General features: G+C 46.5%; 1 protein-coding gene and 1 pseudogene across 10 annotated transcripts; one reads left to right on the top strand and one right to left on the bottom strand.

The window, feature by feature from the left end:
- Positions 1–14,676: 14,676 nt before the first annotated feature.
- On the top strand, positions 14,677–15,474 carry LOC311611642 (TIP41-like protein; annotated as a pseudogene). Its single transcript has one exon. The product of its transcript is annotated as a TIP41-like protein (transcript).
- A 25,436-nt stretch (positions 15,475–40,910) lies between these two features.
- SPECC1 (sperm antigen with calponin homology and coiled-coil domains 1) lies at positions 40,911–253,688 on the bottom strand. Of its 9 annotated transcripts, XR_014792949.1 has the most exons (16): positions 253,612–253,688; positions 202,947–203,116; positions 193,727–193,862; positions 132,614–134,193; positions 119,479–119,686; positions 111,417–111,490; positions 110,859–111,037; positions 93,210–93,352; positions 91,835–91,935; positions 86,028–86,109; positions 82,908–83,064; positions 75,300–75,402; positions 49,166–49,282; positions 46,139–46,198; positions 41,718–43,913; positions 40,911–41,685 (listed from the first exon to the last, which is right to left on the bottom strand). XR_014792949.1 is itself a non-coding variant. In XM_084861498.1 (15 exons), the coding sequence occupies exons 2-15, from the start codon at positions 203,091–203,093 to the stop codon at positions 43,824–43,826; spliced, it is 3,177 nt and encodes a 1,058-aa protein (XP_084717624.1). In that variant the 5' UTR covers positions 203,094–203,116; positions 253,612–253,688; the 3' UTR covers positions 40,911–43,823. The 9 variants fall into 9 exon arrangements, 8 of the variants coding, with proteins under 8 accessions (XP_084717624.1, XP_084717625.1, XP_084717626.1 ...); XM_084861498.1 differs by having other exon boundaries at positions 40,911–43,913; XM_084861499.1 differs by lacking the exon at positions 202,947–203,116 and having other exon boundaries at positions 40,911–43,913; positions 253,612–253,645.
- Between the last annotated feature and the right edge of the window lie 30,541 nt (positions 253,689–284,229).

Below are 284,229 nucleotides of genomic sequence, written 5' to 3'. Positions count from 1 at the left end.
GCCATCTATGAAAAACTAACAGCTAAGCCTAACTGGTGTGGCTCAGTGGATAGAGCGTTGGTCTGTGGACTCAAGGGTCCTGGGTTCGATTCTGGTCAAGGGCATGTACCTTGGTTGCGGGCACATCCCCAGTGGAGGCTGTGCAGGAGGCAGCTGATTGATGTTTCTCTCTCATCAATGTTCCTAACTCTATCCCTCTCCCTTCCTCTCTGTAAAAAAAATCAATAAAATATGTTTAAAAAACACACATAAAAACTAACATTTAATAGTATACTTAATGGTGAAAGCCTAAAAGCTTTCCCTCTAAGATCAGAAACAAGACAAGGGGTTAGCTTTGGAATTTTCTAGTTAACACTGTTCTAGCGTTTCTAGTCAGAACAATGAAGCAAAGAGAAAAATAAAAAAAGAGTTAAGGGGCATCCAAATTGGAAAGGAAAAAGTGAAACAGTCTTTATTTGCAAATGCCATTATCTTGTACATAAAAATGTCTAAGGGATACACACACACAAGACAAAACAACAACAAAAAACAACCAAATGAAAACCTATTAGGACTAATTAATGAGTTCATCAAGGTTTCAGGATATAAGATCGATATCTTATGCAAAGTATAATATCAACTGCATTTAAAAAAGAATTTCATTTTAAATTTGTATTTATTGATTTGATAAGAAGAGAAAGGGAGAGAGAGAAATATCAATATGTAGTTTTACTTATTTATACAGTTAGTGGTTGGTGCATGTATGTGCCCTGACTCAGGGATTGAACCCACAGCCTTGGCATACCAAGACAATGCCCTAACCAACTGAGCTACCTGGCAAGGGCTTTAAAATAATTTATTTTTAATGACAGCTGATGTAAATATTATGTTAGCTTCATGTATACATCCCAGGGATTAGACACTTATATAACTCACAACATGATCACCCTAATAAAATCTAGTACCCATCTAACACCATACAGTTATTGGAATACTGGGGTCCCAGTGCATGAACTCGTGCACCTTGAAAGGAACTGTGGGCCATGAGGCTGCAGTGGGTACAGGGGCAGGTCTCAGCTCATCCCCCACAACCCCTTCTGCCCCTCCTGATGTGGCCCCCAGGCCCTTGTCTGCCAGCTCCCCGCTCCCACTGCTGCTGCTCCCATGTGCTAATGGCACCGGCCCCACTCGAATCTGCTGATGGCGGGGAATGATTGGGGCCGGCGCCAGCAGCGGGTGTGAGGGGCTGCTGCTGCCCGATTGCCCCTCAGAGCAGAGGGAGGTGAAGAAGCCCTTGGGGGGGGGGGCGGGGGGGCGGCCAGCAGCCGCTGCTCACATCCACTGAAGGAGCCAAGTGATCGGACTGGCGCTGGGCACCGGCAGTGGGTGCGAGCGGCGGCTCCAGCGCCAGCCGTGAGTGTGAGCGGGGCTGGCAGCAGGTACAAGCACCAGGTAGGACCACGGGAGCAGCAAAGAATTTTCAGTAACCACCAGAGGCTCCCCCCCATGACAGCAACCTATGCCCCGCCTTGGTCTGGTGCCTCACTCACCTGCTCCACCATCCCACCGTGGCCAACGCCTGCCATGTTCTACAATGCCCCCTGGTGGTCAGTGCACATCATAGCGACTGATTGTTTGTTTTTTCGGTCGTTCCCAGTTGTTCCACCATGTGGTCTATTTGCATATTAGCCTCTTATTATATAGGATTATTGATTATATCCCCTATGTATATGTTATTTCCCCGTGATTATTCAGTAAGTGCCCTGTTTCCCTGAAAATAAGACAGTGTCTTATATTAATTTTTGCTCCCAAAGATGCACTAGGTCTTATTTTCAGGGGAAGTCTTATTTTTCCATGTGCTAAGTCTTATTTTTGGAGGATGTCTTATTTTCGGGGAAACACGGGTACCAATTTGTACTTCTTAATCCCTTTACATTTTCCATCCATACCTCAAGTCCCCCTCCCATCTGGCTACTGTCAAAATGTTCTCCATCTGTGAGTCTGTTTCTATTCTGCTTATTCCTTTATTATTTTTAGATTCTACATATAAGGGAAATCATATGGCATATGTCTTTCTCTGTCTGATTTATTTCACTCAGCACAATAACCTCCAGGTACATCCAAGTTACTACAGATGTCAAGATTTCATTCTTTTTTTAAGGCTGACTCATATTCCATTGGATATCTACACTGCTTGTTTATTCATTTATTCATGGAGACTGAGGTTGCTTCCATATCTTGGCTATCTCTATCTAATAAAAGCCTAAGCAACCATTATGACCGGTTGACCAAACAACTGGTTGCTATGATGCACACTGACCACCAGGGGGCATACGCTCAATGCAGGAGCTGCCCCCTGGTTGTCAGTGTGCTCCTACAGCCAACCTCCTATGCTCCCTCCCCCCAGTTGGCCCTGATCAGGACTGGGCGAGAGGGCCCTGATTGGCCCTGAGCTCAGGCCAGGCTAAGGGACCCCACCCCTGCACAAATTTGTGCACTGGGCCTCTAGTTGTAAATAATGCTGCATCGGACATGGATGCATGTCTTTTTCAGTTAATGTTTCGGGCTGCTTTGGATAAATACACAGAAGAGGATTGCTGGCTCCTTCTTTGCCTCATTATAGTTTTTGTGTTTTGTTTGTTTGTTAATCCTCACCTGAGGATATTTTTTCCATTGCTTTTCAGAGAGAGTACCATGTTTCCCCAAAAATAAAACATCCTCTGAAAATAAGACCCACTTACAGGTTTCCTTCTGAGTGAAATATAAGGCATCCCCCCAAAAAATAAGGCCCCCCCCTAGGCTCTGTCTCAGAATGAAAATTAATTTACCGTAAACTGGTCGCTAGGACTGCCCTGACTGGCGTCTAGCAACCAGTGACATTACGCGGAGTCTTGACGTCACTGCTGTGTGGAGGCGGAGCGGAGGAGGTCGGAGTGAGTGGTGAGTGCAGAGCGGGAGAGAGGAGGAGACTTTTGTAGATGCTTGTAGAAGAACAGGAGGATTAGAGCAGATGGGACGGGCGAAGGTGGAGAGTGCTGGTCTGTCTCTGGTGACACTACCTGATGCTTGCGGCCGCCATCATGATGACTGAAGGTTCTCAGTCAGTGGCAGATCATGCTCCAGCCCAGATCCAGGCTCCAGGGGGTAAATGTCTGATAAAGGGGTAGCGGGGGATGTCTGGTGAAGGTGTTCAGTGGCACAGGGTGGGGGGAGGGGGATCACTTAAAATGACACAGGAGGATCAGAGGGGGCAATCAAAATGACACAGGAGGATCAAAAGGGATTACTAAAATGGTAATCCCCCCTCTGATTCTCCTGTGCCATTTTGATTCCTCCCTCTGATCCCCCCTGTGTCATTTTAAGTGATCCCCCACCCCTCACCTTGATACCCCAATTCCTTTTTTTTACCCCTAGAAATGAGCACAAAAAGAAAAAGCTACTCCGTGGAGTACAAGAAAGGAATCGTGGAAGACTCTTGGGGCCAAAATCTTACTGCTTTCTGCAAAGAGAAGATGTTGAGTATCCGACTGGTCCTAAAATGGCGAGCAGAGTATGGAAACCTCATTGAACAAGTGGACAAGGGAAATGCTAAAAAGTGCAAGTGTGGATCAGGTCGGCAACCATTATTTTCCGAGCTGGAAGACCTGATCTGTGAATGGGTTGTTGACAGGAGAGCAAAGGCTTTGGTTGTGAATAGGGCTCAGATTCAAGAATTTGCCCTTGCAATGGCACCACAGTTTGACATAGCCCCCGAAGACTTCAAAGCATCACAACACTGGCTGGATAATTTCCTTCAGCGAAGTGAACTGTCTTTAAGAAGATCTACAACCTTGTTTAGGTTGGAAGATACTCAAGTTATTAAGCGAGCACTTGCATTCAAGTCCTTTATTAATGATGCTGACTTCTCTAAATACAATCTTTTCAACATGATTGCTATGGGTGAAACTGCAGTGTTTATGGGCCAATCATCTCAAACAACAATTGAACAGGGGGTGCCTCCTTAGTGTGCATTCCCTCCACTGCTTACGAAAGTGCACGGGTTTCCTGTATTTTGGCAATTCGTCTGGATGCAACTAAAATCCCACCTTTAATCATTTCTAAGGGCAAGAAGGGAAAGATTGAACATGTTTTGGGCATTTTTATTCTTGAAACTGAAAAAGCCTGGGCCACACAAGCAGTTATAAGGAAGTGGGTCAATTTAATGCTGCCACTTGTTATGCAAGGGAGCCAAAGAGGGCTGCTAGTCTGGGATGCAGCCAGCACTCACTGCGCTAAAGACATGAAGACATTTCTTCATGAAAGAAAAATAGATCAGATAATGATTCCCACAGGAATGACAGCCTATCTCCAGACTTTTGATATTGCAATAAACAAGCCATTCAAAGACAATTTGCGCATGGAAATTAAGGACTACATTGAAAATAGAATGGAGAGAAATCCATTGGAAACTTTGTGAAACCTAAACTGCAAGAAGTTGTGACTTGGGTGAAGAATTCATGGGACAAAATCACTGACAGTTGCATTGCAATGCATTGCGAGCAGGCTACCTTGACAAGAAGTACTCATTTAAAGACAGTGCTATTGCTAAACATGAGAGATTTGGTCCCCTGATTCTGAAAGAAATGGAGTCACAAGAAATTCACCAGGAAATTCAGGAATCGGATTGTTATGATGATGTTCCAGAAGATGATGACATGATTGTCATTGAATAAATGAGTAAATTCTTGATACTGTAGGATTCACAGTTTGTCTGGTTTGTGTTGACAACTACCGTACTACTGTACCGTATGCAGGTAATAAATTTCCTTTATTTTCACTTAACAATAAATGTGTACCGTGTTCTTCTTCATGGAAATATAAGACATCCCCTGAAAATAAGACCTAGCGCATCTTTGGGAGCAAAAATTAATATAAGACACTGTCTTATTTGTTGGGAAACAGGGTAATAGCAAGCTCCAAGGCCACGCTGTGGGGAAGGGAAACCCCACTGGGTTGCAGGTTTCTGCTGTCTGCAGACTGTGCCTGAGGACCTGGGCAGGACATCTGGTGGCTTCCAGCCGCCTGGTCCGGGAGGAGCGGCGGACCAGCAGCGGCCCTAGACTCCAGCACTGGCTTCCCCCATTCCCCACAGAGAACCTCTGAGCCGCAGCGCGGAGTGCCCTGCCGACCTGCTGCCTGCGGTGCCTCCCAGGCTGCTGGGAACAGAATGTGCCAAGTCCCTGGGGCAGGAGCACGCTCGCTGTGCTGGGGTGAGGGCCCAGCTTGGGGTTCTCAGTGCCAAAGGGACATAGTTTTATGATGATGTGATGCACCGTCCTGCCATGTTGATTTTACTCAAAGATTGTTTTTGGGAAGTCACATTTTTATGTTAAATTACCACTGATATGTTATGAGGAGATTATAGAATTCTAAACATTTTTAAGACTTCAAATAAACATTTTGAGCCTTCAAAATAAAAGAACTCAGACTTCTGGTCAAAATGGCTGCATAGGTAAGCACAGTGCTTGCTTCCTCCCACAAGCACATTAAAAAAAAAAAAAATCACTACTGAACTACAGAACTGCTGAAAGGCATTTCTGTAACTAGGGAATTACAGAAGAGGCCGCCTGGAGACTGACAGAAGGAGCAGAGGTGCGGAGCGGGCGGGCCCACACCCACGTGTGGCAGATAACAATTGGGAGAGATACCTTGTCTGTGAGTGCCCCCCCCCCCCCCCCCCCCGGGGAAAGGGAGGCCCAGCCCCACACCAGCCCCAAGCACAGGGTTCCAGTCCCAGGAACGGAAATCCCCACAACTCCTGGCTGTTAAAACCAGTGGAGCCTGTGGCTGAGGAAGACAGATGCTGCAGGAGTCCCAGGCAATTCCTTCTTAAGGGCCAATGCATGGACTTACAGACAGAACCCACTCACTCTGAGCTCCATCCCTGAGGCAGCAGCTTGAAAGGCACCAGAGACATAGAGGGGGAACTGAATTCTCCAACATTGGGGCGAGGAGCAGCTTTCTCCTAGACCCGTGGTCAGCAAACTGTGACTCAGAGCCACATGTGGCTCTTTGGCCCTTTGAGTGTGGCTCTTCCACAAAATACCACGGCCTGGGTGAGTCTATTTTGAAGAAGTGACGTTAGAAGAAGTTTAAGTTTAAAAATTTGGTTCTCAAAAGAAATTTCAATTGTTGTACTGTTGATATTTGGCTCTGTTGACTAATGAGTTTGCCGACCACTGCCCTAGACAGAAGTGCTGGCAAGGGCCATTGTTCCTTTGTTGAGCCCTCCTCCACTGCTCCAGCAGGCAGATGCCATATCTGAGTCTCCATTAACCTGGCTCACAATGCTTGCCTTGCCCTGGTGATTCCCTGTGACCTTGCCCTACCTAACTGTGGGCACACCCAAGCTATTTCCCATAGCTTTTTCATACAAATAGCCTATTTTGGCTCCTGCTTCAGATTTTCCTAAAATCTCTCAAACAAGTAATATCTGGTCTTAACAATCCCTATAACTCTCATAAGTGGTCCCATGACTTGGCTCACATCTTGGCCTCACCTAGGCATCTCCAAGACCAGCACAAGTAACTACCATCTGCAGATCACTTTTAGCTCATGCTGGGTAAACCCAGGGATAACACAGGTGGTGGCTGACCTTGGTTTGCAACTTCATGGATGTCCCAGAGCCAGCACACCCAGGGATAGCTTTAGATCGTGTCAAATTACCACCACCCAACAACCTCCACAAGTGACACACTCAAGGGACAGACTCAGTGGGCACCAGAGCCCCACAGAAATGAGGCCTGCTCTGTTGAGTGGACCCCTGCACAACTGTTCCTCCAGAGATCACTGGTCGGTGGTTATAGTCAGTCCTTGCAGCTGACAGGCCTGGAGGTAAAGCCCTCCCATTGACATGTCAACAGCAATCAAGGCTCACCTACAAGAGGGGAGTATACACAGCCACCTGGAGGCCCACCTGGAGTGCCCACTCAGGTGAGAGGGGAGGCTGTACATGGGACTCTACAGGACACGTATGACACTAGGCCACTCTACTAAGACTAACAGATATCACAGCTCTACCTAACACAGCAACAAACACAGGAGGCTGCCAAATGAGGAGACAAAGAAATATGTCCCAAATGAAAACATGGAACAAAATGCCAGAAAAAAAAATTAAACAAAATAGAGACAACCAGATGCAGAATTCAAAACACTGGTTATAAGGATGCTCAATAAACTTAGAACCTCAAAAGCATAAAAAAAAATAGACCATTTAAAATGAAAAATATACTAACTGAAATAAAGAATAGTTTTCATGGAATCAACAATAGAGTAGATGGAGCTGAAAATCAAATCAGTGATTTGGAATATAAGCAAAAAACACCCAAAGAAAAAAAGAGTCTAGAAAATGAAGATAGTGTGAGAAGCATTTGGGACAACTTAAAGCCAACATTTACATTATGGGAGTGCCAGAAGGAGAAGTCAGAGAGCAAGGGACTAAAAATCTATTTGAAAAAATAATGATAAAAGACTTCCCTAACCTGGTGAAGGAAATAAACATACAAGTCCAAGAAATGCAGAGTCTCAAACAAGAGGACCTTAAAAGAGGCCCACACCAAGACACATCATAATTAAAATGTAAAAAGTTAAAGGCAAAGACAGAATCTTAAAAAAGCAAGGGAAAAGCAGTTACCCACAAAAGTCCATTAGCTAATTTCTCAACAGAAACTTTGCAGGTCAGAAGGGATTGGCACAAAATATTTACAGTGCTGAATCCAGATTACCAGGCAAAGCTCTCATTTAGAATCAAAGGACAGATAAAGATCTCACAAGACAAAAAGCTGAAGGAGTTCATCACCACAAAGCAGTATTACATGAAATGCTAAAGGGTTTTCTGTAAGAAGAAGAAAAATATATATGAACAATAAAATGGTAATAAATATATATCTATCAACATTGAATCTAAAAGATAAAATAAGTAAGCAAGTTCAGGCTAATTAAAAATATCCCTGGCGCTGTACTACGGTCTTATTTAGACAAACCCACCCAATGCCTCACGAAGGAAGGTGTTTACCGAAGGTGGCTGGAGGAAGGGGGTGGTCTTTCCCTTCCGTGTATACAACCACCTGCCAGCCAGTTTCCCCTCTTCCCCACTGAGCAGGCCACTTACTGACTGCATGACTCTCAGCTCTCCCATGTGCCTGCCAGCAAGTCCCCAGGCCCCTATTTCATGCTGAAAAGGTGGTGACAGGACACAGTGGCAGACCAAAGAGAGAGGTCCCTGCCGGGGACAGACTGTAGTCTGGGGGTGGGGAGGGTTGAGGATAGACTGGAGAGTTATCCATCTGACAGTGCCCGGAGGAAAGCGAAGACTGTGCTGGGAGGTTATTTCATGGGGTGAGAGGGATGCAGGGCTGCTTCTCAAAGGTGGTCTTACTAACGGTGACCCTACAGGTGAAGAGTCAGGCAGGTAGAGGTTGGAGGCAGAACAGACTCAACTGATTGGTGACTCTCTCAGGTGTGTGTGTGTGTGTGTGTGTGTGTGTGTGTGTGTGTGTGTGCACCTTCAATGGCAATGGCTGGACAATTCAGGTTAAAACCCAAACTGGCTCTCAAAGTCGCCAGACAGGTCACGGGGCACTTATAAGACACCTCTAGCCGAAACTGGTATCTTCAGTGGATAGAGCATTGGCCTGCGGACTGAAGGGTCCTGGGTTCGATTCTGGTCAAGGGCATGTACCTTGGTTGCAGGCACATCCCTGTTGGAGGGTATGCAGGAGGCAGCTGATCGATGATTCTCTCATCGATGTTTCTAATTCTCTATCCCTCTCCCTTCCTCTCTGTAAAAAATCAATAAAATATATTAAAAAAAAAAAAAAAAGACACTCCAGGCTCTGCTGTGGTTGCATGCTGGGGTGTCTCCCTCCGAGGAGGAGACACTGGGAAGCCAACCTGTGAAAACCACATCAGCTGAGGCTGGAGGGGGCGGGAGGGGTGCAAACGGAGCCAGTGGTGGCCGGCCCGTCTGGTTCGAAACTCAGGTTTCCAAGTCGTTCAGGCGGGGCTCCTCCAGGCAGCACAAGGCCCTGCTGGCCGGGGCCTCAGCCGCCCGGACCTCAGCCAGCCAGGACCACATCCAGCTCACTGCAGCCGCCGGCCTGCCCGCAGGCCCCTAGCGCGCTGCAGAAGCAGGGGTAAAGGCGAGCAGCTAGTACAGGTGAATTCCAGGTAAATAACTGATAGTTTGTTGCAGGTATACTTATGCTAAAAACCATCCATTGCTTACCTGAAATTCCAATTTTCCTGGACGTTTTGGTGTTTTATCTGGTGGTGGCCCCCAGACCAGGCCCCTGCCCTTCGGCAAGGGCCTGGAGGAGAAGCTCTGGAAAGTCTCAGCCTGGTCTCTGGGCGGAGTCAGGAATGAGGCTCCATTCCATGGGCCCGCCTGAGGCAAGTCTTAAGCTGAGACTGCTAGGCACCTGAAGTAGCAGAGAAAGCACAGAGGGGCCTGAGGAGAGTGAGGCAGAGGGCAGGCGGGGCCTCAGGAGGGGAGCTGGAGCAGCGGGGATGCACAGAGGCAGAGCTGGCTGGGGCTGAGGACTGACTGCTGCCTCTGCAGGGGGGTGCCCGAAACAGGGGAAGCAGCGAAGAGGCTGCAGCAGCGATCCTCCATCGCCCACACTGCTCTCCTCACCCACTCCTGGCCTGGGAGTGAGCATCGCCCCGAGCCTGGGAGAGACAGGCTGGCTGGCCGCCACGGCCCACCCACATCCGCAAGGGCTGCTTCTTTCCAATTCTCTGGAAAAGGGCAAGTAATCACCAAATAAGGGCACGTGTTAGCCCTGGCTTCCGGGAAACGGAGATCCTCGATATGCAGCCCGCGTGGGCCAGACTGGGCGGCCACCCCAGGCGGCCTCAGCTGGCTCCAGCTCAGGAATCCCCGTGGAAAGAGCCGTCTCCCACCGGGGATCTCACCTCCACCGGCTGTGGTGTTTGGTGTGGCCTGGCCAGCAGGCCCAGCAGGAGATGCAGAGCGGGAGCACCCAGGGCCGGAGGTGCAGGCCTGGCATCCATGCTCCAGGCTGGCCGGGTGCAGCCTGGAGGAAGCAGGCTGCTCGGTGAGGGACTTGCCTGTGCAGGTCCAGCCGCACCCGGCTGGAGGCTGTCCCGTGGCTGCTGTTCCTGTTGCTTGTACTTACTCCCTTCCAGGGAGTCTGCCCTGTGGAACCCAAAAGGACACCAGGAATGCCCTCTTTTATATTATTTTATTTTTAAAATTTAATTTAATTCAATTTTGTTTTTTTAAATTATTATCTGTGCATATATACCATTACCCCCCGCCCCCATACATGCCCTCCCTCTCCAGAGTTTTGTGTCCATTGGTTGTACTTATATGCATGTATACAAGTCCTTCGGTTGATCTCTTATCTTCCCCAGATCTCCCCACCCTCCCCGCTGTAATTTGACAGTCTGCTTGTTGCTTTACTGTCTATCTATTTTTTGGTTCATCAGGAATGCCCTCTTTTTGAGGAAAATACCTGCAGTGACTGTGGCAGGCACCACGGACCACCTCCACTCTCCAATATTCCAGGCTAACAGAATCCAACTCTGTTCTGGGCCCCGCTCTCATCCCTGGGACCAGTCATGACAGATCCCCCTGTTCCCGTCAGTGACTGGTTGAGTGGGGAGATGTGACACCCTGTTGGCCAGAGGGATGGAATCTGAGGGGCTGGGGGTGGGTTCTAAGCTTTGGCCTGCCTTTGAGCACAGATATTCTGAACATAGATCTTGTGACCTTGGCTAGTTTGCTGTCAGGAAAAGGAACTTAGTATTTTTGTTGATTTCTCACAGAGAGAGGAAGGGAGAGGGAGAGAGAGAGAACCATCGATGTGAGAGCAGAACACTGATCGGTGCCAGCCGCACGCCTTCTACTGGGGATCAAGGCTGCACCTGGGCATGTGCTCTGACCAGGAACCAATCCGTCAACATTCTGGTGCACAGGACGACGCCCAGCTAACTGAGCCACATCAGCCAGGGTTTTGATGCAGGAACTTATTTCTAACCTTCATCAGAAAGGAACATTTATTTTTCAAATAAGAAATCATAGCAAGTGCATCAAATAGTGTTCCCTCCAGCATGCTCTTCCTTCCCCATGGAGGGGCTGGATCAGGGGTCCTCAAACTTTTTAAAGTGGGGGCCAGATCACGGTCCCTCAGGGAGCTGGAGGGCCGGACTATATGAACTACTAATTCCTACTGTAACACCTCGGCTGCGCTCACTGCCCAAAAAACCTGGCGGGCCGGATCAGACTCCTCTGCGGGCCGCATGTGGCCCGCGGGCCGTAGTTTGAAGACCCCTGGGCTGGATGGTTGAGTATTGAGTGGTGGCTGGAAGTGAAGGCTTTGCTGCCAGACTGCTTGGGTTCCAATTCTTGCCTTGCCTTCTCCAAGCTGAGCTATCTTGATCAAATTATTATTATTATTATTATTATTTTAATATATTTTATTGATTTTTTACAGAGAGGAAGGGAGAGAGATAAGAGAGCTTGAAACGTCGATGAGAGAGAAACATCGACCAGCTGCCTCTTGCACACCCCCTACCGGGGATGTGCCCGCAACCAAGGTACATGCCCTTGATCGGAATTGAACCCAGGACCTTTCAGTCCACAGACTGACGCTCTACCACTGAGCCAAACCAGTTTCGGCTTGATCAAATTATTGAACCTCTTGGAGACTTACAGTGGAGATGGTGGCATAGGTAAACACTGTGCTCTCCTCCTTCCACAATCACATCAAAATTACAACTAAACTACAGGACAACTATCATTCAAAACTGCCTTAAGTCTAGCTGAACAGAAGTCCTATGACCAAGGATAGACAGAAGAAGCCACATCAAGACTGATAGATGAGTGGAGACACAGAACCTACGTATGATGATTAAAAATCAGGAGGAATGTCTCACCTTTGGAGGTTTCCTCTGAAGAGTAAAGGGTCCCAAGTCCCACACCAGGCTCCCCAGCCTGGGATTCCAGGAGCCGATGTCCACATAACTTGTGGCTGTGAAAACCAGTGGGGATGGTGGCTAAGTAAGACAGAGGGCTTCTGGAGTCCCAGGTGTTCCTCTTAAAGGGCCCGTGCACGGACTTAGTAAGACATACTCTCTTTGAGCTCCAGCACTGGGGCAGCAGCTCAAAAGGTGCCACAGACATACAAAGAAGAAGTGAATCTCCTGGCTTCAGAGCAAGGGCTGTAGGGGTGACTTTCTCCCAGATAGAAGTGCTGGCAGAACTATTGTTCCTTTGTTGAACGCTCCCGTACCCAGTCTGCACTTGCGGGCAGATGCCATATCTGAGTCTCCATCAGCCTAGCTAATCACGCTTGCCCAGCCTGGTGAGTCCCTGAAATGCCCACCTCACTGCAGTTGGCATTTTCTCTGTTTTCCGAGTCCCGCACAGAAAACGACAGGTTCCTGAGTGGAGGAGCTGGGGATTAAGAAATTAGAGAAAGAAAGAGACAAGAGGCAGAAATAGAGTAATAAAGCTGGGTGCTAAGTGGGCGCCATCTCTCTAATGGAGAGACAGTCACACCCACCACAGACAACACAGCACATTTATAGGTTTCTAAAGGGGAGTTTAAGGTCAAAAGGAGTTTCAGGTGTGCCCAGATCCTATTCATCAAAATCTGGGTAAGTTCCTCATTTTTTGGTACAAGATTTAGCATATCAAGATGTGGGTAAGTCAAGGTCTTACCGTGTTTCCCCGAAAATAAGACATCCTCCAAAAATAAGACCTAGTGCATGGAAAGATAAGACATCCCCTGAAAATAAGACCTAGCACAACTTTGGGAGAAAAAAATTAATATAAGACACTGTCTTATTTTCGGGGAAACAGGGTATTTGTTCCTCATTCCAAGCACATGGATAAAGATAAGAAATCAGTACTGATAACAAGACTCTGCCAGGACTCTGCCAGTGCCCTCGGGTTCAGCTGATAAGAATTAAAATAATATCCATGTGCCTTCCCAGACGGCTCTCTACACCTCACCTAACTTTGGACTCACCCAAGCCACTTCCGGTGGCTTTTCTATATAAACCACCTGTTTTGGCTAGTGCTGTAGGCTTTTCTAAAATCTCTCAAAGGTTCACAAACCCCTAACAAGCATCATCTGCCCTCAACATGCCCTGTACCATTTGCTAAACATCCCCAAGCCCAGTGTTAGTGGCAGTTGGCCTTAGTTTGCAGCTTAGCTTCTCCTAGGCACCTCTAAGCCCAGAACAAATGGCAACCATCTGAAGATCACTTTCTAGTCCATACCTAGAGGACCAGTTAGGACAGAGACAGGGACTGACCTTGGCCTGCTCCAGTGCCCTTCCCAAGGCCCCAAAACAAACATACCCAGTGGCCAGCTATAGACCACGCTAGAGCACCACCTAAGCACCTCCACAAATGACACACCCAAAGGGTAGACTCTACAGACCAGAACCTCATTGAAATGAGTCCTGATCCATAGTCAGCTCCTGCACAACAGCTTCACTGTAGTCACATCCAGTCCTCATAATCAATCAGCTTAGCTTCAATCCCTCACATTGATGTGACAACAGAAATACAGGCTCAACTACAACTGGGATGCACACACAAGGACACATCTGGAGCACTGGGCTCAAGTGACCAGGGAGACAGAACCACTGGGCCCTATAGGATACCTACTACATAAGCCACTATCCTAAGACCGGGAGATATAAAAGCTCTACTCAACACATCGAAACAAAGACAGTGAGGCAGCCAAAATGAGGAGAAACAAAAACACGTTCTCAATAAAAGAACAGAACAAAACTCAAGAAAAATAAGTAAACAAAATGGAGATAAGCCATTTACCTGATACAGAGTTCAAAACACAGGTTATAAGGCTGTTAAATGAATTTAGGGGAAAAATAGATGAACTTAATGAGAACTTCAAGAGATAGGAAACATAAAAATGGAGATAGAAAGCATAAAAAATAGTCAGAAATAAAGAATACAATTACTGAAATGAGAAATATATTAGATGAAATCAACAGTAAATTAGAGTAGCAAAAAACACCCAATCCGTACAGAAAATAAATAAATAAAAAGAATGATAGTTTAAGGGGCCCGTGGGACAACTTCAAATGTACCAACATTTGCATCATAGGGATTATCAGAAGGAGGAGACAGAGAACTAAGAATGGAAAATCTATTTGAAGAAATAATGATGGAAAACTTTTCTAATCTGGTGAAGGAAAAAGACATACAAGTCTAAGAAGGACAGAGAGTCCAAAACAAGATGAACACAAAGAGGCCCACTCCAAAACACATTAAAATTAAAATGCTAAAGGTTAAAGAAAGACAAGGATAGATTCTTAAAAGCAGCAAGAGAAAAGCAGTTAGTTACCCACAAGGGAGCACCCATAAAACTGTCAGCTGATTTCTCAACAGAAACTTTGCAGGCCAGAAGGGATTGGCAAGAAATATTCAAAGGAATGAAAAGCAAAGACTTACCACCAAAATCACTCTAACCAGCATAGCTATCATTCAGAATTGAAAGACAGGTAAAGAGCTCTGCAGGCAAAAAATACCCTCCTCTCTCCCCCACCCCCACCCCCCACACAAAAACTAAAAGAATTCATCACCACCAACCCATATTGCAAGCAGTGTTCAAGAGATTTCTTTAAGAAGACAATACTGTTGGCCCCTCCTCGGTCATGATGGCCCATGGCTTCCAGAGCAGCCAACAAGACCTCTCCTTTGTGCTCCGGAAGCTGACAATGGCCAAGACCCACATCATGTGGTCAGTGGGCGTGGAGAAGTGAGCTGATGTATTTATTGAATAAGCCTTCTCTCCCTGAAATGATGTTTGGAGACAACATGGTTTAAGAATCCAGCATGGTTCTGGCTCCGAGATTGAGTTTAATGCTCCAGATGTATTCAGGGGAGTAACCACCTGCCAAGAGAGGCTTAAAGAAGCCTGTGTGGAGGAGTGGCAGAAAAGCAGGAAAGAGGGGGGCCCTTCAGGGAGGTTAATAAACCACATGATGGGACCTCTACAACCAATTAGAACTGAACATTATTTGGCAAATCACTTATGTTGAACGTTGTACCAACAACAGATCATATAGGTAGAAATTGAAAGCCAGAGAACAGATTAAGTTTTTTAAAGAAGTTCTCCTGTTTGAGGATGAAGTTCATGATCATGGAGCTTCGAGCCTTAGTGTACAAATTAAAGTAATGCCTTCCGCTCCTTCGGCTGCTGCAGGCTTCTTGAGAATCGATGGGGTGATTTACCACACCACGAGGCCAACAAGACATACACATTACAAGAATAGATATTGTAGGAGAGCTAAAACTGATAATTTAATACGTGTTTCACCTTCCTCTTCACAGAACCTCATGAAATATCACAGTATTTACTGATCACGAAGGCAGTTTGTGAGAAGCTAAAGTTTCCAGAAAGAAATGTTCATAACCCCACAGACTCACAAGAAAATGCAGCTGTAGAATAGAGTGTGAATGTACACACACTCACTATGGAATGTGATGGAGACTTTGGCTCTGAGGATGGGGGCATTTTTATTATCATAATTATTGCCTTGTCTATGTGCAGATTTCCTGTAGCCTTAAAGAAAAAAAGTATAAGATTGTCGCAGGCAGGTTACACTCAAAATAAATTAGACGAAAAAGAAAATATCTCTATATATAAAAGCATAAGCGACCAAACAACCAGTCGACCGGTCACTATGATGTGCACTGACCACTAAGGGACAGACGTGTAATGCACAGGATTGGGCTGTCTGAATCGGGCCTGCAGGGATCGGGCCAAAACCGGCTATCAGATATCCCTCGAGGGGTTCCATATCATGAGAGGGCACAGGCCAGGCCAAGGGACCTCAAATATGCATAATAAATTGGCAATAACTAAAAATCTATCAATATTTTAAATGTAAATGGAGTATATGCTCTAAACAAAAGACACAGGGTTACTGAATGGATAAGAAAACGAGACCCTTACATATGCTGCCTACAGGAGACTCACCTCAGATTGAAAGACACACGCAGTCTAAAAATAAAGGGATTAAAAAGGCATTTTTTGAAATGGAAACAAACAAAAACCTGGGATAGCAATACTTACCAGACAAAATAGACTTCCAAACCAAGGCTATAGTCATGGCCAGTTATCTCAGTGGTTAGAACTTCAGCCTGCACATCGAACAGTCTTGTGTTTGATTCCCAGCCAAGGGCAAATACTTGGGTTTCGGTTTGCTCCCCACTCCCGCCAGGCCATATGCAGACAAATCAGTGGATGTGTCTCTCTCTCATGATATTTTTCTCTTCCTCCTCCTTCTTCTTCTCCTCCTCCCTCCCTCCCTCCATCCCTCCCTTCTACCCTGTTTCCCCGAAAATAAGACAGTGTCTTATATTAATTTTTGCTCCCAAAGATGCGCTAGGTCTTATTTTCAGGGGATGTCTTATTTTTCCATAAAGAAGAATACAGTACACATTTATTGTTAAATGAAAATAAAGGAAATTTATTACCTGTATACAGTACGGTAGTACGGTAGTTGTCAACACAAACCAGACAAACTGTGAATCCTACATTATCAAGAATTTACTCCTTTATTCAATGACAATCATGTCATCATCTTCTGGAACATCATCATAACAATCCAATTCCTGAATTTCCTGGTGAATTTCTTGTGACTCCATTTCTTTCAGAATCAGGGGACCAAATCTCTCATGTTTAGCAATAGCACTGTCTTTAAATGAGTACTTCTTGTCAAGGTAGCCTGCTCACAGTGCATTTGCAATGCAACTGTCAGTGATTTTGTCCCATGAATTTTTCACCCAAGTCACAACTTCTTGCAGTTTAGGTTTCACAAAGTTTCCAATGGATTTCTCTCCATTCTATTTTCAATGTAGTCATTAATTTCCATGCTCAATTTGTCTTTGAATGGCTTGTTTATTGCAATATCAAGACTCTGGAGATAGGCCATCATTCCTGCGGGAATCATTATCTGATCTATTTTTCTTTCGTGAAGAAATGTGTTCATGTCTTTAGCTCAGTGAGTGCTGGCTGCATCCCAGACTAGCAGACCTCTTTGGCTCCCTTGCATAACAAGCGGCAGCATTAAATCAACCCACTTCCTTATAACTGCTTGTGTGGCCCAGGCTTTTTCAGTTTCAAGAATAAAAATGCCCAAAACATGTTCAATCTTTCCCTTCTTGCCCTTAGAAATGATTAAAGGTGGGATTTTAGTTGCATCCAGACAAATTGCCAAAATACAGGAAACACGTGCACTTTCGTAAGCAGTGGAGGGAATGCACACTAAGGAGGCACCCCCTGTTCAATTGTTGTTTGAGATGATTGGCCCATAAACACTGCAGTTTCACCCATAGCAATCATGTTGAAAAGATTGTATTTAGAGAAGTCAGCATCATCAATAAAGGACTTGAATGCAAGTGCTCGCTTAATAACTTGAGTATCTTCCAACCTAAACAAGGTTGTAGATCTTCTTAAAGACAGTTCACTTCGCTGAAGGAAATTATCCAGCCAGCGTTGTGATGCTTTGAAGTCTTCGGGGGCTATGTCAAACTGTGGTGCCATTGCAAGGGCAAATTCTTGAATCTGAGCCCTATTCACAACCAAAGCCTTTGCTCTCCTGTCAACAACCCATTCACAGATCAGGTCTTCCAGCTCGGAAAATAATGGTTGCCGACCTGATCCACACTTGCACTTTTTAGCATTTCCCTTGTCCACTTGTTCAATGAGGTTACCATACTCTGCTCGCCATTTTCAGACCAATCGGATATTCAACATCTTCTCTTTACAGAAAGCAGTAAGATTTTGGCCCCAAGAGTCTTCCATGATTCCTTTCTTGTACTCCATGGAGTAGCTTTTTCTTTTTGTGCTCATTTCTAGGGGTAAAAAAAAGGAATTGGGTTATCAAGGTAGGGGGAGGGGGATCACTTAAAATGACACAGGGGGGATCAGAAGGGGGATCAAAATGGCACAGGAGAATCAGAGGGGGGATTCCATTTTAGTAATCCCTTTTGATCCTCCTGTGTCATTTTGATTGCCCCCTCTGATCCTCCTGTGTCATTTTAAGTGATCCCCCTCCCCCCACCCTGTGCCACTGAACACCTTCACCAGACATCCCCCCTAGCCCTTTATCAGACATTTACCCCCTGGGGCCTGGATCTGGGCTGGAGCAGGGTCTGCCACTGACTGAGAACCTTCAGTCATCAGGAGGGCAGCCGCGAGCATCAGGTAGTGTCACCAGAGAAAGACCAGCACTCTCCACCTTGGCCACGTCCCGTCCGTCCGCTCTAATCCTCCTGTTCTTCTACACGCATCTGCGAAAGTCTCCTCCTCTCTCCCGCCCTGTGCTCACCACTCACTCTGACCTCCGCTCCGCCTCCACACAGCAGTGACGTCAGGACTCTGCGTAAAGTCACTGGTTGCTAGATGCCAGTTGGGGCAGCCATAGCGACCAGTTTACGGTAAATTAATTTTCATTCTGAGACAGAGCCTTGGGGGGGGGGGGGGTGTCTTATTTTCGGGGGGATGCCTTATATTTCACTCAGAAGGAAACCTGTAAGTAGGTCTTATTTTCAGAGGATGTTTTATTTTCGGGGAAACACGGTAGACCTTTGCGTTTTTGCTGACCTGAGTGAGAAGTATCTGAATTTAGTTTTACTTCACATTTTCTTATGAACAGGGCTAAATATGCTTTACAATCCGATTTGTGTTCCTTTTCCTGCGGATTGCCACAGCACGGGTCTGCCGCTTCTGGTCCCATTGCAATGTCAGGGGCTTCTGTGCCAGGCGCTGTGCCAGGCGCTGTGCCAGGCGCTGTGCCAGGTGCTGGGGACAGAGTGAGAATGGGGACTCAGCCTGGGCCTAGAGGGGCCCACATTCTGGTGGGGGAGGGGCATCAGAAACAGGAATATACAAAACAACAGGCATTGATAAGGGCCAGGAAGAAGAGCGGAGCAGGGAGAGAAGAAGGTGCCAGTGAGAGCCGTCAGAGAAAGACTCTTGAGCAGGCGACCCAGTCAAACAGCTAACCTGAAAGCTGGGAGAGGGAGCCCAGGAAGCTGTGGGGAGACCTGGTGGGCTGGAAGCAGGATGCGTCCTTGAGGCAGGAGCCGGCTGGTGTGGAGTGCAGGCAGGGCAGGTGTGGAGGGTGTTGGGGGCAGTGGGAGGCAGTGTGAGCAGCAGCTGGCTGCGGGAAGGGTGGGTGAGACCCTCTCGGGGTGAATTGGAGGGTCCTGCGCAGCGTCCCTTTTACATTATCATTCAGCCTGGAAGTCAGCGGTGGAGGGACAAGAGTGCGCCCACAAATAATGAAAATAACAAGGCAGCCCGGGAAAGGCCCTGCGTCGCTCAGAGGCGCGGTGAGAAGTCAGACCGGACAGGAGGGGGCAGGTTTGGAGCCTGCGGGGGCATCCCCGGAGGCCGGTGTCCCCCAGAAGCGGGGGCGCCCAGAGGGCGGAGCTGGGGGAGCGGGAAGCGAGGCGGCGAGGACCCACCGCTCGGAGGAGTTTGGACTGAACGTGGACGCAGAGGGAGGCCCCGGGACGCTGCGGGGGGGTGGGGGGGTCCCCCATCCTCACTCTTCCTACGGGTGGAGGACGCGGCCCAGGCGCTGGAACAGCGGACCTGCGGGTCCCGGGCAGAGGGAGGTGGAGGCTGAGGGGGGCCCTGGGGCCGGTGGGGGCAGCACCGGTGCCCACGTCTCATTTCCCATAAAATGAGGCGGCGCCCAGGGCCCCGTAGGGGCATCCGCTGGGCGGGGGATCGGGGGTCCCAGAGGAACAGGCTGGTGGTAGGGACGGGGTGCTGGCGGGCCACTGGGGCGGAGTTCGGGTTAGGGTGAGGCTGAGGGTTAGGGTTAGGGTTAGGACTAGGGTTAGGGTTAGGGTTGGGTGAGGTGGAGGTGAGGGTGAGCGTTGTGTTAGGGATAACGTTAGGGTGAGGGTGAGGCTGAGGTTAGGGTGAGGGTGGAGTGTGAGGGAACCTGGGACTAAGCTTAGTGCAGAGGCTGAGGTTTCGGTCACTCTCTGGGGATCCCTTGAGCTCCCAGGGAGGTTTGCAGCATCCCACCCTCTCTTACCAGGCGCCCAGCGCCCTGTCTTTGCCAGCAGAGGGCTGGGGTCAGGAGAGGCGGGTCAGATGAAGGAATGCTTTGAGCCCAGTGGGGGCATAAGCCTGGACTCTGAGGTGGAGGCAGCCGTGCCTTGGCCAGGAGCCACCCGGGGCGGCCGGTGTTGGGAGCCCGGGAGCCTGGGCCCGGCCATCGCCATCCCCGTGGCCACCGTGGGTCACTGGCTGGACGCTGCTCCCGCGTGCTCACCTCCTTCCACCCGCCTCAAGCCGCAGGCGGGCCCGCCGCAGCCTGCCGCACAGCCAGGGCGCCGCACAGCCAGGGCGCCGCACAGCCAGGGCGCCGCACAGCCAGGGCGCCGCACAGCCAGGGCGCCGCACAGCCAGGGCGCCGCACAGCCAGGGCGGCCGGCCACGCGGGGGCCATCGGCCTCGGGGAGGAAGGACAGCCTCCCCGGCTCCAACAGGCACCGACGGGGACCGCGCCGGGGAAACAGGAGGCAAACGCTGTCCGGCCCACGCCTGGGACACACCGGGACAGCAGACCGGGTCAGAGGCAGAGGTGGCTGCGTGTGTGTGTGTGTGTGTGTGTGTGTGAGTGTGTGTGTATGCGTGTGTGTATGTGTGTGTATGTGTGTATGCGTGTGTATGTTTGTATGTGTGTATGTGTGTATGTGAGGGTGTGTGTATGCGTGTGTGTATGCGTGTGTGTATGCGTGTGAGTGTGTGTCTCTGTGTATGTGTGTGTGTATGTGTGTGTATGTGTGTATGTGTGTATGTGAGGGTGTGTGTATGTGTGTATGTGTGTATGCGTGTGTGTATGCGTGTATGCGCGTGTGTGTGTGTGTATGCGTGTGTGAGTGTGTGTGTGAGTGTGTGTGTGTGTGTGTATGTGTGTGTATGCGTGTGAGTGTGAGTGTGTGTGAGTGTGTGTGTGTGTGTATGTGTGTGTATGCGTGTGAGTGTGTGTGTGTGTGTGTGAGAGAGAAAGGGGGAGGGTTTCAGTCTGGGAAGAGACGATGCTCTGGTGGTGATGGCGGCACAATGCAAATGTACGTAATGTCACCGAGTGAACCCTTACTGGGAGGAATGGTGAAATGGTTTTTAACACGTCAGGCTGCCCTCGGCCTCGTGGCCACACGCTGGACCAGCCCCTTCTCCACCCGTAGGCCTGGGAGAAGGAATGGGGTGTCATGGAGGGGAGGACGGGTGTCTGTGCCTCACCGGGCCCCCGCAGAGACGCCGCCAGGCTGCGGCTCCCGGTGGAGCCGGTGCCTGCACTGGCCGCCGTCGCTCAGGCTCTGCCACTGCTCCTCCCACAGGCCTGACGCCGGGCTCCCTCCCCACCCCAACCTCAGCGCAGCGCTCAGACTATCATTAAATGCCCAGGTTTCTTCGTCAAGAAGACCGTGTCTGCCCAACGCATGATGTTGTTTACCTGGGTGTGTGCTCAGTTTACCTGGGTGTGTGCTCAGTTTACCTGGGTGTGATCTCAGGGCTCCTCGGGCCGAGAACGTTCTGAACAAGGGGCGGGAGGGACGCTCGCGGCCAGATGGCAGGGCACCCCGGAAAGATGCCGAGCTCCCCAAGGCCCAGGCAGCGAGAGGAGAGAACAGCCTGGCGGAGAACAGAGCGGGACTGGGGCTGAGCGAGGTGCCCCACCTCGGGAGGGGCGGGCGGCGGGCTCTGGCGGGGGAGGGAGAGCCGGGCTCTCACTGTCTAAGACACAAAGCCCAGAAGCCACAATGGGAGCGACCGACACGCCCGACCACACGAAGTGGAAACCGCTGTTCGACAGGACACACACAGAACCCAGAGATTAAAGCAGACTGGGAAGACAGTTATGGTACACAGTGGGCGACGCCGAATGCTTGCTAAGAATAACTGGCACACAAAGAGCTTCTAAAAATGGATACGACAGACAGCCCAGTAAAAAATGGGTTCCCAGCGGTTCTTTGAGGGGAAAATAGAAAAAGTAAAATTGAAGAGAAGCTTGATTTCTCTAGAAAGTAATGTAAATTAAAGCAATGATGGTATACTTCATTTACTTAACAGATTGAAAGGCATAAAAAAGTATTGGTAATGTCTTATTTCGGCAAAATTGTGCAGAAGTGGAATGCCCTCATGTACCGTTGGGGGTGGATAAGCCCTCTTAGAGGAGAGGGACCCAACCCCCCCCCCCGCCCAGTTGCTGCTGGGGCTGGAGTGCTTGTGATTTCCGGAGAAAAGGAATTTCCCAAGACTCCCATGGAGGACGGAGGATGCGATGGAGTTGAAAGCTTTATTTCTGTGGAATGACACCCCCGGGGTTCGCTCCGTCCAGTCACACAAGAAGTGTAGCCGGGTTTCAGGAGAGCTGCCATCAGAGCCAGTGCTGGAGTTCGATCCATACTCGCAGAGTCCAACAGCGTCAGGCCCTGCAGTCCATCAGCCGTGGTGCTGGAGCCCGCCTGGCTGTGGGTGCTGCAGGCGAATGCAAGAGACCGAGAGAGTGTGTCCAGGCCCCAGAGCATCAAGAGCCCAAGAGCAAGGAGCAGCACAGAGTGGACTTCTTTGTTTAGGGCAGTGGTCGGCAAACTGCGGCTCGAGAGCCACATGCTGCTCGTGAGCCGCGGTTTGCCGCTCTGTTGACTAATGAGTTTGCTGACCACTGACCTAGACTCTCGATTCCAATAATTACAGGCTGTTGTTGTTCCTTGAGTTTAAGCCCCTATCCCAGTGGTTGACAATCTCATTAGTCAACAGAGCGGCAAACCACGGCACTTGAGCCACCTGTGGCTTGCGAGCTGCAGTTTGCCGACCACTGGACTTTACGGGATTATGTCCCAAATGGCCACTCACTTGCAGAAGCTATTCCCATTCCAGACAGCCATCTCTGTCCCCAGGTGTGACTGACATACATGGACCTTCTCTAGCCACCCTGTTCACTGGGCATGTGTCTGTCTGCCCTCTGCTGGTCCTCCTGCCCCAGGAAGTGGGAAATTGCAGTTCCCTGGTGCAGCTGCTCACATGACATGCCTCTACTGTCCAGCCTCTCCTTTGCTTTGCTTCTTTTCTATTATCAATAACTAGCTCATTACAACCATATCAGATGTAGTATTCTTCTGGAAGTGATATGATGCTAAAGGTTCACATTAAAATGTTAAACATTAAACCTTTGCTACCCATTCCCACTTCTGGGAATTTACCCCACAGAGGTACTTGTGGATGCTCAGGAAGAGTGATGGACAAGAGTCACAATAAAAAATAATGGCAACAGCTTCCAGGACTAGAAGAACGGTAAAAAGTAACTTGTGTACTTGGCTGGGGTGGCTCAGGAGTTGAGCAATGACCCATAAACCAGAAGGTCAAAGTTTGATTCCCTGTCAGGGCACATGCCTGAGTTGTGGCCTCGATCACCAGCAGGGGGCATGCAGGAGGCAGCCAATCCATGATTCTCTCTCATCATTGATGTTTCTATCTCTCCCTGTCTCCCTTACTCTCTGAAAAATAAAATATATTTAAAAAATAAGTTGTGTGCATCCAATAGTATGGAATGCTAGACTGGGGAAATGTGTTCTTGGAGAGATGCCCACAAGACAGTTGTTAAAAACAGGTCTCCTCACAGTGTAGGTAGAGTAAGTCTACTTTGCTTTTTAAACATTTGTATTTGTAACCACGGCCGGGTCTCTGTTGGTTGGAATGTCGTCCTATACACCACAGAGGTGGTGGGTTTGATTCCTGCTCAGGGCATGTACCTGAGATGTGGATTCAATCCCCAGTCAAGGTACATGCTGGAGGCAGCAGATTTATGTTTCTCTCTCACATAAATGTCTCCCCCCCCCCCCAGCTCTCTCTCTCCCTTCATCTCTCTAAAATAAAATTTAAAACCTCTGTCTATGTATAAATCCATATGCTCTACTTCATTAATTCCAGGTTGCATACCTTTATCATGTTTTAATAGGATATGTCATCACTAACATCTTATTTCCTAATATATGGCATTATGTTTGTAGTGGCCTAGTGCACAAAACTCGTGCATGGGGGTGGGGGTGGTCCCTCAGCCTGGTCTGCACCCTCTTCAATCTGGGACCCTTCGAAGGATGCACTATTGCTGGTTTACAGGGAATGGGTCTAAACTGGCAGTTGGACAACCTTCTTGCAATCCGGGATTGCTGCCTCCTAAGTGCTCACCTGCCTGTCTGCCTGATTGCCCCTAACCCCTCTGCCTGCCAGCCTGCTCGCCCTCAACTGCCCCTTCCAGCGTGATTGCTCCCAACTGGCCCCCCCTGCTAGTCTGCTCACCCCAAACGCCCCCTCCCCCTCCCCACTCCAGCCTGATCACCCACAACTGCCCTCCCCTCTTGGCCTCTAACCGCCTCTAATCGACCCCGCCACCATGGCTTTGTCCAGAAGAACGTGTGGAAGGTCTCCTGGAAGGTCTCCCAGTCTAATGAGCATATTACCCTTTTATTAGTATAGATGAGCACAGAACAAATATCTGGAATATCCAAAACCGGGCTGCGGGAGGGTGGGATGGGAAGGCTGGGAGAGCACCTTTACTGTCTTAATCGCTGTGAGTCTGCCTTTGTGCTCTGAGCCCAGGTCACTCCTGCAAAACGTAAAAGCAAAATCCAAACAAAGACGAGGTCACATCATGGTGACCTCACTTGCGGATGACCTCATCCGCAGGCCCCGGCAGCCTCTATTCTCAAGGGGCGACAGCTCTCCTTTCCTAGTTCTTTTCCTGTTTCCCAGAACCCACACTGACACGCCACTGCCAGGAACAACAGAGCCGGCTGGGCCCGGCCGCCCGCCGGGCGCTGCGGCAGGTGCGGCCGCGGGGGGGTGTCTGCTCCGAGGCTGACCGCGGTCTGCATTTCTGTTCGCACACCTGCTGCGCGGGAGGCTGCGGGGACCCACTTCCCACCATGGCTGAGGAGACAGAGGCTCGAAGAGGTGACGCATGGTCCCAGCCCTGCCTGGCCTCCCGGCGGTGAGTGGATGAACCAGGAACTAAGATTTCCTCCACCCTAACAGTGGTCAGCAAACTCATTAGTCCACTGAGCCAAATATCAACAGAACAATGATTGAAATTTCTTTGGAGAGCCAAATTTTTTAAACTTAAACTTCTTCTAACACTACTTCCTCAAAATAGACTGGCCCAGGCCGTGGTATTTTGTGGAAGAGCCACACTCAAGGGGCCAAAGAGCCGCAGGTGGCTCTCGAGCCGTAGTCTGCCGACCATGGCCCTAAGGGATGGGCAAGTGACTACTTCTGGCCTACAGGGTGTAAGGGGGGTCATGTGCGAGCTTTGACCCCCTCCTCCCTTCCTGCTCCGACCGCTGCCATGTGAAAACACCGTGACTGACAAACCTGGGGAAGACGACACGCCGAGGGGGCGCAGAGATGGAGGGAAGAGCTGGTGCCCCTGACCCCAACCCCAGGAACAGCTCAGTCTGCACTTCCTGTTCAGGGACTCTAACTGTCCTGCGGGATAAACCACTGATGCACATGTCTTCTAGGACTTGCAGCAAAGCACCTACAGAATCCAGAGCTACACACGTGTTTAGGTCAGTGGTCAGCAAACTGGCTCGCGAGCCACATGTGGCACATGAGCCACGGTTTGCCACTCTGTTGACTAATGAGTTTGCCGACCACTGCCTTAGACCAATCTCTGCCAAAGGGAATGGGTCACCTAATTGGCTTAGACCAGCCGTGATTCTGCCTCGGAGTCTCGGTGCGTGCTGCTGCTCACCGAGCCTCCGGCAGCAGTCGGGAGAGGGTCACTCCGCACTCGGCAGTGGCCGCACCGGGCACGGGTCTGAGGGGCGCCAGCCCCTCCGGGAGTGCTGCAGTCACAGCTGCGTGCGGAACAAATGGCTCCCATTGTGGTGAAGAGCCGGATGGATCCTGAACTTTCCCAATGACTCCGCTCAGCCTCCTCAGATGAGGTTTTGCAAACCACACTGGCCACTGGCCACCTGAGGTCCCAGAAATGAGCTACAGAAACAGGTCTCATTGCAAACAAAGGGCCAGGCAACCTGGAGACAGCAGGCGACGTGGCGTGCAGGTGTAGGCTTTGCTGGGACAGGACAAGCTTCCCGGAGAAGAAAAGTTGTCGTGCCCCCCTCCCCCCCCCGCAAGGGGGTTCGCTGTGCCTGGGTGCTGATCTCAGTCTCTTCCCCCCTCTTCCCCTCCCCCCCCCCGCCCCCGCCCCACTGAAGGAAGGGCAGCTGGGCTGCAGGCTTACTCTGGGCCAAACCCCGGGCCGAATGAGTAGAATTCTGCACAATCCTGGGGCCACACAGACAGGGAAGAGGAGGGAAGTCGTGTCTAGTTTGGACTTCCATGTCCCCTCCCCATGTGACTGCCCGGAGCCCAGTGCTGCAGCCACCTGCCTGCCCTGGGCGGAGCTTACAGGCACCGGGCCATCTCCACCTGTTCCCAAAGTCTTCCCAACGCCCGCATGTGCAACCTGGGCCTGACACCCTCAAAACACGCGGACACGAGAGAACCAGAACCTCAGGAAGGGGACTGGTGCCCTTTCCTTCCCGAGGGCCCGCAGGCAGGCCCGTGCCCACTCCGCCCGGCGGACCCCGAGAGGGCAGCGGCGGGCAAGGCCGGGCGGCGCTGCCACGAGCGTGCACGGGGGTGGCCACTTCCCTCTCTCACAGAATCAGGTTCCGGCTGCGACAGGTTCCTGTGTATCTTCTTCGGAGAAATACCCATTCAAATCCGCTGCCCACTAAAAAAGTTGGGTTATTTGTCTTTTTGTCGTTGAGTTATAAAGTTTATTTATATAGTCTGGACCCTACACTTATCAGATTTATGATGGTCTTTTGCAAACCACGAATATTTTCTCCCATTTGTCTTTTGTGGTTGTATTGTTAACATTTGTAGAAGCTTTATTAGTATGGCCACACTGGAAACTCATGTTTATCAGCAGGGAATGAGAAACAATGGTCTATCTATACAATGGGCTACTATCAGCAGTGGGAAAGGAATGCATTACTGGCGCACACACATGGATAAATTTCCAAATGATGGCGAGCAAAAGACAAACAAAATGTGTAAATATGGTGGGAGCATTTCAGATTTGCTTCCCAGCAACTGTCACCAGTTTCGGCTCAAATAAACTCAGAAAAAAAATTTAAAGCATAAATATGATTCCATTTTTACGTAATTCTAAAAAATTCAAAGTAATCTATAGTGGCAAAGCCAATCAATGATTGCCTGGGGACAAGAAGAATCCTTAGAGCCGGGGTCGGCAAACTGCGGCTGCTGCTGGCACCATCCGGTTGAGCTCCAGTCTTGCAGAAGAGGCTGCTGGCCACACCCAACAGGGCCCTTCAGTGCCTTCTTCTTTGGAGAAGCTCCTGGCAGAGACTCAGACAGACACTGAACTGTGCAGCTTTGGAAGGGGGGCCATTCTCCCTTCTTGCACACACAGCCAGTGACTCCCCCCAACTGGACACTCAGTAGGCCTGTCCTTCCCCCCCACAGGGCCCTGCCTCGCTAAGCTCAGTCCCAGAGGGGGATGGAGTGCTGCTCAGAGCCGGACCTTCAGAGTGCTCCCCCAGGAGGCTCTTGTGGGGGACTCAGATGGGCACTGGCCTCTGACTCCCAGGGCCCCTCCCTGCAGACCTTGCTCCTGTAGAAGGGCCAGATGGCTGCACCCAACCTGAAGCTGCATGAGCTCCTCTGGGGAAGCTAGGGTGGTAGACAGACAGAAACTAACCCCTCCTCCCGTGCTGAATGCCTGAGCGTGCTTCCCCCACACAGCACACCCACTAGCCTCAGCCTCCTAAGCCCCAGGGGCGCTGCCCTGCTGAGCTCATGCCTTGTGGGAGAGACTGCAGGTTGCAGTCAGACTGGGCCCACTCTACAGTCTTTCTTTGGAAGACTCTCCAGGAAGACCAGGCAACCTCAGGGGTTGAGGTGGAGTAACTGACAGGTAGAGCCAGACCTTGGGATGCACTGGGCCTTGATCTACCCCCCACTCAGAGCTGGAGAAAGCGGACCTTGGTACACAGCTTGGCCCCTCCCATGCACACCCAGGCCCAGTAGAGGCAGCCACAAACAGCATCCTGTGTGGTGGCTTCGGACAGGTAGCCCAAGGCAAGTTACAGGCAGCATCTATCAACCTGCCCAGAAATCCTCCCAAGAGGACCCAGAACCAACACAACCAGGCCTGGGCTTCAGATCACCCCAGAACTTGACCCAACTAACCATACAATTGGCACATCCAAAGGGAGATTTTCGCAGGCACCAGACCCTGCTGGGAACAGCTCTGCCTCAGGGGGCAGTCCCTGCACAGTGGCCAATACATTGTGATTGAGGTAATCTTTATCATCAGCCAGCTTGAGGCTTAACCCAACCACAAAAAGGCCAATAGCATTCAAGACTCAAACACAACAGGAAGGTGCAAGTTACCCACAGGAGAGACATTCGGGGAGCACCTAGTTCAGGTGATCTGGAAGATGGTGCCACTGACCCCCATAAGACATCTACAACATAGAACCACCATAACACATTTGGGAGTCATAGCAAATCTACATAGCAGACAGAGACAAACACAAAAGGGCAGACAAATGGGGAGACAAGGAAAAAGGCCCAAATTAAAGAATAAGAGAAATCCCCAGAAAAAGAACCAAATTAAATGGAAGCAACCAAGATGACAGATGCAGAGTTCAAAACAATGCTTATAAGGATGGCCAAGGCTCCTCGGGGAAGAATGGATGATCTCCGTGAGTACTTAGAGATAGTAAGCATTAAAAAGAGCATAGGAACAATGGAAAAGAACCACCCAGAAATGCATACAATATCTGAAATGAAGAATGTACTACAGACCTGGCTAATGTAGCTCAGTTGGTTGGAGCATAGTCCTGTGCACTGAAAAGTAGCGGGTTCAATTCCCAGTCAGGTCACACACCCAACTTGTGAGTTCGATCCCTAGTTGGGATACATGAGGGAGACAACTGATCAATGTTTTTCTCTCACATTGATGTTTCTCTTGCTCACCCTCTAAAAATCAATAAAATTTAAAAAATACACAAGGAAAAAATCAAATACAGATTAGATGAAGCAGAGGATTGAATCAGCAATTTAGAGAACAAGATAACAGAAAAGCTGAGCAATCAAAAAAAATAGTTTTAAAAAAATGAGTCTAAGAGATAACTAGGACATCAAGCATAACAACATCTGCATCATATGGGTATCAGAAGGAGAAGATGGAAAGCAAAGGATCAAGAACCTGTTTGAAAAATAATGACTGAAAACTTCCATAATCTGGCAAAGGAAGCCCAGAGAGTCCCAATGAAATGAACCCAAAGACGCCCACACCTAGATACATAACAATAAAATGAGAAAGGTTAATGATAAGGAAAATCTTTCTTTTCTTTCTTTCTTTCTTTCTTTTTTTTTTTTTTTTTTTTTTTAATAAAGAAAATCTTAAGGAGAGAAACCAAGATGGTGGCACAGGTAAACGCCTAACTGCAGCCTCACACAACAGTTTCAAAAAATACAACTAAAATATAAAGTGGACATTATCCAGAACTACAGGAAAGTTGACTGACTGAAAATTCTACAACTAGAAGGAAAGAGAAAACCAGAAGGAAAATCAGAGGAGCTGTAAAAGCCTAAGGTACGGAGACACATGGGGAGAGGACAGAGCCAGAGAGGAGGGGTGGCTGAGTGCCTGCTTGGCGTTCCCTAGCGGGAAGGAGATAAAAGCTCTGGACTGTGCTGAACCCCAGTTCCGACAGCACTGAACCCCAGTTCTGAGCGAAACCCTGGTGTCCCAGGCTCATAAAGAGGGATTCTAGGCTGTAAGGTGGAAACTCAGGGGAGCTGTGAAAGGCAGAGCCCCGGAGTCGCATACATTGCACACAGAGGACGAACTGTTGACTGTGCCGCTGGATTGCCCTAGCGGGAAGGAGACAAAAGCTCCGGACTGTGCTGAGTCCCAGTTCTGACTGCACTGAACCCCAGTTCTAGGCCAGACCCCGGGGACCCTGGCTCATACGAAGGGAATCTAGGCTGTAAGGCGGAAATTGAGGGGAGCAGTGAAAGGCAGAGCCCCAGAGTTGCGCATGATGCACGCAGAGGACTGACTATTGACTGTGCCGCTGGATTGCCCTAGCGGGAAGGAGACAAAAGCTCCGGACTGCACTGGCTCATTGGGGGAGAGACTAGACTGTCTGGTAGTGGGTGAAACTCGAGGGCACTTTTCTCTCAGAGGTGCTTGCAGCGAGTACCAAAGCACCGAGTACCAAAGGACACTGAGGAACACTGAGACTCAGGAACCTCACAGGGCGGGGCTGACAGGAAGCCAAGGCTGTAGGCTCCAACCTGAAACTCTGCCCCATCCAAGCTGAGCACAGAGGCTTTTAAATAAGGCTGTCTCCCGGCATAGACACAGCTGATCCTCACAGCCAATTGAACTGGAGGTCAGTTCCTCCCAGTGATACCAACAACAATCAAGACTTAACAACAAAAGGCTGTACAAACAGTCCACAAAGGGGAGCAAGCACCAAGAGTATCTACCTCAGGTAACTGGGAGACTGACCCACTGAACCATATAGGACACCAAGCACACAAAGCCACCCTACCAACTCAGGGAAGCAGCAAAAATACCGAGACAAGGAAACAGATCACAAACAAAAAAATGGAGGACAAAAAGAGACTGGATATAGAGTTCAAAACCACGCTTATAAGGTTGTTCAAAAATTTCCTAGAAAAGGCCGATAAAATAAATGAGACCTATGAGGATATGAAAAGGGATCAACTAGAAATAAAGAATACATCATCTGAAATAAAAATATTATACAGAGTCCTAAAAACAGAATGGAAGATCGCAAGAATCAAGTCAAAGATTTGGAACATAAAGAGCCAGAGGACACTCCTCCACAGAAGCAAGAAGACAAGAGAATCCAGAAAGTTGAAGATAATGTAAGAAAGCTCTGGGACAACTTCAAGCGAACCAACATTAGAATTATGGGGGTCCCAGAAGATGAGAGAGAGCAAGATACCGAAAACATATTGAAAGAAATAGTTTGATTGAAAGAAATTGAAAGAAAACTTCCCCCACCTGGTGGAAGAAATAGACTTACAAGTCCAGGAAGCACACAGAACCCCAAACAAAAGGAATCCAAAGAGGACCACACCAAGACACATCATCATTAAAGTTCCAAGAGCAAAAGACAAAGAGAGAATATTAAAAGCAGCAAGAGAGAAATGAGTAGTTACCTACAAGGGAGCACCCATACGATTGTCAGCTGATTTCTCAACAGAAACCATGCAGGCCAGACGGGAATGGCAAGAAATACTCAAGGTGATGAATAGTAAGAACCTACAGCCAAAAATAATCTACCCAGCAAAGCTATCACTCAGAATCGAAGGCCAGATAAAGAGCTTCAGTAATAAAAAAAAAAGCTAAAGGAGTTCATCACCGCCAAACCTGAATTATATGAATTGCTGAAGGGGTTCTTTCGGAAGAGAAAGAAAATAAAGATAAAAACTATGAGCAACAAATACGTAACTATCAACAAGTGAATTTAAAAACCAAGGGAATTAAAAAACCTGATGAACAATATTAACTGTTGAATATAATAGAATCAGAGGTATGGAAGGGGAGGGGATTGATGATTCTCAGGGAAAAGAGGAGTGGGGGGTGAGGGAAGAGACTGAACATAAACTGTGCACCTATGGATGAGGACAATGGGGGGTGGGGAAAGGGCCGAGGGTTGGGTAGGAACCTGGTTGAGGGGAAAAAATATGAGGAACTTTTGTAATAATATGAATAATAAAGGTTTATTTAAAAATAAATAAGTAAATAAAGTGAGGAAACAAAAAAAAAAAAAGAAAAGAGAGAGAGAGGAACATAAGCACAAAGAGAAAAATGGAAATAGATAAGTACCTATCAATAATTACTTTAAATGTAAACAGATTAAATATCCCAATCAAAAGATACAGGTTAGCTAAATAGATAAGAAAAAATATATATATGCTATCTCCACAAAAGATCTACATCAGAACAAAAGACTGAAAGTAAAGAGATGGGAAAATATTTAATGCAACTAGAAATGAAAAAAAGAAAAGCAAAACTTATATCAGACAAATTAGACTTCAAAACAAAGGCCATAACAAGAGAGAAAGAAGGACATTATAGTACACGAGAGGCCTGGTGCATTCTGGGGTCCCTCAGCTCAGCCTGCACTCTCTTGCAGCTTAGGACCCCTCAGGGGATGTCCACCTGCCAGCCTAGGCCTGCTCCCCTGTGGCCGCCTCTGTGGAAGGCGCGGTGCTGGGACTGGGACCGGCCCCGCACTGCAGCCTCTCCCGCCACCTCTGTGGAAGGGGGGGATGATGGAACCATCATGGCTGGCCTGGCAGTGCAGGCTTCCTGGCCCCGCCCCCTGCCCACTGGTCATTCCATCAGGTCAGTCCCAAAGGTCATTCCGCCATTTGGTCAAATTAGCATATTAGCTCTTTATTATATAGGATAATGTTAAAGGGATCAATCCAACGAGAGGATATAACCCTTATAAACACATATTCACCCAACACAGGAGCACCTAAACCTATAAAGCAAATCTTGATGAACATAAAGGGAGAGCCTAACAGTAATAAAGTCATAGGAGGAGATTTTAATATCCCATAAAAATCAATGGATAGATCTTCTAGATAAAAAAAAAAAAAAAAAACAACCAGGAAAAATGGCTGTAAATAACACATTAGATCAGATGGGATTTAATTTTTATCTTCAGAATATTTCACCCCAAAGCAGAATATACATTCTTTTCAAGTGCATAAGGAACATTTTCCTGTGTAAACCATGTTAGGACACAAAACATGTCTTCATAAATTCGAGAAGATTAGAATATCAAGAATATTCTCCGACCACAATGATATAAAATTAGAAATCAATTACAAATGAAAAAAACTGGCCCTAATTATTTTGGCTCAGTGATAGAGCATTGGCCTATGGACCAAAGGGTCCTGGGTTTGATTATTGTCAAGGGTACATACCTCAACTGCAGGTTCCCTGGCCCTGGTTGGGGTGTGTGCAGGAGGCAACCAATTGATGTGTCTATCTCACATTGATGTCTCTCCCTTTCCCTTCCACTCCCTCTAAAAATCAATGGAAAAATATCCTTGGGTGATATTTTAAGTGCACAAAAAGGAAAAAATTTTGAAAAACACAAACTCATGGAGACTAAAAAACATGTTACTAATCAATGCATGTATCACCAATGAGCTCAAGAAAGAACTCAAAAGTTACCTTGAAACAAATGAAAATGAACACACAACAACCCCACATCTATGGGGCACAGCAAAAACAATCCTAATAGGGAAATTCATAGAAACACTGAACTACCTCTAAAAGAAAGAAAAATCTTAAGTTATCAGACCTTATGCCCAAAAGAACTATAATAGAAAAAGAACAACAAACAAAACCCAAAGTAAGAAAAAGGAAGGAAATAATAAAGATTAAAGTCATAGAGAGGTCAAAACCAGTTTGGCTCAGTGGATAGAGTGCTGGCCTGCGGATTGAAAGGTCCCAGGTTCGATTCCGGTCAAGGGCATGTACCTTGGTTGCGGGCACATCCCCAGTGGGGGATGTGCAAGAGGCAGCTGATCGATGATTCTCTCTCATTAATGTTTCTAACTCTTTATCCCTCTCTGTAAAAATTCAATAAAATATATTTTTAAATAAAAAAAAAGTCATAGAGAGTAAAAATAAAAAGTACAAGAAAAAAAAAATGAAACCAACAGCTGATTCCTTGGAAAGACAAATCAGATTGAAAACTTTTAACTAGACTAATAAGGGGAAAAAAAGAAAAAAGAAAAAAAAGAGGAGACCCAAATAAATAAAATAAGAAATGAAAGAGGAGATGTAACAACTGACACCATAGAAATACAAAGGATTGTAAGAAAATACGCCAACAAATTGGACAATGTGGTTGAAATGAACAAATTCCTAGAAAGATAACATCTAAAATTGAATCTGGAAGAATCAGAAAATATAAATAGACCATATACAAGTACTGAAATAGAAGCAGTAGTCATAAAACTACCAGCAAAAGTCCTGGACTGGATGGCTTCATGGGTAAGTTTTACCAAACATTCAAATAAGTTATAACAGGTTTCCTTTTCAAACTACTCAAAAACAAACAAACAAACAAAAAAACAAGAGGAGGGAAGACCCCAGAGCTCATTGTATGAGGCCAGCATGTTCCTAATTCCCAAACCAGAGAAAGACACTCAAGAAAGACAATTGTAGGGCAAATCCCTGATGAACGTCGATGTTAAAATCAACACAATATTAGCAAACCAGACCCAGGAATACATTAAAAAAGATTATACACCAGGATTAAGAGGAATTTATTCTGGTGATGCAAGGTTGCTACAATATCCACAAATCAATAAATGTGATATACTAAAAAATAAAATGAAACATAAAAAAGCATATGCATGCAGAAAAAAGCATTTGATAAAATTCAGTGCCCAATTATGACAGAAACTCTCGGGAAACAGAGAGAACATACCTCAATGTAATAAGGCCATACATGACAAACCCACTGCCAACATCATACTCAATGGGAAAAAACTATAAGCATTTCTCTTAAGATTGGGAATAAGACAGTGTGTCTGCCACACTCTTATTCAACATAGTAATGGATGTCCTAGACACAGCAGTCAGACAAGAAGAAATAAAAGGCATCCAATTTGGAAAGGAAGAGTGAAACTGTCATTATTTGCAGATGATATGATATAGAAAACGGCACCAAAAAAACCCTGCTAAAATGGATAAATTCAGTAAAATAGGATACAAAATTAATATTCAGAAATTATTGGCATTTTTATATACCAATTATAAACTATCAGAATGAGAAACTAAGAAAACAACCCCATGTTCAAGGATAGGAAGAATCATCATACAAATGTCCATTCTACATAAAGCAATCTGTAGATTCTGTGCAATTCCTAAAAGATACTGATGGCATATTTCACAGAACTAGAACTATTCCAAAACTTTATACGGAACCACAAAAGATCCTTAAGAGCTTCAGTAACCTTGAGAAAAAACAAAGTTGCAGGTATCATGCCACCTAATAGCAAACTACACTATAGGCGTCAGCACAGCACTGACATAAAATCAGACACACAGACCAATGGACAGAATAGATCCCGGAAATAACCCTACAGCCTCATGGCCAATTAAAATTTGACAAAGGAGGCAAGAACATACTGTGGGGTGAAGACAAACTGTTATGGAGAGAATTGGACAGATGTATGCAAAAAATGAAACTAGACCCTCTTTCCACCTCGTATAAACTTAAAATGGATTAAAGATTTAAATGTTAGACTAGAAATGATAAACATTCTAGAAGATGCCCTGGCAGCATGGCTCAGTGATTGAATGCTGACCTATGAATCAGGAGGTCATAGTTCAATTCCCTGTCAGGGCACATGCTCAAGCTGTGGGTTCGATCCTCAGTGTGGGACATGCAGAAGGCAGCCGATCAATAATTCTTTCTTATCGTTGCTGTTTCTATCCCTCTCTCCCTCTCCCTTCCTCTCTAAAATCAATTTTCAAAAGTAATTTTTAAAAATCCCAAAGAAAATAGGCAGTAAAATCTTGAACATTTTTTTTAATAATAAATCTTTATTGTTCAGATTATTACAGGTGTTCCACTGCCCCCCTCCTCCCATAGCTCCCCTCCACCTGATTCCCCACCACACCATGTCCTTATCCCGACCACAGTCTTCATCCATAGGTGTAAGATTTTTGTCCAATCTCTTCCCACACCCCTCAGATCCCCTTCCCCCTGAGAATTGTCAGTCCACTTCCTTTCTATGTTCCTGATTCTATTATATTCACCAGTCCATTCTGTTCTTCAGATTTTTTATTCTCTTGATTTTTAGATTCATTTGTTGGTAGGTATGTATTTGATGTCTTTTTGTTGTTCAAAATTTTTACCTTTATCTATTTTTTTCTTCTTCCTCTTCTTAAAGAATACCCTTCAGCATTTCATGTAATCCTGGTTTGGCAGTGATGAACTCCTTTAGCTTTTACTTGTCTGTGAAGCTCTTTATCTGACCTTCAATTCTGAATGATAGCTTTGCTGGGTAGAGTAATCTTGGTTGTAGGTTCTTGTTGTTCATCACTTTGAATATTTCTTGCCATTCCTGTCTGGCCTGCATAGTTTCTGTTGAGAAATCAGCTGACAGTTGTATGAATACTCCCTTGTAAGTAACTGTTTCCCTCTTGCTGCTTTCAAGATTCTTTGTCCTTTGCCCTTGGCATTTCAATTATGATGTGTCTGGTGTGGTCCACTTTGGAATCCTCTTGTTTTGGGTTCTGTGCGCTTCCTGAACTTGTAAATCTATTTATTTCACCAGGTAGGAAAAGTTTTTTGTCATTATTCCTTCCAATAGGCATTCAATATCCTGCTCTCTCTCTTCTTCTGACACCCCAAAAATTCGTATGTTGGTTTGCTTAAAGCTGTCCCAGAGGCTCCTTACACTTCCTCACACTTTTGGATTCTTCTTTCTGCCTCTCTGGTTGGGTGTTTTTTGCTTCCTCATATTCAAGGTCTTTGGTTTGACTCTTGGGGTATGTTTATCTACAGTTGAGTTTCTGTATATTCTTTATTTTAGACAGTGTATGCTTAATTTCTGACTGGTCCTTTTCCATTTTTTGGCATTCTCATTAAGGTCCTTGAAGGTCTCACTAAGCTCTTTGGAGGTCTCATCAAGTTTCTCAGTGGTTTTTAGAAGATTCTTGAGTAACCTTATATTGTAAATGTGGTTCTGAACTCTGTGTCGTCCAGTTTACTTTCCTCCATCTCGCCCATTCGTGACATGCTTCTGAGTCTCCGCATTTTGGCTGCCTCCCTGTGTTGATGGAGTGGCTTTGTGTGGTAGGTGACCTATAGGGTCCAGTAGCTCAGCTTCCCCAATCACCTGAGGTGGTCGCCCTTGGTACATCCCTTTATGGGCTGAGTGCAAAGTCTTGATGTAGTTAAGCCTTGATTGCTGTTGGTGCACTGGGAGGAACTGACCCCAGACCAATTGGCTGTGAGGACCCGCTGTGTCTATAATGGAAGAACTGCTGCGCTGGAGACATGCTTACGGTGCAGGCCTTGTTTTAGTGGGACTTTGGTGCTGAGTCTGCCTCCCGAATGTTTCACTTATGGATGTGAGGAGTTGAAATCTGGTGTCTCACACTGACCACTATGTACTCTGGCTTCTGGATCTCCAATGGGGTGCAGTTAGTTACTGTCTGAGGCCACCCTGTAGGAGCAAGAACCACAGTCCTCTCCTCCCTGCTTGGAGCTTGGAGGCTTTGGATCTGCCTGCATCAGGTTGCAAGTTTCCTAGGATAAACTGCAATAGAGAAGGCCACTCATATGCAAAAGCTGCTGCTTGGAGCTTGGGTGTGTTTGTAGATTGTGCGGTGAGGGGGTCTCAGGGCGTCACTAGGCTAGGGAATGGCAAATAGTGATGGCTGGCAGAGAGCCATTTCTGCCTCCGACTGCGTCCCCGCGTCTCGCGCCCCAGCACAGCAATTATTCTTGCGTGCAGCTCTGCAAGCAAGCCACCCTCACTTTCCGACCTGATGGCAGACAGGCCAGCTTCTCCCCAGAGATTGGATTTCAGAGAGATCGGGAGCTTGTCTCTCTTCGGGTTGAAGAAACCAACACCTGCCGCCAGCTGGGATGCACCACCAACCCACATCGCGCGCCGTACCTCAGCTTTTCAGCACTTGTGCCCTGATTGCTCTTTTCTCTTTCCTTCTAGTTGTAGAACTTCCACTCAGCCAGCTTTCCCGTGGTTCTGGGTGATATATGTTTTGTATTTTAGTTGTAGTTTTGAAATTGTTGTGCAGGGCAGCAGTTTAGATGTTTACTTATGCCACCATCTTGGATCTCTTTTGAACATTTCTTGAAACAATATATATATATATATATTTGTGACATATCTCCTCAGGCAAGGGCAATAAAAGAGAAAATAAACAAATGGGATTATATCAAATTAAAAAGTTTTGGCACAGCAAAAGAAACCATCAACAAAATGAGAAGATAACCTACTGAATGGGAGAATATATTTGTTAATGATACATCTGATATAGCGCTGATATCCAAAATTTATAAAGAACTTAGATAGCCCAACTGAAAACACACACCAAACAATCCAATTAAAAAATGGGTAAAAGATTTGGATAGGCACTTCTCCAAGGAGGACCTACAGATGGTCAATAGACATATGAAATGATGCTTGTCATCACTAATCATCAGAGAGATGCAAGTCAAAGCCACAATCAGGCATCTCACATTTGTCAGAATGGCTTTCACCAATAAATCAACAAAAAGAAGTGGAGGAGAGGCTGTGGAGAAAGGGAGCCCTCGTGCACTGCTGGTGGGAATGCACATTGGTGCAGCCGCTGTGGAGAACAGTGTGGAGTTTTCTCAAAAAAATTAAAAATGGAACTGTATTGTGACCCAGCAAACCCACTTCTGGGAATTTATGCTAAGAACCCTGGAACATGGATTTAAAAGTAAATATGCACCCGTGTGTCCATAGCAGTGTTATTGACAATAGATAAGGTTTGGAGGCAGCCAGGAAAAGCTGTGGCACATTTACACAAAGGAATACCACTCGGCCACAAAAAGGAAATCTTACCCTTTGGATGGACCTGGAGAGCATTATGCTAAAGGACATAGCCAGTCAGAGAAAGACAAGTGCTGTGAGTGATTTTACTCATATGTGGACTCTAATGAACAAAATAAACAAAACAATCAGACTGACAGTTGTCAGAGGAGAGGGGTTTGGGGGCTGAATGAAAAAGTGTAGAGATTAAAAAAAAAAAAGCCCCCAACATCTCATAGATGCGGACAACAGTGCGGTGATTACAAGACGGAAAGGGGGAGGGGAGGAAGAAGAGGGTAAAGGGTGACAAACAGGGACAGGAGACTGGACTTTGGGTGGATACACATTACAAATACAGAGAATGTATCATAGACCTGCACATTTGAAACCTATATAACTTTATTAACCAACCAACTAGTGGCCTGGTGCATGAAATTCATCAACATTAAAAGGGGATTAATTAGCCGAAACTGGTTTGGCTCAATGGATAGAGAGTCGGCTTGGGGACTGAAAGGTCCTGGGTTCGATTCTGGTCAAGGGCATGTACCTTGATTGAGGGCATATCCCCAGTAGGGGGTGTGCAAGAGGCAGCTGATAGATGACTCTCTCTCATTGATGTTTCTAACTATCTCTCTCTCTCCCTTCTTCTCTGTACAAAATCAATAAAATATATTTAAAAAATTAAAAATAAAAGGGGATTAGAGGAAATAATTTAATATTGCTATTTGCCCTTTATGTGTCAGAGATGAAAGAAAATTAGTAAAATGTATATGAAAACCTTCCTCCTGTCAGTCTGGGGCGCACTATGGGACCCAGAGTCAAGTCCTCGCCCACCCACATGCGCCTGAATATTGCATGAGACCCAGACCCAGCCAGTCCCCGCCCCCATTGGAATAGATCCAGACCCAGCCAGTCCCACCCTTGTCAAGCCCTGTTGGGCAGGGGGCATAGCCTCAGGTCCCCTGGCCCAGTGCCAGGACAAGGGTGGGGGGTGACGGGTTAGGGGAGTGTGGCCTGAGGTCCCCTAGCCCAAACTGGGGCAGGGGGCATGCCTTGCTGTGTGGGGGAGCGTGGCCTGAGGTTCCCTGTCAAGCCCCACAGGGGGCGGGGGAGGGCATAGCCTCGGGTCCCTGCTGATTGCTCATTGAGGCTCCTATGGGAACTTGGCTTCAGCTGTGGGTGCAGCCATCTTTGTGACAGAGTGATGGCCACTTAGCACATTCCCTCTTTATTACAATAGATAGGATGTCACTGATAAATTCAACAAACATACTTAAAACAGGACAAATGAGGAGGATCTTCAGGCAGTCATTTCAAGTCTTTCCCCATGGGTCTGCCACATCCGCCCTTCCAGGATGCTCCTCTCGCACTGGGCCATGCCGGGAAGGCTGCTCTGGGCTGGCTGACGCTGAGCCAGCTGCTCCCCAGAGCTCCGTGGGAACTCCAAGCCGGGATGAGAGTTCACGGCCGCTGGATGTTTCCAGCAATTAAGCAAGCTGGTGTGCTCACAGTGGTTAGAAGGCTGAGGCACGGCAGGGCGCCCAGAACCGCGAGGCAACCACGCCGAGGGCGCGGGGCCACGGCCTGGGCTGCTGGGCCTCCGGGCGGGCGCAGAGCACTCCGCAGGACCGTGGCCCCGGGCCCTGCCTCGCAGCACGGGGTTTCCTGCCCGATGCCCAACTCAGCGCCAGCCAGGCAGCGCACTGACCCGAGCGTCCGGGACGTGCTGGGTCAGGGGTCAGGGCCTCCCCGATGGGCCCCAAACAGTGGGCAGTGGGAAGCAGGGGAGTGAAGATTCTAGAAGGGGCAGCTTCCTGTCTCCTCTTCTGTGGGCACGGCCCCGAGTGACACCTGAACAGCACACATCACCTGAGCAGTCGGCAGGCACAGGCCGGTGCAGACACACCCGTCCGGACCTTCCTCTGAGCACTGCCTCTCGGACCGCTCCTGTGTGCTCCAGGGCCAGCGCTCCGCCGAGGGGCCACGCCGGCCGGGTGCCTTCCCAGGGAGAGGCTGGAGGGGGCAGCGGAGGGGCCGTGGGGACCGCCATCCTCTGCCGCTCCTGGAGGCGCCAGCTCAGAGAGCCGGTGGCATCACCGCCCAACAGGAACGAGGACATGGAGACACTCGCTGGGAAACAGTCTCACGTGCACCTGGGAGCTGGAGAAATACTAACAAATGTCACTGAGAATTCAGTCAGCCAGAAACAAAATAAATTTATTAGAAATATCACAGCCATTCATCATACGCTCTCAGCTGATGGTGAACCAGCTGGGCTGGCTCGGCCGCCCCGAGGACCTGGGCCCCCTGTGGCTTGTGCAGCAGCCAGGGACAGGTGTGTCAGCTGCAAACTCCGTCGCTAAGAGCAAGTGCTCGGCCCTCAGCAACGCGGCCCGGCCAGAGAAGCGGGCTTACAACAGTGCTGCCCCTGCTTAGTCAGCGGTGACACTCAGAGAACCTGGGCTCTGAGTGAAAACACGCTGAGCCGTCTCAGAATGGCTGAGCTCCGGGATGGGAAGGACAGGGCTGGGTTTGGCAAAGGGGCTGCGCTCACAGACCCGGCCCTCATCTCCATCCCCGCCCCCGCACCGGGATGCCTGCCGTCAGCGGGAAGGGGCGGCTCAGTGCCAGCGGCCCAGCACGGGGAAGTGCACTCGGTGGAACACCCGCCGCCAACAAAAGCTGTGACACCACACGGAGAAGGAATCGCCTCGCTGCCACCCTCTCCACAGCAAGGGTTCCAGGGCGGGAAGCGTGTGTGTGCGGTTCCCCAGGACGCTGTCCCGCGGCGAGGCTGGCCAGTGCCGAGAGCAACCACAGGTCAAGGCCACGACACCACCGGGGCAGAGACCACGCACTTCTGTCTGTTAAAAGCCCCGCCGCTCCTGTGGTCTCCCTATTGCACGTGCCTTTTATGTAAAAATAGTGCATTGAAAAGAGGGCCTGCAGAACCACCAAGCACTTCTAACCACTGAGCAGTGGCTGAAGGAAGATGGGAGAAACGTGGCTGTTGGAAACAAAATGACACAGCTTGCTGATGCCGCCTTGGTTTCTATTTATCCATTTCCCACATCCCCTGGTGCTCTGAGCTCTCCAACTAAAAACAGATAAAAAACCCTGTTCTGTGGCTCCCCCCGGCTGGGACAGCTTCTCCCCAGACCCTGCAGTGCCCGCAGCCTGGCTCCCAGCTGTCTGCAGGCCCCTCCCACCCCGCAGGGCCAGACCTGCTCTAACCACTGTGCTGTCCGACAGGGCACAAGCTCCGCTCCACACGTGCCCACCAGCAACAAAGTGATAGTACAGGAGCTTTGTTTTATTATAAAAATAAGTTGGCACATGGTCTTCCTCTTGTGACATTTCCCCTCTTCTTAACCTGAAGGCGAGGCCCCCGCATGCAGGGCGGGGAGAGGCCAATCCCTGAGCCTGTGCTGAATCCTGTGGGAGTCACCACCCCAGGGCTGAGGATGCTGACCCCGCCCTCCCCAGGCCTCAGGGTCTCTCCGGCACAAAGCCTCCACCCGCCTGGCTCTCTGCCCCACAGCGGTGGGGACAGGCAGAGCTGTGGGGAGCAGGCAGAGCAGCGGGAGAGACAAATGTCCGGCAGGAAGCGCCCAGCAAGACTTTCACTTGCTCATTCCAGGAGGGGCCTCGTTCAGACCGCACCTCTGCTTCCCCCAGAAAGCGAGGGCCAGGTGTGCAAGCAGAGCAGCACCTGCCGGAGCCCTCTCCTCCGGCTCGGGGCCTCGGACCACACGCAGGACCACACCTGGTGGGCAGGCCGGGCGCTCCCCGCGCCCAGGAGACTCCAATGAGGAACCTGCACAGTGCGGAGGGCGGTGGCCGCCGGTGGCCTGGAGGGAGGCCCGGACTGGCCTCTCCCAGGACGGGCTGGGCCTGAGCCTCCGGCCCGGCTGGGACAGGCCCCCATGAGGACTGACTTAGGCAGGGACGGCGCTGTTGTAACTCAGTGGCCTGACAATGACCCCCGTCTAGGGCACCAACACAGCGATGGGCACCTTCGTTAGCAAGTGAAGGGCCTGATGAGCTCACCCCCTTTACCCCGTGTGCCATGCAACGTGCCCGCCGAGAACACCAGAGCACAGCCGGCGCTCAGTCCTCCCAGGCGAATGGGGCTGCCAAGGGGGTCTGCTGCCCTCAGTGACCGAACGGAGGAGCTGCCTCCCACCCTGACCACCTGTTGCCACGCAAACATGAAGGCCAGCTGACGTATTAAACGCTGAACAAGTCTAACGTTGACACGTTTACATTTGCTGTCTGCCCAGTATCCCAAGAAATACACCTGCGGGCGGTTTCACCGTACAATTACCCCAACACCCCCCCCCCCCCCCCCCAGACTTAGGGATTTCACACGAGTGTCTTCTGTCTTTCGACTCTGCAGGTGGGACGAGTGTGTGAGGCTGAGGATGGGAGCGGAGCAATGGCAGGACAGATGGATGAGATGAAGTCACTGCAGTTTCCCTTCGGCAAGAGCACAGGCAGCTGTGAGTGAGCGGCTGCCTCAGAGCCAGGCTCCCACCTGCCCCACCGCCCACTGGGAGAGCCAGGCCCACCTGGAGGCCCCGCAGGGGCAGTGAAGACATGACCTGGGGCTCCTTCCCCTCCTCCCACGTCCGGTTCCACCCTCCCAGCACGCGCAGGACAGCGCGCTCGGAGAGACCACAGCGAACCCCGAAGGCAGGGCGCGTCTTCCCGCTGCTTGTGTTTTGGTGGGTGTTTTGGAGGGGGTGGGTGGTAGGAAAGGCAAGGCTTTTATAGAGGCCAAAGCCAGGACGCTGGTCCAAGGGGACTGGCAGGAAGGGCTGCTGTCCCTGTGACTGCCAGGGCGGCTCCAGCAGAGGCCACACCGCTGGACATGCCTCCGGGGGTCTCCTGGGTCTGGAAGGAGGGAGGCCCCTGGAGAGCAAACTTCCTCGACTCACACCCCAAACGCATCTTGATTCAAGGTGGGTGCACGGTGGAGCCAGCTCTGTCTCATTTGTCAGCTGGACCCCGGGCAGAACCTTCCTTTGACACCCAGCGGCTGGGCCGTGGACGTGAGAGCAGGCCTGCGGAGGGACCGGGCTTCCGGGACCGCGGCGGCCCGCGCGCTTAGGTCTCGAAGTACTTGTAGATCTGGGCGACGTACTGCATGACGCTCTGCCAGTCCGGCCGGTCCGTGTGCAGCATCTCGCTGAGCTCCTAGGGAGGAAGGAAGAGGTCATGGGTGCCACATACTCGCCCCACAAAGCGGCTCGGACCCAGGCCAGGGCCCCGCTGTCAGAACACCCACCCTGGGAGACGCAGGTGCAGGCAGCACCCAGGCCATGGGAAATGTGGTCAGGGGAAATAAAATTCAGAAGACACCTTCCCTTTTAAAAACATGGGCGTGACCTCCACCTGCTCCCCTGCTAACAGCCTGGCAGCGTTAAAAAGTGTGAAAAGAGGAAGTGACCTCATTCCGCGATCCCGAGGGCCTCCACTTCTCTGGGTTCCCTGTGACTGCCACACCTGCTTCCCACTGACCTCCCCGCTGCCGAGGGAACTGCTGACCAGCTCCTGGGACCCGACCACCTCCCAGCCCGGCCACCTCCCAGCCCGGCCACCTCCCAGCCCCCGACCACCTCCCAGCCCGGCCACCTCCCAGCCCGGCCACCTCCCAGCCCGGCCACCTCCCAGCGCCCGGCCACCTCCCAGCCCGACCACCTCCCAGCCCGGCCACCTCCCAGCCCCCCGCCACCTCCCAGCCCGGCCACCTCCCAGCCCCCGCCACCTCCCAGCCCGGCCACCTCCCAGCCCGGCCACCTCCCAGCCCGGCCACCTCCCAGCCCCCGCCACCTCCCAGCCCCGGCCACCTCCCAGCCCCCGCCACCTCCCAGGACCCGGCCAGATGGGAGTGGCAAGAAATATTCAAAGTGATTTATAGTAAGAACCTACAACCAAGATTACTCTACTCAGCAAAGTTATCATTTAGAATTGAAAGTCAGATAAAGAGCTTCATAGATAAGAAGAAGCTAAAGGAATTCATCACCACCAAACCAGTATTCTATGAAATGCTGAAAGGTATTCTTTAAGAAGAGGAAGAAGAAAAAAGTAAAAAAAGTTTCTGCCAAAACTGGTTTGGCTCAGTGGATAGAGTGTCAGCTGCCTCCTGCACACCCCCTACTGGGGATGTGCCCACAACCAAGGTACATGCCCTTGACCGGAATCAAAACTGTGACCCTTCAGTGAGCAGACTAATGGCCAGACTACTTTCCATTTTTAAAAAAAGTTTCTGTTTTATGTCCTGGGTAATTTACATCTATTTTCCATTTCTGTAGTTCTCTCTTCTTCCATATCTAATCAGTTTTTCAAGCCAACTGGTATTGCTAATTCCAAATTTTCATTTCTAGAAGTTTTGATTATTTCCCCAAATCTTTTTTTTATAATAACATGCTCCTTCCTTATGATTGTATTCCTTTGATCTCTTTAACATGTTTAAACATAGTCTACTGTAGCCTCTTTCTGTCTTATTACCTTAGGTTCTAGTAGATGAACCTCTTGTTTGTTTTATCTGCTGACAAGCTCAAATAGGTCAATTTCTTGAGTGTTTTAAAGTTTGTCTTGTTAGCAGATTTCCAGCAGCCGCGGTACTACCAGCCAAGGAGCTTCCCGAAGTAGAGGTAGCCTGGACGAGGGGCTTCTTGCAGCACAGGTGCTACGATTTGTATTTTAACCTCATCCGGCTGGTTCCTTTTCTCTCAGGAAGTGTCCCCCCCCCCCTCCCCCCACCCCCATTTTTGGCCACAAAAATCTGATGGGAAGATCGCATTTCCTATTGCACCTCCCTGGGGGCAGGTGGAGTTTCACACCCGCTGTCACTAAGAGCAGCACTCTGAGCCTCGGTTCTATGCAGGGCTCGGTGCTCAAGCTCTGCTCATGGGAGCGCAGCCCCCGCCCCGCCCTGTGTGGGTGTGAAATAACACCCACAGGTGCTCACTGTTCCAGGCCCTCTACCACCGCCCCAGCCCCAGCCCCAGCCCGGGGCTGTCAGTGTCAGCTGTGCTCATGCCTTTGATTTACTTCATCTCACGCCCTGAGAGGTTGCGGGTTCGATTCCAAGTCAGGGCACAGGCCCAGGTTGCAGGCTCAGTCCCCAGTCAGGCACACATGTATGGGAGGCAACCAATTGGTGTTTCCCTTTCTCACTCCCTTCCTCTTTCTCTAGAAAGCCAATGCAAGCATATTTACAAAAGGACTTACTACAAAAACCTCTCTAGATCATATGTGGTCTGACCAACTGGATAGCTTTCTATTAGAGATCATGAGTAACACATCTTCAACGCATGTATTTCTATGTTCTGTCAGAAACTGTTAGTAGACGACAAAAAGTTCTTTATCTCATAATTAGACTAAAATATAACAAGAATACAAAATAGGATACTTACCAGGCTGGGCTTAATGCCTACACTTTCGGCTGCTTCAAATGCCAACAAGAGATTCCTTTTCTAAGGTGAAAAGACAGAGAGACTGGAATTACCTACTAAAAACATACAGCTTTGGCTAAGACCACCACTGACACTCACAGATAGAAAACCTAAATGTCACTTAAAAATTTAAGCCAAATATACAAACAATGGTCTCAGTATAAGAAAAAAATAAAACTGATAGATTACAAATGTCATGAAAAATGACTTTACTGACTCCTGACTATCAGATCCATTTTTATTAATTCTGTTATTCTTTATTTTGTCTAGATATATAGCATATATTTCTGCTGTATGACAACAGTTGTTGAATTGTGGTGCTATATAGAAATTATTGAAGCGATGTGTACACACAGTTAAATATAATCAAGTGAGAAAACCGTTCTCCCCAGCCCTGGCGCGTGGGAGCCGTCCGAATGTCCGCCTCTGGTCCTTCGGTGACACCGCCTCGGCACCCTCCCACACGGCTTCCTGATTTCTAAAATGACACCTCCTCACGCTGCCGACCCATTTCCTCCCGGAATAAATGAGGGCTGGTATCACGCACCTCTCTCTTTTCTTCCTTATAGCCTTTTGGCTAGTTTTCGTTCTTCTACTATGAACGATGTTCGTGACTTTCAATAACACCCTTATATCTCCATTTCTTATTCCATCAATTATGGACAGCACTTCCTCCACTTTACACGATGAGGATGTTCCTTCTTCTTACCCGGTTTCACTTTTTAAATTATTAAAACCAAAAACACTCAGTTCCTTTTTCATAACCACATTTAAGTCTTCTCTCCTCTCTTAATAGGATGATTCTGAAAACCAAAAACAATAACCAGCACTGACAAAGCAGTGCACCCCGACTGCACTGACTCCTCTCCAGTTCGTCACGACGCTGTCACCGAGACCTTTCTCACTGAGATCCTCCTCTTTGGGACTCGGCCATGTCACCATCCCAGGCAGGTCTTCGGTCTGGACTCCTTCAGAGCCTCATGCCCGTTTCGCACCGGGCCGGTAAGGTACAGTCAGGTGTCCTTACAGGGTGTGGGACAGCACCTTTTCTGGAAGCATTCATATGGGAACATTTCTGTACCGTCACACGGGCCAGGAACTAGGTGAAAACGATCTTCCTGGGATTTTAAAGTTACTGCTCCATAGTAATCCCCCCTAGTTTGTTGCTTCTTTGTGAGATCCTTTCTGGTTGTTCTTGATGTTTCTTCATATGGATACATTTAAGAATCACTGGGTCATGCGTCCTCCCCTCCATAATTTATTTGAAAGTCATTGGGATCACATTAAAATTTAATGAAGTTAGTAAATTAAGTGTAATTGGGAGACATGTGTTTCTGTACATATTCATGTTTAAGTTCCAGTAGAATTTGAAATCTTACCCATTTAGACTTTGTAATGTCCCGAGGCCCCTAATCAAAATCGAACTTCTAAAGCTCTCTCAGCAGACGGCCCTGACAGGAGGACACCTGGGGTCATCGCTGACTCTCCTCTCACCCTCCCTCAACCACGGTCCTAGGTCCAGTCACTACGACATCTAAGATACATTTAGAGTATCTTCCCACCTCCTGTCTTCATTGCTGCACCCAGCTCAGGGGGAAGCCAGACACGGGTGAGACCGGGACTGCAACAGCCTCCACCTGGCCTCCTGCTCATCCTCATTTCCTGTCGGCGAGCTCCTGGAAACATGAAGAGTGAGTCTCCATTGTTCAGGCTCCTTCCGACTTCCCTTGGTGCTTGGAGCAGCTCACAAACTTCTACCCAGCGTCCCTGGACCCCCTGGGCTCAGCCAGTCTGCGGGCACCTTCACAGCCAGGCCCCTCCTCACTGCACTCCAGCTGTGAGCACCCTCACCGTCAGGCCCCTCCTCACTGCACTCCAGCTGTGGGCACCCTCACCGCCAGGCCCCTCCTCACTGCACTCCAGCTGTGGGCACCCTCACTGCCAGGCCCCTCCTTACTGCACTCCAGCTGTGGGCACCCTCACAGCCAGGCCCCTCCTCACTGCACTCCAGCCGCCCCCTCTGCTGCCCAGAGTGCCCCAGGCTTTTTTTGCTCTGCACCCCCAGCCTTGGGATCTCTGCATGGCTGGCTTCTTCAGGTTCCGTCCTCAGCCTAGCACCTCCTCAGACAGACCTGAGCCTCCTCGTCCAGTGTTCCCACTGTCCATACAGCCTGCTTCTCCATCACCCTCCAAGCTCAGTTTCCTGCTTGTTATGTTACTCTCGGCTTCCTCACTTGTTGAGTCTCAGGAGGCACAGCACACGCGTGCTCTCCCTGTGGTCTTTGCTATTGTGCTTGATGCCCGGCAAGAACCGCGTGCTGAACGGGCACGTGTGGACGCACAGCCTCTCCGCATGGGCCGCCCGTGGGACGTGCCCCTGCGGGAGTTTTGGGTCAGCGTTCGGCAATTAGAGCCTGCGGGCTGCATCTGGTCTGCTGTCTTTTTTGTAAATAAAGTTTTATTGTAATACAGCATGCCCACATGGCCCATGGCCCTCCAGTGGTAGAGTTTGGCTGTGACAGAGACCCTCAGCCCACAACGTCTACCATCTGGCCCTGAACAGGCAAAGTTGCCAACTCTTGTATGGGACAGGACACGCCCGGTGGCCTCCCCGGCGCTGGGCTGACGGGGCGGCGGGCTCTTTAACGAAGGAGGACGGGAGGCTGGGCTGCCTAAGGAGCTCCGTGAGAACCTGAAGTGCGATACAATGGACCGTTTCCCAAGCTTGTTTGAGCGAGAAACTCCTCTTGGTGCTGTTCGTAGGTTCTTTGGAAAAGACACACACACCTCACTCTGCCCCCCGCCCCTGCAAAGGTGAGAGTCGTTAGGCAAGGGGGTGACGGGAACTGTCAGCAGCAAGGGAATGGCCTTCACGGCGTTTCCCGGAAGCACGTCTCGGAGGCCGCATGGGGGTCCCGCGGCCCACACTCAGCAGCTCGCTGTTTCCCTCCGCCCGCGTGTGCCGAGAAGCACGGGCGGCGGCCTCACCTTCTCCTGGCTGCTCAGCTCCTGGTACGGGATGTGGGCCGGCAGGTAGGTGTGCAGGAGCGCGCAGAAGGCCAGGCCATCACTCCAGCTGCTGCTGAAGTTGGTGATGTCGATGTTCTGTGGGGAAAGAGAAACCGCGTCACAGAACCGGAATCGCCGGGCTTGCTGTGGGCAAGACAAGAAATGGCGCATCTGCTGGAGGGAGTGCGTCGGCTGTGGTGCCAGGAACAGCAAGCTGCTGCCCAAACCTGCTCCCAGAACAGCCGGGGAAGAGGCTGCGAGCTCCCACACTCGATTTCTGTCGGTCTGGCGGATGGGAGGCCGGCAACCTGGCTGGTTCCGCACGTCCAGCGTTGCCAGGGATGTTGCCGGGATGGCAACCCCGTTAACCATGGCTGGACCAGGACAAGCCCCTCAGGGCTGCTCGGCCCTCCCCGCCACACCCTCTCCTGGAAGCAGCCAGCGGCTTCCACAGGGCACACGCCAGCCTCAGCCTCCCCGCTGGCACACCCAGCAAGGGGCTCCCTGCGGGACAGGAGAAACCCGAGGCCAGCTCCACGTGGCAGTCCTCAGGGTGACCGGTTCTGACAGTCCCCTGGGAGCCAGGGGCACCTCCACCTCTAAACCCTCACACCTGTCCCCACTGCTTCCTGCTGCCCGACCTGCTGATCCTAACAGGATTTCTCCCGCCTCCAAAGCTTGTCCCAAACGAACATCAGGTCCCAAAGCCCACGCCTCTCCCCCTGCAGGCCGAGGGTCTGGCTGCACAAACACACGGAGGCAGCCTGCGCCAGGCAGGGGCGTCGTCCTGCTGCGCTGAGCACTTCTGCTCCGTCCACAGGACTGGGAGCGGGGCTCCTTCCTGCCCTCCCCCCGCAGCTCCGGGGGGCAGCAGGCTCTTCCTCAGACCTGCAGGAGGCAGGCAGCCACGCAGCACGGAGAGGAGGCGGTGACAGCACTTTTCGGAGTGGCCCTGGCTACCTCTCCCCTCAGCTCGAGCCCAGCGCAGACTTGCCGTCCCGCGTCCGCACCGCCCTGACGGCACCCGGGAATGCTCAGCGTGTGAGGGCGGAGATGTGGACCAGTGGCTCCGACGCTGAGTGCTGACCCCTGAGCCAGGTCACGGTTCACTCCCAGTCAGGGCACATGCAACCCCCAGGGTGGGGCGTGCAGGAGGCAGCCACTCAATGGTTCTCTTTTGTCATCGATGCTTCTCTCTCTCTCCCTCTCCCTTCCTTCCCCTCTTTAAAATACACTTTGAGATTTTACAATTTCCAAAGAGTTTCTGTTACACAAAGCAGAGGAACACGTGGGGCTACAACCTGCCCCTCCCCTCGGTCTCAGCGCGGAAGCCGGGGTGTGGGCTCAGGCCGGAGGGCGCAAAGGACAGGACCCGGGCTGCAGGAAGTGGGTGGCACAGCTCTCCAGGCCGCACCCTTCCTTCCTCTCTCCCCAGTGGTGCGGAGACCACCACACCCGTCCACCTGCGGCGCTGCGGCCGGTGGGGAGCCGGCCGTGTTCCTGGTGGCACTTGCTTGTGGCTTCTGCTCGAGGCGGAGGCCAGGCGCCTGCATCACCTCCTGAGGAGGGCGGGCGCGGGGTTTCCAACACAGAGGCCGCTCCACTGACTTATTCGCTTTAAAATGTACATTGCTATTGATTTCAGAGGAAGGGAGAGGGAGAGATAGAAGCATCAATGATGAGAGAGAATCAGTGATCGGCTGCCTCCTGCACACTCCATACTGGTATCGAGCCCACAGCCCGGGATGTGCCCTGACTGGGAAGCAAACCATGACCTCCTGGTTCATGGGCCGACACTCAGCCCCTGGGCCACGCCGGCCGGGTGGAAAGGCCCCATTTTAAACAGAAGTCCCTTAGGCGGTGCTGGTGGAAAGCAGAGACGTGGCTGAGTGTCTGTGACATGTCTGTCCCCGCCTCTCCTCTGACCTCCAACCTCCGACCTCAGGACCGGCTCACGGAGGGCCCTGCCTGCCGCGGAGGAGGAAGCTGAAGTCTTTGGTGGATGGAGTCAGGATGGAACCCAGTCCTGTCAAACTGCAAAGCACATGTCCTTCATTTTTTCTTTCTCTTCCTCCCGCTTCATCTACACTCCTTTATAATTTACACCAAAGCCTCTAACGCTCGATAAACATGGAAACACTTTAGACACACACCTCTGGTACCATGCATGCACGAAACATCTCTCTTCTTTAGTTTTATTGTTGACATTATTCAGATGCCCACCCCTCATTTTCCTTTATCTGCACACTTTTCAGGAGCATTCCGAGAGGCCAAACGGACCCGAGGAGTACCTAGTACTTTAGTTAACTGCTATTAGAAGACAGTTTTGACATGTAAGTGTAATAGTTTGAAATTATTCGCTAGAATATAAAACTGGGCGAGATGAAAGCCAGGGTTGAAAATCAACCAAAATGACGTCCAGCCTCAGGAGCCCACAGCCAGCTCCTGCCCCGGCACTGTGCCCCGCGCCCCCGCCCCGCCCCGCAGCAAGGCCGCAGGGCCGTCCACAGGGAGACCGGCTGTCCCTCGAAGAAAGGGACACGGAGAGCCACTCGGTCATGAGCCAGCCCCGGGCCGGGGGAGGCCCCTACACTCGCCACGTGAGGCCTGCGAACTGCTCTGACACTGGCAGAGGGAGGGCAGCCATGACTGATACTACATTCATCCCAGGAACATCATGCCATCAAGAGGAAAGTCTCCCCTCCTCCCCCTGGGGCAACGGGAGAAACCTGCATCACTACCAACAATTAAACAAGCAAGCAAACTAACCAGCCTATCTCTCCCCTCTCACTCTGAGTGCACACCCCAATTCGAATTTTCTTTCGTAGAGAGATGTGAAAATCTCTAATTCTAGCTGAGCACAAGAGTTCAACAATTCCCAAGTCAACACGGCTGGCTGACAATGCCAATGTGTGAGTCTGCAGCGCCCGCAGGGCACCGCGCCCGCTGGGAAGGGCTGGCCTGCAGGGTGCGGTGCCCAGCGGTGAAGGCCGGCCTGCAGGGTGCGGTGCCCAGCGGTGAAGGCCGGCCTGCAGGGCGCGGTGCCCAGCGGTGAAGGCCGGCCTGCAGGGCGCGGTGCCCAGCGGTGAAGGCCGGCCTGCAGGGCGCGGTGCCCAGCGGTGAAGGCCGGCCTGCAGGGCGCGGTGCCCAGCGGTGAAGGCCGGCCTGCAGGGCGCGGTGCCCAGCGGTGAAGGCCGGCCTGCAGGGCGCGGTGCCCAGCGGTGAAGGCCGGCCTGCAGGGCACCGCGCCCATCCAGGCGCTCGTGGCTGGCGCTGGGGGGACATGCTGTGCTGCTTACCGAGGGCACACGTGGCAACGCCAGGGCTCGCTTTGGTGAATGAGCAGCGAGCTGGCGCAGCAGCGCATTCTGTAAAGCTCAGAGAGGAGATGATTCATGCTTCACCAGATCTTTCTCTCACCGCATTTTGGGAAAGCCCCATCATCTGAATCACTGGTCACTGTGGACCCGTCTTGCCATGACCTGAGTGGGATTCTGGATTCCTCAGCACACGCGAGGGGATGCAGCGGGAGCTAACGCAGTGATGCCTCACCGAGCAGGGAGAAGGGCAGCGTGGACGGGTCACGCGGACGGCTGAGGGATGTGGTGGCAGTGCAGGCTGTCCACCAGCTCCGGGTGACGTTTCCCTGCACGGAAACCCGGCCAGGTGGGGTGGGGCCCAGAGGTGCCTAGATCCAGTCCCACCACAGCCGCGCAGGAAAGGACACCAGGCAGGAAGGGATGCACAGGTGGAGAGGGGACTGTGAGCCTTGCTGAGCTTGTGGGCAACAGTCCTCAGTGGTTCCAGATGCAGCCTCCGACCCAGGACAAAGGAAGGCGAACACAAACACCCCAAGGGCTTATTGCTGCCCTCCTTTCCCCAGTTACCACGCAGCTGAACCGCAGGGTTCAACAAACGAATAACTTAGAGCAGTGTTTCCCAACCTTCTCTCATGATGAGAATCACCTGGTGGAGTTGTTAAAACACAGATTCCTGAATCCCAACTAAGAAGTGCTAAACTAGAATTTTTGAGAACATATAGGTAAAATTGCATACCTAACTTAGTGCTCTGTATATAACATCTGTGTTAGAGCACTAGTTAAGTATACAATTTTACCTATATGTTCCCAAAAATTCTAGTTTAGCACTTCTTAGTTGGGATTCAGGAATCTGTGTTTTAACAACTCCACCAGGTGATTCTCATCATGAGAGAAGGTTGGGAAACACTGACTTAGAGGAAAATGAAAAACAGCCAACAAAGCCTTCGCCATAGGTATGTCTTCAATTATCTTCTTGAATAAAACCGACTGGATCATGTCCTCCTTGATGAGGAGGGTCTGGGTGTTGACAGTCCTGTGTCTCTAACCCTGACACTGGCGGTGCGGGCACCCTCACCTCCTGAAAACCCACTGAGCTGCACACTGCCCCACACGGACACTAGGGAGGGGCAGGGGGAAGGAGAGAAGGAGAGGGAGGAGGGGGAAAGAGAGGAGAAAGGAATGAAAAGAGAGGGAGGAAAAAAGAGGGGGAAAGAGAGGGAAGCAGAAAAGAAAGACGGGCAGACGGGATCATCTGAAGGGACCGAGCTGGGCTGTGAAAGAAACGCTGCCGCCATGGAGCCTGTGTGCCGTGAGGGTCACTGGGAGGAAAAGCAAAGGGACGAGAAAAAGAAACTTGCCGATTCTTTCCCCAAGGGAGGTGGTAGCTACTGACTGAAAATCCTCTTTAACTTTCTCTAGGCTATAAATACTTCTGAGATATTTCCCAGTGAGAGAAGTTCTGGGGAAAGGAAGTCTCGCGTATAAAAAAGGTAACTTTCCAAGCATCTCCAAACAGGCTGCGTCTCCGGAGCGCGGGGAAGGAAGAACCGTTGTGAGACACAGATGCTGCCCTCCTTGCAGCCAAAGCCACTCAGAACCTGACCTGACCCTGACCCTGACCACCCAGAGCCTTCCCTTAGGGAGCCTGAGGCGGGGGCCAGAGCGCCAGAGGGTGGGAGCAGAGGCAGCCCGGGGACAGAAGCAGCAAAGCAAACCCAGCCACCCACAAGCTCCTCTGATCTGCCCTTGTTGCCTGGAAACCAACCCTGGGTGGAAGCGGCCTGCCAGAACCGGTGGCCCATGCAAACGAGGTGACATTTAACCTTGTTTCTTCTTCATCTTCTTTTTGGGTATATTTTCCAATTGTTCCACAATGACCACGTACTACTTTTAATTAGGAGAAATAATACATATTAAAAATATTAATGATATCACTTATTGTCCTGCAATAACAAGTCCTGGGGTTTTCTTTTTTCCAAAAAACATGTCTGAGGAAGAAGAGCAAAGTCTTGACAATAGAGGAAGGAAGGCAGCTGCAGTTAAGAATGTGCTGGATCGCCGAGACCGGTTTGGCTCAATGGATAGAGCGTCGGCTTGGGGGCTGAAGGGTCCCGGGTTTGATTCCAGTCAAGGGCATGTACCTTGGTTGTGGGCATATCCCCAGTAGGGGGTGTGCAAGAGGCAGCTGATCGATGACTCTCTTTCATCGATGTTTCTAACTCTCTATCTCTCTCCCTTCCTCTCTGTACAAAATCAATAAAATATATTTAAAAAAAAAAAAAAAAAAGAATGTGCTGGAAAGGCAGGCTGAGACCTTCTCGTTCCCTTCTGAGGTCAGAGGTGGCTGGGTTCTTGGAAATCTCCCAGCCCCCCTGGGACCCGAGCTGGCCCGAATGATGGCTGGAAGGCAGAGAAACTGGGGACTCTCAGGGCGAGTAACAGGAATGATTCCCTCTTGGGGAGCCCGGGTTTCGTGTGTATGTGTGTGTGTGTGTGTGTGTGTGTGTGTCCGCAAGCCAAGGGCAGGGCTTTCTGAAGAGAGCCTGGCCAGAGCCGCCCCCCCACCCCCTGTCCGTCTTTGAGCCACGTGAAGCCACATGGGGGGCGGGGGGGGGGAGAGGGAGGGACGCGGAGGGGGAGCTAGGCCTCAGCTGCAGTTCTGGGAGCAAAAGAGGCACTGCTGCCCCTCCACTGCCGAGCTTGCGGTAATTTGTTCACCAGCTACAGTTCACTTCTGGGCGAGGTTACTGCCTTCCCACTTCTCTTAACCTCTTGTCTTCGGCTGCAAATTACTTCTGTTCCTCAAGCCAATTACTTCGGAGTTGCCCTGAAATTCCTTTCCTCTTCTGACCCTACTCATATCATTGCTTTAGTCAGTTATTTCATCAATTTTAGAAACTTCTGCTTATTTACTAAGATTTTAAAAAACGTGGCCCTACTCAATCTCATTAATGAAATAACTGCTCTCCTCTTTTGCGTGAGCTACAGGCCCCGGGTTCAGGCAAGCGCATCCTGGAACCTGAAGGGGGGAGGGGAGGGCAGGCAGGAGGGGGCGGGCGGGAGTGGCCTTCCTCCGGCAGCTCCAGGCCACCTGGGGGCGCTCACCTTCACTGCTGCTCTGCCCCAGAACGGTCTTGCTGTGCTTACTGGTTTGTCTTTCCAGGTGAATTTTTAATTGTTTTTAAGTTCAAGAATAAAGACATCTTGAGGTTTTCATTGGAATTGCATTAAATTTAGAGATTAATTTAGAGTGATCTACTTTTAAAAAACGATTCTTCCTAGCTTTATCCCTGTTGAAGGAATTAGGGTTGAGGCCTGGGAAAGAGTGGGCCCACCCAGGCTGACGGCGGTGAGGGCCGCGGTGAGGACCGCGGTGAGGGCCAGCGAGCCAAGGGGGCAGAAACAGCCTCTGCAGACTGCGCTTCCTAACGAAGGGCTGCGGTCTCAGGCCCCGGAGGCAGATGCTCGCAGCCTCTCCCTGGAGGCAGAGCCCCGAGGGTGTTGACATCAGAGAAGTGGCTGCAGCTGTATCTCTCCGCTTCCTTCTTCTTCATTAACCAGCACTAGGCCCCCCACGTTTCCGCCTGGTCTAGTTTCACTGCAACGGCCCTGCTGCCTTCTAATGTCTAGTTAGGTCCACACCCAACCAGCGCGCCCTCGACGCCCTGCCCAGCGGCCCAGCAGCCCAGCGGCCCAGCGAGCAGGGCTGGCCCCGCAGCCAGCGCTCCACAGAGGGTGAGTCTCAGCCTGGGAGCGGGTCCTCCACTGCGGCCCAGAGCAGCCTCGCCACCCCTCCGTCTGGCCCCAGGTCAGATCCAGGCCGCGCCCAGATTTCTGGAGAAACCCTTCTCTGCAGTTTTCTCCGCCTCCTTCCCGCCACTGCCTTTCCGTTAATTACCTCATTTTCACTCGTCATCTTGCCTAACTTTTTCTAAAAAAGGTCATGCAGATGTGCTGTTCCACCCAATTATCCCATCACCCACTCTCTAGACTCAGTAATCTGTTAGCACTCCCAAATCCACCCTTCTCCTAGCTGAGGTGATCTGTCTCTATGACCAGACCCCCAAGGAAACCTGAAAGAAACCCCCAGGCCAGCTCTCCAGGCTGAAGGGGACCCAACCATGGCTCTTAGTGGGGAATTACATCCCGCAGGCCTCTGCGCGTGCTGAGGGCAGACAGGGGGCAGACGGCTGCCAAGAAGTGGAGCCCTGGCCCGGGGGCACCACACACAGCAGAGCAGGTGGGACCTGGCCCTGGGGCACCACACACAGTGGCAAGACCAGACTGAGTGTGGAATGTGGAGGCCGGAAAACACTGGAGACAACGTCTGTTTTTGTTGCCTCTGAGCTGATCATCTGATGGAACACAGCCTTGGCAGCTGAGACCAAATCCCTCTGGGGAGGAGAGAGACGGAGTTGCCTAGCCCCCCCTCCCGAACCCTCCCTCAGCTGCCCCTGCAGTGGCTGCTGTGACATCAGGCAGGACCCCCTCTGGCTTTGTTTCCTCACCTAAGGAAGCGGCTGGCAGAGGAGTGGTTTTGAAAGGAGCAGTGTGGAACCTGTCTTCCACCCACAGAGCCTGCGGATTTCGCTGGAGTTTGAAAACCACAAGATAAAATGATCTTTTGCATTCTTCCATATAAGCCTTACCCCGCATCGTCTGATACAACAGCCACTAGCCACACGTGGTTATTAGAATTAGCTTAAATTAAGTTTTAAAATTCAGTTAGCCACCTTATACATGCTTAGGAGCCACATGTGGCTAGTGGCCACCACATTGGGCAGCACAGCTCTGCGCGCGCACACCCACACCCACACCCACTCACACACTCTTACTCTTTTTATGCAAATGGTAGCATGCATCCTGCTTTCTGCCTCCACTTGTGAAGATCTAATGAGACGGGGCCTTCACAACACACGGAAAGAGGAGGCTCAGAGCTAAGAGACGGCTTATGAAACCAGACAAGACAGACAGGCTCACTCACTCGCTGTCTAACCGTGATCATTTCCATGCCCTCTCCTTGCTGTGATTTCCTCACCTCACAGCAGGCATGGCGTAGGCACCTCACAGGCCGCACTGCATATTATACACACAAGCACCACGGGAAGCCTCTGGAGAACAGCCAGGAAACCGCAGCTCCTTTCCACCACCAGAGCTATTCGTTCTTCCCCAGGGGCCACGTGCAGCCATCACAGAACGGATACAACACTGCGCAGGCTGTTTCCAGTCTTTGTAACTACTCTGCACACACGGGACGAATTCCGCTGGATTCTACCAAAGTGCCCTCGAAGAGGTCCCCCTCCTTGTACGTTGGACACCCCACCCCACAACATGATGGCTACTCACTCCCTACAATTCCTAAGAGGATCCACAGAATTCAGAGAACTGTATGATTTTTTTCCACGCTCTGATGTTCCAGCATTCCAACTAGAATATTTTTAGTAAGGGAAAATCTGTTTTGAGGGAAACAGCACTTCCATACTAAGAAAATAATACTGGAAGGGGGCAGAAACAGAAGGCCGGGGAACCAGCTAGAATGTGAGAAACAGGCACCATGCTCTGTTGCCCGTGACTGTTTTGTTCTGATAAAGGAGGCACCTTCCGCCCCGGCTGGAGCTGCCCTGGAGCGGCAGCCTCCTCCCCGGTGGAGCTGCCTGCTCTCCGGAAACACAAACAGCTGTGCTGCGGAAACCAGACTCCCCAGCCCTGCTGCGTCCCGCAGGCCTAGCAGACCGCCAGCCTCTCACCTGTGAACTGCCCCCTGGCTCTTCCCTGGAACCCCAGCCCTTGCACATCACTCAGCCCTTCGAAGACCCCTAGTCCTTCTGCCTGTCTGTGCACAGCCCTTTGCTAAATGAGCAGCTGGCTGCAGAGCAGATGTCTGTGGCTGCCCTCTGCCCTCCCACTGCGGCAACAGTGGAATAAACGCTCATGTATGATTCAGCCCTGTCTCTGCTCCATTGACAGGCAGCACGGACCCCTTGTCTGTCTGGTTACAACACATGAAATAATTTGTTCTAAAGAATTTAGCTCCAAGACCAAGTTTAATTTCACTAGACAACCTTCACCTCACTTCCCAGAAAGACAGATTTAGTTTCTGAAGTCATAAGCGTCTGTGGCCAGATAACGTCTTTTCCCGATGAGCATTTCATGAATAAGAGAACAGCAAAAACACCCTGCAGATGTTCCCGGGCTAAGACTGCCTAAACAGCCCTCGTGCCCTCCCGGGGGACCCAGAGCACGGCAGCCAACGTCTGGCGCATCGCCCCGATGATGGCGAGTGGCTCGGTGCAGAGGCGCCACACTGCAGCCAGCCGCTGGCACGGCCCTCGCCCAGGGGAGAAGACAAAGCTCTTAAATCAGCCTCAGGAGAAACACGCTCACACGGCTCCATGTGGAAACCCTGGTTTTACTTCCTGAAGCTGGCAGGACACCTATCCTCCTATAGATAGGAAAAATGTGTGCACCGGCCACATCTGGATGCAGATGTCTCCGTTAAATAGTCCTCTAGAGGCAGAAGACTCCGCTAACTCGTGTCAAGACCTGTAAGTGGAGTCTGTTCTCTCCAAAAGCCCACCAGATCCCACCCCCCAGTTCCCCAGCGTTTCCTCAGAATTCGGCAGGGAGTGAATCCCTCCACCCTCAGCGGCTGGGCTGAGCCCTCCTGTGGGATTCTGGTCTCCCCAGATGTGCCCGGAGCTGGGCCTCTCAGCAGCAGCCACTCCCTCAGGGCGGGGGGTGGGGTCCCCGCTGTCCTGCTCAACCTGCCCAGCCTCCATCCCAGCCTGCTCCCTGCCTGCCCCCTCTTCCCTCTAGTTCTTCACCCACTTCATGACTGAACGCTCTGCAGCCTGTCCTGGTGGGCAAACACTTCCCCTCTCCTCAGGGCATGGAGGGTCTGCTCCCCCAGGCCTTCAGTATGGGGTGGTGCTGGTGGAGGGGTCTGCCTTCCATCCCCGGAGACAGAGAAAAACAGAGCAGCTCCTTCCCGTGTTAGGGAGGGGACCCTTCCACAGACACAAACACGGTCTAATTCAGTCTGCAGGGCCGGGCGGCGTTTCAGAGCCCCGGCGTGAGCGGTCTGCCGGCTGTGCCTCTGGGAGGCTGGGGTTTGCTGTGCGTTCCCTGGGGGGACCCACAGGATGGCGAATGGCACAGGATGGCGAATGGCTGAGAGCTACCGCAGGGCGCTGTGCTAAGGGAAACGGGCTGGACACAGGAGCCAGATGCTGTGAGACTTCACTTAAGTGAGGCCCCTGGAGTCGGTACGTTCACAGAAGTGGAGCAGAAGGGAGGGTGCAGGGCTGGGGCGGGGTGGGGTGACAGTGGGGGGGGGGGGCAGGAGAGAGGGGTGGGTATGCTGAATGGAGGTGGAGTTTCAGCCTGAGGAGATGGAAAGGTTCTGGGATACTAATGCCACTGACATTAATTCCACCGGCTTCTTTAGCCCTACATTTTAAAACTTTGATTTTGATGGAAAATGACTATTTACCCCAATTTGTTAAGAACTGACTGTAGCTTTAAACTTCACGTGATCACCTATTTGCCACTCAGATTCTTAGGCAAGGATGTCTGAGCTTCCCCACCTTCAACCACATGCTCACCAGGGAGGTGAGGAAGTCAGGAAAAAGAAAGCCAGTTATAAAAGTATACTAAAACATAAAGTAAGGTAGCTGAAATAAGACAAAATACACACCAATAAGCTACAAGAAATGTGAATGGCTAAATTCTGTTAGAGGACTTTTTAGGTTACACATAAAGCTAAACTATAAGAAACACACCCACAGCAAGCAAGCAGGGAAGACTAAATAGAGTATATCAGTGTATCATGTAGATAAAAACTGGACAGAAATGGGACAGTGATAGTAGTCCAAACATGCACACTTTTAGTCAAATGGTTTAACTGAAATAAAAGGTAAGAGCCACAAATCCTTAAGTCTGTTTCAAAATATTGAAAGCAAAAACTCTTAGAAATGAAATGTTTTGACAAAAACAATCAGAGGAAGAGACTTCAGTGCACCTCTCTCGGATGTCAGTGATCAGCCGGCCACACACTGGAGTCCCCCGTGGCCCGGTGGGCCTCACCGATACTGCGGCAGCTCTGCGCCATTCCTGCTGGGCCCGGGACACCAAGTGGGGCCGCGTTCCCTCCGTGTAACTGGGAGGTCCTTGCAAAGACTTATCCATACAAAGGGCACCCGGTTCAAAGAAAAGGTAAGTCTTCACTTCTGGGGAACGGGAAAATCGAAACTTCCATTTTTGAAAAATACGTTTGTGTTGATTTCAGACAGGAAGAGAAAGGGAGAGAGATGGAAACATCGATGATGAGAGAGAATCATTGATTGGCTGCCTCCTGCACGCCCCGCACTGGGGATCAAGCCCACAACACTGACATGTGCCCTGACTGGGAATCGAACTGTGACCTCCTGGTTCATGGGTCGATGCCAACCATTGAACCACACGGGCCGAGCAAAATAGAAGCTTCTAAATGAGAGTTTTCCCAACTTCTCCCCAGCAAAATTTCAGAAAAGTCCAGGCTGTCATTTGTCAGAGGCAGCGTCAGAGTTTTGTGTCCCAGAGTGTGACAGGTACCCCCTGGCAGAGAGCCAATACCCCAGGCGTGCTGAAGGCAGCAAACACGACTGAACTTTTTTTTTACTATGTACATGTGATAGGGTTGGTTTGTTTCTGTTTGCTAACATTATAACTAAAATAATCAGGTCTTATCAAACACAAAACTTCATTCACACCTAAACCAAGCAAAAGCCAAATCCCTTCATTACTAGCAGAGATTCCGCTACCCCCTCAGGAATAATATAATAGAGAGCGGATGCTCTGACCAAGTTGGAATTCTGCCCCCAGGAATTAAGAATGGTTCCCAATGAGGAAATTAATGTATAATGTAATACATATTTATTTCATAAATGGGTTAAAAGAGAAAACACCTTATGGATTGCCCAATAAATGCCAAAAAGGAATATGATACAACTGTCCTATTTCTGGATTTAAAAATGTATGTATATCAATACATATCCTATATAATAAAAGGCTAATATGCCCTAGCTGCTTTGGCTTGCAGTTGATAGAATGCTCTCCTGAGCAATGAAGGGTCCTAGGTTCAATTCTGGTCATGAGCACATGCCTGGGTTGCAGGCTTGATCCCTGATGGGAGACATGCAGGAGGTAGTCAATCAATGATTCTCTCTCATCATTGATGTTTCTATCTCTCTCTCCCTCTCCCTTCCTCTCTGAATCAATAAAAAAATTTTAAAAAAGCTAATATGCAAATAGACCGAACGATGGAACAACTGAACAACCAGTTGCTATGACATGTGCTGACCACCAGGGGATGTTCATGGAACATGGTGGGCTTTGGCAGCAGGCAGCAGAGCACGGAACATAGTGGGCATCGGCCGAGGCAGGGTAGTGGAGGAGGTGAGCAGGGGCACCAGACCAAGGCTGGTGGCTGTCATCGGGACGAGCCTCTGGTGGTTACTTAAAATTCTTTGCTCCTGTATGCCATGGTGCAGCCTGGTGTTTGCAGCCCTGCTCACAACCACTGCTGGCACGGGCCCCACTTGCACCCACTGCTGGTGCCAGAGCCGATCTCAGTAGCTCAGAGCTGTCAACGGGTGTGAGCAGTGGCTACCAGCCCTGATTGCTCCTGAGGGCTTCTCTACCTAACCCTGCTCCTGAGGGGCGATGAGGGCAGCTGCCGCTGCCTGCACCAGCCCCACTTGTACCCACTGCTTGTGCCAGCCGCAATCGCTCCATACCATTAGTAGGTGTGAGTGGGGCCGGCACCATCAGCATGTGGGAGAGGTGGCAGCGGGAGCAGGGCTGCCAGCAGACATGGGACTGGGGCCGTGGTGGGAGGGGCTGGGTGGGGGCGTGGAGGATGGGCTAAGACCTGCCCCATATGCCCACCCCAGCCTCGCAGCCCACAGTTCCTTTAAAGGTAAACGAATTTGCCCACTGGGCCCCTAGTGTGTGTGTGTGTGTGTGTGTATGTGTACTAGAGACCTGAAGCACGAAGATTTGTGCAAGAATGGGCCTTCTGAGAGAAACCAAGATGGCGGCATAGGGTAGACACCCGAATGCAGGCTACCAAAACAAATTTGAATTTAGAACTGAAAAACAGGGGAAACATCACCCTGAAGCGCCGGACGGCTGCCTGAGAGGAGGTTCTATCATCTGGGAAGGAGAAAGAAGGCACGCTGACCCTCAGGAACTGTGAAGGTGCAAAGAACTGTGCGCGCAAAAAGGCAGCCGCAAAGTTGGCTGCCGGCCTGCTTGTGGAGCGCGGAGAGGGCGGGCCGAGTTCGCTGATGGCTTACTCCCTGCGCGCGGAGAGGGCGGACAGCTAATGTGCGGCTGGCTTTCTTGTTCGGGAGGAAAACAGAACCACCCTATTGCACTGATAGACGGCCCCAGACAGGGAGCAGCCAGACTGTCAGGCAGTGGGCAGAGATCTCTCGGAGGTGTGTGAAGCCAGCGGCCATTACTGCAGAACTCAGGAACCAGACCCTCGTAGGGAGGGGCTGACCAAAGCTTGTCTGCACCACTTGAGACTACGCCCCATCCAAGCGGAGCACAGAAGCCCTTCCAGTGGCTAGCTTTCTCGTTCGTAGCGAATGAAACTCTCCTAGGGAGTGACAGACAGGAATCTAAAGTTTGTCTGCACCTATACCAAAGAGGTGCGTGCACCTGTAACCAATTGTGCGGGATTCAACAAAGCTTGTCTGTGCCACCCCGACACTCCGCCCCATTCAAGCGAAATACAGACACTTCTGATCCTCATAGCCAATTGGCTTGGAGATAAACGCTTCCAAGTGATACCAACAACAAGCAAGGCTTTAACAACAAGACTGCACACACAGCCCACAAAGAGCTACACCAAGACTGTCTACCTCAGGTAACTGGGAGGCTGACTCACTGAACCATATAGGACACCTTAGCACACAAAGCCACCCTACCAACTCAGGGAAGCTGTGAAAATGCTGAGACAAGGAAATAGATCACAAACAAAAGAAATGGAGGAAAAGAAGCGACTGGATACAGAGTTCAAAACCACGCTTATAAGGTTGTTCAAGAATTTCCTAGAAAAGGTCAATAAGACCTATGAGGATATAAAAAGGGATCAACAAGAACTAATAAGGGATCAAAAAGAAATAAAGAATACATTGTCTGAAATAAAAAATATTATACAGAGTCCTAAAAACAGAATGGAAGATCACAAGAATCAAGTAAAAAAAATTGGAACATAAAAGAGCCAGAAGACATTCCTCTGCAGAAGCAAGAAGACAAGAGAATCCAGAAAGTTGAAGATAATGTAAGAAACCTCTGGGACAACTTCAAGCGAACCAACATCAGGATTATGGGGGTCCCAGAAGATGAGAGAGCAAGATACCGAAAGAATACAGGAAGAAATAGTGACAGAAAACTTCCCCCACCTGGTGAAAGAATTAGACTTACACGTCCAGGAAGTGCACAGAACTCCAAACAAAAGGAATTCAAAGACGACCATACCAAGACACATCATAATTAAAATTCCAAGAGCAAAAGACAAAGAGAGAATATTAAAAGCAGCAAGAGAAAAGCAGGGAGTTACCTATAAAGGAGCGCCCATAGGATTGTCAGCTGATTTCTCAACAGAAACCATGCAGGCCAGGTGGGAATGGCAAGAAATATTCAAGGTGATGAACAGCAAGAACCTACAGCCAAAAATAATCTACCCAGCAAAGCTATCACTCAGAATCGAAGGACAGATAAAGAGCTTCACTAATAAAAAAAAGCTAAAGGAGTTCATCACTGCCAAACCAGAATTATATGAATTGCTGAGGGGGTTCTTTCGGAAGAGAAAGTAAATAAAGATATAAACTATGAACAACAAATACATAATTATCAACAAGTGAATCTAAAAACCAAGGGAATTAAAAAAAAATCTGATGAACAATATTAACTGGTGAATATAATAGAATCAGAGGTATGGAAGGGGAGTGAACTGATGATTCTCGGGGAAAAGGGGAGAGGGGGATGTGGGAAGAGACTGAACATAAACTGTGCACCTATGGATGAGGACAATGGGGGGTGGGGAAAGAGCAGAGGGTGGGGTGGGAACCTGGTGGAGGGGAGCAATGGAGGGGGCGAATGAGGAACATTTGTAATAATATGAACATAAAGATTTATTAAAAAAAAATGGGCCTTCCTTCCCCTGGCTGCTGGCACCACCTTTCTCCACCCGGAGCTGCCTTTCCACCTTCTCATGGCGCCCAGAGGCCTGGAGCTGCTGGGACAGTGCAGATCGCCATGGCAACAACACAAGCATTCTGCTCCACCCCTAGCTGCTTGGCACCTGTGTATGCAAATTAAACTAACATCTTTAAAAAATATATATATTTTATTGATTTTTTACAGAGAGGAAGGGAGAGAGCTAGAGAGCTAGAAACGTCAATGAGAGAGAAACATCGACCAGCTGCCTCTTGCACACCCCCTACCGGGGATGTGCCCACAACCAACGTACATTCCCCTGACTGGAATTGAACCTGGGACCTTTTAGTCTGCAGACCGACACTCTACCACTGAGCCAAACCGGTTTCGGCTAAACTGACATCTTTGTTGGGTTAATTTGCATACTCACTCCTGATTGGCTGGTGGGCATTGTCAAGGCAGGTCAATTTGCATCTTTCTCTTTTATTAGTATAGACAGTATATGTACATATGCATATGTATCTTAATATATAAAAATGCAAGGTCTGTAACATTAAAAATGACTGAAGGCTCTACCAACTGGAAGTCAGTGCTGGGTTGCTGTGGTGAGATCAGGCCAGTGGGGGAGGGCATTTGGGGGCAACCAGGTTGGCAGGGGAGGGTAGCTGGGGGCGAGATCAAGCCAGCGGGGGAGGGCAGTTGGGGGTGAGATTAGGCTGGCAAGGTAAGACCATTGGGGGAAAGATCAGGCTGGCAGGGGAGAGCAGTTAGGGGGGCAAGATCAGTCCAGCAGGGGAGGGTCTTTGGGGGCGAGATCGGGCCAGCACAACCGGGCTGGCAGGGGAGGGCAGCTGGGGGAGAGATCAGGCCAACAGGGGAGAGCAGTTGGGAGCAAGATCAGGCCGGCAGGGGAGGGCAGTTAGGGGCAATCCGGTAGGGAGACAAAGAGGTTAGGGGCGATCAGGTAGACAGGCAGAGGGGTTAGAGATCATTAGGCAGGCAGGCAGGTGAGTGGTTAGGAGCCAGTGGTCCCAGATTTCGAGAGAGATGTCCAACCGCCTGTGAGATAGGGCCTAAACTGGCGGTGGGACATCCCCCCAGGAGTCCCCGATTAGAGAGGGTGCAGGGATACGTGTTGTTGTTGTTGTTTTTTTAAATATTTATTGATTTCAGAGAGGAAGAGAAAGGGAGAGATAGAAACATCAATGATGAGAGAGAATAATTGATTAGCTGCCTCTTGCAAGTCCCACACTGCGGAGGAACCTAGGCATGTGCCCTTGACTGGGATCAAACCTAGGACCCTTCAGTCCACAGAATGATGCTCTATCCACTGAGCCAAACTGGCTAGGGCAAGGCTATGTTTCTTATTGTTTGTTTAAAGGGAGGGAGGAAGGGAGGGAGGGGGGAGGGAGGGAGAGAGAGAGACTGATGTGAGAGAGAAACATTGATTGGTTGCCTCCCATATGTGCCTCAACTGGGGATCAAACCTGCAATGGTATGTGCCCTGACCGGGAATTGAACCTGCCACCTTTTGGTGTGTGGGATGACATTCTACCAGGTCAGGGCTGAGAGTTAATATGTTTAAATCCTGAGACTTCCAGGTAAAGATGGAAGATTGGCTCAGATGGTTTGAGTGTCATCCTGTACACCAAAAAGCTTGATTCCTGGTCAGGGCTAAAGGTAGGTTGTGGGTTCGATACCGTTGGGGTGCACACGGGAGGCAATCAATTGATGTGTCTCTTTCACATTAATGTTTCTCTCTCACTCCCCCCCCCCCCCCCCCCGCCCTCCACACACACACACACCCCTTCCTCTTTCTCTCTAAAAATAAAAAACATAGCCTTGGTGAGGATCAAAACAAAAAGATTTCGACATGCTATGACATGGATGAGCCTTGAGAAATAAGCAAGTCATCAAAGGACAAACACTGTGTGATCCCACTTATATGAGGTCCCTGGATAGTCAAATTCATAGGAAGAGAAAGTAGAATGGTGGTTTTCAAGGGAACGGAGCACTGTTGCTTAATGGGCACAGAGTTTCAGTTTTGCAAGATGAGGAAGTTCTAGAGATTGTTGCAAAGCAATGTGACTATACTTAACTAGTGCATTGTACACTTAAAAATGGTTAAAATAGTAAATTTTGTTATGCTTATTTTACCACAATTAAAGATTTAAAAATTGAACTGATACAAGAACACGATGGCAGAAATAAAACATTTAATAGATTTGGGAAGATGAAGTTAAGGAAGTGTCTCAAACAAAACTGCAAAACAGAGAAATGGAATAAAAAGTTGAAAAGAGAGATAGAGGACCAGGCTAGGAGGAGTTCTGGAGAAAGAAAACAGAGTAGAAACCGCCAACAAACTCATTTAAAAAAAACTATGTCATGAGTTATCTTGTTGAGGAGGTGCAGTGAAGGCCAGGCAGGCTCTGGAGTTTTACAATGTGGACCAGCCAGGGTAGCCTGCAAGCCCCTGGGGACAACTCATTACACACGAAGGAATGGGACAATTCTGTTGTCTCTGCCACACTGGGAACTAAAAGGCACTGGGGCAATGGCGGCTACAAAATTATAAAGGAAAGGACTTTATGGCCTAATGCACTTTATCCAACAAATCCATCAAGTGTAAGGGTAAACAAAGATGCAAAGTCATAAAATTTTGTCTTCCATAAGCCCTTTTTCAGGAAGATACTAGAGGAACCAAAACAAGAAAGGAAAGAATAGGATATGGTACACAAGATCAAAGAGAGAGTCACACAGGCATACAGGGACATCCTAGCACCAGCCCAAGAGCATATGAACTGGAGAGACTCCCGCCCGGGCAGACTGGTGCTCTGTGTAAACCACGCACGTGTGCCCCCCAGTCAGGCCCAAAGTGCCTCTCTCATCTGTGCTGGGTGTGGTGGAAACCCGCCTGAAACCCAAGTTAGCAGATGCCAATCAAGGCCAATGCTGAACAGACTGTGAGGACAGCCATCTCAGGCCTGTCACTCACTCTTCTGCAGAAACAAGCTGCCAACAGCCTGAGTCCTGAGTTCTAGAGCAAGCATGTCAAGGTCCACGACAAATATTTTTGCGGCCAAACCAATATAATGGTATGTAAGAAACATACTAAATGTTGTAACCTAATTTTTACGATAGTCTGTTATACATAATCTCTCTATATAAAAGCCTAATAATCAAACTGTCCTCTTGGGAGTTTGACCACACGTTTGATCGCTCACTATAATGTGTGCTGACCACCAGGGGCAGCATAGAATGAAGGAAGGCCCTGGCTGGCAGTTGGAAGGCTGTGATCAGCCCTTATCACCAGCCAATCGTAGGGACCCTACCCATGCACAAATTTCATTGCACCAGGCCTCTAGTTATTAATAATGAACTACAACGTTCGCTAATGACTGATGACTATAATCAGGTTGCATTAATTTTCCTTACGCACCTTATGTGCAGATGCACCATTTCTCTCCGCTAATACTAGCAGTGAATATTTTAGCAGCCGATTCCCACATCATTAGTCTTGGACTGACTTGTTTGGTGTGTGCAACAGGAAATATTTCACTTTCAGAGAACAAGAAATATAGGTTTATTTGTGTTACGCTTATTAATTTGTGCAGGTATTCAGTGTCTGATAAGTTACTGTTCAAGAAAAAAAATATTAATTTCTATTAAAATGTTCTATTATTTTTAAAAAATATATTTTATTGATTTTTTTTTTTTCAGAGAGGAAGGGAGAGGGATAGAGAGTTAGAAACATTGATGAGAGAGAAACATCGATCAGCTGCCTCCTGCACACCCCTTTCCAGGGATGTGCCCTCAACCAGGTTTTTTTTTTTTTTTAAATAAAACTTTGTTTATATTATTACAAATGTTCCTCATTCCCCCCCCCCCCTCCATTGCTCCCCTCCACCCGGTTCCCACCCCACCCTCTGCCCTTTCCCCACCCCTCATTGTCCCCATCCATAGGTGCAGTTTTTGTTCAGTCTCTTCCCGCACCCCCCTCTCCCCTTTTCCCCAAGAATCGTCAGTCCACTCCCCTTCTATACCTCTGATTCTATTATATTCACTAATTAATATTGTTCATCAGGTTTTTTAATTCCCTTGGCTTTTAGTTTCACTTGTTGATAGTTATGTATTTGTTGATCATAAGTTTTATCTATATCTTCCTTCCTCTTCCTAAAGAACCCCTTTCAGCAATTCATATAATACTGGTTTGGTGGTGATGAACTCCTTTAGCTTTTATTTATTTATTTATTTTATTTTTTAATTTTTATTAATGAAGCTCTTTATCTGGCCTTCGATTCTGAGTGATAGCTTTGCTGGATAGAGTATTTTTGGCTGTAGGTTCTTGCTATTCATCACCTTGAATATTTCTTGCCAATCCCGTCTGGCCTGCATGGTTTCTGTTGAGAAATCAGCTGACAATCGTATGGGTGCTCCTTTATAGGTAACTCCCTGCTTTTCTCTTGCTGCTTTTAATATTCTCTCTTTGTCTTTTGCTCTTGGAATTTTAATTATGATGTGTCTTGGTGTGGTCCTCTTTGGAATCCTTTTGTTTGGGGTCCTGTGCACTTCCTGGACTTGTAAGTCTATTTCTTTCACCAGGTGGGGGAAGTTTTCTGTCACTATTTCTTCCAGTATTCTTTCGGTATCTTGCTCTTTCTCTTCTGATGGGACCCCCATAATTCTGATGTTGGTTCGCTTGAAATTGTCCCAGAGGTTTCTTACACTATCTTCAACTTTCTGGATTCTCTTATCTTCTTGCTTCTGTGGAGGAGTGTCCTCTGGTTCTTTGTGTTCCAAATCTTTGACTTTATTCTTGCGATCTTCTATTCTGTTTTTAGGACTCTGTATAATATTTTTTATTTCAGACAATGTATTCTTTATTTCTAGTTGATGCCTTTTCATATTCTCATAGGTCTCGTTTATTTTATCGGCCTTTTCTAGGAAATTTTTGAAAAACCTTGTAAGCGTGGTTTTGAACTCTATATCCAGTCGCTTCTTGTCCTCCATTTTTTTGTTTGTGATCTGTTTCCTTGTCTCGGTATTTTCGCTGCTTCCCTGAGTTGGTAGGGTGGCTTTGTGTGCTAAGGTGTCCTATATGGTTGAGTGGGTCAGCCTCCCAGTTACCTGAAGTGGACAGTCTTGGTGTAGCCTTTTGTGGGCTATGTGTGCAGTCTTGTTGTTAAAGCCTTGCTTGTTGTTGGTATCATTGGGAAGCGTTGATCTCCAAGCCAATTGGCTATGAGGATCAGAATTGTCTCAGCTAGGAGGGTTTCTGTATTCCCCTTGGATGAGGCGGAGTCTCAGGATGGCACAGCCAAGCTTTGGTGAATCCCGCAAGATTGGTTTAGGCACGCGCAACCTCTTTGGTATAGGTGCAGACAAGCTTTAGATTCCTGTCTGTCCCTTCCTAGGAGAGTCCTATTTGCGGCGAACGAGAAAGCTAGCCACTGGAAGGGCTTCTGTGCTCCGCTTGGATGGGACGGAGTCTCAGGGTGATGCAGAAAAGCTTTGGTCAGCCCCTCCCTACGAGGGTCTGGTTTCCGAGTCCTGCAGTAATGGCCGCTGGCTTCACACACCTCTGAGAGATCTCTGCCCACTGCCCGACAGTCTGGCCTCTCCCTGTCTGGGGCCATCTATCAGAGCAATAGGGTGGTTCTGTTTTCCTCCCGAACAAGGAAGCCAGCCGCGCATTAGCTGTCCACCCTCTCCACACACAGGGAGTAAGCCAGTAGCGAACTCGGCCCGCCTTCTCCGTGCTCCGCAAGCAAGCCAGCAGCGAAGTCTGGCAGCCACCTTTTCGTGCGCAGTTCTCCGCACCTTCATAGTTCCTGAGGTTCAGCGTGCCTTCTCTCTCCTTCCCAGATGGTAGAGCCTCCCCTCAGCCAGCCGTCCAGCAGTTCAGGGTGATGTTTCCCCTGTTTTCCAGTTCTAAATTCAAATTTGTTTTGGTAGCCTGCATTTGGGTGTCTACCCTATGCTGCCATCTTGGATTCTCTGCCCTCAACCAGGTTTGATAGGAATCAAACCTGGGACCCTTTAGTCTGTAGGCCGACGCTCTATCCACTGAGCCAAACCAGTCAGGACTAAAATGTTCTTTTATTTCATGTTAACGATGATTCATTTATTTCAGCTCTTTGTATTCAGCATGTCTCTATTGAAATAAACCTACGTTTCTATGGAAACTGAAGCTTTTGGTTTTTTTTTGCAGCCACATAAACTTAAACCTCGTCTATTTGGCCCGTGTTAGCCTTTGAGTTTCACATGCTTGCTCTAGAGTAAGCTTGCTCTCAGTTCTCCTTCCAAACTCTTGGGAAGAGGCGGGCTGGCCAGCTCAGGCTGTGCACGACGTGAGGTCTGCTCCTCTGACCACGTACCACAGAGGAAGGTGGGAGAATCCCACCCCATCTGCTGTGCAGACAACCTCCCTGGTATTTCCACACTCTTTAACTTACATTTTTGTTAAAAAACAATTATTATTACTCACAGTTTCATACATGCACAAACAACTGAGAATGGGAAAGGGGCTCGTAAGCATGCAGCTCAGGATACAAAGCCGAGTGGGTTTATGGATTACCGAGAGCTGATTGTATGTCCACCACAGCTTGCGAAATAAAGCCTTTCAACTTCACTTTCCAAATAAACTCTACTTGCCTTAGAATATAGAACAATACATAGTGCCATTTAAAATGTCCACACAACCCGGCTGGCGTGGCTCGTGGTTGAGCATTGACCTATGAACCAGGAGGCTATGGTTTGATTTCTGGTCAGGGCACATGCCTGGGTTGAGGGCTGGATGCCCAGTGTGGGGTGTGCAAGAGGTAGCCAACCAATGATTCTCCCTCTCTTTCCTTCTCCCCTCTACCTTCCTCTCTAAAGTCAATAAAAATATATTTAAAAAATGAAATGTCTACACAAATCAAGATGTGCCATAAGCAGCTGCAGAAGCTGAGACACCGGGTGAAAAAGGGCAACAGAGTGGAGGCCAATAATGACAGTCATGTCTACTGAGAACCTATCTTTATGATGAGGCCAGAAAAGAACCACTTTAATGACAGTAAATAAAACAAAGCATTTCATATTCTTTGAATTGTGCGTGTGGCTCTCAAGGGTCCTGTCTCAAGAAGGAAAACAGCTGGAGCCCCAAACGGCCTGCACCGCGCAGGCCGCTGGCACTGGACGCACATGTGCTGCCTGTGGGAATGCGGAGAGGAAAAACAGAACTTGGCCAGCTACAGGGTGCTCTTTCCAGATGCAAAATAAGGCTTGCTTGGAACAAGACAAAGGCTGCCTTTTCTCTAACAGGAAAGAATATGGAGCTCCTAGCTAATTGGCTAGAAGCAGGTTCAATGATACCTTATTTGTGCCTTTGTGAGTGTGTCCCCTGCCAGGCGATTTCTTGCTACAGAAACCATAAATGTTTAAGTCTCTTGCTATCTGAACACTTGCTTCTTACTACCATGCAAGGACCAAATGGGATGTGAACAGCAGGATACCGTGTACATATTTATCTAAGGGAGGGGCCGGCCAACTTCTGTTACAGGCCCAGGTACAGAAGAGTTTTGGTTTTAAAAGTCATAGTTTTACATTCCTGTGCACTTTCCGTGTAAAAGCAGCTACAGGCAATAAGTGAGTGACCAGGTGACTGTGCTCCAATCAAGCTCATTTAGAAATATTGCAGGACCTAAATCCAGAGTACCAGGACCACACCCACATTCCTCCATGTCTCTACCTCAAACAGCAGAGCTCTAATGATATAAACGTTCATTTTTACAGTCTCTAAAAAGGCCAGGCCAAAGTGAAAAAATTCTGAGTTATAGCACGTACAAATCAGGGAAAAGACATTATTTGGGAAAGTGTCACTTTTTCTAAAAAAGCTTTATCAGTCATTTATGTTTATATTTTAATTAAAAAGATGCTGTTATAAAAATCGGCTTGCCACATGGCTGTGAAGTGGCTGGCAGAGAGATGGAGGGGCCTACCCTGCAGGCTCCCAAGCCCGTTCTGCACACTGTGATGCCTTAGGCGCCCTGTTCTTTCACTTTCAAAATTTCCTCAGAAAGATCTGGTTTAATTATTCTATACTAGAGGCCCAGTGCACGAAATTCCTGCACTTGGAGGGGAGGGTCTTTCAGCCTGGCCTGCGCCCCCTTGGAGTCCAGGAGCCCTCAGGGGATATCTGACTGATGGCTTAGGGAGGGCCTAAGCTGGCAGTCGGACATCCATAGACTCAACCAAATGGCAGAACAACCGGTTGCTATGACGTAAGAGCTGCCCCTTGGGGGTCAGTACGCTACCACACAGGAGCGCCACTCAGCCAGAAGCTGGGCTCACGGCTGGTGAGCCAATGGTGGTGGGAGCCTCTCCTGCCTCCACTTCAGGTGGGCAGTAAGGAGCCAGGGGTCCTGGCAGTTAGACACCCCAGAGGGATCCTGGACTGCGAAAGAGTGCAGGCTGGGCTGAGGGATCCCCCTCCAGTGCACAAAATTTCATGCACTGGGCCTCCAGTTGATTATAATATACTTTTATAGCTGTTTCATTCAAACTTTTGCCTCTAAATTATGTCATTATATAACATTTGATACAAAAAATATATTTGGGCTCTGAATCATAACAATGACACGATTACCTGTGGATCCCACCTACCAAATAAAAACCAACATACCTTGCATCTCTCTCATTTTGTTTTACTTCAATTCTTTTTTATTATACCAAGTAATACACAGGTATGTTTAAAGTTATTTTGATGAGATTTATAATTTAAATAGCAGTTTCTACCGCTCTGCCCTTATCCATCTCAGATCCCCCATATTAGCTCTTCTAATTGCCCTTTAAAAATTAATAACAGGTTTATTAAGATATTTCACATATCATAAATTTTACCATTTTATTTATGTATTTTAAAAAATATTTTTTATTGATTTCAGAGAGGAAAGGAGAGGGAGAGAGATAGAAACAATGATGAGAGAGAATCATTGATTGGCTGACTCCTGCATGCCCCACACTAGGGATTGAGCTCATAACCCAGGCATGTGCCATGACTGGGAATTGAATCGTGACCTCCTGGTTCATAGGTCAAAGGTCAACCACTGAGCCATGCCAGCCAGGCGACTTTACCCTTTAAAAATGTACAATTCAGTAGCTTTTAGTAGAGTCACAGGTCATACAACCAACACACTAATTCCAGCACAAGTGTATCATCACCAAAGAAACCTGTGCCCAGCCACTTCCTGGCCTCCCGCCCTCAGCCTCCAATCTACTTTCTGACCTGTGACTTTGCTCACACTGGACATTTCATACAAAGGAAACCATATAATATGCAGCCTTTTGGATCTGGCTTCTTTCCTTTAAAAAGATGCAATTAAAATATTTCTTTCTGTTAAAAACTTACATGCTCATTGCAGAAAATGAAAAATTCACAGGAAAGCATGAATAAAATTTAAGTACTCATCCAGTGATAACTGCTGTTAATGTTAATATAACATTTATATAAATAATTTTTACAGAATTGGAAGCATACTATATTGCTTTAGAACCTATCGACCTAATATAATGGACACACTTTTTCTAGTTCCTTTAAATATATTTTCACAAAGCAAGATTCTTAAGCTTGATTCCCCTATTATTAGAAATCTGTATTATTTCTAGTTCTTTAAAAATAACTTTAAATAATAAAACTGTAATCAACTTGTTCAAAATTGTATCCTCATAGTCTTCACAATTACTTTCTGGAAACACAATTCTTGAGCTAAAGGGCACTCATGTTTGAGATTCCTGGCACATATTTCCCTCCCCGGAGGCGGCATTCATGCTCACCCCCACCCGTGGGGCAGCAGAAACTTCATTCTGATCATCTGATCATTAAAACACAAAATCTCCCCAAATGGCAGGTGCAATATTACAGTTAAAATTTCATTCTATAAAGTTCAAATGCAGACAAAACTAAGTTAGCATGTGGGGTGTACACTTTAGCAGAAAGCTCTGAGGGAGATAACGGCAGCTGTCACCGGCGGGAGGGGCGGGGCTGGATTTCTGCAGTGGTGCGGCTGTTCCTGAAACTGTCTGATGCACTTATCTCTGTGTGCCACGGTCCTAATGGAAAAGCTTACATCACATCAGGTATTACTTTGTCTAACTTCCACAGAAAACACTGCTCTGGTAAATGGAAATTCCTAAACTAAATGCAAACAACTCTTAAAGGAACAGAGAAATGCTGAAGGCTCAGCTAGGCGGGACCTGGAGGGAATCAGGAAAGAGATTTATAAGGGCCCTTTCTGGGAAGATGATTCCACAAAAGCCGAAGCGGCCGGCCGGGTGCTGCTTGGGGAGTTTACGCCTCCTCTGAGCAGAGGAGCCCTCCCGCAGGAGACGGTTCCGCACTTCGGGACAGGCGCGGGGCTGGAGTGCAGACTGGCTCCCAGCCCACCAGCCGCTGTTGGATACCTCTGGGCCACGCACAACTGCAACCGGCAGCCCCGAAAGATGGCAGCGCCATCACCGGCCTAGAGAGCACAGGACACACGGAACACACAGTGGCTTGGACACCAGAGCCAGAGCGGTTGGAAGCGGTGGACACCCCTTACCGCGTAGCCTTCTGTCTTCTTCTGGCACCACTTCAGCAGAGCGTTGCGCTTCGAGCCACCGTACTCCCGGGCCAGGGCAGCCAGAGGGTCTCTTCTTCCCACACTAGTTGGAAAGGGGAGCACACAGCAAAGAGAAGATGTGAGTTTTTAGAGCCCTCAAATATATAATAAATAAATAACTTTATTAGAAAAGCAGAAGTCTAGGTCATTCCAGTAAGACTCCAAAAAAAACAAACAAACACACACACACACAAAACAACAACAACCAAATTAGTCAGATTAGCAATACATTTTAATGTCTCAGGATAAGAAAGAAAAATTAGATTGTCTTTCTTGACTATTAAAAGTATATATAATAGGTCTTTTAAAAAAAATGTTAAGTCCACCTATTACTCTAGCCATCTAGCCTTTTATTTGTTTACTTAGTATAGTATCATTTTAATTAAAGATACCTATAGAACTCACTTGTTAGGGTCCCACTTATGTCTGCATGTATATAAAAGGTAGGGTAGAAGGCAGTGGTCAGCAAACTGCGGCAAATGCGGATCAAAAACACTAGATTGGCTGCTTGTGGGTGAGACGCTGGGAATGGAGGTGAAAGGCAAAAGTATGTAACAATTACTCAAAAGGCGGCTTTCAAACTCCAAAGGTGATACCAATGCTCTTCCATTCTTGGTACAGTAACTCAATTCTGAGCCCCATTTAGCCAAAGGAAGTGATTTTCCAGGAGCAAGAGTTCAAGTGCCCATACTCAATCCTATCTAATAAAAGAGTAATATGCAAATTGGCCATCACTACAACACAAGATGGTTGCCCCCATGTGGACACAAGATGGCCGCCACAAGATGGGCAGCAGGGGAGAGAGTTGGGAAGGACCAGGCCTGCAAGGGAGGGCAGTTGTGGTGATCATGCCAGCAGGAGAGGGCAATTAGGGGTGACCAGGCCAGCAGAGGAAGGAAGTTGGGGGGACCAGACCTGCAGGGGAGAGCAGTTGGGGGGACCAGGCCTGCAGGGGAGGGCAATTAGGGGCAAACAGGCTGACAGGGGAGCAGTTTCAATTAGGCTGGCAGGGGAGTGGTTAGGGGTGATAAGGCTGTCAGGCAGAAGCACTTAGGGGCAATCAGAAAGGCAGGCAGGTGAGCAGTTGGGAGCCAGCCATCTTGGATTGTGAGAGGGATGTCCGACTGCCCCTTTAGTCCCAATCCTACTGATCCCCCTAAGGGGGAGTCAGACATCCCTCGAGGGGTCCCAGATTGGAAAGGGTGCAGGCTAGGCTGAGGGACACACACTCCTGTGCACGGATTTCATGCACCGGGCCTCTAGTTTTTCTGTAAATGTCTATGTTAATGTTATGCTGCCTAAAACTCCCAAATTCTGAAAAGGGACTTAAGATCACACGGTTTCTTCCATGAGGAAGCCAGGGAAGAAGGATTTATAGTCCCATCCCACTGGAATACCGTTTCCCCAAAAATAAGACAGTGTCTTATATTAATTTTTGCTCCCAAAGATGCACTAGGTCTTATTTTCAGGGGATGTCTTATTTTTCCATGAAGAAGAACACGGTACACATTTATTGTTAAATGAAAATAAAGGAAATTTATTACCTGCATACGGTACGGTAGTACGGTAGTTGTCAACACAAACCAGACAAACTGTGAATCCTATAGTATCAAGAATTTACTCATTTATTCAATGACAATCATGTCATCATCTTCTGGAACATCATCAAAACAATCCAATTCCTGAATTTCCTGGTGAATTTCTTGTGACTCCATTTCTTTAAGAATCAGTGGACCAAAACTCTCATGTTTAGCCTGGGGGGGGGGCTTATTTTAGGAGGGATGCCTTATATTTCACTCAGAAGGAAACCTGTAAGTAGGTCTTATTTTCGGAGGATGTTTTATTTTCGGGGAAACACGGTAGTCCGCGATTTCCCGGGACTGTGTGCAGGAGAGCAGGGAGAGAGCAGAACAGAGGGCAGGACATGTCTGGAGGGTGAACTGTAGTAGCGGCACATCAGAGCAGCAGGATTTACCCCATTTGCACGTACATCACCGCGACACAAGAGTGTTCACAGCAGTGTGGTGGGCAGGAGGACAGGCATGAGGACAGCAAAGACGATGGGCAAGGAACAGGTCACCAGGGCAGAGAGCCCCCAGTGCCTAGCAAAGGCAAAACTGGGAAAACAAGGACCTCAAACCCCATTGAGTTTCCTCCCAGCACACCCCTCGTCATGCAGCTCGGACCCTCCCTGACCTTTCCACTCTTGGCATGTCATTAGTCATGTGGTAGACCCCCTGGGAGGAGGAACAAAAGGCTGAAAAGTGGCTTCAAGTAACTTTGTGTGGGTCCTTGCGTGACCAATCCCTTAAGCCAGTGGTTGGCAAACTGTGGCTTGCAAGCCACATGCGGCTCTTCAGCCCCTTGAGTGTGGCTCTTCCACAAAATACCACGTGTGGGCGCACATGTACAGTGCGACTGAAACTTTGTGGCCCACGCGCAGACATTGGCTTTCGGCCTGGATGAGTCTATTTTGAAGAAGTGGCGTTAGAACACTCAAGGGGCCAAAGAGCCGCATGTGGCTGGAGAGCCCCAGGTTGCCGACCACGGCCTTAAGCATTAACCCCTAGGATAACATCAGTTGTGTTTCTGCTCCAGGCCCAGAAAAGAGGCAAAACCAGACAAGGGACTGACCTTAAGACCAGCTACAGTGACAAATGACACTTTGCCCTGGTGCCGACCAATCAGTGGGGACCATGACCCTGAAAGGACACCCCTGGAAAGGTGACCAATACTCTATTGAGATCCTCCCCTGGGGCTTCCCCCGGACGCCCTTACGATGGCGGACCAGCAAGGCCCTCTCTGGGAGCACAGCCTGCCTTTCCCCATGGTTTCCTTGCCTCTCCCCCTAAGCTCCAAGGGCTCTGCTTTTGCCTCTGTCGCTTGTTTCCTGACCCCTTTCTTCTATAGCTCACTCATTCTACCCTGTGACTGTCTAAATAAACTGCTTCTTGCAGTTTGAGTCTTGGCTCTGAAGCCTTTCTTAGCTAGAATTCAAGTACTGAGGTTTCTAAACCGAAGTCCAGTTGCTGGCAACAACCGCCAACAGCAGCCCTTTTTATAACAGCAAAAACTGGAAACAACCAAACGCACATTATCAGGAAAATGATAAACTGGGGACATTTACATAACAGAATACCATTCAGCAATAAAAACCAATGAATTACAGATGTATGTAATAACCTGAATGAACAGCAGGAACAATTTTGAATTAACTCCCACAATGTGTGTATGCACAAAGTTGTAAACATGCCCTGGCCAGGTGGCTCAGCCAGATGGAACATCAGACCAGACACCAAAGGGTGTGGGTTTGATACCTGGTTAGGGAACATACCTAGATTTTGGATTTGATCCCCGGTTGGGGCTAGTATGGGAGGCAAAACTCTCTCACATTTGTTTCTCATATTCTCTCTCTCTCTCTCTCTCTCTCTCTCTCTCTCTCTCTCTCTCTCTCTCCTCTCTCTCTCTCTCTCTCCTCTTTTTCTAAAAGTCAGTAGTAATACAAATATCCTCAGGTGAGGATTAAATGAATAAATAAAATTTAAATATGCAACTTAATTAAAATGCTATTTGTATTGTTTGGGTATACAAAATACATGGAGAAGCTGTAAAGAAAAGCAGAAAAAACACACAGAGTTCAGAATGGTGGTGACCTTGGAGGAGGGCAAGGAAGGGGCAGGAGGTACTGCAAATGGCAGGGGCTGACAGGAAGTTCAAAAGTATTAATTTTCGTTTCCCTTAAACTGGAAGGTGGGTGTCCAGGTTGCCCTCCATTGGGTTGATATTCCTTATACTTTACACATATTTTATTATTATTCTGTATCCATCCAATATTTAATAAACATTTTAAATGATTTAAAAGGAGTAATGGGATGAGTCTAGACTGTGAGAATCTGCATCAAGGTAGGGAGGCTTTAAGGAAAACTTTATACTTGAATTAAAATGTTCTTGTAAAACGTGATGCCTACCTTTCCTTCTATCTGACACATTTGTAAGCTCAAACCCACAAGTTTCTTCTAACTATGAAGTTTAGTGACTTTGCTTGTGTTTGCTGTGCCTGCCTGGACCTATTCCATTTCTTGGAGTTGAATGTCTAGGCCTGACAAACTAGGGAAGACTAAATGAACATTGGGAGGGAGTTTCTGTGTAAATGGGTGACTAAAACATTTACCGAACAGCTTTCTTTTAGAAACAGAGCTACCTTTCCCATTTGACTGCCACGTTTTCTCCCAATAGATTCCAGTGGCTATGCTTGTGGGATAGATCAGCATTGCCATGATCTGTGTGTCCTCCTTCTATATGAAATGGCTAAACAGAGAAAAAACAAACAAACAAAAAAACAACAACAGAGCTACCTAGATATGATTGCAAAAAAAAAAAAAAAAAAGAATTAATAATAGGATGAGAACTTCCAAGATAATTTCTATCCTGCCATTGGTTTTTCTCAGTGACATGAATATAAAAACAAGTAACAAATTAATTTTACTAATTTAAGCTTTCATGATTAAGGGTATAGTATAAATAGCTCTTTTTGTATGCATTTCTGGCACAAAGAAAAGAGAACCTAGAAAAAAATAAAGTGTAACAGAGCCATTTCAGAATAGCACTAATTTTGGCCCTTAAAACCTGTTTTGATTATTTCAATCTCTTGCACATAAACGAGACTGACATGTAATACCTGAAGCTTTTAATTAAACCTCTGAATGATATGACTTCATTTATTTGGGCCCAAATAATGACTACTGAAATATATGGCAAGAGTTGAACTTACTAAGACTTCAAAAAATCCTTTTATAATATTCATAATGGTAGTTGTAATGTCTGTTAAAAAGCCATTACTCCTAAAATAGCCAATTCTGTATACTCATCTACTTACCCATTCTTTTGTTTCATTTTAATAAATATTTTTTTACTATTGATTACAGAGAGGAAGGGAGAGGGAGAGAGAAATCAAAACATCAATGATGAGAGAGAATCACTGATTGGCTGCCTGCTGGGGATTGAGCCCAAAACCCGGGCATGTGCCCTGACTAGGAATTGAATTGTGACTTCCTGGTTCATAGGTTGACTCTCAACCATTGATCCATGCCAGCTGAGCTATCTACCAATTTTTAATATCTACCTGTTTATTGAGTGAAATGCTATAGGTGTACCACAACACAAGAAGTTGAGAATGCCATAAAAATGTAACACAAAGCCAAAACCGGTTTGGCTCAGTGGTAGAGCGTCGGTCTGCGGACTGAAAGGTCCCAGGTTCGATTCCAGTCAAGGGCATGTACGTTGGTTGCGGGCACATCCCTGGTATGGGGTGTGCAAGAGGCAGCTGGTCGATGTTTCTCTTTCATCGATGTTTCTAGCTCTCTATCCCTCTCTCCTCCTCTCTGTAAAGAATCAATAAAATATATTAAAAAAAAAAGTAACACAAAGAATTTAATGTCCACTAATTAGTCTTAACAAGGGCGAAGACATGCTGCTCTGCAGAGTGAATTAAACACCCAAAGGAGCGGAGATGCCAAAGGCAGAGAAAGGAGTGCTGATGGCCTCAGGGGGTCAGTGAAACCTCCTGCACAGTCTGTCCTGGAAGGAGAGGTGTTCACGAGTTCACGGCCACCAGACAGGCACTGCGGCCGGAGCCTCGGTGGCACCAGAAGTGCCCGCATCATGCTGCAAAGGCAGAGGAAGAACAGGGACCTTCTGCACACGGGGGTGGGGTGGCCGAGGGCAGCTGGAGGAGAACGGAGAGGGGTGGGATGTGGACCCACGTGGAGCTTTCTGACACGGCTGCACAGGAAGCACTGTGTCCCAGGGGCTGGCTCCACGCGGAGAGCAGGATGTGATGGAGGGAGGCGGGGGCAAAGACGTGATGGAGGGAGGCGGGGGCAGAGACGTGATGGAGGGAGGCGGTGGCAGAAACGTGATGGAGGGAGGCGGGGGCAGAGACGTGATGGAGGGAGGCGGGGGCAGAGATGTGATGGAGGGAGGCGGGGGCAGAAACGTGATGGAGGGAGACGGGGGCAGAGACGTGATGGAGGGAGGCGGGGGCAGAGACGTGATGGAGGGAGGCGGGGGCAGAGATGTGATGGAGGAAGGCGGGGGCAGAGACGTGATGGAGGGAGGCGGTGGCAGAGATTGAGAGCAAAGATGGCCTCTGTGCCCACCCGCGGTCTCTCCTGCTCATCGCCCACTCCAGCCCTCACCTCCCGCTGAGGCACCCTTAGCAATGCCCCTCCCATTTCTGCAGCCACTGTTCACTGTCCTACTACCACTACACACATCAGAACCAGACCTGGTGGGTCCCACTGCTTTACCAAAACGAGTGCCAGCATCTGATGTTGGCATTTGCACCGTGGCTCCCACCGGCCTTTCCTGGAGTGATGTCCTAAGGACCCACCTCCCAGCCCCTCCTGGCGGAAAGCTACCACACCTGCACCAGACCCTCAACCACTGCAGCCGCAGCTCCGGCTCACGGCCTGGCCCGGATCCCTGCAGGCGCCCCAGAACTGCTGCCTCCTCTCCCGGCTTCTGGTCCCACAGCAGCGCCGAGCACCAGCTCGGTCCTTGCCCCACAGCCCTCACGTCACTCTGCCTCTACTGCCCAGATCCTCTCCCTCCTGAAGGCAGGCGCTGCGTCTTGACCATTTCACTCAGGAAGTATGTGTAGAAGTAAAGTGTCCATAAGTGATAAGGAAAGACATGCTTCTCACCACTCCAACTGCTCTGAAGCTGGAGATGAAGAAACCCGTGCAGACTCCCTTTCCCTTCCGCTAAGAAGCCAACAGGTTTAGAACAGCTAATGGAATCAGTAAGCCCTGAAGCCCCGGATGTTACTCCAGACCAGGTCTCTGGACTGCGACCACAATCCCTTGGGTAATAAAAATGAAAAAACTCACGCTGCTGAACACCCCACTCCCTAGCTCTGAGTCTTCTATTGAATCCCCAAGGCTGGAAATCAGCTTGAAGGTTCGGGGGGTGGGAGGTTAGGGTTAGGGTTTAGGGGGAGCAGGGCTGATGAGAAAAATAAGAAATTTTTTTGTGGAGTGAGGGACCTAGCAGCCTAACTCTGTACCTGGTTAATCGATATCCCTAATGCACATCTCTGGCAGCCTATATAGTCTAGTCACTGCTCCTCCCTTAATTATCTGGTCTTGCAAGACCGATTTACTTAAAACTCCCATTTTGCAGAGGCCATAAACCATGAACCAAACACAACCCCCGGAGAAGGTGTCAGCGCTGGCGCCAGGCCAGGCCTTTAGGTGTGGTCTCACGGCCCCCATCCCAACACACGGGGCTTTTTGCAAAACCTGGGAAGGTCTGAAGTCTGATCCTTATTTGGGGACAAAGAAACCGAAGGGTATGAGAGAAAGCTCCCTCCATGTTGGCTTGCTCAGCATTTGGAACTAGTGCATCTGGAACTTAATGGGTTTCCTGTATCTCCGGGTTCGCCCGTGTATTTTTCAGTTGCCTGGTAAATTCTGTAACATAAGGAATAGACAGACGAAGGAAGAACACAGGGCATCGGCCCGCTGTCTGCTTTCTCAGACGTGGTACCTGAGTTTGCTGGGTGGCCTCAGGCCCCCGGTGGACGTGCTCAGCAGCCGTGTGCTTCCGAAGCCCAGGGCCGGGGGTCTGCTCAGCGACTCCAGGGAGGGGCTCTTGCGGAGATAAGGGTCTGGCTTCAGGGTGTCAGCTCTTCCCTTCAGAAGACCTGTGTGCACAACAGCATGATCACTACTCCCGAAGGCATCGCACTTTTTAAAACGTTGTACCGTGCAGTACCATTGTACAGTACAATTCTCATTTTATTCCAAATACAAACAGATAACAGACACAGTTTCTAGATAAGCAATAGAAATGCAAGTAGGGAAGTGATATTTTCTAGAAAGGACTGCTCAGGCAGGGATGACTATATAATTCTAAGGACTAATGCCAAATTACCCCTTTTTAAAAACCATTCAGGATTTCAAGATGCACCAGAGCGCTGGACCTGCGCCCTTTTTAAGAGCCTGTGCCCCTGCACAGGCCAATGCCCACAAGGCCAGCGCTGTCCTCGAGGCCGGTACGCGGTTTTCACTGATGGGCATCTGAGAGGGGGCTGGCAGGAAGGTGCCTAAGGGACCATCAGCTCACAGTGGCAGCAGACAGAGCTGGGCACCAAGAATGACAATTATTTTACAGGCGAAAACCCCTGGCTTTCTAAAAAGAAGTAAAAGGAATTCTCTTCAGGCTCCTCTCTGCTGTCACATTCGTCTGAGTCAACACAGGTAACAAAGCAGGCTGATTCCAGCTGACAGTTCTCATCGGCCAGGCATCCGGCGAGAACGTTCTGGGCTGTCTAGTTTGTATTGACAAAGGAAAGGGGAGCTCGGAGAATGAAGTGCCTGCTCAGTGCCACAGGCGAGCCCTCAGTCACCCCCTCGGCCCCTTAAATAGTCATGGAAGAAAATACTGTTTGTACACTAACAGCCACCAATTATGGGGAGCTGGAAGCGCAGGGAAAACAGTGTTTACACCACTGAAGAAAACAACAAAAACACACTAATCCCATTTCTACAGTCTCTGATGACTCAGTGTTGTCCAGCCTGAAAGCAAGCGGTTTTCACGGTAATCCCTCTCAGAGAGTAAACAGTCGCCGCAGACAGGTGCCCGGTGGGGAGACAGGTGCCGGTGGGGAGTGGGGCGTTGCAAACAACTAGTCACTGGAGGCACCGGCTGCTGTGGTCTCAGCGTCAGCATTTACCTGTCAATTAGAAGGCTTTCTCTACACAAATGGGAATTTCAAAGCTGGAAGAACGGAAAAGACAAATATTGTGACTTAAGGTTCACCTACTACACTTGAAAATGGTTAAGATAATAAATGCTGTGTCATAGGTATTTACCACAATCAAAGCCACATGTGCCTAAGACGCCCAGCACTATGCCTACAGGCAAGCTGCTCCCTGGCACCCTCCGTTGACACAGGAATAACCACCTGCTCTGGGCCTCACTCACCCCTTCGCTGTCTTTCTCACTCTGCCAACCCTGGACTACCCACTGGTCCTTGGCCACCATTTCCTTCTTCCTGGCATCAGTACTATGAAGCAAAAGCCTTTGCAAACCTTCATGGTGTCTTTATGAAGCTGTGAATCGGAGCCATCACCAGCCTCATGACCGAGAGGCCACATTGCGGGGAAATGAGGAGAACGCTCCTGGTCCCGGAGCCGAGTAGCTGCTGTAGGGCTGGGTCTCACTTGTCACCTGCAGCGCACAGGCCCAGGGAACTTAGATTCCTGCTGTCAGTATTTATTCACTCTAAAGTCCTCAAGCCATGAACAAGCAAACGGAACTCAGAGGGGAAAATAAGGTAGTAAGGTAAAAGAATTTACAATCAAAGAGGGAAACTCACCTTACAGAAACAACTATTTTCAGAATTAAATCTGTCCACATCTGACCATGACAGCAAAGAAGTGCAGTGGGAATGTACTTTTTGTTCACACCACGTTACAGAAGTTCTGTCTTAACGTAAAAGCAAAGGACTTCTACCTACGCGGCTGAGGTGTGTACTCCGGACAACCTTCACTGCTGCTCAGGTCTCTGCCTGCAGGTGAGCCGGTGTGCAGACAGGGGGGCCGGACAAGAGCGAGCCTGCTGCAGCACCCGGCTGGGGGCCGAGTCCCCTCCTCCCTGGCAGCGTCTACCAGCAGACAGCGTGCTTTGCACTTTGGAGAGGAGAGACCACTGCACTGAGGTGGGATGGCATGGCCACAGCAGGGCGGCAGGTGACAGTGCCGGTTCAAACCCAGCATCCCTCTCCTGATCCCCCGTAACCGAGTGCCCCGTAACCGTGTGCCCCATTACTGAGTGCCCTGTAACTGTGTTCCCCGTTACCAATTGTCCCGTTACTGAGTGCCCTGTAACAATGTGCCCAATAGCCGTGTGCCCCATAACTGTGTCCCCAGTAACCCAGGCCCCGTAACCACGTGCCCCATAACCGAGTGTCCCGTTACTGAGTGCCCCGTAACCGAGTGCCCTGTAACCATGTGCCCCTAACCGTGTGCCCCGTAACCGTGTGCCCTGTAACAGTGTCCTCAGTAACTGAGTGCCCGTAACCGTGTGCCCTGTAACCGTGTGCCCCATAACCGTGTACTCTGTTACCGCGTGCCCCATAACTGCGTGCTCCGTAACCAAGTGCCCTGTAACCGTGTGCCCCGTAACCATGTGCCCTGTAGCCGTGTGCCCTGTAACTCTGTGTGACTGGCTTCCAGTGGGGGAGGCAGAGCAGGAGTGAACATGTGACACTGAGGAATTCAGCTACAACCAGCAATTCCTTGTCAGGATGTGACTTTCAATAATATGTGGATGAGGGTTATTCTCAAAGACAGAAATATCTCAGAAGTTCTATTTTAGAAATTATGGAAGGAATAGACTGTCAGAATCAGATATGATTTTTCTTTCTTAAAATATTTCCCCCCTGAGATTTAGTATAAAACAAACAAGCACAGCTCCCACAGCCGGACGTGGCCCGGCACCCTGCACAGGAGAAGGCACTGCGCGGAGCAGGCTCTCACCCTGTCACACACACCGAGAGCCCGGCATCGTCTGCAATAAACAGCACTATTTTTCTAATCACGGTTCATGCTAAGAAAAGTGAACCCCACAAAAAAGTAAGTAATCATGCTGAAGACCATTTACCTGAGAGGGGCAGGTCGGGAAGATCCAGGCGCTGGGCCACTCCTTTGCTGGCTGGGTGGATGCCGCTATAGGTGGAATGCCTCTGCAAAACCAAAGGGCACACCAGCAGGTGAACTTGTGACATCAGGACCAGCTCAAGCAAGGTGTGTGCACACATGTATGTACACAGGTTCTCAAGTTTATCAGAATCACCAGAGGGAGCTTTACAACAACATATTAGTTCGAAAAGACAATAAATTCACTTGGTGTGATCCTCAAAAGGTCTAGAGAAGACACATAGTTAGAAGGAAGTCTGCCTTTCCTGTTCCTCTCCCTGGGGGAAATCACATTTTAGTTAAATTTTAGAAAAGTTTTCATTGATTTTAGAGAGAGGAAAGGAGATGGAGTGAGAGAAATGATGAGAATCATTGCACACCTCACACAAGGGATTGAGCCTGCAACCCGGGCACGTGCCCTGACCAGGAATCCAACTGTGACTTCTTGGTTCATGAGTCGATGAGCCACACTGACTGGGCAGGTGTAATCATTATTAAACAGCTTTGTGACTGTCTTCCTGAAATATTCTATGCATATTCAAGGGTACGTGTAAAAACACTGTTTTTTTAATGGCCAACAGATATATGAAAATAATTTCATTGTATTGTTCTTTAATAAGTTTAATCCAAATTAAGCTAAATGTCCATCAATAGAGGTGTGTTTAAATAAATAGTTGCATATAATATAGCCTTAAAAATGAATTATTTTCCTAAATACTGAAATTTAAAGATGTCTTTGATAGAGTCCTTCATTCATTAAACAAATATTTATTGAGCTTCCTCTATATAACTATGAGCTAGCCAGTGTTATAGGCAAGAGATATACTAGCAAGCAAACTAGATAAAAATCTCTGACCTTAAGGATTATATTTCAATAACCAAGTGAAATGAGCCAGTATCTGAATAATGTGTAGTGTATAGTGTATTCCAATTTACAAAACTTTTCCTACACACACACACACACTGTTATGCTAAAAAAAAATCTAGAAGGGTATACAATAAGCCATAAATGGTGGTTATTTCTGGGTTTAGGGTGAAGGGAGATTTTTTCCTTTACTACTACCATTACTACTACCCTGTTTCCCCGAAAATAAGACAGTGTCTTATATTAACTTTTTCTCCCAAAGTTGCGCTAGGTCTTATTTTCGGAGGATGTCTTATTTTCGGGGAAACACGGTACTACTATTTTAATCCTCACCAGGAAAATTTTTCATTATTATTATTATTATTATTATTATTATTATTATTATTATTTTAGAGAGAGAGGAAGGGAGGGAGGAGAAACAGAGAGAGAAAGAAACATCGATGCCCTGGCTGTTTGGCTCAGTGGATAGAGCATCGGCCTGCGGACTGAAGGGTCCTAGGTTCAATGCCAGTCAAGGGCACATGCCTGGGTTGCAGGCTCAATCCCCAGTAGAAGATGTGCAGGAGGCAGCAGATCAATGATTTTCTGTCATCATTGATATTTCCCTTTCTTTCTTTCCTCTCCTCTATGAAATCAATAAAAATATATTTTAAAGAAATGAAATATCGACCTCAGAGACACCTCATTTGGTTGCCTCCTAAATGCACCAAAACTGAGGTACGTGCCCTTGACCAGGAATCAAACCAGTGACCCTTCAGACTGCAGCTCAAGGCTCTAACCATGGAACCAAACTGGCCAGTGCAGTCTGGCTGGCATGGCTCAGTGTTTGAGTGTCGACCTATGAACCAGGAGGTCACAGTTTCATTCCCAATCAGGGCACACACCTGGGCTGTGGGCTTGATCCCCCATAGGGGACATGCAGAAGGCAGCCGATCAATGATTAAATAGATTTGATGATTATCAAAGTATAAATAATTATTTTATTTGGTTTTATATATAAGATGGAGGAATATACCTTAAAAGGCAAAAAGTAAAACAAACAAACAAACAAATAAACAGAAACACTTTAAAAGATACCAAACAATATGCATAGCTATCAAGGACACCTGTTAATGACAGCATCGACCTTAGTGCAGAAGAAGCAGAGTGCTGAATGTTACTTATCATATCAAAAGCCCTGATCTTAAAGAGGAAGGAACACATCCAAGCTCCTTTAATGAGGCCAGCATTATCCTAATTACAAAACTAGATAAAGACACTACAAAGAAAGAATTACAGGCCAACATCCCTGATGAACACACATGTAAAATCTTCAACAAAATATTAACAAATCAGATCCAGCAATATATCGATAGTAAAAAGATCATATACCATGACCAACTGGGATTTATTCCAGAGATGCAAGGCTGGTACAATAGTCAATAAACAAATAATGCAAATCAATAAGCACGATACATCACATAAACAAATTGAAAGGAAAAAAAATCTCATGATCATAACAAATTTGACAAAATCTAATACTCATTTTTGATAAAAACTCTCAGCAAAATGGGAATAGAGGAAGTATATCTCAACATAATTAAGGCCATATATGACAAACCTACAGCCAACATCATGCTCAGTGGGCAAAACTAAAACTATTTCCCCTAAGAACAGGAACAAGACAGGGATGTCCACTTTCATCACTCTTATTCAACATAGTACTAAAAGTCCTAGCCACAGCAATCAGGCAAAAAGAAGGAATAAAAGGCATCCAAATTGGAAAGGAGGAAGTAAAACTCTCATTATTCACAGATGACATGATTTTATACATAGAAAACCCTGAAAACTCTACAAAAATCTACTAGAGTTAATAAAGAAGTTCAGCAATGTAGCAAAATATAAAATCAACATCCACAAATGGGTATCTTTTTTATATACCAATAATAAATTCTTAGAAAGAGAAACTTAAAAAAATATCCCATTTACCATACCACACAAAAAATAAAAATAAAAAAAATAAATACTTAGGAACAAACTTAACCAAAGGGGTAAAAGACTTGTACTTGGAAAACTACTTGACATTGAAAATAACGACAGAAGAAGCTATAAGCAAGTGGAAGAGTATTCCAGGTTCATGGACTGGTCTAATTAATATCATCAAAATGTCCATGCTACCCAAGGCAATCTACAGATTCAATGCAATCCCTATTAAAATACCAATGGCATATTTCACAGATCTAGAACAAATACTCCAAAAATTTATATGGAATTAAAAAAAAAAAGACCCCAAATAGCTACAGCAATTTTTAGAAAGAAAAATGAAGATGGAGGAATCACAATACCAGATTTCAAGTTATACTACAAAGCCACTGTACTCAAAACAGCCTGATACTGGCACAAGGACAGGCATATAGATAAATGGGACAGAACGGAGACACCAATTAATATTTGACAAAGGAGGCAAGAGCATACAGTGGAGTTAATACAGTCTTTTCAGTAAATGGTGTTGAGAAAATTGGACAGATGCAAGGCAAAAAAAATGAAACTAGACCAGCAACATACACAAGAATAAACTCAAAATGAATAAAAAACTTAAATGTAAGTCAGGAAACTATTGTATAAAAATCCCAGAAGAAATCATGGGCAGCAAAATCTTTAAAAAATATATATATATATTTTATTGATTTCTTACAGATAGGAAGAGAGAGGGATAGAGAGTTAGAAACATCGATGAGAGAGAATCATCTATCAGCTGCCTCTTGCACACCCCCTACTGAGGATGTGCCCATAACCAAGGTACATGCCCTTGACCGGACTCGAACCCGGGACCCTTCAGTCCATAGGTAGACGCTCTATCCACTGAGCCAAACCGGTTTCGGCAGCAACAAAATCTTAAGACATCTCATAGCAATGTTTACAGATACAGCCCAAGTGCCCATCAGGAATAAAAATTAGATTCCTAGGCAAAGGAAACTAAGGAGAAATAAACAAATGGGACTACACAAAAATAAGAAGCTTCTGCAAGCAAAAGAAACCATCAAAATGAAAGGGGAGCCCACTGTATGGGAAAATATATTTAGCAATGACACATCTGATAAAGGGTTAATATCCAAAATACATAAGGAACTCAAACAACTTAACAAAAGGAAGACAAACAATCCAACTGAAAAACGGGCAAAGGTCCTAAATAGACACTTCTCCAAAGAGGACATACAGACGGCCAAGAGACATATGAAAAAATGCTCCAAGTCACTGATCATCAGAGAGATGCAAATTAAAATAACAATGAGGTACCACCTCACACCTGTCAAAATGGCTACCATCAACAAATCATCAAATGACAAGTGTGGTGAGGATGTGGAAAAAGGGAGCCCTCGTGCACTGCTGGTGGGAGTGCAGACTGGTGCAGCCGCTGTGGAGGACAGTGTGGAGTCTCCCCCGCCAAAAAAAATTAAATAAATAAATATGGAGCTGCCATTTGTCCCAGTGACCCCACTTCTAGGAATATATCCTAAGAGACCTGAAAAACCAAGCAGAAGAATGTATGCACCCTGTGTTCACAGCAGTACAATCTACAATAGCTAATCTAGAAACAGCCCAAGTGCCCATCAGCAGACGAGTGGATAAAAGGCTGTGGTACATTTACAGCATGGAATACTCTGCAGCAGTAAAAAAACAAGAATTTCTTACCCTTTGAGACAGCATGGAGGGACCTGGAGAGCATCATGCTAAGTGAAATAAGTCAGTCAGAGAAAGACAAGTATCACATGATCTCACTCATAGGTAGAATCTAATTAACAAAATAAACTGAGGAACAGAGTGGATCCAGAGACATGGAAGCATGGAGCAGAGTGCGGAATCTCCGAGGGAAGGTGGGGGAGGGTGGGCGGAGAGGCTAATCAACCAAAGACCTTGTGTGCACATATGCATGGCCCCTGGACAGAGACAACAAGGTGCTGAAGGCCTGGGGCAGGGGGTGGAGTGGGCTGTAGGGGGATAGGGGTCGACTGGGGGGAAATGGAGGACATATGTAATACTGTCAACAATAAATACTTATTTTTAAAAATAAATAAAAATTAAAAAACATGTACATAAAAGAAAAAGCCCTGGTCGTAGAAAACGCCAAGCAGCGTTGGTCTAAGACACATGTGTCAAACACAAGGCCCGCGGGCCAAATCCAGCCCGCCAGGCCTTGCAATGTGGCCCGCACCGCGCTGTCATCACTGCACTCCGCTGTCAGTTTATGACATTGCCAGTTTATGACTGTTCAGTAAACCATTCGGCCCGCGATTTAGGCTGGATTTTAGATTTTGGCCCCTTCTCTGATTGAGTTCGACACCCCTAGTCTAAGACCACCAGAGGCAGCACAGAGGGCAGGAAGCTTCCAGAGAGCTCTTAGAATTTATAAATTGTAAACTTTCTCTCTGAGGGCGTTTAAGAAAAAACACTTCTTTGGGAAAAAAATCTAGTTCAATGTTCATTTCTAGTAAAAATTACAATCTTCATTTAACTGAAAACTTCAAGTGTCATCTTACAGGGAAAAAAATTACCAAAATTGTATGAGGTTTATTTTGTCTCTCTTGGACCTTTATTAGGCATTAAAAGTGTCCATTTTAATTAAAATTAAACTAGTATTATCTGGCTGGCATAGCTCAGTGGTTGAGCATCAACCTGTTTGATTCTGAGTTGGGCACATGCCCAGGTTGTGGGCGTGTAGGAGGCAGCCAATAAATGACTGTCTCTCTCTCTCCCTCTTTCTCTGAAATCCAGAAAATTTATATAAAAGAAGAAAGTTAAACTATTATTACTTTAGGTTTATCAAAAATGTTTAACCTGTCTCAAAAAATAAACCAATTGGTCTTTACTCCCTTTTGTCGCTCGTGTAGAAGACCCAGACCACCCCCACACGCACCCCCTTCTGGTACCTGCATTGGAGACACGGCGGCCGCCGGGGCTGTCCTCACCGGGATTCCGCTCAGGGGGCTTCTGGGCGGCTTGTGGACAGAAACATTCTGTCCGGCTCCACCTGCAAGAGATGGGAGCTTTGATGTGTAGTGAGTTCGAAATCGCAAATAGCTCCTGATTTGTTACTTTTTTGGCAACTAAAAATGTATGCCATGCTGTTTATAAAGTGGTATGTATATACTCTTTCCTCCTGTTCCCCTGTGGATGAGTGCTGAACTGGAGAGAGGGGAAGAATGAACTAAGTGGTGTTGGTCTTAGATACAGGACAATAAGGAACAGGAAAATTCTTGCATAAACCACTATTAATTCATTTCCCATCTTCATAAACTGAATGTAGTCACTGGGATTTCATATCTTTCAATATTTGTAGTCTAATCTTAATCTAACTTAGCTACAAAGTATTTAACAGAAAAAAAAAAAAAACAGGATCATCCTAAGATCAGCTATTACTCCAGTCTTCCAAAAACAATAAGCATATTTGTTGAGTCAAGTGAAGAAATACATTGTTATTTTGGGCAGATGCACATTTGGTTTTCCTATTTATTATATTTATGTGTATAGAGAAATAGATATACATTTTTTCTTATATGTGGATAACAGTGGCTAAAGGTGACATTTCCAGAAAGAGGCAGGCTGTACTGAGATCAGCAATGACAGATGGCATAGTGGCTGCACGTAAGACAAGACCAGGTGCAGGAAAGCCCACCTGCGCGCTGCAGGATGAGGCGGGCCAGGCACAACCAGAGCACCGACCCCAAGGAGCAATGCTCCCTTCCCAGGAGGTGAAGCTCTGGCTGACCTCAGACCACAGACGGCGGATAAAACAGCAAGGACCTGGTTTTTATGGACAGAGCGGCAAAGGAAGGTGGCAAAGGAAGGTGGCGAGGCAGGAGCAGGCGAGGAGGAGGCAGGGAGGGCGGCTGCCCATGGCCAGCTCACTGCAGCTGCAGCACATCTCTTGTGTACAAAGGCTTGCTGTGGAATGATCTAGAACAGGTGTCGGCAACCTGCGGCTCCAGAGCCGCGTGCGGCTCTTTTTGTTAAGTGAAAAAATCCTTTTTCTGCACGATCCGGTATATAGCATTAAGGTAAGAAACAATATATGCAGTGTTATATTTGTTTTAAATGTCGCAATGGTTTTGCGGCTCCCAGGTTTTTTTTCCCCATTCGAAAACAGGTCCAAGTGGCTCTTTATGTCTTAAAGGTTGCCGACCCCTGATCTAGAAGAAACCCTTGTGGATGCACCAATTTGGGTCAGTGTAGAGTAGAGACAGGCTTGATATTTGGGGCCTTGGATGGAACTGATTTTGCTTATAAAAGAAGAGGATTAAATACCTGGGTGTCCCAAGTCAAAGGACTTGATGAGGGACTTCACGGTGGTGGCGGGCTCCAAAGGCGCTGTGGGGGCTCTGCTGACGAAGACGCCGGGCCAGCAGCCGGGGGCGGGGGCCTCGGGCTCCGGCTCCGCTCGCACAGGTCTGCACGGCAAAGAGCAAGTCAGTCGCAAAGGTGGCGGGCGTTCGTGGGGAAAGACGCGGGTGCGGACAGAACGGATGTGGAGGAAACACCCGGGTCTGGAAGGAGAGCCCACATTTAAAATCCTGTTCTGCATCAGCTTTGTGTCTTTGGAAATAATGTAGGTGCTGCTCTCAGTTTTTATCAGGGGTGTTTTCTTGAGAATGGCCAGAAATAGCATATTAATATGTAGAAATCAAAATAAATGTGAGTCTATTCTGCAAACTATAAAAAAGAAACACACAAATATTATCCTATATAATAAAAGGCCAGCGACCACAATGCATAATGACCAGAACGACTGATCAACCAGTTGCTATGAGGTGCATTGACCACCTCTCGGTCCCCTCCACCCCCCCGCCCTCAGGCTCTGATTGCTGGATGGCCAATAGGGAACCATGGGGAACCAGGGTGGGTGGCAGCGGGGCGGGACTGGCGGGCAGGGGGAAGATGGCCCTGACCACAGGCTAGGCCTAGGGACCCTACCCATGCGTTGGGCCTCCTGTTCATCATAAATACTTGGTGACAACAGTAAATCGGCTTGCCCACGCATCCCAAACCCCTCCTGGCCCACAAAGATTGGGGAGATGACACCTCAGGACTCCCTGCAACTAGGATTTCAGATGTGATCTAGGGTCTACCAGTCGGCAACATGTGGCCTGGCCTGGAGTGGACGGCGCTGGGGAGGAGGGACAGGGGTCCTCGGGCTGAGACAGGCTGCAGCAGAGGCGAGCTTTGGCCTTCCAGGTAGTCTCCCCACGCTAGGGCTCCCCTTCACGGTGAGGCAGCAGCGCCCTGGTCACTCTGTCCTGCGCTGTGGCTTTGGGGAGTTGTGCCTGGAAGCTCAGCTGGAACCTGTGTCTTCAGCCTCCCAACAATCCTGCAAGCCATTCAATACCTTCCTGCCTGAGCAACCAGATGATGATCTATTATTACAGCAGAATCTTGACTCTACACCATTCGCCCTGCAGGAGCCAGATGGAAATGGTATCCTAGAACAAGTAACACTGCGATTCTGCGCGAGGCGAGGCTTCTCCTCCCACCCACGCTTTCCTGGCAAGTTCTGAACGTGGTTTCTGAATTCGAGTACAGACTCATCAAAGTCTTTTAAAGGTAGATCATCGGAATCCAGCCTCACACGCACGGCTTCCTCGCCCAGCGGATGTTAGCATGCCATTTGACCTCCCTGGGAAGGACCGCCCAGTCTCCCACTTTATAGACCACAGCTCTTTTCATTGTGTCAAATTGTTTGCGAGATGGTGACTAATTTATAAGAATGGCTCAAAAAGAATATTTCTAATATATTTTAATAAGGTCAGTGGAAGTTTAAAGTTTTACTTGCTTATCTTTTTTAATGAATCTAGCTACTCATAAGCTTCTGCAATTGAATCTACTTGTCCTTAATTCTTTTTTTTTTTTAAATATATTTTATTGATTTTTCTTACAGAGAGGAAGGAAGAGGGATAGAGAGCTAGAAATGTCGATGAGAGAGAAACATCGACCAGCTGCCTCTTGCACACCCCTACCGGGGATGTGCCCGCAACCAATGTACATGCCCTTGACCGGAATTGAACCTGGGACCTTTCAGTCCGCAGACCAACGCTCTACTGCTGAGCCAAACCGGTTTCGGCTTGTCCTTAATTCTTAAAGCTTTCCTCTGCTGATATGCAATCAATGTGAACAGAATGAATTTAAGTGAAACTGAACTTAAAACACATCACACTGCTCTACACTTTCCTCTCTGCGGCCCCTTCTTTTGGGTGAGCAGTCTGGGCATGTGCCTTGCACTGGAATCAAGCCTGGGACCCTTTAGTCTGCAGGCCGATGCTCTATCCACTAAGCCAAACCAGCCAGGGTTGCAGCATTATTTACAGCAGCCAAGCTATGGAACCAACCCAAATGCCCATCAATACACGAGTGGATAAAAATGCTGTGGTATATATATACCAAAGCATATTACTTGGCATAAAAAAGAATGAAATCTTACTAGTCATGACAGCATGGATGGACCTAGAAGGTATATGCTAAGTGAAATAAGCCAGTCAGAGAAAGACAAATACCACAGAACTTCACTTATAGTGGAATCTAATGAACAGTATAAAGGGACAAACAAAGCAGAAACATACTCATAGATACTAAAAACAGAGTAATGGTCACCAGAGGGGAGGAGGGCGGGGAGACTGGGTTAACAAGGCGAAGGGATTGAGAAGTAGATTAGTGGGTATAAAATATGGGGCTGTAAATTACAGCTTAGGAAATATAGTCAACAACATTGTAATAACTATGTACGGTGCCAATTGGGTACTGGAAATATCAGGGGAACACTTTAAAAAGTATATGATTGTCTAACCACTATACTGTACATCTGAAACTAATACAAAATAATATTGAATGTACACTGCAATTAAAAAATGTTAAATTAAAAATAAATACTTGCTACCAAAAGGTATTGTAGAAACTTAGGGCACCCCTCCTAAAAGGAAGATCATTTTAAAATTTCATTTTTATCTAATTCCTTGATAATAAGAACAAGATAAAAATACTACATTTATTCCCTTCAATTATCCAAGTTTCTCTGTGATTCAAAACATCAAATGATAAGTCAGAAAACTTGTTTAGACTCTATTAGAAAATTGCGAGGCTTCAAGAACAGTTCCCAGTCCTGGTGCCTCAGAGAGCCAAAGACCCATCTAGTCTACAGGCCAGAACAGTAAGAATCAGTATGAGAAAAACTCTGCAGGTTAAGTGGATTAGAGAAGCTACTGGTCTAAATACTAACCGTGTTACATAACAGTGGTGTGTGTGTGTGTGAGTGTATGTGTGTGTGTGTGTGTGTGTGTGTGTGCGCGCGCGCGCGCGCGCGCACGCTTCTGCACAGACTTACAAAGCCTGAATTGAAGAACAGTTATTAGTATTTTAATCATAAACAGGCTTGAAATTCATTACACCAGTCTGTCTTAGAATTACTTGGGCTCAACCAGTAACAACACCAGTAATAAATGAAGTACATTTGACTCCTGATCATGGGTTTGAATTGCACAGGTCCAGTTAGACATGGATTATTTTCTTTTTTCTTTTCTTTTTTTTCATATATATATTTTATTGATTTTGTACAGAGAGGAAGGGAGAGATATAGAGAGTTAGAAACATCGATGAGAGTCATCTATCAGCTGCCTTTTGCACACCCCCTACTGGGGATATGCCCACAACCAAGGCACATGCCCTTGACCGGAATTGAACCCGGGTCCCTTCAGTCCCCAACCCGATGCTCTATCCATTGAGCCAAACCGATCTCGGCAGACATGGATTATTTTCAATAAATACAGAGAAAAATATGTCTAAAGAATAATATATTTTCTCCTTATGATTTTCTTAATAATTTTTTTCTGTAGCTTTACTTTATTGTTAGAATACAGTGTATAATACCTTTACATACAAAAGATGTGTTAATCTACTGTTCATGTTATTCGTAAGCCTTCCAGTCAGCAGTAGGCTATGCTAGTAAAGTTTTGAGGGAGTCAAATTATGCAGATTCTCAACTGTGTTGTTAAAAGGTTAACTGTATTACATTTCCACTGTTCCAAAGAATAATGAGAACTCTATATTCTATAAAAGATATTAAGAAGCATTTAAACATAGAGACAGCTGTGTTACAGCAAATACATTAAATGAGAAGTTGCAAGGTACCACTATTTGGGTAAACATTTGTTCAAGGCTAGCTGACTCCTAAGACAGATGTTAGGTTCTAAGGTCAACCCAAACCAGCGACTACAAACACACCTCCTTTCAGTTAGCCTAATGCATTCGTGTTTTACAGCATTGAGCTTCTTTCTTCAGGTGCATCTTAGATGAAACGGCTGCCTTTGCTGAGAGGACATGTTTAAAACAACAATGAGGCGCGTTTCCATTCACCACCAGCAGGTGAAACTGATAATAATGAATAATTTCCACAAGAAAACACATGTATGCGATAACTCCACACTAAGTATCATATGTCTTAAAACATTATCTAATTGAATTTTCCACAAAACTCCGATATTTTAGAAGAAAAATTTGGCAAAGATAAAGCAGCTTGTCAATGGTGAATCTGGAATGCAAATCCGGCTGTGTGGCCATGTCTTTCTCAAATTTTTGATAATGCATGGGAGTCCTGTGAGAGGCATACAAGGGTTCTAAAGAAAACTTTGATGGTATTTCTTGTTTAAATCTATTTAACACTAGAAGCCCGATGCACGAAGATTCGTGCTAGAATGGGCCTTCCTTCCCTGGCTGCCGGCACCACCTTTCCACTCCAGCCCAGAGCCACCTCTTTCTGCTCCAGCCCCGCCTTCTCATGCTGCCCAGAGGCCCTGAGAGACCGAGGATGGGGCGGAATGCCTCTCCTCTCCCCCGCTCCACCCAGTCGGTCAGCGCCTGTGTATGCATATTAACCACAATCTTTGTTGGGTTGAATTGCATATCATTCCTGATTGGCTGGTGGACGTAGGGGGTGATGGTTAATTTGCATGTTTCTCTTTTATTAGATAAGATAGCCCTGGCCAGGCAGCTCACTTGATTAAAGTGTTGTCCAGATATGTCAAGGTTGTGGGTTTGATCCTTGGTAAGGGCACAAGAACCAAATGAATGCATCAATAAATAGAACAACAAATTGATGATTTTCTCTCTCTTCCTTCCTCTGTCTCACTAAAATCAAGCAATAAATAAAAATTAAAAATAAAGAGTATGCACCTTCCTCGCTTAAAAAACATAAATGTAGTTAAGAAAAATACTAGCAATATTTATTCCGTTGCTCTTATTTTTATGCAGTAATATGCTCTTAGGAAGTGGCAATCCATACCTGAGAATGACAGACAGTTGTAGGTGAGGTCATCTGATGCAGGAACACAGGCAGGAGACCATGGACCTTCTCATCTACTCACTGACTGCTGGTCTACCTTACACATCTTCCATTATAATTTATATATATATGTATGTATGTATATATATATATACATATATATATGTATGTATATATATATGTGTGTGTATATATATATATATGAATTTATATCTGTATCTTTCATTTTTTAAAATGTTACCTAATCTCTAATTCATTGCTTTTCTCGTTTGGTTATAGAACAGTCTATAAAGATTGGTTTACTACAGCACTTACTTCCTCATAAAGGACACCACGTTGTGTTATCTATTTTGATCCAAGAACACGAGTTCTTATAAGTAATTATTTTTAAAGTATTCAAAGGTTAACTAAGGGAAATGTCATTGCCCCACTGCTACCTTCACCACTGGAGCTGAGTGCCTGTAGAGACCAGTCATCCAATCACAGGTCCACACAGGTCTTTTCCGCAGCGCAGGCCTTTCTGGGGCTACAGGCTGACATCCCAGGACTCGCTGCCACCCGCCCAGCTTCCCACCAGACGCCTCGCCACCTGATGTTCTGCTCCTGCTATGTCCTGCCTCTGTGCCTTTGCTCACTCCATGCCGTGCCCAAAGTGCCATTTTCTCAAAATGTTTATTGTTATGCACTAAACTAAAAGATGTTTGTAGCTCTGAAGACAAATTAGTAAGTACTCGGTCTCTCAGGTGCCAAACAATGTCTTGATTTTCACTTTTGAATTTCAATATAAGCATACATATGACAATAAAAACAAACAGGGTAAGATGATAATCTACTAGTAAACACGTGCATCTTAATCTCCAACCCCAACAATTAGAACCAAAGAAATTTATCATAAAAATCCTTCATCGATATTGGACACTATCTACTTCCCCTAGGCTTTGAAGAACTTCTGCTATGTAGAGAATAAGGGGGGACATATGGAAAGACAATTCTGAGGGTTTATCCCCAATTCCCTTTCAAAGAAAATAAAGATATGGGAAAACCCTGCTCATGTCCCCTGTGCCAGGGGCCGGGGCTGGGTGCAGCACGGATGCCCTGACAGCACGCGGGGCATTCTCCCTGCAAAGGATCAGTGATGCTAAGACATGACTGTCCTAGGAGGCCAGGGATGGTTTATTCCAGGCACAAAGGGCAAAGCGAAAAGGGCCGACCGGGAGGAAAGCCATAGCACATCCTAAAACAACAGCAGGCCAAGTGAGACCAGGCTGAGCATGCAGCTCCTGCCTTCCTTTGTCACCAAACAGACACTGGCACAGCGAATGCCTGCACGTGCACACCTGCTCCTCTGTGCGTGTCTGAGCTCCTGGGTCTCTGACATGTCACATAAACTCTCCCAGGTTAAGACACACAAAGCTCCTTTAAAGGAGTCAGGCACAATCCACAGGCAAAAATAAGTGAAGAGAATAACTGAACTCAAGAACAGATATTTATAAATTTATGACAGGAAACAGAATTAGATATTTGATAGCATCTGCCTCAAGAACACAATGAAATTCAAGGAAATAATTTAAAATGATATCAGCAATTTAATAATTGCGTTATAATATTTTAAAGTAGAACCAACTCAATAGAAAAAGAAATGAGGACATATTGGAAAAATCTCTCTGAATACAGATGACAAGACCAATGTAAGGTGAGAGGACGATTTCCGCACACCTGGCTGTGGTGTGGAAGAAACTCTCCCCTCTGGTCCCCCCTGCGTCTGATCCCTCCACCTCACACCACTCAGCAAGGAAAGGAAGATAAAATGTGTGTGTGTAGAAAATAGTTGAAGAAAATGTAAAAACCTATCTATACACAATTAGGGTGGGAGGAAATCCTAAACAGATACAAAGTCCAGTAAAGAAAAGCAGCAAAGCAAATACTGACCAACTATTACATAACAATATACACATTTCTATAACAAAGATGATAAAGCCAAAATACCCAAACTGTAAGGGGATAAATACCACCCCTCACCCCCCATAAAACACTGGTTTTTAAGCTGATAAGAGAAAAACAACCAGCATAAGTGTTAAACTACCTTGTTTTCCCGAAAATAAAACATCCTCCAAAAATAAGACCTACTTACAGGTTTCCTTCTGAGTGAAATATAAGGCATCCCCCAGAAAATCAATTTCTGGGCTCTGTCTCAGAATGAAAATTAATTTACCGTAAACTGGTCGCTGGGGCCGCCCAGACTGGTGTCTAGCAACCAGTGACGTTAAGCGGAGTCCTGAGGTCACTGCTGTGTGGAGGCGGAGCGGAGGTCGGAGCCGTGAGCGTGGGAAGGGAGAGAGGAGACTTTCACAGATGCATGTTTAAGAACAGGATTAGAGTGGATGGGATGCGGCAAAGGTGGTGAGTGCTGGTCTGTCTCTGGTGACACTACCTGATGCTCGCGGCCGCCCTCATGATGACTGAAGGTTCTCAGTCAGTGGCAGACCCTGCTCCAGCCCAGATCCAGGCCCCAGGGGGTAAATGTCTGATAAAGGGCTAGGGGGGATGTCTGGTGAAGGTGTTCAGTGGCACAGGGTGGGGGGAAGGGATCACTTAAAATGACACAGGAGGATCAGAGGGAGCAATCAAAATGACACAGGAGGATCAAAAGGGATTACTAAAATGGAATCCCCCCTCTGTTTCTCCTGTGCCATTTTGATCCCCCTTCTGATCCCCCGTGTCATTTTAAGTGATCCTCCTCCCCCCACCTGAATATCCCAATTCCTTTTTTTTACCCCTAGAAATGAGCACAAAAAGAAAAAGCTACTCCATGGAGTACAAGAAAGGAATTGTGGAAGACTCTTGGGGCCAAAATCTTACTGCTTTCTGCAAAGAGAAGATGTTGAGTATCCGATTGGTCTGAAAATGGCGAGCAGAGTATGGTAACCTCATTGAACAAGTGGACAAGGAAAATGCTAAAAAGCGCAAGTGTGGATCAGGTCGGCAACCATTATTTTCCGAGCTGGAAGACCTGATCTGTTAATGGGTTGACAGGAGAGCAAAGGCTTTGGTTGTGAATGGGGCTCAGATTCAAGAATTTGCCCTTGCAATGGCACCACAGTTTGACATAGCCCCCGAAGACTTCAAAGCATCACAACGCTGGCTGGATAATTTTCTTCAGTGAAGTGAACTGTCTTTAAGAAGATCTACAACCTTGTTTAGGTTGGAAGATACTCAAGTTATTAAGCGAGCACTTGCATTCAAGTCCTTTATTGATGATGCCGACTTCTCTAAATACAATCTTTCCAACATGATTGCTATGGGTGAAACTGCAGTGTTTATGGGCCAATCATCTCAAACAACAATTGAACAGGGGGTGCCTCCTTAGAGTGCATTCCCTCCACTGCTTACAAAAGTGCACGTGTTTCCTGTATTTTGGCAATTCGTCTGGATGCAACTATTATAAAATCCCACCTTTAATCATTTCTAAGGGCAAGAAGGAAAAGATTGAATGTGTTTTGGGCGTTTTTATTCTTGAAACTGAAAAAGCCTGGGCCACACAAGCAGTTATAAGGAAGTGGGTCGATTTAATGCTGCCGCTTGTTATGTGAGGGAGCCAAAGAGGTCTGCTAGTCTGGGATGCAGCCAGCACTCACTGCGCTAAAGACATTTTTTCATGAAAGAAATATAGATCAGGTAACGATTCCCGCAGGAATGACAGCCTATCTCCAGACTCTTGATATTGTAATAAACAAGCCATTCAAAGACAATTTGCACATGGAAATTAATGACTACATTGAAAATAGAATGGAATTAATGACTACATGGAAAATAGAATAGAATCAGCATGGAAACTTTGTGAAACCTAAACTGCAAGAAGTTGTGACTTGGGTAAAGAATTCATGGGACAAAATCACTGACAGTTGCATTGCAAATGCACTGCGAGCAGGCTACCTTGACAAGAAGTACTCATTTAAAGACAGTGCTATTGCTAAACATGAGAGATTTGGTCCCCTGATTCTGAAAGAAATGGAGTCACAAGAAATTCACCAGGAAATTCAGGAATTGGATTGTTATGATGATGTTCCAGAAGATGATGGCATGATTGTCACTAAATAAATGAGTAAATTCTTGATACTGAAGGATTCACAGTTTGTCTGGTTTGTGTTGACAACTACCGTACTACCGTACTACCGTACTGTATACAGGTAATAAATTTCCTTTATTTTCATTTAACAATAAATGTGTACCGTATTCTTCTTCATGGAAAAATAAGACATCCCCTGAAAATAAGACCTAGCGCATCTTTGGGAGCAAAAATTAATATAAGACAGTCTTATTTTCGGGGAAACAGGGTAGCAATTCTCAAAAGAGAAAATGCAAATGGTTACCATATGACAACATGCTCAGAGAAAGGTGAACTGAAGGACTAGAGAGTGAGCACCTTTTGCTCACCCTATTGGCAAGAATCAAGGTGAATGCTCTCTGCCGCCACCAAGGCTGTGTGGAAACAGGATTCACATCAGGAATAACGTGTCCTCAGTCTCAGGTAAGCTATCAGCGCCTTCTATTAAAATGAAAGGTGTGCGTATTCTCTAATGCAGCAGTCACACTTTTAGGAACCCATCCTATCACACAAGTCTAGAAGGTTACATGAATAAGGATGGTTATAGTATTATTTTGGAAAAAAGAAAAAAAAACTAGAAAATATAACCTTGATGTTCATCAGTATGGCAGTATTTGAATATTCTAGGGCACGTCCAATGTCTGGGATTCCACGCAGTTCTGTCAACCTGGAAGGATGCGCACGATACATGCGCTAAGTGAAATGTGAATGTGCAGAGTTAATGTACAGATACAATCCCATTTTCGTAAAAAAATTATCAATTAACTAGATATGGGTATATTCACATGAGTAGAGTAAGAAGTAAAGAAAAATATGTACTGTGACCACTGATTACCATAGAGGGTGGTACTAGAGGCAAGAAAGTTTAATATTTTTCTTTATACATCTCCATTTTGGTACCAGTATACCTAAATATCTACAGTAATAAAAGAGTAAGATGCAAATTAATTGTATCTTTGCGACACCCACCAGCCAATCAAGAGAGAGTATGCAAATTAGATAACAAAGGTGGTGGGTTAATTTGCATAAGCAGGTGCCAAGTGGCCGGGGGCCTATCGGGAGGAAAGCCATAGCGCATCCTGAAACAACAGCAGGCCAGTGAGACCAGGCTGAGCACGCGACTCCTGCCTTCCTTGCAGGCGCTCTGCACCACCCCAGTCTCTCCGGGCCTCTGGGCAGTGTGGGAAGGTGGAAAGGCAGCTCTAGCCAGAGCCAAGGCGGTGCCGGCAGCCAGGGTAAGGAAGGCCCATTCTTGCACGAATCTTTGTGCATCGGGCCTCTAGTTACTTCATACAAAGAAATCCAATTCATTAAAACACCAAAAGATCTGTTTTTTAAGTTTCAACAAAAACAAACAAATCTATCCTTCAAATTTTATTTTCTAATAGTTTTGCTTTAAAAAATAATTTACCTATGTAAAATTAGTATTTTGCTCCTTGCTCTCTTCTTTTAACCATAAAATCATGTAATAATGACATTCATGTTTAAAATGAGCCTCCTGATTATAACTTTATTGGAAGTCCAGCTTGTACTTCAAATTCCAGCTCTTTGACCTGGCTTTGAAGTTCTGTGCTATGTGCACTAGAAAGTCCCGGCAGAAATGTGGCCAGTGATTTTTTAAAAAAATCAGGCAACAGACTCTTCTAAATAGTGACATTTATTTAGTATTTCATAAACACTTACATATAAAAATATACAACAGACCCCAGCGTAAAGACAGAGCAACACATGGGGTGCAAACACAGCTGGGCATTTTAAGTTGAGGTTGAACTTGTCTTGCTGTTTAATGTGAAAACACTCGGCAAACGGGTTTTCTCTCATCCTAAGAATCCTCAATCTGAGGTAAAGATCTCCGAATAGATAAGTCTCCATCCAGCAGGTCTCCAGTGTGACGCCCACCACATCCTCCTGATTAGAGTATCCTGTTCCCAGTCTTCCTTGGATCAGAAGCACCTCCCGCCTTCTCCTGCGGATATGGCAGCTGCTAACGACTCAACACGTCTGGACCGTACATCAGTTCCACACGTGAGAACTGCAGGTAGAATTTGCTCAACGGGTAAGGATCTTCACAAATGTATGTACTTCCAAACGTTTAAAATCACACTTTGAACTCTATGTTTCTGGATTTTAAGTCTTTAAGTTTCCAGGATAAGTTTTATTCATGAGGCGTTGGTTGTAGTTGTTTTCAATTAGATTCCAATTAGCATTGTCACCGCATTACATTACTGGCTTACCTACACCCTTTATTACGGACCAAATATCTGCTTCTGTTGAGCCCAGCAGGGAATATCGGAAATCAAACCGGAACCTGTGGGTGGCTTGTTTCAGACCCCGGCCTGCTCCGCTCGGCAAGCCTCGCCATAGGAAAGCAGGACTCACTTCTTCAGAGTGAGCCGTCCATAGATGGCTTCCTCGCTTGCCTTAAATAGTGTCAATCCCAAGATTATCGGGCACCATGTTCAAAGGGAAGCAAAAGGTAAACTCGCCGGGGCGCACATGCCTCACGCCTGGCTCCTCGCACGCTCCAGCTCCTGCACTGGCCGGCTCACTGCTCCCTAAACACTGGCTACACATCGAATGCTTTTCACAACAGACTCGTATTTGGTCTTTGTGTGCGTGTGTTCAGAATTCATCCAAATAAAAGACTGGTGAATCTTCCGAGAAAAAGAGAAAAGGAGAGGGAAGAATCATCTTTGTGTAGTAAGTTGATTCCAAAAATGTAGAAAAAAGGTAAAGAGACTTGACTGCAACGATTGCCTGTCAGAAACTGTGGGTGCTAACGGAGACAGTGGGCTCTCTAGAGAGGTAATTCTCCTCTACGTCACTCCCCCTCTCAGAGAGCAGCGGCTGCCGTCTCCCCTCCTGGCAGGGCTGGTCTGTCTTCCATCAACGCTCAGCTAGCTGACTGAGACCATGGAGCTGTGGAAATAGAAATGGAGGGGAGAGGCTGGTAAAGGAGCTGCTTGATGCAACAGACCTCAGTCTACAGATAAGTATCCCAGCTGCCGCTGTCCCAGGGAAAGCTAATATCCAGGGCAGGACTGGCTTGGTTGAGCTCCTAGTTCCATACTCTTGGAATCAGAGGCTTCAGACCAGGAAAATGCTAAAGACTTCAAAATGCCATTATGAGGCTTTCTGCTAGCCCGTCACCCACAGAAGGCTGTGCTGGGAGGCAGAGGCGCCCAGGATAAGGAAGCCAGGCTCTCTCAAAGTCACAGTGATGCCTGCTTCCCTCTACTGCCCCGCAGTCATGGCCGAAGAAGAAAAAGAGAAAAAGATTCCTTTTTTTATTCAGCATAAAAATCCGAAAGGCCTAGGGGAAGCTCCTGTCCATGTGTTCCAAAGGAAATCTGTAAAGACGGGGACCAGGGAGCAGACAGCAGTTTGGAATCACTGGCTCTGCATCTAATGCCATAAACACAAATTTAACCCTTTGCACTCCGCTGTCCCCTCTCAGGGGACATCGGAATTCTAGCATATCACTCGGATGTCCCCTCTCAGGGGACATTGCAGTTTATTAGTGATTACGGGGAACTGAGTTAATTCAACGCACGTTTCGCAAAGTAGCATCGAGTAGCTGGTAACCAATGTCCAGAATGGTTCGGAGTAGCTGGTAGCCAATGTCCAGAATGGTTCGGAGTGCAAAGGGTTAAGCTATAAAAAATAAGTATTCTTAGAGGGAAAGAATTAAGCTCGTTGGAGTACCAGAGGACCCGTTTCCACACTGACCGAGTAAAATGTGGAGGCTCCTGGCAATCAGAAGTACTGATGTGAGGCCTGCTCAGAAACTGCTCAGGACTCTCCCTGGGAACTGGTCCCCTTTCCCCAGAGCAGGGCTGCTGATCGAAGCATCTGCAGCAAGAGAGCTGGAAAGATAACTAAGTGACAGGAGTCTATAGCTCCCTCTCAGTGGCAACCGCAGAGCCCTGTGCCGCACCCCGCTGTGACAACACAAAGGGCGGCACAGGCACACGCTGACATTGGCACAGCACAGGTGCGCACACGCAGAGTGAAAAGCCAATCCCAGAAAGCCTGGCAGTGACGTGCAGCCACACTGCTCACGGAGAGGGACAACACGAGAGCAAGTGGAACGAGCTGAGTGGTACACACACAGTTTGGATCGCAGACAAGCTGTTTTAGAAACGGACACAGTTAATCAGGCACAGATGTTTAGTGTGTCTCATTATCTCTTTTTGAGACGTCTTGCATGGGTGCTTATTGGTGTCTTACGGTACACAGTTAGAACCGAGGAAGTCACCCGAAAACCAATGGTCTTTGCTGAGGAGACCCCTGGGCCTTGCTCTGCTGCTGTCTGAGAGGCCGTGTCACGTGCTGCCCATCAACAAGGACTTCCTGTAGAAACACTGCGTGTGGCCATCAAGTCCCTAAGTTCTGCCAGCCCCCGGACTCAACGTTCCAGGAAAAAAGTTTGATGTTTTAATTTCAAGGAAAGTTTTCACTTCAGTGTCTTTCTCTTAATGGTTCAAAATTGAAAGAAGCCAGAGTTGAAACATTATTTATTATCTTTCATCCATTAATTTGTACATGTCCAGTAAAGCATATCACTTGCAGATCCATGAGAACTATCCTGGCTTTTCCAATTTCTGGAAGAAAAAGAGGAAGTCCACAGCCCAGCTGGTCTATGGAATGCCACTGTGGCAAGGAGGGTCCCCGGACTGCGCGGGCAGGAAGTGCTGTGGGCACCCGACTCTCAGCTGGCCATTACTCTCAGGAAACAGCAGAGCCTACCAGGCCTTAAAAACGACCTGCTGTCTCCTCACTTAAGAGAGGAAGGAGCTGGGTCTGGGAAGGAAACCTTGCCAGCTGATGGCAAAGAGGAGACTCGAACCTCATTTTCCCATACACCTTAACATCAGTTATTCTGACTCTAAAAATTATCTCTTAAAACCCAATAGGACCGATGGTCACTAATAAGCTAAGTTTTCAAACTATCTAAAATACAAAATTATTTAATAGTCCACTTGGTCTTCGTTACTGAGTTCTTGGTAATAAATACGAACTTAATTTGCCCTCCCACTAGCCTAACCATCTTCCCTCAAATGCCTGTATATGCAAATGAGGATGTAAACCAGTGAGACCTGTGTTATGATCAAGGTGCTTTCAGAGGCTCTTACCTTCTCTTGGTGGTACTTGGAAGACCTCATCAGAGAGTTTTCTGCAAGTTCTTTGGCTGTGTCTGAACCAAAAATGACTTTTGAGTTCTCATTAGATGACTGTCAAAGTCAAATTGCCTTTCAGTCAAGAACCCATCAGTCAAGAAGGGAACACTATGTCACTTCAGGACCTTTGAGGGTCTGAGTTGGTTTCAAGTCTTGATCAAGTGGTAGATTCAGGAAGTGGCTGAGCCATCAGAGAGAGTAACTTTCAAACAGTCAATTCTTTTAAGAAGGGGTAGCTTGCAAGAGAGGCGCAGAATCAGACAAGAAGCCAGCCCTGGCAGGTGCCTGAAGTCCTGCCCAATGCAGTGATCGGCAAGAACACACTGAGGCCTACAGGCTTTCAGTAATATGCCATGATCTGGATTGGTGTTGATTCTAAAGTTTGAAGTTTTGCAATAAGGCATTAAACTGCTAAATTTTGGAGGTAGGTTTGCAAATCACTGGAAAATCAAGAGAGAAACATATTGTGTTAAAAAAAAAAAAAGTGACCCTAAGTTTGAAGATGTAGGATGCAGCATATGGAACACTAAATTGTCAAGATGCATGCCAAGATGGCCTGTGATATCAGGGTTCAAGCTGTACAACTGGAAGTGCATTTTAGAGTCTTTGTTAGAAACGCAGCATCTCCGCACGATCTCCCTCCAGGAGGATGCCTGCCCTTCCCCTCCCCGCTTCTTTCCCCTCAGGCATGCATCTCTTAAAGTCTAAGGCAGCGGTTGCCAACCTTTCGCACCTCATGGACCATCAGTTGGCAACCGCTGCTCTAAGGGACTCCATGAGACTTGTAACCAGGGGAGAATCGGGCAGTGGCAGCTCATCCCGGGCTAACTCCTGAACCTTCCTCTTACTCTCCAGTGGGCTGACATAGCCCTGAGTTGGCTCACTTCTTTCCTGCAACATTTCTAGAAAGCCAAATCAGCCCTGCCTACTTGCTTTCCTCTCGTTTTCTCTATCCTAGGCCCTTCCTTGTTCCCCAGCTTTCATAAATGTCCTCTCAAAATCACCTGAACTCATGTTGTGAAGTCTTTTCTGCACAAAGTCAAGAACTCACACACTCCAGGCCGGCGAGGTCAGGTCCTTGCTTGGTAACATTTCTGATGACCCAGATGGACCCTGTTTCTGGAGCCCATGCAGCCCAGCTGACTCACTTCTACCACCTCCTTCACTTTCAACATCGTCAGTAACAACTGGTGCCATTTTGGCATCAAGACCACAGGTAACATACGGTGCCGTAACTCAGATCACCTATAATTTACCTGAGCACCTGATGACATCACCAGAGATATTTAAACTGCAAATAAAAAGGATCTGTCAGATTTCACTGCTTGCTTTCATTCCAGCAAAAGAAACTCTGATTTATATAAAAAAAATTTCTTGACTGACAATCTTACAAACTCAGAAACTAGTTTATAATTTATTCTGATCATTAACCTTTGTTTTTATTATTGTTTCTATAAGCATATCTCTTATTAAATACCTGATTGCTTGTTTTAAAAAAAAGGAATGTGGCATCTCATACAACACCACAAACTCAAGACTTGTCTTTTACCATTTATCTTTAAAGTAATGTACAAAGTAATGCAAATTATAATTTTGTCCCTATTCCAAAAACACACAATATAAACTAAAACAAATGGACACATAAAGGAAACACAAAAGAAAATTAGAGTGATCTCAAAATGTTTCAATAAGGAACTTTATGAAATCTAGTTTTCCTTTTCTTCTCCCTTAACTAAAAATTCACATGCTATGGTGGCCAGAGAGTGAAATCAACTACACATCTTATCCTAATCCTTCTCTTAGATCAGTGGTTCTCAACCTTCCTAATGCCGCGACCTTTAATACAGCTCCTCATGTTGTGGTGACCCCCAAACATAACATTATTTTCGTTGCTACTTCATAACTGTAATTTTGCTACTGTTATGAATCGTAATGTGTTTTATCTGTGTTTTCCGATGGTCTTAGGCAACTCTGCTATCGGTTCTCAACCTATGGGTTGCGACCATCGGAAAACACAGATATTTACGTTACGATTCATAACAGTAGCAAAATTACAGTTATGAAGTAACAACGAAAATAATTTTATGGTTGGAGGTCACTACAACATGAGGAACTGTATTAAAGGGTTGAGGCATTAGAAAGGTTGAGAACCACTGCCTTAGAGGCTATTTTATAGAAAAGTCACAACAAAATAATGAGGGATTGATTGAAGCAAGTTTGGTAAGAGAATCAAAACGGAAAGCTGAGAAAATCTATTTGTTACAATGTCATAAAATTCATAACATATCAGACTCAAAATCTAGCCAATGAACAACCTCCTGATCCTGAAAACACAGGAAAAGGGCAAACCGTGAAATCAGCATTCATACCAACTAACTTTCATTTAAAGTACCTGTGAGCCCAGCCGGCATGCCTCAGGGGTTGAACATCCACCTATGAACCAGGAGGTCACGGTTCGATTCCTGTTCAGGGCACATGCCTAGTTTATGCGCTTGATCCCAATTATGGGGAGTGCAGGAGGCAGGTGATCAATGATCCTTTCTCATCATCGATGTTTTTTTTCTCTCTCTCTCTCCTTCTCCCTTTCTGGAATCAATAAAATATATTTTTAAAAATACTACATTTGGGAGACATTTGAAAATTCAAAATCTTTTCTTAATATCCAATAATTTCAAAGTTAAGGACATTTATTCCTGATTGGGGAAATATAACACTGCATTAGTTCAAGTCCGAAATATTATTTATAATCTTGTTTGTAAATCATTTAAATTTTAAACCATAATTAACGTTAGGAATACCTCCCCCTGAAATTTTGCTGTGAAAGTTTTCTGGGGCCATACTCTGTGCTTTCCCTCCCTCAAGAACAGAAGAGAGTCATAGATTAGCCATATGTGTGTTTCCCACGCTCATTCTTTTTAACAAAGTGGCTTGTTTCAGAGACTTCCTGAGGCAGCCTGCAGATGCTGCCCCTGCAGAAGCATGTCCCAGGGCCAGGAGGGACAAGCCCTGCACCTGGCGACACTTCCCGCACCGAGCGCGCCCGTGCTGCTGCAGCCTGCCAGTGAGCGCGGCCCGGCACGGCGGACACGAAGACCTCAGGAGCACCCGGCACGACTGTCCGTCTCTCAGCCCAGGAGACACTGGCTAGAGCTTTCTCAACACCCTACACCGGAGAATGGCAGTGACCAGTCCGGGAGGGAATGTTCCTGGTGTGCATGGCAGGAGAGGTAGAGAGGGTACAACATCAGCACAGACAGAAAGCATCACGGGCGGCCGTGCAAGGTGGTTAGCGAGAAGCCACGCACTGTTCGGGACCCTCAGACTCAGGTGCCCCACTCATAACCAACCTGCCGTGGCCCTGCATGTCCCCCAGCTCCTTCTGCAGCCTCGCGTTCTTCTCCTCCTCCTCCAGCAGCCGCCTCTTCACAGTGCGCAGCTCCTGCTGGGCCTCACACTTGATGTCATTGGCCACCACCACCGCGGTCTGCAGGTCCGCCTGGAAGCGCCTCCACTCCTCGGTTTCCTCCTGAGAATGCCAGAGCACACGCACACATCAGACGCCCGCTGGGGCTGGCACCCTGGCGGGGGCTCTGGTCCCCCATGCCCAACACTGAGAAAGACCAGCTGGGCAGTCTTAGTGAGGCGCTGGCATCCCACTACAGGGAAAATGCGCAGGTGGGATTCAGGCCTTGGTGCCATCAGAGCTCTCCATCCTGACACTGAATGGCTGCTTTACCTTTACTTCCTGCCAACACGGACCTGGGGGCCCATCCCATGGAAATGCGCTATGAAAAAACAGGCTGGCGAGAGTAGTCAGGGTATTTTTTCAAAGGTTTCCAACCTCAGAGGGTGATTCGGGTGAAGGGCTGGAGAAGCTCCCCATCCCGGCTGTCACCGCATCTCACCTTTATCTGCTTGGTCAGAGTCTTCAGCTGCCTCTCCAGGTCTGCTTTCTGTTCCTCCAGCTTCATCACACTGCCTAGGAACAAAGAGGTCAGACAGGAGTTGGCAGAGCTGCGAGACTCTTGGGGAAAGGTAAGGAAGGCAGCGAAGGAGCGGCTCCGGATTCGGCAACAGCGTTAAAACCCCCGCTCTCCTGAGAATCCCATTCTGGCACCTGAACGCCAGGAGCCAGCAGGAGGTTCTTCTCAGAGAGAGCACAGTGAACTGAGAACCACGTGGGTTTTGGTCAGGCTACCCCAGATGACAGGCTGTACACAACATGGCGCTGTGGAAGAGACCGCCACAGCTACTCACACTACAGACACTCGCTCTTGGCCTCCCTGAGTTTTGTGCACATCGTCCTGAATGCCCTTTTCCGCTGTGAGGCTTCTGGGTGGCAGACAGAAGATGTGACTAGTTATTACCACGGAGCCTTTAGGCCCGTTTCCAGATCTGCAGTTCTTAATCACAGTGAGACCTCATAGTCACTTTGGGAAGCTTTTCAAAAGCACAGATGTCCTAGCCGCAGACTGACCACGGAGGTGGGTCCAGGGCAGAGGAAGGCGGTGTGTGTGCTTCAAGAGCCTTCGTGACTGACCTCCTCTCCCTCACTCAGGCCATCTTTAGCTCCTCACTCTGTCTCCAATTCCCCCACGTTACTGCCAGAGTCATTTCACTCTGAATCTGATCATGTCCTCTACCTGGTTACAATCCTTCAGTGCTTCCTCCTGATCCACTAAAGAGCAGCAGTTGTCTATTAAGAATATGAATCAGAGTTGTTTTATCAGAGAAGCTTAAAAAGTCCCACAGGCTCAGGTCCTCCCCTGAAAACTCTAATTTAGCATGTGAGGCCCAAGAATTTGTGTTTGGGTCAGTGCTGCAAAATGAGAACATTTTATAGAAATGAGTTCACTTTTCTGTCCATTTCTCTCAAGGATTTTATGAGGAGGAGTGATTATCCTTGGCTGGGTTTGTGTGTCCCTGGGCCTTCTAGTGAAAAGATGTTAATAATACCTTAATAACCCTGATGGAAGCTAAAAGGACGCATGGTCTGTGTTATTGCCCGGCTTCATCTGTGATGACACAGGTGCAGGAGTCTGCCTGACATGTGTGGACATTGTTAACATGCTTCTTGCGTGGTATACCTGTGCCAACTTTGAAGAATTTGGGACAACACAACAGAATTCTCAGCAGCAGTGTATCACTAAGTGAAAAACCAAACCAAACTGGACTTCTCTTGACTTTCTACTTCTCAAGTATGATGCTGTTTGAAGTACACACTAACCACTGGTCACTGGCCATGGTGCTGGGCATTCCGCTGCATGCTCAAGCATGACTACTGAGGTCAGCCTGAAGACACTGAGCCCATATGTTAGGCCCCAAACACTGGACCCCGGCACTCCCCTTATCAAGGAGAACGATACACACTCAATTCTCATCATCTGTTGATTACATGGAGGTGCCACACAAACCCAATGAGAAAATATTAAACTATTGCTTCACAGGAAATACAGGGTTAAGGTCCTGTGAGGCTCTGGTCACATTTTCATGAAATAAAATGCTATTTGTGATTTATTTATTTACTTACTTACTTATATCTGTATTGTTGAAAGTATGATATATGACCCCCTTTTCCCCCAATGAACTCTTATAGCACACCTCCACCCCCCACCCTAGCACACTTCCCATCGCCCACCCCAGGCCTGTGAGTTATGCATGCATGCATATAAGATCTTTAATTGATCTCTTCCCACCCACCCACCTTCCCCTGCCTTCCCTCTCAGATTCCAGTCTGTTTCATCCATCCAGGTCTCTGGATCTATTTTGTTCATCAGTTTATTTTATTCATTACATTCTAAATATGAGTGAGATCATGTGAAACTTATCTTTTTCTGACTGGCTTATTTCACTCAGCATGATACTCTCTAGGTCCTTCCATGCTGTCTCAAAGGGTAAGAGATCCTTCTTGTTTAACAGCTGCATAGTGTTCCATGGTATAATGTACAACAGCTTTCTAGTCACTGGTCTGCTGATGGGCACTTGGCTGTTTCTAGATGTCAGCTATTGTAAATTGTGCTGCTATGAACATAGGGTGCAGACATTCTTTCTGATTGTTTTTTTGGGTCTCTTAGGTATATTCCTAGAAGTGGGATCACTGAGTCAAATGGCAATTTCATATTTAATTTTTTTAGGAAACCCTGTATTGTTCTCCACAGTGGCTGCACCAATCTGCCTTCCCACCAGCAATGTACTAGGGGTTTCCCTTTTCTCCACATCCTCGTCAGCACTTGTCATTTATTGATTTATTGATGGTAGCCAGTCTGACAGGTGTGAGATGGTACCTCATGGTTGCTTTGATTTGAATCTCTTGGATGATTGTGACTCAGATAATTTTTTTCATATGTCCCTTGGTCATCTGTATGTCCTCTTTGGAGACGTGACTATTTAGTACCTTTGCCCATTTTTCAATTGTATTGTCTTACTTTTGTTAAGTTTTATGAGTTCTTTATATATTTTGGATATTAACTCATCAGATGTATCATTCATTGCCAGATATGTTCTCCAATACACTGGCTCTCTTTTCATTTTGTTGGTAATTTTTATTTTTTATTTTTTTGCTGTGCAGAAACATTTTATTTTGATGCAGTCCCCTTTATTTATTTTCTTCCTAGTTTCCTTTGCCTTGGTAGAAGTATCTGTAAACATATTGCTAAGAGAGATGTTTGAGATTTTGCTGCCTATGATTTCTTCTGGGATTTTTATGATTTCACAACTTACATTTCAGTTTTTTATCCATTTTGGGTTTTCTCTTGTGTGTGGTGTAAGTTGGTGGTCTAGTTAAATTTTTTTCCATGTATCTGTCCAATTTTCCCAAAAACATCTCTTGACTCCCATATATATTATCTTGCTTCCTTTGTCAAACAATTGAGCATTATAATTTGCTTGGGCCAATTTCTGGGTTCTTTTTTTCTGTTCCATTGTTCTATATGCCTATTCTTGTGCCAGTTCAATTTTCTTGAACTTACAGAGACTTGTTTTATGTCCTAACATGTGGACTTTATTTGTGAATGACCCATGTGCACCTGAGAAGAATGCTGCTTTGTGGTGAAATGTTCTATAAATGTTCAGTTAAATCCATCTGATCCAGTGTGTCCTTTAGAGTCACTGTGTCCTTGTTAAGTTTTTGTCTGGAAGATCTACCCAGTGAAGTCAGAGGCGTGTTAGAGTTCCCTACTATGACTGTGTCGTTGCCCATCTCTCCATTAAAGTCCTCTAGAAGTTTTATATATATATATATATATATATATAATATAAATAAAATTAGGTGCTCCTATATTGGGTGCATATATATTTACCAGGATAATATCCTCTTGTTGGATCGATCCCTTTAGTATTATGTAGTGACCTTTGTTGTCCTTGTGATGACCTTCATTTTAAAGTCTATTTTGTTGAATATGAGTATTGCTATTCCAGCTTTATTTTCTATTTGCATGGAAATTTTTTTTTCATCACTTCACTCTCATCCTGTGTGTGTCTTTTGTTCTGAGGTGGGTCTCTTGTAGACAGCATATAGCTGGGTCATTTGTTTTGTTTTTTAATCCATTCAGCTACCCTATGTCTTTTGATTGAAGCATTTAATCCATTTACATTTAGCATTATTATTGATAGGTATTTATTTATTGCCATTTTAACATTATTGCTGGAAGCAAATTCCAGTTGTTAGCATAATAAGGGAGAGAAGTTTATCAGAAGGCTGATGGATAGCTTCAGCAGCTCTGAAAATCTGCATATATTATTGCCTGCTGCTGGAACAGCCCAAGGCAGTTCCCCAACCTGATAATCTTTTTATTGTTTACCAAACTTTACCTTTGATATGTATATCTGTTTTGCTAGAGGGAAAGATGTGTGAATAATCGAGGAACTTAGTCACTCCTACTAAGCTTCTTCTGGCTCCCCCAATATGCCTTCCAAATTCATATTTCTTCTCTAGCCTCTTCATTTATTCGCAGTCCCTTTTCCAGATTCCTGAACCCTTATAGATGCAGGGTAACACCCTGGCACTGTATGCCTAGGTTTCTCTCTCTGTTTCTCCTTCTCATTAGAACAGTCCCTTTGGCTCAGTGGTGATGTACCCCGTTAGCCTTTTTTTTTGTCTGAAAAGCTCTTTATTTGACTGTCTATTTTGAATGACAGCCATGCTGGATATAGTAATCTTGGTTTTAGATCCTTGCTTTCCATTACCTTGAGTACTCGATGCCATTCCCTTCTGGCCTGTAGGGTTTGAGATGAGAAATCAGCTGACAGCCTTATGGGAGCTCCTTGGTAGAATTGCTTTTCTCTTGCTGCCTTTTTAATATTCTCTCTTTGTCTTTAATTTTTGACATTTTAATTATGATGTGTATTGGCATGAGCCTGTTCGGGTTCTTCTTCATTGGGATTTACTGTGCCTCCTAAACTTGTGTGACTTTTTCCTTCACCAGGTTAGGCAAATTTTCTGCCATTACTTCTTCAAACACATTCTCTCTCCCTTGTTTGCTTTCTTCCTCCTCTGGTACACTTATTATGTGAATATTGTTATGTTTTGTACTGTCCCACTTATTATGTGAATATTGTTATGTTTTGTACTTCTCCCTTACGCTGTCCTGCTGTTTTTTTCAATGATTTTTCTTTCTGGGCCTCTGATTGATTTTTTTCTATCATGTCTTCTAATTAACTGATCCAATCCTTGGCTTCTCCTAATTTGCTATGTATTCCTTCCACTGTATTCCTTATTGGTGCAATGTCATTCTTCATAGTTACTATATTTTTTTTCATGCTATTGAGTCTCTTTGTCATCATTATTCTGAAATATATGTCTGATAAATTTCTTACCTCTGCTTAATTTAGCTCTTCTTCTGGAGAATTCTCTTGTTCTTTCATTTCAAGCTTATTTTTTGGGGGGGGCTGCCTGTTTGGGTTTGTGTCTGTGTATTAAATATTGGGTCGGCAGCTAAGTAATTGCGGGTTTCACACATATATGGCTTCAGTTGAATTTTTAGGTTTGCAGACGTAGTACAAATGTAAAACACATTTTGTTATTTGATAGTTGGCTATTCAGCTGTTAATCAGTAAAAAAAGTTTTTTGATCTGTTTTGTAGTTTTCGTTTGGCGTTCATTGAAAAATGGAAAATCAAAAGGAACATTTTCGTCATATTTTGCTTTTTTATTTCCGCAAAGGGAAAACGCATCGCAAGCTCATAAAAAGTTATGTGCTGTTTATGGTGACGAAGCCTTAAAAGAACGGCAGTGTCAAAATTGGTTTGCCAAATTTCGTTCTGGTGATTTTTCACTCAAAGATGAAAAACGCTCTGGTCGTCCAGTTGAAGTTGATGACGCCCTAATCAAAGCAATAATCAATTCAGACTGTCACAGTACAACACGTGAGATTGCAGAGAAGCTTCATGTATCACATACATGCATTGAAAATCACTTAAAACAACTTGGCTATGTTCAAAAACTCGATACATGGGTTCCTCACGAACTGAAAGAATCACAGTTAACGCAACGCATTAGCAGCTGCGATTTGCTAAAGAAACGTAATGAAAATGATCCATTTTTAAAACGACTGATAACTGGCGATGAAAAATGGGTTGTTTACAACAATATCAAGCGGAAAAGATCGTGGAGCAGGCCAGGTGAACCAACTCAAACAACATCAAAAGCTGATATTCATCAAAAGAAGGTTTTGTTATCAGTTTGGTGGGATTACAAAGGAATTGTCTACTTTGAACTCTTACCACCCAACCGAACGATCAATTCTGATGTCTACATTGAACAACTAACGAAATTAAACAATGCAGTTGAAGAAAAGCGGCCCGAATTGACAAATCGAAAAGGTGTTGTATTCCATCATGACAATGCAAGGCCACACACATCTTTGGTCACTCGGCAAAAATTAATGGAGCTTGGTTGGGATGTTTTGCCACATCCACCATATAGTCCTGACCTTGCACCATCTGATTACTTTTTGTTTCGATCTTTACAAAACTCCTTGAATGGTAAAAATTTCAATAATGATGATGATGTCAAATCGTACCTGATTCAGTTTTTTGCTAATAAAAACCAGAAGTTTTTTGAACGTGGGATTATGATGCTGCCTGAAAGATGGCAAAAGGTCATTGATCAAAATGGGCAATACATTACAGAATAAAGTTATTTAGTTCCATGAAAAAATTGTCTTTGATTTGCTTTTAAAAATCCGCAATTACTTAGTTGCCGACCCAATAGATCTACTATGGCTTCTAATCTCTAGTGCAGGACAATGTCAGACTCTGTTTGTGACTGACCCTGAGTACCCTGCTTGTAGCTATTAGGAATCCACAGCCTGTGGCTCCCTCTGCTGGGGCTGGGTGCCTTTGGAAAAGACCAAGATGTGCATTAAGGTCTGCTTTTTCTAGCCCTGTGCCCAGAAGGGAACTATGTATGTTTTATACAATAAGCTTGTTTGTCAGTGTCTTTGTTTAAAAAAAAAAGCCCCTCCCATCATTGCTGGAACCTGCTGGCCCATATAACCCTTTTCCTGCATAACAGTCAGCAGGTATGTTTAAAAATTTCCCATAGCTTCCTGATCTGCAGAACCTGCCTCACCTGCAAGTTTTTAACGTTTCTCACTCGCTCCGTTGCCCTTGAGCCATGCAAGCCTGCCACCACCCACTGAGAAGAGTTTAGCCCTTTCCTGATCCTGGAAAATGTGATTTCCAATTTGTCTGCTTTTTGCTTTACAGTAGTAATGCAGTCCTCTACGTTTTTTTGTGTGTGGTTTTTAATTGGCTGTCACTACATGAAGCTACAAATTTGGCCACTTTTCCACAGCTTCATCAAATACCACACACTTTTAGCACCTTCTGGAGCAATCTTATGTACAGATTGGTGAACTTCCTCTAAGTTTTGGTTAACGCTGAATGATTCAATGAACACTGCTAATTTGCTAAGACTGAATTCACACCAAGAGCACTAGAATCGGGTTTCAACAAAGCTGGTCTAACACACCTGTTTTCTCCATAAGGCACATAACAGCTTTTCTGTGCCCTGGGACACTACACAGCATTTGGGGACTATACTTGGGTTCATTTTAAACAGTGAAATCACCAACAAAAACTGCAAAAATCATGGCACTAAGTAAACCATGAAAAAGACTTGTTTACATGGGAGAAATAAAGTGAGAAGGTGTCACTGAGTTCAACCTGAGCTGGGGTGCACTTTGGGAGGTTCAAATTTCCACTGCCCTGAGCAGGTCCGCAAATGACCGTGGAGGTGTCGAGAACTCTGATTTTGAAGTTACAAGTAACTTTTGGCAAGTGGGTGAACTCACAGATATGGATTCCATGAATGATCAGTTTGACCTAAGCTATTTTTAGCAATGGTTAGTATCACTAAAAGATCTCTGCTTAATTATTTTGCTACAAAAGCAAAACACATTAAAAGATCATTTAATAAGGCTTAATCTGGACAAAGCAGGCAATATTTAACTGATCACTTTTAAACATGTCTTTCCCTATTCAAAGCAAACAATGACTTTGTAAATAAGCCATATTCTGGTGCCTCTTCAGTAACAAAATGGCCACCTTTTAAGTCATCTGATATCCTACCATCAATAGGACACATGTTGACATTGTTTTCCCGCACCAAGGACACACACTGTTCAGATACCCTGACCATCTGTCACCCATCTTTTCAGCCATCAATCCTAAAAGAGGACACACTGTTATGCCTGACAAGTGTGCTCAGCAGTGTGGCTCACACACAGTATACCTAACACCCCACACTGTTGACTCACGTACAACCATCTTTTCTTCTGTATCACCCAGTTTTCAATGTAGTTTCAGAGGTTAATTATTCTGTCTTTATAACTGCATTCTTCTTAGGAGACTAAGAAGAGGCTTTTCATAAACATTCTTGCATACCATCCCCCAGTTACCCACTGCTGCTGGTTTCTTTTATATCCACTCCTGACCGACCTTTCACCCAGGGCTAGATTTCACTTACTTTCTAGCTCACTGATGAGCTGGTTATTATGTAACTTGACAGCTCGATGCTGTTCCACCTGATCTTCCAATTCAAATATAGTTTCCTTCATGTCTTTAATCTCTGCATCACTCTCTGATGCTTTCTCTTGTAGTTTGAGGCTGGTTCTGCTCAGCTGTTCCGCTTGATGATCACATATCTCCTTCAAGTAAGAATAATCCTTCTCCACCTAAAATAAAAGGAAAGTTCCCTGGTCAACGTAACAGGAAACAGTTCTCCACACGTTAGCATCAGACTCCTCAACACAACAGCAGAGGAAGTGCATGCCCTGCCTGGCAGCACAGACACAGCTAAGGCTATAAATACTCAGAGAAATGTGATATATACACAAGGACAAATGGGTGGATTCTGTACCCCTTCCTACTAACATAAAGGAGGCTGCACATACTTAAATGTCCTCCTTTCAGGCATCTGGTCTAAAGCAGCCCTTCACACCAGGAGGCTGGGGCGGCTGCCTTACCTCATATCTGCTACGGAGCAGCGCCACCTGCTGGTAAGACAAGAACAACACTATAAATCCTGACATCCCCAAATTTCTTTCACCATCAAATACTTGTGGCTCCAGTGGATTCTCTTCGAGTTATATAACATTAATGTCACAGAGAACACCAGCTGAAGGCACAGAACATAGAAATGTGCAGGCATCAGGTAAAGAAAAGTGTCACAGCACAGAAATACATTTTACCTTTCCAATTTTTAATCATTAAACATTTAAAATATACAGAAAAGCACCAAAAGTGATGAGATAATCATACAGACTTAACAATGGTAAAATTCTGCCAACATTTATTAAATATTTTTACTTTAATAAGATTTGTTAAGACCTCAACTTTCTCCCACCCTAGAGAGCAATATGCATTATTCTAAAATTGGTATGTGGTCATTCCTTCCATAGTTTTTATACATACAATTTTTACACAGATGATGTTATATTATACTATGCTTTTGCAGTGTGCTGTATTATACTGCATTATATTATACTAGAGGCCTGGTGCATGAAAATTCATCCACTGGAGGGGGTCCCTCAGCCTGGCCTCACAGTCCAGGAGCCCTCAGGGGTGGGAGGCAACCCAGCGATCAGGGGATGGCAATGCCCCATCACACCTCTGCTGCTGCCATTGCCGGCAGCGCAAGCCTCAGCCGGCTCTGGTATCTACACCTCAGGCAGCCCTGAGTGGCTGGGCAGCTGTCATCCAAGGTTTGCCTGCATCTTGGACCGGCCCTGGGAGGCTCGGGGGCTGAGGGGACTGGGGGACTCTGGAGGCAGGCGCGTGAGGTGGGCCTGGCCTTGCTGCGTGCCTGCCGCCCCAGCGGGGCTGAGGGGACCAGATCCTGCCCATCTTTGAGGGCATGGCAGTCAATTAGCATATCCTCTCCTTATTGGCTGTGTGTGCCACCATCTTTGTGATGGTGTGAGGGTCAATTAGCATATTCTCTCTTTATTAGATAGAATGGTATTGTGTTTTGCCATGTATTATACTATGCTTATTATGCTTTTATAAGTTGTTTTTGAGATATATTCATATTGATATACATTGCTGCACAGCATCCCACTGTCTGAATATACTAACTATTTTATTACTAGTGGCCCAGTGCACAAAATTCGTGCAAGGGTGGGTGTCCCTCAGCCCAGTCTGCACACTCTCCAATCTGGGACCCCTCAGGGGATGTCCAACTGCCAGTTTAGGCATGATCCCCGCCCCGCCCACCGCAGCGGGAGAGGTGTGGGCGGGAGAAGCGGTGTGGCACGAGGGAAGCCCGCCAGAAGTCTTGCAGGAATCTTCTTGCAGCAGGCCCCTAGTAGAATAATAATGAATGTAAACTGTAGTAAAAAAAAAAAAAAAAAAAAAAAAAAAAAAAAAAAAAGAGCAAGAGTTTGGGGTCAGACCTAACAACTTCTTAGCTTTGTCAGTTAATTAGCCTAATAACTTATTCTCAACCTGAGTTTTCTGAACTAAAAAAAATTAAGATGATAGTATCTATACCATAAAATTATGATGAAATTAAATAATCCAAAGGTTATAAGAGTGTTTAGCACATAAGCACTAAAATATTAGCTGTTATTATTAAAATGCTAGACGCCCAGTGCACGAAACTCATACACTCGGGGAGAGGGGGAGGTTCCCCGCAGCCCAGCCTGTGCCCTCTTACAGTCCGGAAGCCCCTGGGGTATGTCTGACCCATGGTTTAGGTCTGCTCCCCCTAAGGAAGCTGGCAATTGGACATCCTTAGTGCTGCCGCAGAGGCAGGAGAGACTCCCACCAACGCTGCTGCACTCGCCAGCCGTGAGCCTGGCTCAGGGCTTCTGGCTAGTAGCGCTCCCCATGTCAGAGTGCACTGACCACGAGAGGGCAGCTCCTCATTGAGCATCTGACCCCTGGTGGTCAGCATGCATCATAGCAACCAGCCATTCTGCAGTTAGGTCGATTTGCATATTAGCCTTTTATTATATAGGATGATGATAAACATCATTTTAAAAATATATGAATATATTTAAAGCAGCCTCTCTCCTAATTCTGTTGCAAGTTTCTGACATTGATTCATTTACTCATTCAACAAGTATTTATTAAATACCTTATATATGGAAGAAGTCACAATGTTAAAATTATATATATTATGAAAGTAAATAATCTTGGAATGATTGCTTGAGTAACTTTACTATGAGTAAGAATGTGTGTTATTTTTCTTGTGTTTGTTTTTACATCTAAGTTGACTACAAAACTCCTGCTCAATCCTGACATTGTTCTGAAGAGATACGGCTGATGGAGAGCCCTGTTTCATTCTGGCATGACCTATTTGTTTTGCAATGCTGCTACGCCAGTGCAAGGAGGGTCTGCTAGTTTAGTGTACACTTAAAAAAAAAAAAAAAAAAAAAAAAATATATATATATATATATATATATATATATATATATATATATAAAATTGATTTTTTACAGAGAGGAAGGGAGAGGGATAGAGAGTTAGAAACATCGATGAGAGAGAAACATCGACTAGCTGCCTCCTGCACACCTCCCACTGGGGATGTACACACAACCAATGTACATGCCCTTTACCGGAATCGAACCTGGGACCCTTCAGTCTGCATACCGACGCTCTATTCACTGAGCCAAACCAGTTTTGGCCTAGTGTACACTTTTGTTATGGAAAAAGAAAAATGGCTATGGACATCTCCAGGAGGGCAGAAGACTGTGTCATACTTTGGGAACTCTCTAGGAGACCCTCAGTGCTCACCCAGGAGGGATGAATGCTAGGCTTCAGAGACAAGTCCCACAAGTTAAAGAGAATGGTATTCAGGTCTGACTTCATGAAAGATATTAACCTGTGTAAAGAGAAAACTAGGCCCTTAGAAGGAAAGGGAGTCAGTCAGGGAAACCCAAAGAGGAGAGGTGACACTGGGTGCACGTGAGGAAGCAGCCCCTCCCTCTTATGAGCTACATGGAGCCCAGGGAGCTGGAGCACAGACTGTGATTCTGGTCCCACTGGCAAGCCCATCCCTACTCAAACATCGGATCTCGCACTGTCAAACCCTCAGGTTGAGCTCCCATCCCTCTTCACATGGGTTCAAGAGCAGAGCCCTACCAGAGGGGTGAAACAACAGTCATGCCAACACGTGACTGCCATGTATTCTGGGCCACATGCTGTCACAGCTGACCTAATAAAGGAGTAACGGGCTTTCTGGTTGTATAGTTGATTCTCCTTAAGCTTTAGCTCCTGCTGCAGAGCAGACTTCAGGCTGAGGGCTGGGACATTTCCTGGGGCAACTGCCCACCTCGAAGGCTTCCCGGTGAGGAGCTGCAGGCCTTCCCTAAGCTGCCTCAACGTGCCTCTCTTGACTTGCGTGGGAGCAGGAAAACAGTCTCTGTTTATATGTTTTTTATATGCTTCCTTTCCAGCATGAAGTCATAGGCTGTTTCACCAGGAGCTGACATATCACTGCCAGCCAAATGTCCTGGAGAATGGGGGGAAATGTCTCACCTGAAGGTAATTGAAATGTTCAGATTTTCAGCTTAAACAACTCAATCTTAGCCAACTTTTCCAATAGTATCCAGCCCATGATTTATAGGGAAGTGATCCTTAAGTTCCCCTAAACTATACCAAAGAGCTTCACCAACACTGGACTCCGCTGAGGGGACGGGGATGGGGCTTCACACGAGTGATTCGAGCTGATGCAGACATGATGGCTGTTTGGGCCAGGAGACAATGACCCTTAAGAGCCGAAGGCCTCTCGAAAGCAGTGACACTATAGCTGCGACCTAAAGCTTAAGACAGGGTCAGGCAAGTGAAGAATGGGGAAGGGGGTCAGGGAAGCAAAAAGAGAAGCAAAAACATTTTTGGCAGAGAGAGCCTCTACTTCTTTCGTCTGACGCGAGTTAGGACAAGAACTGGCATGGCTGGGCCTAGGCGGGAGGACAGTAGTGGGGCCAAGGCTGGAGGTGTAAGCAGAAGGCAACCACAGGGCTTCGCGCATTGGGAGGAGTGCTCGGTGCGAAGGGGAACTGCTGCAGGCGTTACCCAGGAGATCTCTGTGAGCATTTGGAGGAGAATGAACAGGGGTGGGGAAGGTGGACTTGTGGAGGGAGTTCTGTCGGAGGCTGTGGCAAATGGCGCTCTTCCCTACCCCAAAACCATTCTCCCTTTTTCCTACAGAGAATCCCAATTCTGTTCAAGAGTCAGGATGTGATCGCATGATTTCAAGGAGGGTGGATGGAGGAAGGTGAGTGACCGAGTTCTGACCACATATAAAGGGAGTTGCTGAGGGGGCTCCTGGGGGAAATGTTCTCCTGGTGAAGCTGAGGTGCCTGGGCACCTGCCAAGCCTCCTGCCTGCCAGGACTGTGAGGACGAGATGGGGAAGATGCTGTGCTCCCTGTTCCCTTGTCAGGAAGGCGGAGAGAACCGCAGAGCTGCCAGCCCAGAGTCCTCACATCATGCAGCCCCTGACCACAGCTACCAACTCCCGGCCTCCTGGACTTCTGATTCTGGGAGCAGAGTGAACGCCCGTTTGCTTAGGCAGCTGACACTAGGAGGTTCTGTGTCTCACAGTCCAAAACCTCTCCCGGGCTTCCTCCTCAGAGGCCACCTGTGGGGAGCCAGGCTCTCAGATCTCAGTCCTCTAGGAAGTCCTGTTCTGCAGTCATGCCTAACAGAATCATCTGCTTGCCACACCTTTCTCTCAAATTTTGGTTTTGCCAGTGGTTACTCCAGTTTGGCCCAATGAGAATAGAAATGTGGAACATTTTACCCACTGACACATAAATTAAAATTCTCCCATTATGAAAAGAGAGATAGTATTTACAAAATGTGCAATATGTATTTTCTTTTCCTACTAGAGGCCCCGTACATGGATTTGTGAATGGGGGGGTCTGATCGGGCCTGGGCAGGCAGAGGGAGGGGATGCAGGAGGTTGGCCAGCTGGCCCTATCCAACTGGGACGGGGGAGCTGATCGTGGGGAGACTAGCCAGAGGAGGGGCTGCGGGTGATTGGTTGGCCGGCCCTGCCCCCTGATAGAACTCCTAGTCAAACTCCCAGTAGACAGGACAATCTGCATATTAGCCTTTTATTATATAAGACATCCATTCATTCACCTAATGACTTCCTTTTCCAAATTCTTACCATCTTTTCATCTGTAAAATTACCATTAAACCACATCCCCAAGAATAAGAAAAAACTCTTTCCTTCATGAAGCAACTACCTGCCTGGGAAATCCTCATGATTCTTTAAGCATTTTATGCTGAGATTCAAACACAATTAAGGATGCATGTAGTAAACTGTTATAACTTACTAGAGGCCCAGTGCACAAAATTTGTGCATGGGGGTGAGAGGGTGTGTCCCTCAGCCCATACTGCACCCTCTCCAATCTGGGACCCCTGAGGGATGTCCAACTGGTAGGATTAGGCCTAAACGGGAAGTCAGACATCCCTCTCACTATCCAGGACTGCTGGCTCCCAATTAGGCCTGCCTGCCTGATTGCCCCGAACGGCTTCTAACTGCCAGCCTGATCACCCCCTAAACTAGGGGTGTCGAACTCAATCAGAGAAGGGGCCAAAATATAAAATCCAGCCTAAATCGCGGGCCGAATGGTTTACTGAACAGTCATAAACTGACAATGTCATAAACTGACAGCGGAGTGCAGTGATGACAGCACGGTGCGGGCCACATTGCAAGGCCTGGCGGGCTGGATTTGGCCTGCGGGCCTTGTGTTTGACACATGTGCCCTAAACACTTCCCTCTCAGCTGATTGACACTAACTGCTCCCCTGCCAATCTGATTGCCCCTAACTGCCCTCCTCTGTTGGTCTGGTCCCTCCCAACTGCCCTCCCCTGCTAGCCTGATTGCCCACAATTGCCCTCCCCTGCTGGCCATCTTATGGCAGCCATCTTGTGTCCACATGGGGGCGACCATCTTTGAGCACATGGCGGCTATCTTGTGTGTTGGAGTGATGGTCACTTTGCATATTACCTCTTTATTATTGATAGATACGATAGTATGGACCTAGCAGTTGTTGCAATTAGTGATCATTTCACCTCTAGTGTTCCCTGACCACTCACAGTGAGTGTGTAACCTCCTTGCTCCTCTGGAAGAGACACGAGTTTCTATAGAAAGAACTGAATTTGTAAGGCTATATCACCGATAAGCTTTCAAACTCAGGGGGCAGAGGGATAAAAATCAGTATTTCCTTTTAAAACTTCTAGGTTTCAAGTCTTATAAAATTTCTCTAACTTGAAATCAAGATCACAAATGACTGAAAACTTCAAAGCTAAAAAATGTAACCCTAATTGCATTAGAGTCTGGAAAAACAATAACCCTAGGCCCCTCCATGCTGCTGGCTGGCGGGGAGGTTCAGACTCCAGGATTCTGTGGAATTAGCCCCTCCTCAAAGGTGTACAAAGGCATGTTGTACATGTGGGTATCAGAAAAGCGGAAAAGGATGGTGATATTAGCAACGAGAGGGGGGAAAAAAGTCTACAAAACATCCATACAATTCTTTTAAATATTTTATGAATTTTGTATGAGGATTCATATAAATTTCAGACCCAGCTGGACTGGGGGGGGGGAAAAAAAGCCCATTTTCAGGCTTTTCAGAGGCTCTCTGAACAATCGCTGAGTCACTGAACTGGAAACATACACAGATTTATTTTATCTATTAGGTTACGGGCAGCCTGGCATTGCCTCTCCTCCTCTTTGGAAACAGGTTACTTTGTTCCTGCCTCATAGTATTCACCTTCTGTGAAAATCACAGTGGATAAAAGCAGAGCTCCAGGGCAATAGCTGCTCATCACCCAGCAGTCTGCTTTGGTGTCTAATAGGACAGTCACTTTGAGTCTAGCTGAAAGTTCTTTGCAAAAAATCAAGTGAAGCTATTGAGAACTGAAGAATCAGAATGGAACCCAGCTGTGCAACGATGGTTGAGCACTAGACTACATTAGAAAATCTGCTATAGCCCTAGCTGTGTGGGTCAGTTGGTTGGAGCATCGTCCCCTACACCAAAAGATGGAAGGTTCAATTCCTGCTCAGGGCACATACCTAGGTTGTGCGTTCAATCCCTGTTTGGGTGCACGAATGGGAGGCAACTGATTGATGTTTCTCTCTCTCTCTCTCTCTCTCTCTCTCTCTCTCTCTCTCTCTCTCTCATCTTTCCCTTTCTCTCACTCTAAAAATCAATTAAAAAACATATCCTCAGGTGAGGATTAAAAAAAGAAAATCTGTTATCATTCACACCCCCTTAACAAATTAAAGAAGAAACAACATTTTATTGCATAAAAACTGTACGATCATAGCAGATATCCAAGACCTACAGCATAAATCTTACAAATGCATACGATCTACAGTAGATGTAGAAAAATTCAATATCCATCCTTTTAAAAAAGTAAAACCCTTCTTAGCCAAACACTTGCATAACTCAATAAAAGGTATACTGCAAATGCCCCAACAGACATCCTGTGTAACGTTAAAAGCGCTCCCTTTAAATAAGGAGCAGGGCCAGCATCCTTCCACTGTCACCTTTACCATCAACACTATACAACAGCAAGAGGCCTGCCCAGGCCACACACTTCACTGTCAGCCACGATGAAACACAGGCTCCTCCTCCCCGACCAGCACCGGACAGCCGTCATTACAGTTTGTGCCACAAGTGCCCCTCTTTGCTGTGGGCATGAGTCCCTCTGCCTTATCATTTGAACTGTGGTTGCTGGTGGACTACATAGGCTGGTGATATGCCCAGGAGGACTGGGTTTTACTGTCCGATGGTAACAGAAAAGGGCAGCAAGATTAGTACAAGTTACAGCTTCACTGCAACTCCAGAGCAGGTCCCTGTACACAGGACCGCAGAGAAGCACACACCCAGAGTCTTGATATACACAAAGGAAACTCCATGTGACACCAGATCTCACATCTTTTATCTTATACTCTTCACTCAAAATACTAGCTAGAACCTTTTCCCTCCTTTTCTCTTAAATTTGATCATTTTAATCAGCAACCAATAGATAAAAATATGGAATATATGAGTAATATAATTAACAACTTGATTTAAAACAAGTTGTACCTTGCACAGAGAATGCAAATGCTTTTCCTTTTTCTCCAAATTAGATTTATTTATCCCCAAAATTCCAGATTTTATTGTCTTCCCTAAGCCAAAGCTATAATAAAGGGCAAATTCATACCTCTAAATGCTTTCATTATCAACCAAGTAAGGACAAACTTAAATTAACAAAGATTTTTATTAGGAAGAAACCAAGGAAGTGTACAAAAAGCAGGATGAAAGGACAATAAAGATAAATCAGAAACAAATTAATCAGAAACAGATGAACAGTGGAACTGATAAGTTACTCTGACTGGGCTTTGTATTCATAAAACATCGAGTGACATACTCCCTTCCCTGAATAGGAAGATTAAAAATTTTTAAGTATGTCAATACCAGTTTGTATGCATGGCCAAATGTACATAAACTGGGGAAACGTCTCAAGACATATTAGTACAGCAAAATGTTAGCAATATTTTATCAAGCAGTTAGATTAAAGGTAATATTTTCTTTATACTTTTCCATATTTTAAAGCCTTCTGTAATGAATATGCAGTTTATGACCAGAAAAAAATAAGCTATTGTTTTAAGATGCCAAATTAATTTTCATTGACATATTTAATGTAATAACAATATAAATAGCAAAGAAATAGATGAAGGACCGATGGAGGATTTAAAAAAGGTCTCCTAAGAGATTAAACATTTTGTAATGGGGTAAGGGAAGGGGACAATTCCACCACAGACGTCACAACTTAATGGAAAGCTACAATTACCAACCACAGTCCGAATGGGCACTTGGCTAGCGCCTTCAATGAAACTGCTGCCATGCTTCAATAAAATGCTGTGAATTTAGGACATAGACAAGGATAAAGCTCCCAACACTATCCACTACTTAGCTCATTACACAGCCCAATGACGAAATCAGGTTTTTCCTTAAAAATAGTCACAACCCTGAAGTAGGTGAGAAGATGTTTTCAACTGCATTCACGGAGGAACACCTAAATCACAGACCCAGAGCTCAGAGAAATTGGGACACAGGAAGCTACCTGCCCATACTGTCCAGCACTCCTCTGTGAGTGAGCAGAATCCTACCTAATAAAAAGCAATATGCAAATTGACTATACCTCCCCTACACCCACAAGCCACGCCCACAATCCAATCAGGAGCAAATATGCAAATAAGCCCAACCAAGATGGATGTGGCCACAGAGAGCAGGAGGGAGGCTTGGGTTTCCCCAGCAATGAAGGAAGCCAAGCTTTCTGCCTGCCCTTGCTGGCCTAGACCTCCACTCAAGGCTACAAAGTTTCAATGATAGAAGATAAATAAATCCCAACAAAAAAGGCGGCAGCCACAGAGTTGGAGAGAGCAGGAGGCTAGGGTTTCCCCGGGTGATGGAGGAAGCCAAGCTTCTGTAGCCCTGGAGGGCCTAGGCCTCCCCTCCAGGCTACAAAGTTTCAATTGTACAAGATAAAAAAATCCCAGATACCAGGGCCTCCACTTGGGTTGCTGAGGGGCGTGGGGGCCTGCAAACCACCACAGGCTCCTCGTCCAGGCCCCCCAATGCCCTGAGGAAACCCCCACCCTGATCCAGGACACCCTTCAGGGCAAATCAGCTGGCCCCCACCCATGTACCAAGCCTCTATCCTATCTAATAAAAGAGTAATGCAGATTGACCATAATTCCAACACGCAAGATGGCTGCCCCCATGTGGTCAAAGATCCTGCCCCCCATGTGGACACAAGATAGCCACCGCATGATGGCCAGCAGAGGAGGGCAGTTGGGAGAGACCAGGTCAGCAGGGAGAGCTGTTGGGAGGAACTAGGCCTGCAAGGGAGGGCAGCTGGGGGTGATCAAACCTGCAGGGGAGGGCAGTTAGGGGTGACCAGGCTGGTAGAGGAGGGAAGTTGGGGGTGACCAGGCCTGCAGGGAAGGGCAGTTGGGGGGGGAGGGGACCCAGGCCTGCAGGGGATAGCAGTTGGGGGGGACCAGGCATGCAGGGGAAGGGAGTTAGGGGTGACCAGGCCTGCAGGGAAGGGCAGTTGGGGGCGGGGGGGACCCAGGCCTGCAGGGGATAGCAGTTGGGGGGGACCAGGCCTGCAGGGGAAGGGAGTTAGGGGTGACCAGGCCTACAGGGGAGGGCAGTTAGGGGCAATCAGGCTGGCAGGGGAGCAGTTAGGCATCAATCAGCTTGGCAGGGGAGTGATCAGGCTGGCTGGCAGAAGCACTTAGGGGCAATCAGGAAGACAGGTAGGCGAGCAGTTGGGAGCCAGCAGTCCTGGATTGTGAGGGATATCCGACTGCCCACTTAGGCCTTATCTCACCGGGATGGGGCCTAAATGGGCAGTCGGACATCCCTCGAGGGGTCCCAGATTAGAGAGGGCATAGGCTGGGCTGAGGGACACCCTCCCCTCAATGCACGAATTTTGTGCATTGGGCCTCTAGTATTTTATAACCACTATCAATCTTTATCATGTAACACAGTTCCAAACTAATTAAAGGATTATTTTTTTAATGAAAGAAGTGATGATTCAATTTGTGATCTTGTGTTGAGGAAGATCTTTCCAAGCAAAAAAGGTGAGGAAAAGAGGAAATGGAAACCAGATCCAAATGACCCACCAACTTGATGTCAACTGTTGGCAAGGTGCAAGGGGGACAGACTGGGGTCATGTGTCTGCAGGGCAATCTGGCTAAATGCATTGGAAGGTTTTAAAATGGTCATACTAGACCTGGAGCAGCGGCTGCCAGGCTGGGAGCGGCCGGGCCCGGAGCAGCTGGGTCTGGTGTGGCCAGGCCCGGAGCAGCGGCTGCCAGGCTGGGAGCTGCCAGGCCCGGAGCAGCCGGGTCTGGTGTGGCCAGGCCCGGAGCAGCGGCTGCCAGGCTGGGAGCGGCCAGGCCCAGAGCAGCAGCTGCCAGGCTGGGAGCGGCCAGGCCCGGAGTGGCCGGGCCCGGAGCAGCCTGGCCCAGAGCAGCTGGGTCGGGTGCGGCCAGGCCCGGAGCAGCAGCAACCAGGTCCAGAGCAACTAGGTCGGGAGCGGAGGTGACCAGACCCGGAGCAGCTGGTTGTGGAATGAACCAGAGCAACAGAGGCCAGGCCCAGAGCAGCCAGGCCCGGAACAGCTCGCTCCTCGCCTGCCCCTGCCCCACGGCTGCCTCTCAGACTTTTGTGGGAACTTGAGGGTCTGCTGAATCAAGTGATGAAGGCTTGGATCTGGATGTGTTGAGTTAGTATAGGGCTGGGGTGTTGATCTGTGAGTGCCTTGGGTGGGGCCTGGATGAGGCTGGTTGACCTATTTGGAAATGTCTTTTGTGTGAAATGTATCATTGGGCATGTGGTGGTATTATTGATATGAGAAAATGCTAAGTAACTGATTTACTATCTGAAAAGGGATTTACTATCGGGGAAAGGGAGGGAGGAAGAGACTGAACATAAACTGGACCTATGGATGAGGACAATGGGGGATGGGGAGGGGGCGGAGGGTGGGGTGGGAACCTGGTGGAGGGGGGAAGAAATGAGGAATCTTTGTAACAATATGAACAATAAAGATTGATTTAAAAAAAATAAAAATAAAAAAAAAGTAAAATGGTCATACTCTGAAACAAGAAGTCACTGTCCAGAAATTTTTTCTAAGGAAATAATGAGAGATATAAAATACGCATTTACAGTATCAAAAGACTGGACAAGAACACAAACATTCAACAACAGGCAACTAGTAAAGTATATGCAAAATATTTACAGAATAGAATACTATCTGGTCTTTAAAATAATGTACCAAAAAATGATAATGACAATATGCTCAGAAAACGTTACATTTTTAAAAGTTAACAATGTATACAGGGTGATTCTTCAAAAAAATGTTTAACTTGTGGGAAAAACACATAACATATGTCAAGAAAATACCAAAATATTGGTTATATTATTACTTGGTGGGGAAATTTGGGGTGACTTTAATTTTCTGTTACTAGCATCCCAAGCATGCTGACAGACATGGATAATTCTCACTAATTTTTTGTTGTTTTTATTGATTTTTAGAGAGAGGAAAGGAGTGGGATAGAGGCATGGAAACACTGAGGAGGAGAGAGAATCATTGATCAGCTGCCTCCTGCACATCGCTAACTGGGGATTGAGCCTGCAACACAGGCATGTGCCCTGACTGGGAACTGAACCAGTGATCTCTTTGGTTCATGGGTTAATGGTCAACCACTGAACCACACTGGCCAGACACTCTCACTCATTCTATTGATACAAGATTCAGCTCACTGTCACTTCTTTCAAAAAGTCCTCCTGCACTGCCCTCCTTTACCCTACATATTCTAGGCGCTCCTCCTTGGCACCAGACTCTGGGCTGTCCCTCATCCCTGGATCACACTGGCTGATTGGATTCACTATGTCCCCACCACGTTTGGAACTGCCTATAGTCAGAAACTGGGGGTATTTCATTTTTGTATCTCCAATCTGTCTGGAATCTAACAGAACGAACATGACTAAGCAAAAGATTCTCTGTTCTCTCTGAATTTAAAGACCAAGGAGGAAGTGTTAACAAGGAGGAGCAAATACTGATAAAGAGGTGTCTCCTTACCTTGGCTAGTAGACTTGAAACATGCTTAAGGTCACCATGTGCCTTTAGTAATTCTTGTTTGAGCTCAGTGCAAGACAGTTCCAGCTGATCTTTCTCAGCTCGAGCTGCTTTCAGCATTTCTTGAATTTCACAGCCCTCTGCCGTCTGCCCCACAGAACTGGCCTCCATAGCTTTTTGCTTCTCATTCTCCAAGTGAGCTTTCAGAGACCCGTTTTCCAGCTTCAGCCCTTCCAGGGTCACTGTGCACTCTTCCAGAGTCTGGGCCATCACGCTGCTGTTCTGCCGTTCCCGTTCCAGAAACCCATTCAGTCTTTCGTTTTCTTCCTTCAGGTGTTTGATCATCTCTAACGCCCCTTGATTCTCCTCCTCAGCCTTCCTCAAGCTGCAGGTCAGCTGCTGCTGAATGTTGAGAAGTTTCTCCCTTTCGAAGCGGCCCTGCTCCAGGATCTCTGTGCACTTCTGCTCTAGCTCCAGGACTTTTCCTTCCTGAGTGCTGGGCTCCTCCTTCTTGACTCGCTCTTGTAAGAGATTTATCAGCTTCTCGTTCTCATGACTTAGCTGCTCTGCCCTCTCTCGATGCTGATGAAAGGAAGTTTCCAAAATCGTCTTCTCGTCCACCAGCTTCTCATTTTCTGCTGTCAATTCCTGCACCATTTGTTGCTGGTCTGACAATTCCTGTAGAGTAGCCTGCAGTTCTTCTGCTGTGCTGTGATGGTTTTCCTCCATCTTTTGTATCTTCTCCGTGAGGGAGGCCAGGGACAGTTCGCTCGCGTTGTTGGGGGAACTCCCGGTGGTAGAGCACCTGGAGCTCTTAAAGGCGCTGCCCGTGGAAGACAGGGGCCGAGAGGGGGTGTCCGCTGTGATGTGCTCAAAGTCGGAGGCATCCGGCGACAGAGAAGCTTTGGTGACATCGCTACTTGAAGAGCCCGACGTCCGTAGCACACTTTGGGGGGCGTGTTTTTTACACTCATCTACCTCCCCGGACAGCGGGTTCCCAGGAGGGCTGCCCAAGCTTGACTCCTGGGTGATGGATGTTGGACAGCTGCTGTCACTGGTGTGGCTGGAAGCCCCTTCTGAGTTGGGTGAATGCTCAAAATAGCTCAGTTTCTCCTTCAAGGCCCGGTTTTCCTCCTCTAGATCGGCAAGCTCTTTCTGAAAATTCTTGTTCTTCTCCTCAAGAGCTTGTATCAAAGGCTCAGAGTCATCTGGTGAGACTGATGCTCCGTCCACCTTTGGGTCCAGAGCGTCGCTCCCTCCAGTTTTTGGAGTCCTTTTCTCCCTGCATTTCCTCAGTTCACTCCGAAGCCTGTTAATTTCACTGTCTTTGGCTTTGGCCTCTGCCAAAAGCTCCCGAACGTGGGCCTCGAGCACAGCCTTTTCTCCACCTTCGTTCTCCGGCTTGGGCCTTGCGGACGTGGTCCTCTGGTGCTTGGTAGGGGTGGGTGCACTGGAAGAAGTTGGACTAGACACCGACTTCTTTGGGTTGGAGGGCCCACGTGGCACAGTTCTCTCTCTTGAGATAGTTGCCGAAAGTTCTCGAGGAGCTGGAATGCCTGTGCGTTTGGTTGTTGTCACAGACCCTAGAGACAAAAATAGAAATCAATGAAGCGAAGCGAGCCCTTTATAAAAGAAGCCCAAGCGGCCTCCACCTCTAGGTAACCACCCAGTCTGACTGGGGTTTCTGTACGGCCTCCCAGAGCCCCTACTTGAGGGGAAGCTGACTCCCAGCCTGGGTGACTCAAAACATCCCATCCCCAGCCATGGTTGGTGGCTCAAGGCGTGGGCACACCCCGCAACTAAGGAAAGGTTTTCTGGGTGAGCTTCTGAAAGATGGCTGGACGTGCGGGAGACATCAGCTAAGCCTGGGACTGGCTGGAACCATCCTGTCATCGTGAGAGGAGGGTGAGAAGCAGAGAGTAGAAAAGACAACAGAACTCGTGGCAGCATTGTGGGTGTGGTAACTCAATCAACCCTCAGGTGTGGCCGATAGCTGGCCTTCCGCTTACACAACCAACAAATACCTTCATGGAAGTCACCTTGCATGGGGCTTTCTGTAACATGCAACTTAATACATGTGAACTGATAACCTTGGCAATGAGTAACAGTCTTTTGACAAAATAAACTTTCATATGAATTTTTCAATAAGTACTTAAAAATTAATCACTAATATATTTATACTGAGCAAACTAAGAAATCAAAAGATATAAATAATCCAATGGAAGACTGATCTGATCCAGTGACCTATTGCTTTTAATGTAAATGGTGTGCTCGTTTGTAACAATGGATAACAAGAATACATGGGATAGCGGCATATTATATTAATATATCTCTAAGGTATAGCTTAAATGTTAAAGGGATTTATATAATATGGAAATTATATGGAATTTAGAACTTATAATGGTAAATGTAAGGAATTATCTTTCATTTTCATTTATACTTCTACACTATAACCATTTTAAAATTTTCTTCCATACTACATTTAAGCTTTCATTTATGCTATTATTAAAGACAATGTTGAAAAAAAAATTGTACGGGTGAAACCCCAGACATCACTCTCATATGATCTGGAAATGAAACCCACCTTAAAGGTTAAAATGTAAATGAACCTGTTTTACAAACTCAAAGACCATCTGATGCTAAGGCTGCTTGCTGTGACTTTTGCAGGCGTGCTCCTAGTGCTGGCGGTCGCCAGCCTCTCGGCCTCTACAGTGGAGCAGAGGCTGGGGCAAGGGGATGCCGCTCGGCTCAGCAGAGCCCAGCACAGCAGCTCTAACCACCACCTGCACTTCCTCAGGCGGAGCTACTGCAATCGAACGTCTTGAACTCTGTGGTGATGACAGCATTGTTGCTAACTCTCTGACATCTGAGTGCTTTTAAAACGTTGACATAATAAAGGCTAAACTGCAATAATAATATACAGGAAAACTATGGTTTTTATAGTAACTTTTCAAATTAAGTGACTGGAAAGCTAAGAGCACTACAACACACATCTAATGCTTTCAGGTGTCCAGATGCCTTACCGGCAACCTGCCAGATAGGCATCAAAAAAGAAATTTATTTAATTATTCTTTTTAAATCCTCACTGAGGATGTTTATTGATTTGAGGGAGAGAGGGAGGGAGAAAAGAAAAAGGGAAGGAGGAAGGGAGGGAGGGAGGAAGGGAGGCAGGCAGGGAGAGTGCAATGTGAGAGAGAAACATGGATTGGTTGCCTCCAGTACAGGTGCTGACCAGGGATAGAACCCTTAACCTTGTATTGTATGAAATGATGTTTCAAGCCACCGAGCCACTCAGCCAAGGGCTAATTGTTCTTGTTACATAAAGATTTAAATCACTAAGCAATAACATTTTTTAGAATCAACAGTCCCCTAAAGTGAAGTAATCTTGGCCAGGACCATAATGAAAACTGAAAGATAATTAAAGTTTCACCACAACTATAATCAGACCAGGCAAAACTGAGAGTACAGGACTGATGATCACAGAGGTATTTGCCATGCCTAATAATGCTATGAAAATTAAGGCTCCCTTTCAATTATTGGATTTGACTATGGGAAGAACTAAAATAAGAGAGATGAACTATGTCATCATTTCCAGCGACAGTTTAACTCCTTCCTTTAGCTGCCAAATCTTAGTTTGTTCTCCACTTAGGTGTTACTTAACTTTTTAAAAATTACCAGGAATAATTTTTTATAACAAACCAAAGCACATTTATGAAACATATCCAGTTGTGGATTGTAAAACACATACCTAGCCAGGGACTGCGCCTGTGGCCCGGGAGAGGGACAATCCACATGCCCTGCAGTCCCGGGCACGAGTGGTTGGGGCTGCAGCCCAGGAGAGGGACACGCTCCTGCCCCACGGCTCCGGTGCCAGTGCCTGCACCCGCAGCCTGGGAGAGGGACAAACCGTCCTCCCCACGGTCCCAGGCACCAGCACCCGTGCCTGCAGCCCGGGAGAAGGACAGGCAGCCTGCCCATAGTCCTGGGTGCCTGTGGCTGCCGCCCAGACAAAGCCACCCACCCACGGTCCCCTGCAGCTGTAGCTGACCTGGGCAATGCCAGCTGGGTCCTGGGTGCCTGCAGCCAGCCAAAGGAGGGAATCCTGGGTCCTGGGTGCAGGGCTAGGAAGAGGCTATTAGGGGCAATCAGGCCAGCAGGGGAACAGTAAGGGGCGATCAGGCTGGTAGGGAGCAGTTAGGGGCGATCAGGCAGGCAGGTAGAGAGGCTAGGAGCGATCAGGCAGGTGAGCGGTTAGAAGCCAGGGGTCCTGGAATGGAAAGGGTACAGGCCGGGCTGAGGGGATCCCTTCCCATGCACGAATTTTGTGCACTAGGCCTCTAGTAATTTCAGAAACTGTAATTAGCAGAGGTAAAGTTTAGAAGTTGTTAAAATTCATCATCATACCAAACTAAGGTTGGTGTTTGGCTGCTCACTCCCCATTTTGGGCCTAATTCTGCCCCTAGACACAGCTCGTCATGGGCACTGGTGGATAAGAGTAAAGCAGTGGCAGTGTTACGGCTTATGGTGTAATCAGTCAGCAAGGTTCTACCCTCAGTCTCCTTCAAGTACTGTGGGTTCAGCAGCCTCACTGCTGAGCAACACATCTGGAGCCTTGAAACTGGGCATGCAATACTCCATGGCAGAAGTGACGGCAGAGAGGTGGACACACAGAGCCAGAGGAGCCGGACTTCGGTCTCTTTCCCATCCTCCTCCCAGACCGGCACTTATTCCTACTCAGGTTGGTTGTCTGACTGCAAAATTTGAAAATAAAAGCGAGCTCCACCCAACAAGATAATTTATTGTTAAGAAATGTTTGATATGTTACATTTTTAAAGGCCAAATTAAAATTTATATTATAGTGCAGTAGACACACCTAGGAAGGAACATACAATACTGAGAACAGGTGAATATTAAGTAGGTTGGACTTTGCATTATTTTCCTGCTATTTTACAGTTACATTTATGCAATGAATTAAAAAAAAAAAAAAAAAAAAAAAGGAGGGAAAAATCCTACCATAACAATATACAGAGAGATAAAGGTATAGTGAAAAGAAATCTTTTCAGAGAACATAACAGCAGCATGGTCATCTATCTGTAATAATAACAGGGTAATATGCTGATTAGACTGGATGTCTTCCAGACATCATTCCAGACATCCTTCCTGATGAAGCCGGGGCCAGAGGGAAGCTAGCCCGGGTCCCAGTGCCTGCGGGCGGGCGGCTGGAGGAGGGAAGCAGCCCGGGTCCCAGTGCCTGCGGGAGGGCGGCTGGAGGAGGGAAGCAGCCCGGGTCCCAGTGCCTGCGGGAGGGCGGCTGGAGGAGGGAAGCAGCCCGGGTCCCAGTGCCTGCGGGAGGGCGGCTGGAGGAGGGAAGCAGCCCGGGTCCCAGTGCCTGCGGGCAGCTGGAGGAGGGAAGCAGCCGGGGTCCCAGTGCCTGCGGGCGGGCGGCTGGAGGAGGGAAGCAGCCCGGGTCCCAGTGCCTGCGGGCGGGCGGCTGGAGGAGGGAAGCAGCCCGGGTCCCAGTGCCTGCGGGCAGCTGGAGGAGGGAAGCAGCCCGGGTCCCAGTGCCTGCGGGCAACTGGAGGAGGGAAGCAGCCGGGGTCCCAGTGCCTGCGGGCGGGCGGCTGGAGGAGGGAAGCAGCCCGGGTCCCAGTGCCTGCGGGCAGCTGGAGGAGGGAAGCAGCCCGGGTCCCAGTGCCTGCGGGCAGCTGGAGGAGGGAAGCAGCCCGGGTCCCAGTGCCTGCGGGCAGCTGGAGGAGGGAAGCAGCCGGGGTCCCAGTGCCTGCGGGCAGGCAGCTGGAGGAGGGAAGCAGCCCGGGTCCCAGTGCCTGCGGGCGGGCGGCTGGAGGAGGGAAGCAGCCCGGGTCCCAGTGCCTGCGGGCGGCTGGAGGAGGGAAGCAGCCTGGGTGCCAGAGGGAAGCTGGTGCCAGCAGCTGGAGAATGAAGGCAGGCCCACCGGCAGCCCAGAGGACCCTATTGGCTCTGATCTCCAGCCAGGCCTAGGGACCCTAACCGTGCATACATTTCATGCGCAGGGCCTCTAGTTTAAACCATAAAACAGGTGACACTTTTAAATAGTGATTTTTATGAACTGAAATAAAATATTTTCAGGCCCGTTTTAATGTCCTCATCTTACCCAAAGAATAAGCTACTGAGGTTTTTCTTTGGTAGGTCTTCTGTCTAATATGCACTGATGAAGGGTGGCTTTCTGAAATAAATGATCAATCCTTCATTTATTCAACAAGAATTCACAGAGTGATTGATCGGTGGGATACACAAATGAAGTTCACCATCTTCCCATACCACACGACGGCTGCCTTGGCTCCTAGACACAAGAGAACCTGCTCATTCTGAGTCTAAACTAGGGGTGTCGAACTCAATCAGAGAAGGGGCCAAAATATAAAATCCAGCCTAAATCGCGGGCCGAATGGTTTACTGAACAGTCATAAACTGACAATGTCATAAACTGACAGCGGAGTGCAGTGATGACAGCGCGGTGCGGGCCACATTGCAAGGCCTGGCGGGCTGTATTTGGCCCGAGGGCCTTGTGTTTGACACATGTGGTCTAAACCATTAGGATATTTCTTCATTATCACTCCACATAATTTTTTTTCTCAAAAAGTTCCAATAATTTCTGTATGGTCAAACCTAATTTCCTCCCTTAGTCACCAGCCTTCTCAACTATTTCAGTGGCAGTTAACTTTCAGTATCCGTCCCTTCTTCCCTTCATTCTTTTTATTCATGTCTGACAGTGGCACTAATTAATTTTTTTAGGTTCCTCCATTCAGGGAACCTTAAAAACATATTTAAACCTTCCTTTCATTTACTAAAATCTACGAACTGTTTTTTAGAAATGATTCCGTATTTTTCCTTTTCTTTCACTATAAATCTAGTCCAGATCCTCTGTCTAAATTTCTAAAACATTCTCCCACCTTATCAAATCCCTTAAAAAATTCACTCATTTTTCTGTTCAAGAACCTGTATATATTTCTTCTCATCTGCTACACAATGTTAAACTTCTTTCCTTGGCTTTCAAAATCACATGTAATCTCTAATCAACATATCCAACTTTTTCAACTTTTATGGTTTTTTCACTCTCTAGCACACCCATTTATCTCTAGCCAGTGTCCTCACTGTCCCCAGTATACTTGAGATTTCTTGAAATATCATTCCTTTTCCACTGTATCTTTCTGACTGGCATTTAAACTAGCTTAATTCCCTCCAATTAAATACACACACACACACACACACACACACACACACACACACCCTAGAATCCACATCTTCCTAACTAATACCTGAGTTCTCTCTTCCTCCTCATAGCAGAATCCTCCAAAGACTATGTTCACTAGTTGTCCTCCTATCTTCTGCTCTCACTCACTCCCCTGTCCACTCCCATTGCACTGCCTGCTGAGGGCATCAATGACCCCCATGCAGTCCAATACAATGGATATTTTCATCTTCTCAGCAATTAGAACAATTTCTTCCTTTTGGAAACATGCCTTTGATGTCACATTGTCTTGGTTTTTCTCTTAACTCAGCAGCTACCCTCTGTCTATCTCCTTTGCTTGTTCTTCCTCCTCTCGCTACATATTAGAATTCCTCAGATCTACATCCTGTGCCATTTTCCTTCTCATTATAAATATTTTCCTGGTGATTCTACTCAATAATCTTAAATAACACCTATGTAGTGATGACTCCAAAATTAACTCTTCTGTGGACCTCTCTGAACATCTGAATATCAAACTACTTACTTGGTAAACATAAATGAATTATTCCCCAAATACTTCAAACTAAATAAAAGGGAAAATGGAAGGCTAAGAAAGAGTAAACAGAATGTGCAAAGTCCTGGAGTACAGAGAGCCATGGCAGCGAAGGGACCAGTGGGGGTGGAGGCTGATTTACTGGTATAGGGGGTGCTCACTGATGGAGATTCAGGGTTATATACATCTATTAAAACAAGGCAAGGTCCTATGAAAAAGAATAAAGATAATACAAGAGAAAGATTTCAAACATTTTAAATAAGTGTGCTAAATTAAAAGATTCAATAAAATGGATGGGATGCAAACTCAAGGAACTCTCCAAATATGTAAACAAAAGAAAACAAGATGGAGATAGAAAAGATAAACACAAAGGTTCAATCAGGAGATCAATCAATCAATTAACAGAAGTTCCAGAAATATAAACCAGTCAGACAGAATGGAGGAAATTACCAAAGAACTGAAATAAGAAAATTCCCCAAACTTGAAGAACATGAGTTCAGAATTCATGTTAAGCAAACAAATGAAAAAGACCCTCATGTTTAATAAAGTTTCAGAACATCAAGAATGCATAAAAGTTTGGGGAAGGGTTGTGGACTGATAATGAGACTGGCCATCGTCATCATTCATTAGTAACAATGCACTCTAGAAGGCAATAAAGCAGGGGTCCTCAAACTTTTTAAAGTGGGGGCCAGATCATGGTCCCTCAGAGAGCTGGAGGGCCGGACTATATGAACTACTAATTCCTACTGTAACACCTCGGCTGTGCTCACTGCCCAAAAAACCTGGCGGGCCGGATCAGACTCCTCTGCGGGCCGCATGTGGCCCGCGGGCCGTAGTTTGAAGACCCCTGCAATAAAGTAAAGGCCTTCAAAGTTCTGACAGAAAATCGTTTTCAATCTAGAATTCCATACCCAACCTAACTATAAATCTCTCATAAAGGTGGAAAATACATTTTTAAACATGTAAAAGCACAAAATATTAAACTGCCAACAGCCTTTCTGAGGAAGTTATTTGGGGACGTGCTCCTGTAAAACAAGAAATTAAACCATGAGGAAGAGGCTGATCCAGGAAGCAGTGACTCTCTAAGAGGAACGCAGCAGGGGAAGTCTCCAAATAATACCCATGGAGCAGTCAGAGGAGTACAAGTCCAGGCTGGTCAAACGAACAAAGTGCATCATTGGGAAGTTTCTTTGGCAGAAGAACACCTTGAATAAATAGTGTGTGTGTGTGTGTGTGTGTGTATGTATGTGTGTGTGTGTGTATATATACATATATATATATATATATATATATATATATATATATATATATATATGATAAAATAAAAATATGGGGGGAAACAGAAACCTCATAAAAACAGGAAGGTGCATAAGAAAGTTAACAAAATCATAACATATTACTTCACTCTGCAGGGAAAGATACCTATGTAGTGACAGTAGCATTACTATTTAAATTGACCTATACACAAAGTATGCATGACTATTTTATGGAATATTTGATATTATCCTTGCTAGCAAAAAAAGTTAAAGTACAGATGAGAGAAACTGGGAGACAGGAGACAAGGTGGAGAAGGGCTGGTAGAAAGGGTAGTGAAAATAATATCCATCTTCATCTTACAAATGGAGAGTCAAAGATACTACATACAGTTGACAAAACAAGAAATAAAGATAAAGTACATGATTACAATAAAAGAGTTAACCAAGAAAGGCACTGAAAACAGTGATATAATTATACTGGGAGGGTGTAAAAAGTGGAATTAAGTCCTCATCTATTATAGCAAGAGTCAACAAAATGTCTAAATTTGAAAATAAAAAAAGAGCAATGTCAGGAGAATGAGAAGACAAGTCAAAGACTGGGAGAAAACATCTGCAAAAGACATATATGAAAAAAGACTATTATCTAAAATATACAAATAACTCAACAATAAGAAAAAGAACAACCTGATTAAAACTGGGCAAAATGCAGGTGAGTACTAGACTTATGGAGGGGATCACTTTTTAAGTTACTATATAAATATCTTTATAAATAAAAAAATAGCCACTATTTTGTTCATCTGTAACTAATATAATATTGAGTGTCAAATGTAATTGAAAAGTAAAATAATTTTAACTGGGCAAAATAGCTGAACAGACACCTCACCAAAGAAGACATACAGATGGCAAATAAGCCTCTGAAAAGGTGTTCCAGCCCTAGCCAATTTGGCTCAGTGAATAGAGCATTGGCCTGTGAACTGAAAGGTCCCAGGTTTGATTCCAGTCAAGAGCACATGCCCGAGTGTGGGCTCGATCCCCAGTAGGGGACTTGCAGGGGGCAGCCGATCCATGATTCTCTCTCATTGTGGACCGGCTGCCTCTCTTTCCCTCTTCCTTCCTCTCTGAAATCAACTATATATATATATATATATATATATATATATATATTTTTAAGTTGCTCTATACTGATAGCAGCTTTATTCATAACTAGTAGCCCTGCACATGAATCCATGCACCAGTAGCTCTCTGCGGGGCCTGGCCACTCTGTGCCCACTGCCCAGAGGCTCTCTGTGGCCCAGAGGCCCATCCACAGCAATGAAGCAAGCATTCCACCAGGCCTCTCACACTGCCCGCTCTCAGCCCCCCCCCACACCCCCCCAGAACTAGGGGACTCCGGTTGGGCTGAGAGAATTGGATGCCACCATCTTGTGGCTATGGGCAATGCCATCCTCGTGACGGAGTGACGGTTAATTTGCATAGTGCCCTTCTATTAGATTATTAGATAGGATTATCAAAATTTGGAAACAACCAAGGGATTGATCTTTCAGTAGGCGAGTGAATAAGCTGTGGTACATCCAGACAACGGAATATTATTTGGCACAAAGAAAAGAGCTATCAAGCCAGAAAAAACATGGAGAGACTCCAATGCCTATTACTAAGTGAAAAAAAGCCAGCCCCAAAAGGTAAAGACTGCGTGATTCCAACTACTATATGACATTCGAGAAAAGGCAAAACTGCAGAGAGTAAAAAGATCAGTGGTTGCCAGGGCTTTGAGGGGAGGGAGGAATGAACAGACAGAGCACAGATTTTAAAAAATATATATATTTTTATTGATTCAGAGAGGGAGAGGGAGAGAGAGACAGAAATATCAATGATGAGAGAGAATCATTGATTGGCTGCATGCCCCCTACTGGGGATCAAGCCCTCAACCCGGCATATGCCCTTGACCGAAATCAAAACCGGGACCCTTATCCACAGGCTGACACTTCATCCACTAAGCCAAACCAGCTAGGGCCAGAGAACAGATTTTTAGGGTACTTAAAACTATTTTGTATGATAGTTAACAGATGGATACATGTCATTACACATTTGTTCAAACACAAGAACACCTAGAGTGAACCTTAATGTAAACTGTGGACTCTGGGTAATCAGGTGTCAGTGCAGGTTCAATGGTACAAATGTACCTCTGATGAGGAATGCTGACGGTGGGAGCTGGAGAAGCCTGTACTTCCTGCTCAGTTCTGCTGTACACAAACTGCTCTCAAAGTCTTTCTAAGAAGTAAGCATAATGAAGCGGTTACCTTTGGGAAGCGGGACTAGGAAAGGGAAGATTGTAAGGTAGCAGCAGTCACTTTTCACAAGGACCTTGTCCTGCTTCATCTCTTTAACCTGTGCACATACCACTTGGATAAGAAGAATTAAGAAATGCGTGCCAGGACCGGTTTGGCTCAATGGATAGAGCGTTGGCTTGGGGACTGAAGGGTCCCGGGTTCGATTCCGGTCAAGGGCATGTACCTTGGTTGCGGGCATATCCCCAGTGGGGGGTGTGCAGGAGGCAGCTGATCGATGACTCTCTCTCATCGATGTTTCTAACTCTCTATCTCTCTCCCTTCCTCTCTGTACAAAATCAATAAAATATATTTAAAAAAAAAAAAAAGAAAGAAATGCGAATGCTTGCAAATGCAGCGCGAGACAGGTAATCAGCAGGCTGTTGGTTTTATAGGTAGCAATGATCCTTTGGACTTAGAACAAATGAGATAAAAGAGAGAAAGTTTGAGGCAACACAGCAAGCAGAAGCAGTGCCATAAGGAACTAGGTCTGTTATCAAATCTCAGGGCCCCACCTTGCCTGTGAAATGAAGTGACTCCCCCGTAGCGGGGCTGTCCTTGGGGGTTGCACTGAGGTGTTTTCTAGAGATCCGTACTTATCTCATATTAAAGTTACTGGAAATTCTTTGCAAATCAAACAGAGGAAAAAACACAAAAGAATCCTACATATACAAATGGACCAAACTGCTTGGTTATTTGCTTCCTTTGTTAAAAGCAAACACTAGCCCTTACTGGTGTGACTCGGTTGACTGGGCATTGTCCCATGCACCTGAAGGTTGCTGGTTCGATTCCCAGCACATGCCCTGGTTATAGGCTCAATCCCTGGTACAGGAGGCAGCTGATCAATGCTTTGCTCTCACATGGATGTTTCTTTCTCTCTCCCCGCGCCTTCCCACTCTCTCTAAGAATCAGTAAGAAAAAAAATCTTTAAAAAAATTTAAAAAGCAAACAGTAAGGTACAAGTTTAAAGATGGTTTTTATAACAGAATAAATGTTTTCTATCTCATTTTCATTTTACTTCCCCCCCCCCCCCCCCCCCCAGAATGCCAAATAAATTTTGCTCACACTCCACTCTCTCAGCTACTTGGGTTCAAGTTTAAAACACAAGTCTGCATCCTTCTCTTTCCCAAACACTCAGACTGTTCCATGCCGGTATGAACAGCGCTCCTGAATCGAGGGACTTCTGAACAAAAGACCCTTAGCACACAGAAGGGTTCTGGCCTGAGGAGGACAAGTGACCGTTCTGTGTGGAGTTAAAGATGAGATGTGGCAGGAGACCAAACAGCATTGTTACAGAGAGATACTGCTGTGGTCTCACTGGCTTCTCGGAGGAGGCCCACACAGCTGCTGCAGTTAGTCAACTTCAGAAGCCAAAATGCAAACAGCACTGGAAGGCAGCTCCCTGCGTGCCATCTGAAAAGTGCAAAGCAGGCAGAGACCCGTATTTCCACTGAAACTGAAGTGGAGAGAGGAACAGTTTGGTTTGGCCCCAGAATTCGCTCTGCACCTGGGTGAGCATCTTCGCCCACCATGTGGGCCAAACGAAGCCCTCACTACCTAACTCGAGAGCGTGGCCCCTCTGCACAGGCATTTCCCAGCACTCCCACAGTCTCTAGGCAGCAAACATTGACAATGAGGAGGAACAAGGCCATAGTCCAGCCAGTGTGGCTCAGTGGTTGAGCATCGACCTGTAAACCAGGAAGTTACAGTTCGATTCCAGTCAGGCCACATGCCAGAGTTGCAGGCTCAATCTGCAGTAGGTGTGCAGGAAGCAGCCAATCAATTATTCTCTCTCATCACTGATTTCTCTCGATCTCTCCCTTCCTCTATGAAATCAGTAACAATCTATCTATAACAATAAAAGTGTAATATGCTAATGAGACCAGACAGCCGAATGGCCATCTGGATGTTCTTCTGGATGAAGCTGGGGCTGCAAGGGCCAAGGTAAGCCAAGCCCCTTGAATGAATTTTGTGCATGGGGCCTCTAGTATATTTTTAAAGAAGAATGAGGAAAAGGCCTGGCCAGTGTGACTTAGTTGGTTGAAGTGTCGCCCTGTGTAGCAAAAGGTCACTGGTTTGATTCCCGGTCAGGGCACATCCCCAGGTTGTGGGCTAACTGCCCCCCTTCCAGTTGGCAACGATCAATGTTTCACTCTCACATTTCATATCAATGTTTCTTTCTCTCCCCCCTCTCCCTCAAATCAATAAAAAGCATGTCCTCGGGTGACTATTAAAACAAAAAAGGAGGAGGAGGAGGAGGAGCAGGAAGAGGAGGGGGAGGAGCTGAAGGTGGTGGCACTTTAGTGAATTAAAAACTTGCTTCCCTATGTGTAGCATTCCTTTCAGTAGAGATGGGGAAAGACTGACTTCCCGATTTGCACAACATAGAATGGCCTATTCGATCACAATTTAGCTCTGACTTCCTAAAATTACATACATGGCTCGGTTACAGATCACTAAAAAACTTCCAAGTTCCACCATTAAAAGGCACTAAATTCATCTGCACGTACAATAGAAGAGATCGGAAAATTAAGTGGGCTGGGCATGCTAAATCCTATTTATTTGGATTAACATCAATTTTTCTCTTAAACGACCATGAAAGAACTTTAAGAAGCTATCCATATTCTTTAAACTAGAGTTCACATGTAGGAAATTATAACAGAAGTTCACATTTGTATAATGCTTTGGTTTCAAAGCATTTTCATACACATTAATTCTAAGCTAACAAAAATCAACTTGAAAAAGTGTTGTCTTTATTTTACAGATAGAGAAACTGAGAGTCTGAGACTTTACAGTTGTTCCAAAGGTCACATACTAAATATGTCTTCTGATACCTAAGGAAGTATAAAATATTATTTCAAAGCTGAAAGAAACAGAGAAATCATGTAGCCTAATCTTGCACACAATGTATTGCACACAATAGTATCAACAGCATCCAACTTCTCACATTTACCAAACTCTCACATTTCAGTTGCCACTGAAGAGTTTCAGTGAAAGGTTCCACACCAGACAGTCCCTTCCACTGCTGAGCAGCTCTACTAGCTGGACAATCCTCCTTTATCTCTGGCTGAATTCTATCTTCAGGAACATGGCACGAGGTGGTTCCAGTTCTGAAACAATCTGGAACCACAAAGAACAAATTTATTGCTCCTTCCACATGACATCTGAATGATTGAAGGCCGCTTTGTTTCCCTTGGTTTTCTATTCTTTAAGCAAAGCATTCCCAATCCTTCCCACTAGGCCTCAGAGGACCCAGATCCTTTGACTTAGCAAGGTCTCTCTGAAATTTACCCAGAATCTCAAAAATGCTGTAGAAGTGGTCCCTACAAACCAGGGATCTTTTCATTGCAGTAGAAAACCCAACTCAAGCTTGCAACAATAAAAAGAAGCTTTGGCTTGCCTAACTGCAAGTCTGGGAGCGGGTCCCACTTCAGGTCCAGCTCACCAGCAATATGTTTGCAGAGTGGGTTTCTCTCCATCCCTGCTCAGCCTTTCTCAAGAGGCCACTTCATCAGTGAACTGCATTCACGCTGCACAAAGCCTCTGGCAGCTCTGGCCTTACCATCAAGTCCAAGGAAGAGAACTAAGTCTCCCCCAGAAGCCCCAACAAATGTCTCCTTGCATTTCATTCTGACTGGCTCTGTACCATCCTTGGTCTGTACCATCCTTGCCTTACTGAGGTCAAGGTGATATGCTGATCCAATGAAAATGGGAAAATAGTGAATTATCCAAGGAGAATGCCTGATAGAAGAGGAAATAGGTGCTGGAAACAATCATCAAACACAAAGTGTTCAGAATGTGATCTGAGCAATGCTGACGTGAGCTCCGATACAGTAGTGTGTTGGTGTAGTAATATGACAACATGTCTTGTACGCCAGCTTAAAACAAACAAAAAGGGCTTCAGACCCCAGCAGGGGATATTAGCCAACAATCAAAAATTAAAATGATATATACTGCTTAGCATGCATGTGTTATACATATGCATAATATTTAATACTTAACATACTACAATATATAATGTTGATTAAAAATGGGATACTTTTAAGACTACTGTGATTGTAACGAGGCAAACAGTGTTTATGAGGCCACTTATCTGTGTGCGATAAGCAGTGGGGTGGCTCTACAAAGGCTCTTCTACATGACAATGAACATTATCACAGTCAAAAACGCTACTTACTAAACCCTCACACTCCTGTTGCCATTGTTTCAGAACAAGTTTCCCCATAACTTCATGGGTTAAAACAACCATTTTATTTTGCCAGTTACTTAGCAGATCATAAATGTGGGGAGGGTTTGGCCAGTTCTCACTTAGATGCTCTCAGGTGGTTACAGTCAGAGAACGGCTGGCGCTGCAGTCACGTGAGGACTCGGCTGGGCCAGACAGCCCACCTGGCTCACTCACATGTCAGACAGGTGACACTGTCAGGCAGGAGCTCAGATGGGCTGTTGGCTGGAGAGAGGTGTGGCCTCTCCAACACGGTCTCAGATCAGAGACCTCCAAAGTCAACCCACACCACTAATATCTGACAAAGGAGGCAAGAGCGTACAATGCAGTCCAGACAATCTCTTCAATAAATGGTGTTGGGAAATTGGATAGGTATATGCAAAAAAGTGAAACTAGACCACCAACTTACACCATGCACCACAATAAGCTAAAAATGGATAAAAGATTTAAATGTAAGTCGTGGAACCATACGAATTCTAGAAGAAAGCAGGCAGTAAAATCTCAGACATCTCACGTAGCAATATTTTTGCTGCCACATCAACTAGGCCAAGTTTGGAAAACTGTGGCTCGTGAGCCACATGAGGCTCTTTCGCCCCTTGAGTGTGGCTCTTCCACAAAATATCATGACCTGGATGAGTCTATTTTGAAGAAGTGGCGTTAGAAGAAGTTTAAGTTTAAAAAATTAGGCTCTCAAAAGAAATTTCAATCATTGTGCTGTTGATATTTGGCTCTGTTGACTAATGAGTTTGCCGACCTCTGTCCTAGGGCAAGGTGAAAAAAGGAAAAAATAAATGGGACTGCATCAAACTAAAAAGCTTCTGTACAGCAAAAGAAACCATCAACAAAATGAAAAGGAAACCAACCTACTATATGAGAGAACATATTCACCAATGATACATCTGATAAGGGGTTAATTTCCAAAATATATAACTCAATAGCAGGAAGACAATACAATTAAAAAATCGACCAAAAAAACCCAACAACAACTGAAAATGGAACTCCCATTTGACCCAGTAATCCTACTCCTAGGAATATATCCCAAGAAACTAGAAACACCAATCAGAAAGGATATATGCACCCCTATGTTCATAGCAGCACAATTTATAATAGCTAGTATTTGGAAACAGCCTAGGTGCCCATCAGCAGATGATTGGATAAAAAAACTATGGTACATCTACACAATGGAATACTATGCTGCTATAAAAAAGAAGGAATTATCATCATTTGCAGCAACCTGGATGGAATTGGAGAACATCATGCTGAGTGAAATAAGCCAGTCAATGAAGGAGAAACACCACATGACCTCACTCATTTATGGATAATAAAGAACATTATAAACTGATGAACCAAAAGATAGATATAGAGACAGTAAAGCAACAAGCAGACTGTCAAATTACAGTGGGGAAGGTAGGGAGATCTGGGGGAGATAAGAGATCAACCAAAGGAGTTGTATACATGCATATAAGTACAACCAATGGACACAAAACTCTGGGGAGGGAGGGCAAGTGGGGGGGGGCAATGGTATATGTACACAGATAATAATTTAATTAAAAAATTTAAAAAAATAAAAATAAATAAATAAAATAAAAAATCGACCAAGAACCTGAATAGACACTTCTCCAAAGAAGACATACAGAAGTCCAAGAGACATATGAAAAAATATTCAACATCACTAATCATCAGAGAGATGAAAATTAAAACTATAATGAGGTTATCACTTCACAGTCATCAATAAATCAACAAACAAGTGCTGGCGAGGATGTGGAGAAAAGGGAACCCTAATATGCTGCTGGTGGGAAGGCAGACTGGGGCAGCCACTGTGGAGAACAGTATGGAGTTTCCTCAAAAAATTAAAAATGGTTCTGCTATTTGACCCAGAAATTCCACTTCTGGGAATATATCCTAAGAATCCCAAAACACCATTCAGAAAGAATTTATGCACCCCCATGTTCATATTACCACAGCTAAGATGTGGAAACAGCCCAAGTGCCCATTAGTAGAGGAGTGGATAAAGCTATGGTACATTTACACCATGAATCCTATGCAGTAAAAAAGAATCTCTTACTCTCTGAGACAGCATGGAGGGACCTGGGGAGTATTATGCAAAGGGAAATAAGTCAGAGAAAGACAAATATCACATGATCTCACTCTTATGTGGAATCTGATGAACAAAATAAACTGATGAACAAAAAAGGTCCAGAGGCATGGATACATGGAACAGACTGACAGATGGTAGGGGAGATCACTGCGGAACAGGAAGAAATTAGCCAAAGAACATATACTGGACAGGTCGGGGGTGCTGCGGCAGGGGGCGGAGGGGGCGGAGGGAGAGGGCTGGCTAGGTGGCAAGGTGGGCTCTGGCAGCCAGAACGGGGACCCCGTCCTCGCTGCTGTCCGTAGCTGGGAGCAGCCGGGATGAGACGGGGGCGGCAGTGCGGGGGAGCCTGGAGGCACCTGGCGGCGAAGCAGTGCCCAGTCGCCAGGCACAGGCAGTTCACAGCTGTGACCTGTGTGGCCAGGCTTCCGCCTGTTCAACCGGCACCTCAGGTGCCACACCCAGGTGAAGAGGCACCTGGGCAGCTTCTGCGGCAAAGGCTTCAAGGGCACCTCTGACCAAAGAGCCGGCCACACGCAGGCAGGACTCGCCCCTTCAATGTGACGTCTGCATAGGTGCCGCACCTGGGTGTCCCACCGAGGACAATCCACGGCGCAGAGCAGTCTGCCTACCAGCTCTTCCGGGATGGGCTCTAGGTCTGTGAGGATCGCAGCTACACAGCCCTCCCCGCTCCCAGGACCTGTTCCTTTCACGTGAACAGTGCCCACCTGGGCAACATGTTTCTCAAAAAGACATCCAACCAGCTGGCAGCCCTTTTGCAAAACAAGCTGATGTCACACTCCAGGGGAGAAGTGAGGAGGAGGAGGGAGACACCAATGCTGACACGTTTACACGGATCGCTTGGGTGGAGGGTCCCATTGGCTCTTGCTGATTACAGGCTATGAGCTTATCCAGGGGAATCTGTTCCAAGGCTGTCGATTGTGATGGAGGTGTCAGGGCCCCCGCCACCCATGCTGTTGACACAATCATGTTAACACAAGACGCTGGGTGGCTGTGATCACTGTGCTGGACTTTCTGGTTTTTTTGGGGGGAGTGGGGGGTTGGATTTTCACACGAGGAGGCAGAGTGTTCTTAGAGAGACCATCATGTATGGTGCCTTGAAATAAAAATACTTCCACTTGAAATGCTAAAAAAACAAACAAAAAACAAACATAAACTGCATGTATAAATGCATAATGCATGGACATAGATAATTATGTGGTGAAGGGTGGGGTGGAGGAGGGACTGGTTGGAGGTGGGCAAGGGGGGAGATGGGAGACATCTGTAATACTGGCAACAGCTAAACAAAGAACAGAGTTTCGATCTCAATAGCTATATACTCTGAATTGCTTTCCAAAAAGTGTGCCATCATTCGTGGCACCAGCAATGCATGGGAGCGACTGGTTCTCCACACTCTGCGCAGCAGCAGAAGTCCTCATTCCTTTTAATGTGTGAAAAAATGGTTCTTTTGATTTCCATTTCTCTGACTACAGTGATGTTCAATATCTTTGTTTCTTCTTTTCTTTTTTTGTTATGCTTGTCTTTGATCATACTACTGCCAATTGACCTGTAACACCACCTCTTTTGGCATTCAGTTTTTTCTTGTTTTATTGTTTTAGTTTTTACCTATTTGAGTGCCTCATATATTCATGATATTTTGCAGTACTTACCCCCGATTATTACATATGTCTAAACAGAGGTTGGTTATACCCCAGTATTTCGTTTTCTTCCTCAGAAACGTGACTTTTTGTTGGTTGGACAGTCTCCAGCCTCTATTGCAGCTGGGTGTGTGTGGGTGACCAGGTTCTGGCCACCTGGATGAAGCATTTTGGGGCAGTGCTCACCCTTTCCATCATCCTGCTGTCTGAAATGCAAATGCCAGGCTTGGAACCATGAGGTCAGGGTCTCACACAGCAGACCCACAAATCACCAGGAGCCTGAGCCCACATGCCACTGAGCCTAGACCATCCATCAACACTCTTACTTGGCTCTTGTTTAAGCCATTATTATTTGGGGGGGGCGGGAGGTTCACTTGCAACTAAATATAATTCTAATACAGATAATGACCCTGAATATAAAGTGATAACCATTTTCTCAAAGAGCAAAAATAAAAAATAAAACAAAATACAAGCTTCTTGATCAACTTAAGTGAGCTTTTATTCTGGAAACAATCAAATCCTTATCTTAATTTATATAATACTTATCCTATATTAGAGACCTGGTGCACAACATTTGTGCGTGGAGGGGCCCCTCAGCTTGGCCTGAGCCCTTTCGCAGTCTGGGAGCCCTCGAGGATATCCGACTGACGGCTTAGGCCCACTCCCCATGCACCTCAGCGCTGCTGCAGAGGGAGGCACTCACCAGCCAGCAGCCCAGCTTATGGCTGAGCGGCATTCCCAGTGCACTGACCACCAGGGAGAAGTTCCTGCGTTGAGCATCTGCCCCCTGGTGCTCAGTGCACATCATAGCAACTGATTGTTTTACTGTTTGGTCAATTTGCATATTACCCTTTTATTATATAAGATAATAAAAGCCTAATATGCTAAGTGTCCAGTCAACGGGTCGGCTATTCAACCAATCAAAGCGTAATATGCTAATAATATGCTAAGACCACTCAACTGCTCGCTGTAATATGCAACTGACCAACAGAAGACAGTCAACCAGTCGACCAGTCACTATGACATGCACTGACCACCAGGAGGCAGGTTAGCTTGCTGCTGAGGTCCAGCTGATCAGGACTGAGCGAGATTGGCCGGACACACCCTAAAGCTCTCATGTTGACCTCTCTGGCTGGTCAACCTTCTGCGTCCCTCCCAGCCCTGATCCTACACCAGTGGGGTCTCTCAACCTGGCCTGTGCCCTCTCGCAATCTGGAACCCCTCAGGGGATTTCGGAGAGCTGTTTTCGGCCCAATCCTGCAGACCAGGCTGAGGGATACCACTAATGCACGAATTTGTGCACCGGGCCTCTAATATATAAATATAGTTGACCCTTGAACAACATAGGAGTTGGGGTGCCAACACCCCATATAGTAAAAAATCCACAAATAATTTTTGAGTCCCCCTCAGGACCTGTGAGAGATTGGTTCCATCTTGGCCCCCACCATGAATGGATACCAAAATCGAGGATGCCCAAGTCCCTTATATAACACTAGAGACCCAGTACACGAAATTTGTGCATGGGGAGGGTCCCCAGTGATCAGGGCTGATAGGGGCCTCCGGCTGCCGGCTGTGGCCTGCCAGCCAGGGCCTTCCTTTGTTTCGCACTGCCTCCTGGTGGTCAGTGCACGTCATAGCGAGTGTTTGAACTCCTGGTCTCCCAGTCGAACTCCTTCAGGGAAACGTTGCATATTAGCCTTTAATGTATATAGATGGTGCAGAGCAATGCATACAGTCAGCACTCTGCATCTATGCATTCCCACAAGTGGATTGAAAATACTTGCTTCTACCTATGGTGGTTGAATGTGCGAATATGAAATCCACCAATAGAGAGCCCACTCTATATTTACTGAAAAAAAATTGCTGTATAAGTGGACACACACAGTTCAAATCCTTGTTGTTCAAGGGTCAACTGTATATAGTTAGTGTAATATGTGTTACCTATTTACATAGAAAATGTGTTCTTAAATATTTATTACATGTTAATATATATAAAGCCTTATTACATTATAATGTATGTAATACAATAAATTTATATTTAGATGTATGTATTTTAAATATCATATAAAATATATTCATTTAGAAATATTGATCCCATACTCACTTTTCAAGAAAATTTTTATCCAAATTCATCACCTTCGTGTTCTTCATCGCTGTCATCATCATTACTAAAGCTACGTTTAAGCCATCTATTTGAATCTGCAGAACCCACCTGAGCTGTTTTGAGTATAATATGTTTTTTTTAAAATCAAATTCTTCTTTTATTCTGTTTTTGTTCTATGTATTTTACTGCTGAACTTTAAAGATGGTTATATATTTTTAGTTTATATCAGTATATAATGTCTCTCTCTGTCCTCTTTAATGCTTTGATAGTAATATTGCTGATCTTTGTTTTTTAATATGTGAATTTAGCTTAAGAGTTTATTGAGGGGCTAATTGGCTTGATTTTTGTGCTTCGTGAATTTAGCTTAAGAGTTTATTGAGGGGCTAATTGGCTTGATTTTTGTGCTTCGTTTTGTTTACTATTTACTAACTCTTGTTTAACTTTTTGTCCTCTCCTCACTTTTGCCGATTTGATATTGCTTCTCCTTATTCCTTTCTGACCTGCTTACTCCTCATTATCATCCTCAATTGTTATTTTGGGAATATTATACTTTTCTATTCTGTTTGTGGTTACTGGTCATTCCTAATAGCCTTAACTATACCTTCATCAAAATCAAATAACTATGCCCCCAACTCCCACCAATAAAGGCAAGATTAATTTTAGAGTACTTTTACATCTCTTCAATGCTGGACCAGCACCCCAAATCCTGGGTTTTGCAAATACAGTCTAGAATTTTTAATTCTGCACTATTTCCTAGATTTCCCCTGAAGGTGAATCTTGCTTTTCAGTCAGTTTCTGTGTCTGTAAGTAAGACCTCAGGCCAATGTGCCTGGGTACAGAAGATTTATTTGCTCCTCAGTCAGTAGTCCCTATAGACACCACTGTAGCTTTTATGCATGAGCACTCCATGCCATTCCAATCCACCTCAATACTGACTGAGCTTCCTGTCAAGAAGTTGGTAGATTTTTGTCTTTATTGCTGCAGTCTAACAATTAAGTTATGTCTTTTTCCAGAATTCCATGATTCCTTTATCTGCTCTAAAACATTCTTCAGCTTAGGAGTTTTCTCCTTTTATTTGTATTTGAGGCCCAGTGCACAAAATTCATGGAGCGGGGGGGGGGGGGGGGGGGGGGGAGGTCCCTCCGCCCAGCCTGCACCCTCTTGCAATCTGGGACCCCTAGGGTGTCCGACCAGCAGTCAGGCATCCCCTTAGGGGCCCCTAACCACTAGCCTGCCTGCCTGATTACACCTAACCGCCTCTGCCTTGGCCCCTGCCACTGTGGCTTTATCCAGAAGGACATCCAGAATGACATCCAGAGGTCGTTTGGCTGTCCAGTCTAATTAGCATATTACACTTTTATTATTATAGATCAGTGGTTGGCAAACTCATTAGTCAACAGAGCCAAATATCAACAGTACAACGACTGAAATTTCTTTTGAGAGCCAAATTTTTTAAACTTAAACTTCTTCTAATGCCATTTCTTCAAAATGGACTCACCCAGGCCGTGGAATTTTGTGGAAGAGCTGCACTCAAGGGGCCATAGAGCCGCATGTGGCTCGCGAGCCGTGGTTTACCGACCACTGTTATAGATTATGTCTTCTCCATCTGTTCCTTTTCCCCTTCTAGGAATGCTAGTGTCCCACCTCACCATTTTGATATCTTTGTGTTTTACAAAATACTCTTTCCAGAAACGAATTCAGTTCTCAATAGGGTTTTTATTCTTTGTGTTCAATCCAGGGAAAGTTTCAAGTCAGGAACAATGACTGAGAGTAATTTTTTCTGGCGAATGCTTTCCTAAGTCTTTGATTTGGCCTTGTTTGTTCTGAATGCCCAACCTGAGCGCTCTGTCTCAAGTTATGAAATCCCCCTTAAAGTGGATCACATTCTTTGCTAAATATGGGTTTGGCACCCAAACATGTCAACACTTCTGGGCACTGGCAGATCGTCACCCGGAGGATGGCATGGAAGTTTTCATTCTGAAGCCCAGCAGGGAACGTACTGGCACAGGGAGACCTCTTCACTTGGGCCTGGAACACGGTCTGCTTCCGTGGCTTTGAGAACAAGCAGAGGAGAAGCAGTCCTCCCCACTGCAGCTCCTCCCGACCCCGGACTGCAGGAACCTGTAGGAACCAGGCCCTGCAAAAACTGCAGCAGAAAGGGAACGCTCTGCCAGACCTGCCACACTGTCACTTACTTGCTGAAACCAGTTCTGTCCTCACTGTGGCCAACAGAAGGGACCGCGGCTGAGCCACACCATCTACCCCCCAGCTCCTTACCTAAGGTACGTCAGGGATGGGCAGGGCAGGGCAGGGCAGGGGCTTACTGCTCCTCTCCTTGTTCACCCCTTTTCACATCTGCTTCTAAAGCTCAAATAGCCACTCCATGTCAATGACTCCCAAACATGAATTTCTGTAAGATTTCCAGCCTCTGTCTAACCTCTCCATCTCTGTGTCTGGCATGAAGGTAATTCAGATCACTTGCATTTAACAAACCTTTGCTAACTATCTGACATGTCCCAGGCACGGGGGTACAAGGTATGCTGAAAAAGGAGGTACACAGCAGATCCACATGAGGCAGCTTCAATACAGTGCAATCAATGAGTGAACTAAGTAAACTGGGGAGGGGAGCACCAAAGGACACTGGGTCCAGCCCGGAGGGTCAGAGGTGGTGGTTGGGAAGGGTCACCACGAAGCTGAGTCCTGAAGGCAGATGAGTCAGTGTGGAGGACGGGTCACTCTGACAGCTAATGGGCTCGTAGACAGGAAGTGGGGCAGACAGATGACGCCCCAAACCCAGTAAGATAAACCTGTAATAGAACAACAGAGAGTAGGCCAGCTTTGCTCAATCCCATCCTATGATCTGGAAAAGGATCACCCGGAGGAAGGTGAGTTTATGGGGATAACACTCCGAGAGGCTCCGGGAGGACTGAGGGCAGTGCCACAGAGAGCAGCAACGACAGGACTCGAACCGACACATCCCTGTGACAGACACCTTCTCCGGAGAGAAGCATCCTGCGGGCGCCGACGAAAACATACAGAACATCCCCCCTGATAACCACCACTGTCCCCACTGCACACGGAGCTCAGCAGATGGAGAACTCCTCAGATATGTCTGTGGGCTAAAACTCAAAATCCTAAAAGTGAATTATTTATGTTGCCTCTCAAATTCTCCTCCTGACTTTCTCAGTGTTAACACCATTTCCCGATGATCCAATTTCTCCCTTTATAGAAAAAGTTTAAAATTTTACTAGAGAATATAAAAGTTAATGAATGAAAATATGTATCATATTTCTAGAAAAGAAAGCTCAATACTGGGGAATGTGTTGATTTTCTCCTAAAGTAATGCAATTTCACCAAAATTCACACTGAAATTTTTTTGGAAACCAGATAAAGTAACTCAAAGAATAAATAATAAATTTTTTTAAAAAATTACACTGAAAACAACTTGATTAATCAGATACTAAAATATTACATAGCTACCAAAATGAAAATCATGTAATGAATGAAGTAGAATATAGAAAATAGCAAATATATCCAAGAATATGTAAGTAGCTAACATAAAATTTTAAAAAAGCAAATTTAAATCAGTGAGGACATAAATCTTGCTCAGTAAATGCTGGTGGAATAATTGCTAAATGTTTTAAATCTATTTTCTTACATCATATACCAAAGTACATTCCAAATAAATTAAAAACATTTAAAAATGGAGTATAAAACCCCAAAACATGTGACATTTGGGTGGGAAAAATCTTTCTAATGGAAAAAATAAATCTGTATATAATAGTTTCAGACTTCTGTATTTTAAAAGGACATAATAATCTATATTACCAGAAAAAACAACCCTGAAGAAATTATCTGCAACAATATAACAGAAAGGAATTTGTACTACTAGTACTACTACACCAAAAAATAAACAATAATATTAAAACTACAATGGATACTAAGAAAAGACAAATCACAAAGAAAAATGACCAATAAATATATGCAGTTCAGGAGACACACAAATTAAAACAATGGAATACCTTTTGGCTTACTCAATGAGGGACAATAATTTAGGAAGATGACAATGTGGCAGGCTGCGGTAAGACCAAGCTCTCCCATGCAGCTGCCTGTATTTTATAACTCTTCCAGAAAGAACACAGAAATACATTTCAAGGGATTTACAATCTTATATTTTAGCCCAGTAAGTATCTATCTAGGAATTTATTCTAAGGATATATTCAGAAATTTAAACACAGATATATTTATTAGAATTATCCTACCTAATAAAAGAATAACATGCAAATTAATCATCACTCCGCTACACCCACCAGCCACGCCCACCAGCCAATCAGCGCAAGTATGCAAATAAACCCAACCAAGATGGCTACAGCCACAGAGAGCAGGAGGGAGGCTTGGATTTCCCAGGCAACGGAGGAAGCCAAGCTTTCCGCCTGCCGTGGCCAGCCTAGGCCTCCACTCAAGGCTACGAAGTTGTAATTATAGAAGGTAAACAAATCCAAACTGAAATGGCGGCAGCCACGGAGCTGGAAAGAACAGGAGGTTAGGGTTTCCCCCAGCAATGGAAGAAGCAAAGCTTTCCGCACACCCTGGCTGGACCAGGCCTCTGCTTAAGGCTACAAATTTTCAGTTATAGAAGGTGAATAAACCCAACAGAAATGGCTGCCAGCCACGAGCGAGCAGGAGGCTTGACTCCACTCCAGGCTACAAAGTTTCAACTGTAGAAGATAAATAAATTCCAGATACCAGGGCCTCCAGCCTGCAAACCACCACAGGCCCCTCACCCAGGCCGCCCCAGGCCCCAAGGGAACCCCCACCCTGATCTGGGACACCCTTCAGGGCAAACCAGCTGGCCCTCACCCATGCACTAGGCCTCTATCCTATCTAATAAAAGAGTAATATGCAGATTGACCATCACTCCAACACACAAGATGGCTGCTCCCATGTGGTCAAAGATCCTGCCCCCATGTGGACACAAGATGGCCATCACAATATGGCCATCAGGGGAGGGCAATTGGGAGGGACCAGGCCTGCAAGGGAGGGCATTGTGGGTGATCAGGCCAGCAGGGGAGGACAGTCGGGAGGCACCAGGCCTGCAAGGGAGGGCAGCTGGGGGTGATCAACCCTGCAAGGGAGAGCAGTTAGAGGTGACCAGGCCAGCAGAGGAGGGAAGTTGGGGGCAAACAGGCTGGCAGGGGAGCAGTTAGACATCAATCAGGCTGCCATGGGAGTGGTTAGGGGGTGATCAGGCTGGCAGGCAGAAGCGGTTAGGGTCAAATCAGGAAGGCAGGCAGGTGAGCAGTTGGGAGCCAGAAGTCCTGGATTGTGAGAGGGATGTCCAACTGCCTATTTAGGCTCAATCCCCTCTGTTCAAGAAAGGTCTTAACACGAGTAATGGCTGAACTGCACAGTGAAATCTGCTGTCCACTTACACCAAGGCCCTGCACTGTGTCGGCTGTCTGGTTTAATGTGACTTAACAGGATTTTATATAAAAATCTGGTCATCGATCGGGCTACCTCAGAACATGGCTTTGTTGTCACTGCTCCAGAAACCAGCCCTGGTGGCTGCGTATTAAAGAAGCTGGTGGCTTTAGGTAACGCCTCTGCAGATCATGGGAAAACTAACTACAGAATGCACTCACATAACGGAGGAGCTTCCCCAATTCCTAAATGCCAGCCTTTTCCTGTGGACCCCAAAGCATGTCTATTCTGGCCACTCCGCGGGAAGCCATGGAGCTCAGACTGTGCTTTAAAGAATCCTGGAAAATACAAATCTGTGCCAGCATTCTCTCCAATGCAACCCAGTGCTCTGTCCTTGGGCAAACGGCTTCTACCCGAGTCTGCACAGCTGCCCGGACAGAAAGGAACGCCCCTGCTGTTGTGCTCACAAGAGGGTTACTGCAACCTGCTTCATTGCAGCCTTCTTTACCGTCACATCAGACGTCATCCAAGTCATCCAAAATACCTGTGCGCTTGAAACACTTAAGATAAGAGAATCCCTTCAGGATTATAAACACTGTAATAAGCAGGATTGTAGGGGAAAAGGTTTCAAAACACTATTTCATAATACCCTGTTTCCCCGAAAATAAGGCAGTGTCTTATATTAATTTTTTCTCTCAAAGTTGCGCTAGGTCTTATTTTCAGGGGATGTCTTATCTTTCCATGCACTAGGTCTTATTTTCGGAGGATGTCTTATTTTCGGGGAAACATGGTATTAAAAATGCTTTATTCTATAGTTGAGTCACCTTCTGAAGAAATACATGAAACCTGAAAAAAAGAAAGAAAGAAAAAGGAGATGATAGAACCAGTGGCTGCAGAGTCACCTGCAGGCAGAGGGAGAGGAAGTGCTGGTGGCCCTCGGGATCGGACAAGACGAGGAACGTGTTCACGCTGAGTCCCCAGAAAGAATGCAACCCTGCCAACACCTGGACTTTTAGCCTTTGAAACAGCAAGGTAATAAATATGCATTGTTTAAGCCAGTAAGGTTGTGGTAACTTGTTACAGCAATAATAGGAAAACAACACTCCCTACTATACCAGAGCAGCTGGGCAGTGGGCGGTGGCCTGTGGGTCACTACTTCACTGAAAATGACTGGAAAGAAGTAGGAACGTGAGAGGCAGGAAGAGAAAGACAAGGAACGGGAGGTAACCGTTATTGTTAATTTATTTACGTACTAACTTTTTTTTACACGTATTACCTTCTAGGCATTGTTCTGAGAACTCCTTTAAGGAAGCTATTATCCCTGCTTTACAGTGGAGAGGAATAAAGCCAGAGATTAAGAAGCAGCTGTAAACAGGGAGCCAGGTATAGAGCGCAGGAATTCTGCTCCTGGGCCCGTGCTGTTAAATGTAAGAAAAACGTATACACGAGGAATGTGGACATTCACATGAGCCCAGGGGACTAACATGTTTAAGGCAGGCGGCTCTATTAAGGGAATACATGCTGCATTCGATGTGCCATGTTCTATGCAATCCTGTTCTCTGCGCAGCTTGACCCACATCTGGACTCAGATCCCTTGGCATCGGGATGCAGACAGTGTAAAGGCTGTGGAATGCTGCCCTGCAGCCTGCCTTCCTGTGCAGCCAGCACACCTCCCACCCAGCCAGTGGAGGCCCAGAGAGGCCTGCGCCAGGACAAGAGAAGCCCAGCATCTGTACAAGATCATGGTTCCTTCAGTCAGGAACGCTGGTGGGATGGGGGGTGGGGGGTGGCAAAGGCTGGCAGCAGCTCTAAATTCCCAGGAGCACTCAGTCCCTGATTCCCAGGTCCCTCAGCAAGGCAGTGGGTTAAACAGAGGGGAAGTCCCCACCCACATTTTCAATGAGATTTAAAAGGAAAACATCTACATTAAAAGGGGAAACTTGGTCTCAGCAAAGATGGCTTTCACATGCAAAACTCTGATGACCAGCAATACCCACTAAGCTGAATAGAAGACAGCTGAGGACTTTAACTCAGAATTGAGAAAAAAGAATAGTGTGATGATACCGTGTTGTTGTTGTTTTAATTAGAAGACATGGAGGGAGAATGGGAGGATCCAATATAAGTTTGATCCAATATAAGAATGGGAGGATCCAGATGGCAAGAAAACAATGGGAAAAACTTAACCTGAGGTAAAGAAATTACCTCCCCTTACCCCCCACCCCCCCGCCACCCCGTTGTGAACAAGTCCCACTGGAAGCTTCACGGGAAGGAGCGCCTCACTGACCGCTGGCTGGGGCCTCCCGCCAGCACTGAGCAGAATGCAGGGAGGACCAATACCTTCAAGAGGCCTAGAAAAGAAACTTTCTCCACTGTATTCACACCAACTTCTGACTCCAAATGTGTGGGTGTCCCCCACAATGACCAATTCCCCAGCTCTCTGGACATCAAATGGGTGTCCTCCAGTCCATTCTGCAGGCGAAGGGATCGATCCCACGGACGCCCCTGAGTCCCAGGCTGTCATCTGTACACCTGACCAACCAGCTATAAACCAGGGTGGGGCGGGGGTCACACAACTGCTGCCTCAGTTTGATCATTTGCTGTGAAGGCTCACAGATCCCAGAACAGTTTGCTTACTGGATTACAGGTTAAGGAAACAACTCAGGAACAGCCCGATGGAGAAGGGTGCACAGGGCAAGGTGTGGGGTAGACGGCACGCCCACGCTCTCTCCGCCCGCACTGCCCTCCCTGCCTCTTGATGTGCTGGGCAACCGGAAAGCTCTCCAAATCCCACTGCTCATCGCGTTTATGGGGGTGACATCACATGGGCATGTTTGAGCAAATCACTGACCACAGGTGGTTACACTCAACAGCCAAGTCCCCCTCCCCCCCAGCCCCCTGCCAGAGGCCAGGGATGGGGCGGAGGGTGCCAACTCTCTAACCATTTGGTTGGCTCCTCTGGCAACCAGCCCCTCCATTCTCCAAGAGCATAAACTCAAAGTACGGTTAAAAGAGGCTTCCTATGAGGAACAAAAGACGCTCCTCTTACCCCTGTCACTCAAATGCCAAGGGTTTTATGAGCTCTGTGCCAGGAACTGGGGACCAAATATACACTGAGTGGCCAGATTATTATGATCTCTGAATGCATAATAATCTGGCCACTCAGTGTGTGTGTGTGTGTGTGTGTGTGTGTGTGTGTGTATACACATATACACACATATACACACACATATATATACACATATATATGTATATACACACACATACATATGAGGCCCGGTGCATGAGTAGGGTCTGATCAGCCTGGCCAGGGGGAGGGTACATGGGTGGTTGGCTGGCCTGCCTGCTGGTAGAACTCCTGGTTGAGGGGACAATTTGCAGATTAGCCTTTTATTATATAGGATATACACTGAGTGGCCAGATTATGCGTTTAGAGATCTTCATCATCTGGCCACTCAGTGTATGTTTCACATATACCCTCACAAGGCCTCTACCACTTACCCTCCACTCTGCAGGGCACGCCTCCCACCAGCCCAGGCACAAAGGCCGGGAGGCCCTGGGTAAACAGGCCCTGTGGGTGGCAGCAGGCAGTGGAGTGAGTCAGGCCTGCTGCGGACCTGAGTCGACCTGAGTCAGCCAGGCGGGTGCAAGCAGACCTGTGGTCAGCCATGGAGCCAGCTCCCTGAGAGGGAACCGTGTAAGGAAGGAAATCCTGGGTGAGTGTTTATTGGCTTTGAGGATATCAGAATGCCTTCTTCAGGGCGAAATTCATAAAGGAAATGAAAGCCTGCTGGGAAGAGGAAGAAAAAGATTCTCCCTGAAGCCTCCCGGGGCTGATGGGAGGAGAGGGGAGGTACAAAGGTCTGACCCCGGGCCTCAACTTGGAAAATGATGGAGGGCCAGCGAGCTCCAGATCCCCTGGGACCACTGCGAGGCGACAGCATCCAATCCCGGCCTCACCGCCTTCACCGGCAGAGGCACTCTCCGGTACCCCTTAACTTCCTGCACCCTAAGCTCGGTTTCAGCGCCTCTTGCCTGGAAGCAACTGGGAAAGTCTGTTATAACCTCAATACATGTGTATTGCATGTTCCCTTAATTATCTCACCTAATCCTAAAGAAATACTTGCTGTAATTTTGTCTTATTTAGTTTTAATTAGTCTTATTTTTTAAAATCAGAGGGCACAACTCAACTGCCTATAGAGCCAGACAGGTAAGTGTCCATGAAAGGAAAGGAAAGAACTACAGGGAGTGGTGGGAGATGTGACTTGTGAGAGCTCAGGCCGCCAAACATGCTTACTCAAGACACCAAGACACAGAAGGCAAACTAAGTTTCCCCATTGTGTCCTCTGGGCTGCACTTTATAGAGGTGTGATCGGTATGCACAGTTTTACCTTCGCTGTGCTCGTTCACGGCTGCGTCAACCCTTCCTCATCCTGGGACAGGACCCCCACCCCCAAGCACAGCTGGGGCGGTCTGCGCTGGCGTGGATAACATCACCTCAGTGTCACACAAACACCTTAAAGTCTGAAGAGGGACTTCTTTGGGAGTAATGGTCGCTGGCATTTCACCTAAATATGAAATCAGACAGAAGCGGAGGTCAGCGCTCAGGCTGCATTCCTCTCATGCCAGGGCAAAGGCGAGACGTTTTCCTTATTGTTTCCCTTTGTTTCCGGAGCAGCTCGTGCATCCCTATTTGGAAGTTTTCCTTTCTGGCCTACAAAGGGGGAAAAGACCCTCCTCTGTGCAAATTCAGAAAGCTTTCTCGCCTCGCCCCTCCAGAGCACATGACAGAATCCTGTACTCTCAAAGACTGGGACGTCATAGATACACCTTCAAGCCATCATGAAGACCCATTAGGTCAAAAAAGGAGAAACGAACCTCGAAGGTCTGCCTTTGGACCCAGTTTTGTCCAATATTCCAACTGTCACGAGGGAAAACAGAATGTGTTTGCTTCATTTATTCTACTTACAATTAAGCCTTGCCAGAATCTCTCCATGTACACACACTCACTTCTAAAGCACTCACATGACTCTTACATGCAGCCTGTGGGGCGGAGATTAAGATTTCTCTGGGGCGATGAACACAGTGACATTCGGAGCCTGCCTATTGGTCCAAGCCCACGCGATTTCCCACATTCCCTCCCCTCTCCCATCTCGCCTTCCCCTCACACACCCCTCAGTCTGGCCCCCTCATGCCAAAAGAAACCTGAATTTCTCTACTTCTCCTCCACCCTGGCTCTGTCCAACCAAGCCCCAGGGTGATTTACTGCCCCAGAAAACAGAGGCTCTTCCCCCGGGGAGGAGGAGGAGCCTGGCGCTGGGGAAAAGGTCTACCTGGGAGGTGACATCTGAGCTGAGGAGGCCTGAAAGGAATAGTGGGATGCAGGTATAGTTTATCTTTCAAAGGGCAGCACTTTTTTTTTTTTTTTTTTTTTTTTTTTTAAATTTCAGAGAGGAAGAAAGAAGGAGAAAGAGATAGAAACATCAATGATGAGAATCACTGATCAGCTGCCTCCAGCATGCCCCACACTGAGGATTGAGCCCACAACCAGGGCATGTGCCCTCTCCTGGTTCATAGGTCGATGCCCAACCACTGAGCCAGGCCAGCAGGGCAAGGGCAGCACTGTTAAGAGTAAAACTAATAGGTGTAAACTGACCCCCAATCGATGGGACACTGGCAGAACGGTCTTATGTTCCAACTACAGAGGAGGCAGCTGCCAGGTTCTGCGGCGGGAGCATCCCTGCAAAGGGCCCGGAGGAGCATCGTGGTGGTTCACGGACACGGAGACCAGCTTCTCCGGGAGCGCACAGGCAGGGCCCGCGTCAGGGCACAGGGCGCAGCCGCTCAGCCACCTGAGACACTGTCACTAACCAGAAGCAAGAGGTCTCCAGAGGCTCCACTCATGAGGCTCCACTCATAAAAACTCCACACCCTTTTATTACTAGAAGCAGCACTTCTGGCTCACACACAATTCTGGCAGCTTCAGTTACTGCTTTCTAGGCTCGGGGGAACAGATTAGAGGCAGCAGGTGACAGAGAAAGAAGTCCAAAACTCGGACAAGCTTATGACCCCAGTGTGGACTGACCACAGCCATCAGAAGGCCCAGGAACCCAGAGTCAAGGCTGGTGCCAGAACTGACAGTGAGTGATGGTTTGAGTAATGAAAAACCAGTAAATAAAATGGCCCTGTTTGTAATACTTTAAGAACTATTTTGTATCTGAAATGGTTATCAGAAGGCTCTGGATACCAGTGTTTTGTCGTTATTGTTGCTGTTGTTTTTAAATATATTTTCACTTCATATTTATTTTTTAAATATTTTATTGATTTTTTTACAGAAAGGAAGGGAGAGAGACAGAGAGTCAGAAACATTGATAAGAGAGAAACATCACTGCCTCCTGCACACCCCCCACTGGGGATGTGCCTGCAACCAAGGTACATGCCCTTGACCAGAATCGAACCCGGGACCCTTGAATCTGCAGGCCGACGCTCTATTCACTGAGCCAAACCAGTTTCGGCCAGAGTTTTTTTTTTTATAAAGGTCAAATATACAGTTTAAATTAATATGCAATCACTGATCCAATTACTGTTATTTCTTGATTTTTGTTCTTCTTTCTTAATCACAATTACTGATTGAAAACCCTACCAAAAGCAGAATGTCATAAAGGTTAGTGTCAGGAAGACAGCAACACAAACACACGTGCAAACAAAACACATACCCGCAGGCCCTCCCCTGACTGGCCCCTCTGTTAACCTGCAGAGACGGTTTTGACACATCTTTGGTCCCATTTGCAAGCATATGATTCCATGTAACGTTGGCACAATGCACTGTATTCAGATTGAAGGGAAAGCAGAAGAGACTTAAATAAAACTATACACATTATTTTCATAGTAATTCTATGACCACTATGAATAGGCTCTTTGTTTATCCGTTGATAAATCAGAAGGTTAGACTGCTGATAATTTACCCTTCCAAGATTTTTCTTTTTTTATTTGGCTACTGGTGCTAGAAAGAAAAGCAAGAGCAATTAGAGGAAGGAGATGAATTCTTTGGCAGACAAAACAAAGGGGATTTTCAAGGACTTTGGGGGTTGTTGGCATTACTGCTTTAGTGGATAAATTTCAGGTCAAAACTTATGACTACTTTTCTTTTTAATAAATATTCTTTTTTTTTAAATATATTTTTATTGATTTTCCACAGTGAGGAAGGAAGAGGGATAGAGAGCTAGAAACATCGATGAGAGAGAATCATCGATCAGCTGCCTCCTGCACACCCCCACCGGGGATGTGCCCGCAACCAATGTACATGCCCTTGACCGGAATCGAACCTGGGACCTTTCAGTCCGCAGACAGACGCTCTATCCACTGAGCCAAACCGGTTTTGGCATGACTATTTTTTATGACAGTTTTATCATAACCCCTAATCTAACACTTATCCATAATTAGGTTCAATTTGGAACATGCACCTGGAAATTAGGGGAAGAATAGAGTGAAGAAGAAAATACCAATTTTTCTGAAGGAACAGAGCAAGGGTTAAAAAATAAGCAGAGGCGAGGGGTGGTGAATATTTACAAGTAGATGCGAGCTGTGGGAGCCAGGGAAACCATGGTGGGCTCCGTTCAGGCCCCTGAGTGGTAAAGTTCCCTGTGCCAGCCCAGGGGAGTCTCTGGCCCAGGACATCCGGGTTATATCTGTTGTGAGGTGGAATGGGAAAAAACTCTGAAAGAAGCTTTTCCGAAGTTCATAACAAGTGATTTCTTAAATTTTAAATATTTGGCCAACTACACTGATTTTAAAATTTCGAACCTACTTTCTGCTGAGAATTCAAAAACTTCCTGGAAATACAAGGAACACCATCAACTTATAAAACCCTCCTTTCTACTAGGGCCTCTGCAGAGTGTTAGGAGCCATGGAGATGAGTAAGAGCAATAAAGATTCTCAAGTGTTCTTACTCAGCTGGAAAAGAGCCAACTCTCATTTAATGTGCCAGTAAAGGGGGTGCCGGAGGCCGTGATGGGGGGGGGGGGGGGGAAGGGGCTGGCGGACAAACGAGCATGGCAGAGTGAAGATGCGCTGATTGCTTGGGTCTGGCTGCAGGATTAGTCCGTCGAAGTGCTTTGCCGTGTAAAAAGATACGCTGAAACCTCTAAAATGCTTACTGTGTCCTGCTCTTCCTATGGCTCTACAACATGAGCTGGTCTCATCTGTCAGGAGCCACATATAAACATATTTTAAAAGTAAAATAGATCAAAACCGATTTGGCTCAGTGGATAGAGCGTCGGCCTGTGGACTGAAGGGTCCCGGATTCGATTCCAGTCAAGGGCATGTATCTGGGTTGCGGGCACATCCCCAGTAGGGGGTGTGCAAGAGGCAGCTGGTCGATGACTCTCATCTATGTTTCTAACTATCTCTCTCTCTCCCTTCCTCTCTGTAAAAAATCAATAAAAATATTAAAAATAAATAAATAAATAAATAAATAAATAAATAATAAAAGTAAAATAGGCCCTAACCGGTTTGGCTCAGTGGATAGAGCGTCGGCCTGCAGACTGAAAGGTCCCAAATTTGATTCCGGTCAAGGGCATGTACCTGGGTTGCGGGCACATTCCCAGTAGGAGGTAGGTGTACAGGAGGCAGCTGATCCATGATTCTCTCCCATCGATGTTTTTAACTCTCTACTCCTCTCGCTTCCTCTCTGTAAAAAAAAATCAATTATTTATTTATATATATATATAAAAAATTTTTTTTAAGTAAAATAAAATTCAACAGACCTAAAACATCATACCTACCACACATTTGGCCCACACATTCAACAGGAAAAATCCCAGTCTCCTTCATCCCCAAACACTTCTCTGAATTAGAAAGTTTAAAAGTTTAAAAACATAAAGTCACACTCCAAACAGCAATCAGGTCTCAACTATAGCAGGAGGCACACACACCCCTCAGCAGACACGCCTGGAGCACCCACCTCAGGTGGGCATGAGCCCACAGGACACCCACTGCACAAGGCCACGCTCCCAAGACAGGGAGAGGTCACAGCTCTGCCTAAAGCACGAAACACACAGGGAGGCAGCCCGAACTGGGAGACAGAAACACCCCCACATGAGAAACTTCACTGCTCAAGCACACACATGCCAACTGCAGGCGAACAGTGAGAAGCTGGCAGTGCGCTTTCCCGGTGTCAGGGCCACACGGCACAAGGAGGATCTCGCGCAGGCCGCCCCGGGTCTCCTGCGGGCCCTGCGGGTCTCCCGCTGCAGAAGATGGCACAGCCGGACATATGCACACAGGCCCAGCCTCATCAAGGTGAAGGGCAGCCCCTGGAGATGCCCCAGTGCGCACACTGCCACACAAACTCCTTCTGGGAAGGAGCACTTTACCTGTGTGGACATCTCGGGCCCCGGGGAGGAGGGGCCGTGTGGACTCCCGGAGTCCCTCTCCGAAGCCCTGGCGGCTCACCACCAGGAAATGTGGGTGGCACTTGCAAAAGGAGCTCAGAGACGTCCTTATCCAGGTGACCAGACCCTGCTGGCGGCTGACCTCCGTCACTGTGAACGCAGACCGGGAGGTCCTGGAGGCTGCACTCCCTGCCAGACACACTACAGATGCGCCCATCTGGGTTCACCGTATAACGAACAGTGGTCGGGGAAAAAGAAAAGCAGCAGCTAGCAGTGATGGTGGGGAAAACCCAAGCTCACCTACTGAGGCCTCTTTAGCATACCGGGCACCCCGTGTGAATACAAAAAGGCGAATGTGCAAAATGGCACCCTCTTCTCTGGATCGCCGCAGCCTCGCCTGGCCCGCTCTTCCCTTTCCCAGACGCCTTTGCACAGTGCACAGCCCGGCAGCGGCACCCCGCAGCCTCCCGCAGCACAAACACCCCGCCTGGCCCGATGCTGGAGGACTGTTACTGCGACCTTCTCAGTGAACGATGTGGCCATCACACGTCTGACTCCAGCTGCCCTCGTTCACACAGGTTTCCTGTCTTTCACTGGATCCGTTTCTCTTGTTCATTCGGCGATTCCGGTGTAAGTCACAATGACCCCGCTCAGAGGATCGCAATGGCCACCAGAGGGATCTGCTGCCACCCCAGCCAAGCCCAGGGCGAGGACAGAGACAGCGGCTGGGAAGTGCCTTCGGCCTCAGGGGCGGCCACAGGGCATGAGGCGCTCCCACCAGGAAGAGATGGGGCAGGTCCAACCCCTGTAAGCCAAGGGGCTGGGGGGATTTAAGATGAAGATATACCTCATTTACCTTTAAACAGACCACCACCACCCCTGCCCGGCCACGGAGGCCGTGCGGCTGCCGCCATAGGGGTGCCACTTGGATCTCTAGTCCAGAAAGAACGCGCCTTCGGCTGCAGGGACTGCACGTTGGTGCCACGGGGTCCTGGGCCTTCACTTGCCTTTGACTGAAGGCGCATTCTTCTCAGGCAGCCTCCAGCTGACTGACCCCAGCCCGAGGACTGGGATGACCATTTCTGCCCGACCCGGGCCTCCTCCAGCAGGCGGTTTGCTCTGAGGGCTGCCTGCCCAAACCTGCTGCCTCCCCTTTCCTTTAAGTGCTGGGTCTGCAGCGTGGTCTAAAGCAGCGGTTGCCAACCTCGCAGACCAGCAGTGGTCCAGGGACCACTGGTTGGCGACCGCTGGTCTAAAGCTTTCCTGGCCTAATTCTGCTTCCCACCCCTTTGTCTTTCTCGGGTATTACTCTCTAATAAACCTCTGTCATTCCTAATTCTGTTTAAGCGTTTCTCAAAGAACAAAACTGACACAAAACAGAAACCGTGTAAAAATCAAAACGTGGGTGATGTCCTTGCCTCACCAGCCTCCCTCCATTTACCCCCACCTGCGCCACCGATCCCTGGCCCCTCGCTCTGATGGCCGTGGAAGCACTTGTTCTGATTCTAGTCCAAAGCAAAACTGCCTCATTCCAGCCCCGAGTACAGCAGACTGAAGGTACCTTAATCTTCAACAAAACTCATTTCTAAGATCTCATTGGTGTATCCTGCAGCATTCTATACAGCAATGAGAGACCAATTAAAATTACACTCGCACTTTCAGTCAACTAGAGTCCAGCATTTCAAGTCTTTCCTAGCCCTAGCTGGACTGGCTCAGTGGATGAGCACAGGGCTGTGGACCCAAGGGCGGTCAAGGGCATGTACCTCAGTTGCAGGCTTCTCCCTGGCCCGGGCCCTAGTTGGGGCTCCTGTTTTTTTCTCTGTCTTTCCCTCTCTCTTCAATTCTCTCTAAAAACCAATAGGAAAGTATCCTCAGGTGAGGATTAAAATAAATAAACAAACAAACAAATAAATAAAAAAATAAAGTCTTTCCTCAGATTTTCTAATCTTATTTGCAGCATATCAGCCAGAGTTTCCATTCTGAAATGATATGCACCCTTTGAAAGATGCAATAAAATAAGTCATTGGCATAAAAGTGTCCTTTCCGTGTCCCATCCACCAGTGCTTTACAAAGCACAGTCACTTAGAAATCAGAACACAAGCACCCAAGGAATCTTAAAGCTCTCACAATTTTGACACAAAGGAGATAATACACCAGCGTTTCCACAATACCCGGGCAGTTGTGTACTAACGAGAGGGGTTTTTACATGTTACATTCCTTTACCTAACAGTTTATCACAGGGCTGTTATGACGAAGACATTATTTTGCAAATACTGATTACTCTACCCAAAGAAATTGGATAAATGCTGCATGTCAGAGTGCCCCTATGTAATCTCTGCAGTAACCCCGTCTGTAAAACTCTTCGCCGGACTCCCAGGTGGCGAAGTTTCTGATCCCAGTGCTGTACAGCCAATGTGCCACAGCTGCCGGGATGGCACCACCTCAAGGACGGGCCGCGCGGTGAACGAAGAGCTGAAGCTAAGGCCCAAGGTCACCAGCACAAAACTCTTCCCAATCCAGGAATAAGTCACTCGGGCTAACTGCTCCATCTCTCAGAACCTCATTTCCTCATTTGAACTCAAATGGAAACCCCTTGAAGAACGTTACCCCTTGAAGAATGTTTGCGACTGCTGGCTCTGTCCCAGGGAGCACATGCCTGTCACCTGAATCCCGGCACCCAGGTCGACCCTCTCTCCCCCCATCAGCCACGACGCAATCTTTTCAGGCTAAACTACATCCCGTTTGTTTCATGTGGCAGCACATAAATGTCCCGCTTTGTTTCTCCATGCAGCCCCGTGGTTTTCAGCATTTACATCTGTGCCGGAGGCCAGGGCGCAAAGACAGCCCAACTGACTCTCCAAACCTCCTCATGCTGAATTTCTGCGGGGAGTTGGTAAGCAGGAGGAGTTTGGGGTGTCCCAGAACACGCACAGGCTGTTCTGAGGAAGAGCCAGCCCCGGTCGGACCGTGAGCACCGATCTGCGGACCGTCCCCGCCTGCCACGGGCTCCGGAAAGTGGGCGACACGCAGACGATGCGCTGCGAGATGGACAAGGAGCCAGAAGCGACGCCAAGTCCCACTTTCCGCGGAAATGCCTAGAAAGTCTGCAGGAACTGCAGCACGCGGACAGGGACCTGTCCAGTGGCAGGCAGGGGACAGGGGCTGCACCATCAGAGCCACCGGCACCACGCCCTACCCGCCCGCCCGGGGGCGCGGCCACGAACCGGGCTCCTTCCCGCCCGGACCGGCTCCCAGGCTCCAGGTCCGTGTTTACGGGAGTGGCATTTCCTGGTGGCGGGGCAGTGCAGGTAACCCCACAGCCCACCGGGCGATCCGACCGAGGCCGGCTCCGCCGCCAACTTCGCCGCTCCTCCCGCCCGGGCGCCGCGGGCCGGGGCTGCGCCGCCGGGGGCGGTGGGGGAAGGGCGCCGCCGGGGAGGGGGCGCGGCGGACCCCCGCCGACCGCACTGACCTGGTTCGGGGTCCTCGGGCCGCCCCAGGTGGTTGCCCATGCTCAGCCCACTCGGCGGCGGCCGGCTGGCCGGCCTCGGACCCTGTCCACCGAGCGGCGGCTCAAGCCGGCTCCCGCGGAGCAGGCGGCCGCGTCCGGCGGGTCCGCTCCAGTCAAAGAAAGGGCCCGGCGCCTTCCAGTTCCCGGCGGCCGCTCGCCGAGCGGCTCCAGGCGCGCAGGCGAGTCCCGCCCCCTCATCTGCATTCTGCCCGCCCACTCCGATCACAACGACCGTGGAGCGCGGCCCACCGCCTCATCTGCATTCTGCCCGCCCACCTCATCTGCATATCTCTGGAGTGTCCGAGTCCCCTCCAGGCGTGGGCGGGACGCCCAGCTGACCGACTCTGGGCCTAGGGGAGAGTCCCTCCCTCCCCCTCCCGCGGCGCTGAGACCTGCAGAGGACCAGGCTGGAAAAACCCCACTGAGGGAGGCTGGAGCCAAGTACACCTGAAAGGCAAAATCCTGCGCGTGATAAGTTAGATCTGTGAGGACAGAAAAACCTAGGGTTGGCACAGAACAGACGCTTAGTAACTATTTGCGGGGTTCACGAGTGAATGGACGTACAAGCAACTCTTGAGGAGGAGGAGAGGAAGGAAAAAAAAAAAACGCTTTAACAAAGACTTGCCCATTATACAAGATGGCTAATAAAAATGCATACCAATCCTAAGTGGTAACTGTTTTTGTTGCAATCAGAAATGACTAACTTATGGAAATTACCCTGAACAGCTTTCTTAGTTAATCTCACAATAAAAACAGAACTAACTAAATCTTGCTGTGAAAAACATTTAAGATCATGAGTGGAATGGCTGGTTCTACCTCCTGCGTCACTTGAACACTATGGCCCATTCTCATCTTCCCCTGGAGGTTCCTAACGCTCAGTCATCTCTATCCAACTTGGTCATCTCTTCTCTAACTTGCCCATCACATCCAACTTGTAGCTTTTATTTTTTATTTTTTTATTTTTATTTTTAATTTTCAACAGCAGAATTTCTTTTTTTTTCTTTTTATTTTTTTAAATATATTTTATTGATTTTATACAGAGAGGAAGGGAGATAGAGAGTTAGAAACATCGATGAGAGAGAGTTATCGACCAGCTGCCCCCTGCACACCTCCCACCGGGGATATGCCTGCAACCAAGGTACATGCCCCTGACCAGAATCGAACCCGGGACCCTTCAGTCCCCAAGCTGACGCTCTATCCATTGAGCCAAACCGGTCTCGGCACCAACTTGTAGCTTTTAAATACCACCTATATATTTCCAATCCTCTCTTCTGAAATCCAGATTCATTTACACAACTACCTTCTTGACACTCCACCTAAATGTCTTACTAGGCATCGCCAATTTAACTGGAACAAAAAGTCTTGATTCTTCTCCCATAGATGTTTCACATAGTCTTCTCCATCTCCATAAATGGAACATGGTGGAATGTATATTGTAAATGCCATCATATTGGAATGCCATCATGTTGGGATATATATTGTAAATGCATTTCTCACCACTTCCACTGCTACCATCTGGTCCAAGCCATGGTCATCTCCTAACAGGATTTCTGAAACTGCCTCCTAACCAGTCTCCCTTCCTCTGCCCCTGCCTCTCTATAGTCTGTTCTTCAGATAACAGAGTGATGCTTCTCAAACCTGGTCAAATCGTATCACACCTCCACTTAACAAAGCTCTAATGGCTTTCTGCCTCACTGGGAGGAAAATCCAAAGCCCTTACAATGGCTCCAGGGCCCTGAAATAATTGTCCCCCGGGCCTTCATCCCCCATCAGTGGACTCACTTTCTCCCTCTCATATTGCTTTTGCTACAGTTGCCTTCTTGTTGTTCCTCAAATCTGTGAAGCATGTTCCCACCCAAAGGCCTGGGCACTCGCCGTTCCTTCTGCCTAGAAGGCTCTTCCCCCACATTCCTACATTTCATAGACAATATGCTCCATGCTCTCTCACTTCGGGGATCTCTGGTCAAATGCCATTGTATTCAGAGGGGCTTCTCTTGTTAAATAGTAAACCAGATCCTTAATGCATATATTTCTCTGCTTTGTTGAACTCCAAGACATTTATCACCATTAGCATACTACATATTTACTTGTTTACTGGTTTATTGTCTCTCCTCTAGAGTACACATTTCATGAGAACTACAGGCCTCCTTTCAAAGATGCCCATCTCTGGCGTGGATTCCTATGGCAACCAAAGCTGCCTCCTCCGGCTTGGTACGTACATCAATCAGTGTCTAAGCTGTATCACTGCTAAGAGATGTTTGGAAAGATAATCGCCATCAATCGGTTAACACTGGTTGCTTCTGAGAGTTGGTGTTCTGGATCATGCTTTAACTTTCTTTGTACTTCTCCATGCCTTAGAGGGGCTTACATATCTGTTTTGTACATGACACTATCAACTTTCTTTTTTAAAAAAATATTTTTTTATGGATTTTAGAGAGGAAGGGAGAGGGGGAGAGAGAGAGAGAGAAACATCAATGATGAGAGAGAATAATTAACTGGCTGCCTCCTACCCGTCCCCCACTGGGGATCAAGCACACAACCCAGACATGTGCCCTTGACTTGAATCAAACCCAGGACCCTTCAGTCCATAAGCTGATGCTCCATTCACTGAGCCAAACCAGCCAAGGCCCTTAACTTTCTTAATTAGCCAAAGGCCAACTTGCTAAACTAAATTCACACAAAGAAATCCAAAAGAAACTTAAATGTGGGAAGAAAGAATAAGAGAGGGTAACAAAGTTGAGTAACTTACTCGCATGAGAAGTTCCTCAGGCAGATAGCATGTATATTGCTAAAAACACACCAATGCTGGGAAAGGGACAGAGAAGTCAGGGGAAGATCTAGAAAGACAGCAGCAGGTTCGTGGTGCAGACGCTGACGGCGAAACAGGCAGTGGCTGGAAATGGCCAAGGCACCTTATGGGGTGATGGAAATGTTCTGAAACTTAGCTGTGGATAGTTATAACTCGTCAAATTTACTAAAAGCATTGGATAGCACATTTTAAATGGGTGAATTTTATGATAAGTTATAGTTCAATAACTTATCATAAAATTGTTTTTTTAAAAGCCAAAAGAGATATATGGATAAGGCTCCAAGATCATGTATTATTTCTGAACTAAAAGGAGCCCCATCCCAACTCCAAATCAGTTAGTATATTTGAAGTCGAGGGGGTGGAGGGTACGAGGGAGGAAGGGGAGTTTGCTGCTAGGAATCAAGGCCAGAAAGATAAGGACTTTGAAGAAGATGAGATTAAGGGGCAAAGAGAAACATCAGCCACACTCAGGATGTGCTTGCTTATTGAATGTGCTGCCAGCAGGTCCAGCAAGCTGGGTCCCACCCAAAGCAAGAGGCCTTCTGGGCAGGAAGCAGCAGCAGTGCACGACGGGACATGGGAAGCGTCGGAAAAGAACCCCGAAGGCAGCGCTGCAGGCGGTGTTTGAAAGGACAAAGTGCATCCTGTTGTGAGGTCCGGAGAGGCATCTGAAGGAGGTGCTGCCCAGCTGGTCCTCTCACGCTGAACAGCCTCTGTCAGTGTCCCAGCGGCAGAGGGGCAGGGGCAGAGGGAGGGCGGTGCCAGGCACAGACATGCGCATCCTGGACACGCAGGCCCAGCAGCGGGGCCGTGTCTTTGTTCATCAGAGCGAACAAGGGCTTGATTGTGAAGAAGTCCAGAGTGTGTTCAAAGAACAAGCCGCCTCAGCCCAAGGCACGAGCAGGAGAATGAGCCGGCCGGCCGGCCGCAGGGGGGTCTCGCTGGGCAAGGCCGGGGTTTGCTCTTGCTTCTCACAGAGAGGAGGGCCCGGAGGGGCGTGCACAGAGCAGTGGCCTGAGGGAAACTGTGATTTGTAAACATTACTCTGGTAATGCAAACCCTGCGTGCGCTCTTCTACACCCTCTACCTAATATTTTACAGAAAACCAAACCAACCAGCACACCTGTTTCACTAAGACACTGATATCGCCTGGGCAAGACACATATACTGGGGGTAGGCTCCTCTTGGGAACAGCTGTGCGCCTGCTCCCACCTTTTGGGTTGTCCGCTCAAGAAGGGTCATGGATATTTGTTCCAAGCTTGTTTGTTAATTGTACTAATGATTTTATTTACATAACTTAATTATTATGTAAACCAATAAAATAAGAACACAAAGAAAGACAGTTTCTTCAAAAGCCACGCTGCATACTTTGAAAAGACTCAATGAAGGCAAGTCATTGGAAAATGTGTGAAGCAAAAGAAGCAACTGTAAAGATCAGGGGCCCGTTTGTAAGCATGGGAAAGGATTCTGCCCGGTCTTCTTCAGAAGGACACAAGTTCTTGCTCCTGTTGAGAGAAACTGAAACTGAAAATCACGGCAGATGTATTGCAAGTATGAGAAGACGTGAGGGAACCCCAAGCAGTCGGTCTGCTTTAAGAAAAAGCCTGGCCCTAGAACTGAAGATGGGTGAATAAACAGTTGTATGCTTTAGGCGAAAATAACATGTTTAAAGCACCTGTTACATGTTTAGGGCTCCCTGACTTAACTAACTGTGCCCGTTAGTTGATGTAAATGGATCTCAATCTCACAGCACAGCAGAGTGTGGGGGAGCATTGCTAGCAGCGCCCCGCCAGCCAGGAAGCCTCGGGCAGTAGGTGGGGAATGTGATGCTGGGTGGGTTAGGGAAACCCAGAGCAGATGAAAAGATGTGGGAAAGATGTGGCTGAAAAGACAATTACACATTAAAGGGAAGGAAACTGACAAAGTGACAAGAGAATTGTTCTGGGTGCGGAAAGCAGCACTGCAGTCACGCTCTCAGTCCAGATGCTACAGGAAGCAGGTAAGCAGCTCTGCCGTAAGGGTGGTGAGTTCCACTGAGACAAACTCAATGAGACAGCAATGTAAACTCCAGAAGAGCAGAAGCTTCCATTGTTTTGTTCACTGCTGCATCCCTAGCGCCTAGAAAATGCTTGGAAAACAGCAGACTCTCGAACTTCTTGAAAGGAATGAATGGATGTACACACATGCAGAATATCCACGAGGCATTTCCAGCAAATACTTGGAATGTTTCCAGAATGCAGGGTGCAAGTTGGGGCAGAGGTGCGGGTTTGGGAGTAATCAGGAACCTTGTTACCTTGTAATCTCGTGGCTCCCACATGGAGGGAGACAAGAGGAGATGCCAAAGAAAAGGTCTTTGACCTTAACAGCAATGCCTTCAGGGTCGGAAAGGACTTTAAGAAGATCATCTAATCCTATCACCTACCTCTGCACCAGGAGCTGTTCAGCTTAGAATCTCTGACAGTAATGGGAAATTCTTTCCTACAGCAGCACATCTCTCTGAACTTCTGTGGCTATTAGCACATTCTTCCATCTATTAGGTCAAAGTCTGGCCCTAATTTTAACACTTGGAACCAAAGGGAAAAGTTTTTTTTGTTTTTTTTTTTATCCTTACCCAAGAATATTTTTTCATTGACTTTTAGAGAGAGGGGAAGGGCAGGGGAGAGACAGAGTGACACATTGATTGGTTGCCTCTCTTATGCAGCCTGACCAGGACTGGGATTGAGCCTGCAACCGAGGTACGTGCCCTTAATTGGAATCGAACATGGGACCCTTCAGTACATAGGCTGACACTCTATCCACTGAGCCAAACAGGCCAGGGAGGAAAAGTCTACTTTTGACCAGAAAAGGAATGACAATACAACATACCAAGTTGCACTACAGGAAGTCATCAGTATTGACACTGCCCCTGGCATTTGAACTCCCAGCACTGGATCCTGTCCTGTTTGTAGCATTGATCCTTTCCACTGATCAACAGCATATGTCTACTAGGGCATTCAGCCCCCAGCATTCACATAGTACACATGCTATTTTATTAGAGCTTGTTTTCCTTTTGTTTCTCCTCCACACTTATAGGTAAGGCGTTACATTGGTTTTTCTTTCTTGTTGACTGCCTTTTGCCCAGAAAGTTGTGCATGGATAAATTCTGAGGCGAGCTAACACCAACAACCAGCTCACAGCAAAGCCACAGACAGAAACACAAAGGAAAAGAACCAATGGAGACCCAGAGCTACCAGAAAACAAGAGACCAAATGGCTATAGGAAATCCTCATACATCAACCATTACCCTAAATGTAAATGATATGAATTCACCAATAAAGAGGCACAGAGCAGCAAGTGGATCAAAAACAAAACCCAACCACATGCTGCCGACAAAAGACACATCTAAGCTGCAAAGAAAAAGGTAGATGCTAAGTAAAAGGGTGTAAAATGATCCAAGCAATAACATCCACAGAAGAACACCGTAGCCATACTTATATCTGACAAAGTAGATTTCAAAATAATAAGAGACAAAGATGGACACTTTATAATGAGAAAGGGGGACACTACATAAAAAAACAATACTTCTTAATATATGTGCACCCAACCAGGGAACACCGAACTATATAAAACAACTACTCACAGAAAGAAAGGGAGAAGCAGATCAAAACACAATCATAGCTGGGGACCTTAATACTCCACTGACAGTTCTAGACAGATCAATCAAACAGAAAATCAATAAAGAAGTATCAGCCTTAAATTAAACACTGGACCAAGTGGACATAATTGACATTTACAGAACCTTTCATCCCAGAACATCAGGTTACACATTCTTCTCCAGTGCACATGGAGCATTCTCAAGGATAGACCATATGCTGGATCACAAACTAGCATCAACAAATTCAAGAAGATTGAAATTATACCAAGTATATTCTCTGACCACAATGCCTTGAAATTAGAAATCAACTGTCAAAAGGAAGTAAAAAAAAAAAAAAACAACCCACAAATATATTGAGATTAAACAACATGATACTAAAATATGTTTTAGTAGAAATAACTTATAAGACTCAATATCAAGCAACAAAGGGTTAATATCCAAAATACAGAAATAACTCATAAGACTCAATACCAAGCAAACAACTCAATCAAAAAATCAGCAGAAGCCTTAGCTGGTTTGGCTTAGTGGATAGAGCATCAGCCTGCGGATTAAAGGATCCTGGGTTCGATTCCCATCAAGGGCACATGCACAGATTGCGGGACAAGAAGGATGCAGCTGATCAATGATTCTCTTTCATCACTGATATTTCTATCTCTCTCTTCCTCTCCCTTCCTCTCTGAAATCAATAAAAACACATTTTTTTTTTTTAAAAAAAAGCTGTGCAAAGAACCTGAAAATACACCTCTCCCAAGAAGACACATGAACAGCCAATAGATATATGAAAAGATGTTCAACCACACTGGCAATTAGGGAAATGTGAATCAAAACTACAATGAGATGCCGCCTCACACCTGTTAGAGTGGCATTGTCAACAAGACAAGCAATGACTAGTGTTGGAGAAGTTGTGAAAAATTCACTGCTGGTGGGAATGTAGATTGGTACAACCACTATAGAAAGCAGTCTGGTGATTCTTAAAAAAAATTAAAAATAGAGCTACCATACGACCCAGCAGTCCCTCTCCTAGGTATATACCCAAAAACATGGAAATCATGTATTCACAAAGATATATGCACCCCTAAGTTCGTTGCAGCATTATTCATGGTGGCCAAGACATGGGAACAGCCAAAGGGCCCTACGATAGAGGACTTGAGTAAAGAAGACATGGCCCACATACACATGGAGTACTACTGAGCCATGAGAAAGGATGAAATACTGCCATTTGCAACAACATGGATGGACCCTGAGAACATTATGCTAAGTGAAATCAGTCAGAAAAAGCTAAGAATCATATGATTTCACTCATATGTGGGATCTGAAACTCATGAACACTACTTTCAATGTGGTGATTTCCAGAGGAAGGGGGTGGAAAGAGAAGAGGATCCAGCAATCTACCAGATACAGAGTTCAAAACATGGGTATTAGGATGTTCAATTAACTTAGTAAGAATTTCAACAAAGAGATATTAAGCATTAAAAAAATGACATAGAAACCATAAAAAAGAGCCAGGCAAAAATGAAGACTACAATAACTGAAATAAAGGTTACATTTCAGTTAGGTGGAATTCATAGGTGGAATCAGTAGCATATTAGATGAAGCAGAGGATCAAATCAGAAAGTTCGAAGACAAAGTACCAGAAAATAACCAAACAAAACAGGGGGAAAACAGTAAATAAAAATGAGGATAGTTTAAGGAACTTCTGGAACAACATCAAGTTTACAACATCCACATCATAGAGGTACAAGAAGAGAGAGAGAAAGAGAGCAAGAGGTCAAGAATCTATTTGGAGAAATAATGGCTGAAAGCTCTCCTAATCTGGTGAAGGAACAGACACACAAGACCAGCAAGCATGGAGAGTCCCAAATAAGATGAACCCAAAGAGGCCCACACCAAGGCTCATCACAGTTAAAATGCCAAAGGTTAAAGACAAAGAGAGAATCGTAAAAGCAGCAAGAAAATAAAGCAGTTGGTTACCTACAAGGGGGCTCCCTTAAGACTGTCAGCTGATTCCTCAATAGAAACATTTCAGGGGAGAATCCAAGATGGCTGCTCGGGTAGGCAACTAGCCGCAGCCGCACACAACAATTTTAATAAAATACAACTAAAATATAAAATGGACATTACCCAGAACTACAGGAAAGTCGACTGACTGGAAATCCTACAACAAGAAGCAAGGAGAAAACCAGAAGGAAGCACGGAGGAGCTGTAAAAGCCTAAGGTACGGAGACACGCGGCGCACGCGAAGAGGACGGAGCCGGAGAGGAGGGAGGCCGAGTGCCTGGCAGGCGTTCCCTAGCGGAAAGGAGATAAAACTCCGACTGTGCTGGGCCCCTCACTGCTCTGAACCCCAGTTCTGGGCCAGACCCCGGGGACTCAGGCTCAGCCATAGGGAGCTGGGCTGTAAGTCGGAACCCCGGGGTAGCGGAGAAAGGAGGTCCCGGAGGCGCGCACACTGCCCCCAGAGAAGGGACGGTCGGCTGTGCCGCGGGATTGCCCTGACGGGAAGGAGACTGGGGCTCCAGACTGCTGTGAACGCCACCTCCAACTCCACTTCCAACTGAACTGAACCCCAATACCGGGCTCATTGTGGGAGAGCATAGACTGTTTGGCAGCAGGCGAAAATCGAGGGCACCTTTCTCTCAGAGGCGCCGGCAGCGAGCACTGAAGGACCCGCATAGGGCGGGGCTGACGGAAGCCAAAGCTGCAGGCTCCACCCTGAAACCCCGTCCCATCTGTAACTGCGAAATGCGACAACAAAATAGATCACAAACGAAAGAAATGGAGGACAAAAAGCGTCTGGATATAGAGTTCAAATCTACGCTTATAAGGTTTTTCAAGAATTTCCTAGAAAAGATGGATAAGGCCTATGAGGATATGAAAAGAGATCAACTAGAATTAATAAGGAGTCAACAAGAAATGATAAGGGATCAACAAGAAATAAAGAATACATTGTCTGAAATAAAAAATATTCTACAGAGTCCTAAAAACAGAAGGGAAGATGGCAAGAATCAAGTCAAAGATTTGGAACATAAAGAGCCAGAAGACACTCCTCCACAGAAGCTAGAAGGCAAGAGAATCCAGAAAATTGAAGATAATGTAAGAAACCTCTGGGACAACTTCAAGCGAACCAACATCAGAATTATGGGGGTTCCAGAAGATGAGAGAGAGCAAGATATCGAAAACATACTGAAAGAAATAGTGACAGAAAACTTCCCCCACCTGGTGAAAGAATTTGACTTACAAGTCCAGGAAGCGCACAGAACTCCAAACAAAAGGAATCCAAAGAGGACCACACCGAGACACATCATTATTAAAATTCCAAGAGCAAAAGATAAAGAGAGAATATTAAAAGAAGCAAGAGCAAAGAAGGTAGTAACTTATAAAGGAGCACCTATACGATTGTCAGCTGACTTCTCAACAGAAACCATGCAGGCCAGAAGGGAATGGCAAGAAATATTCAAGGTGATGAATAGCAAGAACCTACAGCCAAAAATAAGCTACCCAGCAAAGCTATCATTCAGAATCGAAGGCCAGATAAAGAGCTTCACTAATAAAAAAAAGCTAAAGGAGTTCATCACCACCAAACCAGAATTATATGAATTGCTGAAGGGGGTTCTTTCAGAAGAGAAAGTAAACAAAGATAAAAATTATGAACAACAAATATGTAATTATCAACAAGTGAATCTAAAAACCAAGGAAATTAAAAAAAATCTGATGAATAATATTAACTGTTGAATATAATAGAATCAGAGGTATGGAAGGGGACTGAACTGACGATTCTTGGGGAAAAGGGGAGAGGGGGGCGTGGGAAGAGACTGAACATAAACTGTGCACCTATGGACGAGGACAATGGGGAGAGGGGAAAGGGCAGAGGGTGGGGTGGGAACCTGGTGGAGGAGAGCAATGGTGGGGGGGGGGGAAGGAACATTTGTAATAATATGAAAAATAAAAACTTATTAAAAAAAAAAAAAAAAAAAAAGAAAAAAGAAACATTTCAGGCTAGAAGGGTAGGCGCAAAATATTCAAAGTGGTAAAAAGCAAGGACCTACGACCAACATTACTCTAGCAAGGCTATCATTTAAAATCAAAGGAGTATTAACACAGAGCTGGGCAAGGTGAAATTGGCATAGAACATTCAATTTTTTTAACTTTTAGAAAACAGTGGAATATCAGTTTAAAATAGCGACATGTTTGTTTGTTTTTTTTTACATTTTTTAAATTAAATTATTATCTGTGTACATATTTTAACATTGCCTCCCCCCTCCCATACATACCCTCCCTCCCTAGAGTTTTGTGTCCATTGGTTGTACTTATCTGCATGTATACAAGTCCTTCGGTTGATCTATTATCTCCCCCAGATCTCCCTACCCTACTTGCTGTAATTTGACAGTCTGCTTGTTGCTTTACTATCTCTATATCTATCTTTTGGTTCATCAGTTTATAATGTTCTTTATTATCCATAAATGAGTAAGGTCATGTGGTGTTTCTCTTTCATTGACTGGCTTATTTCACTCAGCATGATGTTCTCCAATTCCATCCAGGTTGCTGCAAATGATGAGAATTTCTTCTTTTTTATGGCAGCATAGTATTCCATTATGTAGATATACCATAGTTTTTGGATCCAATCATCTGCTGACGGGCACCTAGGCTGTTTCCAAATTCTAGCTATTGTAGATTGTGCTGCTATGAACATAGGGGTGCATATATCCTTTCTGATTGGTGTTTCTAGTTTCTTGGGATATATTCCTAGGCGTGGGATTACTGGGTCAAATGGGAGTTCCATTTTCAGTTTTTTAGGAAACTCCACACTGTTCTCCACAGTGGCTGCACCAGTCTGCATTCCCACTAGCAGTGCACGAAGGTTCCTTTTTCTCCGCAACCTCGCCAACACTTGTCGTTTGTTGATTTGTTGATGTTGGCCATTCTGACAGGTGTGAGATGGTACCGCATTGTTGTTTTGATTTGCATCTCTCGGATAATTAGTGACTTTGAGCATGTTTTCATGTGCTTTTTGGTCTTCCTTCTGTCTTCTTTTGAAAATATTCTATTTAGGTCCATTGCCCATTTTTTAATTGGATCATTCATCTTCCTTTTATTTAGTTGTATAAGCTGTCTGTAGATATTGGAGATTAAACCTTTATCAGTGGTAACATTTGCAAATATGTTCTCCCACACCGTGGGCTTTCTTGTTGTTTTGTTGATGGTTTCTTTTGCTGTAAAAAAGCTTTTTATTTTGATGTAGTCCCATTTGTTTATTTTCTCTTTAGCTTCCATTGCCCTAGGGGCAGTATCAGTGAAGAAGTTCTTTTGTCATATGTCTGAGATTTTGCTGCCTGTGGATGCTTCTAGTATTTTTATGGTTTCCCGTCTGATGCTTAAGTCCTATATTCATTTTGAGTTTATTTCTGTATATGGTGTAAGTTGGTGATCTAGTTTCATTCTTTTGTATGTATCTGTCCAATTTTCTCAACACCAAAAAATAGCGGCATGCTTTTAACATTGAATCATGAGCACTTTTGTTTCCGCCTGTGGGGTTACAGGAACCTCCTCTGGCCAAGTTCTTCTCCAAAGGGATTGGTGTTCAACCCCCATCACCTGGGTACTCACCAGGTCTCATCTCACCAAACCCCACTGCCTGTGACCCATCCATGTGGATCTGGCCATCCACTGTGGGTGGATAGACCAGAAGGACCGAGAGCAGGGACTCAGACAGCTATCTGCACACCATGTTCATAGCAATGCTATTCATGGTAGCTAAGAGCTGTCGACAATACAAATGTTCATTGATGGGTGAGTGGATAAACAAAAGTGATACGGCCATACAATGGAATATTACTCAGCCTTCTGAAAGGAAGGAAATTCTAACACCTGGATGAACCTTGAAGACATTATACTATGTAAAATAAGCTGAACATTAAAGGACAATCTTACATAATTCCAATTATATGAAATACCAAGAATAAGCCAGCTCATAGAGATAGAAAGTGAAATGATGGTTAGCAGGGGCTGAGAGAAGGAGGAATGAAGAGTTACTTTTTAATGATTATAGTTTCAGTTTTATCAGATGAAAGGGATTCTGGAGATGGATGTTAATGATGGTTGCACAACAATGTAAGCATGTTAATATCCCTGGGCTGCACACTTAGAAATGCTTAATACGATATATTGTATGTCCTGTTATTTTACCACAATTAAAAAATAAATGCATCAGGCTGGCGAAGATGGAGAAAAAGGAACCCTCGTGCACTGCTGATGGAAATGCAAACTGGTGTAGCCACTGTGGAAAACAGTATGGAGTTTCCTCAAAAAGTTAAAAATGGAACTCCCATTTGACCCAGTGATCCTACTTCTAGGAATATATCCCAAGAAACCAGAAACACCAATCAGAAAGGACATATTCTCTTTTATGTTCATAGCAGCAATTTACCATAGCTAAGATTAGGACCCAGCCTAAATGCCCATCAGCAGATGAGTGAATTAAAAAACTGTGGTACATCTACACAGTGGAACACTACGCTGCTGTAAAAAGAAGGAACTTTTACCATTTGCAATACCATGGATGGACCTGGAGAGAATTTTGCTAAGTGAAAAGAGCCAGGCAGAGAAAGATAAATATCACATGATCTCACTTACTTGTGGAATATAAGAACATAAACTGATGAACAAAAATAGATTCAGAGACAGAGAAACACGGAATAGACCGGCAAACCTCAGAGGGAAGGTAGTGGAGAGAGGGGGAGATTTAGAGATCAACCAAAGGACTTGTATGCTTGCATATAAGCATAACCCATGGGCACAGACACTGGGGCAGTGGGGGCTTGTCCTGGAGGGTGAGTGTGGCTAGGGAAGGGTCAATAGGGTGAAAAAAGAGACATATTTAATACTTTAAACAATAAATACATAAATACATAAGTAAATCATCAGGAGAGTTTAGTACTGTTGACTCTACACTTCAAAATAACCCCAGAGGAGGAAACCAAGATGGTGACATACCGTGTTTCCCTGAAAATAAGACATCCTCTGAAAATAAGAGAAAACTGGAAGGAAAATCAGAGGAGCTGTAAAAGACTAAGGTATAGAGACACAGTGCGCACGTGGGGAGAGAACTGAGCTGGAGAGGAGGGGGCGGCTGAGTGCCTGGCTGGTGTTCCCTAATGGGAAGGAGATAAAATCTCCGGACTGTGCTGAATCCCAGTTCTGACTGCACTGAACCCCAGGGGACCAAGGCTCATACAGAGTGAATCTAGGCTGTAAGATCAAAACTCAGGGGACCGACGAAAGGCAGAGTCCCAGAGGCCCACATGTTGCACGCAGAGGACAAACTGTTGACTGTGCCGCTGGATTGCCCTAGCGCAGGGGTCAGCAACCTGCGGCTCCGGAGCCGCATGCGGCTCTTTTGAACCTTTGCTGCGGCCCCCAGCAGGTCCGACACTAGCAGGGCAGATAGCAGGGCGGGGAGCTGTATCACTTATGTCGCAATGGTTTTGCGGCTCCGAGGTTTTTTTTTTCCTTCGAAAACGGGTCCAAGTGGCTCTTTATGTCTTAAAGGTTGCCGACCCCTGCCCTAGCGGGAAGGAGACAAAAGCTCCAGACTACGCTGAACCCCACTTCCAACCCCATTTCCAACTGCACTGAACCCCAGTTCCGGGCTCATTGTGGGAGACAGTAGACTGTCTGGTAGCGGGAGAAACTCAAGGGCACCTTTCTCTCAGAGATACTTGCAGCGAGTACCAAAGAACACTGAGGAACACTGAGACTCAGGAACCTCATAGGGCACGGCTGTAGGCTCCACTCTGAAACTCCGCCCCATGCAAGCTCTGCACAGAGGCTTTTGCAATTTTCCAAGTCTAGTCGAATAAGGCAGTCTCCCGGCATAGACACAGCTAATCCTCACAGGCAATTGAACTGGAGGTCAGTTCCTCCCAGTGATACTAACAACAATCAAGACTTACCTACAATAAGGCTGTACACACAGTCCACAAAGGGGTGCACCAAGAGTGTCCACCTCAGGTAACTGGGAGGCTGACCCACTGAACCATATAGGACATCTTGGCACACAAAGCCACCTACCAACTCAGGGAAGCTGTGAAAATGCCGAGACAATGAAACAGATCACAATGAAAGAAATGGAGGACAAGAAGTGACTGGATATAGAGTTCAAAACCACGGTTATAAGATTTTTCAAGAATTTCCTAGAAAAGGCCGATAAAATAAACAAGACCTAGGAGGATATGAAAGGGGTCAACTAGAAATAAAAAGGGATCAACTAGAAATAAAGAATACATTGCCTGAAATAAAAAATATTATACAGAGTCCTAAAAACAGAATGGAAGATCGCAAGAATCAAGTCAAAGATTTGGAACATAAAGAGCCAGAAAACACTCCTCCGCAGAAGCAAGAAGACAAGAGAATCCACAAAGTTGAAGATAATGTAAGAAACCTCTGGGACATCTTCAAGCGAACCAATATCAGAATTATGGGGGTCCCAGAAGAAGAGAGAGAGCAAGATACCAAAACATATTGGAAGAAATAGTGACAGAAAACTTCCCCCACCTGGTGAAAGAATTAGACTTACAAGTCCAGGAAGTGCACAGAACCCCAAACAAAAGGAACCCAAAGAAGACCACACCAAGACACATCATAATTAAAATTCCAAGAGCAAAAGACAAAGAGAGAATATTAAAAGCAGCAAGAGAAAAGCAGGGAGTTACCTATAAAGGAGCACCCATACGATTGTCAGCTGATTTCTCAACAGAAACCATGCAGGCCAGACGGAAATGGCAAGAAATATTCAAGGTGATGAATAGCAAGAACCTACAGCCAAAAATAATCTATCCAGCAAAGCTATCACTCAGAATCGAAGGCCAGATAAAGAGCTTCACAAATAATAAAGAAAAGCTAAAGGAGTTCATCACCGCCAACCAAAAATTATATGAATTGCTGAAGGGGGTTCTTTAGGAAGAGGAAGAAAACAAAGATAAAAATTATGAACAAAAAATATGTAACTATCAACAAGTGAATCTAAAAACCAAGGGAATTAAAAAATCTGATGAACAATATTAACTGGTGAATATAATAGAATCAGAGGTATGGAAGGGGAGTGAACTGACGATTCTTGGGGAAAAGGGTGTGGGGGTGCAGGAAGAGACTGCAGGAAGAGACTGAACGTAAACTCAGCATATGGCTGAGGACAATAGGGGGGTGGGGAAAGGGCAGAGGGTGGGGTGGGAACCTGGTGGAATGGAGGGGGGAAAAATGAGGAACATTTGTAATAATATGAACAATAAGGATGTATTTAAAAAAATAAATAACCCCAGAACCCAACTACTGACCCCCACTTTCTGGCTGCACCCCGTCCAGGTGCCTCCTTCCTAGTGTCCTGCATAGCTCTGACCTGGTCTCCCCTCTCCAAATGCAGGCAGGCCGCTGTCCTGCTCACTGGTGATCCCTCTTGCCTGGAACAGTGCTGGGCACATAGCAGCCACTCGAAAATATTAGGTGAATTAACGAATGACTAAAAGGAGGATTGGTTCTAGTCTGGTAATGAAACCTTTCTTCGGAACCAGGACTCAAAGCGCAAGAGCACAGCAGTGTTTTTGAGGAGGCTGCCATCTAGTGGCTGAATTCCTTCATAGCTCTGTGGGGGCTCAACATTTCATGTGACCCTGAGATGTGCAGTTAATGAGGTAGCAGGGAGGACCACAGCCTGTGCACAAGGGGCCATCCTATCCTCTAAAACCCATGCCTGTTGGATAAGATGAGATATACCCAAAGGAGGCCTTGGAGAGAAAGGTAAGAGGAGCATATCTGGGCTGTAATTCAGATCTCTTAATAATGTTGATGTTTTAAAAATTAGAGGAGTGGATGTGGAGTGTGGAAACATTGGGTGGGTGTGGGAGATAGAAAGCCAAACTCATTTGAACTCTATGAAGCCAGGCTCTCCTTCAGGCTGCCGTCAGAATACAGGGAGGTAACAGGCCAGCAGAGGGGTGACAGGAAGCAGGCAGCAGCTGGTCCATGGAGACAGTGGCTGCGGCCCTGCCCCATGGCTGATACCAACTGGCAGAGCTCAGGGCACAGAGCAAAGCTGGATGCTGGAACCTAGACAGAGCCTAGAAAAGGCTTCCAGAAAGTTCACACGCCCCAATCAAGCAGTTTCCATAAACCCTGGGTTAGATAGTGAATTAGCACTACATGCAAGTGTGAGCAACCATATTATTACCAAAAGACTGGTAATTACTGGCTAAGTGCTTCTCCAAAAGAGATTGCTATTCAACCCTCATCACCTGGTTATGCTAATATGCATAAGTCCTTTGGTTGATCTCTGACACCCCTCTCCCCCGCCTTCCCTCTGAAGTTTGACAGTCTGTTCAGTGTTTCTCTGTCCCTGGATCTATTTTTGTTCATCAGTTCATTATATTCCACAAATGAGTGAGATCATGTGATATTTATTTTTCTACGACTGGCTTATTTCGCTTAGCATAATGCTCTACAGGTCCATTACCATTATTTCTCTGGTACTAGGTTTGACGGTTCTCCTTGAAGGACAGATCAATTCCCAAGAAAGGGTGCAATACAAGCTTATGGTAGGTTTAACTATGGTGAGATTAAAACCACAATACTGTTTTATAATTTCACTAGAGGCCCGGTGAATGAAATTCATGCACTCAGGAATAGAAGGGGTTTCTCCAGCCTGGCTTGTGCCCTCTCACAGTGTGGGAGCCCTATGATCCATGGCCCCAAAGAGACACCCTGCCCACCCATCCGGGGCTCCTCAATGGATTGCCCCAAAGAGGTAGGCTGGAGCTGCGGGCCCGCCCTCCATACTGCACATGCAGTGTCAACCCCTGCCCACCTGCATACAACCTCCTGGTGATTGCTCATTGTGGTGTGAGGGCGTCATGGCATGAGGGTATAAAGATCATATAGGCTTTTATTAATAGGACTAGAAGCCCAATGCACAAAAATTCACACCAGAATGGGCCTTCCTTTCCCTGGCTGCTGGCACTGCTTTAACTCTGGCCTGAGCCACCTTTCCACTTTCCTATGCTGTTCAGAGGCCCACAGCAGCTGCCAGGGACAGGGTGGAATGCCTGCATCATCACCATGGCAACGATGCAAGCATCCCAACCTGCCTCCAGCCACTTGGTTGGTGTTTATGCAAATTAACCACCATCTTTGTTGGGTTAATTTGCATACTTGCTCCTGATTGGCTGTGAGAGTCATAAAGGTATGGTCAGTTAGCATGTTTGTCTATTACTAGATAAGATGACAAAATTTTAAAAATTAATACAATTGAAAGCACAGATAATAGCATCCATTATAGAAAACTTGTCACAAAGCCAAAAGTTCAACAATAAGACTTGAGGGAAACTCTTAAGCCATAAAGAAAATTCTGTCCTCAAGGAGTCTATATATAATTTATAATTATATCTTCCTTTTAACAGGAAACCAACTACATAGTGCTAGCATTCTTCTCATTTTCTTTTATTTTCCTTTACAGGTGAATCTCTAGAGAATGAATGTAAGTCCAGTGAGCATGCAAAGCGGGGTGTCCTTTCTAACACAGAAAAATCATCTCCTTCCTTTCTTTGCTTTTTGTGCATGTAAAACAAGGACAAAATGTGGCCCAGTGACCCCCTAACACTGCTGTACAATTGCAGAGAGGTGGAGCCTTGGTTGCTATTAGACCATCAAAGGGAGGGATTTACCCCCAGTCAGATTACCTGTAAGGACTGGCTGTAACCACTGACCATTATGGAGGATTAAATGTGCAGGGGACAACCCCAAAGATCAGGACTTAGGTACTTCAATGGGGTGCTGGTGCCTGCTAAGTCTATCCCTTGAGTGTGTCACTTGTGGAAGTGGTTGGGTGGTGCTTTGACATGGTCTGAAGCTATCTACCAGGTATGCTGGCTCTGAGGCCTCCCAGGTGGTACAGGCCAAGTTCAGCTGCCACCTGTGTTCTGTCCAGGGCCACCCGGCATGAGCTGCATAGTCATCTGCAGATGGTTGCTGCTTGTGTTGGGCTTGGAGGTGCCCAGGTGAGGCCAAGTTGTGAACCAAGACTGGCTGCTGCTAAAAACAGGTCTGGGGCCACGTAGCCAGAGTATAGGGCATACTGAGGCCAGATTCTGCTGCTTATTTGAGAGATTGAGCCAAGACAGACCATTTGCATGGAAAAGCCACTTGAAACAGTTTGGATGGGCCTGCAAGCAAGATGGGGTTGGGTCTCATGGAATCGCCAGGATGAGGGGTGTCTCTGAAAAGGAAGAATGATCTCCGCCATCACTTTTGTCTGACAGAAAGCTGCCACCCTGAGCTCTTGCCCTAATGTAAGACAATTCAGTTCCTCCCTGTATGTCCCTGGTAGCTTTCTAGCTGCTGTCCCAGCACTGGAGCTCAGAGAGTGTGAGCCCAAGTAAGTCCATGTGCAGGTCCTATAAGAGGAATTGCCTGGAATTCAGCCACAATCCCTGCTGGTTTTTACAGCCAGAAGTTATGGGACTTCTCTTCCTGGCACTGGAACCTTGGCCTGCTGTGGGGCTAGGACCCATGGTTCCTCAGGAGGAATCTCTGCAGCCGAGATATCCTTCCCAATTTTTATAGATCACATGTGGTTGTGGGACCAGCCTGTTCTGCATCTCCATCCCTCCTACTAGTCTCAATGTGGCTTCTTCTTTAAGTCCCTAGTTGCAGGATGTCCATTCAGCCAGGTTGCAGGCAGTTTTGAATGAAGGTTGCTCTGTAGTTGTAATTTTGATGTGGTTGTAGGAGGACTCAAGTACATTTACCGATGCCACCATCTTGACCAGAACTTCTTTTATTTTTTTTCTTTTATTTTTTTTAAGAGTAGCTTCTCTATTTAGTAGCTTGATAAGAAGTCTTTCTTTTGTTCTCCAGTAGGTGACACTGAAGCACAATGTTTAAATTTCTCTGGCATTGCTATGGTTTGTCAGATCTCTGCTGGATGGTGGAAAATGTCTTCCATTCCTGGGGAGGGGAGTTTCTCCACTGTGGCCAGGTCACCTCAGTTTCAGGGCTCCGCACCCATGGGGCAGCATGGCCAGGGATCGGGTTCCAGGCCTGTGAAATCCCAGTGCTGTGCTCTGCAGAGATGGGTGGGGGTGGGTGAGCTGGGAGAGGCCTATTGGTATGTCTGTAGGAATGGTGACTGCCAGACCTCAGCTGCCTCGCCTTTGTGTCTTCGCTCGTTACTGCCATTAGTTGCCGGGTGCACCTGCTGCTCAGGGGGAACTGTTTCTCTCCCTCCAGTTCTCAGGGCAGCAGATAACATGCTCTGTAGCTCCTCATGGGGCTGGCCACTAGTCTGGAAGGGTAAGGGGCGCCAGCCTGGCTCCATGGCTGTTTTTCTGCCTGCCATGGCAGACACCATACAACCATGGTGGCACTCCGAAACACCTCTGCCCAGGTCACTGGGTTCGGGTGCAGCCTATTATCAACACTGCCTTACGCCTGCTCACCTCACGGCATCTCTTTATTCCTCCGGGGTGCTGGTGGCACCCCAATACCTCCCCTCTCCCGAGGCCGGCAGTGAGTGATGGGCTGCATCTGTGGCACCTGTTTCTGTTCTTCTCCTTTCCCAACCCACCTGCTCTCTCGGACTTGCCTACCTTCAGTGTGAGGATTTCTCAGATGTGTTTGTATGTGAGCAGGGAATCCTTTATTGACTATAGCTGTTCAACTTGTAACTTCAAAGTAAGAGACCACAGTAGCCTTTCTCGTCACCTCTGATGTCACTCCTCTATTCTTTCATGTTTTAAGTTTCCTATGTTCTGGACTCAAATATAATGGTTAAAAAACCTTTTCTGGCCCGGCCGGCATGCTCAGTGGTTGAGCGTTGACCTGTGAACCAGGAGGTCACAGTTCAATTCCCAGTCAGGGCACATGCCTGGATTGTGGGCTCGGTCCCCATGTCGGGACGTGCAGGAAGTAGCCAATCGATAATTCCCTCTCATCAATGATGTTTCTATCTCTCTAGCCCTTTCCCTTCCTGTCTAAAATCAATATATATCTTATATCACAAGAGCCTAAGAAACCATTACGGTGGAAGAACCAGAATGACAGGTCGCTATGATGCACACTGACCACCAGGGGGCAGATGCTCAACACAGGAGCTGCCCCCTCATGGTCAGTGGGCTCCCACAGGGGGAGCACTGCTCAGCCAGAAGCTGGGCTCACTGCTGGTGAGCACAGAGGCTATGGTGGGAGCCTCTCCCACCTCCACGCAGCATAAGGAGCTGTGAGCTGAGCGGTAAGGAGCAGTGAGCAGGTGGGCAGTAAGGAGCGAGGGGTCCTGGACTGAGAGAGGGCACAGGCCTGGCTGAGGGACACCCCCCACTCCAGTGTGTGTGTGTGTGTGTGTGTGTGTGTGTGTGAATATATATATATATATAATATATATATATATATATATATATATATATATATACACACATACCTTTTCTGTTTCTCAAAAAGACAATGATGCTGAGAAAGTTCACATTTCCATGGCCACCACCCTCTAAGCAACTCAGAGTGCAGAGCATCCAATCTCCATGGGCTATTGAATACCACATCTGTGAGGGACCTACAGAGCTGGCTCATTCACTCCTCAGTGCCTGGTGCCCCAAGACAAATGCCACCTTGCTGGACTTCCCACAGGCACCATGGCAGATGCACAGCTGGAGGACAGTGGGACCCACGCCATCCCCGTGACCTCTCTGTTCTCGTCTGTCTCCCCCTGGATGTGACTCCATGGGCTGGACGTTCCTAAACCAGTACCTGGCCCAGAGTAAGTGCTCCACACATACCTGACGAGGGGAGGTATGCATCAGTCTCTGACGTGCTGTCCTAGGCCAAGAGGAGTGGCCTGCTGGGCCCCCCTGACCTGGGCCCCTCAGACATGCATTCCTGACCTGCATCCCTCCTACCTGGGTGGCTCCTCAGGCGGCTCTCAGTGAGCTCGGAGAGGGTTCCGGCTGTTGAAGTCTTTTTCAGGCGAACTACCCCGGAAGCGGCGGTACTTCCCGGCTTGTTGAGCATGTCCTCACTGCTGGCCCTCTTGAGCTGAGAGAGAGGCAGAGGGAAAAGGATCAGGAGGAGTGCTGTCCACCAAGAGGCCTGGGAGCGATCCCGGCCCAGCGGCTACGGCGCAGTGGTGGCCCTTGGCAGAGCAGGCAGTGCGAAGGGGACAATGCGAAGCTCGACACACCGTGAGTGTCTTTTACAGGCTGGCGCAATCTTTCCTACCATTTCCAAGAATAGTATAAGATTAGGGGTGAATAATACCATTGCCCCACACTTCAAATAATGAATTCCAAAATACCCTGTTTTCCTGGGAAAATATTTTTTAAAGAATGGAAAAAGGAACTGTGAGATGCACAAAAGTCAGGGAATGGCAATGCACAAAACAATTCAAGGACAAAATTAACTTAAAAATAAACTTCTGGAGGAAGCAGAGGGAGAGACGTACAAGGCCTGGGGTCTCCGTGCTCAGCACCGAGTACTCCGCCCGGGGTCTCCCATAGACAAGGAGTTCCAAGGGAAGAAAGGACGTGTTATTTTGAGGCCAAAATGACAGAAAGAAAAGCAGAACCCTCACTCCTTTCTGCCCTCTTCTCTGTCGTGGAAAGGGAGACCAAACATTGTGGGAAGAAACTGAAGTTTACGCGGGGACCCATGCAGCACCTCCGGCCTGCCTTTCTCCAGTTTCACAGCCCGTGTGACCATGATGTCACCAGTCCCCAGGGTAGTGGTCACCACATTGAACCTGCGGTGGAAGCTGTAAATGACCTTCAGCCACAGCCGGTTTGAGATGAAAACCCAGGCAGTGCTGTCTGCCCCGAGGAGACACGGTGGGAGCCTGTGGCCAGCAGGAGCAGCCTCCATGTCGACCACCGTACTGCATCTCATCTGCAGGGCCCACTGCTGTGGAGACTGTGGGTGGTTTTATGCACCAGGAGGGCTGGGATTCCAGATTTGTATTTGGCAGACGTCTTCCTGTGTTTCCTCTCGTCTCTGCAACTTCACTGAAACCACAGGATGGATGGCAAGACCCAGACACCAGCGCACAGATGTAGCCGAAGACCACATGTGTGGGCTGCTTATTGCTGGTATGATGATATGGGCCCTCAGTTCTCCAAACCTGTCCCGCTGCTGACTACTCTGACTGCAGAGCTACGTCCACTGGAGCCGTTCCCAACCAGCTCGCACTTCCTTGGAGAGACCATGGCTGAGTGAATGGAGTGCGGTCTGAGCGAGCTGGTTGAGCAAACATAAGCTTTATGAGAGACAAATTAAAAATTAAAAATATACAAACATAAGCTTTAAGAGACATTTCCTGCAACTCTGGGCCTAATACAAGGAGTGCTTCCCTGCAGTCATGGAGACTCGGAGTGGATGGATGAGGATGAGGATGTGTTCCACGCCTGCAGGCCGGGAAGAAAGGCCTCAGGGAGGATGCGGCCTCGCTGCCCGCTGATGAGCCTGCAGGAAGGCTGACGAGCCAGCGGGGCGGCTGCTGAGAACCCACCTGGTGCGCAGCGTCACACATGCAGGAGCGGACCGAGCACTGGGACACTAATCTACACTCTGAACCGAAACACACAGCGTGGAGGGGTATGTTTTAGGAATCAGTCCAAGCAGCTTCACTGAAACCTGATAATGGAGTGTGAATTTCTTGGGGAGGCTCTATGTAGTCATATCCTAGAAAGTATGGTTAGCTGCACTAATGTTTTTATACAAAGAATACATAAAAACATGTTGAGGTTTTAAAGACAACTATAAAATAAAATTGTTTCATCTGCTGGTGAAAAAAAAGAGGGCGAGCCTTAAGTGACCTGTCACTGCTGGTCCAGGAAATGACACCAAGTTAGTGAGAAAGACCAAAGGACTTCTCCCAACCACCGTACGTCTTTAAAGAGCATTACTGAAGAGGGATTCTTCTAGAACAGTGATTTTCAACCTGTTTGCAGCAAGAACTTTTAAAACATGCACTACCTGACTATTTAGTCACGGGCACTGACCTCTTTCCCTTACTTCGTCAAATAAAGAGTGACAACAGCCAACACAACAATAGCCATCCAGTGTGAATGAATCAAATTTATATATTCTTTGTCAAATCAGCAAAAAATCTCTTTTTTTGGTGTGCCACAGAATTGAGTAATTACTGTGTGCGCCATGAGATGAAAAGGGATGGAAATCCCTGTTCTAAAACCCCAGAGACAGGGAGTGCCCAGAGCCGTTAGGAATGTATCTGACACATGGAGAAAACAGTATGGGAAAGCCTTCAATCAGCAGAGATTGGTGTGAGCAGCCCCGCCCACTGCACTGGTCCAAAGGCCCTGCTCCATCCTCCTCCACTGGCTGCGGGTCATTCACTGAGAATTAGGGTTTAAAGGTTTTCATGATTTAAAAAAACATCTTCCACTTTGCATTGTTTCATTTCAGGGAGCCACACACCTCCAGAGTAGCTTAAAAGAGAAGAAATGCTAATACCAGGTACCAGTGAGGTGGTGAGATGAGCTGACACCCATGTGGGAAAACTGGCCAAGCCCACTGACGCTGAGCATTTGCAACCTGGGATACAGCCATCCTGTCCTAGGTCTGTTCCCCAGAGAAGTGAGGACACAGGTCATCAAAAGAATGTTCAGCCCAGCGGGCGTGGCTCAGGGGTTGAGCATCGACCTATGAATCAGGAGGTAAAGTTCGATTCCTGGTCAGGGCACATGCCTGAGTTAAAGGCTTGACCCCCAGGGGTACTGCAGGAGGCAGCTGATCAATGATTCTCTCTCATCATGGATGTTTGATGTTCCTCTCTCTCTTATGCCCTCTCTTCCTCTCTGAAACCAATAAAGATTATATATAAACACACACAGAGACACACACACACAGAGACACACACACACACACACACACACACACACACACCGTATTTTCCGGCGTATAAGACGACCCCCTAATTTTACAGTTAAAACATAGGTTTAGGCCTATATTCGCTATATAAGACTACCCCCCACTTCAAAGAAAAGACTTACTTTGCCGTCAAGATCTGCAGGTAATTTTTGGTCAATTTTGGTCTTTTGCCCCCGATTTTCGGTTGACTTTTTTTCGTTTCAAAAGTCGTCTTATACGCCGGAAAATACGGGGTGTGTGTGTGTGTGTGTGTGTGTGTGTGTGTGTGTGTGTGTATATATATATATATATATATATATATATATATATATATATGTTTTAAGAGTGTCCATAGCAGCTTTATTTGTAACAGCCAAAACTAGAAAAAACCAAATGTTCTTCAACAGAAGGGGTAGAAACTATAGGCAATTTTTTAAAATCATGAATATACCGATGAATGGATGATCTCAAAAACATCATCCTAAGTGAAAGAAACCAGACACAGAAGACTGAATACATCTGATCCGTTCATAGGAAGTTAAGAATTGGCAAAAGTAACTGATGGGGACAGAAGGCAGACAGAGTTACCTCTAGGGAGTTACTGAGCTGAAGGAAGCTTCTGGTGCTCAGATGTTCTACATCTCGACTGAGTGGGGTCACACCAACACAGACATAGTCAACCGTCAGTGAGCTGGGAGCTGAGTCTAAGATGAAGGAACTTTGATCTTACGGTAAGCATGCTATGCCTCCATTACAAAGAAAAAGAAGATTGGGAGGGGGATTATAATTTGGGCAAAGCTTTGGTTCCACCTCTGGAAAGGCTAGTCTATTTTTTTTTCCATTTCCCCCCATTGTTATTTTAGAATGTTTATTGTGGCAAAATATGCAAACATAAAATGTACCATTTTAACCACTTTAACAGTGAGCTCGGTGGCATTAAGTACATTCACGGTGTTGCACACCCTCGCCACCATCTTCTCCAGAACGATGTCGTTGTCCCAAACTGAAATTCTCCTCATTAAACAGGAACTCCCCATCCTGCTTCCTCGGAGGAAAGATGTGCAAGTCTTAGTCTTAGTCAAGCAATATAGGTCAAAATCTTTAACAGATTATTAATTAAAAAACAAATTGCTACCCAGCTGGTTTGGCTCAGTGGATGGAGTGTCAGCCTGCGGACTGAAGGGCGCAGGTTCGATTCTGGTCAAGGACATGTGTCTGGGTTACGGGCTCAATCCCCAGTGTGGGGCGTGCAGGAGGCAACCCATCAATGATTCTCTCTCAACATTGATTTTTCTATCTCTCTCTCCCTTCCTCTCTGAAATCAGTAAAAAATATATTTTAAAAAAAACAAAAACAAATTGCTAACACTGAAAGGATGGTTTGCATGCACTTAAAGATTTTCACAATTTAAAAAAATTTTTGGGGAAATCGTGTTTATATTCGCAGTTTATTGGATGTGAACATAAACACATCTTCCGGCCCACTCTGTGACTCCAATTTAACAGGCCCCAATGGCCTTGGGGTGGACGTAGAAGCCACTCGGTGGCCGTCCAGGAACTGCAGAACCACTTTTCTGTTCCCCATTTCAGTGTAAGGGGTTGCTGCCCCCAGCTCTCCAGCCTCTCAAAGTGCCCACCAGGTCCCCAGTGTAATTTGTATATGACAACAGTGCATGGCGTCAGCAACCTCTTCTCCACAGAAAAAACAGCTGCTATTCACTCTGCCTAGAAGCATGCCTGGTACCTCCCTAGGTCCCCAAAGCAAAATCTATTCTGAATGTAGGCTTTGGAAACTCCCCAGACCACACACCAAATAAAAAAGGGAAACCACTGTAGTTAAGGGAGTTTTAGTACAAATGATGTGCACTTGGTTCTGCTGCTTTCTCTCCCTGATGCTCTGCATCACTAAGATCAGCAAATGTCACCCAGAGAAGTGGAGAATCAGATTCCTACTTCTCCATCTCTCCTCTTCATGAAAGGCCCAGGGAGCAGAGGGTCAGTCTGCAAATCCAACTAAGGAGAGGGCAGCGGGGCCAGGGGTGAGGCTGCCTCTGCAAACCCGCAGCCTCCGTCTACGTGGGGCCGGAGGGCAGATCGCCTCACCCCTCCTCCGCAGGAGGTGAGAGGACAGGCAGGGGGGAGAGGCGGAGGACAGGAGCCCAGGCAGTGGGGATGTGGTGGTCCAGTCTGTATTGTCAGCACATCTGACCACGGTAAGTCAGGTGGGCTTCTGGCCACGGCGTCTCCTCCTGGTGCAGGGGAGTATGCGCAGCCGCAAAGCCCTCAGGGAGCAGCTCGTTCCCCGGCACCTCCCACGGGAAGCCCACTGGAGAAGATTTGCTGCTCAAAGCTTTTCCAGGAAGTGGGACATAAAGACGAGGGCAATTCTCCGCATCCTTCCAAGAAAAAGCCACCTGTCCTCTGTCACTACCTCTTGGATGCAGTGCAGGTACAGAAAGCTCCTGGTCTCAGTTACTGATGCGGGATCTCGCCCGGCTCCTGGCTGCATTTCTGGCTTTGTTTCCTGGCCCTGAGAGCAGCCACGTGAGGTTTCTGGTTTGTGACAGACGGTTGGGCAGGAATGTGCTTTGGCGTTGCTTTGGTGCGTTTGGTAAGTACTTTCACCAACTGGCTGATGGTTAAGCTGCCAAGCACCACCCAGGAAAGCTAACAAAAGGAAAAACGTGTAAATCGCTCACTGAATTCTTCTCAGTTGCACAGAGGTCGTGGGGGAAATCCGGAACTCTAAAATCGTCACACAGAACCTAGTGCAGTCTTTAAAGGCAGATGCCATGTGAAGGTTGAAGCACCGCTCACACTTGGCACTCCTCGGCATGTGGAGGCTCAGGAATGCACGCTGCTGCTGGACCCTGACCCCGATCTGCCGCCACCACCTCCGGTGCTGACTCCCTGGGCCTCGGCGGAGCCTGGGCACATTTCTACGTTTCCCGGTGATGCTGACGCTGTAGTGCGGGAAGGGCTTTGAGAACCAATGTTTAGAGCAACAGCGTCGAAGGAGATACAGTATGAGCCACAGGCATAGTTGTATGCTGTCTGGCAGCCACATTATAAAAGTACTGTAACTGCTGGACAAAATTAATATAAGAATAGATTTTCTTAACCTAATACATTCAAAATATTATCAATCAATGTCAAGTATACTGCTAAGGCACCTGCCTTGTTTTTGTCCAAACTCTTCTGAGTCTGGTGTGACTTACATTGGAGCACATCTGGGTTTTGACTGGCCACGTCCCAACGGCTCAGCTGCAGCATGTGGCTTGTGGGTACTGCCCGGGGTATGCGGGGTTAGAACACGCCCCAAGAAAGACTGCATAAGACTGACGGGGTGCCCAAGACGTGTAAGGAACATGCTTAAACGATACGACTCTGCTCACAGGGGTCTGTGCAGGCTCAGTACATGCCTAGCCAAGCAGACCTTTCCCTATTTTTCCCCTTAGTTTTCTTTAAAGGAAATCAGAAGTAAGTAAATAAGCAGCCAGGCCTTCCAAGGAATGTGAGAGGCTTGGCCTTGTGGCATCTCTGCTCGCACCACACTCTGAAGACCAGACGCCAGAGGTGACACAGAAGCGGAGTCAAGTAGAAGGGAGTAACAGAGTCTTGGGTGTTCCAGTGCCGGGTCCCAGCCTCTCTGAGCTCCAGTCTGTCCCTCTGTCCTGTCCACAGTGACATGGGAGCCTTAGGGTCTGTTCAGTCTATTTCTTTCCAGCCTGAGCTGGCTCACGTCAATGTTCTGTCATTTGAGAGGCCAGGCTGAGGTGGCCTGCTCGCCTCAGTGCACTCCCACGCTCCCTCTCCGGGCACTGGGCTTGACTGGCAGGAGCAAGCCAGCGAGCGAGGACCCCCATCCCTGGCCACGCGCCCCCTGCTTCTCTCACTCCCTTCTGGGGGCAGCACTGGAAGTAGGCGATTTCCCTCCACTTTGGTGGATTTGTTTCTGTTTCCTGGTTTCGACCAAAGACATACCTATCCACCCCTGCGTACCTGCTTACTAAGAGCAGCTAGAGGGAGATGGGTGCACCCTCCACTTCCCGGCAGGTCTCATAGTCAACCCCAGGGACCGGGACGCAGTCTCCGAGCTTTCCTGTCACTATGACCTTTCCCTGCATGGGCAGGGCAGCGCCCTCTTCCCCGCTCCTTCCCTCGGCCCTGTCGCTCTCCTCCTCAGACCCAGGCCTGCAGGTAGCAGATGCTTTTCTAAGCCTGAGAGACAGAGCTGCATGCAGCCATAAAGACAGCCACGCGGAGCAGGGCTGTGTGGGACACGCGGAGCAGGGCTGTGTGGGACACGCGGAGCAGGGGGGTGTGGGACACGCGGAGCAGGGCTGTGTGGGACACGCGGAGCAGGGGAGGGTGGGACACGCGGAGCAGGGGGGTGTGGGACACGCGGAGCAGGGGGGTGTGGGACACGCGGAGCAGGGGGGTGTGGGACATGTGGAGCAAGGGTTGAGGCAGTAGGAGCCGCGGCAGTGAGGAGGGCGCTGTACAGTGTGAAGGGATGATGTCTGATAGGGGGACCTTTGAGCACAGACTTAAAGGAGGAGGAGGGGGAGGCTGCTCAGAGGGTGGAAATGGGCAGAAAGCAGCGAACCCACTGCAGCAGGAGTGAGCCTGGCTCATCAGAGGGACCCACTGAGCCCAGAGAGCCTGAGGCCACAGCAGGGAGCCCGGGCAGGGGGAGGGCAATGGCTTCCAGCGGGAATGGGGCGGGTCTCCAGTGCTGAGCACTCTGAATGAATGCAGAGAGCCCTCAACGGTTCCACCCGGAGAAGTGGCGTGATTCACTGATTCACGAGTTAAAAGGACCACTGGCTCTGCTGAGGATGAATAATGGCACAAAGACAAGCAGAGAGGTCATGGGGAGGCCCGTGCAGGGAAGGCAGTGACATGACCAGGTGGTCCCAGCGGAGGTAAGGGGAGGTGATGGAGTTGGCATCATTTTTAAGGGAGAATTTTTGGCATCTTGCTGATGAACTATGGGATATGAGGAGTGTTCAAAAATGATGCCATGGGCTCTGGCCTGGGCAGCCAAAAGAATGGGGCTGCCATGAACTCCACTGGGGAGATTCAGAAGCAGGCTAGGGGAGGTGTGAGCCCTGGAGGGGGAGGCCTCAAGATGCAGTTTGGGACTTGTTACATTGGGAGTACCTTTCAGGCATCCAACAGGCAAAGTCACAAAGGCAGTGGGAGGGGTCCTGGTTGGAAACCCAAATATGGACGTCGAGAACACATGGGACGCAAACAACACACCTGCCCCAGGCCGCATCGCAGGTCAGCGCCCAGGGAGCGTCCCAGTCCTTCCGCACAGTCAGGCTGCAGCACATGCGGATGGCACTGCGGGCCATTTCTTTCTTTCTTTCTTTCTTTCTTTCTTTCTTTCTTTCTTTCTTTCTTTTTTTTTTAAAAATATATTTTATTGATTTTTTACAGAGAGGGATAGAGAGATAGAAACATCAGTGAGAGAGAAACATCGATCAGCTGCCTCTTGCACACCCCCTACTGGGAATGTGCCCGCAACCAAGGTACATGCCCTTGACCGGAATCGAACCTGGGACCTTTCAGTCCACAGGCCGATGCTCTATCCACTGAGCCAAACTGGTTTCGGCACTGCGGATCATTTCATTATAAATTAGCTTCCTCTTATAGCTAGAATATTACACTAAATTTTCAAAAATGTATGTGCAAGTAGGTTATACTACCTGACTTCATCGCAGGGTAGTAACGGAGGTGTTGGGTGTGACACAGTAACTAGAAAAGAGCTAAGGCCCAAGGACTGTGCCCTGGGCCACCCAATATTTGAAACCAGGGCAGGGGGAGTCAGCAGGGAGACCCCTGCACCCGAGGAAGGAGGCAACTGAGAGAAGAAGACATTCCCAGACGTGGGGCCGAATCAAGTGTTGACTCTTGCTACTTGTCGAGTAAGACAGGATGGAGACTGCCCTGGATCACCAGATCCTTAGTGATCCTGACCCCACCTGGCGGGTGCTGCGGCGGAGCTCTGCCTGGACAGTCCGTCAATCTAGGGCAGGGGCCTGCCTTCAGGGAAGCATCTGGCAGACCTTTGTCTCCATCCCAAGCGGCCCTGTTACAAGGCCTTTGCTCTGCTCCTTTAGCTTCCCCTGGGCCCTCCCTGGAGGCCTTGCTCCAGCCCTGGAGGCCACTAGCTTTACTCCCGGCCCCTCCCATCCCCCCGAGCAGACACTGGACGCCCAGCCCTGACCCTGTGCATCCTGGGCTATACCTTGCTGAGCTGGGACTCGCACGCCAGCGAGGTTGAAGACTTAGAACTCTTCATGCCAGAGGCGGCTGTGGCAAGGGGCCGCGCGCGGTCACTCCCATGGCTCCCCACTTTGGCGACTGCGCTCCAGGGCTTGGTTGCACTCCTCATGCTTGTCCAGTGGGTATGTCTCTCTGTAGAAGAGCAGAAGAGAACAACATGTGTCCGCTGAGTGACACCACCGAGCTTTACCCCTACACCACACCCACCCTGACATCACAGAGAGCCAGCGCCTATGACCCGCTGCAGATGGTTCTACTCCTAAGAAGATGCCCTGGCACTAGGATGATTTTTGCAACTTCACAACAGCTGTTACCAAACATAAAGATGTGCAGTATTATTGATGTTCCGACATTATTCCTCAGCATATGATGGCTTCTTCTCAGGCAGGGACACCTACTATAATATTACTACACATACCCATACACTATCTGTGTGCATCTATTTCCCCAGCTTGAGTCCAGACACACTGTGTCCATAAGCCTTGAAGCTTTAGAGCTAACAATGGCACAACCTACCTCATTTTTAAATAGGCATATGTGAATTACCATATTTTTCCGTGTAGAAGATGCCCCCCCCCCCACACACACACACACTTTTCCAACCCAAAATTAAGAAATAAATATTTTAAACATTTTGCTGGTTTTCCTCTTAAGTCCTTCTTCTTTTTTGGCATCTTCAGGAGTTGTTCTTCCTGTTTTCTCCACTGTCTGATCATACACTCAGTGGGAGGAGGTCCTATAGTATCTCTGAAGCTCTGTTTCCACGCTCTTTTGCTACATTCATTTTGCAGAGTAAGACAATTGCTTACCAGTATTTATCTTTTTATTTTTTGACATCTTTATGGGCTCAGAATGCTCCAGTCCTTGTTGCATCTGCGCACTCTCCACCTCCACCACCAATACAGCATCAGCTGATGTTGGTATAATAAGGCTCGTGATTGGAGGAAGCCTGTTTGACAAGGTATGGGCAGCTAGCTATGCACCCGCACTGACTTCCGTGTATAAGAAACCCCTCAATTTTCAGTCTACCGATTTTAGAAAAAGTAGTGTCTTATACACAGAAAAATGCGGCATTTGAAAATTAGACTTCACAGAAGCACAGCTTTTTTCTTCTTCTGGACAGAAATAGGTATCATTTAAAAATTAATAGAGCATATTTTAACTGGTCAGACCTGACATTATAGGACAGAGTTACTGCTCTAACTAAAATATTTTATGAAAGTAAAATTGGTCTAAGTAGCAACATGCAGTTAGACCTCCAGGGGAAGCCCACATACAAAGACAAGGAAGCAGTGTGTGTGGTCATTCCGGAACGAGGTGTGGCCACCCTCTCATCCTCCCTGAGCCTGTTCCTTCCACCAGGGCACAATAAGATGCAGTCGATGCCCTGCAGGTCTCATCCAGCTCCAGCCTAACTCTTCCTGTCCCCAGAGACTCCAATGGCCAGGAGTGGGAGACAAAACACCAAAACCAGATAAAGCTCTATCCTTTCAGAGGAACAAACTGAAAACGCACTTTAAAATACACCAATAGCCCGGCTGGCATAGCTCAGTTGTTGAGCGTCAACATAGGAACCAGGAGGTCAAGGTTCGATTCCCGGTCAAGATACATGCCCAGGTTGCTGGCTCAATCAACAGAGTGTGTGCAGGAGGCAGATGATCAATGATTCTCTCTCGTTGATGTTTCTTTCTCTCCCATTCTCCCTTCCTTTCTGAAATCAACACAAATATATATATATTTAAAAATACATCAATATTGCCATGGCTGGTGTTTCTCAATGGTTAGAGGGTCAGCCTGGGGTCAGAGTTTCAATTCCTGGACAAGGGCATGCACCTGGGTTGGAGGTTCAATCCCCAGTCTGAATCAGGATGTACACGGGAGGCAACCAATCTATGTGTTTCTCTCACATTGATGTTTCTCTCTGTCTCACTCTGTCTCTCCCTCTTCCTCCCTCCTTTCACTCTCTCTAAAAATCAATGGATACCCTTGGGTGAGGGTTAACTAACTAAAATCTATACATATAAAAGCCCAAATGACTGGCTGGTAGCTATGACATGCACTGACCACCAGGGGCAGACGCTCAATGTAGGAGTGGAAACCATAGGCATGGAAACATAGAACATGAATCTCGGAGGGAAGCAGGTGGGAAGGGAGGGAAGAGATTAACCAAAGATCTTATATGCATACTAGAGGCTCAGTGCATGGACTTATGCACCAGCCTGTACCCTCTCGCAATCCAGGACCCCTTGGGGATGTTGGGGTCTGCCTGCTGCTCCTGCCTGTTACTCCCACTATACCAGTTCTGCTGCGCCTGCTGTGGGCTCACACCCAGTCAGTCCCAATAGGGAGAGGCTCGTACTGCCTCAGTGGTGCTTGCTATCTGTGAGCCCTGCATCTGGTGCCTGTTGGTCAGCTAAGCACTGAGCAGCAGGGAGCAGCTCCTGCATTGAGGATCTGCCCCTGGTGGTTAGTGCACGTCATAACGACAGGTTGGCCAGTCGTTCGGTGTAGAGAGCACCAGGGAAGCACATGGGCCTTTCTTTCATTTGTCAGCTGAATCCAGAGTGGTCCACAAACCCTCACCTTGGAAACACATTCTGACGAAAGGCAGAAGTGTTATCAGCTTGACCTTCATTTCAGCCCAGCTGCCAAGGGGTGGGTGGGTTTTATTAGGTAAATCCAGCCAAACACCAGGAACAAATAGGAAAGCTTCCTATTTGGGGTATAAAATAAACATGCTGCATTCGCTCTGGGTCACTGTCTCTCCATCAGAAGAGGGCAGTGGTCCACCTGGTCCCAGCTTTTTCCTTCTATCTCTGTGTCTGTTTCTTTCTTTCAATTTTCTCAATCCCCAGCTGCCCCTACTCAGGAGCTGAACCTGCTCTCCTAGCTGCGCTGGACATGGAAAAGAGAAATATTTACAGTTCAGTCACTTAGGCTTTTATATATATAAATTCTAGAGCCAGTTTTCTATTTCAAGATATAAAAACATTAGTGTTTGATTTCACAGGTGTCTATTTTTTAACTAAAATACTGCTAATTTTAGAAACAATTTTTGAAATAGCAGTGAACAGAGTATAGGACAAGCATATGTTGTATAATAGACAATGTTTTTTTCTTTTATTCTTATTTATATTTTCTTTTATTATTGACAGCATTACAAATGTTTCCCATTTCCCTCCCCCTTTACCTCCTTCCATCCAGCTTCTTCCTACCCCAACCCCTAAGGTCCTCACCACCCTACTATTCATGTCCATGGGCTATGCATATAAATATATAAGTTCTTTTCTTAATAAAAAAAGTAACAGAGTTTGAATCCAAATGATTTTGAAGTTTTCCTTTGGGTTCAATTGGGTCATAAAAGGTATCTTTGTGCTTCCAGATCCATATTATGTTCTCTCCCCTCCATTTATTTTCCTTCTAGCCATGTCTTTTCTCTTCCTGTGATTACAACTCTTACTTGAGTTTCCATCATGTCATTACATACTGGAGGGTTTGTCTCTGTTCCTTCATATATTGAAACCATTCATTACACATTTGCAAAAATATTTTTCCTTGGACACTGTTTCTATCAAATTATCCCTTCAGTCAAGAACTTCAATCTTGTTGGGACCCATATTTTAGTGGTTCATTCACTTGTCTGTTCATTCAACAAATTTTATTGAATGTTTACCTCGTGCTAGGCACTGTTCTATGTACGGAGGATACAATAGTGAGTAAAACAGACAAAGAAAATCCTTGCTCTTATGAAGCTTATATTTACTAACTAGAATCCAGTGGACCCTTCATTCTCTACCAACTATCCTATATAATAAAAGGCTAATAGGCAAATCAACCAAACAGTGGGACAACCGGTCGGTATGATGCATACTGACCATGAGGAGGCAGAAGCTCAATGCAGAAGCTGTCCCCTGGTGTTCAGTGCACTCCCACAGAGGGAGCACCCCTCAGCCAGAATGGGCTCATGGCTGGCGAGTGCAGTGGTGGCAGCGGAAGTCTCTCCTGCCTCCACCTCAGTGTAAGGACCCCTCGGGGGATGTCTGCCGCCATGGGCAGTGTCCAAGGGGTCCCAGATTGCCAGAGGATGCAGGCCGGACTGAGGGATCCCCTCCCCACCCCCCTAAAACATGAATGTCACGCATGGGGCCTCTAGCGTCTAATAAGACTCTGCCAACCTTCCCTTTTTCTGTTCTTTCCATGTCTCCCAGTTCCTTCCTCACCGAGCAGCAGTTGAGTTACCCTCCAACACAGGTTCTTTGAGCCCAGCAGACTCTGTTTCTTACTCCATTCCTGCTCTCCACCATGTTCTCATCCTCCCACAGGGTGTGTGCCTTCGCTGGTCCTCACACATGGGATACCCTCTCTCCTCTCATTCTCCACATTTTGGCTCAAATAGCACAATGAGTATTTTCCTCTCTAACAGCTCCTCTGAGGTCTTCCCTGTACTGTTCTCATTTACACTTGATGGCGAACCCCTTTAAGTAGTCACAAGCTGTTTCACAGGGCTTCGCTTGCTGCCTCCAGATGAACAGATAAATACGAATACTCCAAACTCCGATCGGGTCAGCGAGGCAGAGCAAAGCGAGTGCTGGGCCAGCAGCAGGGGATCTGGTTCTCTGTGGCTGTGACCCCCAGCATGTCACCGTGAGCACCTGGAGCACCTCACAGCGGGACACCTCCCTCCCCGAAAGGAGGCGGTTTGACCAGGAAAATGGGTGGTCTATCCAACCTCCCTTTCCATTCTTCAATTCTATTACTTTGGATTCTGCAATAATGATTTTTTAATAACAGCATTCTTTTTTAAATTAGATTTGTTGGGGTGGCATTTATTGTTGATAAAATTATGTAGGTATACAATTCTGTATATTGTATTGTGTGTTCACCACCTCAAGTCTCTTTCCATCACCATTTATCCCTACTGCATTCTCCTTTACCCCCCCCCCCCCCCCCCCCCATTTCCCTCTGATAATCACCGTGCTGTTGTCTGTGACTGAGTGGTTTTTCTGCCTCACACTCTGATACAGTTTAAACTCTGTGCCAGTGCTGGGTCCAAGGCCACTCAGCAAATGTCCCAGGGTGCCCCTAGTCTGCCTGCCACCTGCTTGGTGCTCACACACCTTCCTGGGGTAAGGAGCTGTTAGGGGGAGGCCAGCAGAGTGTATCAGACTCAAACAGACCGAGATCTGACCATGTGATGGGAGGGCGCTGCTCTGCTCGCTGTGCGGGGGAAGATGGCCCCCATCCCAGAGCCACACTATTCAGTCTCCCAGAATCTGCCAGGAGCCCCATCTCAGCAGGGCAGAGTCCCCAGGAGTTGGGAGGACAAGGCTAATGGATCTCCATTAAAGAGAAGTGCAGGTCAGGTTTAGGGGAAGCTGGAGGGAGTGGCCCCCACTCCAGAGCCATACATCTGAGGTCAGACTCAGATGAGAGCCACCAGGAGCCCAGCCAGAGAATTATTGAAGGGGGAGGGGGCAGGAAAATGGGTGGAATGGATCCCGCCCCAAAGCCACACAACTCAGTCACTGACGTCCCCTGAGTCTGGCCAGACCTCCACACCTGGGCCAGGCAGCTCAGTCCTCAGCAGGGCGCAAGCTCCACCGGGAGGGGGGGCAGGGGTCAGAGTGTGGGGCTATTGCTTCCGCCACGGCTGATGCTGTAAGGAGGGGCGTGCTCACTAAGAAGGGTGGCATCTGCAGTATGGGGAAGTGACTCAGCACCGGGATCCTGGTGGCTGCCCCTTTAGGGCTCTCCCCAGAGCCAAAACCCCAGTTTCTCTTCACAGGACTCTGGTCTGCTCTGCCCTCACGCCTTCCAACAGAGCCCAGGTGAATGGCGTAGAATATTTTGTGTGTTGGCCCTTTAGGAAGGCACCTGCATCTCCAGCAGACTCCCATCTCTCCAGAATCCTCACTGGCTTTCACAGCCAGAAGTCTTCTGGGCACCTCTTCTCAGCTCTGGGGCTCTGGGCCGGGGAGCCCTGTTTGGGCTGACACCCACACACTTAGGGGGAACCCCTGCAACTGAGATATCTCCAGAACCTCAGGCACTGCACCTGGGAACCAGGCTTGCTACCAGCCTCGATGTGGCTGCTTCTGCAAATCCTTATTATAAACTTCTCTTCCGCTGGTTTTCCATCAGTTTTCCAGGTTGCTTGCTCTTTATTTTAGTTGTAATTCCAGTTTGGTCCTGGGAGGAGGTGAGTGTAACCCCCCTCCTCTGCTGTCCTAGGACCCCTCCTCTCCCTGGTTAAGTGACTGGCTGTGGCCTGTGTCCAGGGCCACCTGGACCTCCTCTGCAGCCCGCTGTCCATGCAGTGTGCATGTGGCTGCAGGGAAATCATTTTTAAAGATGTTGGAGCTTGTTTTCTATAGTGTTTCTGAGGAAATTACTAACGGCTTCAGTTATATGACTACTTCAGATCTTATTGGTCTCAGCTTAGTTCCAAGTATCATGACTTTCTAAAATTCTGTATTAAATACCTAACTTCTTGTATTTTCCCACATTTAGCACCAATTATTTTTCATTCTTGACCCACAATTTTTAATGCTGTTTTCCACGGCAACAGTGAAAAAAGTGCCAGGCTGAGTAACTTTATTAGGACTCCCAATATAAAATAAACTAACACATCCTGAGTGGTTCTTGAAGAGAATTACTGAAGAAGCTAACCAGTTACCACAGAACCAACTATTGGCATGTCAATCTGATTCAAGGAGATGACTTCATACAATGTCTGTTTAATCAGGCACCTTTCATGTAGATTACCACTACTGAGAAATAAGTAAGAAAGGGCTTACTTTATAAAAGCATAAGGTGGTTCTGTCTGTAATGCACCGACATTTTCCAAAATCTGCCCGGCTTATCCTGAAACTGAAATGCCTCTCACTTATTGCCCCAAAGAAAGAAGAATATGAAGGTGGAAAGCGGCAGGAAGAGTTTGGAAACTTTCCTTGCCGTCTTTGCCCCAATTTTTCAGGATTCTAAGACCTCGGTTAACAAAGAAAAGCCACTGGCTGGTGCTGCTTGAGAGCTAGAGTGTTGGCCTGCACACCAGAGGGTCACAGGTTCGATTCCTGGTCAAGGGCATGTAGCAGGGTTTCAGATTTATTCCCGCCCCCAGATGGGGCACGTGCAGGAGGCAACCAATCAATGTGTCTCTCTTACATCCATGTTTCTCTCTCTTGCCCTCCCCCTCTGTTTCACTCTCTCTCTAAAAAAAAAAAAAAAAAAAAAAAAAAAAAAAAAAAAAAAAAAAAAATCAATGGACAAAATATCCTCACTCCTTGGGTAAGGATTAAAAAAGAAGAAAAGCTATCTCAGTTCACGCCTAAACTCCTCCCTTACTCTGGCAACAAGTCGGACAGACTCTGGACACACACCTGAGAAATGTCCAAGCACTTAACCATTTTTAAAAGACTGATGAGTTGTGTGTTCTGAGGCAAAATTCTCAGGGCTACTTCATTTGTATCATTACACTTTTTTACTCTCCTAAAACCTTCCAAAGCCAATCAAGTTATCTCCAAATGAACGTACCCAGAGCACTTAACCTCTGGACCCCGTCTTGTTTACCATGCTATCTTTCCTGTCACTCTTCTTTCCCATAATCTTCCCCAACTGAGCCTTCTGTGTTGTACCCATCCACCAGCCAGATTCTCCCCTCCAAATTCCACCTTCTTTCAGAATTCAAATGACTCAGTGAAGAATTAATACCGCTCTCCCATGGACCAGGAAGAGCCCCACGGGCAGTGGGGGAAGTGTCTGGATGGAGGCCGCGTGGGAGCGGATTAGCGGGATCAGTGAGCTCTCCAGGGCCCAGGAGAGCTTGCCAAGTGCTGAGCGCTCTGGGAAGGCTGAGTGCTTGCCTGCGCCCTGCCCCTCCTCTCTAGGTCTTAGGACATCACTAAACATCACCACCCCCCCAGGCCAGACGAGTGTCCTCCTCGTATTCTCCAAAGCTGGAGGCCTCCCTCTCCCACGAGAGCCCTCTGAGGTCACTTTCACCCACTTACAGAAAGGGAAACTTCATTGGGCTCAGGGAGGTTAAGCTCAAATCACAGAGTTTACGATAAAGCCAGGACTAACACCACATTTCAACTGTCCTTACACCCCAGGGATGGGACAGCCTCTTGAACAGCCGGCCCCTGTGGGAAAGCACAAAGGCTCTGGACCCGGTGCTTCTGGTCCAAATCCAGCTCCGTGCCTGTGTGACCTCGGCGTGTCTGCAGCTCAGGGTCTCAGCCTCCTCACCCCGCACAGCTGTGAAGGAGCACAGGGACCAAGGACCGGCCGCTGCCTCCCAACAGACACTGCCAGCTCTGTCCGGTGGAGGGCGCTCCACTCCCTGAACAACAACACTGGTGATGGAGCGATTGAGTCCAGGTTCAGGCAGAAGCCAGGCAGATACACCAGGCACACGGGAAGGACTCCTCTCGTACACAGAGCAGCCAGCTTTCGCTGGGAAATGTGAGAGAGGACAATAAACTCGAGAACAGACACCTCCCAGTCATTAGAGTGGGCCCAGCCTTACCCTCAGGCTGCTGCAGGGTACCCAGAGGGGGTGCCGGCGAACTGTACGGTTCTGATGGGCGTGCAGAGTAACAGAAAGATGGGATCTGACCAAGTCCACGACAATGGAAAAAAGGTTCTCCTGACTAATTCCCTGTTTCTGAAAACCCTCCTAACCACCTGAAATGATCACCATGATGACGGAATTAGAGTGAAATCTGGGAAACCGCTCCCACAGGACGCGGATGGGGTCTTCCCGGGGGTGTTTTGCGGAAATTTCAATTTTTCAAATAGTTTCTTTTCTCCCCAGCATAGTGCAAGACTTACATGTAAACTGTAACTCCTAGACTGTATGCACCAGTAGGAAAGGAAGGAGAGGGTGGGGGTGGGGGGTGGGGAGCGGAGGGGAGGGAACCTCCCGCAATGCAGAGGTGCTGGGCCCTGGAGGGTCAGAGCCCAGTGAACCCCTGCAGTCCTGGCTGCTTCACCGCCGCCTTCGGGGCTGTGAGGGATGGCCACTTTGGGGCCTCCTTTGGGGCCTCTGAGGGACATATTACCATTTTAAGGCAAGAAAGCAGAGAGGCACTTGGGAAGCCCTCTGGAGCATCACAGAACACTGCGTCCCAGGGAGTGGGAGAGGCGCTGGGGTCTGACTGCATATGCAGCACAATCCGCGCCAGGAGTGGAGAGCGGAGGCATTCAAGGCGGAGAAGGAACATGGGAATGTTCACATAGCTCAACCGCCAGGGGACCGGCCGGAAAGGGAGCAGCATGCGGAAAGCATCTGGCTCGCGCCTTCTGGCCCAGTTTGCTGGGGCCTCCAGGGCCTTGGTTCTAACCGGGTGGGCGGGTGCAGGGCTCTGCGGGGCATTTGGCGATGTGTGGAGGTGTCTTGATTGTCACACCTGCAGGGCTGCTCCTGGATGGGGCCAGAGGGACTGCCAGACATCCTGTGACCCAAAGGGCACCCCACGAGGAAGGAGCCCCCGCCCAGATGCCAGCAGCCGAGGGGAGGAGCTCAGTTCAGCAGAAGTCGGGCTCCTGGCTCTTAGCTGGTTCTGGTCCCCTCACCCAACAGTGAAGATCCGCTGAGAGCAGCCCAGGGAGCCCCGCCTTCAGCGAGGCCACAGCAAACATTCCAAAGCTATGGTTTCCTCCGGTCTCGAGACGCAGACCATCCCATTAGCCTGGACTCCTTCTTGGTAAATAAGCAAAGGGCAGGTTTCCACCCAGCATCAGAAGAAAAGTGGCAAACATATTTATTTATCCCATAGCAGGAGTCGTTCAAAGAAAATAAGAACCAAGAAGTAATAAAACAAAACCCAAATGAAAAAGAACATTTGCCATCGCTAACCACACCATCTCAAACCTGTACGCAAAGTTTAAAACTGGAATAACTTGCAGAAACTAGGACACTGCACAAAGTGCAACCTGCAGCAGGAAACAGCGGCAGGCCACTAAGCAGGAGTGCAGGCCCGAGAGAGGCTCCGACCTGGGGCTACCCTGGGACCCAGCGCTGAGAAGCAATGCCGGGGCAATGCTGCCGCCAAGGCTCGGCGCAAGCAGGCCTCCCACCAGCAGGCCTCCGGGAGGGACGGAGGGACGGAGGGACGGAGGGACGACCACTCAGCAGCACTAGGCCTTCACTGTGGCTTCAATCAGGGGCTGAGCATGAATGAGCCAGGGCGGCAGAAACGGAGATGGAAAGAAAACACTTGAAGAATTTTCTCTACAGAAAAAGTTTTACGGTAAAAGATCTCCTAAAGAGTAAGAAGGAAGCTTTATTGGAGAGCCAGACGACGCAGTGGGGAAGGACAGTCTTTGCAACAAATGGTGTGAAGCAAACTGGATATTCACATGCAAAAGAATAGCATTGGGCTTTACCTTACACCATGGACAAAGATTAACTCACCACAGATCACAGACCTAGATATAGGAGCTAACACTGTGTAAGTCTTGGAGGAAAACAGGGGAAAGCTGCATGACATTGGATATGGCAATGAATTCTTAGATATGACACCAAAAACACAGGAAACAAAAAAAATGGACTACACCAAAATTGAAGCAGGGGTCTTCAAACTACGGCCCGTGGGCCACATGCTGCCCGCAGAGGAGTCTGATCCTGCCCGCCAGGTTTTTTGGGCAGTGAGCGCAGCCGAGGTGTTACAGTAGGAATTAGTAGTTCATATAGTCCGGCCCTCCAGCTCTCTGAGGGACCGTGATCTGGCCCCCACTTTAAAAAGTTTGAAGACCCCTGCTAGTGCATCAAAGGATGTAATCATCAGTATGAAAAAGTTCTTTAAAAATATCAAAAATCAAGTTCCATGTCACCCAACAATCCCACTGCCGGCCGCATTCCCAGGTCATGGACAGCGGGTCTCACAGAGGCTCATTCTTCACGCGGCCATGGAGCGGAGGTCACAGCGGGCACGTCGCAGGGTGACGAATAAACAAGAGACGCTGAGTCATCCGTGGCATATTACTCAGCCTCACAAAGGAAGGGCATCTGACACACCGCCACCTGGCTGGACCTCACGAACACTACGTTGAGTAAAATTACCGCGACCCAGAAGGAAAAGTATTGAATGTGAGGTGCCAAATGTGCCAAGGTCATGGAGACAGAAACAGGATGCTGGCGGGAGCACACTGGAGAGTCACTGTTCAGTGGGCATAGGATTTCGGTTCTGTAAGATGAAAAGAGTTCTGTGGAGATGGATGGGGTGACAGCTGCATAATGTGAATGAACTTAATGACATGGAAGTGTACACTTAAAACGTTTAAGATGGCAAATTTATACTAGTGTATTTTGCCATAATTTTAAAAATGTGACGAGGGGAGAAACCAAGATGGCGGCATAGGGTAGACACCTGAATGCAGCCTACCACAAAAAATTTGAATTTAGAACTGGAAAACAGAGGAGGCATTGCACTGAAGCGCCGGACGGCTAGCTGAGAGGAGGCTCTGCCATCTGGGAAGGAGAGAGAAGGCACGCTGACCTCAGGAACTATGAAGGAAGAGAACTGTGTGCACGAAAAGGCGCTGGCTTGCTCCCGGTGCAGGGAGAGGAAGGGCCTGACCGAGATTGCCGCTGGCTTACTCCCAGCGCGGAAAGGGCGGGCCAGGCTGAGTTCGCTACTGGCTTACTCCCAGCGCACACAGTTAGAGAGCGGACAGCTAAGGCTTGGCTGGCTTTCTTGTTCCAGAGGAAAACAGAATCAGCCTATTGCTCTGATAGACGGCCCCAGACAGGGAGAGGCCAGACTGTCAGGCAGTGGGCAGAGATCTCTCGGAGGTGGGTGAAGCCAGAGGCCATTACTGCGGGACTTGGGGAGGAGCCGAAGGGAAAACAAAGTTTGTCTGCACCAACCAGAGACTCCGCCCCATCTCTGGCTGAGCACAGAAGCTCTCCCAGAGGCTGGCTTTCTCTAAGGAGGGACTGGCCAGAATCCAAAGCTTGTCTGAGAGGTGTGCGCGCCTGTAACCAATCTTCTAAAACTGTCCATGAACAGGACTTTTCTAAGGCGAGACTGACAGGGAACCAAAGATTGTCTGCGCCACCCCAAGACCCCGCCCTATCCAAAGGGAGTACAGAAGCCCTCCCAGCTAAAACACTGCTGATCCTCACAGCCAATTGGCTTGGAGATCAACGCTTCCCAGTGATACCAACAATAAGCAAGGCTTAACAACAAGACTGCACACACAGCCCACAAAGGGCTACACCAAGACTGTCCACCACAGATAACTGGGAAGGCTGTGCTACTGGGCTCTACCAGAACACCTAGCACACAAAGCTATTCCATCAAACCAGGGAAACAACTAAAATGCAGACAAGAGGAAGGACACAAAGGAAGGAGATGGAGAAAAAGAAAAGATTGGACATTGAGTTCAAAACTACAGTTATAAGGTTATTCAACAATATCCTAAAAAAGGCTGATAAAATAAATGAGACCTATGAGGATATGAAAAGAGAGCAACTAGAAATAATAAGGGATCAACTAGAAATGAAGAAAACATTGTCTGAAATAAAAAATATTATACAAAGTCATAAACACAGACTGGAAGATCGCAAGAATCAAGACAAAGATTTAGAACACAAAGAGCCAGAGGACACTCCTCTGCAGAAGCGAGAAGATAAGAGAATCCAGAAAGTTGAAGATAGTGTAAGAAACCTCTGGGACAATTTCAAGCGAACCAACATCAGAATTATGGGGATTCCAGAAGAAGAGAGAGAGCAAGGTACCGAAAGAATACTGGAAGAAATAGTGACAGAAAACTTCCCCCACCTGGGGAAATAAATAGACTTACAAGTCCAGGAAGCCCGCAGAACCCCAAACATAAGGAATCCAAGGAGGACCACACCAATACACATCATAATTAAAATTCCAAGAGCGCCGGGACCAGTTTGGCTCAGTGGATAGAGCGTCGGCCTGTGGACTGAAGGGTCCCGGGTTCGATTCCGGTCAAGGGCATGTACCTTGGTTGCGGGCACATCCCCAGTGGGGGGTGTGCAGGAGGCAGCTGGTCGATGTTTCTCTCTCATCGACGTTTCTAACTCTCTGTCCCTCTCAATTCCTCTCTGTGTAAAATCAATAAAATATATTTAAAAAAAAAAATTCCAAGAGCAAAAGACAAAGAGAGAATATTAAAAGCAGCAAGAGCAAAGCAGGTAGTTACCTATAAAGGAGCACCTATACAATTGTCAGCTGATTTCTCAACAGAAACCATGCAGGCCAGACGGGAATGGCAAGAAATATTCAAGGTGATGAATAGGAAGAACCTACAGCCAAAAATACTCTACCCAGCAAAGCTATCACTCAGAATCAAAGGACAGATAAAGAGCTTCACAAATAAAAAAAAGCTAAAAAAGTTCATCACCGCCAAACCAGAATTATATGAATTGCTGAAGGGGCTTATTTAGGAAGAGGAAGAAGATAAAGATAAAAATTATGAACAACAACTACATAACTATCAACAAGTGAATCTAAAAACCAAGGGAATTAAAAAATCTGATGAACAATATTAACTGGTGAATATATTATAATAGAATCAGAGGTATGGAAGGGGAGTGGACTGACGATTCTCGGGGAAAAGGGGAGTGGAGGTGCGGGAAGAGACTGAACAAAAACTGCACCTATGGATGGGGACAATGGGGGGTGGGGAAAGGACAGAGGGTGGGCTGGGAACCTGGTGGAGGGGAGCAATTGAGGTGGGGGGAAGAGGAACACATTTGTAATAATCTGAACAATAAAGATTTATTAAAATAAATAAATAATTTAAAAAAATATGACGAGGAAAACAAAGCCAACACCATAGTGCAGGAGGAAACTGCAGACTTTCTATTTACTTGGACAGCAGCATCTCCAGCCTCATGCTCCATCCCAGTTCTGGCCGTCTCTGGGCCATCAGCCGGGAGACCGAGCTCGGAAAGGAAGCGTGTACCAGGTGTGCTCGGGGCTGGGGGACCAGATATGGAAGGTGCAGAGCCCCAGGGTTGGGGCCACCCTCACTCCTAGGCCTTCAGGGGGGGCAGCAGGTGAAACCAGATACAGATGCACCCATACAGAAGCTGTGGCCTCTGTTGAGAGATGCCCCTAAGCCCGTGAGAAAGAAGGGCTGCCCTTCCTGCCCATGGCCTGGCTCACGCATCACACACACACACACACACACACACACACACACACACACACACACATCTGGGGAGTGCAAGAGTTAGGGGACACCTGCACTGCTCTCAACAATGACATTTTTTTTTTTTTTTTTTAAAGAGGAAGGATAGCCAAAACCGGTTTGGCTCAATGGATAGAGCGTCGGCTTGGGGACTGAAGGGTCCCGGGTTCGATTCCGGTCAAGGGCATGTACCTTGGTTGTGGGCATATTCCCAGCGGGGGGTGTGCAAGAGGCAGCTGATCGATGACTCTCTCTCTCATCGATGTTTCTAACTCTCTATCTCTCTCCCTTCCTCTCTGTACAAAATCAATAAAATATATTCTAAAAAAAAAAAAAAAAAAGAGGAAGGATATTAGCACTAAAGTACAGGGATACAAATATAAATAAAGAGCCAAAATGGAGGGAGGGAGGGAGGGAGGGAGGGAGGGAGGGAGGGAGGGAGGGAGAGAGAGAGAGAGAAAGAGAGAGAGAGAGAGAGAGAGAGAGAGAATCCCCATCTAGAGACGTCCCCAGGCCAGGAGGAGGGCGCCCAGGCATGTCTGTTACATGCCAACTGGGAAGCTGCCTGTGAGCCTTCCCAGGGGCAGCCCCGGGCATTTGACTGTGTGCACAGCATGACCGTGTGCCCAGCGCAGACCCTAAAGGACCACCTCCGCCCTGACTTCCGTGGCTCTCAGCACAGCCTCCCGGCTCTAGCAGCTCAAACCTCAGAGGCACGTGGGCCACCTCGAGGCTCCGACCTTTCAGCTAAGTGCTACCCCCCCCCACCCCCCCAGCTCAGACTCGGCAGGTGTCCTGGAGCCAGCCTCCTTCTCCAGAAAGTCCAGGGACTGCTGTGCCTTCTCCTGGGGAAGTGCCTCCGGGAGCTCATGCCTTCCCCAGTTCCTGTCAGACCTCCAAGTTCAGCTGGATTGGCCACTCCCTACACAAAACCCCTCATTTTAACTTATTTTAAGCTACAGGCCTAGCACGCTGCTCAGCGATTTCCATGGTTTTCTGTGTCCCAGTCTGCCCCTTGGAAGTGGAGCACCATCACCACGCCAGCTCCTGGCAGAGCCACTCCAGCCCCCCATACCCTCCCCACAACTTACCCTGAGGTCGACCCCCACCCCTGCCTGCCTTGCCCTTGGAGTTAATGCCCACACAGCAGCCAGCGGCATCTTTTAATAATATAGCCATAAAAATGGCGAATACAGTAAACTTCATGTTGGATTTTTTTTACCACAATTTAAAAATTTTTTAACGATTACTAATATTTAAAAACATAAATCAGATCATGTCAGCCCTGCATGGGCCCTGCAAAAAGTGGGTGCTGCCTCCTGGGCGAGTGTAGAGGCAGCGACAGAGCAAGGACAGTCCTCCCTGTGAGGCTGCCAATGCCACACAGCTCTGCACACCGTCCCAGCTGCTCCCGGGAGACCCGCTGCGGTGGCACAGAGCTCCCAGCATTGTGTTACCTTCGACCATGTTCAGGCTGATGTGGGGACAGCAGCATTAATAGAATTAATCTCGCTTACTTATAAAATGCTTGAGAATTTCCTAAAATTCTTCAACACCAAATACCTAAAATCATCTGTTTTGTCCCATTTCTGGAACTTATTCCTGAAGGATTGCTTTTAAGATAGTTGATATAAATCCTAGTTTTACAGAAGTAGTAAATAATACTTGTGTTTCTATAGTTTAAAAGTTTAGACATCTTAACTGAAACATACTAATAATTAAACTTACGTTAGATGCTTTGAGAAGTGGTAGCCCATAGTAACCATAGGTTTAAGGGCCCAGTAACTTAGACACCTAATCTCAACACCTCATCTTTCATCCAGCCTTCTCTTCTTTATTCCCGCCTGGAACCTCGGTGGGACGAGGGCAAAGCCCGTGGTGTCAGCGGCTCAGCAGCCAGTGCAGGGGCCAGTCTGACTCACTCTGACCCGCTTCCTCTAGGAACAATGCAGGAACGCCAGGCACACTGCCCCACCCGCCCAGCAGACCCTGCCCGCCCCCACGTTTCCGTGCTCTGGCACCACTGACGCCATGAGGGAGGGTCAGGCCGCTCCCGGCACCACTGAGCACCGGTGCAGAAAGGGATGCTGTGACAAAGTGCTCCTGTCCCCAGGGGCGGCTGCAGGTCCCCTCACTCCACCCACCGTCCCAATACTTCAGACACATTGGCTTCTGGCCAAAGGAAAACACAAGCAAGACAGAGGCAGCACCAGCTGCGCTATGATGCCTGCGCCACGGCGCTGCCATGGGGTCTCTCACAAGGCCCCTGGGCGAGCAAGTGGCTCAGCAACTCCAGATTGTGGGGAAGGACCCCACCCCCATCCCACTCCAGTTCAGAGGCCAGAGCACTGGTGGACCTCCACACCCTCACAGCCCTCCCCGCCTGCCCCCCAGCCCCAGCATCCAGCTCTCCAGCCAGTGCTACGGGTGGATCATGGGATGGGGGCTCCTCGGGTGCTGGCTCGTTTCCCCTCCAGAAAAATAATCACGCTGCTTCATTTCTCTTCCCCGGAAGACATGTGCCCATCCTACCGGTCCCCACCACTCTGCATCTCGTCAGAGACAGGGCCCTCAAGGTGCTGGGTGAGGGGGGGGAGAGGGGCACCTACCGATGCCAGGCTGCCTGGCTGGTTTCTGACTGTGTGTGTGTGTGTGTGTGTGTGTGTAAGGCTGAGTGTAGGGGGAACGGCCCATTTATTAGCAGTAAGTAGGGGAAATGCCGAGCTTGACGAAATACAGAACTTCTTTATGGGAAAATCAAGCCTGGGCTGTGACTCTTGCCTTGCTCTTGCCCACGCTGGCAGCTTCTTCCCTGGGGCTTCGGACACTCACAGGGCACCCAGGCCATCTGAAAGGGTGGCTGGGCATGCGAGCTGGCAGCTCGGAGCAGCGGCCTCAGCTGGAGCCCAGCACTCTGAGGGCTGCAGCCCAGGTGCTTGGGAAGCTGGGAGGCCCTGCAGTCTGTGGAAGTGAAGCCTCCTGGGAGAGCTCTCATTGCAGGGACAAGGGAAGTAGCTGAAAAAGTTCTTTCCTCACGGAATTCTAAGGCCTCCCACTGCACCCAGTGCGTCCTTGGGGCCGTTGGAGACCTGCTTTCAGACCTGTCACACTCAGCGACCCTGGCGGGGCCAGGGCGGCGGGGAAGCAGCAGTGAGCGGGATGAGGCTCCTTCTGCGCCCGGATCAGTGCAGAGGGGCTGCAGTGCAGAGGGGCTGCGGGTGTGGGCGGTGAGGGCTGGGTGCAGTGCACAGCCACCCTGGGAAGTGCTGGGGTTGGGGGGCAGCAGACAGAGGCCACGTAGCCGTGGAGCCTGCTAGCAGTCTGTGCTCGCTCCTGGGATCACCAGAAAGAAGAGGGAAGACAGAACTTTCCTGAAGCTTCTACAGGTACAGAGGCTACAGAGCCCTAAGCTCACGCTGTGTCATCCCCGGTGCCCCAGGGTGTGGTGCACGCGCGCTGAGTTAGGGCAGGGCCCACCTGGGCGCAGTGGGCTTCCTACTGACCTGATGAAGCTAAGTCACTGAGTACAGCTGACTCCTTCATTTCTGCATTCCTGAAACATTCTTCTCTAACCTGCAGGCTTTGGCTATCTGGTGCCAACGAGCTAATGCCAGCAGCTGCTGTGCTTCATGGGGCCAATCCACGCAGGGCCTGGAACATGCGCTCTCCTTCCTACCATAACCCCTTCTAGTGCTGTGCTCCAAATATGTACAACGACCCCCCCCCCCCTCCCACACACACACCCACAGATCTGGGAGTCGTGCTCAGGCTGCTTCTGGGATGACCTTGGCATTGCATGTTGGCTGCTTGGTCCTGGGAGCAAACCCACAGGACCAGCAGCGCCAGCCCGGCCTGCCCTCCGCAGCGGGGAGAGGGCCAGCCCGGCCTGCCCTGCACAGCGGGGAGAGGGCCAGCCCGGCCTGCCCTGCACAGCGGGGAGAGGGCCAGCCCGGCCTGCCCTGCACAGCGGGGAGAGGGCCAGCCCGGCCTGCCCTGCACAGCGGGGAGAGGGCCAGCCCGGCCTGCCCTCCGCAGCGGGGAGAGGGCGAGCAGAAGGGACAGCACCAGGCTGCCTGGGACGGCTCCCCTGGTGCAGTCCCCGTCCTCAGAGAACAGCTCGAGCCACGTGGCAGCCACCGCCTGCTCTGTCTCCGGGTAAAGTGCAGCACATGCTCCGCCTGCTCCTGCGGGTACCTTGCACGCCAACCCACAGCACAGCACACGCCTGCAGCTGCTCTACCTCCAGGTCTCCCCAGGGCCACTCCATGCCCAAACAAAGGGCTTCCCACTCGATCCTTACTTTCACCCTAACTCTACTTCCCCATAAGTCTCAGTTCCAGGCCCCTTTGTCCAGGAGCAGTCCGGCTTTTCCACCGTGACAGGTCTTCACAGCACCCCACACCCACCAAACGTCCTGCTGACTTCCCTCCACCCAGCTCCCCAGCCCAGATGAGCCTGAGCAACGCGTGCGTCTCATTCCTCTGCGGCCCACAGCGCTGGGCCCAGTGTCCAGCCCATAATAAATGTCACTGAAAGATGGGCCGTAACCTACACGCGAAATCTAAATAAAACCAGACAATGCTAACAGAAGACAGGAGACAAATCTTGGCAACCTTAAGTTTCTTAGATACAACACCGAAAGCATGATCCACAGCATACATTGTTAAAAATTGATAAATTGGACGTCAACAAAATGGAAAACTAGTGCTTTTCAAAAGACCGTGTCCAGAAAATGAAAAGACAAGCCACAGACTAGACGGGAAGTAGCTGCAGAGCACAGGCTGATGGCGGACTGACTCCTGGATTTATAAAGAACTCTCACTGCCCTGGGATGCCCTGGGTGGCAGGAGTGTCTTTGGTCCTTCAGAAGGACCCCCTTTGGAGCACACACCTCAGTCAGCCAATGAGGTAACAGCCTCTGGGTGGGACTGGTCCCCAGTGAGACCGAGTGATTAGAGGGGTTGGAACTGTCAGCCCCACAGACTGGGAAGGGGAAGGGTTAAGCTCCATAAAAAGTCCTGAACAACAAGATCCCATGAAGCTGGGCGCAGCAGGCCCATGCGGGCAGAGCTCCCACACCAGGACCCTCCGGACCTTGCTCTAGTGCCTCTCCGCCTGCCTCCTTTTTGAAGCCCCTTATAATAAGTGGTACCTATAGGTAAACGCTGCTCTGTCTGATATCAGAATAGAGTAGCAGATTAATCGGACCCCAGGAGGCGGCGGTGGGATAAAACCTATAGCCAGTTGGTCTTACCACTGGTGTCGGAAGTGAGGACACTTTTGAGAGACTAAGACCTTAACCTGGGGGGTCCCACACTCTCCAGGCAGATGGTGCCAGAACTTATTCCTCGGGGGTGCTGGGAAATGCACCCGAGGGGCCGACTCTGAGGGAACCCAGAGAGGTGGCAGAGGTGTCGTAAACCCTGACCTTGGAGGTGGCTGCACTTTTCCCACTCAGGCCACCCTTCCCCATCTCCTCTTCCCCATGGCCCAGCAGCAAAAGGACTTTCCCCCTCCTGCCTGTCGCTTGCCTTCCCAGATGGCCTCTGCCTGCTCTGCCTTTCCCACACTTGCTCCCCATGCACACCAATCTCACCCACCCTTCAAATGTTACTTCTTCCCTCACTACTCCCTCCCCATAAAAAGCTGGCAACTGGTGCTTCTCTAAATTCTGAGCATCTTATCCGTGTCTCTGACGTTTACTGCCTTTTCTTGTATGACTGTACGTGTCCATATCCTATCCCTCCAACTAACTGTAAGCAGCAAATCGGATTTGCTTTGCATTTAAGCACAGCATCTCCATCGGTGCCTCACATGTGGCCAGTGCTCGGGACTCTTCTGTTCGTGAAGGAATGAAGAGGTGTGTGGCCAGGCGACTGCTGGAGGTAAGGGTGGGTGGTCGGCCTGGAAAGGAGGGTATCAGCCAGGAGTTTGGATAGATGGCCTCTTAGTGATAAGCAAGCAGGACAAGTACACCGCTGTGTTCTGTGTCGTCACCTAGAGAAGTGGTTCCCCAGCCAGCTGAGCACCATTACCTGCCAGGCTGGTTAGACACACAGCCTGGGCTCTCCCCCAAATCCGATCAGTCCATGAAGGGTGAGTCCTGCTTTCAAATTTTTAATAATCTCACAGGGTGGCTCTGAACAGCCAATCTTGGACTTACTTTCCTAAATGATCAAGAGATGGAAGATTCGTCTGCAGATACCTTCGAGCACACACAAAAGTGTAAATAGATAATCAAATTGTAATATATCCACACCTGGCAAACTATATGAAATCATATATTGATATGAAATTCTAGAAGAGGCAAAAATAACCCACAATGGCAGAAGGTGGTCAGTGCTTGCTTGGGGCCAGGGGTCAGGGTGGTGGCAGATGGGAAGGGACTTCCTGGGGTGATGAAAATGTTCAATACCTTGACTGCAGTGGTGGTTGCATGGGTGTTTACATTTAGCAAAGCCATTGTATCACACATTCAAACAGGGCACTCACTGAGACTCAGATTCCGGGGAGCTGATGAGGATCCTGCCCTGTCCTTCCCTGTGTCTCCATCTAGCTAGTCACCGGGTCCTGTCACTCTGACTCCAAAACCGCTCCGGATCTTCCTCTGCTCTTCGTTCCCAGGGCTTCGCATCACAGTGGGGTAAGAATTGCTGCTGGTTCCCTACTTGGTCAGGCCCATAGCTGCTGGCCAGCATCCTACTAGGGAGCTTTCTAGAATGCATGCCCATGCCTGCTCAACAACCCGCAGACCAAACCCCACGCACCAGGCTCCTCACGGCCTCGCACCACCAGCAGCCCCGCCCCCATGCCTCTGCCTAACAGCACCACGGCCCTGCGCGCCAGGCCTCCACACACCACCTCCCCAGCAGCCTGTCTTCTTTCCCTCCTGGTGCTGAGTCGCTGACTCTCTGACTGCTGGCCACCATCCCAACCCAGGAGCTTTCTGCTCGCTCCGATCCGGAGCTGGATTGGTGGCCCGTGACGCTGTGTTGCAGTTGCTGTGACTGGTCTGTATGTCTCTCAACTGAGCATCGGATTGGGCACCGTATTTTTCCTCTGCATGCTGGGCATCGAGTGGATCCCTGACCCACAGAAGGTGCTCAGTAAGTGTCTCTGGGTACTTCAGACAAATGCATGAGTTAATATCAAAGGACAGAGTTAGTCCCCTGAAACGCTCCGATGCATGTGAGCAGGGCGATGCTGGAGGATAGCGGGGGATTGGAGCTGGCGTCTCGTTAGGGCTGAACTGGGCCCTCCCAGGCCATATGTCAAAGACCGAACCCCAGCTCCTCAGAATGGGGCTGTATTTGGGCCTTTAAGGAGGTAAGATAAAATGAGGTCATTGGTGTGGGCCTAATCCAATGACTGGTGTCATGAGAAGAGGAGCGGGGTCACAGACACAGACAGAAGAGACCACATGAGAAGACACGCCAAGAGAGGGGCCGCAGAAGGAGCCAGGGTGTTGGACTTTCAGCCTCCGGATGGAGAAAATGAGTTTCCATTGTCCAAGCCACTCGGTCTGTGGTTCTCTGTCATGGCAGCCCCGGCAGACGCATACAGCCCCAGGAGGAGGAGTGACAGGCGGGCACTGGCAGAAGGGCATCCCAGAGAGCAGCGGGCTGAAGGCAGCTGACTCCAGGGGGTGCGCGGAGTGTGGCAGCCGTGGGAGAGCCGAGGCAAGCAGGCCAAGCAGCACTGGAACAGGCTGGCAGCAGGCGGTGGGCCGGAAGCCAGGCGGCAGTTTATTCTTTCCCCTGCAGGTCAGAGTGCCTCCTCCTGTGACTGGGAGCAGCTCAGTGTTTTCTGTGACCGAGGAAGCAGAGGCCGCGGGACCAGGCGTCCTTGGGCAGGTCCCACGGGAGGGCTGGCGGTCATGGGCACGGGAGCAGTGCGCATTTGTTAACCTTAAAGTTCTGTGGTGTTTTAATGTGAGAAACTCAGGACCATGCACGGTGGCTCTTCTGTGAAATGTGAGAGCACTGACCAGAGCAACTAATCATGGATCCTGGCCACCAGAAGGGCCATGTGTCTGGCTCTATGTTCAGGCGACACTGCTAACCCACCAGGACCTGCTTCCACCTCTGGCTCACCCCGACCGCAGTGCTCCTTTCAAAACAGCCCGATCCTGTCATGTCCTTGCTCAAATCTTCCAGCGGCCGCGTATCCAATAAACACAGGCCCTGTGTGATTCATATGTACAACCTGCCTGCTCGTCCCGCAGCTCAGACTCTCCTGCCCCCTTCCCTCCGCGCTGCTCACTGCAGTGGGCATAGGACACTCAGACTAGAGGAATGGAGGGGATTCGCTGTTCATACAAGGACACGGCCGAGGACACTTCACACATGTGTTCACTGTGGAGCCCCTGCTGTGTATGTTCACTCATACAGGAATGAGTAAGCAAGACCCCTGCTCACTGGGGTTGATCATAACACAGTCCTGAAAAGACGAGATTTCAAGGGGAAAGACTCCTGAGGAGGGTCACGTGGTGCCATTGGAGTTGCCCTAAGGGAGGAAAGTCTGAGCAGGTTCCATGAAGAAGAGACAGTCCAGGATTGAGGCACCAGCCAGGTGGAAAGGAAGAGAACTAGACCAGTGGAGAGAACAGCAAGGCAAAGGGAAGAGGTGCTGGCAGGAAAGCTGGTGTGAGGGGTACAAAGGCCCTGTGGCTGCGGGGACAAGGCACAGGAGCCTGCTGACACCAGGCGGAGCAGACCAACCCGCCCTGCCCTGAGCCTGTCGGGAGGTGCCCACATTGCCAGAGCTCATGCCAATTCACAAAAACTGCTGGAGCACTTCTCAGTGCTAGAGCCCCTCCCCTGCAGCACCAATGACCCAGGACTCTGGAAACCCTTCCTCTCTGATGCTCAGACTCATCAATGAGGGCAGTCAGGTCCTGGCCAACAGTGGGAGCCAGAGAGGTTCTCAGGAAAGACTTCTATTCGCCGCCCAGATCTCATCCTTCACCATCTGCGGCCTCAGTCCTTCCCCAGCTCCTCTGCTGACACCCAGGGCCATTCCTCAGGCTCCTCCCTCAGGCCCATCCCTGCAGCCCCAGGTGCCTCTGCGGCTGGCTCAGAGGGGCCCTGCCTCCTGGCTGCCACGCACCTGTGCCTACCCTCACTCCTGTGAGTGTACAAAATACAAATTAGCAAGAAATAAAAAAAGGCATTAAGATCCTTACAGGCAAATGAGCAAAAGAGAATGCACAACTTATAAACAAATGTGTGCAAAAATGTCCAGTGTAACTATATTAAAAGAAATGCAAAATTTAAAAAAGGGCTTCTGTTTTGCCTGTGTGTGTGTGTTTTTGTTGTTGTTGTTGTTTTTATGATACTGTCATTGTTGGAATGAGTAAAATCACGCTGGTACTCTCACACAATGTTGATAGAAGGCAATTTAGCAACATATACCAAGGACAATTCAAATATCCATGCCCCCTGTACCCAATACACCCATATCTGAGAATCTCTTCCACACATATAATCCAAACACATGAAAAAATTATATGAATAAGATTCTGAAGTATTATTCTATTATTCTATTCTACTGAAGTATTATTCATAATAGCAAAACCAAGCAAACAAAAAAAGAAAAGCTACCCAAGGTTCAAGAAGAGGGAATAGTTAAGTAACTGATGGAACCACCACCTACTAGGCCATTGCACACTCTTAAAAGTAATGTGAAACCAGCAGCACAGAAAAACTTACGCTATAATATCTAGCTGTACAGGCAGAAATAGATATAGAAATTTTAAGCTGTTTTAAGGCATGGGGTTGAATCACTGTTTTTCCTAATTTCTAAACTTACTCTGGATTGAAAAAGATCCAGGTTCCAGTCCCAGCTGCACCACTCCCCCCACCAATCAGGTGACCTTGACCGTACACCACCTTCCACACGCAGTCTGCTCACCTGTGAAGACCAAGCTGTCACCACCTCACAGGGCCACTGTGTCCCACCACACAGTAAGCACTCAAAAACGAGGCTTTTCCCTTTAAAATCGAATGTGTTTTTGAAATAAGGGAAAATACTTCAAATGAAGTGTTTTTGTTTCAACTGCAAGTTCAGTATTGTTACTTTTGACTTCCTCACTTTTGTGGTTCTTCCTGCTGAGAGCAGACCACACTCACACGTCAGCTCGCTTGGCAAAGGAGGGGACAGAGGAAGTGAAACGGGACGCGAGCAGGAGCCACGTGGGAACAGGCAGAGGAGGGACGGGAGCCACAGCACCAGCCTCTGTTCTAGGAGGGGGGTCGCGATCTCCAGCAAACTTCCTGTATGGCTGAGCTAAATATGTCATTCTAGAAAGAAATCAGCTCAGTGTGGGAAGGAAATAAAATCCAAAACTTCATTTCTAGAAAACAGTGGTGAAGAGGCTCTGTGAGGAAAGAGTTTGAGCCCCTCTCGGGGAGAGGGGGGTGGGACACAATACTGACTGGCCACCCAGGCCATCAACACGGCGCTGGAGAACAGCCTCTGTGGACACGTCCTTGACATTCTGCTGGCTCCGCCTCATAACAGGGCGCCTGGCCCAGATACCGAGCACGGGACGCTATCGGCCCTCTGCAAGTGGTGGGCCCACTCCCAAGTGCTAATCAGGGGAGAAGGTTCCAGAACCTCTGGGATTAAAGAGCCAGGAGGGCAGGCAGCTCTCTGCAGGGTTTCAGGCTGCAACGTGATGGAGAGAATGCGTGACTGAGAGAATGCGTGACGGAGAGAATGCGTGATGGAGAGAAAGTGCACAGACCTGCGCACGTGCCGGGCTCAGTGCGGCAGAGGGGACGCTGCCGGGGGCCACGGACGTCTACCCGGAGGCTGGCAGGCACTGGCCTTGCTTTCTTTGCAGGATGAACAGACAGGCAGTGAGACAAGATGACTTTCATGATGTAGAACACATGTGTCAAACACAAGGCCCGCGGGCCAAATCCAGCCCGCCAGGCCTTGCAATGTGGCCCGCACAGCGCTGTCATCACTGCACTCCGCTGTCAGTTTATGACACTGTCAGTTTATGACTGTTCAGTAAACCATTTGGCCCGCGATTTAGGCTGGATTTTAGATTTTGGCCCCTTCTCTGATTGAGTTCGACACCCCTAATGTAGAAGATGGGTTTCAAATTCATTTGTAGCCCCCCAAAGTATGCATGTGGTAGTAGCTTATCGGGTCCACCAACCACAACAGATGTTTTAATAATGCCTTAGTCATATCAAGATTCATCGTGTACGTTCAAGGTTATACCTAAAACAGAAGAATGTCTTTCCCCAGACATTCTAAGAGTTCCCATCCCCGTCTTAAATAATAGCCACCATGTACTCACTGCACAACCTTTGGCTCCTGTGCTCCCGGGAGTGCTGACCTCAGCCAGCGTCGCTGCGCTATTCTGGGGCTTGGTGCCCGCGGGAGGAAAACCAAAACCACACTGAGGGGCCCGGGCAGCGAGCATCTGAGCGAAGCTTCCTCAGGAAGCAGCGGGCCCTGCTCCCCAGGCCTCTGCCGGCCTCCTCCCTCCACCCCGCCCTCCCCACACACCGCACAAAATCATTTCTATCCTATGATGCTCAATGTGAGTCCCTCTAAAATGTAAGGATTTCAGATGCACGTTGAGATAGTTTCTTGCTGATAGCTCTCAGAGAATCACACAGGCAGAAGGGGAAAAGCCCGTGTGAACGCTCACGGCCTGGAGCCTCGGGGCCCCTCGCCTGCCATGGCTGTGGGTGGTAGAATGTTCTGGGTGGCCTGGGGAACTTGGGCAACAATCAGGAAGCATTTCGAAGCAGATGGTTCTGATAAGCTGGCTCAAGAGATCTCAAGGGCAAGGCATCTTGGTCTCTAAGGCTCTAGTAATTTGTTGCAGTTTCCTTTTTTATCTAAGTAGTTATTTTTATACCTAAGTTTGAATTCAGAGAGCCCTGGAATTATATGAGCACTCTTACAGAACCTGGGGTCCAAGTCCCGCCACTGGGGTGTCCTACAAGCCCACTGGCAATGAGAGCTGCAGCAGGAGGAAAGGAAGGCACTGGGTGCAGGTAACCGTTCCCACCTCGGTGCGGCTACACTAGGCGCTGCTGTAAGTTGCATCTTCCTGGATGACAGTGTGAAAGCAGCCAAGCAGCTCTTTCCTGGCAGAGCCCTTAGCAGACAGGAGTGGGCAGAGGCCAGTGACCTGCGCCCAGCGCACTGCCATGCTGACCACAGACCACGGCAAGCAGCTGTCCTGGTGCGCTGAGTGCTGGCCTTTGCCGGCCAGGGATGTTATCACAACAGCGGCCCCACCCCCATGGCAAACGCTGCTGCCATTGGTGGCTCTCCTGTTTGCCTTGAAGCATGAAAGAGGCCTGATGCACATCCCCTGGGGAATACCCATCCCCTGGGGAGCTGGGGACACAGACCGAGCTTACTTGGGTGTTCCTCCAGGGAACGGCTCCTTGGCACGGACACGAGGTGTAGTGGTGGGCTCTGCAAGCGACAAAGCTCCCCCCGACCTTGCCTGACTAACTGGAAAGTCTAGGGGTGAATTCAAGCTGGCTATAAGCCAGCTAGATCTAGAGGTTCATATACCACTGGGAGTCTTTTTCATACCTCTCAGCTCTGCCTCCCTAAGTCCACTTCATTCAAGCACACGTATTCTTGGGATGGGAAAGCCTTTCCCATGAGTGTTCCAGGATTAGAGGTCTTTAGGACTGAAGATCTTGGAAGAAGGATGACACTTCTCAGAAAAGAACCCCAAAGTGATACACTGTCCAGCCCAGTGCCCAGGGAGTGGTACCTGGGTGATTGGCACCCCGCTAGATATGAGGAGAGCAATTCACAAAAGCAAAAATAAATAAATAAATAAATAAATAAATAATAAATGCAAGGCAAAAAAAGTAATATGCTAGTCGCCTTGGATTATTAAGCCTTTTACATGATCTTATCTGACTTCTACAGTTGCACTGTAAATTCATTAATAGAAGGATATACAGAAACTAGAGGCCCGGTGCACAAAATTTGTGCATGGTAGGGTCACTAGGCCTGGCCAGCAATCAGGACCAATCAGGGCCTTCCTTCATTCCATGCCGCCCCTGGTGGACAGCACAAGTCATAGCGAGTGGTCAAACTCCAGTCAAACACTTTGTATATTAGCCTTTTATATATATAGTTAACGGTGCTTATGTCTGGGATTGTGGGGCATTTATTTTTTAAATTCACATTGTAGGTTCCAAATTTTCTAAAACAAGTAGATATTAAATTGTGTAATAAAATAAGTTATTTCATGCTAAATAAATCCCACATACAAAGCAATATATATATATATATATATATATATATATATATATATACACACATACATTGCATGAATAAACCTGGTAAGAAAATTGCAGTCACCCTTGAAAAAAAAAAAATCTGTAATATTTTACTGAATAACAACAAAAGAGGATTGAATGAAAAAACATACCATATTCTTCCAATTATATATTTATTCTTCACGAAAGAATTTTATAAATTTCTTGTAATTACAATAGAAATTCTAATAGGATTAGAATTATGAAGAAATTCTTTATAAAATTATCCTAAAATTCATCTGGCAGAATAGTTAAATCTTCTTTATAGAATAAAATTCTTGAGTGGAAAAAATAATAAAAAAGATTTGTACTGCCAAAATTTAAAATAGACCAGAAAAGTAAAATAATTACAATAGTATGTATGGTTCAAGAATAGAAACATCAGCAGTAGATCATAACATAGCCCCCAAATAAGAATTAAGTTTATGATAAAGGTGGAATAGCAGCTCTAGCCAGTTTGGTTCAGTAAATTGAGCATAGGCCTGCAGACTGAAAGGTCCAGGTTGGATTCCAATTAAGGGCACATGCCCAGGTTGCAGACTCGATCCCCAGTAGGGGGTGTACAGGAAGGATCTGATCAATGATTCTCTGTCATCATTGATGTTTCTATCTATCACTCCCTCTCCCTTCTTCTCCAAAATCAATAATATATATATATATATATTTTTTTTTTTAAATATAAGACCTAAAAGTAAAAAAATCTTAGAAGAAACGTTAAGTGAAAACCATCTTAACCTTGGGTTAGGCAATATTTTTTTATATATTAGGAGCCCAGCATGCATTTCGAAATCATGTGGTGCCACCCACCCTTGAGTCGCCGGTTGGGTCCTGCCTTTCTCTCCAAATCTTTTTTTTTTTTTTTTTAATATATTTTATTGATTTTTTACAGAGAAGAAAGGAGAGGGACAGAGAGCTAGATACATCGATGAGGGAGAAACATCGACCAGCTGCCTCCTACACACCCCCTACTGGGGATGTGCCCGCAACCAAGGTACATGCCCTTGACTGGAATTGAACCTGGGACCCTTCAGTCCGCAGGCCGACGCTCTATCCTCTGAGCCAAACCGGTTTCGGCTCTCTCCAACTCTTGAAGCAGCCACGGCCTCTGCTGATCAGGCCCTCCCCCAGCGCACATCCCACCCCCTACGCTGTGCACACAACCTCCTCCTGTCCAGTTGACCCATTACAGCATCCCAATTAATTAGCGTATTTCTCTATTATATATATATATTACATCAAAGACACAAGCAACCAAAGAAAAACTAGATAAACTGTACCTTATAAAAATTAAATACTTTTGCCAAAACTGGTTTGGCTCAGTGGATAGAGCGTCGGCCTATGGACTGAAAGGTCCCGGGTTCGATTCTGGTCAGAGGCAGCTGATTGATGATTCTCTCTCATCGATGTTTCTAGCTCTCTATCCCTCTCTCTTCCTCTTTGTAAAAAAATCAATAAAATATATTTTAAAAAAGTTAAATACTTTTGTGCATCAAAGGACACTGTCAAGAACATAAAAAGCCCACAAAATGGAAGAAATATTTGTATCGATAAATCATATCTCTGACAAGGATCTATTATCCAGAATATATAAAGAACACTTATACTCAATATTAAAAGAACTAAGAATCAAACTAAAAAAATGTGCAAAGGATCCAAAGAGACATTTCTTCAAAGAAAATATAAAATATATAAATGGCCAAATATACACATGAAAAGATGTTCTCGCCAAAACCGGTTTGGCTCAGAGGATAGAGCGTCGGCCTGCGAACTGAAAGGTCCTGGGTTCGATTCCGGTCAAGGGCATGTACCTTGGTTGAGGGCACATTCCCTGTAGGGGGTGTGCAGGAGGCAGCTGATTGATGACTCTCTCTCATCGATGTTTCTAATTCTCTATCCCTCTTTCTTCCTCTCTGTAAAAAATCAATAAAACATATTTATTATATATTTTTTAAAAAAAAAGAAAAAAGAAAAGATGTTCTCCATCATTAAACATTGAGACTATGCAAATCAAAGCAACAAGGAGATATCACTTCACACCTACGAGAGTGGCTACAGACAAAAGACAAAGAATAGCAAGTGCTGACAAGGGTGTGATGAAACTGGAACCCTCCTAAATTGTGAGAATGTAAAGTGGTGTGGCTACTGTGAAAAACAGCTTGGCAACTGCTCAAACAGTTAAACACAGAGTTACTATTATGACCCAGCAATTCCACTCCTTGGTATATACCCCAAAGAACTGAAAACGCGAGTTCAAACCAAAACCTGCACCTGAAAATTCATAGCACCATTCATAATAGCCAAACAATGGGAGCGGGGGGGGGGGGGGGGGGGGCGGGGGATGTCCATCAACTGATAAACAGATAAACATAATGTGTATATCCATACAATGGAATGCTAATCAACACTAAAAATAAATGAAGTAAAAAGAGTTACAGACATATGCTACCACACAGCTGAACCTTGAAAACATACTGAGTAAAGAAGCCACTCATAAAAAGCCACATATTGTATGGTTACATTCATAATAAATTTCCAGAATAGGCAAATCCATAAACACAGAAATAGATTAGTGGTTGCCATGGGATAAAGGGAGGGACACCAATAGGAAGTGGCTGCTAACAACTTTAGGATTTCCTTTTAGGGTGACAAAAATGTTCTGGAATTTGATAGTAGTGACTATTGAACAACTTTGTGAATATATCAATAGAAGAAAAAACAATGAACTATATGCTTTAAAACTGTGAATTTTATGATATGTGAATTACATCTCAATTTCAAAGTGATATTGTAAAATATCTGATGATATGAAATAATGATGGCAACATAATTAGTGGAAAATAGACTGTAAATAGTATATACAGTAGAAGGCTATATTTACCTTAGGCAAAGAGATAAGACTTAGAGATAATCAATATATTAAAAATGACTATTCTTGGCACCATTGTTGAAGATTAGTTGGCAATACTATATGTGTGGATTTATTTCTAGGGCCTTTATTGGTTTATACGTCTGATTGTATGACTGTACCATACAATTTTAATTACTGTAGCTTTATAATAATGTGCTTAAATCAGGAAGTACAGTGCCTCTAGCTTTGTTCTTTTTTCTCAAGATTGATTTAGCTATGAGTTATTTTTTTTGTGGTACCAAATGTATTTTAGAATTTTTTTCTACTTCTGTAAAAAATGCCATTTGAATTTTGATAGGATTTGCATTGATTCTGTAATAGGGTAAGGATAGTTTCTTCAACTAATAGGATTGGGAAAACTGAATATCCACATGCCAAAGAATGAAATTGGACCCTTATAACATACATAAAATCAACTCAGAATGGATTAAAATCTTAACATAAGACCTGAAATTGTAAAACTCCTAGAGCAAAAACATAGGCAGAAATAATGACACTGGTCTTGGTAATGATTTCAGGGATATGACACCAAAACCACAGGCAACAAAATAAAACAAGCAGTACATCAAACTAAAAAAGGCTTCTGCATAGAAAAGGAAACAACAAAGTGAAACAGCAGCAAACATAATGGGAGAACATATTTGTAAGATATTTATCTGATAAGGGGTTAATCTCCAAAATATATGAAGAACTCCTACAATTCAATAGTAAAATAATAACTGATTAAAAGGTAGACTATGGAGAACCAAGACTGTGGCATAGGTAACGCCTGTACTTGCTGCCTCCCACAACCACATCAAAATTACAACTAAAATACAGAACAACTCTCATCCAGAACTGCAGGAAAGCTGGCTGAGTGGAAGTCCTATGACGAGAGAGATAAAGAAGAAAGCACACGGAGACTGGTAGGAGGTGTGGAGGCGCAGAACAGGCTGATCTGGCACCCGATGTGCCGCTTTTTTTGTGTGTACCACTTTTTTAATCGGGAGAGAGATTGCCTCTGCGGAAGCCACTGGGAGGAGCAAGGAGTCCCAGCCCACACCAGACCCCAGTCCACGTTCTCAGAACTGGGGAAAGAAGTCCCTACAGGCCGTAAGAACTATAGACTGTAAAAACCAGTGCAGATTGGGGCTGAGTGACACACAGGCTGCTGGAGACCCAGCTGCTTCTCTAAAAAGGCTGGCACTCTGAACTGAATTTACAAGCTCCCACTTCCTCTAACCTCCAGTGTCGGGTGAGGCTCTGGGGGACCCAGACACATACAGGGAGAAACTGGACTGTCTGGTATCGGGGCAGGAACATGGGGCTGGCTTTCTTTCAGACAGAGGTGCTGGCAGCGGTCATTGTTCCTGTGCTGGGACCTCCCATCTCTGTTTGCTCTGCTCTGGTGTTCCCTGAGACCCCACCCCACCCAATTTACAACCCCATCCAAGCTGTGCATAGCAGCTTTTGCTTGTGAATGGTCTGGCCTTTCTCAGGCTAAAACTGTTAAACAAACTACAGCTGGGTCAGGGAGCCCCAAACCTGTCAATAAAAGGCCCAAAAAACAGTACCAGCACCAGCCTGTCTTGTTTCACAGCTGGGCCTCGCCGGGGCACTTCCAAACCCAATACCAAGAGGAGGAATCTGCAGATATCTCTGTAGCTCCTGCTGGATGGCTACAGGCAGTGGCTGACTTTGCACCTCCCTGGAGACCCAAAAGCCAGTGTACCAGTGGTCAGTATGAGACCATACCAGATTACAACTCTTCACATCCATAAGCAACACACTCATGGGGGAGACTCAGTGAGCACCAAACCCCCACTGAACAAGTCCTGCTTCTAGGGGTGTCTCCTGCACAGGAGCTCTCCTACTATAGTAGCAGCTGGTCCCCACATTGATACAAACAGATAACAAGACTCAACTACAACAAAACTGTGCACACAGCCCACAAAGAGGTGCACCGAAAGTGTCTACCTGAGATGATTGAGGAGGCTGAGCCATTGGGCCCTATAGGACACCGACTACATAAGGCCACTCTATCAACTGAAGGAGGAGACTTAGCAGCTACCCAATACATAGAAACAAACTCAAGGAAGCAGCCAAAATGCGGAGACAAAGAAACATGTCACAAATGAAAGAAATGAAAGAAAGCAAACTACTAGATATAGAGTTCATAACCATGGTAATTAGGTTACTCAAGAATCTTCTAGAAACCTCCAAGGAACTTAGTGAGACTTTCAAGGATCTTAGTGAGAATGCAAAAAAAAAAAAAAAAAAAAAAAGGAAAAGACCACTCAGAAATTAAGCATACACTGATTGAAATAAAGAATAATATACAGGGATTCAACAGCAGATAAGAAGATCCCCAGAATCACATCAATGAGTTGAAATACAAGAAAGCAAAAAAACACCCAACTGGAAGAGCAAAAAGAAAAAAGAATCCAAAAATATGAAGATAGTGTAAGGAGCATCTAGGACAACTTCAAGCATACCAACATCCAAATTATGGGGGCATCAGAAGAAGAGAGAGAGCAAGATACTGAAAACTTATTTGAAGAAATAATGACAAAAAACTTCCCCTAACTGATAAAAGAAATACACTTACAAGTCCAGGAAGTACAGAGAATTCCAAACAAGAGGAATCCAAAGAGGACCACACAAAGAGACACATCATAATCAAAATGCGAAGGGCAAAAGACAAAGAGAGAATCTTAAAAACAGCCAGAGAAAAACAGTTAGTAACCTATAAGGGAGTGCCCATATGACTGTCAGCTGATTTCTCAATAGAAACTATGCAGGCCAGAGGGAGTGGCAAGAAATATTCAAAGTGATGAATAGCAAGAACCTACAACCAAGAATACTCTATCCAGCAAAGCTATCATTTAGAATTGAAGGTCAGATAAAGAGCTTCACAGAAAAAAAAAGCTAAAGGAGTTTATCACCACCAAACCAGTATTATATGAAATGGTAAAGGGTATTCTTTAAGAGGAAGAAGAAAGAGGTAAAGATAAAAAATATGAACAACAGCCAAAACCAGTTTGGCTCAATGGATAGAGGGTCAGCCTGCGGACTGAAAGGTCTCGGGTTCGATTCTGGTCAAGGGCATGTACTGTGGTTGCGGGCACTTTCCCAGAAAGAGGCAGCTGATCGATGATGCTCTCTCATCGATGTTTCTAACTCTCTATCCCTCTCTCTTCCTTTCTGTAAAAAAATATATTTAAAAAATATATTTTAAAAAAATATGAACTAAGTGACAACAAATACATATCTATCAACAAGTGAATCTAAAAATCAAATGAATAAAAAATCTGAGGAACAGAATAAACTGGTGAATACAATAGAATCAGGGGCATGGAAATGGAACTGCCAAAAAAATTTGTGTGGGGGGGTGGGTGGGAGGGTGGGAAGAGATTAGACAAGATCTTATATGCATGAGTGCATTACCTATGGACACAGACAATAGGGTGGTGAGGGCCTGGGTTGGGGTGGGAACCAGGTGGAGGGGAGCTATGGGAGGAAAAAAGAGGGACATCTGTAATAATCTCAACAATAAAGATAATTAAAAAAAAAAAAAAAAGATTTCACATACCCAGAAGAAAAAAAAAGACTACGTATGTGCCCTAGCCGTTTTATCTCAGTGGTTAGAGCATCAGCCCAATGACTAAAGCGTAGTGCATTCGATTTGGTCAAGGGCACGTAACTCAGTTGCAGGCTCGATCTCTGAACCTGGTCAGGGAGCATGCGGGAGGCAACAATCAATGTGTGTGTGTCTCTTTCTCCCTCCCCCTCTCCCATTCCTCCTTCCCCCACTCTCTCTAAAACAATAATAATGGAAAAAATATCCTTGAGTAAGGATTAAAAAGAAAAGTCAAATGTTGGTGAGGATGTGCAGAAATTGGAACCCTTGCATATTACTGGTGAGAATGAAAAAAATGGTACAGTATGGAAAACAATATAGAGGTTCCTCAAAAAGTTAAAAACAGAATTATCATTTGATCTAGCAATCCCACTTATGGGTATTTGTCCAAAGAACTGAAATCAGGATCTCTAAGAGATATTAGCACTGCTATGTTCATTGCAGCACTATTCACAATAGCCAAAAAGTTGGGGGGGGGGGGGACCCCCACCACAGATGTCTATCAACTGATAAACAGATAATGTGTACTTCTATACAATCACATACTACTACTCAGTCTTTATAAAAAAAAAAAAAAAAAAAAAAAAAGGAAGGAAAGTTGACAATATGTGACAACATGAATGCTAAGTGATGGCAGTCACAGAAAGACAAACGCTGCATGATTTCACTTTTGATGTATCTAAAATAGTCAAACTCATAGAACCGAAGTGCAGGATGATGGTTGCCAGGAGCTGGTGGAGGGGAAATGAAGCGCTACTAATCAATGGGCATCAAGTTCCAGTCCAGTGAGATGATTAACCTAAATCTGCAGTTCAATCATCAACAATGATGTAGTGCACACTTCAACACCTTTTAAGAGGACAGATCTCTGTTACGTGTTCTTAGTACAATAAATACAAATTATCAAACAAAAGGATAGTTATCTCTGGGTAGTGGGGTGATGGGAAATTTAATTTTTTCTATGCTCTTAAGATTTTCCTACATTAGTTATAATGAACATGAAACCATTTTCTAATTTAAAATATACTGTTTAAACATAACAATCATGTATCCTGAGAGCATCAGGCTCTTTCTGTGACTTTAGAAAGGAAGTTCAACTCAAGAAAGTCTTTTTAATTGCAGAAATAATTAGACCCTGGAAGAGACTGCCTTTGCAGAGACTATGAAATCTGTACTTGTGGGTTCCCTAAGAACAGATTGCGGTGATGGGCTACAGGGGCCTGTGGAGGTGTTCATTTTCTTGGGGTTGGGCAGTGTAAAGGGGTCCGACTCCAGGAGCTGGGTCCTGAGTCCAGACCAACGCTGATGGAACCCTCCGTGCAGCTAAGCTCCCAAGTGCCATAGGAGGAACCCGCCAGCTCTTCACACAACAGAATTTTCTAAACCTTAGCCAAACATCAAAGCCTAAGTATGTCCTCTTTTGCTCTTGGAAAATAAATTTATCAAACCTAAAAATAACTAGGACAAAGCCAAAAGATGAAAATGACTCAAAATGGGTTTCAAACAGATGTTTGAGTAATTTTTGCAAAGCCTGTCAGAATAAGAGTCCTCTGGGTCCTACATTGCAGCAGAGAGGTGCCCAAGAGATTCTGCCATAAAACAGTGTAAAAGGGCACACTCCCAGGGCCTAGAAAGGGTGAAAACTGCCTGGGTTCTAAGTTTCATCTAGTCAGCCACAGATCCTATATTTATTACCAAAAAAAATGAGTATAAATAGAAATTATCTGATGAGTTAGCAGGTCAAAATGGATATAAAGCTAATATGCTAAGTGTCCCTCTGACCATCTGACCAGTCACTATGATGCACACTGACCACCAGGGGGTAGACACTCAATGCAGGAGCTGCCATGACGCACACTAGCCATTTACAAAGAAATGGCACCGTGGACCTGGCGCCGACAAAGCAACACTCAGCTTCCCCCAAGTGGGACACAGGCCCTGACACTATCCCAGAGAGATAGCCCAGCAAATCACAGCCAACGCTGCCAAGACCCCATGGCGCAAAATGCCCACAGCTCAGCCCAGCCCAGAAACAGTCACTGTGAGTACGGGGTAATAATGTCACATAGCAACACCCGACTTCCTCTTCCTAGGGACAAGCCTCCTTCAAGTTTCTTCAGCCCAGGAACACAACTTGCTTTATAGCCAGGTTCAAATGAAATTTGATGGTATTTGTATTTTTCTGTCTGACTTATTTCACAGCAGGTCAGACATCCCTCGCGTAATCCAGGACCACTGGCTCCTAACCGCTCACCTGCCTGTCTGTTTGATCGCCCTAACCATTGTGCCTGATGCCCCTACTGCTCCCCTGCTGGCCTGATCCCCCTAACTGCTCTCCCCTGCCGACCTGATTGCCCTAACTGCTCTCCCCTGCCAACCTGATTGCCCCTAACTGCCTCTACCTTGGCTCTGCCAGAAGCACATCCAGTCTAATTAGCATATTACTCTTTTATTAGTATAGATACTTGATGCTTTTGTCAAATTTAGTATTTTATTTAGTATTAGTGTCCCAGTGCACAGATTCACGCACATTAAAAGGAAATTAAAAGAAATATTTTAATATCGCTATTCACTCTTCTCTATAATAGAGTGTCAACCAAATTCACAATAGACAATGACAGATGGAAACACACACGAGCAATTAGTGCCAGCAAGAGCTTTGTATGAATTGCGTAGATGTGAGTCAACTTATCTGAGTCATATTCCCTTGTATATACGTACAAATCCTTACTTAGCCAGTCTTCTATTGATGGGCACTTGGTTTGCCTCCATATCTTGACGATTGTAAATAACACTGAAATGAACACAGGGGTGCAGGCAATCTTTTGAATGAGCGTTTTGGGTTTCTTCAGATATATACTCATAGTGAAAGCACTATGTCTAAAGCAGTTCCATTTTTAATTTTTTAGGAACCTCCATAAAATTTTCCATAGTGGCTACACCAACCTGCATCCCTACCAACAGTGCATAATCCTCTCAAACAGCTATTATTTGCTGATTTATTGAGGCCAGTCATTCTAACAATTGAGGTGATATCTCACTGTGGTTTTAATTTGCATTTCTCTGATAATTAGTTACACTGAGCATCTTTTCTTTTTTTTTTTTTTTTTAATTGATTTTTAGAGAAAGAAGGGAGAGAGAGAAACATCGATTGATGAGAAACATCATTGATTGGCTGCTTCCTACACACCCCAACTTGTGATGGAGCCTGCAACCCAGGCATCTGCCCTGACCGGGATTTGAACTGGCCACTTCTTTGGTTCCTGGGTCGATGCTCAACCACTGAGCCACACCAGCTGGGCATGTTGAGCATCTTTTCTTTTTTAAAAATATATTTTATTAATTTTTTTACAGAGAGGAAGGGAGAGGGATAGAGAGAAACATCGATGAGAGAGAAACATCCATCAGCTGCCTCCTGCACGCCCCCCCACTGGGGGGCAATCAAGGTACATGCCCGTGACTGGAATGGAACCTGGGACCTTTCAGTCCACAGACCGACGCTCTATCCACTGAGCCACACCAGTTTCGGCCATCTTTTCATATGTCTATGGTGCATCTGTATGTCTTCTTTGGAGAAATATCTATTCAGGTCTTCTGCCCATTTTTTAACTGGACTGTTTCTTTGGTGTTGAGTTCTATGAGTTTTTATAAATTTGGGATTTAATCCCTTACCATATATATCATCGGCAAATACATTATCCCATTCAGTGGGTTGTCTTTTTGTATTGTTGATGGTTTGATTTCTTGTGCAAAAACTTTTTACTTTGAGCTTAAATAGTAATTTTCCTCTTAGGACTGCTTTTGCTGAGTCCCACAGATCTGAAGCTCTCCCTTTGGCATGTGCGCCTTGTGAAGCTAACTGGGTTCTGCTCTGACTGGTTTGCCACCCAGTATATTGGTGCTGGGGCTTCTTGGGAGGGATCTGGTGCAGGTCAATGTCAGGAGCTACCTGTGATGGGCCTGGGTACATGTGGTAGGAGCCAAGCTGCTACCAAGTCCAGCTTCCACCAGTACCAAGCCTGGGGCAGGTCAGCAAACAGCCCAAGGCACCCCAAGATCCACCTCTGTCTGCTGGCTGCCTATTAGATTCAGTCACTCATGAGTCTCTGGTGGTAGGTGAGTAGCGTGTGGTAGATTCCAAATGGGTCACTAGTCGTGTTCACCAGATTGATAATGATTTAAACTTGGTGCCAGTGCTAGGTCTGAGGCCACTCAGCCAAAGTTTCAGGTACACGTGGTCAGCCGTCACCTGCATGGTGCCTGCAGACCTTTGAAGCAGAGCGGAGTCCATTAGAGTGAGGCCAGTATTGCTCATCAGGCTAAAACAAACTATGATTTGGCTGTGTGGAGGAATGGCTCTGCACAGGAATGATGATATGGTGGCACTATTTGGGGCATATGGGTGAGGGGAGGAGAACGGACCTTTTTAAGCCTCTTCCAAAAAAGTTTGCACAGCTGGCCTAGGTTGATTGCAGCTAGCAGACACCTCTGCAGGGTATGAGCTTGGCCAGACAAGGCGCAGGGAGTTGTGAGGGTGGGTCAGGTGCATCCTTCTAGGCTGACTTGGCATGGAGTGGAGTGTCCAACCCAGGAAAGATGGTGTCTGTGGGCAGTGTGGGAGAGGGACTCAGCACAGGGACAATGACAGTTGTCCCTCCAGCTCTCTCCTCAAAACCACACAACCCAATATCTTCCTGTATGACTCCAGTCCACTCTGAGCCTCCATCCCTCCCCAGGAGCCCAGTGTTGTGCCAACAAACAAGATTTGTGTGTCATTTCAAGAGGCTCCTGGGTTTCTCTGAGACTCCAATCTCTCTCTGGTGGATGAAGATCCCACTGATTTTCACAGCCAGGCGTTACGTAGCTCCTCTTTCCATCGCTGGTACTCAGGCTGGGGAGCCCATGTGAGGCTGAGCCCCGACCATGGCAGGCGGCTGCAGGGCCAGTTCTCTATGTGTCTCCACCCTTTCTACCAGTTTTGATGTGGCTTCTTCTGTAAATCCTTGGTTATAAGACTTCTTCCTGTTCAGCTAGTCTTCAGTTGGTAATTCAGGATGATTGTTCTACATATAATTTAGTTGTAATTCCAGCTTTGTTCTGGAAGGAGATGAGTAACTTCCACCGACTTCTCCACCATCTTGGATTCTGTCCAAAAGAGCATTTATTCTAAGAATTTCTCAGTCAGCTGTAACTCAAAAACGGAGGTCAAGCATTTTCACTATTAACAAAGCCGATATCATCCCGGACGGCGTGGCTCAGTGGTTAAGCATCGACCTATGAACCAGGAGGTTGTGGTTCAATTCCCAGTCAGGCATATGCCCAGTAGGGGCGTACAGGAGGCAGCCAATCAATAATTCTCTCTCATCATTGATATTTCTATGTCTCTCTCCCTTCCTCTCTAAAATCAATAAAAATATATATATTTAAAAATAAACAAAGTTGATATCCAATTTCCATCAGTCTGATTCCTAACTCTTGTTTCTTTCCTGGTTATGAACTGTCTGTATTTGTGCTAGTGGGTGAGGAGAGAATAATGTTGAAAATTATTTTCCTAACCTCCAACAACCACCTTTGAACCTTTGCTCCCACCTTCCTCTGAGTGCAGAGAGGGACTTCCCTCAATCCACAGAAAGCAGAATGAAGAACTAAATAAATATAAAGGCAGCAATTAAAGAAATGTAAAATATTTTTAGAATGTTCTTAAATATTAATAAAACTAAAAGCCAATGTCTTAAAAGGACTAAAAAGATAGAACCTCTGGTCAACCTAAAAAAAAAGAAAAAAAAAAAAAAGGTAACCAACCCAAAAACAAAAAAGAGGACATAATTACATATGTGGATTTGTAAACTAGGCAAAACAGATAATTTTCTAGGAAAATACAGATTACCAAAATTAACTTAAGAAACAAACAGTCCCACGGGGGGGGAGGGGGGGGTAGCAAAGAGTAGAAAAGGCCAATTCACAAAAAGAAAATACTAAGCAAATGAAAAGATGCTTATTCTACTTAATATCCAACAAATATGAACTAAAGCAATAAGTTATTTTATAGTAATCTAAACCCATCATAAGGACTAATATATTTTTATACATTTTTAAATTTATTTCAGAGAGAGGAAGGGAGAGGGAGAGAGAGAGAAAAAAACATCTATGATGAGAGAGAATCATCAATTGGCTGCCTCCTACATACCTTCTACTGGGCATCAAGCCTGCATCCCACATATGTGCCTTGTCTAGGAATCAAACCGTGACCTCTTGGTTCATGAGTTGACTCTCAACCAATGAGCCACACTGGCCAGGCTAGACTGGTGCCAGCAAAAATATAGGAAACAGGCACTTTCATATACTTGTATTTATGGCTCTTAAAAGGCAGGTGCAGTAGAGATTATAAAGCTAGAGTTCTCACACTTTAATCTCTATATTTGAATTTTTATAAGAATGTGATTTTGTATTGTACCTAAAATTTAAAAAACTGAATTTCTAAGTCCATATTAACAAGGACTAATACCATAATTGTTATTATATGTTTAAAATTGGAGAACAAAGTAATCTGAAATGACGAAATAGACTTAAAATAGTTTACTGATCTGAAACATAAAAGGTAAGAAAAAGGAGAAATAGGCAAACAAGCAGTAAAGTACTGGCTGATGTGATACAGAAGAAAACCACACATGTGAAAACATTAGCTACTTGAGGGCAAAACCCTGTGCTTTCACCACATACCTCTCTGGCCTCGCAGAGCGTCAGCACAGAGCACCTACTAAACGTTTGTTGAATAAATGAAAGAAAAATTGCACAAAAGTCTATCAAAGGTACTCTGGAAATCCAAATTCAAAATAAACAAACAAAACAATTTTGTTCACAAATATGAACCATAAAATTATTTTCACTGAAATCCTGCTACACTCTTAATATAACCATTACATTTGGAATTTAGACTTGCACTGAGCATTGTTCTGCAGCTAACCTTCAGTCAAAAGGATGTACTTTGTCTGCTTAGTCTGTCACTATTTGTGCACTGATGTTTATATTTCTTAAAATTTATAGCTTTCATCTTTTTTCTATTTTCTCACATTATATCAGTTCACAGAATTGATACAGCAAAGTGGTTCAATGAAGCATAAAAGTTGGGTTGAGAGTAATATAAATATACCTCCTCACAGCCATAAAAGATCACTCTTGACCAGGATTAAAATGCAAGATGGAGAGATGCATGCCACAGAGGCAGTTAAAGCAGAGAAGGCTAATAGGCAATACAATGGCAAATAATCAATGACTGGAATTTATCAGACCATTGACCCATTTGCTACTAAGGCTAGAGTGTTTTATGGATTTTATGAAGCTTCTGACCTAATGGCACAAAACCATATGCCCCTTCATGTATAGTGGCCTCTTTGGTAAACCAACTACATTCTGCCTCAAGGGAAAAATAATGTTTCCCAGAGCAAAACTGATGCATTTCATCACCAAACAACAAGATCGAAACAAGCTCTGGCCAGGTGGCTAACCTGGTTGGAGTTTTGTCCTGTACACCAAAAGGGTTGCAGGTTTGATTTCCCATCAGGGCACACAACAAGGAGGCAACAAATCAATGTTTCTCTCACATTGATGGCGCTCTCTCTCTCTCTCTCTCTCTCTCTCTCTCCCTCCCTCCCTCCCTCCCACCCTCTCTCTTTCCTCTCCTCTCCTCTCCTTTCCTTCTCCTCCTTCTCTTCCTCCTCCCTCTCTCTCTCTAAAATCAATAAAAACATATCCTCAGGTGAGGATTTAAAAATAAAAAAGACCAAAACAACAAAAAAGAAAAGAAAAGGTAAAGTAAATAAGCTTTTCTAGGTAGAGTAATCTTGGTTGTAGGTTGTTGGTTCTGGCCTGAATAGTTTTTGTTGAGAAATCAGCTGACAGTCGTATGGGTACTCTCTTGTAGGTAACTAACATTTTCTCTTGCTGCTTTCAAGATTCTCTCTTTGTCTTTTGCTCTTGGCATTTTAATTATGATGTGTCTTGGTGTGTTCCTCTTTGGATTCCTCTTGTTTGGGGTCCTGTGCACTTCCTGAACTTATAGGTCTATTTCTTTCACCAGGTATGGAAAGTTTTTTGTCATTATTTCTTCCATTAAGCCTTCAATATTCTGCTCTCTCTCTTCTTCTGGCACCCCAAAAATCCGAAGGTTGGTATACTTTAAGCTGTCCCAGAGGCTCTTTACACTATCCTCACACTTTTGGATTCTTCTTTCTTTTTGCCTCTCTGGTTGGGTGATTTTTGCTTTCTTATATTCCAGTTCTTTGGTTTGATTCTTGGGGCATGTTGATAGTTGAGTTTCTGTATATTCTTTATTTCAGACTTTGTATGCTTAATTTCTGACTGGTCCTTTTACATTTTTTTTTGGTATTAAGGTCCTTGAAGGTCTCACCAAGCTTCTTGGAGGTCTCATCAAGTTTCTCAAAGGTTTTTAGAAGATTCTTGAGTAATCTTATAAATGTGATTCTGAACTGTGTGTCGTCCAGTAGTTTATTCTCCTCCATCTCTCCCATTCGTGTCATGCTTCTGTATTTCCTCATTTTGGCTGCCTCCCTGTGTTGATGGAGTGGCTTTGTGTGGTCGGTAGCTAAAGGGGTCAGTAGCTCAGCTTCCCCAATCACCTGAGGTGGTCACTTTTGCTATATCCCTTTGTGGGCTTGGTGTAATTAAACCTTGATTGCTGTTGATACACTGGAAGGAATTGACCTTCAGGCTAATTGTCTGTGAAGATCCAGTGTGTCTATAAAGGAAAAACTGCTGTGCTGGAGACACACCTTGTTTCAGTGGGGCTTTGGTGCTCACTAAGACCATCTCCTGAATGTGTCACTTATGAGTATGAGAGATTGAAACTGAGCACTAGAACTCTGGTTTCTGGGTCTCAATGAGGTGCAGTTCAGCTACTGTCTGAGGCCAGTACTGTCACAAAAGCTACAATGTGAACCACAGTCCTGTCCTTCTTGGATCTGTTTGCCCCAGGTTGCAATTTTGCTAAACTGCAACAGAGAGGGCCATTCATATGCAAAGTCCGCTGCTTGGAGCTTGGATGTGTTGTGAGGGGCAGGATCTCAGGGCTGAGTCTTGGGGCCTCACTAGGCTGGGGTGTGGCCATCAGCGATGGCTGCTGTCCACTGCCTCTCCCTGCGTCTCGCACCTCAGCACAGCAAACAATTTCAGCTCTGCAAGCAAGCCAGCCTCACTTTCTGACCCGATGGCAGACAGTCTAGCCTCTCCCCAGTTTCTGGATTTCAGAGAGACGGGGCACTTGTTTCTCTTCAGGTTGAAGAAAGCAGTGCCCTCTGCCCGCCGGGATCCTCCGCCAGCCAGTATCGCGTCAGCGCCCCCCTACCTCAGTTTTTCAGCGCTTGTGCCCTGGATTCTCCTCTTTCTCTTTCAATCTATACGTAGGGCTTCCTCTCAGCCAGCTTTCGTTTGGTTTTTGGGAGATAGACGTTTGTTCTATAGGGTTTTTTTTTTTGGACTTGTTGTGCCTGGCAGCAGTTTAGGAGTGTTTACCTATGCCGCAATCTTTGTTCATCTCCTCTGTTTTCTTCTACTGATTACTTCAGGTTCTTCTTTGAAGTATTTGGTACTGCTGGAGTCATTTTGGTATAAGGATTAGAGCAGGGTGCTCACCTATACAATTTCCCTCATCTGGAGTCCTCTGCCCACTCCCTCTCTCTGACTTCTCTCATCTCAAAAGTCCTAGTGCTAGGCTACAAGACTCTTCAGCCACTTAACTTTGTATCCTTAAATTATAATTAAGATAAATATAAAAGTTTGTACCCAATGTATTCAGCGTCCAGAGGAAGGTCACAAAATTGACAGTTCATTAGACTACAAATCTGTTTTTAATCTGCATCTTTATTTCAGCAATTTGGCAGAATAAAGATCCCAAAACATGTAAGCTATTATATAAAAACATCTTTTAAATATTCAAGAACAAATGTAAAAATAACTTTTTAAAAATGGACTAGAGAAATCTAGTGAAGCCAAAGTTCAAGAATGCAGCCAAAAGAACCAGTGAAAAATGAAGAATACAATAACTGAAATAAAAAATACACTAAAAGGAATCAATCAGCAATTTGGAAGACAAGGTAGCAGAAAACCCCCAATTGACACTGCAAATAGGAAAACAATTTTTTTTAAAAAGAAATGAGAATAGTTTAAGGGACCTCTGGGACAACATCAAGCATAACAGCATTAGCATCAAAGGGGTACTGAACTAGAGAGAGAGTAAGGGATTGAGAACTTATTTGAAGAAATGATAATTGAAAACTGCCCTAGAAGACCCAAGATGGCAGCGTAGGTAAACATTTTAACTGCTGCCATGCACAAAAATTTCAAAACTACAACTAAAAGACAAAATGTTTATCACCCAGAACCACGGGAAAGCTGGCTGAGTGGAAGCTCTACAACTAGACTGAAAGAGAAAAGAGCTTTCAGGGCACAAGCACTGAAAAACTGAGGTACGGACACACACACACACACACACACACACACACACACACACAATACGGCTTGGCGGCGGATCCTGGCTGGCGGCAGGTGTTGCTTTCTTCAACCTGAAGAGAGACAAGCTCCCAATCTCTCTGAAATCCAGTTTCTGGGGAGAAGCTGTACTGTCTGCCATCTGGTCGGAAAGTGAGGGTGGCTTGCTTGCAGAGCTGCATGCAAGAATAATTGTTTGCTGTGATGAGGCACAAGACGCAGGGATGTGGTCAGAGAGGCAGAGATGACTGACTGGCAGCCAATGCTGTTTGCCACGCCCTAGCCTAGTGACGCCCTGAGACTCCGCCCTGCATAATCTACAAACACACCCAAGCTCCAAGCAGTGGCTTTTGCATATGAATGGCCTTCTCTATTGCAGTTTAACCTAGCAAACTTGCAACCTGGTGCAGGCAGCTTCAAAGCTTCCAAGCTCCAAGCAGGGAGGAGAGGACTGTGGTTCTTGCTGTAGCTCCTGCAGGGTGGCCTCAGACTGTAGCTGAACTTCACCCCATTGGAGATCCAGAAGCCAGTGTGCCTAGTGGTCAGTGTGAGATTTCAACTCATCTTATTCATAAGTGACACATTCAGGAGGCAGATTCGGTGAGCACCAAAGCCCCACTGAAACAAAGCCTGCACCATAAGTGTGTCTCCAGCGCAGCAGTTCTTCCATTATAGACACAGCGGGTCCTCACAGCCAATTGGCCTGAAGGTCAATTCCACCCAGTGCACCAACAGCAATCAAGGCTTAACTATACCAAAACTTTGCACTCAGCCCACAAAGGGGTGTACCAAGAGCAACCACCTCAGATGATTGGGGAAGCTGAGCTACTGACCCCTATAGGTCACCTACCACACAAAGCCACTCCATCAACACAGGGAAGGAGCCAAAATACAGAGACACAGAAGCATGTCACGAATGGGAGAGATAGAGGAAAGTAAACTACTGGATGACACAGAGTTCAGAATCACATTTATAAGATTACTCAAGAGTCTTCTAAAAACCACTGAGAAACTTGAAGAGACCTTCAAAGACCTTAATGAGAATGTCAAAAAAATGGGAAAAGACAAGTCAGAAATAAAGCATATACTGCCTGAAATAAAGAATATACAGAAACTCAACTGTAGAGTTTGAGTACCCCAAGAGTCAAACCAAAGATCTGGAATATGAGGGGGGAAAACATCCAACCAGAGAGGCAGAAAGAAAGAAGAATCCAAAAGTGTGAGGAAGTGTAAGGAGCCTCTGGGACGGCTTTCAGCATACCAACATCCGAATTTTGGGGGTGCCAGAAGAAGAGAGAGCGCAGGATATTGATGGCCTATTGAAAGAAACAATGACAAAAAACTTTCCCTACCTGGTGAAAGAAATAGACTTACAAGTTAAGGAAGCGCACAGAACCCCAAACAAGAGGAATCCAAAGAGGACCACAACAAGACACATCATAATTAAAATGCCAAGGGCAAAAGACAAAGAGAGAATCTTGAAAGCAGCAAGAGAAAAAGTTAGTTACCTACAAGGGTGTACCCATATGACTGTCAGCTGATTTCTCAACAAAAACTATGCAGGCCAGAAGGGAGTGGCAAAAAATATTCAAAATGATGAACAACAAGAACCTACAACCAAGATTACTCTACTTAAAAAAGCTATCATTTAGAATTGAAGTTCAGATAAAGAGCTTCACAGACAAGAAAAAGTTAAAGGAGTTCATCAACACCAAACCAGGATTACATGAAATGCTGAAGGGTATTCTTTAAGAAGAGGAAGAAGAAGAAAAAGGCAACGGTAAAAACAAAAAGACATCAAATACATACCTACCAACAAGTGAATCTAAAAATCAAGTGAATAAAAAATCTGAAGAACAGAATGGATGGTGAATATAACAGAATCAGGGACATAGAAAGGGAGTGGACTGACAATTCTCAGGGGGAAGGGGGTCTTAGGGATGGGGGAAGAGACTGGACAAAAATCTTACACCTCTGGATGAAGACAGTGGCGGGGGGCGGGGAGGTAAAGGCATAGGATGGGGAGGGAATTAGGTAGAGGGGAACTATGGGGGGGGGGAGAAACACCTGTAATAATCTGAACAATAAAGATTTATTATATTAAAATAATAATAATAAAAAGAAAAAAGAAAACTGCCATAAACTGGCAAAGGAAATAGACATACAAGCCCAGAAAGTACAGAGACACAAGATGAACCCAAAGAGATCCATACCAAGACTCATCATAATTACAATGGCAAAGGTTAAAAATAGAGATTCTTAAAAGCAGCAAGGGAAAGGCAGTTACTTGCCTACAAGGGAGCTCCCATAAGACTATGAGCACATTTCTCAATAGAAACCTTTTAGGCCATGCTGAGAACCAATTCCAGCATGTAATAATTACAAGAGTTCTGTCAAAAGGTTGATGGGACTTGGGCGGCTCAACAATGTAGTTTACCTATTGGAAAGGACTAAACGGCTCTGAAACCTGAATAGGATTATAGTTTTTGGCCAGACAGCTCAGGGCATTTTATTGCCTCCTGTAGGCTATTCCCCAAACTGATAATGCTTCTGTACCCTTTGATACCGTACCCTTTAAAGTGTATATTTCCACCTTGCCTTGAGACAAATTGTGTTTATAAAACCACGGGTCCTTGGTTGAGGGAGAGTCTTCAGTTCCTCCGACTCCCAAGCATTTCAAAATTATCTTTCCTCCTTGGACTCCTTCTTAATCATCTATGCGCAGCCCCTTTCTCCAGAATGCTGAACCCTTTGTAAGGCTGGGACAAGTACCCAGGCAAGGCCACAAGAAATTGGCATGAAATATTCAAAGTGGTGAAAAGCAAGGACTTACAATCAAGACTACTACTCTATCCAGCTAGTCTACCATTTAAAATAAAAAAAAGAAAGAGATTCCCAGAAAGAAAAAGCTGAAGAAAGTTCATCACCACCAAACCAGTACTATAAGAAATGCTAAAGGGACTTCTTTAAGAACAAGAAAAAAACAAAACATAAATGAGAATAATAAAATGGCAATAACTAGATAGTAATCACTAATCATTTTAAATGTAAATGGATTAGATGCTCCAATCAAAAGCCACAGGGTAGCTGAGTAAGAAAATAAGACCCATACATATGTTGCCTACAAGAAACCCATTTTAGATCAAAACACACACAGAGACTGAAAGTAAAGTGATGAAAAAAGATGTTTAATGCAAATGAAAACAAACAGAAGAAAAGGCTAGGATAGCAACAATTATACCAGATACAGTAGACTTTAAAACAAAGACTATAATATGAGGCAAAGAAGCATACTTCATAATGATAAAGTATCAATCCAACAAGAGGATATAACCCTTGAAAGCACAGGAGCACCTAAATATATAAAGCAAATATTGACAGATAAGAAGGGAGAGCTACAGTAATACAGTCTTAGTAGGGGACATAACACCTCGTTGTTATCAATGGATAGAGCTTTCAGACTGAAAATCAACAAGGAAATAGAAACCTTAAATGACACATTAGATCAGATGGATTTAATTGACATTTTTAGAGAATTTCATCTCAAAGCAGCAGAATGTACATTCTTTTCAAGTGTACATAAGACATTTTCCAGGATAAACCACAAGTTAGGCCACAAAACAAATTTCAATAAATTTAAAAAGACTAAAATCATATCAAGCATCTTCTCTGACCACAATGGTATTAAACCAGAAAACAATTATAAAAGGAAAAATATAACCTGAAACACACACATACAGAGGTTAAATAACATGCAACTAAACAATGATTGGGTTAACAATGAGGTCAAGAAGGAAATAAAAAGATACCTTGTGACAAATGAAATGAAAACACAATGACCCAAAATTTATGGAACACAGTGAGAGCAGAGCTAAGAGGGAAATTCACAGCAGTATAGGCCTATATCAAGAAACAAAGAAACTCTAACAATCTAACCCTATATCTAAAGGAAATAGAAAAGAACAAAATAAGTAGAAGGAAGGAAATAATAAAAATCAGAGAAAAATAAACAAAATAGAGTCTAAGAAAAACACACAATACAAAAGATCAACAATACAAAGAACTGGTCCCTTGAAGGAAAAAAGAAGAAAAGATAAACCTTCAACTAGATTCATCAAGAAAAAAAGAGAGAGGACCCAAATAAATATAATCATGAAAGAAGAGAATTGACAACTGACATCACAGAAATACAAAGGATTGTTAAGAAAACATTATTTTAAAAAAAACTAACAAATTAGACAATCTGGAGGAAATGAATATATTCCTAGAAACATACAGTCTTCCAAGTCTGAATCAAGAAGAAACAGAAAATCTGAAGGGTTCTGGGATAAATTTTGTTCAAGGTTGCAGGCTCAATACCCAGCCCTGGTCAGGGCACGTGTGGAGGCAACCAATCAATGTGTCTCTCTCACATCACATTGATGTTTCTCTCTCTCTCTCTCTCTCTCTCTCTCTCTCTCTCTCTCTCTCTCTCTCTCCCTCTCTCCTTCCCTCCCTCTCTCCTTCCCTCCCTCCCTCCCTCCCTCCCTCTATCTCTCTCTAAAAGAAAGAAAGTGAAGAAAATAAACAGGTATTTAAAGCTAATAATTACTGACCTAGAAAATAGTAATAATAACAGCAATAATGTTTAATTTGAAGAGTTAAGCCAAATGGGAGGTGACTGGATAACAAAACCCTAAATAAAATGTTAGCGATTTGAACAACCCAATTGAGCGTTTTAAATTACCCTAGGATTTTAGAAACAGAATATCTAGCTGTATAATAACCTAAGTTAATAATTTTAAGAAAAAAACTACATGGTCATATCAACACATATTATGTAAAAGCATTTTGGGGAGGGGGAGGAAATCAACACGTAATCCTGACTTTTAAAATTCTTAGTAATTAGACATAAATGGAAACTTACTTAATATGACAAAGAATATACTAGTGAAGGTACAGTGAGAGCATCCCCCTAAAATCAAGCCTAAAACAAAAACATCCTATTTAACTTTAATAGGCAACCTGTAGAGAGGGTGGTCGTTGGAAGATAAGAAATAAGAAGCACAAATGTTAGGAAGAGATAACCACTGTTTCTTAATAGATGACAGGACTGTCTACCTAGAACAGTCAAACAAATCACCGGGCACAAGCACACCGCTAAACCCGGCAGAGTCTGCCGGGAGCTCGTCCGGCCCCCGGTGCTGGCTGCCCGGCCGCAGGTGCTGGCTTTGAGCGTGGACCCTGAGCACGACCCTAGGATTGACAAGCTCTTGCTCTCACCCCCAAACCCCCCATCTTAATGTTGGGATGACGTCGTATTTTAAACCGGATAACAAAAATCTCCTGAAACCGAAATTTGTTCCAGGGTTGACCGAGGTTCTGCTGGAAAACACGTTATCTCCCGCCTCCAGCCGGCCAGCGGCGGAGGGGGCCGCGGCCAGCACAGCGCTGGGCGGCGGGGCACCTCCGCAGCCGCTCCCCCGCTCCGCTCCGCACGTAAGCCGCCGGCGAGGAAGCGCCACAGGGGCCAAACTTCCCTCAAAAAAAGCACAGAAACTCATTGACTTTCAAGGTGTTTGAGAAGGAGGTTGTTCCTACACCCCCACAGCCTGGCAGCACCTCACCCCCGCGGTGCCCGAGCTCGCGGGGCTCCCGCCGCGCACCCGGGACGCAGCCAGCGCCCCCGGCGCCCGGGGCGCGGGCCGAGGGCTTGGGCCGCCGACCGCACACCGCGCCGGACGCCCCGCACCGGCCCCTCCACAGCGCGGCGGGCGCCGCTCAGGCCGCGGGCGCCGGGAGCCCCCGGTCCTCGGTCCCGGGCTCTGCGCCACACCGCGGGCGGCGGGAGCGGACGCCCACCTGCCGCCGCCGCCTGCGGCCCCGCCTCGCGCCCCCGACGGGGGGAGCAGGACGCGGCGGGACGAGCCGCCGGGCGGCGGGAGGCGGGAAGAGGGCGTCGGGGAAGGTTGGGGAGCCGGGGCCGCCGCGGTGCCCTCCGCCGCCCGCCCTCCCTCCCTCTCCACCGGCAGCCCCGCGCCCCCGCGCCCGGACCCCGGCCCCGCGCTTGCCCGCCGCCCGGGAAACACGACGAGACTGCGGCGCGGAGCAGCGGGCTCCCACTCACCGGCCTCCTCGGCTCCCGCGCTCAGGGATGCTCCGCGGAGAGTGACAGGGATGCTCCCGGCGCCGCTGGTGCCGCCTGCAGGCGGCGGGCGCGAGCCGGCGCGGGGCAGTCTGGGAGATGTAGTCCTGGGACCTCTGCATCCTCACCTGCCGCCGCTCTCCATCAGCAGGCTGGGGCGGTCCTTTGTTTTTCCATACTTTCTGTCTCCCTCAAGGTCTCACCTCTGCCCGTGGCTTAATAAATGTTGGAGGGCCCCAGTCGAGCTCTGGCCCCCCTCTCCTTACGCTAGATCAGTGGTTCTCAAAGTGTGGTACTCGGGCCAATAGATTCAGTATCATCTGGTAACTGGGTAGAAATGCAAATTCTCCTGGCCAGGCAAGCTATTCCGTGTTTACTGAACTAAAAATCCTGGGGAAGGGTCTCAGAAATGAGCATTTTTTCAAGCTCTTCATCGTGATTCTGAAGTGCCCTAAAGTTCTAAAACAACCCTCTAGACGCCAGCACCCCAACTTTTTAAAGGACTGCATCACACCTGTGAAAGAAAAGAGCCACATGGTGACCTGATAAGCTCAGGAAAGGCCTGCGTGGCAGTCTTGCAAACCCAGAAACCTAAAATAACCACAAAAGATGGTTTGAAAATTAAATATTTTAAGTACAAACAAGTTATAGTGGGTAGTCATTTCCTAGGCCGATATTTTCCCAACAAAGATCAACTTGAATCTTTACTGAGCCCATTGGCCTTTTTTTCTCTAAGATAACAATATCTATGAGATGTCTGGGTAACTTGTAACTTCCCTTTTTCTGGAGCCCCTGGGGCACAACCAAATGTGGTGGGTGCCAGGACAGATGCCTCAAATTCCTTCTTTATCATGTTAATTGTTCCTGCACTCACCCAAATATGAGCCCATCATTTTACTTTTTATCCAATCCCAGGGGTTTCCCACAGTCTTGCTTTCTCCCACCTCCTTACTCCATCACCAATGAATTTCATGTAACCCTCCTATGTCCCTCCTTTGATTGCAATGTATAAATAGGGAAATGAAACCCGCCATTCTTCGGAGCATTATCTCAATCCATTGAGGTTCTGTTTCCCGGCATATGTCGACAATTTGGCTCAAATAAACTCACAAAAGTTCTTTACAGGTTTCAATGGTTTTTTCGTTAACACACCTATAGCATTGTTACACACATACATGCACACATAACGTGTGCCCCAGGTATGCTGCCAAAGGCCCAGGCATTTGTGCCCAGGTCTAGACCTATCCTGTCACCCCAGCCCTCGCGGCCCCAATATCCACTTTCCATCTACTCTAGGATGCCTCTGAAACCCAACAGGCTCAAAACCAAGCTCAGCATCTTCACTGCCCTCTATGTGGTTTTCCTCTGGTGTGCTGTATGTCGAGCTAAAAAGTGTCCACTGCATATATTGACATGGACTTCACTTAAAAGAAAACTACAGGATAAAATGACAATACCCTGGGTCATATTTGAGGGAGTAAGAATCAGATGAGGAAGGAGGTATGGAAGCAGGGAGAATAACTAACTCTTGCAAGATGTGGTGGGGAGAAAAGAGGTGCTGGTGTCTGAGGGTGGAAGTGTTGTTGAGGGAAGGTATTTGTAAGATGGCAGAAACTTCAATATGTTTAAATATTTGTGAAAAGAATCCAGTTCAGACGGGGCAGCTGACTATGCAAGGGAGAAAAAGTCATTTTATACCAAATGATTCCTGAGAGTATTGTTCATATGTGAGCGGGAGGTAGCGTGATGGCACACCAGGCACAGGTGGAGTGATGAACCTAGACTTGTGGTTCTCAACCAGGGACACTTTGCACCCCACCCCCACCAAAAGCGTCTTTGGCAATGTCTGGAGACATTTTTGGTGTCACAACTGGGCTTGCTGCCGGCATCCCTCGTTGAGGAGGCCAGGAATACTGCTAGACATCCTGCAATACATAGAACAGCCCCACAATAGAGTGATCTGGCCCCAAATATGCTGAGAAACCCTGGTCTACATAGCAATAAGCTCACTGTTGTAAAAGGGGGGGAAGAAAGAAGAGGGACAAAGATTTGGTTCAGTAGAGAAAAGTCTAAAGGGTTTTCTCTGGAAAGGAAGAGAGAAAGTTGTCTGTGAGGAAAGGCAGGTGTGTGTGTGTGTGTGTGTGTGTGTGTGTGTGTGTGTGTGAGTGATGCTGAATCATGGGGTCTGAGATGATTAGGAAGAGAGGTAAAGGAAAGAGAGAGTTGCAAGGTGAGAGAATAGTAGGTCCAATAGACTGGGGATTTTGTGGGGGTCAGAGACTTACTTCTCTTACTGCAGTAGTCAGAAAACCTAGGTGGAGAGGAGTTTCTGATAAGAGAACAGGGATGGTGGATAATGACCAGGTCAGGTTGTGAGGATGGATGGTTAGCACGGAGTAGAATCACCAAATACAGCTGTGTGGATTGGGCAGCCCTGGGTGGAGCAGTGGAGTGAACAGAGGTCAAAGTCATGCATGTGGATGTGGAAGCCATTTATACACATGGCAGGACACTTTTTGCATCACTGGCAGTGATGGCTTCAGTGAATAAGAAATTAGATGTATGTGGAAGTGGGTAAAGTCAAATGTTTGAAACCTTAAGGAAGCAAGAATTTGGACAAGAGTGAAGAGGAGGCATGGTCTGACCTTTAGAAACCAGTGGGCTCATGTGTCCTCAGATAGTCTCAGAGAGGTCTGTGTTCAATCAGGGCAGAGGCAAAGAAATACAACCACTCAGAGAGTGGGAAGAGAGAGGGGAATCAAAGGTTATGGGGAAGAAGTTCCAGAGCGTTCCGGGTCAGGATGGGAACTGCTGGGGTGGTGGGTTCACAGAGGTGTGGAGGAGGAGTTAGGGGCATGGGTTGGGGAGCTATGGAGACCTAAATTGGGAGTAAAAACACCAGGAGCATGAGGAAACAGGAGGGTGCAATAATATTGTATATTTGGGAAGCTGACTGGTGAAAACAGGGATGAAAAGTGAAGGCTGAGCCTCAAGGCCAGAGACTCTGCCTTATTCTGTAGGGTGAAGACTGAGGAGTCATCTCCTGACCACTGCAGCCTCAGCAAGCCTGTGACAGCAGATTTCTTGAAACTGAAAAAATGACTCTTAGTTATAATAAAAGCCCAATAAAAATCTAACTTATGCCTGGAATAAGCTTACATGTCATGTTAAAAAATATATGTATACTAAAAAAGAGAGACAGAGAGAGAGAGAGAGAGAGAGAGAGAGAGAGAGAGAGAAATATGCAAATTGATCATCACTTCATGATGCCCACCAGCCAATCAGGAGTAAGTATGCAAATTAACCTGACAAAGCTAGTTGCAGCCCTGCACCCCAGGCACTCCAGGCCTCTGGGCAGTACGCATGCAGGTGTGGAGTGGCAGGGCAGGACACCTTCTATGAGGGGAAGAGGAAGGAGGGATGGAGGGAGCTATAGGAACAGTGCTCCAGCCAGAGCAAAGACTGAAGGCTCTGGCCGGAGTGAAGAATGAAGGCAGCGGCCAGAACAAAGGCCTGGGTCCCAGGTGCTGAAGGAAAACTTGTGCTGGTAGCCAGGGGAAGGAAGGCCTATTACACAAACCTTCATACAATGGACCTTTAGTATATAAAGAATAATAATAATAATAATAATAATGAGGAAGATCCAAGATGGCAGCAGTCAGTGGAAGCTACCCTCATGTTCTCCCAGGACCAAACTAGAGTTACATCTAAAATGTGGAACAATCAACCTGAATAACCAACTGAAGACTAGCTGAACAGAAAGTCTTATAACCAAGGAGTAATAGAAGAAGCCACAAGAAGACTGGTTGGAAACATGGAGATGCAAAAAGGAGGCTGCTCCCAACAGCTGCTGCTGGGACTCTGGAGGGATATTTCAGCAGCAGAGTCTCCCCCTGAGGAGTGGGGGGTCTCAAGCCCATGTCAGCCTCCCCAGCCCAGAACACCAGAGCCAGAAGAGGCATTCATATAGCATCTGGTTATAAAAATCATTAGGGATTTCTCTTCACTAGGGAGAGATGATAAAGACACTGGTGCCCTCTAATAAAGGGCCAAGTACACAATATTTTGTTTGCAGCCACTCACTCTGAGCTCCAGCGGAGGGAGGGCAGAGCGGACTAGACTTGTGTGAAGAGAGACTGGGGATCCTGTCTCCAGGGAGTGAGCTGAAGGGATAGCCACCAGGATCCCTGTGCTGAGTCCCTCTCCCACACCAAAGATGCCATCTATCTGGGGTGGAGAATGCCCCTCCTCAGGGCATCAGCCTTGAGGAATGCAATAGGCCCACCCTCCAAACTCCTTGTTGCCCCACCCTGCAGAGCCCATGCCCTGTGAGGCAGTCAGCTGACTAGGCCTGTGGTTTAGAGGTCCAGGCAAAGGGTGTCAGTGACTGAGTTGTGGGGCTGTGTGGTGGGGCCCTTTCTCCCCACTTTCCCATTAGCACACTGGCACCTCCCCATCACAGGAGACCCACTAGCCCCAACACACAGCCAGCTCCCACCAGCCCACCTTCCTGATTCCTGGTGGCCCCACCCTGCCAAGCTTGGATGCTCCATGAGGTGCAGGCAGAATTGGGGACAGACTGAGTTGTGTGGCTCTGGGACATGGCCATTTTCCCTCACCCGCCTGATGGGTGCAGAGCCCTCCCTTCCCATGGCCAAATCATGGTCTGTTTGGGCCTGATAACCTCCGCTGGCCTCATCCTGATAACGGCCTGAGACCTCGCCCTCCCCTCCCCCACAAGGTCTGCGGGCACCCAAATGGTGGCACTAGATTTGGTGTAACCTGGGACTTTCACTGAGTAGCCTCAGGCCCAGCACTGTAAGGAGTTTGAACCTGCATCAGTCTGGCAAACACCACTCGCCATTACCTGTAACTCATGAGAACCTGCCTCATGCAACTTGAGTCCTGCCAGTGGTTCTTCTGTAACTGAGCCTGACAGGCACCAGGCAGGCAAAGGAAGATGGAGGTGAACCTCAGGGGTCCTTGGGAATTTTGTTGATCTGCCCCCAGGCCTGGTGTGGGTAAAAACCAAACTTGGTGCTCATCTTGGTCCTTCCCAAACACACTGAGGCCCAGCAGAGGCAGCCACAGAATGTGGGTCACTTTGTAGCTCCAAACCAGTGGCCCAGGGCCAGTGACAGGCAGCATATGACACTGACATGCACCCGAGACCATCCTAAGAGGGTCCAGAACCAACACTCACAGTGGCCACATTAGCAAACATCAGAGCAGGACTCAGTAAGCTTCACAAGAGACATAGCCAAAGGGGATCTTGGCAGCATCAAACCTTGTGTGGAGAATCTGCTTTGTGAGGTCAGCATCTGCACAGCACCTGTTAACCAAGGTTGGGGTTGATCCTCAGCCATCCTGAGGTTGACCACATGCATGAATGGGCCAAAAACAATTAATACTCAGTTACAATAGGATGGCCCACGTAACCTACATAAGGGACACTTCTGGGGCACCAGCAGAGTTGATCAGAGATTTTACTACTGGGTCCGTAAGACATCTACTCCATAAGGCCACCCTACCATCACTGGGAGTCATAGCAGATCTACCTAATACATAGACACAAAAACAAAGAGGTGGCCAAAATGAAGAGACAAAGAAATATGCCCCAAATGAAAAAAAAAAAACAGGAAAAACCTCCAGAAAATAAAGCTAAATGAAATGTGAACAAGTGATTTATCAGATATAGAGTTCAAAAAAGTGGTTATAAGAATGCTCAAAGAACTTAGTGAGAAATTCAGCAGCAGGAAAATGGACATAGAAACCATAGAAAAAGAACCAGTCAGAAATGAAAAATACAAGAATTGAAGAATATACTAGGAGGGATAAACATTAGGTTAAATGAAGCAGAGGATCAAATCAGCCATTTGGAGGACAAGATAGCAAAAAAACACCTAATCAGAGCAGTAAAGGAAAAACAGTTTTTTAAAAAAACAAGTTTAGCCCTGACCAGTGTTCTCAGTGGTTAGAGTGTCAGCCCATGCACCAAAGATTAGCAGGATCAACTCTGGTCAAGGGCATATACCTGGGCTGCAGGTTCCATTCCCTGTCAGGGTGCATGTGAGAGGCAACCAATCGATGTGTCTCTCTCACATCAAAGTTTCTCTCTCTTTCTTCCTCTCCCTTTCTCCCTTCCTCTCTCTCTCTAAAACTCAATGGAAAAAATATCCTCAGGTGAAGTTGAACAAAATATGCATAATAGGAGTACCAGAAGAAGAATTGAAAACTTATTTGAAGACATAATGACTGAAACCTTCTCTAATGTAGTGAAAGAAAAGATTTTAAAAAAAAAAGTCCAGGAAGCACAGAGTCCCTAACAAGATGAACCCAAAGAGGCCCACACCAAGACACATCATAATTGAAATGGCAAATGTTAAAGACAAAAAGAAAATCTTAAAAGCATCAAAAGAAAGATACTTACTTAGAAGGGAGCTCCCATAAGACTATGAGAAGATTTCTCAACAGAAACATTTCAGACCAGAAAGGATTGGCAGAAAATATTTAAAGTGATGAAAATCAAGAACACACAACAAGACTTCTTTACCTAGCTAAGCTATTATTTAAAATTGAAGGAAAAGCCCTAGCTGGTTTGGCTCAATAAATAGAGCATCGGCCTGCAAACTGAAGGGTCCCAGGTTCGATTCCAGTCAAGGGCATATGCCCAGGTTGTAGGCTTGATTTCCAGTGGGGGACTTACAGGAGGCAGCCAATCCATGATTCTCTCTCATCATGGATGTTTCAATCTCTCTCTCCCTCTCCCTTCCTCTCTGAAATCAATAAAAATATATATATTTTTTAAAAAATTATTAAAAAATAAAATAAAATAAATAAAATTGGAGGAAAGCCCTGGCTGGTGTGGCTCAGTTGGTTGGAACATCGTCCCATACACCAAAGGTCGGAGGGTTCAATTCCCAGTCAGGGCATACCCAGGTTGTAGGTACAATTCTTGGTTGGGGTGTGTGTGAAAGGTCGATTTTTCTCTCTCACATCGCATTCTCTCTCCTTTTCTCTCTCAAAAAGAAAATCAATAACATTTTAAAAATTAAACTAAGCCCTGGCTGGTTTCTCTCAGGAGTTAGAGCATCAGCCCTCAGATCAAAGGGTCATGGGTGCAATTCCTGGTCAAGGGCATGTACCTGGGTTGTAGATTTGATCCCGGCCCAATCGGAGCTTATGCAGGAGGCAACCAATGGATATGTCTCTCTCACATCCATGTTTCTCTCTCTCTCTCTCTCTCTCTCTCTCTCTCTCTCTCTCTCTCTCTCTCTCCCCCTCTTTCTCTCTCTCTCTCTCCCTCCCTCACTGCCTCCTTCTCTTTTACTCTTTGTAAAAATCAGTGAAAAAATAAAATTAGGTGAGGATTAAAATCAACAACAAAAAATTAAAATTGAAGGAGAGATAAAGAGCTTTCAAAGAAGAAAAATCTAAAGAAGTTTATTGTCACTAAATCAGTATTACAAAAAATTTTTAAACAGTCTTCTTTAAGAAGAAGAAAAAACCCCACAGAGGAACATAGTTATAAAGAATAAAATGGCAATAAATACCTACCTACCAATAATCACTTGAAATGCAAGTGACTTAAATGATACAATCAAAAGATACAGGGTAGCTGAATGGATAAGCAAACAAGATCCAAATATATATGCTGTCTTTATCTCAGAACAAATAATACACACAGACTCAAAGTAAAAAGATAGGAAATGGTATTTCATGCAAATGGAAATGAAAGAAAAAAGCTTGAATAGCAATCTTACATCAGATAAAATAGACTTAAAAACAAAGGCTATAATAAGAGATAAAGAAGGACAATACATAATGATTAAGATATCAGTCAACATGAGGATATAACCATTGTAAATATTTATGCACACAACATAGGAGCACCAAAATATATAAAGCAAATCTTAATGAACATAAAGGGAGAAATCAATAGTAATACAGTTATAGTAGGGGATTTTAATACCCAGTTGGCATCAATGAATAGATCTTCCTGACAGAAAATCAACTAGGAAACATCACAGATGGATTTTTATTTTTATTTTTATTGAAACCATAAAAATCCTAGAAGAAAACATAGGCAGTAAAATCTTGGACATTTTTGTTAGCAATATTTTTTTTTTCTGATATATCTCCTCAGGCAAGAGAGACAAAAAGAAAAATACACAAATGAGACTACATTAAACTAAAAAGCACAGCAACAAAATGAAAAGAAAACCCACTGAGTGGGAGAACATATTCACCCATGATACATCTGATAAGGGGTTAATATCCAAAATTTATTTAAAAAACTCACCTAACTCAACACCAAAACATCACAAATAACCAATTAAGAATGGGCAAAGGCTCTACCCGGTTTGGCTCAGTGAATAGAAAGTTGGCCTGGGAACCAAAGGGCACCGGGTTCAATTCTGGTTAAGGGAACGTACATTGGTTGCAAGCTCCTCCCCGGCCTGGGCCCTAGTCAAGGCTTGTGCAGAAAGCAACCAATCCATGTGTTTTCAACAAAAAAAATAATCCTCTAGCCTCGCCCATGTGGCTCAGTGGTTGAGCATTGACCTATGAACCAGGAGGTCACGGGAACAATTTAAGTAGCATTAACATATTCTGTCCTTGAAGGTTCGAACATTGCCCCGTTGAAAATGTGTGGGCCTGATGCTTGCTTTAGGGAGAGTCAAATGGCCGAAACCTTAGGAAGCAGGACATTGGACAAGAGTGCAGGGGAGGCATGTCCTGGCCCTTTAGGGCAGTGTTTTTCAACCTTTTTTGGGCAAAGGCACACTTGTTTCATGAAAAAAATCACGAGGCACACCACCATTAGAAAATGTTAAAAAATTTAACTCTGTGCCTATATTGACTATATATAAAGTAATTCTCTTGAATAGGAATCAAATAAACACAAAAAAAGTATTTTATAATTATTTTATTATGAAATATTAAATAAACAAAATAGTGAAAAATTATAAAATTCTTGTCTTGTATGCACCTACGGCACACCAGGCAACATCTCGCGGCACACTAGTGTGCTGCGGAACAGCAGTTGAAAAACGCTGCTTTAGGGCAGCGACTTGACAGCTGTTACTGTGTCTTTTCTTTTTCTTTTTTTTTTTTTTTTTTACTATTTAAGGGGAAAGAGGTCAGTGCCCCTGACTAAGTAGCCAGGTGTTCCATGTTTTAACACTTCTCGCAGCGTCCTGCTGAGAACTGCTGCTGAGGAGAAGGCAGGCCGGGTGTTCCATCGAGGCAGAGGTGCAAAAGCAACCTTCTTTACTGAACCTTTGACAGCCTCCTTTATTTCTTCTGTGGTAAGTTCACAACTTAGATTTTTAAAACTTTTAGAGTTAATTTTGATAAATTATATTTCCTTGAAACAAATTACCCAAGGCATCTAGATTTTCAAGGGTATTTGCATACAGTTGAACAAAGCAGTCCTTTGTGAACCTTTTAATGTTTCCCTAATTTCTTATTTTGTGTATTTTTGGCTTTCTTGGTTGTTACCTTATAATTTTTTTTTTTTCAAAGAACCAGCTCTTACATTTATTTTTAGTTCTACCATAGTCCTCTCATCTGATAAATACTCTGAATTGCATTTCTCCCTCCAGTTACTATCCATTTGTTTCTTTCCCATCCGTTCCCAGAACGTTTCTCTGAGGAGTGTGGATATGTGCTGACTCTGCGCCTCTCCTCCCATTCTCTCATGAGCCCTTCCACTCGGGCTTTTGTACCAGTCACTCCACGAACCTGCTCTTGGCAAGGCTGCCAAAGACTAACACTGACCTTCCAGTTCTTAATTCTACTTGACCTTTCAGCAGCGTCCAGCCTGGCTGATCACTTCCTCCTCTTCTGATTTTCCTGCCACTTCTGGCTGCACCTGCTCAGTCTCCTTTGCTGGTACTTCCTCGTCTTCCAACCTCTTGAACTTGGAATGGGTTAGAGAGCAGTCCTCAGACTATCTCTCTCTGTGCACACACTCCCTTCGTGAGCTCATTCCGTCTCGTGGCTTTAAATGCCCTCTCTATACTGCTCGCTCTCACATTTCGTTTCTGGCTGGGAGTCCTCTGAAGTCCATTCCCATATATCCACCTGCAATAATTAGCATCTCACATGCAATATACTTTTTGTCTCAACGTTGCTCGAAGTCGTTCACATTTTAGTTAATGTCAAATCTATCCTCTGGCAAAAACGTTGAAGTGATTCTTGACTCTTCTCTTGTACGTTCCTTACCCAATCTTTCTGCAGATCTTGTTGGCCCAATGTTTAAATATATCCGAATCATAAGGGTTCTCACCATGTGCCCTGTTAGCGCCTGGGCCTAGCCATCTTTCTTGCCTGGATCCTTGCAGCCACCTCCTGGCTGGTCTCCTGGATTCAGTGCTTGTTCCTCTGCAGCACATGGTCTTTCCAGAATAGTCTGCGGGATCCGAGCACAGCATAAATCGCCATGCCACTGCTCTGCTTAAAACCCCGCAGCGATTCCCCATTTTAATCTCATTCAGATTAAAAGCCAGAGTCTTTCCAGTGGCCTACACATTCTAACAGCCTCCTATCTCCTCCAACCATGTTCCTCTCGCTCACTCAGCTCCGTATAGCTGTCCTTCATGTTCCATGAATAGGAACAGAATATGCTTCTGCTTCAGAAATTTTGGATATATAGTTCCCTCTGCCTGGACTGCTCTTCTAGTCACATGACTCTCCCCTCAGTTCCTTATCTCTCTCTTTCTCTCTCTCTCTCTCTCTCTCTCTCTCTCTCTCTCTCTCTCTCTCTCTCTCTCTCTCTCTCCACACACACACAAACACATGTCTCTTCTTATCCTTTACCTATCCTTCCTATCATATATATATATATATATATATATATATATATATATATATTTGATTTTTTACAGAGAAGAAGAGAGAAGGATAGAGAGTTAGAAACATCGATGAGAGAGAAACATCAACTAGTTGCCTCCTGCACACCTCCTACTGGGGATGTGCCCGCAACCAAGGTACATGCCCCTGACCGGAATCAAACCTGGGACCTTTCAGTCAGCAAGCCGACGCTCTATCCACTGAGCCAAACCAGTTTCGGCTCCGAATTTTATTTTTCTTCACAGCACTTATCACTCTCTGACGTACTGAAACTGGAAGCGAAATCAAGTCTGTCACTGCCTGTGTCTACTGAGTCAATAGCAGAGACAGGCTGAGTCCTGCCTGAGTGTTTATTGCCGACAACTGGAGGGAGCAGCAATATGATACCCTAACACACACGGACAAAACTGCTCTCAGACATTTCATTTTAAACAAACTCTCACAGGGTTAGTAAGGGTGGGGTGGGGGGAGATCTAGGTTAGTGAGTCCCAGGGCCTGCCTTTTTCATTGTCCTCGCAAACGTTTGCCCCAGAGGCTGCGAAGATTAGCCGGGCCGCTGCCTCCCTTCCGGTGGGTCCGTCCCTGACCTGGACGCTGGGCTGCTTGCCTCCAGGCTGCTCTCCTCCTTATAATGCAGCCTGCAGGTTCCCAGGCTCTGTAAGAAAATCTTTTTAAAACAGTGAATGGTTATTAAATAACTGGGATTCTATGTCTATTCCATGTCCCTCCCCATCAATACTTTCCACTTTACATTTTTTACTCTTTTTTTTTTAATATTTTTTATTGATTTTTCACAGAGAGAAAGAGAGAGGGATAGAGAGTTAGAAACATCGATGAGAGAGAATCATCGATCAGCTGACTCTTGCACACCCCCCACTGGGGATGTGCCCGCAACCAAGGTACATGCCCTTGACCGGAATCGAACCTGGGACCTTTCAGTCCGCAGGCTGACGCTCTATCCACTGAGCCAAGCCGGGCCCGGCCACTTTACATTTTTTAAAATCGCTGTCTGCTCCTGCAGCTGGACTGAGTGTCCGCAGGTGGGCAGTCCTTCCTGATTGATCCCTGCTGCTGTGCTCCTCTGCTCACCGGCCCAGAGCACTGCGTTACTGAGCAGGCACTCAGCGGGCATTTGTCATCCTGTAATGAACTGTGATAAATTGTTGAATGAATTAATCTCATAAATGCAAGACAGGGTCGATATTAGTAGTAAGTATGTCAATGTCATTCTCTATAGAAACACATCAAGGGAGAAACACTTTGTGCTCGTAAGTAATTTGATAAAATACAATTGCGATTTCCATTTTCAGAAACTCTTAGTAAACTGGGTTATGAAGGAACATTTCTAAACCAGAGAGATAATCTACCAGGAGCTGTCAGTAAACGTGACTCTTCCTGCTGAGACACCTGAGCCCAGCCACCAACGTCTAATTCTTCACAACTCTTCTGAGTTAAGGAGAATAAATGAGTGGCAATAAAAAATAGTGATGATCCCCACCACCACCAGCACCCCCCCCCCCATACCAAACAACCAATAAAAAATAAAATAAGCGCCGAAACCGGTTTGGCTCAATGGATAGAGCGTCGGCTTGGGGACTGAAGGACCCGGGTTCAATTCCGGTCAAGGGCATGTACCGTGGTTGCGGGCACATCCCCGGTGGGGGGTGTGCAAGAGGCAGCTGATCGATGGCTCTCTCTCATCGGTGTTTCTAACTCTCTATCTCTCTCCCTTCCTCTCTGTACAAAATCAATAAAATATATTTAAAAAAATAAAATATGCACCTGTATTGTCCCAATAAATGCCGTTTCCGCTAGACAGCCAGAGTTGATTTCTTCTTGAAATTACGAACCTTGACTGGGACACTGGCATGGCCATTTAAAGCCTTTTCTCAATCTAGGCAGTTAGCATGGTGTGCTCCCGATGGATATGCACTCTACCTGTTCAACCAGCTCTGCCCATGGTCTGAGAACACAAAAATGTCAAAAGTCTAGTCTGTGTCCGTAGTTTAGTTGGGGGGAAATCTGTGCTATCTGCACCCTAGCAACCCTCAATCCAGCAGTCAAAACCTAAACTAGAGCCTCAGCACTTCAGCACATTCAGCTCACTCTGCGGTAAACAACTGAAAAGGCTGAAAGAAGTTCGAGGTCCGGATTCCATCGTTGGCATAAAATTATGTGATAAGAAAATTCAGAAACCAAGTTATGTTTATGTGAGGGTTTTTCTGCCACCTAGAGGAATGATCTAGTACTGAGCTCTGTGCCCTGAAATTCAGAGCCCCAAAGTGGAGGCTGTATTCAACAGGATAAAATTAAATATATATGTTTAAATATATTTTTATTGATTTCAGAGAGAAAGGAAAGGAAGAAAGAAATGGAAACATCAATAATGAGAGAGAATCCTTGATCAGCTGCCTCCTGCACGCCCCACACTGGGGATCAAGCCCACAACCCAGGCATGTGCCCTGACTGGAATCAAATCCTGACCTCCTGGTTCAGAGGTCGACGCTCAACCACTGAGCTTCACTGGCCTGGCATAAAGATATATTTTTTTAGTTTTAAAGATTATTTGAAATTTTAAACAAAACATTTTAGATGTTTTAAGATAGGAATTAATAACACTGACACCCCCCCCCCCTTTTTTTAAATCCTCACTGGAGGATGTTTCTTGTTTTTGTTCTTTTTTTAGAGAGAGGTGAAGGGAGGGAGAGAGAGATAGATTGGGGGATAAACCCACAACCTTTTGGCCAACCAAGCAAGCCACGCCAGCCAGGACTCTCCAACCCGTTTTAAGAGGTGATGAGACAATGACACTGTCCTGGGAAAACTCTCATGCCGATCCAACATGTTTCCAAAGACCCAGGACCACAGATCATATGCAAGCTCAGTGCCCCATTAAGAACCTCTGTTTTACATGGGAATTAACTAAAGCTTCAGAACTCAATTCAACTTCAAATACAATTACAATTCAAATCGGCTCAATATTCATCTATTTACAAACTATATTTCCGAACTACTTACTTGTTCTGGTTCCCAGTGAAATGTTCCACAGAGAGAGACACATAGTGTGGGGAAGTGGAGTGGATGCTAAGCCAGGCAGGCCGAGTCGAGTGTCCCTTGATCTCCAGTTCAGCTGGGAGGAAGCCCCTGCTTGCTCCAGAGAGGCAGGCAGTGATTAGCAGTGGGCAAATTCCAGGGAACACAGGATGGATCATTTACCCTGTGGGACGCATTTGAACTCAGCCTCAGTTTCCCCAGATACAAAATGAGTATAGTAATGGTATTGATCTCAAGGGGTTAGGGGGCAGATGAGATGAGACAATAAATGTAAAGGCTTATCCAGCACCTGATATAGAATAAATATTTAATGAGTGCTTGCTCGCTCACTGGTCCAATGAACAAGGGGGCGGGGCCAGGCCTAGAGCTGAAAGTGGTCAAGTCTCTCTCTCTGTGTTATTCTTTTCTTTTCTTTTTTTTTAATTTTATTTATTTTTATTTTAAAATAAATCTTTATTGTTCATATTATTACAAATGTTCCTCATTTTTCCCCCATCATTGCTCTCCTCCACCAGGTTCCCACCCCACCCTCTGCCCTTTCCCCACCTCCCATTGTCCTCATTCATAGGTGCACAGTTTATGTTCAGTCTTTTCCCACATCCTCCTCTCCCCTTTTCGCCGAGAATCGTCAGTTCACTCCCCTTCCATACCTCTGATTCTATTATATTCACTAGTTAATATTGTTCATCAGATTTTTTAATACCCTTGTTTTTTTTATTCACTTGTTGATAGTTATGTATTTGTTGTTCATAATTTTTATCTTTATTTTCTTCCTCTTCCTAAATATCTCGCTTTAGCAACTCATATAATTCTGGTTTGGCAGTGATGAACTCCTTTAGCTTTTTTTTTTTATTTGTGAAGCTCTACATCTGTCCTTTGATTCTGAGTGATAGCTTTGCTGGGTAGAGTATTTTTGGCTGTAGGTTCTTGCTATTCATCACCTTGAATATTTCTTGCCATTCCCGTCTGGCCTGCATGGTTTCTGAGAAATCAGCTGACAATCATATGGGGTGCTCCTTTATAGGTAACTCCCTGCTTTTCTCTTGCTGCTTTTAATATTCTCTCTTAGTCTTTTGCTCTTGGAATTTTAATTATGATGTGACTTGGAGTGGTCCTCTTTGGATTCCTTTTGTTTGGGGTCCTGTGCACTTCCTGGACTTGTAAGTCTAATTCTTTCACCAGGTGGGGGAAGTTTTCTGTCACTATTTCTTTCAGTATGTTTTCGATATCTTGCTCTCTCTCATCTTCTGGGACCCCCATAATTCTGATGTTGGTTCGCTTGAAGTTTTCTCAGAGCTTTCTTACATTATCTTCAACTTTCTGGATTCTTTTGTCTTCTTGCTTTTGCAGAGGAGTGTCTTCTGGCTCTTTATGTTCCAAATTTTTGACTTGATTCTTGCGATCTTCCATTCTGTTTTTAGGACTCTGTATAATATTTTTTATTTCAGACAATGTATTCTTTAGACAATGTATTTTTCAGAACTCAATTCAACTTCAAATACAATTACAATTCAAATCGGCTCAATATTCATCTATTTACAAACAATATTCATCTATTTACAAACTATATTTCTAGTTGATCCCTTTTCATATCCTCATAGGTCTCGTTTATCTTATCAGCCTTTTCTAGGAAATTCTTGAAAAAACTTATAACCGTGGTTTTGAACTCTATATCCAGTCGCTTGTTGTCCTCCATTTTTTGTTTGTTTGTGATTTGTTTCCTTGTGTTGGCATTTTCGCACCTTCTCTGAGTTGGTAGGGTAGCTTTGTGTGCTAAGTTGTCCTAAATGGTTCAGTGGGTCACCCTCCCAATTAGCTGAGGTGGACACACTTGGTGCACCCCTTTGTGGACTGTGTGTACAGCCTTATTGTAGGTAAGTCTTGATTGTTGTTGGGATCACTGGGAGGAACTGACCTCCAAGCCAATTGGCTGTGAGGACCAGCTGTGTCTATGCCGTGAGACTGCCTTATTTGACTAGACTTGGAAAATTGCAAAAGCCTCTGTGCTGAACTTGCATGGGACGGAGTTTCAGAGTGGAGCCTACAGCCGTGCCCTATGTGGTTCCTAAGTCTCAGTGTTCCTCAGTGTCCTTGGTACTCGCTGCAAGCACCTCTGAAAGAAAGGTGCCCTCAAGTTTTGCCCGCTACCAGACAGTCTACTGTCTCCCCCAGTGAGCCCGGAACTGGGGTTCAGTGCAGTTGGAAGTGGGTTTGGAAGTGAGGTCCAGTGCAGTCCGTAGCTTTTGTCTCCTTCCTGCTAGAGCAATCCAGCAACACAGTCAACAGTCCGTCCTCTGTGCGCAACATGGGTGCCTCCAGGACTGTGCCTTTCGACGCTCCCCTGAGTTTTGACCTTACAGCCCAGATTCTCTCTGTATGAGTCTGGGTCCCCAGGGTCTTGCCCAGAACTGGGGTTCAGTGCAGTCAGAACTGGGCTTCAGCGCAGTCCAGAGCTTTTATCTCCTTTTCGCTAGGGAATGCTGGCCAGGCACTCAGCCACCCCTTCCTCTCCAGCTCCATCCTCTTTCCACACACACATACTGTGTCTCTGTACCTTAGGCTTTTACAGCTCCTCTGATTTTCCTTCTGGTTTTCTCTTTCCTTCTAGTTGTAGAATTCCCAGTCAGTCAACTTTCCCTTAGTTCTGGATAATGTCCATTTTGTATTTTAGTTGTATTTTTTGAAATTGTTGTGCCAGGCTGCAGTTAGGTGCTTACCTATGCCGCCATCTGGGTTTCGCTGATCCTCAAATTCTCTCTCTGTTATTCTTGAAAAATACTGTCTTCCTATTACTATTTTCGCACACACACCATAAAGGAGAAAAGTGCACAGTCAACCTTGTCATTTTGTGACTTTAATAAACATACAAACAAAGAAACAAACAAATGAACATGTTTTTGATTAGACAAATTCTGGTTCTAGAAATTTATCTTAAGAATATAACTATCTAGATGGCAGGCATGGGGCGAGGTGCTGGGGATCCCACTATGGACAGGATGGACATGATTGCTTCCCTCCCCCTCAAGGAGTTTGTAGACCAGGACCGGAGAGAGCTCCTCAAAGCAAGCAGACAGGACAAAATACCCACAAACTGATAAATGCTGCAAGGAATCAGTAATCTGAAATAGAGAGTCATGGGGGTGGGGAAGAAAGGGCAATGTCTTAGACTAGATGGTCAGGAAGGTTTTCTCAGAGAGATATTTAAGCTGAGTCAGTCAGCTGAGAGCACCTGACACTCAGCGAGTTGGGAAAAGAGATTTGCAAAGAGAAGAAAGAACGTCTTAAGTCACAGAAGTGTGCGTCAAGGACTGAAAGGAGGTGTGTGTGAGTGAAGTTGTGAGAGGCACTAGTTGAGGTTGGGATGTCTACCGGGCACAACAAGCCAGTGAGTCGTTCTGTTTTATGTTTTAAAGACAGTGAGAAATCATTAAAGTGTCTTAAGCAGGTAGGAGGGGATGGTTGGTTTTAAGTTGAATGGATCACCTTGGTTGCAGGGAGGAGAACAGGTTGAGGACAGGACAAGATCAGAAGCAGAGAGAGCAGTGGCCCAACAGGTGGGGAGGGTGGCCTGAACTAGGACAAGAACAGGAAAGGTAGGAAAAGAACTAACTCCACTTGTAGTTGAAATCATGAAATGACAATGGTGGACTGGGCTCGGGAGACTAAAATCATCTAGTTTTATTCATGTACTAGATGCTCAGTGCACGGCAAAAGCAATGATGACCCTTCATTTCAGACCAGGGGCCCTGCAGAAGGTCCATAAAGGGTTAATGTGGGGAAGAGTTTGAACTCCTGAGTGGTGAGCAGGGAGATGGCAAGAGGGTATTTAGATGCATGGGAAGTCTTGGATGCTGGTGTAATTTGGAAGTGGGGAAGTTACTGGAAATAGAACACAAACTGAGTAGGACAGGGAAGCAGGGCAAAGGAAAGTCACAGTACAGGTAAAACTGAGACAGAAGATCAGAAAATGTTACCACACTTTGAATCCTACATCAAATCAGCTAAGTAGGGAGCTCTTTTGTTATGAACCCAGGGAAACAATTTTAACCACACTTTCCTTTGAAAATTTCAGGGAAATTATTTCTGCTTGCAGATGAGCACTAGGAAAAGCTGAGTACTGGAAAGAGTATAAAAAAATAGCCAGTCATATATTTTGGGGAAATATTTTATTGGGTAAAGCTTATTAGAGAATATTTTAGGGCATCCACACAAATGAAAATGTTCAATCTTTTGACACAATTCTCCTCTTTGATCTTATTTTCTAGGAATTCAAGAAAGAGTGTAAAATTGAACATGTATGAGTACTAGTAAATTTATGACAACATTGTCAACTTAAACATTTGGAATTACTGCACCATCTACGAGTACACATCTGAGTAAAATACATTATAGTGCATACCTAATGAATACTTATGCAGTTGTAGAAATGAGTCGTGTTATCTTAAGACAGATATGAAAACAATTTTCCACGATGAAGTTTAAATTAAAAGCACAAGTTTGTGTGGTGCTGTTTTGAATAACATATGTGTGTTTGTATGTCACCAGAAAAACCTGCAAGTGCATTACCAAATCATTAAGTTTGGGGATTTCATTTTTAAACAACAAGATATTAAAATATCTATTGTTTATATAATTTGGTTCCATAATTCTATTTCTATGGATAGTGATCCAATAAATCATTCAAATGTATACATTTTATAAAGATAGATATCCAGCCGAAACCAGTTCGGCTCAGTGGTAGAGCGTCGGTCTGCGGACTGAAAGGTCCTGGGTTCGATTCCAGTCAAGGGCATGTACGATGTATCTCTCTCATCGATGTTTCTGGCTCTCTATTTCTCTCCCTTCCTCTCTGTAAAAAAATCAATAATAATAAAAAAAAAGATAGATATCCATCACAGCATTATGTATGCTTTTTAAGAATAAAAAAGAGCCTAAATACCCATGGAATACACAATGCTTAAGCACATGATGGAACGTAAACAGGTAAAATATTAGGCAGCCATTTACGGGCAACAGACATTTCTTGTGAGATAATGAAAATGAGACAGAAACTATTTCAACATGCACAGGAAAATACTACAGGCCAATACCCTGATCCTGTACCTTGCATGTGATTATCCCCCGGGTGATGGGGTTCCGGGTGGTTTTACGTTTGTTTCTCAGTGGGCTGAGACCTAGGACCTCTCCTGGGTAAGAATCACTCTTTCCCCTCAATGTTCCAAGGGCAGAGTCAAGGTCTTGGGGCCCAGAAGACCTAAGTACGGTCGGCCTAAAGGGAAATCATGTGGCTAAGCCTCCAGCAAGGTTTGGGTCCCCCCTAAGCTCCTCGCTCGGATATGAATCAGTAAGAAACTGCAACCCCTGCAACGAGCTTGCTCAGTAAGTAAGATTGGGTGTCGGGTTTTCTTGAACAGTGTCTCAGAAGGTGGTTCTGGAGCACCTCAGAGCAGCATGCCACTGGGTAAAGCCAGCATCCACTCTATTCTGTCCACTGGGATTTTGTCTCTCAGGGCCAGACAGGGGAAGAAAGGCACCAACACAGCAAACCCTGTGAATACCAAGTGACAGATGCTTTGGCAAAGCATGCCATGTGCTTCTCTGGGCACTTGGAGAAAAATGTGGAGGGAAATCCCAAGGTCCTTGCCCTCAATCAAGGATTTAAGCGATCACTTTTGATCCACAGGCATTTATTGATACCTAATGGGTGTCTACTCCTGCCCTGGGCACCTAGGCACAGAGCTAGCAGACATGGTAGAAGTTTGGTCCCTACATCTCCTGGGACGAAGTCATAAACTTGTGCAAAGGAGAAATAGCAAGACATGTTAACATGGATTATCTGTGATCCCAGAGATAAAACCTGGCTGTTGTGAATGGTAAGAGTTCTTTCCTTTTTACCTCAGAGTAGTATGCCATCGTGCATATGAACTGCAGTTTTTTAATCCACTCATCTGCTGATGGGCACTTAGGCTGTTTCCAAATCTTAGCTTTCTGCTGCTATGAATATAGGGGTGCATATATCCTTTCTGATTGGCATTTCTGATTTCTTGGGATGTATTCCTGGAAGTGGACATACTGGGTCAACTAGGAGTTCCATTTATAATTTTTTAAACAAACTCCATAATACTGTTTTCCACATTGGCTGCACCAGTCTGTGTTCCCACCAGCAGTGCACAAGAGTTCCTTTCTTCCAGGTCCTCACCATCATTTGTCCTTTGTTGACTTGTTGATGATAGCCTTTCAGACAGGTGTGAGAGATAGTATCTCGTTGTGTTTTTAAAAAATATATTTTTTATTGATTTCAGAGAGAGAGACAGAAGCATCCATGATGAGAGAATCATTGATTGGCTGCCTCCTGCACGCCTGCTATTCTACATCAATCCCCCAACCTGGGCATGTGCCTCTGACTGGAATAGAACCCACGACCTTACTGTAGTCCTCAGGCAGACACTCTACACTATCAACTGAGCCAAACCGGCTAGCGCCCTCATTGTGGTTTTGATTTTCATCTCTGGGATGATTAGTGACTTTAAGCATGTTTTCAATAGGCCAAGAGACATATGCAAACAAAATACTTTCTCTTGTGACTAATAGAAATAATTTTATTAAACTCACTGAAGACACATGTCCACATGCAACCATCATCATTGCGGCTAAGCCAGTTAGATGTGCTCATACCTCCACTCTGGGGCCCTGAAACACACTTTCCAGAACCACCTGGATTTGCCTGTAGGATGTAGAAATTGGCAGCTGTTAGAAAGGGGGAAATAGAAGTCATGCCCACCACAGTCCATTGTCAAATAAAATGGCAACTTCTGATTTCCACTCAGACATATAAGAGCTTGGAAGTCCTTACTCTCACCCTTACAATAAGAAAAACGATGAACAATCCAAAAGACAGGAACTCTATTTAGATCCATCAGATCACTGCAGTCACCTGGCTCTGAAATTAGACTTTGCCGCTTTAAACCACTGAGATTCAGGGCTCTGTCAACACAATACAACCTAGCAATAGTGTGCAGGCCTGCCCATGCGCGGGCACACACACAAGCTAGATCCAATGATTCTGTGTGGGAGTAGAAGAAAAGCAGACACAGAAGAGGTGACAATAGGAATTAAAAGAAGGTTGAAGGCACTTTTGCCTGTGACAGTCCTCCTTCTACTTGCTAGCTACTCCCCCTCATGAGCCTGAACATCGCTAAGAAGCAAATGCTGGAATAACCCACTGTGCAGGCAGGGGAGAGGCACGCCCTGACAGGAACAGTGACTTATCCAGAATCCAAAGGAGGTAGGAACTAGGGGTTGAGTCTGAGCTTAGGTCTGTCTCCTCAAATCTGGGACCCTGGCTGCAGCCAGACCTTCTAGGGGCTGTGGAGAGAGTGTGTTGGTCTCACTATGTACACTGTTGGATATTCCATGGAGAAGATATTCCATGGAGAAAGTGGGTGAGCAGTCAGCAGGCTACAGGACTAACTATATCTGTTATTAGGTGGGGGGATTCGGGGCAGGGGGCAATCCCAGGAAGTGATGTCGCTCCCTAATAGAACTTGGAATCCATGTAACCAGGCACCCACTTTCTAGCAACTGCCCAACTGCCACTCACTTGGCAAGAGACGGTTGACAGTTCAACATGTTCTCTTGCTGTGTTCCCAGTTATCAGGGCTCTGGTTCCCAGAGACCCTGCAGTGAGAGGTGTTCCAGACTCTGTAGACGGTTCAACACTCGTGCCCGACATCTCTGGCCATTTTCAAGAAGATCCCCTCAGGTAAGAGAAGGTGGCCTGGGTCAGACCCATTCACACCAGGCCAGCCTGCTCTGGGTGCCATCCCTGTGCAGCCCACATCCCTTCCCCTTCATGTGATGGGAAGAGGGACATGAAAGGAGAATCCTAGGACAGGAACAGCCTTCAGGGCAGTGGATAACCTAGAGGTCCTGCTGTGATCACACCCAAGAGCAGGGAAGGGCAGGACAGGTAATTGGAGATGGGCTTCCAGAGGGGGTCTTTTATCTGTGCCAATGGGAATCCTAGGCCCTCAGGCTGTCATTTCAAGGATGAGAATAAACTGGCCATGGGAACTGACCGCTATCCCAAGAAGTCAACAAGGCCTAGATGCTCACAAATTACTGCTGCTCAAACCCTGTTCTTCGAGCTCCTAATTGTTATTGACTAAATGTACATCAAATGATTTCATATTGTTATTATCCTCTTTCTGATTGCTAATGGAAATATTATCTGTCAAATATATTCTATCTGAGAAATATTTTCCTCACCAGTGGAGGTCTAAGTAGATCACACTGTGTGCGTGCGTGCGTGCGTGTGCGTGTGCGTGTGCGTGTGTGTGTGTGTGTGTGTGTGTGTGTCTGGATTGGAGGGTCACAGGAGTCACAGAACCAGTAAGACAGGGCTCTGAGGCTTTCTCCTGGTGACTGGGAACTGTCCTTACAGAGTTCCACACAGGAGAACAGACCGGACCTGACAGATGGGGTCCTCAACTCGATGCCCCTGCAGAAGGCACAGGTGCCTCATACCTCCTCCAGCATGCAGCACGGCTGCAGGGTGAGTATAGGTGACCAGCAGCTCTATACTCCAGCACCCCTGGGATTCAACAGGACCTGGGTTCCAGAAGGCACACTGCTTCTCCCCTGAGAGCCCTCCTGGCATACAGTTTCCAAAGGTCCCCATTTCCTCCAGGTCAGGAGCTGGGCCGCCCCTTGGGCTGTAGGCGACCGATGTCTTCATTGCTGTGGGACCTGGACCTTATCCCCTCTGTTGCCATGACAATGGTGCCACCCTGAATACAACACATGTCCTAATATCCCAGAAAAAGCCTCTGTTTTCTCATCTCACATGGGGATGTTTTGTCAGAAATCACATGGGAGACACTGTTAATAAAGCATGTGCTGTCTGTCCTCTGCTAAGAAAATGACCTAAGATACTAATGTGTTTCATATTCCTCACCTCCAATTCTACTTTTTCCTGCAAAGAAACTTTTCTCTTATCAATGTGAAAAATGTTCAAAGTTGTGAAAAAGTTTTGTGCATTTATTTGACCTAATGTGTTGATAATCGTGGGCAAGGAAGTCTCAATGGGTTGACACAATGCTACTGAGAGTGACAATTTTGCACCTTATTTTATACATTACAAGCAAAAGTGCAGACTTATGTGTGTTACATGAAATCCATGGGTGATAGATTAGGGAGAGAGGAGAAAGCAAAGTGTGGGAACTTCTGTGATTGGGTAAATGGTAAAATGATAGGCACGTACTTCTTCTTCATAGGTGGATGTAGGATAGTTTCAAGTCAACAATGAACTGAATGACAAAGATCTTTGTTGATCTCTGCAGAGCACAAAGTGGTGCCTATGCATGAGTTGTCCCAAACGAGGAACATTCCCTTGATAATCCAAATGATATATGTTATCATAAATGCAAATAGGCAGTACATAGACTCTGTTAACGTGAAGATTGACCTTTGTCAAGGAAAATGCCAGACTAGGACATGACTACCCACCATGAGCTCCTTTTAGTTAGTGTTTTAATTTCAGACCATCCTATATGGTTACTTAAGGTCTCTGAGTTTGCAAGGCCACCACACCTGAGTTCCCTGAGCTAGTCAGGTTAGCATGTAGCCCCTTTTATCGTTCATGCACCCTCCATTTGTTCATAAATCAATACAAATTATGCATCGATGATGAGTGTTTGTGAGTTCTCTTGCTGAAAATGGACCATTGGGGATGAGGCAAGACCATAACCTTAAATGGCATTCAAGGTGGAATTTTATGATTATTCAAAATAAAGAAGGCAGGTGTTTGGGAGACCGTGAGATCCTACATGTCCTTGTTACAAAATATTCTGTATCAATTTTAAATTTTGAGCTATCCTGAGCAGGGTCCTTTTGCTTCTTGCCTTAAGTTTTGGAATTATGAGTCTAGTATAACATTTACAACCAGGAACAAAAGCAATGGTATTAAAGCAGTAACACTGTTTAGGAATAGAATGTGTCTAGTGCTAGACTGAGGGGAATAAGCAACCCAGCCAACCAAAAAAACAAAAAACAAAAAACAAAAAACAAACAAACAAAGAAAAAAAAACACTTTGCATGTATTATCATAATTGTTTATTAAGTTAATTATATGTTTTCCTGCAGGAGGCACAGGTGCCCCATACCTCTTCTAGCAGGCCACTTGTACTTATGCTTCATCCACTGTCACTTGTGCTTTGCTATGTTTGGCCAGATGAGTTAAAGACTCTACACTTTCGTTATGATAACTGATCATCAGAATGTCATTGTCTAGTAGGTCAGAAAAATTAGGAGGCATCCAAATTCAAGTTTTCATGTGTAGTAAGGAAGGGGCCTGGGGAGACAGATATTGTTTCCATTAGCAATTAGAAAGAGGATAATAACAATATGAAATCATTTGATGTACATTTAGTCAATAACAATTAGGAGCTAGAAGAACAGGGTTTGAGCAGCAGTAATTTGTGAGCATCTAGGCCTTGTTGACTTCTTGGGATAGCGGCCAGTTCCCATGGCCAGTTTATTCTCATCCTTGAAATGTCTTCAATCTCCGAGGTAGATGGAAACCAGTGTCAGAGACAGATGTTCATTGTGGTTAGGCCTCTGATGAAGTAAAGTCCCTTAGACATGTTGGAGAGAGTCTATAACTAATGTGTTTCAATAAACTAAACTCTCCTGATTGGAAGTTTTGGTCTATAAAGTTTTTGCCTCTTGGGAGTACTGTGAAATGAATGTCCCAAATGTATCAGTCCCTATAACCTTATTAGTGAGTCATTGATAGTAATGTAGAATGCATGCTTTTAGTTTTCCTTACGTTTGGAAAACAAAAAAGTTTTAAAAATCAGCAGTATTTTAAACAGAGTCATAACAACAATAATCGTCTTCATTTCATTTAGTTCTGTACCTATTTTTTGTTTATCCTCGTTATTTGCCAGTATTTTCATGAATTCAGTTATTCCCTAGAATTCTATACTTCTTCATTCAGTTCAAAGATGTGACCTGCCTAGAAACCTGTTATTTAGAGAAGTTAGAGTCTTTCTCATGGATTTTTCTAAAGATGTAACATATTTGAAAATTCATCAGAGCAAAACAGTAACTATGTATGAATGACAAAACAAAGTGGTTATAATTTTGTTTGTAATGCAATATATATATATATATATATATATATATATATATATATATATATATATATATAAACTTTGCTTTTTTGGTAAACTATACCAAGGCAATAATTTTTGGAAAATAATCTTACTTAATAACAGACAAACATGCTAATTGTCTGTACTTTTGCAACACCCCCCAGCCAATCAGGAGTGGGTCTGCAAATTAACCCAACATAATGGGGCTTAATTTGCTTACACAGCCACTCTGGGCCTCTGAGCAGAGCAAAAATGGTGCCAGCAGCCAGGGAAAGGAAGGCCCATTCTGGCACGAATCTTTGTGCATCAGGCTTCTAGTGATTACTATAAAATGACAGAGAATAATTTGAAAACATATAAGTATATGTATGTATTTGGATTCAATACACAATTTCGATATAAAAAGATCAAATAACATGGAAGATTTTGAAACATTGTCCATGGCTTCTTGTATTGAGCATTGGGTATACAGTGGTGCCTCGCATAAAGAACGCCTCGCACAGCGAACGCTGCACACAACGAACTTCATTTCATGATTCATACAACGAACTTCGTTTCACACAATGAAGTCGCCCGAGCTTCCACGACCGCTTTGCCCGAGCTTCCACGACTGCTTCGCCCGAGCTTCCACGATCGCTGCCGATGTATTGCATCCTTCTGCGCAGGCACTGCAGGCAGTCGTTAGTCACTGCGCTTAACTTAAGCACGTATCGCGGCAATCGTTCTTCATTACGAATTAAATCACGCACGTATCACGGGAGTCGTCCTTTTAAGTTAAACTCAATTTTTTTTTTATATCATGGCTTCTAAAAAAAGCAGGAAGGTGATTTCTGTTGAAATGAAACAGGAAATAATTAGAAGGAGTGAATGTGGGGTAAAACAGTGTGACCTCGTCAAAGAGTTTGGCCTCAGCAAGACCACCATTTTCACCATTTTGACAAATAAGGATGCAATCAAATCAGCCAAAGTAGCCAAAGGAGTATCAAAACTATTTCATGAAAAACATAGGTCTTCAATCCACGAGGAAATGGAGAGGCTATTAGCGATTTGGATTAAGGACAGGCAGGTGAAAGGTGACATAACAACCCAAGATATTATCTGTCACAAAGCCAAGAGAATTTATGACGATCTAAAGAAAAACATCCCTGGAAGTAGCAGCAATCAAGATAATGAAGAAGAATTCAAAGCCAGCAGGGGGTGGTTTTTTAGATTTAAGAAAAGGTGTGGAATCCACAGCGTTACTATGCATGGTGAGGCTGGCAGTGCTGACAAGAAAGAAGCAGAAAAGTTCTCTATTAACTTTCAAAAATGTATTAAGGATGAAGGATACTGCCCACAACAAGTGTTCAATGCCAATGAAACAGGTCTTTTCTGGAAAAGAATGCCGAGCAGAACCTTCATTACAAAAGAGGAGAAGAAATTGCCAGGACACAAAGCCATGAAGGACAGACTTACCCTTATGTTTTCGTCTAATGCCAGCGGAGACCTCAAGATCAAACCTCTATTGGTTTATCACTCTGAAAATCCAAGAATTTTCAAGAAAAATAACGTTATTAAGTCCAAACTGCCCGTCCATTGGAAGTCCAATCAAAAAGCCTGGGTGACCCAAGTTATCTTCAACGAATGGATTCTGGAAACCTTTGCTCCTGCCGTGAAGAAATTCTTGCTGGAAAAAGAACTGCCGCTCAAAGCCCTTCTGATACTTGACAATGTCCCTTCTCACCCAAAAGACCTAGAGGAAATATTGCAGGAAAATTATCCTTTCATCAAGGTGCAGTATTTGCCACTAAACACCACATCCATTCTTCAGCCAATGGATCAGCAAGTTATTGCGAACTTTAAAAAACTCTACACTAGAGCCCTCTTTAATAAGGTGTTTGAAGAATGCGAGTTTGGTGGAGACAATATGACTGTCCGAAAGTTTTGGAAGCAGAAATTTGATGTCCTTATGGCAATAAGACTTATACAGAAGGCCTGGGAAGAAGTGTCACAAAGGACCCTCATTTCTGCTTGGAAGATGCTTGTGCCTTCGTGGACCCAGGAAGAAGCAGTAGTTGATGACACAGAAGTGGTGAAGGACATCATCACAGTGGCCCAAAGGTTGGAATTAGAGGTAGAGGAAGAGGATGTAGAGGAGCTTATTGAGGAACACGAAGAAGAGCTGACAACTGAAGAGCTCCAAGCACTTCTGGTCCAGCAACAGGACAATGCTCAAAGGGAAGCGTCATCTGATAACGAGGAGCAACAATCAAACAATCAACAAATCCCAACTGCTGACATCAAGAACATCCTGGTCAAATGGAAAGCAGTTCAGGAGTTTACCAATGCCCACTATCCAGATTCAGCTGAAGCAAACAGGATCAACGATCTTTACTCCGATACTCTTGTCCGTTATTTCCGGCAGATGTTGGAGAAAAGAGAAAAACAAACGACTTTGGACAGGTTTTTCATGAAACCATTGGCCAAAAAGCAGAAAATGGATGAAGATGTGCAAGATTCGGTAGACTCTACTTAGTCTGTCTTAAAATTAAAAAAATGTGTGTGTTTCTTTTTAAAAAATTATGTTTTTAGATGTATCTAAATAAAAATAATAACAAAAAATTTATCTTTTTTTTTATGTCATCTTAGCATATTTTATGCTACAGAACGAATTATTTTTTTTAACATGTATTGTTATGGGAAAACGCGTTTCACATAACAAACTTTTCGCATAACAAACTTGCTCCTGGAACGAATTAAGTTCGTTGTGTGAGGCACCACTGTAATTCATAAACTTCCAGTGTTTGCACCACAAATACCTGGAGTCCCACAGCTATAATAGATGCTCTCACAGGGAACCATCCCTCCTGGCTGACAGGGTGTGGCTGACACCAAGACCCCTGTTCCACTTGAGAGTTTCCTATTTGAACTTTTCTTTGAATCTTTCTACCTTCCTTCCTAGGACAGGTTGAAACCTTTAGAACTTCCATTTTAATAAAAATATATGTACACAAATAGCACAGTTGTTTTCATTTTTTAAGTTGGTTAAGCTTCTCAGGTAATTTCAAGCATATGAAGTAGGACTAATTCAGGTCCACTGTGGTCCTTCAATAAGGCGAGAGAATAAATCCTTTAGGTATTTCAGTGCCCATTGGAATTAACTCAAACTCATCTTTTCTTTAAAAAGTCTCTTAAAATAGAAATTTTAGAAAGGTTGTCAAATTTACTTATGCAAAAGATTATACATGGACTTTTTGTAAATCTAAGTAAAGCAAACACAGAGATATTAATAATACTTATAAACGGTGTTAATATTAAATATTTTGTCCAAACTACAGAATTCACCTTAATTTACATAAATATTTAACCTTTTAGATCAATAAAAGATTATATCCTAGTAATGCCATCTGGAGGTTGAAAATTCACCACACATAACACATAGATGAACACATATCCCACAATTTTAATTTACTAATTTTTTCAGAGAAATACAGGAATATTTTATGTAAAACTTTCACAAAAGTTTATAGTCTATATCCCCTTTTACAAACCTTTTCTTAACTTTCACCAACCTTCTCACCCATTCAGAAATAACTATCCTTAGAGAAATTTGCATTTCACCTTTTCCTTCAAATATGACTCCCCATACCTCAAGCCTTCTGTTATCACAACTATGCAATTTCTTCCTTCTTAGCTGGAACTTTTAATCTTAGGAGCCTTAATTCACAATAACAACCACAAAGTGAATAACCGGCATTCCTTAAATTGACGGTGATGAACATATTGCAATCACACTCACACATTCAAAAAACACACCTTTCACAAAGCACACAACATTACATCAACAGCTCCAAATCCATTTTACAGACCTTCTGTAATAATAATAATAAAAAAAAAAACACCCAAAAGCAGGTGAACATAATTCTTGTCTAGCAAGCAATGTTCAGTATTTCATGTTATTTCAAAATTTCTAGATATTCTATAACTCTCATTAATTCCAAGTTAGAAAGAAATAGTTGAAATAAGCTAAAGTGATTTGTGCAGGTGCGTAAGGTATTTTTTTTTTTTTCTATTGGGATAAGACATATCTTCCAGAGACAAATGGCCTAGACAAGAGGTCTTGGTGATCTCAGGTATTTCCACTCCAAAGGTTCTGGGACTTTGGTTGCATAAAGACAATTATCTACAAGCCTCTGAAATGACTAGGGGAGGTTTGGGGAAGGTAAAAGGATTTGGTGGGCTTGCTTTGACATGTTTCTGGAGCCAAAACTCTGGCCTCTTGAAAACTTCATTTGTAAAACAAGGATAGTCATCTTCAATACCTCAGGGACTGGGTTGCCACCCAACTGTTGACAAGGGACTGAGAAAATCATTCACCATTTTAGGAATGTTTCTATTTGGGTACATTTTTTCTAGTTTCCAGAAAGCACACACCTCTGAGAGGTATGAAGGCCTTCAGGTATATGAAACCTCTGTCCATCTCCCTTGGGAATGGCAAGACAGGTCCCAGCTGTACGATAGTCTCAAAATAATGATGCAAAACCTATTACCCACTTTATATTGGGAACAAGTCGGTGGTGCAACAAAAGAAGATTGGACTCTTCCTTGAGGGACTCAGGGTCAAGTTTCCCCAGTTGATGGGTATGTACCCCATAAGAGCACTCTCACATCACTGTGGGCTGTTTCCCCATCTACAGAGAGACATCAGAGCAAGCCCAGTATTAGAGGCATCTCTGCCCGTGTTTGGGTTGCTTGGGGCCATTCTGGGGAGGGTGGGTATCCTGTGAAACCCACTCTCAGGCTCTCGTGGGAGATAATAATGAAGGAAAGATGAATAGCAAATGTTCGGTCAGTTTCAAGGTTAGTTTCCACCTGGAAGGCTCCTTTAAAATCATTAATTTCCCTTTTGGTTTAGTATCTGGTTCATTTAGTCTAAGTGTACATGTAACTATTATGGAAAAGGCATATGTCAGCATCACTGATTCATTAAAAAGACAAAAACCCAATCACTTACCAGGTGAATTCGGGAAGATTTGATAAGCATTCCATTGATATAAAGTCCCATAACATTGCCTTGTTGCAAGGAAAGAGGTTTTGATTAAAAAACAGACAATTGTAGGGAAGCAATTATTTGGGTGAGCTTAAGAACAAATAAAGTAGCCTCAGTATATACATGAGACTTAGTGCCTTCTCCCTCGCCCCCCCCCCCGCACCCCCCTTTAAAAAAAAAAAAAGATTTTTATTGATTTCAGCAAGAAAGGGAGAGGGAGAGAGAGATATTGTAGAAACATCAATGATGAGAGACAATCATCAATTGGCTGCCTCCTGCACACCCCCTACTGGGGATACAGCCTGCAACCTCGGCATGTGCCCTTGACCAAAATCACACCTGGAACTCTTCGATCCTCAGGCTGATGCTCTATCTATCCCATGAGACTAAATGGCCAGGTCAATCAGTGGCTTCCCTTTTAATGATAATTTAAAATTCTCCCAAACTATCAGTGAGAAGGGGAAACACATTGGAGCCACCCTATACTTTTTGTTGTTGTTGTTG

This window comes from Pipistrellus hanaki (genome assembly GCF_964339955.1).
Source record: "Pipistrellus hanaki genome assembly, chromosome: 16".
Classification (NCBI taxonomy): Eukaryota; Metazoa; Chordata; class Mammalia; order Chiroptera; family Vespertilionidae; genus Pipistrellus; species Pipistrellus hanaki.
Note: the sequence above shows the minus strand (reverse complement) of the source record. Positions and strands in the feature narration are given on the sequence as shown.

Bases quoted from the DNA above. Each gene is read 5' to 3' on its own strand.
- SPECC1 (XM_084861498.1), bottom strand. From the start codon at position 203,093: ATGAGGAGTGCAACCAAGCCCTGGAGCGCAGTCGCCAAAGTGGGGAGC. The intron at 86,110-91,834 runs GTACCAGAAGGG...TTGGTTTTGCAG, and splicing joins CCGCCGTGTCTCCAATGCAG to AGGCATTCCACCTATAGCGG. The intron at 83,065-86,027 runs GTAAATGGTCTT...TTGTGCACACAG, and splicing joins TCCCGACCTGCCCCTCTCAG to GTCTTCTGAAGGGAAGAGCT.